The following is a 243,793-nucleotide window of genomic DNA, read 5'->3' as shown; positions in this document are numbered from 1 at the left end:
CATATTAATATAGAACATTTATTCCTTGAATACACACAGACACACACACACACGTATATAAACACACCTCCACCCACTCACCCACCACCTCCCACACACAGACACATATATAAATATATTTCATATTTCCCTAAAACTTTTACAAAACAAATCATGTGCTTATCTGAAAGGAAAACCAAATTCAAAGAAGTAGAAAGCTTACAGGTTATGTCCTCTCACCACAGTCCAATAAAATAGATTGGAAATAAAGAAGCACATAATAAGACAAATCTTGTATGATAGAGGAAATTAAAGAATATGTAAATGTAAAGAAACATTGACAAATCAAACACTCTAAAAACAGTGGGGTACAGCAAAAACTGAACTCAGAGGAAAATGTGTTGCCTTTAATTATGGAAGCAGAAAGGTGAGTACAAAGGCATTAAGTAAGTAATGAGTCCATGCAAGAACAACAACAATAGCAAAAACAAAACAAAAGAAACTCTGAGGAGGGTATCAATAATGAAATTATTAAGATAGATAAAATGGTAGAAAAGAATGGTAAATTCAAAGATTGCTTCTTTAAAAAGACCAATAAAATAAACATCATGTGAACCTGCTAAGGAAAAGATAAGATCAAAATTAGACATGATCAATTGTGTGAAAGTAGGAAAGAGAGTAAAAGAATTCTAAGTAAATACTAAAGATGATTCTAGCAACACATTAGAAAAATAAAACCTAGAAGAAGTGAATACATTCCTAGGAAAATATACATGATCACAACTGACACAGAAGTGAAAAACTTGAATAGACCAATTATTACAGAAGAGCCTGGAGAAGTGATTAATGATCTGCTATTGAAGAAGGCCGCAGGCAGATGAATTCACAGCTGAATTTTTAATCTAACTATTAAAGAACAGATAATTCCAATATTATTTAAACTATTGTAAGTCTTAGAAAAAAAAATGGAAAGTTCTCCAGTTAACTTCATGAAGCCAGAATAACTTGAGTACCAAAGCCTAAGAAGGAGTAAAACAACAATTAAAAGTACAGGCTAATTTCATTTCTGAATATAGCCACCAAATGTTTAAATAACAGAGAATACAACAGAGGAATGAATCACAAGAATAACATGGCATGAAAAAATAGGCTTTATTAGAGGAATGAAAAGGCGGTTCAATATCAGGAAATCTAGTTACATATTGATTACATTAAAAATTAAAGGGAAAAAAGCCCAACCATTATCAACAAGTTGTGAAAAGGCATCAGATAAAAGTCAAGTGACTCTAAGCAAAATAGAATCAGAAAAAAATTCTTATATAATAAAGGAAAGCCCAATAGCTAACATCATCCTAAATCACAAAAATTAAATCTTTCACTTAAAATCTGGAATCAGGCATCACCACAGTCACTTACATTAGTGATTCTAAGAAATATAAATAAAATAACTGGTATAAATTATAATATATATATATGTATTTTTATATATTTTATAACCAGTCTCACTCTGTTGCTCGGGGTGGAGCACAGTGGTGTGATCAAGGCTCACTGCATCCTTGAACTCCTGGACTAAGGGATCTTCCCACATTGGCCTGCTGAGTAGCTGGGACTGTAAGCAGGCGTCACCATGCCCAGCTAATTTTTTATTTTTTGTAGAGACAGATCTCCTTATGTCACCCAGGCTGGTCTCAAATTCCTTGGGGTCAAGTGTCCCTTTCACGTCGGCCTTCCTAAGTGTTGGGATTAAGGCATAAGCCATTGTGCCCAACCAGAAACAAAGTTCTTGATATTGCTGATATGCCTGTTTTCTTAGAAAATCCAAAGGACTCATGAAAAAACAAGTAATAAGATAATTTGGTGCACTGCATGAATACAAAATACATTACAGAAAGAGTCATCTCTCTGTTCTGGTAAAAGCCCCTAGAAAAGGAAATGGAAAGAACATTTCATTCAGAATACAAGTGCTGTACAAAATTTGGTATAAATTTGGTAGGAAAGTTACAGAACATATATAAGCAAAATTATAAAAATATGACTGGGAAATGAAAAAATATAAACTAGAAAAGCTTATCTTCTTGGATGAAATTACTTACTGTTATGTAAATTCTCCAAAAATTAATAAAAAAGTCTAACGCAATACTGCTTTTTGTCTTATATAAAATGCCATATAATAATTAAAAAGGGCCTAAAGTCTAATATCTATACATAAAAGTAATTTTGAATGAGTATCATTTTAAATTTGGGGCTCTTTGAAGATTTGTTGAGAATGATCAAAACAACACTGAGAAAAAATTCTAAGCCCTTTAATAAATGCATTTTATATGATAAATGTAAAATTACATAAAGTAGGTTTTAAATACCAGCCTCTCATTTCCTTCTCAATAAAAGATGGGAGTAAAGGGTTAAGTCTAGAAGGCTGAATTTTTTTTTTGTAGGCCCCATATTATTTTTGTCCAGTATGGTCTGGTCAAGCTCGGCTGTATGTTAGAACGACCTACAGAACTTCTTAAGGATCTAGTTTCCAGAGTCTCATGCAAGAGTTCCTGCAATCATAATTTTGTAGCAAGAATTTTAGGCACCACTGGTCAAGTTTATGCTACAGGGTTCACTTACTCTTAAATTCAGGGTCTCTTTTCTGAGCACAGAAACCTAGAAAAGGGTATCCAGTGTTTCCATTGGGAAGACTGTCATTTAAATCTTCTGTGGGAAATGACTCATTTCCTCTTAGAAATGAGAGTTGAAAACAGGTTTTTAAAAATAAGTGAAAAATAGATTTTCTACTGCAGAGACACATGCAATGTACATGTTGTTCTCCATAGCAGGAGACAATAAAAGTATGCTGATATTCATGTCATGTGTTGGTTAGAGTTTGAAATCCAGCTTTGTCTCTTTCCAGATGTGCTACCTTTCACAAATTAATACACCCTTGTAATTCTCAGTTTCTTCATTTATAAAATGGGAGTGATGATACGACTTACTTCACATAATACTAGTTACTCACTCAAACACTAATGGTTTAATAAGTGTTAGCTAAATGCAAACAGAAACAACACGATTAAACACTCTCTTCAGCAAGAGTAAGTTGAGAGGTTAATGTCACCACATGCTTTAGTAAGAGACCAACACATAGCAGGTAATTGAATATCTTGCATCAAGATTTAACATTATGTGGCTCCAGTGAAGTTTTATCAAAGGCATTAAGTATTATCTTTCTCTCTAGCTCTCTTCTTATTAGTATCATTTAAAAAGTAATATTGGAATGTTCCCAGATCACGCTAGTTTGTGAATACAAATGAGTTTATGTTAATATCGGTGCCTAAATAAGGTTTAACAATCATCTTAAGTTTAATAACCATTCCCTTGACCCTGCACTGCCTCCCTAGGCTCCATCATTTGGGGCAAGAAATCCTCAGCAGTGTCTTTCAGGTGCTCAGGAGTAATAACACTCCTGCTTTACTGCTTTGGGCTCCTACTTAAGTTACCTTGACCCTGTATTGGCCACCAGTGTGGCCTCACTGGGCAGATCAGTTCCTATTGCTGGCAAGGCTGTATGGAGGTCTATTGCAGGTTGGGTGAGAGAATGACTGTCTTGCCAGCTCTGCGCTATCCTTTGTCACCAGGCCTAAAGTAGTACTTCTTATAACTTAAATTTCACAAAGTCATTTGTGGGGAAGATGATTATTTAGCTTCTGACCCTAAGTTCTTTCCACAGCAGGCTCAAAACCATGTGAGGACTTTGAGGAAAGCAGGGAATGCAGGCGTCACCCCATTCCTTCCACTTCTTTTGACAATTTCCCAAGGCTGCCAGCACAAAAATTCCCCTCTCTTCATTCAGAAACGTATGTTCTAAGAATGTCAACTTAAACAAATAGATTGCTGCAGATGTCACAGGCCCATCAGGACCACAAATCATAAGGTTCTAAATCCCTTTCTATATCCCTATCATCTGACATCTGACATCTGACATAAAGCACTAATTCAGAAGACACCTCATCCACCTGTGTTCTGTTCCTGTTGTTGCCTTTGAAAGAGAAACAACTGCACATGGAGAGAAGAATCACACATTTCTGAGCCTGAGGCCAGTCTGGTCACTGGGGATCCAATGCTCCAGCTCCCTGGCAACATGGAGCTTTGGGGATTTCTGTTGTGCTGGTGCTGATGTGTGAACCTTTACAACAACCATTAACATAATAACAATGTCATATCATACGGAAACAATTTAATTTTATTCCTGATTTCTCAAAAAGCTTTCTTGAGGTGATGTTAAGTGTTACTAATACCTCTGTTACTTAAACATTTTTTTTTGATAAGGTATATGAGGATCCATGATAATAGGTTCATTGAAAAATTCTTGACCCTTCCGGGAATGGAAGAGTGATAACATGTAACACGGTAATAGTGTATGCGTAGTGTAAAGCAAAGTGTAATATAGTGAAAATGATGATGTAAAGATGATTAACAAGAAGGCAGTGGAGAATTCCTCTTCACCCTCATGTGACCCTGACAGTGTATTGTGATACTGATGTTCGGTTAGTTCTGTGTGAAGTCCAGCTTCTTCTTTCTGATCACTCTTTTTGCCTCAGGGTGGTGCCTACCCTAGACACCTAACTGCCCCCTCTCCACTCTAAAACCCCTTCTCACAAAGGAAGGATAAACAGACTCACATTCAAGTTGCAATCAGATGTGACATGGTTTAATGTATACCGTTCCCAGAGGCATTCTAGGAGAAAGGAACAAGTCAAAAACTCCAGGTGGCAATGTCTGCTCTGCAGCTTATGATCGTGAGACTTTAACCCAGCACGACAAACCCGGAGCCCAGTTTCTCACCAGTGTCCTTTATGAGAATATGCCCTCACTGGGCAGATCAGTTCCTATTGCTGGCAAGGTTTTATGGAGGTCTATTGCAGGTTACCAATCTCACAGGATTTTTTAGAAGAATAAATGAAGAAATGAAAATGAGACTATTCTCAGTACCACGGTCTATAGAAAGTGCTGAATTTATGTTGATTTACTCAATAAAGGACAAAACTTTAAATTATGAAATTTTATTTGGGATGCACTGGGAGGGTCCTTTTTTTTTTTTCTACGTTTAATCACATTTTATAGGTAGTTGCCAATTCTGTTCTATCTTTTCTTTTTTTCTACAGGGAAAACTGTACACTTGTCCTGATCTTCACCATGGTCTGAAATGAACCTGTGTGAGCCCGGTGTGACAGAAGCAGGGACCACAAAAGTCTAAGGAATTCATGTGTTGGGACTCCTTCCAGTTCTATACAATTCATTTTATGAGAAGACACGATTGCCTTCCCGTTTTCAAGACACTCAACTCTAAAATGGTGAACAGTGAACCTCAAATATTCTTTAATTTCTGCAATAATCTTTTGTAAATCTTTATCTCGAAATGGCTTTCTAAATCTACAATTTTTACAACTGCCGTGGTTCACCACTTGCTTAGCAGGAACTCTAGGTCCGAGCTGTCCCTCAGCACCTGCGGGATGGGGCCCCACCTGATTTCATTTCCTAACTTTCGAGCTGGCCTCAGATACCCGTTTATTATTTGCTTCACAAAGATGCTTAGATAAAAGAGCTGAAGACTCTCTTCAAAGGTTCAAGAAGCTCCACGTTTTGTGGGAAGATGTCTGCGGTCAGACAGGCAGGAGGATTGGGCGCCTCGGGGCCGGGAGGTAGCGAGAGGTGGGAGGAGGCGCTGAGGCCAACGCCTCTCGCATCTCTGAGGAGGGGCGCCGCCCAGGCGCTCGCGTTGCTAAGTCCTCTGTTTGCCGCGTTCTAAAGGAGCCCCGAGCGGGACCAAGGCAAACGGGGAGGGGGGGCGTGTGGCGCGGGAAAGCTCGAACAGTGTCTTCAGTAAACCCCCAGAAGAGGCAGTGGCCCCTTCGTTGATTACTCCTGTATACAAGACCTCCTGACTCCGAGGGGGCAGAGGATTCCCCGAGTCCTCGGTTCCTCCCAACCATAGCCGGCCCCAGGAACGCGCCTCTCGGAACGTCGTGCACCCCCGGCCGCAGCAGGCGAATGGTCTGGCCCGTCGGTAGCCGCCACCCGCTTGGGCAGCGACAGCTGTTCCAGGCGCTCCGTGTCGAGCACCGGAGTCCTGAGCCGTGGCTGCCACTGGCGGTGGGCGGGCGGAGGAGAGCACCGGACCACCAGCGCAGGCTGCCGAGTCCGGGCGGCCGCCTGCGTGGAAGCCGCGAGACGCGGGAACAGCTGGGGGACCCCCCGCAGCGGGGACGCGAGGACCCGGGCTGGGCTTTCCTCACCCTGGTGAGTACCTGCTGCCGCCATCCTCTCCCGACCACCTTCCATGTCCCCACGCCCCCAAAGGCTCCACCGCGCCCCTCTTTCTGTGCCCCCATCCCCGGACTGTCACTGCTCTGGGGACACCGTCCCCGCTGGGAGCCGCGGAGCCGGGAGCTGCTGCGTTCGTGCAAATGATTCAGCACCATTCGTGCGCTGAGAGGTTTGAGCAGAATGGGGGAGGGAGAGGGCGGAGGGGACGGGGTCAGTTGCCGTGATCTCAGCTCAGTTTTTAGGCTCCAGATGGGAGACTCGGGCGGGCGGGGTCGGGTTGGGTGAACGAGGAGGCTCCCTGCTGGTTTATTCTGTAATTCCGTCGTTTTCCCACATTTTGGTATAAGCCTCCGCGAGTACGCGGGGCATTCTTGAAAGTGTGTCAGATTAATGCCCTTTTCAAACATGCGAGTGAAGTCTAGGGCCCTTGTAGATGTCTCTCACTTTTTACATGTCTTGCTCTATTGGATGCCTGACTCATGCCATCATCCTCTTTTATCACATCGCAGAGTTCCCTCAACTGATGTGAAAGATACCCTATGAAAGTTGTCTTGTATTCTGGATGGGTTTGATTGAACCTGCCATAGAAAGAAAAGATTTATGAGAGGTAGGAAATAGTACCTTCATAACCTAGGCACTTACTTTTATATATCATATTTTATTAAGTCATCATAATCCAGAACCAAATGTGTAAACTGAGGAGCAGGGAAGTTAAATTGCATTCTCAAGGTCACAACAGGAATTCGAATACAGGTTTTCCTGACTCTATAGTCCATGGACTTTCCACTGTATTAATGAAATGTGTCCAAGTGTGTGTGTGTGTGTGTGTATGCTCTATTATATACATATATACATATATATGCGCTCTATTAGATATTAAACATAGAATTAATTGAGGAGTACTCTCAACAGCAACAGCAACCTGTAAACTTTCTGCATATGCAATTATTGCTCCTTCAATATGAAAGAAAGATGTTTGAATCATGTGAAAAAATCTAGTTTCTTAGAAAGCATATGGCAAAAAATATGTGAACAACACTACATAGGAGAGTGAGGTCATAACAGGAGATGTTCAGCAAATTTTTGGCAGTGATATGTGGTGGATGCTCAAGTGTTGGAGATGTCGATTAAAAAAGTAAGAACTATGGAAATCTTTTTCTTTCTTAAATGTTAGGGAGACATTTACAGTTATAATAGTCAATTAGTTCATGAGGTATGCCACTAAACTGCACCCCACAATAGGGTGACAGGTGAACCCATACTAAGATAATGTTATTTGATTCATTACAACTCTGTGATTTTGCATAACAGGTGATAACTTCATTTTACAGACTAAGGAACAAAATTCAGAGAAGGTTCAAGACCACTCAATAAGCCATGGAATTTGGACAAGCCTTGATTCTTAGTTCAGAAATATGAGTGTTGTAGTAAAATGTAGTTCTTATATAGTGGGAAACTGAATTAGTTTGTTGTCACCCTGCCCTTCAGAGTCAACAATTATATTGACCTTCTATGCTTCTTCTGTAAAAATAATGGATGCTAGGTCTTTCTTTGCCTGTTGATGGGTTCTTTGACTTGCTTTCATTAGTGACTTATGGGTTTCTCTTAAGAAATGCATCTGTTGTTTATGTCTCAGGAGGCAGGTTGCTATAGTACAGATGCTCATTATCTCTAAATACTCACATAGTATTGATGGTAGGCAGGAACAGAGTCATCTTTGTCATTTCTAAAGTATTGAACCATTTACATTGGAGAATTCTTTTTCAAGTTAATAGGGATATTGATAAAGTCCACTGCCTAAATAAGGACATAAAATGGAGGCATAAATTTATATTTGTTGTTCAAACAAGAGTATTAGAAGTGGGGTCTTGTGAAGAGTCTTGAGTTTGATTCCTAAAAGGTCATTTCATTTTGCTCTTTACATGGCTATAATCTGTATCCTGAAAATCTTGCAGTCCAGTCTGTTTAATCCTAAGGGGGACAGCAGAACTGGTACGAATGAATAAGCAAAAATACAATACAATACCACTGCTATTAAAAAAAAAAAAAAAAGGAAAGTGCATGTCCTGGTGATGGATGGTCAGCAGCAACATTTTAAAACAGAGGCAGCACATTTTACTTAGATGACATCACTGAGGGTATGAATATAATACCAACTTGGCTTTAGAACTGCTCTCTCTCCTCTCTCTGTTTGTCCAATGACCACAGTCTGCAAACCATCTAAATTCCACACTTCAAGGAACTTAAAGTCTGGCAGGGGAAATTTTTACTTACATATGAGTAATTAACAAATAACTTAGAATTGGCTTAATACCAGAAAAAGGTGTTGCAGACCTAACTGCTGTAACAATACCTTAAGAGAAAGGAGAAATAGTAGAGCTTTGGATGATCAGAGGATCAGGAAAGTCTTCATGCGTTGAAGTGAGTTAAATCAGTCTCAGAGATTGGGAGGATTCTGATAGGCAAAGAGAATGCCAAATAAAGGTTCAGCTAAGAAGTGCTCATCTACTGTTTGGATACATGGTGAAAGGTCATGAAGAAACTTGAATGTCAGACAGTGAGATCTGTTTCTGATCTGTTAATCATTTCTCTTTCTTACATTCTCATATCCTTTGCCCCGAGTCCCCTTCCAGGAAATGGTCTGTTTCCTGGGTACTAAAAGGATTGTCAACTAAACTCAGAAAAAGTTTTCTGTGCAAGTACAATTTTTCCTCTTCCAAAGGAACTTGCCTTTTAGCTCTGACCCCCATTAGAGAATTATGAACAATTTGAAAACTATAAGAATATAAAAAGGAAAAAAACACCCTCATAATCCCACCAACTAAAGACACTCACTATTCATTTTTGACATGTTTCTTTCCACTTTTTTCATGTGTAGTTTTAATTATGGTATCTATATTACTTTTATATTATTTTAAAATTTAAAATTCTGTAACTTTAGTTTTCATTTAATTACAGTTGGGCTTAATACTAGGTTTAAAGTGCCTAAAAGCAGGCTTAAAAATGCCTACATAATTTTCCATTTGGTAGATGTATTATTCCCTAATCGTTCCTTATTGTCACTATTGATGACATCATAATAAACAATTATTGATGATAATAATAGCACTATGATGAACATCTTTGTGCATATGCTCTTTGTTGTGTTTTGAATATTAGTTCCTTAGCACCGAGTCTCAGAAATAAAATTTCTGGGTTAAAGGCTATGAGGTCTTGAAGTTGCACTTTTTAAAGCAAGTTTTGAAACTACTGAGTTCTTATATTAGGCCATTCTTGCATTGCTATAAATAAATACCTGAAACTAGGTAATTTATAAGAAAAGAGGTTTATTTGGCTCACAGTTCTGCAGGCTGTACTGGAAGCATAGCAGCATCTGCTTCTGGGGAGGCCTTAGAAAGCTTCCACCCATGTTGAAGGGGAAGGGGGAGCAGGCACGTCACATAACAGAAAGCAGGAACAAGAGAGAGAGTGAGGGGGTGGTGCCACACACCTTAAATAACCAGATCTTGTGAGAACTCAGAGTGAGTGCTCACTTATCACCAAAGGGATGCGCTAAGCCATTCATGATGGATATGTCCCCAGGATTCAAATAGTTCCCACCAGGCCCCACCTCCAACACTGGGGAATAAAATTCAACATGAGAGTTGGATGGGGACCCATATCCAAACTATATCAATTCCCCATGTTCACTTTGGAACACTTATATGTCAATTTTAGAATATTTGCATATTAATAATTAATAACACCCAATCTTGTCTGTGGCTCCTCAGGTTATACTCTTTCAAGCAACTTCTTTTGATTAGACTAAAGACTGATTAAATCATGGGGACTGGGAGAAAGGCAGGCAGTTGGTGTTACTGAGGAGAGAAGATACTAAGTTGGAGAACAGGCTTGGTGGGAGTGAGTAAGAGTTTATAGTCAGAGAAGGAGAATATGTGATAATGTGATAGACTACTTTCTGGTCCCAGTGTTGTATTTGTGGACTTCAGCTATAAACCTCTGCATTCCCTCACCCACAACACACATATCTATCTCCTTCAAATTTCAGCTTCTTCCATCCTCCTGTATCAGATTCCCAGTCTCCAGCTTCGGGGTCCTGATATTGCAAGGCACAGCTGTGAGCTCACTTTTGCACTCCAATTTGGGGAATTCACAAAGGTGAGAGCAGGAATTTGGGAACTCTGCTTAGGTCTGAGCAGAAGTCCTGGGTACAAGGTATAAGGTATGAGGGAGGGACACTTGACAGACATTAAAGACCTCTCCTGCCTCCCCTGTACATTTGCCAGAGATGACCTTTGAGCACAGTGATTGTCAGATGCATAAAGTTCCCAACATCTCTTTTCAGCATTCAGATGCTTCTCCTCCCCTTGTTCCCAGTATCCTTCCACCAGAGGAGATTCCCCTCATGGAGGGAGAGGGACTGCGCTTCAGTTTCCTCTATCCATTTTAGGGATACAGGGCCCTACTTTCTTGCAATGAGAAGGGCTGGGGCCCAGTGTTGGACAGGTACTTTGGGCTCCTGACTTGCTCCTTTAGGTTCTCACGTGAGCTTCCTCACTGTCCTGCCTCTACTCTCTTTCAAGGCTGGGAATCCATTGAGGTCACAAGGCTGGGAATCCATTGAGGTAGGCAGGCCATTAAGTGTCTATGAGAGCCAGTGGAAGCAGAACCAAGGCAGATGCATGTGCCTGAGGGCACAACTAGGGAACCGAGAGGCAGGTTCTTATGCTATGCTGTCTGTCTTGAGAGACTTGAAACAATGAAAACAAAAGCATCACATTATAAACCAAAAAGAGGATTCCCACCCCACTTTTCAAGTCCTGAAAGAGGACTTCTGATAGAAGCTGGACATTAACATAGGCAGAGTATTTTAGGCAGAATTTGTCCTGTGTTTAGTTGAAACCTATTTTTAAAAAATTTGTAAGCTCTTAGAAGGTGGTAAATCCGTCTCCATTTCTCTCAGGCATTATCTGTGAAAGTTGAAGTGAGCTTAGCAAACATTTTTCCAGGAGTTAAGTTAGTGTAGAAAAGTTAAATAAGCTTGACTATTCTCCGCTAATCTTTATTTCTGTTATTTCCCATTTGACATTATCTGTTAACACACTTCTGCCCATAGTACACATGGTAGTTGACAGAGCCAAGGTATTGGAATTGTTTTGGCTCTGGGAAGGTGAGTGACAAGTAAAATATCCCCTTTTTACTTTCACTTTTTACTTGCAAGCAACTAGTTGGTTTATGTTTTCTTTGAAGGTTTAGAGTTAAGTAGTCCAGCATTCACTGGGTCTTCTCTGTGGCTGATCCAAAGGTCTCTGATCCTTTCTTTTGAAATTGGTGAGATTGTTGGTCTACTGGGCATATGGAACCATTCACATTGTTTGCTTTTTCTTTCTTTTTTTTTTAATTATACGTGCAGGTTTGTTACTCGTCATTTACATTAGGTATATCTCCTAATGCTATCCCTCTCCCCCCCGCACCTCACAACCTTTGCTTTTTCTAAATTGTGCTGTAGCACCTGAGCTTTCTAACTTCTGTGTTATTTTTGTCTTTCTGCTTAGTTATGTGTAATGGAACAGTATATTTGACAAAGGATTATTTAGAACATTTTCATCTCTCTTACCCCCTATTTTGCAGAGTGTGAGCTGGCACCATGTCTAATTCAATATAATGGCAGTAGCTGTTTTTATAAACATTTTCCTCCCTCTTCCATTAGTGTATATGTAGTGAATTTGGCTTTTTAAAGTAAATTGAGCATTTTTAGATTTGGAAGATGGCTCAGCAGTAATCTAGGCAGCAGCTTCAAGATCATTTCAATGCTATTTGTTGGATTGGAATTTTCAGGATGCTTAGATATACCTCCAGGGTAGGACTATTTTTGTTTTGTAAGTGAAATGACTCCTCTTAAACTTTATTGTGTAAAATCTGCTTTAATTGATGTGGTCCTAACACTGTGTCATAATGTAAAATGTTGGTAGAAAAAGTTAGCATCTTTGGGTTTAATTTGAATGATTGCATTCGATGGGAAAATTATGTGTATTTTGTCACTACTATTATTTAAAAATCTATTTTTTTCAAGGTACTTAACAAATAAAATCTATGACCATGTGTGATATTCATAGTGATTGCTGAAAATCAGGACAGTAATTTTAGCACACATCTTAGTCTATATTTAGAATCAGTCAGATCAGTCAGTCTGCAGTTAACAAATACATGCTAGTTGTTTTATGGAGAGAAAAACTAGAAACTAAATATTTCCAAAAAAAAAGAACCTGAATACTTTCTATAACCAGTTTTAATATTTATGAAACCAGATGGGGACATTTTCATTTATCTTTAGGTTTGATCACATCCAAGATGATAATTTTTTTTAGCATCTTTTAAATCTAGAATTTTAAAGATTAGCAGATAATATTTCCACCATTTTTACAATGTGAAAAATGGAGCTAGAGAGAAAAAGCAAGACAGAGTTAGCATGCAGAATCATAATGAGATTTGAAATTGGTCTATAGCTGCCTATTTTAGATACTAATTTTGACAGTAGATGCTAGTATTTGCTGTCATATGTAAATAAGAGGACAACATTTACTGGTTTATTAGTCCCTTTGTTTTTTTTTCTTTTAGAGTATTTGAGGAAAAAGTATCTTCTCACGTTAACCGAATTTTTAAAAAACTAATCTGTGATGCCTATTTCCAGTTTACATCAGCTTCCCCCTTAGTACATATACATTTCAACCCATTATTTTTCTGGAAAATAGAAACAAGTTGTTTCTGAAACTTGCCACAATAATGATAGGGAAATAGACAAATAGTAAGGAAAATTTGAAAGGGAGGGATCAGTGCTTCTCAAAATTAAGTGAACTATATATATATGTGCAAAAAACCTTTTCACTTGTCAAAAATCAGTGCCAAATGAGCATTTTTGGCAGAAAGAACATTTACTGCTACATATGTTACGGGGTTGACATTTCAGAATAAGAAGCATTTTCCTTTTTTAAACATTTATCTTGAGTATATAATATGCATCAAGACCTATTTTCATCCTTGACTTAGGATTAAAAGTGAATATGATTTTTCATTCTAGTGGGGCATATACTTCCGTATTGTGCTTAAGAGTGTATCTGTGAATTTTGTTTTTAGAACCTACAAGGACTTAGAATAATATAAACATAGGATGTGTGAAGGTCCTCAAGTGTAGCTTCTACTGGGAATAAAATTAAGCAAATACACTCAGCAATATCTGTAAATAGAGTGATTTGGATCTCCAAGTAAAATTACCTGATAATATAGTTCAAGAGTGTGAAAATCTTAGTATTTATGTAATTATTTGGATGATTGTAGGCATTCCACAAAGGCAAATTTTTCTTCCAGTAAATATTTTGCAGCATTATTTTTAATATATATATTTTTTCTTTTTTTGAGACAAGGTCTCCCTCTGTCACCTAGACTGGAGTGCAGTGGTGTGATAATGGTTCACTGCAGTCTTAAATTCCTGGGCTCAAGCGATCCTCCCACCTCAGCCCCGTGAGTAGCTGGGACTACAGGTATACCACCATGCCCAGCTAATTTTTGTATTTTTTCATAAACACAGCGTTTTGCCATATCGCCCAAGCTGGTCTCAAACTCCTGAGCTCAAGTGATCCACCAGCCTTAGCATTCCAAAATGCAGGGATTACAGGTGTGAACCACCATGCCTGGCTATATAATTTTTTTACTGTGATAAAAATATCTTAACCATTTTAAAATGTACAGTGCAGTAGTATACAGTTCACATTGTTGTGAAACAGACCTTCAGAACTTTTTCATTTTGTAAGCCTCAAACTCTATACTCATTAAACAACTCCGTATTTACCCACTTCTACCTAGCCTCACCCTCTGCCCCTGGTAACCCCATTCTACTTTATGTTTCTATGAATTTGACCACTTCGGATACCTCATACAGTGGAATCATACATACTTGTCTTTTGTAACTGGCTTATTTCACTTAATATAAAATTGTCCTCCAGATTCATCCATGTTGTAGGATATGTCAGAATTTCCTTACTTTTTAAAGCTGAATACTATTCCATTATAAGTATATACCACATTTATCCATTCATCATCCATGGACAGTTTTGTTGCTTCCACCTGTTGGCTGTTGTGAACACTGCTTCTACGAACATGGGTATGCAAATACCTTTTCAAGACTGTGCTGCTAATTTTTTTCAGATTATACCCTGAAATGAAATTGCTGGAGCATATGGTAGTTCTATTTTTAATTTTTGAGGAACCTCCATATTGTTTTCCATAGGAGTTGCACCATTTTACTATCACACCAGCAGTGCTCAGGTATTGCAATTTCTCTTCAACCTTGCCACTTATTTTGTGATATTTTGATTGTAGCTGTCTTAATGGGTGCAATGTGATATTCATTACAGATTTGATTTGTATTTCTCTTATGATTAGTAACATTGGGCATCTTTTCATTTGCTTGTTGGTCATTTGTATATCCTCTTTCTGTTCAGGGCATTAGCCCATTTTTAAATAGGGTTATTGGAAGTCCTAGCCAGAGCAGTCAGGCAAGAGAAAGAAAGAAAAGGCATCCAAATAAGAAATCAAATCATCTCTCCTCATTGATACGATCCAATACCTAGAAAACCCCAAAGACTCTGCCAAAAGGCCCCTGGAACTGATAAACAACTTTTATACAGTTTCAGGATAAAAGACCAATGCACAAAAACCAGTAACATTTCTGTACACCAATAACATTCAATCTAAGAGCCAAATCAAGAATGCAATCCCATTTACAGTAGCCACAAAAAAATCCCCAACAACAATAATAACAGCAACAACCAAAGCCTAAGAATACATCTAATCAAGGAGGTGAAAGATCTCTGCAAGGACAACTACAAGACACCGCTGAAAGAAATCAGAGACTGCATACCAAAAAAATGACAAAAAAATTCCATGCTCATGGATTAGAATAATCAATAACCAAAGTCATTTTTCACAGAACTGAAAACAAACAAAAAAACCACAAAACTATTTGAAAATTCATAGGGAACCAAAAAAGACCCTGCATAGTTAAAGCAATCCTAAGCAAAAAGAGCAAAGCTGGAGGCATCACAATAACCTGACTTCAAACTGTAAGACTGTAGTAAACAAAATAGCCATAGTACTGGTACAAAAACAGACACATAGACCAGTGAAACAGAATAGAGAATCCAGAAATAAAGCCACACGGTGACTGCCATCTCATCTTTGACAAAGTTGACAAAACTAATACGGAAAAGACTTCCTGTTTCCCTATTCAATAAAAGATACTGGGATAACTGGCTAGCCATATGCAGAAAAATGAAACTGGACACCTACCCCTCACTGGGTACAAAAACTAGCTCTTTTAAGGATTTAAATATAAGGCTTCACACTATAAAAATCCTATAAGAAAACCTAGGAAATACCCTTCCCAACACTGCCTTGATAAAGAATTTATGGCTAAGTCCCCAAAAGCAATTGCAGCAAAAAAATTTATAAATGGGACCTAATCAAAGTAAAGAGCTTCTGTACAGCAAAATAAACTATCAACAGAGTAGACAGACAACCTACAGAATGGGAAAAAATGTCTGCAAACTATGTATCTGACAAAGCTATAATATCCAGAATCTAAAGAACATAAACAGTTGAACAAACAAAAGCAAGTAACACCATTAAAAAGTGGGCAAAAGGCCAGGTGCAGTGACTCATGCCTGTAATCCCAGCACTTTGGAGGGCTGAACCAGGTGGATCACGAGGTCAGGAGATTGAGACATTCTGGCCAATATGGTGAAACCCTGTCTCTACTAAAAATACAAAAATTAGCTGGGCGTGGTGGGCGCACACCGCTAGTTCTAGCTACTCGGGAGGCTGAGGCAGGAGGATTGCTTGAATCAGTCTGGGAGACAGAAGTTGCAGTGAGCTGAGATCGTGCCACTGCACTCCAGCCTGGAGACAGAGTGAGACTCCATCTCAACAACAACAACAACAAAAAAAGTGGGCAAAAAACACAAACAGACACTTCTCAAAAGAAGATGGGCAACTGGCTAACAAATATGAAAAAGTGCTTAACATCACTAATCACCAGAGAAATGCAAATCAAAACCACAATGAGATACCATGTCGCATCAGTCAGAATGGCAACTAACAAAAAGTCAAAAACCAACAGATGCCAGCAAGGTTGCAGAGAAAAGAGAACCCTTATACACTGCTGGTGGGAAGGTAAATTAGTTCAGCCACTGTGGAAGGCAGTTTGGAGATTTCTCAAATAACTTAAAACAGAACTACCATTTGACCCAGCAATCCCATTACTGGATATATATCCAAAAGAAAATAAGCTGTTCTACCAAAAAGATACATGCACTTATATAGTATGTTCATTGCAGCGCTATTCACAGTAGCAAAGACATGAAATCAACTGAGGTGCCATCAGCGGTGGATTGTATAAAGAAAATGTGGTACATATACACCATGGAATGCTATGCAGCCATAAAAAGTATGAGATTATATCTTTTGCAGCAACATGGATGCAGCTGGAGGCCATTATCCTAAGCAAATTAACACAGGAACAGGAAACCAAATACTGCATGTTCTCACTTATAAGTGGCAGCTAAACACTGGGTACTCATGGACATAAAGATGGCAACAATAGACTCTGGGGATTACTATAGGGCGGTAGGAGGGGGAAGAATGTGGGCTGAAAAACTACTCATTGGGTACTATGCTCACTACCTGTGCGATGGAATCAATTATACCCAAACCTCAGCATCCTGCAATATACTCAGGTGAGAAACCTGCACATGCACCCCCTGAATCTAAAATAGAAATTGAAATTATAGAATAAATAAATAAATAGGGTTATTTGATTTTTTGTTGTTGAGTTGTAGTTCTTTATATATTATAGGTATCAACTCCTTGTCAGATAATGTTTTGCAAACATTTTCTCATTTTGTACATTGCCTTTTCACTCTGTTGATTGTGTCCCTTGGTGCAGAAAAAGTTTTAAGGTTGATGTAGTCCCATTTGTTTATTTTTGCTTTTGTTGCCTATGTAGCATTTGTTGTTATTAGCAGTTTAAAAAAAAAATTGTTAGAATTGTTTTAAATTGCTGTTTACTAATTCTCTTCCTCCTTATTTGAAGTCCACAGTATTATCCTTGAGACTGTGTAGTGATGATACATGCCATAATTATTTTACAAATTAAAATTGATTTCAATGGAATTTGTCCCTGTGGAAGAGCCACTTAAAAAAAAGTAATAGAAATTGTGTTAAACCTATACATTGATTTAAGGAGAATTGCCATCATCACTGTGTTGCTTGTTTCAATCCATGAACATGGCATGTCCCCAAGTATTTAGGTCATCGTTGATTTCTTTCATCAGCATTTTATAATTTTTAAATTTTTTTTGTTTTTTCTTTCTTTTTTTTCATGTAAACCTTCCTGCACAATTATAATTTTAATTATATAAATCTTGCACATGTTTTCTTAGATTTATGCCTACGTTTTAAATTTTCTTTGGAGCAACTGTAAATGATATTGAATTTAAAATTTTCATTTCTATTTCTTCATTGTCAAGATGTAGAAATGCAGTTGATTTTTGTGTGTTGATCTTGTGTTCTTCATTTTTTGGTTCTGAGAATTATAGACCTTTTGAGGATTTTTTTTAAAATGTAGACAATCATGTCATCAGAAAATAGAGACTGTTTGATTTCTTTGCAATCTGTATGTCTTCATTTTTCTTGCTTTATTGTAATGGCTGGAACTTCCTGTACTATGTTAAATAAAAGTGGTGAGAGTGGACATCCTTGGCTGCTGCTGCTTCGCTCTCTCTTTTTTTTTTTTTTGAGATGGAGTCTTGCTCTGTTGCGTAGGCTAGAGTGCAGTGGCACAATCTCGGCTCACTGAAACCTCCGCCTCTTGGATTCAAGCAATTCTGCTCTCTCAGCCTCTTGAGTAGCTGGGACACAGGTGCATGCCGCCACTCCTGGCTAATTTTGTATTTTTAATAGAGAGGGGATTTCACCATATTGGTCAGGCTGGTCTTGAACTCCTGACTTCAGGTGATCCACCCACCTCAGCCTCCCAAAGAGCTGGGATTACAGGCGTGAGCCACTGTGCACGGCTGCCTTCTTCTTAATCATAGAAGGAAATCAGTCTTTCACTATTAAATGTAATGCTAATTGTGTCAGTTTTTTGTACATGTTCTTTATGGGATCAAGAAAGTTTCTCTCTGTCCTTAGTATACTGAGACATTTTATCCTGAATGAATGTTGAATTACATCAAATTTTTTTTAGTATCAATTGATATGGATGTATGATTTTTCTTTCTTAGCTCATTGATATGGTAATTACATTGATTTACTTTTGAATGTTGAATCAGCCTTGCATACATGAAACAAATCTCACTTTGTCATGACAGCACATACTTATACATATATTATACATACACACATATTAGGTACACACACAGTATATCCACAAATATTGTTAGATTCAGTTTGCAAAATTTTAAGGATTTTTGCATCTAAGTGAATGAGATTTATTGGTCTGTAGTTTCTTTTCTTGGCGCTTCTTTGGCTTTGGTTGTCAGAGTATATTGGTCTCATAAAATGAGTTGGAAAGTGTTTCTTCTTCTATTTTCTGAAAGAGTTTGTTTAAAATTGGTGTTAATTCTTCATTGAGTGTTTGGCAAAATCCCACAATAAACCACCTTTGTCTGGACATTTCTTTTTCATGATATTTAATGACAAAATCAGAATTATTTCTTTAGTAGTTATAGAACTATTTAGGTGATCTGTTTTATCTTGCCTGAGATTGGGTAGTTTGTATTTTTTTAAGGAATTGATTAGTTTCCTCTAAGTTATTGAATTCATAACAGTAAAGTTATTCATAATTTTCCCTTATTATCCTTTTATTGTCTTTAGATTCTGTTGAGATAGTCTTTTTTTTTTTTTTTTTAAGAGACAGGTCTCGCTGTGTTGCCCAGGTTGGTCTCGAACTCCTGGGCTCAAGCAATCCTCCCTCGTCTTTGTTTCATTTTTGATATTGGTGACTTGAGTCTTATCTTCTAAAAAATCTGTGATTGTTAATATTAGGTATCAACTTGATTGGATTGAAGGATGCCTAGATAACTGGTAAAGTATTATTTCTAGGTGTGTCTGTGAGGGTGCTGCCAGAGGAGACTGACATTTGAGTCAGTGGACTGGTAGAGGAAGACCCACCCTCATTATGCCAGTGTAGCTAGAACAAAGCAGGCAGAAGAAGCTGGGATAAGCTTTGCTTGCTGAGCCTTCTGGCTGCCTTCTTTCTCCAGCCTTGGATGCTTCCTTCTGCTTCTCCTGCCCTTGGACCTCAAACTGCAGATTCTTTGGCCTTTGGATTCTGAGACTTGCACCAGAGAATTGCCAGGGGTTCTTAGGCCTTTGGCCACAGACTGAAGGCTACACTGTTGGCTTCCCTGGTTTGAGGCTTTCAGACTCAGACTGAGCCACTACCAGCTTCTGTCTTCCCCAGCTTGCAGGCGGCCTTTTGTGGGACTTTGCCTTGTAATCCTGTGAGCCAATTCTCCCCAATAAACTCCCTTATATATGTAGTCATATATCCTACTAGTTCTCTTCCTCTGGAGAACCCTGACTAGTACAAAATCCTTGTCCGTTTTGCTAGATGTTTATCAATTTTATATATTCTTTTAGAAGACTTTATTATTTTATTTTATTTTATTTTAAATACAAGGGGTACATATGCAGGTTTGTTACCTGGGTATATTACATGATGCTGAGGTTTGGGATATGGATAGTCCCATAACCCATGTAGTGAGGATAGTACCCAGTCGGTAGTTTTTCAGCCCACGTCTCCCTCCCTCTCTCCTCTCTCAAGTAGTCCCCAGTGTCTATTGTTGCCATCTTTATGTTCCTGAGTACCCAATGTTTAGCTGCCACTTATAAATGAGAACATGTAGTATTTGGTTTCCTGTTCCTGCATTAATTTGCTTAGGATAATGGCCTCCAGCTGCATCCATGTTGCTGCAAAAGATATAATCTCATACTTTTTATGGCTGCATAGCATTCCATGGTGTATATGTACCACATTTTCTTTATGCAATCCACCATTGATGGGCACCTATGTTGATTTCATGTCTTTGCTATTGTGAATAGCGCTGCAATGAACATGCTATATAAGTGCATGTATCTTTTTGGTAGAACAACTTATTTTCTTTTGGATATATATCCGGTAATGGGATTGCTGGGTCAAATGGTAGTTCTGTTTTAAGTTATTTGAGAAATCTCCAAACTGCCTTCCACAGTGGCTGAACTAATTTACCTTCCCACCAGCAGTGTATAAGGGTTCTCTTTTCTCTGCAACCTTGCTGGCATCTGTTGGTTTTTGACTTTTTGTTAGTTGCCATTCTGACTGATGCGAGATGGTATCTCATTGTGGTTTTGATTTGCATTTCTCTGATGATTAGTGATGTTGAGCATTTTTTCATGTTTGTTGGCCACTTGTCAATCTTCTTTTGAGAAGTGTCTGTTCATGTCTTTTGCCCATTTTTTTGGGGGGGACAGGGTCTCACTCTATCACCCAGGGTGGAGTGTAGTGGCACAATCTTGGCTCATTGCAGCCTTGACTCCTGGGCTGAAGCAGTCCTCCCATCTCAGCCTTCTGAGTAGCTAGGACTAAAGGTTCACACCACCACACTCAGCTAATTTTGTTTATATTTTGTAGAGATGAAGTCTCACTGTATTGCCCTGGCTGGTCTCAAACTCTGGACTCAAGCTATCCTCCTGCCTCGGCCTTACAAATTGCTGAGATTACAGGTGTGGGCCACTGCACGCAGCCTTTTGCCCATTTTTTAACAAAGTTATTTGTTTTTTGATTTTTCAGCTATTTAAGTTCCTTTCAGATTCTGGATAGTATAGCTTTATCAGATACATGGTTTGCAAATATTTTCTCCCATTCTGTAGGTTGTCTGTTTACTCTGTTGATAGTTTCTTTTGCTGTACAAAAGCTCTTTAGTTTGATGAGCTCCCACTTGGCAATTTTTGTTATTGTTGCAGTTGCATTTGGGTGCTTAGCCATAACTTCTTTGTCAAAGCCAGTGTTTGCTAGGAAGTGTATTTCCTAGGTTTTCTTCTAGGATTTTTGTAGTTTGAGGGGTTGCATTTGAATCTTTAATCCATCTTGAGTTAATTTTTGCTTGTGGTGAGCGGTAGTTGTCCAGTTTCTTGCTTCTGCACGTGGCTAGCCAGTTATCCCAGTGTCATTTATTGAATAGGGAGTTTTTTTCTTATTGCTTATTTATTTTATTTTTTTGAGACAGGGTCTCGCTCTGTCACCAGGCTGCAGTGCAGTGGCGCAGTCTTGGCTCACTGCAGTCTCCGCCTCCTGGGTTCAAGCGATTCTCATGCCTCAACCTCTCAAGTAGCTGGGATTACAGTGTGCGCCACCATGCCCAGTTACGTTTTGTATTTTTAGTAGAGATGGGGTTTCACCATGTTGCCCAGACTGGTCTTGAACTCCTGACCTCAGGTGATCCACCGGCCTTGGCCTCCCAAAGTGCTGGGATTACAGGTGTGAGTCACCATGCCTGGCCCCTTATTGCTTATTTTTGTCGACTTTGTCAAAGATCAGAGAGGTGTCGCTATGCGGCTTTATTTCTATGTTATCTATTCTGTTCCATTGGTCTAAGGATTTGTTTTTCTACCATTACCATGCTGTTTTGTTTACTGTAGCCTTGTATAGTTTGAAGTCTGGTAATGTGATGCCTCCAGCTTTGTCCTTTTTGCTTAGGATTGTTTGTTTGGGCTATCAGGGCTCTTTTTTGGTTCTATATGAATTTTCAAATAGTTTTTTCTACTTCTGTGAAAAATGACATTGGTATTTTGATAGGAATAGCATTGAATCTATAAGTTGCTTTGGGCAGTGTGGCCATTTAAATGATTCTGATTCTTTCAACCCATGGGCATGGAATATTTTTCCATTTTTGTGTTATCTCTGATTTCTTTCAGCAGTGTTTTACAGTTCTCCCTCTAGCGATCTTTCAGTTCGTTTGCTAGATATATTTGTACATATTTCATTTTATTTGTGTGTGTGGCTGTCGTAAATGGGATTGTGTTGCTGATTTGGCTATGAGCTAGAACAATATTGGTGTATAGAAATGCTACGGAAGACTCGTTTTTTTGGTTTCATTTATTTCCCCTATTGTTTTCCTGTTTTCAATTTCATTTATTTCTTATATTTATATATATTTTTTCTGTCTACTATGGATTTTTTTTCTTCCTCATGTGATTACTTGAAATAGGAACTTAGATTATTAACTTGAGAGTGTTTCTCTTTTCTAATATAAGCATTTAGGTGTCAAATTTCCCTCTCAGCTGGGCTTTAGCTGCATTTGACAGATTCTGTTATGTTTTCTTTTTACTTTTACTCAGTTCTATGTGGTTTCAAAAAAATATGATTCATGGACTATTTAGAAATGTATTGTTTAATTCCAGGCATTTGAAAGATTTTGCTGCTGTTTCTGTTATTGGTTTCTAGTTTAATTCAATTTAGCCAGATAACATACTTTGTATGGTTTAAATTCTTTTAAATATGCTAAGACATGTTTTATGAACCGTGAGATGGTGCATCTTGGTGAGTGCTCTATGGGCACTTGAGAAATTGTTGAGTAGAATGTCTAATGTCAATCATAGCCTACAGTTGATGGTATTGCTTAGTTTTCCTGTATCCTTGCTGATTTTTAATTTAGTAATTCTGTTAATTTCTGAGAATGGGGTATTGAAATCTCCAGCTACCTTTGTTGATTTTTAAACTTTTCAGATCTATTAGTTTTTGCCTTGTGTATTTTGAAGCCCTCTTGTATAATAAATATACATTTATTATTGTTATATCTTCTTGGTGGATTGAGCTTTTTATAATTTTGCAGTAGCCCTCCTTGGCTCTAGTGATTTTTTTTTGCTTTGAAATTTATTTTATCTGGTATTGATATAGCCACTTCTGCTTTTTAAAAATAAATACTTGCGTGATACATCTTTTTCCTTATTTTTACCTTCAGTCTACACATGTCATTATGTGTGAAAAGAAGTTTTTATAGATGTCATATAGTTGGGTTGCATTTTAAAATTTACAGTGCCAATCTCTCTTCTAGTTGATGTGTCTGTAACATTTATGTGTGAAGTAATTATTGATATATCAAGTCTGCTTTTTTCCTCTTGTTTTTTATTTCCTTTCTTTCTCATTTCTCTATTTCTTTTTCTTGCCTTTCTGTGGATTACTTGAATATTTTTTAGAGTGGCATTTTGATGTTTTTATAAGTTTTTAAAACATATAGCTTTGTATAGTTTTCTTAGTGGTTGGCCTAGGTATTATTACTATTTTTCTTAGTGGTTGCCCTTAGTATTGCTTTATGCATATGTTGTTTATCATAGCCTACTTCTTACATTTTTCAACTTTGAATTAAGTATAGAAGACTTTACTTCCATTTCAGTCCTTTTACCCTCTCTTCTTTTTAATTATAATTGTTTAAAGTATTTCCTATACATACTTTGAGTACCAGAACAGAAGGTTGCTTTTTTCCCTAAAATATTATGAACGAATTGCATGTTAGTGATAATCTGTTATGTGTACTTGTATTTTTCCCGTTTCTATTATTATCTTTCCTTTCTGAAGATCTCAGATTTCTTTTGTTATCATTTTCTTTGTGTTAAGAGAGTTTTCTGAAGCCATTCTTTCATGGGACATCTGTTAGTATCAAATTTTCTTAGTTTTCCTTTGTCCAGAATGTCTTTTTTCACTCCTCTTTCCTGAATGATAGTTTGGCCAGATACAGGAAATGGGATTAACAGTTATTTTCTTTCAGCACTTGAAAGGGACAAGCCTGGCCAAGATGGCAAGATCCTGTTCTACAGAAAAAAAATTAAAAATTAGCCAGGGGTGGTGGTGTGCGCCTGTAGTCCCAGCTATTTGGGAGGTTGAAGTGGGAGGATCCCTTGAGCCCAGGAGTTCAAGGTGGAAGTGAGCTATGATTGTGCCTCTGTGCTCTAGCCACATTCAATGTGGCTCCAAATGCCTATCTCAGCCAGCAGTCTTATGCACAAATATAATAGGCAAGACTACCACCTCCACTTTTACTGGAGGGAAGTGTAATTTTTTTTTTTCTTCAGACCAAAATTTTTCTTCTAGAATATTCTTTTAACCATCAGTGAAGTCTGTCAAGGGAACGAGAAGACAAAATTGTTGGGATTTGGTAAATTCTCACTCATTAAAAGATAAATTAAGCCCTCGCCTCTGCATATATGTTTTCGTTGAACAGAAGTGTTAATTTGTAGTAATTGCAGAAGCATTCCAGAAGATTGGCTTGATTCCTTAGTGGTCTTTTAAAGTCAGCTATCAGAAGAACATGATGTGTATTTGATTTTTAAAAGTCTTTTGAGTCTTTATTAGAGTTGATTTTGTTTTCATTGGTAATCCCTTGAAAATTTGCCATAAGCAAGTCCTGCAAGCCCCATACATTTTTCACACCATTAAAAGCCTTCTCAGGATTACCCCAAGAGTACTTAGATTCACTGTGGTGTTTGTGAAGCCCCTTTGCAAAATTATGACAGTAAGAGAACTCTGACACAGTTGACTCCGTTTTGCTTCTAACTTCCAAGCTGTCTTTGGTCATTCCTAGGTGTAGGCCAAGCTAATTTTGGATGGAATTTAGTTTATAGTTTAACCTTAAAGCAAGGATGATAATAGTTCTTTCCCAAATTAAACTGCCTTTTTAAAACTAATAAATACCACAAGGTTAGGATTATGAGAGGGGCCTGCATTGTGCTATAATGTAGGTGTAGTTAAACAACAACCAGCCATTGATCTGGATATAAGATTTGTGACTTACCCAATTATTTCTCTAAAATCCATATTGTAGAACCTAAGATTGGCCTTTTGAGATGTGTTTCAGACTTCTGCATTTCTGACTGTTGGGTGACCTGGACCCTCGACTCCTGATTCAACTGGTCCTGTGGCCTCCACCCGGAAGCAGACTCAGCACACAAGGAACATTTTCCGCACCCCTATGATTTCATCCCCAGCCTATCAACATTCCCCATTCTCTAGCCCCTTGCCCACTAAACTATTCTTGAAAAACCCTATCTCTGAGGCTTCGGAGAGACTGATTTGAGTGATAGCTCTGTCTTCTGTGTGGCTGGCCTCCTGTTAATTAAACTTCCGTTACTGCAATTCCATGGTCTTTGTGAACTGGTTATGTAATGTTGGGTGATTACATTTGTGGGCTGCTGAAGCTAAGCATGGTCTCCTCTCTGCTTGTGAGAGCTCACAAGAGAAGGGCCTAGATCCTTCCTGTCCAAACTAATTCAATGGGAGGAGTCATGGTCATAAGCCTTTTAGGCCGTTAGGTACTTTTAGTATGTGTTGAATTAATGAATTAAGAATCAGTTCAGTCAAGTTTATTTATCGTAGGCTCCATAAGCATTTTGAAATTGTAAGCGACTAATTTGATAATAACAGTCAAATGTCTTTTATGTTAGACATTTCCATTTTAGTCATTGCTAGACTAGAATTTCAGGGTTTTAACTATATGCTCTGCTGTCATTCTCATTTACTTCTCCTTTTCCATGTGCCAAAGTACCTCTTCCTTTATTGAAAAGCTTCTGATATAATTCTGATTTAAACTAATTTTTAATAAATGAGTTATAAAAATCAGTTATAAAGATACTAACATATTAATAATTTTTGCCACCTATTTTAAATCATCCTTTTGTGGTTCAGATTTGTAGTTTCTCAGAGGAAAACTAGATGACTATGATGTTTGACAAAGATCGTTCTTTTCAATATGTAAAATCTCTAGTATGCCATTCTAGAGGATGATTAAAATGAATAATGCTTTCTTTTTTAAAGAGGCTATAATTTATCTGTCTCATTGGAGCTTTGGATAGGGTTCTGCTTAAGGGTCCCTTGGTTAGGATGTTTCCTCTAATTAGTGATTTCTCGTCTGTTTGTGATGAGCTAGCTAAAAAGGATGGGAAGCTGAGAAAGAAAAGCTTCATCAGTTCATATATTCCCTGGGGCACATTTGTAACTCAATCTCCCTTTCTGACTGGTGTCTGCATCAGTTTTATCCTGATGGTCTACTTAAGCAGCTGCCTCAGGTTCCATAATGGATGAATTATTATTTTAACTCTATGATGTTTAGTTTTACATTTGGTAGGTGAGATAGATGATACATAAAACCTAATTTTTATCCCATAAATATGTATATCTACTTTGTACCCACCAAAATTAAAAATTAAAAGAAATTCTTATTAAAAAAACCTAATAGACTAAAATGAGGAAAATAGGAAATTCATTGTTTTGTTACAGGCTACCCAGAGAGAATTATACTAAAGTACAAACTAAATATTTAGATGAAATAGTCACATAACTCTTGTTAATAACATTAAACAAATAAGGAAAATGCTGTTTTATTCTAAAACCATACCTACATTGTCTGATCTTGCAGTCACAATATGACTTTTCAAATTATTGCTTTTATACTACCCCCACTACACCCCTTTTTCTGGCCAAAAAGAGCTAAATTTAAATTAAAATTTAAATAGTAGCATGCTACGAGTTTTTTCCACCTCTAGCCCTTCTGTTTGTGTTCCAAGGGGAAATACTTGGAATATGACCAATTCTTTACCTACTTTGGACATCATCAGAATTGTGGATGCTGCAGGCCGTCTCTTCCTGAGATGAATTAGAGATGTCTGCCAGTCAACTCATGGCTGGCTTTTGACTCTAATAACTGGACCCATAGTGTTAAGTCAGGCTGCATAAAGTAAAACATCATAAAGTCATTTGATTTAGGCCCAAAATTTGAAACAAAAAAAATGGTATGTGATTTTTTTTTCCCTCCACGTTTTAAGATTGCATAAACTTGTAACTAGAAATTTTGAAGGTTAGCTTTCCAGAAAGACTGGCAGAATTGTTTCACCTGGATTCCTAAAGTAGATTTTTATGGAGCAGTGTATATGCTTTCTGGAATTCTCCAAAGTTTAGTTCTCATTTCTATCCTACTCTAATTTGAAATTACTTTCTTCTAATGCTAAGTAAATTTTAGTTCTGTGTTATTTAAATTTATGTATTGTTTACATACTAACTAGTATTTACTAGATGCAGTCGATGATATCAAATGTCTTAATTATTCAGATCACTGATAATACAGAACTTTTGCCTCATCAGCAATATAAGGTATTAAAGCTATATACATATGTATATATACTGTTTATTTTTAAATAAATATTTTTTGAATAATCAAAAGTCCCAGTATTTCAATAAAGTTAAGAAATGGGAAAGACACAAAAAATGACTTTATATAGATGAACATAGGTAATAAAAAGAGTTTGATGGAGTTATGTCAGTGTTAAGAGAGAATCAGTGGTTGTTTCCTTTTGATTAACATTTTTGTAAAATTTTTTTTCCATTACCATTCATGAAATGGAAGCAAGCCACAACTGATTTACTGTATTTTATTTCAGTGTTCAATAATGTCTGTGGAATTAAAAGCAAGTAGGGAATCAGGAAATGGGATAGTCTGTTTAGTATTGAAATGGGTAAGAGAATAGGCTGGTATAAAACAACATCGGCTAATCCAGTAAAGCTACTTTCAAAGTTTGTCATCCTTCTTCTTTGATGTCATCTTTGCAGAGAAGAATATTGTTGGGACTAGGCATGGATCACCCAGCTCTTAAAGTAACTCTAGTGGGAATTTGCAATTATTTAAAAAGAGGAAAGATGCAGTTCATTATTAATAATTTATATTTCGTATCACAAACATTTCATGAATACTGAAGAGCTGCTGTACCTAGTGAAAAAAACTAAACTCCATTTTGTATCAAACTCTGTGTTTTGTTTGTATTGCTCAGAATGAGAGACACTACCCTTTCCAATAAAAAATTTGAAGCAAACACTTTAAAATATATGATCTAATGAGTTTATAAGATTGGTAATACACTGAAGGACAGTTAATTCTACCTTGTAGAGAAGGAGGGGAGGGGACATCTAGGCTGGGTTGATGATGGCTACAGAAGGAAGACATTCCAAGATAAGATAAAAACACAGGTAAGTATATGTAAGTTAGAAAATGAATGACATTTCTAGATTGTCTTTTTATCTTGTGATTTTTATCTCTAGTTCGAATATCTCTCAGACTTATTTTGGTTGCAATCCATGGTAAGAAATACAGTTTACTTCTTGGCATAGTACGCATACACACACACAGACACACACACACACACACACACACACACACAGACAAAATTTTAGGACACAGTACTTAGAGTTAATACATTTCTTACTACATGCTGTGCAGTCTGGCACTGTAATATATTCATGTATTATATTGTTATTTCAAATAAAATGCTTATTGAGACTCACCAAATTGATTTCATGATCTTCTATAGGTTATGGTCTGTATTTAAAAATGAAACGGAAACAAACAAAAATCTGTAGTAGAAAGTACATTGAATACTACATTTTTACTACATCTGTAGTAAAAAGAACATTATAATATATGGGAGTCCCCTTTGAAATATGCAGATTTGCAGAGTAACTATTTGGCTCTTCCTCAGCAGGGTTTCAAGATGGTTGGAAACAGACTGATGACTGGCATATTTGCTGTTCAAAAAGCGACATGCTATGGCACAAAGGTTTTGAAAATCAAACAGACCTGAGTCTTTGACAAGTTACTGAACCCCTTTGAGTCTCAGTTTTCTCATATGTAAAATGGAACTAATAAAGCAATCTGTGAGGACTAAATGAAATAACACATCTGTTTACAAAGGTTTTGAGAATCCAACAGACCTGCCTAAGTCTTTGACAAGTTACCGAACCCCTTTGAGTCTCAGTTTTCTCATCTGTAAAATGGAACTAATAAAGCAACCTGTGAGGACTAAATGAAATAACACATCTGTTTAAACAGTGGGTTTCAAACTTGACTGCAAATTTAAATCACTTGAGGAGCTTTAACAAATCCAGACCCATTAGCTTAGAAAGTCTGGGGCTGGGAGCCAGGTATCAGTATTTCTTAAAGCTCCTTTTGTGCAGTCTGTATTGAAATGCCTGGTTGTAAAGCCTATAGTGCAATGTATGTAACATGGTAGATATTTGATACATGTCTTGTCCCCTTGAATAAATATCAACTCATGTATAGCTAGCATTTTTATAATGCTCACTATGTAATAGGCACTGTGCAGAGTACTTTTCATATCATGTAGAAAATGTGTACCTTGTTATTCTGTCAAGTAATGAATTAGCATATGGCTGAGATAAAAAGAGAGAGCGCTGCTCATTAGAGAGGAAAATGGTTATTTTTTTATCATCAGGAGCTAAGTTACATATGTAATTATTTCAGTGAATTATGGAATTGGCTTCCAGAATAGAGACTGAAAAACTTAAAAAAATTTTTAGATTGAAAATTTAAACCTTAGATAATAAGTTATGGGTAGATATAATAGGTCAATTTGACAAAGATAAATACTTCAAAGATAAATAGGTCTATTTGACAAAGATAAAAACATGTAACAGTACTAATTTTAGCAGAGATATATTGATGTAGTAGATAATGTCTAAAATGTTTTCTATATAGTACCAAAAAGTGAACATTAACCAACAAATAGCATCTGCCATATTATAATTCACTTGACACCCAAATCTGTTAGGCTTAATGGCATGAAGACAATAACTTATATGTTTATTAACAAGATCCATATTTTTCATTGTATTAAGTAGATACTTTTAGTAGTCTGCTGGTATACTTTTTGTTAATTATTCTTTTGGATTTTGGTCTTAGAAAATTTATTTATTGTGATTATTTTCCAATGATTTTTTCATAATAATGACTTTAAAAAGAACAATTAAAAGAATGATTTATTTTAATATATAACCTATTCATTTTCTTTGTACTTAAATAAGAATTTACTAATTTTGTTGTAGTCTTTGGTTTGCTTCCTAGTTTTCAATGACAGCTTCTATAATGGCAATGAAAAAGCATTCATTTTTTTTCATAGATATATGTGTTCCTAATACTTAGTATACATTCAAATAACATTTTTCCCATGTCCATGATATGGATTTATAAATTGCTACATCAGCTACATCAGCTTTGTTTAGGTGAAATGCCTGTTGATTTACTTTTTCTTTTGTGTTTTTTCTTTTGTGACCTATTCAGTTATTAAAACATTTGTAGGATGCCTGCGCTCTTAAATGTAAATGAGTTAGTACAAAAATTTGAGGTAAAACATGTAGAGTGAACTGCAGAAATCTTCAGGATCCAGCCTAATGCATTTTTACGTAGGCACCCGCTTGTATAAGCATAACCCAGGTCAAGATAGAGAACATTTCCAGGAGGCTTCCTCATGACTCTTCCCAAATCATTACCCCTTATCCTGTCCAGAGGTAACCTTTATTCGAACTTCTGTAACTTTAGATTTAGTCTTGCCTGCTTTTTAACCTCGTATAAACGAAGTCATGCAGAATATGTACAAGATCTATATGAGGAAAACTACAAAAACTCTGATGAACAAAATCAAAGAAGAACTAAATAAATGGAGATATATTCCAAGTTCAATTATAGGAAGGCTCAACGTTGTCAAGATCTCCATTATTCTCAACTTGATCTATGGATTCATTGCATTTCCAAAATTTCAGCAATTTATTTTGTGGATATTGACAAACTGATTCTAAAATTTTTATGGAAAGGCAAGAGATCCAGAAGAGCCAACACAATATTGAAGGAGAAGAACAAAGTTGGAGGACTGACACTACCCAACTTTAAGACTTACTATAAACTACAACAATCAAAACAGTATGGTATTGGCAAAAGAATAGACAAATAGATCAACAGGACAAAACAGAGAGCTTGGAAATAGAACTACATAAATATAGTGAACTGATCTTTGACAGTGATGCAAAGGCAATACAATGGAGTAAACATATCTTTTCAACAAATCATGCTGGAACAACTAGACATCACATGCAAAAAGATGAATTTATACACAGACTTTACACACTTCACAAAAATTAACTCAAAACAGACTATAGAGCTAAATGTACAATGCAAAAGGATAAAACTCCTGGAAAATAATGTAGGAGAAAACTTAGATGATCGTGGGTATGGCAATAACTTTTTAACTATAACACCAAAGCATGATCCATGAAAGAAATAATTTATAAGCTGGACTTCATTAAAATTAAAAGCTTACATTCTGTGAAAAACAATGTCAAGAGAATGAGAAGACAAGCCATATACTGGGAGAAAATATTTGCAAAAGACACATCTGACAAAGGACTATTATCCAGAATGTACAAAGAACTCTTAAAACTCAACAGTAAGAAACAAACAACTCAAACAATGGGCCAAAGACCTTAACAGACATCTCACTAAAGAAGATATATAGAAATGGCAATAAGCATATAAAAAGAGCTCCACATCTATGTCATTAGGGAAATGAAAGTTAAAACAAGAATGAGATGCCACTATGTACCTCTTGGAATGGCCAAAATCCAAAACACTCACAGCACAAAGTACTGATGAGGATATGGAGAAAGAAGAGCTCTCATTCAGTGCTGGCAGGAATGCAAAATGGCACAGATACTTTGGAAGACAGTTTAGCAGTTTGTACCATGTGATCGAGCTATCACATTCCTTGGTATTTACCCAGAGGAGTCGAAAACTTATGTCTACCCCAAACCTGCATATGGATGTTTATAGCAGCTTTCTTCATAATTGCCAAAACGTGGAAGCAACCAAGATGTACGTCAGCAGATGAATGGATATATCCAGACAACGGAATATTATCCAGCACTGAAAAGAAATGAGCTATTAAGTCATAGAAAGACATGGAACCTTAAATGCATATTACTATGTGAAAGAAAGCAATCTGATAAGGCTACATATTGTATGATTCCAACCGTATGACATTCTAGAAAAGACAAAACTGTGGAGATAGGAAAAAGATCAGTGGTTGCCAGGGGTTGGGAGGGAATTGGGAGGGATGAACAGACAGAGCACAAAGAATTTTTAAGGCACTGAAAATAATCTTTTGTTATATTATAATGATGGATACATTGGTCCAAACCCACAGAATGTACAACACTGAGTGAACCCTAATGTAAACCCTGTGTAAACTATATCAGTAATTATGATATATCAGTGTAGGTTTGTCAGTTGTTAAAAATGTATCACTCTGGTGGTGGATGTTGATAATGGGGGAGGGTATATGTGTGTGTGACAGGGAAGGGTACAGAGGAAATCTCTGTACCTTCCTCTTAATTTTTCTGTGAATTTAAAACCGCTCTTAAAAATTAAGTATTTAAATAAATCAATATGAAAAATATTTGACCCTAGGCTCTGAAAATAGTTAGGAACTGGAGATAGATGATCTAAATCCCTTCTTCCCAATATTCTTCTTTATCTGACATTCTATTATTAAGATGGCTAGGACTGTTTTTACAGGACAGGCAGACTGAAGTGGGGAGTTTATTTCTAGGGATAACAGAGGCATCAAAACGTTAGAAGCAAGGAGAACCAAGAATTATGTGCCAAGAACTAGAAGGTAAGTCTGAATGGCCTGCAAAACTACTGGGTTCAAAAGTGATCAATGATAGAGTACAGAACCAAGAGCCTAGCAAACTCCAGCAAGTGCAGTAGAGTTAACAGTGAGTGAAAGATTCCAGCAATAGGAAACTGAGCAGCATCCTGGAGATCCGAACCATGTATGGAGCATTCACCAACAACTCTATCAAAATCACTCCAAAAAAACTAAGTAAATATGGAATACCTACTATGCAAGTACAACAAGTGAACAATATAATCAACTATAGTGTACTTGCTGTGCCATATCAAGGCATTTAATTACATCCACCAAACGGGTTGTAATTCCTAAATCCTCCACATAGAAACTAGATCCCAGGCCTTGCTGAGAATCAGTGCTAATACTTAATATGTGTTTATATAATAGTTGGAGTGTGGCAGGGTGTGTTGGTTGAATTTAAAGGCCACATCTCAATGGGTCCATCATCAGGTAAATGATAGTTGAAGTCTTGGGCACAAATAATATGATTTAGGGATAAGTGTTGAGTAGATGCCTTCAATGTCCTGCCCATATCCCTTGTATATTACTTCATTTTGCTGTATTTCCAATGGTATGTCAGTATCTGCATTTCTTTGCTTGAAGGCTTTTCTGGGAGCCTTGAGTCTGCAGGTCTTTGCTTTTCCAGGCTTCCTCCCTGCACTCCCTTCCCCCTTCCAGAAGAGCAGGAATTTGCCTTGAAGTTAATACTCACCCTGACGCCCACAGCAGCCTTCAACTGCTGGTTGACCCTGGTTGGGTTAACTCTGAAGCTGTGTGTTTTACACTGGTTTCCTGACTTTCCTAGGGGATTAAGCTCTTGCCACCCACCATGAAGCTGTCATTATCATACACCCTTTATTGGCTGCTTTTCCTACTCTGTTTTGCTTCCCTGCTTCCCTACCAGTATTTCCAGCACTTCCCAAAATAAACTACTTTTATTTGAATACTCATATCAAGGTTTATTTCTGGGGACCTCAAACTAAGACAGACCTCTTGGATAACACCCTCAATTAAAAGGTAGACAGAAGAAAAACTACATCTTATTTCCTCAATTAGCAATTATCTTTTGATTTTCAAGTACTTCTTGGACTTTCTGCTTGGACATGCTGGTGATATCTCAAACCTGACATGTCCAAATTGAAATCAGAACTTGAAAAACCAACTGCTTCCACACTGATTAGGAAAAAAATATTCTAGGATTTTGTCTGTGGGCTTTCTTTCCGTTCATTTCTAAAGGGAAAATATTTTAAATGAATTCAGTATGTACTGTATGTTCCTAATTTTCTCTCATTTGGGTGTGAATAGCACCTCATACAAATATAACCTGTACTGTAACTTCACTGCTAGCTATTTTCACATAATGATCTCAGTCTTGGCTTGAATTCCTGGAATCTGGAATCAGTTAGTTGATATACTCTAGAAGTATTAACCTCAGAGGTAGTTTAGCAAATATTCTAAGTACTAAAATATACACAAAATGTATAATAAAATTTATCATGGTGTATGATTCATAATTGATTCTTTTCATCATTGCTTTACAATATCCTGAATTTTCAAAAAACAAATTGTGACATGTGAAGCAGGTAGACAGTGAATATAATATCCCAATTTAGGCATATTTGTTTAGGCTTAGTAAATTAGAGCAAATCTTCAACTTTATCATTCATTCATTCATAGTAAAATACATATCATTTCATTTATTATGGATCATTCTTATCCTTGTTCAAATAATTACATCTTCCCATATCAGTGAAAGCTCTTCATTTTCAATTTTAATGACCATTTAATTATCCATTGTTTGGCTATGTCATAATTTATGTAATTATTGGATACATTTAGGTTGTTTTCAGTTACAGGTATTATTAATAATGGCTTGACATACATTCTTCTTCACAAATATGCTTCAACATTTTAGACAATTTTATCAGGATTGATTCCTAAGTGGAATGACCAAATCAAGAGCGTAAACACTTTGTATAATTTAAGATTTTGCTATACTTTCTAGTTGTTTTCCAGAGTGTTCCCCTTTAGCGATGGTCTAGAGAGACAAACATTATAGGCCACCTTCAAAGAAGTAGATTAATAAATTGCTTTGAGTTTGACTTGAGTGATTTATTTTCAGTTTTGTAATTTAATAATACTAAAGTCAGTGAGTTCTTCTTAAAGTGATGATTTATATATACAAAAGTGATATTTAATTTTGTGATATATGAGATATTAGTTGTAAATAACATTTTAAGTTTAATAATGTAACACTGATTTGAATCAATGTAATTGAGAGAGTAAACTGAGAAACTTACCGTTGTCCACACTATTCTAGTGTACCTGCATTCAAAAGTAAACTTGAGAAAAGTAATGTAACCACAAAATACTGACATTGAATATCATCAAATGGTGTTCTTGACACATTGCTAGTAATATCTATGTTTGAGAAAATAACTGTAAATAAAATTGAATAGTTTTTTGCAACTATTATTTAAAACTATTAATCTCATTTAGGAAATACTTATGAAGTACCTACTATGTTCAGAAGACATTTCTGTATTCAAGAGAAAATTACATTTTTGTGTATATTTTTCTTATTTCCCACTTTGATAAGTAAGAATGTTCTCATTCTGAGAACATGGAATTTATTTCAATTTTATATTGAAATTAAAGCAAATTCAATATATATATATTTATTTATTTAAATTATATTTATTGAAATTTCAATTTTTTTTTTTTTTTTTGAGACGGAGTCTTGCTCTCTAGCCCGGGCTGGAGTGCAGTGGCCAGATCTCAGCTCACTGCAAGCTCCGCCTCCCGGGTTTCCGCCAGTCTCCTGCCTCAGCCTCCGGAGTAGCTGGGACTACAGGCGCCCGCCACCTCGCCCGGCTAGTTTTTTGTATTTTTTAGTAGAGACGGGGTTTCACCATGTTAGCCAGGATGGTCTCGATCTGACCTCGTGATCCACCCGTCTCGGCCTCCCAAAGTGCTGGGATTACAGGCTTGAGCCACCGCGCCCGGCCTGAAATTTCAATTTTATATTGAAATAAATATATTTATCTTTAACTCCTTATTCTTGTCATTAAGATTAAATTGTCAAAACTTTTAAATAAAAGATAATAAAGTTAAATAAAGGACAGGGAGGCTTCTCTAAACAACTTTAATGCTTATTATTGATATCCTTACATCTTACCACCACCTTTGGTGAAGGAAAATTCTCTTTGACAATAATATAGATTTAGGTCATGAAGTCAGCTTCTCATTTTTCCTTGACAGTGTAAGATGAGGGCTCCATGTAGGAAAATAATGAGGAACTCATGAGTTGAGAAAGATACCTCAGTTTCCTAGTCTCAACGTTAAAAGAGACCAAGAGAAATGACAGTTTTCCAGGCCAGTATCCTAGGTGACTTTGAGTCTTCCAACACATTTTTTTCTACTATTCTTTGTAATTAAACCTCTTCAGCTTGGAATTTAGCTGTTTTAGTTTCATCTAACTAGAACCCAAGTGAGAATCAGAAGGTAAATATACTTCTAGTTAGTCAAAGTAATGTCTCTACTCAAAACATGAATTTAGATATAATCTGTTTGCCTTTGTTTCCCATGGTGCAGTTCTTATCTTCTTGGTGGGTCAGTAATTGAGGTTATGAATAAGAAGAGCAGAAAAGATGGCAGGCAACCTCATTTTGGGATTAGGTGAGATGGAGGGCTGGTACTCATGGCTCCATTTTTTTTGTCCAATAATAATATGGCCCAGTATCACAACAACAGGCAGATGTGGTATTGGCCATCCACTGTTATTTGCCACTGAGTTTGTTACTGTTTTGTATAAGCCCATGGGTATGGTCCTTTTCACACTTTGCTCCAAATTAAGTCAGTCTCCTCCCACAGCAAAGTTGCTGGTTTTCATACCTTGCCAGCTCTGGTAGAACTACTGCACCAATGGAGCTGGAGGGTGGTGATGTGTGGGAACGGCTCCAGGTTAAAATGCCATCCAGACTGTTCTTACCCTAGGTTCAATAGTTTTTCCTGAATAAAAGTGTCTTCCTTTCTTGTATGCCTTTGGTCATTTTCCAGGGTCATGAAATGATTATTCTTCACTTTTTTTTTTTTTTTTTTCTGTTTTGTCATTGTTTTTTGAGAAGAGTTGCTGAACTCCTCATTCCAGCGTTCTGGAAATTTTGCCATTTTGGATCCAGTTTTAACTGGAATGTTAAAAGTTATATTTTGAGTGAAGGCTTGAGTTAGAAAACCTATGTAGAATATGAACAACTAAATTATGCTATTTTTCTGTGGCCAAAGATTTTAGAATATTAGAGTGAAAAGGGGTCTTAGTTCCACTTTCTCTTTTTTCAGGTTAATAATTGGGAACCTTAGTGCGTTGTGCAGTTACCATGCAGATTGTTGATGTTAGAACTGGATTTGGAAATAGCTCATTCCTGAGTCAGTCACTGCATCCCCTACCATAGTGCAGCTGCAGACACTGTGTCCTCCTCCTGCAGGTTCAGCGCTTTCCCCCCTGAGCTAATCCTTCCCAGTCTAAGCACATGAAGATTCTCAGCCCTGACCAAAGATGAGGTCTGAATGAATTGTGCTGCCTTGAACCAGAAGTCGGGGATGGGATCTAGTGATACTCTCCAGGAGATTCTGGTGCACATTCAAGTTTGAGAACCGTTGGCATAGTTGGCAAAAGGTGGTTGTTGTTTTCTTTAGAAATTATCTTGTACTGTAGAAATTTTGATAGCCAATTAACTGCTTTAAAAAAGCATTTAAAAATCACATCTAAGATCCTATTTGTTATAGGACACACTATTATTTTATTTACTTAAAAAAAAAACCTCTGCAAATTCAACTATGCAACAGTGCTTTCTTAATAGTACAATTTTATTTTATACATGTTGAAAGAACCCTTTAAAGGTAGTATAAAAATATTGCATCACTTTTATCCATACAAAAGAGGGAAAATTTAAGTAAAATAAATTCATTGAGACATTCTGTAAACTTCTTCACATTAGAACACAGACTCCTCTGAACCTCTTCTTGATTCAGCCCTCATTATCTATGTTTTTCTACACAACATCATTCTCTGGCCATTGAGAGTTGATGCCACATTTCTTAAAAGAGTGGTTCACTGTTTTCTGGGTTTTTCTTTCAGCTTCTGACGTGGATTCTGCCAATTTTGATGTGTATGTACAGCAGTGATAATGGTGTCAGGACTAACCACTAGACAGTGATTATAAGATAATCACAATTTTAGAGGTTTTTAAATGTTAAAAAAAAAACCAGTGGGGATGGAACCAAAGAAGTATGATGGTGATTATAGACAATCTCTATTTTCTACCCATTTCCTTAATTCTAGAGATAAATACTGTAAATTATTCTTTATACAACTGTCTTTATCCATTTCCTTCTTTTCATAATGATCTGGCATCCTTAGTTTAGGCTGTGGTTATATTTAGGTTGGTTTATCATTTTCTCCAGAACCTTCTTGCCTCATAGAGTATTTTAATCAGGTTTGTAGTTTCATGAAATGTAGCTGATCCTATGGAATAATGAATGTATTAGTCGGGGTTATTCATAGAAACAGAATCAATTATATAGATGGAGAGGGGTTGGGGGAAGACAGACAGAGAGAGACAGAGGGAGGGAGGAGGGTGGCAGAGAGGAATTGGCTCATGCAATTGTAGAGGCTGGCAAGTTAAAAATCTGCAGAGTAGTCTAGCAGCCTAGAGGCCCAAGGAAGAGCTGATGTTGCAGCTTGAGCCAAAAGACAGTGTGAGGCAGAATTCTCTCTTTTTTGGGGGGACTTCAGTCTGCTTTCTCTTAACAGATTGGATGAGATAATAATCCTACCCACATTATTTATGGAGACTCATCTGCTTTTGTCAAAGTTTACTGATTTAAATGTTAATTTCATCTACAAAGTATCTTCAAAGCAACATCCAGACTGGTATTTGAACAAATATCTGAGTACTGTGGCCTAGCCAAGTTGACACATAACATTAATCATCACAATGAATTTACCTTTATTCATAATCTTAATCATGTGATAGCAAATCTTGATTTGCCATAGACATCATTTTGAGCTTCCTAAATGATCTTAGCATTCTCACCAATTAGTACCTACTTAATAGCAGGTGGAAAGTTTCAGTTGTCAGACTCTAAGATCTTTGGGGATGTGGTCAAAATGTAGAAGTCAGATCTACTGAGGAGAAAGAAGAGTTTGAAATATTTAATTATTTAAATAAATAATAATTGGGGACTTAAAAATGCAGAGCACAATGCCTGCGCTGTAGAGAATGCAGAATGTATACACTGTGTATTCCCTTCAAGAAGCTTATATTTTAGTTATTTAAAGAAGATATTCAAATGAAATATTTAAATAATCCCTTAAAGCAAAAAACAATACTGTATTTAGGGAGAGCATTTAAAATTGCATACCAAGTATTATAATACCAAGTTTTAGCCTATTTTCACACTGCTATAAGGATCCTACCCAAGACTGAGTAATTTATAAACAAAGGAGGTTTAACTGACTCACAGTTCTGCATGGCTCGGGAGGCCTCGGGAAACTTGCAATCATGGTGGAAAGGGAAGCAGGCACCTTCTTTGCAAGGCGGCAGAAGAGACAGAAGAACAAAGGAGGAACTTTAAACACTTATAAAACCATCAGATTTCATGAGAACTCACTCACTATCACAAGAACAGTGTGGAGAAACTGCCCCCGTGATACAGTCACCTCCCACCAGGTCCCTCCCTTGACACTTGGGGATTATGGGGATCAAAATTTGAGATGATTCCAAGTCTTTGCTATTGTGAATAGTGCTGCAATAAACATACGTGTGCATGTGTCTTTATAGCAGCGTGATTTATAATCCTTTGGGTATATACCAAAGGGTTGGATGGGATGGCTGGGTCAAATGGTATTTCTAGTTCTAGATCCTTGAGGAATCGCGACACTGTCTTCCACAATGGTTGAACTAGTTTACAGTCCCACCAACAGTGTAAAAGTGTTCCTATTTCTCCACATCCTCTCCAGCACCTGTTGTTTCCTGACTTCTTAATGATTGCCATTGTAACTGGTGTGAGATGGTATCTCATTGTGGTTTTGATTTGCATTTTTCTGATGGTGAGTGATGATGAGCATTTTTTTCATGTGTCTGTTGGCTGCATAAATGTCTCCTTTTGAGAAGTGTCTGTTCATTTCCTTTGCCCACTTTTTGATGGGGTTGTTTTTTTCTTGTAAATTTGTTTGAGTTCTTTGTAGGTTCTGGATATTAGCCCTTTGTCAGATGAGTAGATTGCAAAAATTTTCTCCCATTCTGTAGGTTGCCTGTTCACTCTGATGATAGTTTCTTTTGCTGTGCAGAAGCTCTTTAGTTTAATTAGATCCCATTTGTCAATTTTAGCTTTTGTTGCCATTGTATTTGGTTTGTTAGACATGCAGTCCTTGCCCATGCCTATGTCCTGAATGGTATTACCTATCCAAATGTCCATCAATGACAGACTGGATTAAGAAAATGTGGCACATACACACCATGGAATACTATGCAGCCATAAAAAAGAATGAGTTCATGTCCTTGGTAGGGACATGGATGCAGCTGGAAACCATCATTCTCAGCAAACTATTGCAAGAACAGAAAAGCAAACACTGCATGTTCTCACTGATAGCTGGGAACTGAACAATGAGAACACTTCGACACAGGAAGGGGAACATCACACACTAGGGCCTGTTGTGGGGTGGGGGTAGGTGGGAGGGATAGCATTAGGAGATATACCTAATATAAATGATGAGTTAATGGGTGCAGCACACCAACATGGCACATGTGTACATATGTAAGAAGCCTGCGTGTTGTGCACATGTACCCTAGAACATAAAGTATAATAATAAAAAAAATTGAGATGAGATTTGGGGTGGGAACACAGAACCAAACCATACCAATATTGTTGTAAGATTCATCTTTTTAATGTTCTTAATATAAGCAAGTCTATTTTAAAAAAATAGATTGACTGGGGAGAGATAGATGAACCTGTTTCAAAATAATCTATAAGTTCCAGCAGCGTGGCATGCTCACCAAAGCCAGTTCAAGGCAGAAATAGAATTTTGTGGTCTGTTGATTAAGATTGTTCTAAAGAATGCACTTTTTTTTTCTAGTAAGACTTGTATATATGGATACTTTTGAATACTAGGTAGGATTAAAAAACAGTAAATTCAAATCCCATGAGGCACAACTGAAAATCAGCTTTGTTGATTTAGTATAATATTCAGTTTATAAAACTGAGATGCACGCTGTGGGTATATGGCTACATGTATAATTTTATCAATACCTAGGGTCAACTGTCATTCTTGAATGTATCTATCATTGATATGATCACTGTCAGCATGTTTTAGTTGAATTATTAGATTTCAGGTAGTTTTGGAGCTGTGAATCTCTGAAAGCTGCAAAGCTCTGAACTTCTCTGAAAGAAAAGTTCTGAACTTCTCTGAAAGAAAAATGTGTGTGTTGAAGCCAGGCGACATACTTTTTTTTACTTGCTAGAACACCCAATAAGATGATGAGTATTAAAAACACGTTTACTGCCTTAACAAGATATAGAATAAAATAATGAAACAATAGTTAAAGTTTAAACAGATTGGTGATAACATTTCTACAGTGTTTACTGTGTGAGAAGGGAAGGTATAGGTCAAGAGAAGAAAGAATGAGTGAAAAAACAAATTCGCACATTTGAGAGTATCTACAGAGATTATATTATTGTGCACTGGTTAATTTCAGGCACCAATTCTATTCTGCATTCCATGATTGTTTGTTAGAATGAAGGACAAAAATAGTTCTTTTCCTCTGCATTTCTATAAAAGGAGTGGTTTCATGGCAAAGATTGTGGTGCCAGATAGATACACTGTTTTTAAAGATTTGGAGTGGGGTTTGGAAAAGATTCTTATTTTAAAATGAGCTAAACGTATTAAAATACAGTTGAATTTAATTAGTTTTCTTTGGAGAGGGCCTTCAGGTAAAGTCTGTTGGTATTTTGTTTCTTTCCAAAGGTGATTTCATGAATTAACTTTGCAGCTAGTTTAATAATCTAAAACCAAAATAGCCTTATTATTCCTTCCCTCCTTAAAATCTTTGGTTATACACACAACTGAGGGAAGGTATACAGAACATTTTATGTACTAGGCCCGTACATTTGCTTTTTTCCATATGGATTTTCTAAACTTGCATGATTCTTGTAACATAGCTTATTTTTTCTGGGATTTAATTTAATTTAGTGGGATTTGAAAACTGTGACAAATTCTGCCTGATTGTAGAAATTAGTACAATTGCAATTTTACTATTTTAAATTAAAAAACCTTCTAGAGAACTGTATTCCCCCGATATGATAGCTCAGCAGTTTAGTTCCTGTGCTCCAAGCTGTGTGTTTGAGGTTGGAGAATATGTATATTAAAAGACACTTTAAAAACTGCTACCTAGCAGTCAGTTGTCTCATGGAGGAAACATGCAAGGAAATCTCTTATTTCACGTGAGTTGTGGCATTTTATGCAAGGACATTTTGAAGTAATTTTCTTTATTTTAAAATAAAAAATGGAATCTAAGTTCCTTATTTGTTTTGGATAGGAACCTGGTTTAAGCAGAAAACATGATTTTTTTTTTTTTTTTTTTCAGTTTGTATTACTGAAAAGTTTAGGAATCTGTTATCCCTCTCTCTTTTTGCTCTGCCTCCTTCACGTTGACTTCATCCACAGGTTGTGTAGAGGCAGGATGGGGACCAGCAACTGCAGGTAGTGCATCCTCTCAGGTTCAAACACAGCTCACAAAAGAACCTGTCTTCTTCCAGATTCTGAAAATGAGTACTGGGCCTGATTCTCACTGGTATTAGTTGGATCCTGTATTCATCTCTGAACCAATTCAATGGTCAAGAGGATGGGATCCCATGATTGTTTAGTCCTAAGTCATGTATGCATCCTTGGGGCTGGGATTGGCATCAGCTCCACCCAAAGCATATGCTTTGAGAATGAGGAAGTAGTGATTCACTAGAGGAAATTCAGATCGTGGTTACAAGAAAATAGGTAAAAGCAGTCTATGACAAAAATGATAAATGTCCAAAGTCACTGTGCCATTGACTTGGTGTTTAGGCTATGTATGTTTTTTAGAAAACAAAATAATAATTTTTATTAGAGTAGCGTTGTCCATTAGGAGATGAATTTAGCTGTTGGTAACAGAAATTTCAAATAACATTGGCTTAAACAAGATGGAGGTTTACTTTCTCTGGAGATAGGTGGTCCAGGACTGATGGAGCATAACCAATGTCACATTGGATTGCTGCAACTCCTGCCATCACATTTGCATTCCAGGTTGGAAGGAAGAGAAGCAAATGAATGTCCACTGATTGTCTACTTCCCTTTAGAGGTGTTTTACTGGGAAGTCCTGCTCAACAACTTCCACTTCCACTTCATTGGCCAGGTCATGTATACTTGTAAGGAAGTCTGTGAAATGTAGTTTTTAGTTAGGCACAATGCTACCCCTAATAATAACAATGGAATAGGTGTTTTATTAGTAAGGAAGAACTAGTGAATGGCTGTTAGGTAAGGAGCTAGTTGTGTTCATTACTTGTTAAATTATTAACTAATGTGGATGCCATAGGAGGTTTATTTAAGAATTCAATGAATTTTATATGTTTAAGATTTAAGACACAAAAGTAGATGGAAATATAAATAGTAAACTAATACAAACCATAAAATAAGCAATAAGCTGTGCATTGAATAAGTATCAAAGTAAGAGGTCCAAGGAAAAGTTAAAGATGATTCTGATGTATCTATCTCTTTGATGTTTGGCTATGTAGTGATACCCTTTACCAAGATATGGAACATAAGAGGAATATCAGGTTTTCAGGGGAAGTTAAAGAGTTAAGTTTTGGACACTAAAAACTATAAATGCTGGCATCAAATGACATTCGGGTGATGTCAGTTGTTCACCAACTAAGCAGCTGCACATTTTGATATCTATTGTGCATTTTTTGGCAAAGAATGAACTGGCTGTTTTAGAAATTCTCTGCTTCCCCTAGTCCCTCTCTTTTAAACCTTGTGATCAAAGTTACTGAAATATCAGGAGACAAGTCTAACGGACCCTAAGTTTCAACTCCACAGCTCAGAACAAGAGAAGTCTTTGTGTAGTCAGGCACAGGTTGGGTGTTTTGAGGATATGAAGTTCAACTCTATTTGGTTTGGTATAGTTCTTTGCAGGGTCAGGAAATGGGAGAGGTAAATGGATTGACAAAAGTGAATGAGATATGCAAAAGTTAACTGATTACATCACATATTATTCATAGGGAACAAGTAAGACTTTTTTTTAAGGCTACTGGAGAACTATTTAAAACTGAAATATTATGTTGTAGGAGAAATATACCCAAAGGGGCTTTTGACCCTACTTAAGTGCTTGATGAATACATTATGAAATAACCTTGTCTTCTGTTACTTTAATAACCGAGTTATAGCTGTTATTTGCTTTGAACTTTATTCATTTCACCATTTATTGAGTGAGCTTTTCTGCTTTTTCATTATCCTAGGTACTGGAAATACAAATATTAATAAGAGAAAATGCCTTGAAGGTATGCTGTGTTATCATTACCCATTTATCAGTCCCTGCTTTTTCATGTCACAATAGGCTAAATTCCAAAGACGAGACAGGCCTCAGAGTTTAGTAGACATTTTGTGTGGTTGCTCTAATTACACATACTATACATTTACCTTTTTCCGTATGGCTTTTCCCAACTTTGCATAATTCTTGGACCATGGCTTAATTTTTATGGTATTAAATTTAATTTAGAGGGATTTGAAAACTGTGACAAATTTGTCTGATTTCTAACTGTGTTAGAAATTAGCACAGTTTAAATTTTATTATTTTAAATTCAAAAAATCTTCTAGAGAACTGTATTTCCCTGATATGGTAGCTCAGCAGTTTAACTCCTATGTTCCAGGCTCTGTGAATACAGCCAATTTGAAAAATAAATAAGTATTAAGTACATTAGTGGGAGCTACTGTCACTCAAGGTCAAGATTAATTGTTACTAGAATGAATAAATAATTCTTGTGTTTATTCTTATGTAATATCATATTTGGCTCCTATCAGGTTTTTAGAAGTAGTTGATCAAATGGTTCTTTCAGTTCTAGAACATGACAGATCCAGCTTTGGGTAATCGACCCAGCCAGAGAAAGGGAGACAAAAGTTACTATGTTCAAGGAGTAAGTAGCTTCTCTAAATACTCTTTCAACTTGTACACACAATGAGTGATGGCAATGTTTTATTGTTATGGGAGTTGTTTGGGTGATGTCATTTGTATACCAGTCATGCAGCTGTGCATTTTGAAACCTATTGTCCTTTCTTGGCAGAAAGGACAGAAATAGGAGCAGTTATGCTTTGGAAGGGACTTTTGTGTTTAATTTAAACCATTTTACCTATAAAAGTAGAGGATTCCCTTATGTCTTATCTCCACTAATTCTATTGTCTTATTTTCTGTTTATTTTCATCCACCCTTATTGCAAATACAAAGCTGAAATAATCTCACCCCTCGAATTGGCTCTTCTGTCTGCAAACCTTCTCTTGATGAATTGTGCCATCTTCTACCCAACTCTTTAAGCTACATCTGCAAAATCATCCAGGATTACATTTTCCTTATCAGTCACCAAGTCCTGCTGCTATTCTGCTAATACTGCAATAGCAGTGTTCTTTCTCCTTATGTCTGTTGCTTTTATCTGTGATCAAGCTCTTATCATCTCTCTCTTGGACTTTTGTAACATCCTCTTAAGACTCTCGGTCTCCACTAGTGCCCCCACAATAACTGCCAGTGTAATCTATCAAAAATAAATCTGGATTATATTACTCCTCTTAGAGTCCTTCAGTTACTTCACATTGCTTATGAGTCAGGATCAGACCTAAGTTTCAGCAGTATGATTTATATTACAATACTTAAAAAGAGACACACAATGATTCAAGCTAGAGTATTGTGGTTATTTCATTTCTACCTCTTATTTCAAATGCTTAAACCATGATAATTGTGTATTTATTCTTTATGTTAAGAATTACATTCTTTGCATAAGAACACAGGTGCTCACTCTCCGTAGAACTGCCTATTGCATCCTCCTTCCTCTCAAGAGGTATCAGACTTGGTGTTTATCCTTCCTATGTATTTCTTTACATGCTTATTTCATAATTATTTCATAATTTATAAGAAATATATATTATTTTGTATAATTTTAAACTATGTAAATGATATACTTATGTGTTCATCAGCTGTTTTAAATCTTCATTTGTGATTCAGCATGTATCTCTGATGTATAATATTTTTATTGTATGAGTATATTGCAATGTCTTCACTCCCTTGTTGATGTTGATTTGCATTCCTCCTTTCCCTTCCCTCTACAATTTTTTGACTCTCCATAGAGGGTGTATTATTAATCTTTGTGGTTGTTGTTAATCCTCATAAGTTTAATTATTTTGGTGGGTTGCGTTTCTACAAAATGAGTGTGTTGGTTAGTGAGCATTGGTAGCTGGTTTGGGGTCGAACAAGGTGTGTAAACTGTCTTTCTAGATTAGCAAACTTCATCTCACTTACCAGGGCTGCTGGCAGTAGCAAGTGAGATCATTTGTAGCAGATTTCTTCTTTTCTAGATGCTCTGCAAAGCAGATTATGAAAAAAAAGTGAGAGTCCTGCTGGACAAATGCTTTCTCCTCCAGTCATTACTTGGCCAGGTGATTTCTAAGTCACCCACACTGCTCTGCTTCAAAAGACCAATAGGAGGGAATAGACTCCAGCTGCGGTGTTCTCCCACTTTCTAGGATCTGCCCTGGTCACCAGCTGTTGGCCTTCTAGTGCAGTGATTTTCAGAGCTTTAGCCTGCATCAGATTCACTTGGAGGGCTTGTTAATTGATAGGCCTCACCTCTAGATTTCTGATTCAGAAGTTCTGGGGTTGGGCCTGAGAATATGCATTTCTAAGAAGTTTGCAGATGATATTGATGCTCAAGTTCAGCATTTCCCAACCTATTTTATTTTTAGACTCATGGAACCCTTTAGACATTAATATATAATTTCACAATCACCTACATGATTTTTTCAATCATGTTATAATTTTCTAATTTTTACATGTTTTAAGGAAGGGCTTTAAGTTAAAAAAATTGTGTCTGCATAATGATAAACATTGTGGTCATCCAGAGCCTTGCTACTCAAAGTGTGGTCTGTAGACCAGCATACCTAGGAGCTTGTCGGAAATGCAGACTTTCAGGCTCTACCTCAGACCTAACAAGTCAGAAGCTGAACTTTAATAGTAGTCCCAGGTGTGCACATTACAATTTAAGAGGCACTAATCTAGAACTGACATTAAATCCAGTCTGAATAATATTCAAAACAAATAAGCATTTTAATTTTTGATGTTTAAAAAGTGGCATGTTTCATTCACTTTTATTCTCTTTCATGTAAGAAAAAGCATGATTTTTGACAATAAAAATATATCAAATTTGGTTTGGGAGCCAAGTGCTGAAATTTAATGAAATTAATGATAATACAAAAATGGACAAAACTTTATTCATGACCTGATATTTGGAAATACTATTTTTCGCATCATGTAAAAATCAAATGCCTTATTTTTATAAATTTTAGGAAGTAATAGATTTCTGACTGTTAATTGTAATGACCTCTCTGCAAATAATGTTAATGTGTGTGGAGAGTGTTTACCTCAAAGTAAAAGCTTACTTGGATATATATTTTTTTTGTTACATTTGTTATTTTTCTATTTTTTTGAATAGTAGAAATATCTTTCATCAGATAATTACAATTTAGGGATCTAGAGAAGATTATCTTGAGACATATTTGCAAAATTGTTACTTTAACATTTTCTTATAATTTATTTTTCAATATCATTGTTCATTATACCTCTTTTCTTTAAACAATTACCCAGGAGGATAATAATCTATCTTTTAGGGTTTTGAAGGTCAGAGTTTTTTTTTTTTTTTTTTTTTTTTTTTATGTGTTGTACCTGCTTGATACTTTTCTTTTTTTTTCTTTCTTTTTTTTTTTTAAATTTATTTATTATTATTATACTTTAAGTTGTAGGGTACATGTGCATAACGTGCAGGTTTGTTACATATGTATACTTGTGCCATGGTGGTGTGCTGCACCCATCAACTCGTCATTTACATCAGGTATAACTCCCAATGCAATCCCTCCCCCCTCCCCCCTCCCCATGATAGGCCCCTGTGTGTGATGTTCCCCTTCCTGAGTCCAAGTGATCTCATTGTTCAGTTCCCACCTATGAGTGAGAACATGCGGTGTTTGGTTTTCTGTTCTTGTGATAGTTTGCTAAGAATGATGGTTTCCAGCTGCATCCATGTCCCTACAAAGGACACAAACTCATCCTTTTTGATGGCTGCATAGTATTCCATGGTGTATATGTGCCACATTTTCTTAATCCAATCTGTCACTGATGGACATTTGGGTTGATTCCAAGTCTTTGCTATTGTGAATAGTGCTGCAATAAACATACGTGTGCATGTGTCTTTATAGCAGCATAATTTATAATCCTTTGGGTATATACCCAGTAATGGGATGGCTGGGTCATATGGTACATCTAGTTCTAGATCCTTGAGGAATCGCCATACTGTTTTCCATAATGGTTGAACTAGTTTACAATCCCACCAACAGTGTAAAAGTGTTCCTATTTCTCCACATCCTCTCCAGCACCTGTTGTTTCCTGACTTTTTAATGATCGCCATTCTAACTGGTGTGAGATGGTATCTCATTGTGGTTTTGATTTGCATTTCTCTGATGGCCAGTGATGATGAGCATTTTTTCATGTGTCTGTTGGCTGTATGAATGTCTTCTTTTGAGAAATGTCTGTTCATATCCTTTGCCCACTTTTTGATGGGGTTGTTTTGATGGGGTTGTCTTGTAAATTTGTTTGAGTTCTTTGTAGGTTCTGGATATTAGCCCTTTGTCAGATGAGTAGATTGCAAAAATTTTCTCCCATTCTGTAGGTTGCCTGTTCACTCTGATGGTAGTTTCTTTGGCTGTGCAGAAGCTCTTTAGTTTAATGAGATCCCATTTGTCAATTTTGGCTTTTGCTGCCGTTGCTTTTGGTGTTTTAGACATGAAGTCTTTGCCCATGCCTATGTCCTGAATGGTACTACCTAGGTTTTCCTCTAGGATTTTTATGGTATTAGGTCTAACGTTTAAGTCTCTAATCCATCTTGAATTAATTTTCGTATAAGGAGTAAGGAAGGGATCCAGTTTCAGCTTTCTACTTATGGCTAGCCAATTTTCCCAGCACCATTTATTAAATAGGGAATCCTTTCCCCATTTCTTGTTTCTCTCAGGTTTGTCAAAGATCAGATGGCTGTAGATGTGTGGTATTATTTCTGAGGACTCTGTTCTGTTCCATTGGTCTATATCTCTGTTTTGGTACCAGTACCATGCTGTTTTGGTTACTGTAGCCTTGTAGTATAGTTTGAAGTCAGGTAGCGTGATGCCTCCAGCTTTGTTCTTTTGACTTAGGATTGTCTTGGAGATGCGGGCTCTTTTTTGGTTCCATATAAACTTTAAAGCAGTTTTTTCCAATTCTGTGAAGAAACTCATTGGTAGCTTGATGGGGATGGCATTGAATCTATAAATTACCTTGGGCAGTATGGCCATTTTCACGATATTGATTCTTCCTATCCATGAGCATGGTATGTTCTTCCATTTGTTTGTGTCTTCTTTTATTTCACTGAGCAGTGGTTTGTAGTTCTCCTTGAAGAGGTCCTTTACATCCCTTGTAAGTTGGATTCCTAGGTATTTGATTCTCTTTGAAGCAATTGTGAATGGAAGTTCATTCCTGATTTGGCTCTCTGTTTGTCTGTTACTGGTGTATAAGAATGCTTGTGATTTTTGCACATTAATTTTGTATCCTGAGACTTTGCTGAAGTTGCTTATCAGCTTAAGGAGATTTTGGGCTGAGACAATGGGGTTTTCTAAATATACAATCATGTCATCTGCAAACAGGGACAGTTTGACTTCTTCTTTTCCTAACTGAATACCCTTGATTTCTTTCTCTTGCCTAATTGCCCTAGCCAGAACTTCCAACACTATGTTGAATAGGAGTGGTGAGAGAGGGCATCCCTGTCTTGTGCCAGTTTTCAAAGGGAATTTTTCCAGTTTTTGCCCATTCAGTATGATACTGGCTGTGGGTTTGTCATAAATAGCTCTTATTATTTTGAGGTACGTTCCATCAATACTGAATTTATTGAGCGTTTTTAGCATGAAGGGCTGTTGAATTTTGTCAAAAGCCTTTTCTGCATCTATTGAGATAATCATGTGGTTCTTGTCTTTGGTTCCGTTTATATGCTGGATTATGTTTATTGATTTGTGAATGTTGAACCAGCCTTGCATCCCAGGGATGAAGCCCACTTGATCATGGTGGATAAGCTTTTTGATGTGTTGCTGAATCCGGTTTGCCAGTATTTTATTGAGGATTTTTGCATCGATGTTCATCAGGGATATTGGTCTAAAATTCTCTTTTTTTGTTGTGTCTCTGCCAGGCTTTGGTATCAGGATGATGTTGGCCTCATAAAATGAGTTAGGGAGGATTCCCTCTTTTTCTATTGATTGGAATAGTTTCAGAAGGAATGGTACCAACTCCTCCTTGTATCTCTGGTAGAATTCAGCTGTGAATCCATCTGGTCCTGGACTTTTTTTGGTTGGTAGGCTATTAATTATTGCCTCAATTTCAGAGCCTGCTATTGGTCTATTCAGGGATTCAACTTCTTCCTGGTTTAGTCTTGGAAGAGTGTAAGTGTCCAGGAAATTATCCATTTCTTCTAGATTTTCCAGTTTATTTGAGTAGAGGTGTTTATAGTATTCTCTGATGGTAGTTTGTATTTCTGTGGGGTCGGTGGTGATATCCCCTTTATCATTTTTAATTGCGTCGATTTGATTCTTCTCTCTTTTCTTCTTTATTAGTCTTGCTAGTGGTCTGTCAATTTTGTTGATCTTTTCAAAAAACCAACTCCTGGATTCATTGATTTTTTGGAGAGTTTTTTGTGTCTCTATCTCCTTCAGTTCTGCTCTGATCTTAGTTATTTCTAGCCTTCTGCTAGCTTTCGAATGTGTTTGCTCTTGCTTCTCTAGTTCTTTTAATTGCGATGTTAGAGTGTCAATTTTAGATCTTTCCTGCTTTCTCTTGTGGGCATTTAGTGCTATAAATTTCCCTCTACACACTGCTTTAAATGTGTCCCAGAGATTCTGGTATGTTGTATCTTTGTTCTCATTGGTTTCAAAGAACATCTTTATTTCTGCCTTCATTTCGTTATGTACCCAGTAGTCATTCAGGAGCAGGTTGTTCAGTTTCCATGTAGTTGAGCGGTTTTGATTGAGTTTCTTAGTCCTGAGTTCTAGTTTGATTGCACTGTGGTCTGAGAGACAGTTTGTTATAATTTCTGTTCTTGTACATTTGCTGAGGAGTGCTTTACTTCCAATTACGTGGTCGATTTTGGAGTAAGTACGATGTGGTGCTGAGAAGAATGTATATTCTGTTGATTTGGGGTGGAGAGTTCTATAGATGTCTATTAGGTCTGCTTGCTGCAGAGATGAGTTCAATTCCTGGATATCCTTGTTAACTTTCTGTCTCGTTGATCTGTCTAATGTTGACAGTGGAGTGTTGAAGTCTCCCATTATTATTGTATGGGAGTCTAAGTCTCTTTGTAAGTCTCTAAGGACTTGCTTTATGAATCTGAGTGCTCCTGTATTGGGTGCATATATATTTAGGATAGTTAGCTCTTCTTGTTGAATTGATCCCTTTACCATTATGTAATGGCCTTCTTTGTCTCTTTTGATCTTTGATGGTTTAAAGTCTGTTTTATCAGAGACTAGTATTGCAACCCCCGCTTTTTTTTGTTCTCCATTTGCTTGGTAGATCTTCCTCCATCCCTTTATTTTGAGCCTATGTATGTCTCTGCGTGTGAGATGGGTCTCCTGAATACAGCAGACTGATGGGTCTTGACTCTTTATCCAGTTTGCCAGTCTGTGTCTTTTAATTGGAGCATTTAGTCCATTTACATTTAAGGTTAAGATTGTTATGTGTGAACTTGATCCTGCCATTGTGATATTAGCTGGTTATTTTGCTCGTTAGTTGATGCAGTTTCTTCCTAGCCTCGATGGTCTTTACATTTTGGCATGTTTTTGCAATGGCTGGTACCCGGTTGTTCCTTTCCATGTTTAGTGCTTCCTTCAGGGTCTCTTGTAAGGCAGGCCTAGTGGTGACAAAATCTCTAAGCATTTGCTTATCTGTAAAGGATTTTATTTCTCCTTCACTTATGAAACTTAGTTTGGCTGGATATGAAATTCTGGGTTGAAAATTCTTTTCTTTAAGAATGTTGAATATTGGCCCCCACTCTCTTCTGGCTTGGAGAGTTTCTGCCGAGAGATCTGCTGTTAGTCTGATGGGCTTCCCTTTGTGGGTAACCCGACCTTTCTCTCTGGCTGCCCTTAAGATTTTTTCCTTCATTTCAACTTTGGTGAATCTGGCAATTATGTGTCTTGGAGTTGCTCTTCTCGAGGAGTATCTTTGTGGCGTTCTCTGTATTTCCTGGATTTGAATGTTGGCCTGCCCTACTAGGTTGGGGAAGTTCTCCTGGATGATATCCTGAAGAGTGTTTTCTAACTTGGTTCCATTTTCCCCCTCACTTTCAGGCACCCCAATCAGACGTAGATTTGGTCTTTTTACATAATCCCATACTTCTTGCAGGCTTTGTTCATTTCTTTTTCTTCTTTTTTCTTTTGGTTTCTCTTCTCGCTTCATTTCATTCATTTGATCCTCAATCGCAGATACTCTTTCTTCCAGTTGATCGAGTCGGTTACTGAAGCTTGTGCATTTGTCACGTATTTCTCGTGTCATGGTTTTCATCTCTTTCATTTCGTTTATGACCTTCTCTGCATTAATTACTCTAGCCATCAATTCTTCCACTTTTTTTTCAAGATTTTTAGTTTCTTTGCGCTGGGTACATAATTCCTCTTTTAGCTCTGAGAAATTTGATGGACTGAAGCCTTCTTCTCTCATCTCGTCAAAGTCATTCTCCGTCCAGCTTTGATCCGTTGCTGGCGATGAGCTGCGCTCCTTTGCCGGGGGAGATGCGCTCTTATTTTTTGAATTTCCAGCTTTTCTGCCCTGCTTTTTCCCCATCTTTGTGGTTTTATCTGCCTCTGGTCTTTGATGATGGTGATGTACTGATGGGGTTTTGGTGTAGGTGTCTTCCTGTTTGATAGTTTTCCTTCTAACAGTCAGGACCCTCAGCTGTAGGTCTGTTGGAGATTGCTTGAGGTCCACTCCAGATCCTGTTTGCCTGGGTATCAGCAGCAGAGGCTGCAGAAGACAGAATATTTCTGAACAGCGAGTGTACCTGTCTGATTCTTGCTTTGGAAGCTTCCTCTCAGGGGTGTACTCCACCCTGTGAGGTGTGGGGTGTCAGACTGCCCCTAGTGGGGGATGTCTCCCAGTTAGGCTACTCAGGGGTCAGGGACCCACTTGAGCAGGGAGTCTGTCCCTTCTCAGATCTCAACCTCCGTGTTGGGAGATCCACTGCTCTCTTCAAAGCTGTCAGACAGAGTCGTTTGCGTCTGCAGAGGTTTCGGCTGTGTTTGTTATTGCCCTGTCCCCAGAGGTGGAGTCTACAGAGACAGGCAGGTTTCCTTGAGCTGCTGTGAGCTCCACCCAGCTCGAGCTTCCCAGCAGCTTTGTTTACCTACTTAAAGCCTCAGCAATGGCGGGCGCCCCTCCCCCAGCCTCACTGCTGCCTTGCCGGTAGATCACAGACTGCTGTGCTAGCAATGAGGGAGGCTCCGTGGGTGTGGGACCCTCCCGGCCAGGTGTGGGATATGATCTCCTGGTGTGCCTGTTTGCTTAAAGCGCAGTATTGGGGTGGGAGTTACCCGATTTTCCAGGTGTTGTGTGTCTCAGTTCCCCTGGCTAGGAAAAGGGATTCCCTTCCCCCTTGCGCTTCCCAGGTGAGGCAATGCCTCGCCCTGCTTCAGCTCTCGCTGGTCGGGCTGCAGCAGCTGACCAGCACCGATCGTCCGGCACTCCCCAGTGAGATGAACCCAGTACCTCAGTTGAAAATGCAGAAATCACTGGTCTTCTGTGTCGCTCGCGCTGGGAGTTGGAGACTGGAGCTGTTCCTATTCGGCCATCTTGCTCCGCCCCCCGGTCAGAGTTTTATATGTAAAAATCTCAAAAAGTACCTGGCACATAGGATGTTTTACATAAATGATGATATCAACCCCATCCTTTTCTTCCTCTTTGTCGTCTTCTTCCTCTGCCTCATTATCATTGTTACAATCCATAGCAAGCTCAGGATAGAGTTTAATTATCTGCTGTGTGAAGCCAGGGGTAGACTGGACTCAATGTCTTGTCTGCTCAGGCTGCTGTAATAAAGTATAATAGACTAGGTGGCTTAAACAAGAGGTATTTACTTCTCGCAGTTCTGGAGCTAGGAAGTCTAAGATAAAAAAGGTTCAAGACAATTAGGTTCCTGGTGAGGGCTATCTTCCTGGATTTCAGAGGACTGCCTTCTCACTATGTCTTTGGGCTCCAGCTTTTAATGTAGATCCAATCAAACAAAATCAAGCATCTTTGCGAAATCTTCAATATCTTATATTTAAAGGCTGAATTTTGAAGGTAGCACAAAAAATGGGAAGGAATATGGGTTTTCTTCCCATACTTCTTCTGATAGGTAGAAGACACAAACCACTTCAGCCTATTAGATGTGTGACTTTGTGCAAGTTTCTTAACCTTGGAGCCTACATTTTCCCATATATAAAATGGGAATAAAAGGTACTGGGTATTAGTTGGGTGGACTGGTTCTTTTCTCCTTCCTCTTGTCACCACAAAACTTCTCTTATTATGTTTTTATTTAATATTATTTTATGTATTTTAAACTTAACCCTAATTTTGGATCCTCTTGACTTTTTGTTTGTTTTAGTCATCTTTGGGTGAGCTAAAAATTAATGTACAAAGAACTCATATATTATATTTACTGGGGTATGGATTGTGGGGTTGCTGGAGAAGGTCTGAGTTTCTTTTGTGTTTCCTTCTTTTACATAAAGGAAGTTTTGTCTTCATCTTTTGCCATAAAATGTATCAGCAATGTTATCTTCATTGGTTGCCATTTTAGACTTTAGGGGTGGAAAGAATAAATCTTCTACTTTTGCAGCCTAAGAATTTGTATCTGCTAAGTGGCAAATTAAAGGATAGGACTTTGATTTGACTCCTTGTTCGGTGCTCTTTCTACCATATTATACTTTCATTTAAATGAAATAGAAGTATTTTCACCTAAATGGAAAACACAGTTTGATGATTTTGGTTATCAACATGATAATGTTGATACAGAATTTTATCACATATATTTTACTTTTTTGAACAGGTAATACATACACAGAGTACTAAAGGTGTATATACAAGTAAGTCTCCCTTAGCCCCACCCCTAGCCATAGCAGGCCACAACTGCTTAGTGGATATGTTCCATATACTCTGTTGGTTTGCTCAAGTGGCAGTGTAATATGTCAACTTTTACATACTTTGCTTTTTCCGCTTATAAATGTGGGTTAGGGCCGGGCACAGTGGCTCATGCCTGTAATCCCAGCACTTTGGGAGGCCGAGGCGGGTGGATCACCTGAGGTCAGGAGTTCGAGACCAGCCTGATCAACATGGAGAAACCCCGTCTCTACTAAAAATACAAAACAATTAGCCAGATGTGGTGGTGTATGCCTGTAATCCCAGCTACTTGGGAGGCTGAGGCAGGAAAATCACTTGAACCTGGGAGGCAGAGGTTGCAGTGAGCCGAGACTGTGCCATTACACTCCAGCCTGGGCAATAAAAGTGAAACTTCGTGTCAAAAAAAAAAAAAAAAAAAAAAAAAGTGAACTAGACGCGGTGGCTCATGCCTGTAATCTCAGCACTTTGGGAGGCTGAGGTGAAAGAATAACGTGAGGCTAGGAGTTTGAGACCAGCCTGGTCAACATAGTGAGACCCCATCTCTAAAATAATAATAATAATAATAAATAATAATAATAATAATAAAAGCCAGTTGTGGTGGTGTACACCTGTAGTCCCAGCTACTTGGGAGGTTGAAGCAGGAGGATTGTGGAGCCCAAGAGTTCAAGATTACAATGAGCTATGATTGTCTCTAAAAAACTATAAATGAATAAAACAAAATACATAAATAACATTTTTTAAAAGTGAAAAGTAATATATTGTAAATTATATGTATTTGCTTCTCAGAGCTCCATGACTATTTCTTTTTTCTCTCAGCTCTCATGAATTGATTGATTGATTTTTTTTTAAGACAGAGTCTTGCTCTGCTGCCCAGGCTGTAGTGCAGTGGCAAGAACACAACTCCCTGCAGCCTTGATCTCCCTATAGCTCAAGCTATCGTTCCTTCTTAGCCACCCAGGTATCTGGGACTACAGGCAGGCACCACCACGCCTGACTAATTTTTAAATTTTTGTAGAGATGTTGCTTAGGCTGGTCTCAAACTCCTGGTCTCAAGTGATCCTCCTGCCTCGGCCTCCCAAAGTATTGGGATTATTTATTTATTTATTTATTTATTTATTTATTTATTTATTTTTGAGACGGAGTCTCGCTCTGTCGCCCAAGCTGGAGTGCAGTGGCCGGATCTCAGCTCACTGCAGCTCTGCCTTCCGGGTTCCCGCCATTCTCCTGCCTCAGCCTCCCGAGTAGCTGGGACTACAGGCGCCCGCCACCTCGCCCGGCTAGTTTTTTGTATTTTTTAGTAGAGATGGGGTTTCACCGTGTTAGCCAGGATGGTCTCGATCTCCTGACTTCGTGATCCACCCATCTCAGCCTCCCAAAGTGCTGGGATTACAGGCTTGAGCCACCGCGCCCGGCCTAGTATTGGGATTATTTATAGGCATGAGCCATGGTGCCTGGCTAATTAACTAATTTATTAACTCACTGTCTTAGCCCGTGTGTGCTGCTATGACAAAACGCCACAAATTGGATAACTTATAAACAATAGAAATTTATTTCTCAAATTTCTGAATGCTGGAAAGTCCAGATCAAGGTGGTGGCAGGTTCATTGACAGTGTGGGCTGCTGTTTCTGCTTCCAAGATGGTACTTTGTTGCTGCACCTTCTGAAGGAGATGGATGCTGTGTTCTCATGGTAGAAGGGATGGAAAGGTTTGATGCTGTGTGAAGCCTTGATTATAAAGTCCATCCCATTCATGAGGAAGTAGCCCTCAGGACCCAATCACCTTCTAAAGGTCCTACTTCATCACACTGTTTCATTGGGGACTATGTTTCAACATGAATTTTGGGGGACACAAATATTCAAACCATAGCATGCATTAACAAGTGCTTATTGAACACTATGAGTCACTATTCTAGGACATGGGAACGGAGGAGTGAACAAGATGGAAGAAAACCATCTTTTTGGCAGGTGATTGTGATAGGGGTAAAAATAAGGTCTCTGATAGCCCAGAGGAGGGAGAAATGAGTTTCTTCAGATATAATCAGAGAAAGCTTTCAGGAAAAAGTGGTATTTTATGTGGAGTTTAAGTGTGGTAGAAGCTTAACGGAAGAATAGGGAAGAAATGATACTCTAGCACAAATGTACTGGAGTTATTTTGGTTTTGTTTCACTTTTGTCTATCTGTTGGTGCTTGGCAGTTCTATGTTCAGTGTTAACATTTGCTTGAAATTTTGGAAAATTGATTCCTTTTGTAAATAAATTGTTTCTTTAAATTAAAAATCATTTTGTGCTCACCTTCGATTTTTTTTCTCAGTTTGTTTTTTTGAACTAGCTAGGAAAACAGGATTTTTCTAGGTAATTTTTACCTATTTGGTCTTTTAAAAAAAGTTATGAGTTTTCTTTTACTTTTGTTCTTATAATTTCTTGTGTTGTTATAATTAGCTATTATTTGTTTCCTTGTCATCGCGTGCTTGCAGTAGAGGTTCTCAGCCTTGGCTGCACTGGAATCACGTGTAGAGCTTTAAAAATGCTGATGGGTGGGCCCCACTGGGTTCTGGGGTGTGGCCTGCGCAGCAGGATTTTCAAAAGCTCCTCACTCAGGCATTTCTGCTTTGCAGCCAAGGTTGAGAAGCCATTGGCTTAAAGCATTTCAGAAGTAACTGAAACACGTTTTCTGCTTTTGGAAAGTAGGTAACTATGGTTTCAACTGAGTGGTTGGATAAATTTGTCATCTCACATGTCTTGCTTAGAATAAAGCTGATTAGAATTGCCATGGTTGAATGAAGTCCTTGAGTTTGTTAAAGCACTTTGACTAAAGCGTAAATGGAATTAAGTAAAGCACATCCATGGATAGTATAATTTTAAGAACTTTAGATTCCTGTATGCCTTGGGGAAGGGATAAAAGTTCTTGTTTTGAACTCTGTACAAGTCAGTCATTTGGCTTATTATTTAAGTCAAAAATTAACAAATTTGTTTTTAGAATCTAGTATAGTTAGGCAAACATTGTTTTCAAAGTCTTGTTGACTTTGTCACCTACTTTCAATGTAATAAGTATTCTGTTACTGTAAAGGGGATCTTTGTTTACTCCAGTAACAAGATGTTGGACAAAAAACTTGTAAACTCAAATAGTTACTTCCCTGAGGTTTCAAAAAGCCTCCAGAAAGAAACGGAACTAAGCTACACTACTCCTTTCTTTTATTCTGAGAAGTGATCTAGTCTGTTTCCAGCTTGATATTGGGAGCTGATATCAGTTTAGAGATGTTTTACTGTGAATTCACTGTTTGAAGTATTGCAGATTCCCAGAATATAGCCGTATCTTGTGGCATGTACTGCAGTAGGGTTGCAAACTTCTCATATGTCTATATATTATGTTAGCATGGGGTCTGAAAATAGGGGAGCTTACTGAATAGAATAATTAGAATTGGATTTATAGTCTAAGTTTTCTATTTCTAAGCTGTGTTACCTTGATTTATTTAACTTATCTAGCCTTAGTTTCTGTATCTGGAAAATAGGGAGAAATGATACCTAAAGTTTGTTAATGAGATAAAATATTTAAAAGGCTTAATAGAGTGTCTACCTACAGTTGGTCTGTAATATATAAAAGTTCCCCAGTTTTGATATTGAATTATACTAGAGAATCATTTTAGTAAAAATGATACCTGAGAACAAATAAAACCCTAAATTTTCTTTAATATGGAAACATTAATAATAATGAATATTTGGGGTGATATAGGAGTCACATTTTATGTAGCTGAATGTTGGATGTTTCTGAATTTCCGATAAACCTGAACATCTAATAAAGGTGTTGATATTATACCTTTGCTTATCATAATTAGTTTTGTCACTTTTCATTGTGTTTATTGATATTTTACAAGAACTGAAGGATTCTTACAATAGGAAGGAGAAATTGGAAAGTTGATAGTACAGACTAAGCAATATAGTGTTGTTAGGGCATAAATGCCTACATTCATATGTTTACAATGAAAATACAAGCAAAGTGTACTGTCGGCCATGTTGAGATGTAGCCAGATCAAATTAGTTCATTCATTATTGCATTCCTCTGTGTGCCTGAATAAAATCATCACAATAATGACCCCGCCCATTTTCTGTCCTTCAAAACTGTTCTCATTTTTTAAGGCACAATTCAAGATGTGGTTTACTCTTTTAAGTTATCCCCCATACTCCTTTGTAAAGGAATCACTTCTCTGCATTCTGTCAACATGTGACCTCTACCCTGCCTGTCACTTTTCACTGTCTCATATTAAAAGCAGTGCTTCAGGCATTGGGTTGAAGGTTGTTTGGGTTTCTAAATAAGAAACTCTGACCTTGACATTAGAAGGATCTTCATTTTAATCTCTGTGTTGAAATTTTCTTTGTAAAGATACACAAAATAATTTGTCCTTTCAAAGCTCAACTTAAAAGCTTCTACCTTACAGGTTTTTTGAAAGATTAAATGGTATAATATAAATGCCTAAGATAGTAAGTGTTCAATAAATAGTAGTGAATATTGTTATTGCTGTTATTGTTTGTGTGTAGTATATTATTTATTGAATATACATGTGATACGTGACTTAATAAAACTTCCCCTAGACTATGCATTCTTTGAGGATAGGAAACCATCACTTGGCATTTTGCATAAGGTTTAATAAACTGATTCACAATTATTTGTTGATTGAACACATTAACTTTCACCTTACTTGACTTTTAAAAATAATAGTCTTGGCATATATGAAAAAAATTTCAAAAAAGTTGTTTTCTAAATGACCTTGTTTTAAAATCACTCCAGGTACCTTGTTATCCCATAACTTTGGTATCCTGAAATCTGAGGATTCTACCAAGATAATATGATAAGAACTTTCAGTGATTTGGGGCCATATCCTACTTAGACTAATGTGGAATTTCCAGATTTCCTGAGAGCTTGGTACAGCAGCACACACTGCTTGCTAATCAGCACAGGCAATAATGCCATCTCTGCCTCAAGAAGGAGGTAGGGAAATTGACTTAACTATGTTATGAAGTATGGAGGTGTTTTACATCACTACTGTTATTTTTTTTTAAAGTATTAAAAATTAATTGGGAACTTTTTAAAGTACCAGAATTTATCATTTTCGCTTGATGTGGGGTGGGGGTGGTATTTGTGTTGTCTGGTATAGATTTTTGTTATTTCAGTGTTATGTGATTATTTTACATTTTTTTAAAGTTATTCAGGGACCCTGTCCCCTGGATTTGAATACAGAATTACCTTATCAAAGCACAATGAAAAGGAAAGTCAGAAAGAAGAAAAAGAAGGGAACCATTACAGCAAATGTTGCCGGGACAAAGTTTGAAATTGGTAGGTTTGCTTAAAATCAATCATGGGATTCTCATAATTGCTGGAAAAACTGATATGGTGTTAAAAACAATGTAGAAATCCAGAGAGATAACTATCTTTTATATAATGGATTTTTAAACGCCTTCTATAAAATTTCTAACATGTTAGAAGGATTCTTTTTCTGTGCGGTAGAGGATGATATCCTTAAAAAGATCCCAATTGATTTCTAAAATTTCAATTCAAACACTAGTATGATTAGACAGCTTAGCTGAAAAAAGGGACTTGGCATTGTATTTTTCTTTGAAGTTTAATTTTGTCAGCTCTCCAAGCTTTGAATTTCATAATAAAATAGGTTTATATATGACTGACCTGACAAATTTGAATTTATGAATGTAAAGAAAAAATGGATCTTTCCAATATTCGTATGTAACCTGAATGTTCCCAGCCTCATGGGTTTGTGTATATGTAAATACCCAAATTTAAGTAACACATTGCATTCTTTCTTCTTTTTTTTTTTGAGACGGAGTCTCTGTAGCCCAGGCTGGAGTGCAGTGGCGCGATCTCGCCTCTCTGCAAGCTCAGTCTCCCGGGTTTATGCCATTCTCCTGCCTCAGCCTCCCCAGTAGCTGGGACTACAGGCGCCCGCCACCACGCTTGGCTAATTTTTTTATATTTTTAGTGGAGACGGGGTTTCACCATGTTAGCCAGGATGGTCTCGATCTCCTGACCTTGTGATCTGCCCTCCTGGGCCTCCCAAAGTCCTGGGATTACAGGCATGAGCCACTGCGCCCAGCCTACGTTCCTTCTAAACCTAACTGCCAGAAGTTCTGTTTATCTCACCAAGGTCTTCCCAGGTATCTTTGAGACGGTGCAGGCAGTGTCTCTCATATACTCAGGAACAGGTGTGCTCCTGACATGCTCTTCTGAATTTGTTATTGTTTTTGCTTGTGAGCCAGGTAAGGAAGTCTCCTAGTCTGTGTTGCTATTGCCCTTGCTCTGTACATGAACTGTAGGTGGCACAGCAGCTGCTGAGTCCTCAGGATGCCAAAGCTGCATGGTGGTCTGTGACAGAGAGGAATGTTCCTTTCCCCAACTCTTGTGATTGTACACTGTCACCTGGGACTACACCATTCTGTTAAGACTCAGGATTCTGTTGGAAACCACAAATTACCTGAAGTCTTCTACTTATCTTTATTCCATACTTGAAATTCAATGGAAGAAAAATGCCAATATGTTAATTGTAAAATCTAGATTGGAGAGGAACACATGAATAGTTTGTACTAAAAAGGAAATGTTCCTCTGAGCATAAACGTTTTCAGTAGGATTAGAGGTTTGGGAGCAGTGGAGAACCAAATCCAAATCTCTCCTGTGAATATTGCTTTATTATTTCATGTCCTAAGTAAACACAGATGAGTTGATTTTAAGCTCTAAAAATAATTTGAACTAGGGAGGTGGAAAGTATGGCATAGGTTTGATAATCAGGGGATATTTTTACCTTTGCTCTTTTGTACTTAACCTAAGGTTGTAAAAAAAGCTATAAAAAGTACATTTTCCTGAGTAGAGGTATTGTCTCAGCTGTGTGTGTTTTCCTTGTGCCATAAATAATCACTAAACCCTTTGGCAGTTTTGTGTACCTGTTAAACCTGAGAAGATCGAAAGGAAGGATTTTGGGTGCAACCGAAAAACAGTTCTCAGTTGCTACTGAGTATAATTTGGCCCTAGATAAAACTGTTGTAACTAAAAATAAGGTTATGCTGTAACTAATATTTTTCAAATGAAATACTGTGAACTAAAATTTATATAGAAAAATGTTTCTGCAATGAATATATTTCAGAAGTATTTTAATTTTGGTTTAACTTAACTGTTTACTTGCAGTTCGTTTAGTAATAGATGAAATGGGATTTATGAAAACTCCAGATGAGGATGAAACAAGTAATCTTATATGGTGTGATTCTGCTGTTCAGCAGGAGAAAATATCAGAGCTGCAAAATTATCAGGTAGGAAATTAATCATGACCAGTTAGTCGTATGAGGAAAGTTATATGGATTCCACCATAATTTTTTTTAGATAGGTTCTTAATCTGTTACCTTATTAAATTTCAATTCTAACTCACCTGAATAGCCTGTTTTGTTTCTATCCAGTTGTATTGACACTTTGCATGAAGCCTGCACCTTTTGCAGACTTAAGTTTTAACCTCTTTCTATCTTTAGGGAAGAATCAATAGAGAAAACCTCTTCTGGCCGGGCGCGGTGGCTGACGCCTGTAATCCTAGCACTTTGGGAGGCCAAGGCGGGTGGATCACGAGGTCAGGAGATCGAGACCTTCCTGGCCAACATAGTGAAACCCCGTCTCTACTAAAAATAGAAAAATTAGCTGGGCGTGGTGGCGCCACCTGTAGTCCCAGCTACTCGGGAGGCTGAAGTGGGAGAATCGCTCAAACCCAGGAGGTGGAGGCTGCAGTGAGCTGAGATCGGGCCACTGCACTACAGCCTGGTGAACAGAGCAAGACTCCATCTCAAAAAACAAGCAATAACAACCAAAAAAATACCCTTTTCCTAAGATGGTACTTTACATTGCACTTAAAGTTGTAGAATAGATTGCATAGGGAGACCAGGATGCAGAAATACCTTGTGAGGTCAGCTATATGTAATCTGGTTTCATTCTTTTATTTTTAGAACATAATACAAACTTATATTCAGAAGAAAATAGACCTCAAACTAAAAAGCTGAATATAAGGAATTCTAGAGAATTGACAGTTTGTATAGACCTTCTTCATTTATTAGTTTAGAATGTAATATAAAATTGACTGTAGTGAGCAAATAAGTCATTTTTACCAGTGCTGATGTCTGTGAATATAGTGCATCTAGAATAACAAAAGTAATTTGGATATTATCACTATTCAACCTAGAAAATTATAACTTTACTATCTATGTAAATATTCTTTTGTGATTTCTTTAAAATTTTGTAGTTTTATTCTCTGATTACCATACTCTTTAATTCTACAAATTCACTATAGGTCATTAAATCTTTTAGATTAATAATTGGCAGTTTATTAAAACAAAACTCAAAGGATGGATATTGCATTGTCATATACGTGAATATAATTAATTTGCTGATAATATTAATATTTACCTTTTTATTTTCCAGAGGATCAACCATTTTCCAGGAATGGGGGAGATCTGTAGAAAGGATTTCTTAGCAAGAAATATGACCAAGTAATCTTTATTTTCTTGTAATGGAGAAGACCTGTTCAAAATTTATAATATGAATACTGTAGTGGTATCTTTCACAAGGTTACATTGATTTGAAATGATATTTAGATGAGAGTGATAGAATTTTAGAGCTAGAAAGGTCTTAGAATGTCTCTGGTTCTAGTCTTCCACTTTGCAGAGGAGGCAAATGAGGGTCAGATAAATGAATATCTTGCACAAACTCAAGCAAATTGTTAATAGCAGAGGTGGGTAAGAATCAGTCTCCAGAATCTCAGGCCTCTTTACTTCAACTTGCTGCCTCTTTAGTAACAGAGTTTTTCGTTTAAATGTAAGAGTTATCTGTATATGTCATCTAAGAGATACTTGTTTATTTTCAGTTAAATTTTGCAGGAACTAATTCGTTGCCTTATATGCCGTGTGTGTGTGTGTGTGTGTGTGTGTGTGTGTGTGTGTGTGTGTTTCTGTGTGTTTTCATATTGGTGATTGAGCATTTACTATGTGCCAGGGATTGTACTAGGTACATGTATGCACACACTTACTCAAAGACACATGTATATATGCTCACCCAGGGATATACATGCACAGATATTTATCTCTGCAACCAATATTTAGAGGAGCAATCTACTTTCATGGAAAAGCTGATAATAAGTACCCCAGTCTTTTACTTAATAAACTGAAAAATTTTTATGCAGTTTATATTCCTGTTGGCTAGGTTTTTTGCCTTTTTTTAAAGTTTAAGAAAGTTGAGTGATAAACTGAGAATTTTTTTTAAAAGAAGATTATTCACAGAGATTTAGTAAACTTTCTGACTCTAAAAAATGGTAGTATAAAAGGTAATCAAAAACTGTTCCCTATGGTGACCCAGAGACTCAAAATTATTTGTAAAGAAGCAATATAAATAGTATTTGTCTGAACAATTCCCTACTCCCTACTCTCATCCCTGAGGCACAGTTACTGACTCCTACATGTTACCTTGCCTTATATGCCTTTAGTGTACCTATCACACTGTTTAATATTAATAGCCTATCTATATATTCCTTGGGAGCAGAGATGATACTCATTTATCTTACTATCCCCAGTACCTAGCAAATAGTGTGTACTCTAAAAAAAAAGTTTGATATACTAATATGTAAATTAGTACATATTAGGGCAAGTTTTTTTTTTTTTTTTTTTTCCACTGATGTATCCATGGTCCAGAATAGTGTCTAACACTTAATAGGTGCTCAATAGACATTTGTTGAATGAATGAATCAATGAATAAGTAAGTGAAGGAATGGAAAAAATTTAAATCTTTGTGGCAAATATCAGTAGCCCAGAGAAAGAAAATATATACAAGTTTGAATAGAAATTATTTTTCCTATTATCTCTGATTTACAGAATGATCAAGTCTCGGCCTCTGGATTATACCTTCGTTCCTCGAACATGGATCTTCCCTGCTGAATATACTCAATTCCAAAATTATGTGAAAGAATTGAAGAAAAAACGGAAGCAGAAAACTTTTATAGTGAAACCAGCTAATGGTGCAATGGGTCATGGGTAGGTTTGCTTTTATTTGGAATATATAAAAATAAAAAAAATTTGGGAGTAGGGAGAATAAATGTGCATAATTACTCATGGTTGAGTACCAACATGAAAAAATAATGAAATAAGTTTCTAACTATTGCATTTTTGGAACCAAATATTTAATGATCTCTGTTCTTTTAAACTCTCCCACAGGCTTCTGTAATTCAGTTAAAAAATTTAATCAACAGGTTGTGAGGCTTTAATAGGAGATAACAAAATATAAGGGGAAAAAGTTATTTTGTGTTTTTTTCTAAAACATAAAACTCACATTTATAATAATTTCAATAGACTTGGAGAGTAAAATCAGTTGCTACAGTAGGGCTACAACTGACTTGGAGAAAGAAATGAAAAGGGAGTTATTCTTTTCATAGCTAGAAATCTTGAAGGAAAATATGTATCTTCTTTGCCTTTAAATAAATTTTTTCTTTATGTAGCCATGGTAATTGGATTAAAAATGAGTGGAACACATTTTAAAATGAAGTTCCAAGAACTAGACATGTTAACTGAGAATAGAATGTGCAAGTAATATTCTTGTTTCCTTTTGCTTATGTTACTTTTCTGCAATGTACTTTTTCGAAGAAAATGTGGCTGAGGCTGCTTTTAATAAAATACACTTGGCCGGGCACGGTGGTTTACGCCTGTAATCCCAGTACTTTGGGAGGCCGAGGCAGGCGGATCATGAGGTCAGGAGACAGATCATCCTGGCTAACATGGTGAAATCCCGTCTCTACTAAAAATACAAAAAATTAGCCAGGTGTGGTGGTGGGTGCCTGTAGTCCTAGCTACTCAGGAGTCCGAGGCAGGAGAATGGTGTGAACCTGGGAGGGAGAGCTTGCAGTGAGCCAAGATCGCGCTCCAGGTTACTGCACTCCAGCCTGGGCCACAGTGCGAGATTCTGTCAAAAAAAAAAAAAAAAAAAAAAAAAAAAAAAAAATACACTTGAGTCATTTTAATTTAAAATGCTGTAGGAAAAAAGATATTTGGAAATATAGCTACCAGGTAAATTATTGTTCAAAATTTTTCTTTTAACTTTTAATCATAACTTAATAATCCAATCATAAATTACTTGCAAATGTGCTTTGGTAATTTTTAACTAATAGTATTAATGGGAATTTTATACCAATTGCTTAATGCTGAGTTGGCTGTCTCTGTGTTAGCATTAAAGGAATGTTTCTGGTGGTAAGGAATTGATTTTTCACATTTTTCTCAATTTTAATGTTAAAAATTTAATATTAAAATATCTATATTTATATACTTATATTTGATATTAAAACATAAATAATCTTTTAATTTATTTTGATGGCAATATAAACAAATAACTGGAAAAGCAGATAACTGAAAGGGCATTATGTGTTCCCAGGGTTTATCTCATGTAATGCAGTAGTACCTAGGTAAAGAACACCCCTCTCATCTATTGAATTGTATCTGTTTCCTTGCTAATCTTCTGTCTAGTTATTTTGTCCATTATTGAAAGTAGAGTATTGAAGAATCCAGCTGATATTGGTGAAGTATTTCTCCCTTCAGTTCTACCAGTGTTTGCTTCATGTATTTTGGACCTCTGTTATTAGGCACATAAATGTTTCTAATTGTTACATATTCTTGAGGAATTGACTTTTAAAAAATCAGTATATAATGTGATTCTTTGTCTCTTATAACAATTTTGCCACTCCAGGTTACTGTTTTATTGCAATATCTTTTCCATCCTTTCACTTTCAATCTATTTGAGTCTTGGACTTTAAAGGGTGTCTCTTGTAGACAGCATATTGGTGGACCATGTTTTTTAAAAATTCATTCTGCCAAGCTCTGCCTTTTATTGGAGAGTTAATCTATTTACATTTAATGTAATTACTGAAAAAGAAATATTTACTTAGGCCATTTTGCCACTTGATTTATGTATCTTGCAGTTTTTGTTCCTCAATTTCTCTGTATTGTCCTGTTTTGTGTTAAATAGATATTTTCTTCTGTACCATTTTAATTCCCTTGTCATTTCTTTTACTATGTATTGTTGAGTTTTAAAAAATGATTACCCTGGAATTACCATTATCATCTTAATTTATAACAATCCAGTCTATATTAATACCAACTTAGTTTCAGTAGTGTATAAAAACTTTGTTCCTATATAGATTTACTCCCTTTATGTTGTTATTGTCACAAATTATATCTCTGCACCTTCTGTGTCCATTGGCATAGATTTATAACTATTGTTTTAAGCAGTTGTCTTTTAATTCATTAGGAAAAATGAGGAGTTAAAAACCAAAACTACAATAAGAGAGACTTTTTTGTTTTTTGATATGGAGTCTCACTCTGTCACTCAGTCACCCAGGCTGGAGTGCAGTGGTGTAATCTTGGCTCACTGCAACCTCTGCCTCCCAGGTTCAAGTGATTCTCCTTCCCCAGCCTCTTGAGCAGCTGGGATTACAAACGTATGCCACCATGGCTGGCAAATTTTTGTATTTTTAGTAGAGATGGGGTTTCTCCATGTTGACCAGGCTGGTCTCGAACTCCTGACCTCAGGTGATCTACGTGCGTCAGCCTCCCAAAGTGCTGGGATTACAGGTGTGAGCCACCGTGCCCAGCCAGAACTTTTATATTTACCTGAGTAGTCACCTTTCTGGTGTTCTTTGACAATTTGATTATAGTATATCTTGATATGGATCTCTTTGAGTTTATCCTACTTGGAGGTAATTGAGCTTTTTGGATGTGTAGATTAATGTTTTTATCAAATTGGGAAGTTTTTTTGCCAGTATTTCTTCAAATATTCTTTGAATTTTTTTCTTTGTCTTCTCTCCTTCTGAGACTCCTATTATGTGTGTGTTGCTGTGCTTGATGGTATTTCACAGATTTTGTAGGCTCTCTTCATTTTTCTTCTTTTTTCTTTCTGTTCCTCAGACTAGATAATGTCAGTTGGCTTATCCTCAAGTTTTCTGATTCTCTTTATGCCTTGTGAAGTATACTGTTTATCTCCTTTAGTGAATTTCTTTATCTCAGTTATTGTACTTCTCAACTCTAAAATTTCTGTTTGGTTCCTTTATTTTTCCTTAATTTTTTATCACTACTAATATTCCCTATTTAATGAGACACTGTTCTCATAGTTTATTTCAGTTCTTCGTACATGGTTTCTGTTAGCTCTTTGAATAAATTTTAAATAGTTGATTATCCAGTAAGCCCAATGTCTGGGCTTCCTCGTGACAGTTTCTATTAATTGATAGTTTCCCTGTATATGGGCCATACTTTCTTTTTCCTTTGCATGCCTCATAATATTTTGTTGAAAACTGAACATTTTGAGTATTATACTATAGCAATTCTAGAAATCAGACTCTCCCCCTCTATGTAATTTGTTGTTGCAGCTCATTGTAGTAGTTGTAGTCTGTGTTCTTTGCTGTGTATGGCCACTGAAGTTCCTGTTCTGTTAGCTCAGTGGTCAGCTAATAATTGGACAGAGATTTCCTTAAACAGAGCAAAACAAACAACAAAAAAGCTCTCAATAGATGACTGTGTGTGTGATTGCTGGGACATGCCTTCAGCATGCAAACAAATAATTTACAACTCTGCCTTAGCCTTAATTTCCTGCTTGTACAGAGTCTGATGGTTAGCCAGAAGGGACAACTTAGGGCCTTCTCGGGTCTTTCTTGAGCATGCTGCTAACCTTGGGCATGTAACTGGTCATCTAGATTCCCGGGAATATGTCAGAGCTTTTCAAAGTTTCAAAGATTCTCATTGCTCAGCCCTTCCTCCCAGTCTTTTTAATTGGTCTATTGTCTGCCCACCTGTTGCCCTCGACAACCTAGACAGTAAATGTTTCCAACAATTGTCTCTGAAAGTAGTTGCCTCAGTACTGGTAAAGTTCCAAGTTAGGCAAGATGAAAGCAAGCCCTTTGAGGTCCTCCAGGAAGCCACCAGACAGGTCAAAACAACCAACCATAAGAATAGCCCATTCTACCCAGTCCAGGACCAGTACTGGTATTGAAAATGAGGCTGTTCAAGGCTGCTGCTGAGCTGTGAGTGGATGATGGGACTAGATTAAGTTAAAGTGTTACAAAGCTCTTTGGCACAGATCCAGCTGTTTTTTTTCTTAGTTAAGTATTCCATTTGCTGCAAGCCTTTGCTTAGTTTGTGGGGTTACAAAGTTGATTCCTATGATTTCTTTTGCTCTTCATTGCTTTTGTGGAGGGACAGACTTTTGGAGTCCCTTACTCCACTATTTTCCACTTGAGTATATCTGTAACTTTTTAAACATCTTGCTCTATGTCAAATCATTCTTTTAATTTTTTTCTTTAAACATAGGATTTCTTTGATAAGAAATGGTGACAAACTTCCATCTCAGGATCATTTGATTGTTCAAGAATACATTGAAAAGCCTTTCCTAATGGAAGGTTACAAGTTTGACTTACGAATTTATATTCTGGTTACATCGTGTGATCCACTAAAAATATTTCTCTATCATGATGGACTTGTGCGAATGGGTACAGAGAAGTACATTCCACCTAATGAGTCCAATTTGGTAAGTGATACCAGACAGAACTTACGTTTTCATTCAACTTTTTTCCTATAAAATATATTACTTTACCCTTTCTCTGCACTTGTAAAGGGAAATGCTTAGAGCTTTCGTAATAGATTAATAAACTCCCTTTCTCAAATTGACCTAGAATAAATGGATGTTCAACATATACCTTTTAAAGCTTCCATTAGGCATATAGATTGTATGAATGAAAGTTCCTGCTCTCGGGTTTTGTGGTCTAGAAGAATTGTGTGCATATGTAAGATTGCTTTTAACTTACAAGCAGCTTTGTGGACATTAGAAAATAAAGGTATCTGCTAATTGAAGGCTGACTGGGAAAAAGTACCCTCTCTGTGCTGTGAGCACAAGGCTGGATTTCAAAGCAAACATCTGTGTGCAGTGGCCCTGTATAGAAATGACTATATTATAAATGATACTAATATGCAATGATTCTTGATTCAGTATAATAATGATACTAGCATGCAATGGAGAAGTACAGATTAAGTGTTTTGGAGCTGTGTTGGGGCAGTTTGTGTTCAGCTTCTCATGGAGGAGGTGACATTTGAGCAGGCTTTGTATAACACGTAGGGTGTGAACATGTTGAATGTGGGAGAAAGTATATGAAACCGAAAAGCAAAAGTTATCAGAAAGTAGTTATTAATTTCTGTTGCAATAAAAGAGAAGTAAGGCTGTCAACTTACATTGACCAATGTGAGGTTGAGACAAATGAGCAGTTTCAGTGTGCATTTTAAAGCCTGTTAAATGGAGCTTTGTGTAGATATTTTTCAATAAAGACTTTTTTGTGCAGCCATAACATATTTATAAAAGTTATAGCTAAATTTATCATGAAAATAATAACTGTAATTTGTAGCTTATAAAAGTTAAATTATAATTTATTATGCATACTTAAACTTTAGTTAACCTCTAAACCTATTTTTGGATGTAACTAACTATAGTTAAAATTACAATTAATTGTTTTCCAACTTGTCAAAGACCTGGTTACTGTTCTCCCCTAATATTATGCACACAATTAACTCCATTAAATGTGGTCATTTTTTCAACATTAAATAATGGCTGATCATAAATGGTACTATGTTCAGTAAAATGAAAAATGTTGTAAACCCGGCAAAGGAAGAATAAGGAAACTGTCAAACCTTTCATAGGAAAAGAAGTTAAAAGAAAGAAACATTATTAAAGGTTATAAGGTCTAGATATAGCCAATCACCAAGTGATGTTTGAACTCTACCACATTTTGGGCATTGTGTTAGTTTTTAAAAAAACAGTGACCAGACAGATACAGTGCTTGACCTCACAGAAGCAACAGTTTAGTGGGGAGGCAGAAAATAAAATAAGCAATTATAATATCTGATGGTAAGTGTGATGGTCTAAGAAACTGAAGGTGCTATGGCAGTGCATAGCAGGGGCACATAACCCAGTTGGAGATAAAGGTTAGAGAGGGAGTGTTTTATAAATTGAAATCTGAATAATGAGGAGTTAGCCAGATTCGGGTGCAGGGTAGGGTTGGATGGAGCTCCAGGCAAAAGAATGGCTCAGAGGTAAGACAGAGTGTGGCATGTCTGGAGAAAGCAGACAAGGTCAGTTTGGCTGAAGTATAGAATAAGAAGGAGTGACTGTTCAGAGATGAGGATGGTGAGTCCTAGAAGCTAGATCCTTTAAGGCTTTGTAGGCCTTGTCTAGGATTTTAGAATTTAACTTAAGATAAAAGGAAGGATTGAAGGGTTTTACACAAACAAAAGAAGGAATGTCCCCTGGTCTGGAATGTGAGATGGAGGTGGAGATGGATGGAAATGATTAGAGTCAGAGAGACAAGAAGTTACATATATTTTGAATAACATGTAAAGTATTCTAGTCTGACCACATATGGAAGGAAAAAGGACTTAAATTGAAATAGTAGCAGTGGGTCCGGACCAAGAATAAGAGCATGGATTTGAGATATATTTGAGATAACATGGATAACGTTGATATAATATGGTCACAGGTTGGATTTGTGGAATGAGAGAAAGGGAAAGTGAAATCAAGAATAAAACTCAGGTTTCTGACATCTGATGGATGGTGTATTAGGGAATGGTGATAAGGGAATACAGGAACTATTAAAGGTTTTGTGGAAAGTGGATGTATTCAGTTTAAAGGCCTGTGTGACCTCCAAGTGGATCTGTTCTGTAGGCATTTGATTATACAGTGTAAGTTTGAAGTTCAGAAGACATTTCTGAACTACAAACATAATTTGAGACTTGTCAATACGTAGATTATACTTTAAATAATTGGCATGGGTAAGAGTGGATTATATATGTGTAAGGTGGGAGTGATCTTTTGATAGTATTGGAAAGAATAAGACTTGGAAGCTCTTTTGGGTGATAAAGTGCTTTATTCTAATGTCCTATGTGTATATAATTAGCTTAAATTCAGTGGGATTAATCTCAATGAGAGATTGAGAGAAAGGAAGTGTGGCCTCTAGGTCTCATTTTGTATGTGCTTTTGAATCACATAAGCTCCTGGCTTTGGTTTTTACATATATAGAAAAAAGATGTTCTCTTACATAAATGTCTATATCACTCATAGATCTCTAGAATTTCATGATTGAATATCTAGGTTGAGATATGAAAATATTAAAAAGTGAAATACAAAAGTGTCTGTAAAGTGAGACCATGGTTATGTAAAAGGTAAGTTTAGAAAAAAACACTAGAAAAATTAAACCAAAGTGCTCTCATTGGTTGTTTCTGGATGGCAGCTTACTACGTATTTTTTCCTTCTTCCTATTTCAAATTTTTAAAATAGTGAGCATGTATTTTATATATGTATTATTTCTATAAGAATTAAATGTTCATCAACTACATATAAGCAGATTATAAGACAGAATTTCAAACATTGAAATATAATAAACATTCCGTTTTTGCTACCAATGTAGTGGTTGGCCAATCCTTGCAGATTGCTGTATGGTTCATAGCTACTTTTGGTTCTATTTCTTGCAAATGACTAACTGGCAGTGAACTGCTTAGATGCCTATTTTTGTCAAGGTAAATGTGAAGTTGTGGAATTTCCAGTCCATTTACAAAGATACTGTTTAAGAAAAATACAAAGTTTCCTTACTTAATTTTTCACTAGAATAGCTAGTGGTGGTGTTAGTATTATTAATTTTAAGAAATTCTTGCCAAATACAGACTTCCTTACAAGATTGTTTTCCAAATCTCTTTTTAGAAGTTAAGAAAATTTGTATTTTGGAAACTAGGAAGTGCCCCAGCTTGATTAATTTCCTTTTTCTTTAAATTAAGCACTTAAAATTAGGTAAGCATAAGATTTATGCTTTTTCTTTTAAGTATCACTTAATTTAAAGCTTTTCCTGTTTCTAAGGATAGAGACTGTTGTTTATTTTGTTGTCTTTGTATCCACAGTGCCCAGCAGAGACTGCTGCAGATAGTAGGTGTTCCTTAAATATTGTTTAATGAATGAAAAAAATAAATTCTTAATTAGTGGTAGGCACATGGATTAATAAACAATATGTACTCAAATTATCATTTCTGCCTTCTTGCTTCAAAGATTTCAATGCCATAGGCCTAAGGAACTGCAGCAAAAATAAAATATGACATGAATATAGTTGGCTATTAACAAATCAAAATAATAATCATGTGAATGAAGTATATTTTAATTGTGATGTAACTGCTATCTAAAGTAATCTTTAGGATCATGAGGAGGGTAGGAATTAAAGATAGATTTTTATGAATGCTTGTGTTAGCTTGATAAAAAGGCATTAGATATATATTGACAATTATGAGGAGTTTTACATTTTGAATTCTTTTTCAATTTAAGGAAAATAGTATCAACAAATGTAAGATTATAACGAGACAAAAACGTAGAGCTCCAGTATGGAGCACGATACTGTACTGGACATCCGCACAGTATTATGTGGTACCTTCTGTCTGCTGACTATAAGTGCACTCTGGTACCAAGCTAAAGGGGCCTCCTAGTCAGTATGGGTGTGCAGAGGTTGTGTTTGGTAGTCCTGCCTCTCTATGTGACTTACTTGAGTTTTCATTTTTTATTTTTCTTGAAAAAGACATAGAATACTCTCTCAGAAAATTCCTTTCCCAAAACAGATTTGAGTGAAAACTCTCAGAGCCAAAAACATTAAAAACAAATTAACAAGAACAAACTCAGATCATTTTTCTTGCTTAGCAATATGTAGTTTCACATTTTAATTACTCTATATTCTTATTAATTTGATACTTTTTAATGGTAGACATATTTTGAATAATATGTAAAGTAACTCTGTAGATGATTACATTCTCAACCCTTTTAAGGGAAATGTGCCATTCCATTTAATTGGGATATTATCTAAATAATCATGAAATTGTTCATCTATATAGTTTAAACTTTAAAACTTTTTTTAGTCTTTGAGTGTCTATTTTTCCTCTGAAACGTTGCAGTTCTAGGATGTCATAGGTGGTAACCACTTTGGTTCTTACTTGTTACAGACCCAGTTATACATGCATCTGACAAACTACTCGGTGAACAAGCATAATGAACGTTTCGAACGGGATGAAACTGAGAACAAAGGCAGCAAACGTTCCATCAAATGGTTTACAGAATTCCTTCAAGCAAATCAACATGATGTTGCTAAGTTTTGGAGTGATATTTCAGTAAGATTATGCCATTCCACAATTATAACGGTCTGTCCTCAGCAATAATTTGAAGCACCGTCAGGCCATGAAAGTTCATTAAGAGTTGATTGAACTTGGTTCCCTATAATTGAGAGGACCAGAGAGAAAAAAACAGGCCGTTACACAGCCTATTGCTTAACAACAGGGATGCATTCTGAGAAATGCATCCTTGGGTGATTTTATCATTGTGCAGATATCACAGTTTGTACTTACACAAACCTAGAATAGGAATAGCCCACTACATACCTAGGCTATCATATAGCCTGTATATGGTATAGTCTGTGGCTCCTAGTCTACAAACCTGTACAAAACATTACTGTACTAGGCTGGGCACAGTGGCTCACACCTGTAATCCCACCACTTTGGGAGGCTAGGCAGGCGGATCAGGTCAGGAGTTCGAGACCAGCCTGGCAAACATGGTGAAACCCTGTCTCTACCAAAAATATAAAAAATTAGCTGGATGTGGTGGCGCGCTCCTGTAATCCCAGCTACTCAGGAGGCTGAGGCAGGAGAATTGCTTGAATGCGGGAGGTGTAGATTGCAGTGAGCCAAGATTGTGCCACTGCACTCCAGCCTGGGCAACAGAGCAAGATTTGGTCGCCAAAAAAAAAAAAAAAAAATTTACTGTACTGAATAGTGTAAGCAATTGTAATACAATGGTAAAGATTGTATACCTAAACATGGAAAAGGTACCCTAAAATACAGTATTATAATCTTATGTGATCCCTGTTGAATATGCTATGCATTGTACACCAAAATGCTGTTATGTGGCATATGACTCTATTCACCCTTGTTTATTTTGTTTGTTGACATTTTTACCTTACTTTCTATATCACCGGCCATAAATCCAAAGGTCCTTAGGTGTCAGACAAGTAAGAAGGAGTGAAGTGGTCTCTAGATAGAAGAAACTAGGGTGTTCTGGGAACTGTGATAATTTGAAAGTCAGGAGAGGTCTGAAGGAGGTAGCCACCACTCAGCACCAGCTTATTGGTGCCAGTGATATTTTAGGCCCAGTGAGGCTTATTCTTCTAATTTGTTGATAAATTATGTGTAAATGGCAGAAATGGCATAAATGATTTTAAATGTTGGCAATGGACTCAAAAATTTTAAAGATGTTGAGACTTAACAAACAAAAATGTCATCTGGATTTGGTCAGATACCCACCAATTTGTTAACTTTCATTTATAACTTCCTGAGAGATGAAATGCATGTAAATGAGAAATTGAATCATAACAATGCTGCATTTATTTGTTTATGTAATTATGTTCTCAAGGCCAATTTCATGGAAATTCCAAAAACCATTCTAATGACAGTTTACTATCATAGTGAGTCAGAAGCATTACAATGGTGAAATTCAGTGATTTGGACCATAGTTCATTGATGGAAGATCATACCATCTTCCATCTGATGGTAATTCAATGAATTGGTGTATTGCTCAGTGGGACCAAGAAAGTTTTATATACCCTCTGGCATTTTTTTTTTTTTTTTTTTTTTTTTTTACAAATGTACACATTTGTAACCCTCATATGGATTTGGCTCTTTGGGGACATGTTTGTGAAAAGGTAGAACCTGTTGGGCTGCTTTGGTGAGGCATGTATGGAGAGAATCAGGGAGAATAATGAGGGTCGTTAGCTTTACATATATTGGTTTTAAGTGATGTTTTTTCCTCACAATTGAATTAAGAGAAGGTATACAAGCAAGACTAATACTAATGAGAGGATATGGAAATTAACTTTCTGTTAGGACCTGAAGTATAACTTTTAGATATGACCCAAACATAGCCAATGTGGGCCTATTAAGCTCTGACACATTTCATGGTCTTGTCTATAGGTGAATAAATTTTGCATCTTTCTTGGCTATGTTAGTAAGAATGCATATTAATCATCTATAAACAATCAGTTAACAAACCTACCTTTTTCAAGTACTTTTATTATAATTATCTTGTCAAACACCTGTCTGTATTTATGTAATTATATGAAAATTGGCTGTCTTTATTAAGAATTGGTATACTTTATATAGATAACTGTTTAAGATAAATCAATGGGATAATATAAAAAGAGAATGACAGGAGGAGGTGGAGAAAGCAATTATGCAGTAAATTTTCATCTTGATGTCTTAGTTCACAAATTCCCTGAATTTAATTTATAACTTATTTTTAATAACCTCTTTTTGGGGGGCAATTTCTCCAAAAAGTAACTATCAATATATAAAAAGTAGCATTCATCAATACCCTGTGTGAAGAACAGAGCCGTGTACTTTTGTTCTGGTCAGTAATAAAAATCAGTAGAAAATCAAGCCATGGAGATTAAAAATGAGCATAATCATTAAAAAAAAACTATCCTTACTGCTTTTTATATACCTAAGGTATAAATCTACAAATCACATTTCAAAGCAGTGATGTTATATTGTAAATTCTCAAAAACAGTAGTGGAATTTCGTTTGTGTTTGTTTATATGACTCCTGATTTTCACTTCTGCTGAAAACTTGCCTTTACAATCTAAAAGCAGGTTATTTTCTACATAGCAAAAACATATTTGTAATTCAGGGTCTGTTGATTAATAATCAGTCCCCACCCTCTCCCTCAGCCTATACTGTTCCATACAGACACTTATCAGTCAAAGTTTTAACTTTTTCCTGCTCTCAAGTGGTTTCAGTAATATTGGCGAAGATTTATATAAAGTGACTTTTTATCATTTACTTTATATACTATGGTGCTGTCATGAATTTGTTACCTTGAACAAAATGTTTTGAAAACAGCCTCTCATGGGACCTCTGATAGTTATTCTCAAATATGAACTGCATTGTGGTTCTGGGTAACAGTGAGGTTAACGTCTGTCTTCTCTTTTATCACTCATATAATAAATATTGTTCTACCAGGTAGTAGAGTATTTGAGTCTAACCTGACATATGAGGTGGAATTCTAGAGGAATGATAGAATAACAGTAACAATAATAGTACTCTGGGCACTATGCTAAGAGTTTTACATGGCATCTCATTTTGTTCTGACATTAACCTTTTGCAGATTGTATTTAGGAAAAATGAGACTCACAAAGTTTAAGCAACAGGACTGAGGTTGCACAGCTAGCAAGTTACAAACCCAGGAAGAAACACAAGAATCCTGATTTTAGAGCCAGGTTCTTAACTGTCTTTTCCTATTGCCTATACCTGTAGAGAGGGAGTTAAAATGACAATGTCTTCTGAGCAAAAATAAGTGAGACAGCTTTTCTCCTACAGCTTGTTCTGAAACTTCAGTAAAACAGCTTTTTAAAAATTAGGGTTAATAACTCATCCCAGTAGTATTATGTGATTTCTCTCAGAAAATATTGAGAGCCAATCTTTTAATTGGTAACACTCTTCTCAGATAAAACTTATACACTACAAAATCGTCACTAAATAAAGAAACTCAACTCTCATAGATTTTGTCTTCCAGCCCTTTCAGCCTTTATCTAAGTAGAGTTTCTATACTGGTGTTTGTGAAATAATTTACTCTCCTTGGAATTTTTCCTCCCTATCACCTTCATCTCTTCTGGATGGGGCTAGCCTATGCTCCTACCTTACTTGTTTTTAACTTGTTTTAACAACTGCCTTACTTGTTTTAACATATAAACAAGTATGAATAACTTGTTTACAAAGTAAACAAGTTAATTGGATTTACTTGGATATCTACTGAATGCCAGCTACTATTGTAGGCACTGGGAATGGTGTTATAAATAAGTCAGACAAGGTCCCTGCTCTAATGTAAAAAGAAAAATATCAACTGGTTATATGCTGTGTGTAGTGGTGCGGTAAGAAATGAAGGGTGGCTACTTTTAACTTGGGGGTTGGGAAAGCCTTTCTGAATGTCTTAAGAGCCAGAGTTGCAAATATAGGGGAAAGAGTATTCCACAAGAGGGGACAGCTAATGCAAAGGACTTAAGATAGGAAGAAGTGTCACTTACTTGAGGAACCCAAAGCAAGCATGAGGAGCGCAGTGGGCAGGGATAAGAGTGAAGAATGAAGTTAGATCTGTGGCAGGGGCTAGATGCCACAGAGCTTTGTAAACTTGGCTAGGCTGCCAGTTTGTGGGCCCTGCTTATATTTACATATATGAAATGAGACACAAAGGCATTTTCACCTCTTTTATCACAATCTTATAGGAATTGGTGGTAAAAACCCTGATTGTAGCAGAACCTCATGTCCTGCATGCGTATCGAATGTGTAGACCTGGTCAACCTCCAGGAAGCGAAAGTGTCTGCTTTGAAGTCCTGGGATTTGATATTTTATTGGATAGAAAACTAAAGCCATGGCTTCTGGAGGTAAGGCATTCTTTAAGAAAAAAAGAGGAGTTATCACTGTCCTTATGTATTAAAATAAATGCTTTAAAAATCTGTACTTAACACAGTTGTCCCATTAACTGTCTAGAATGAAGCCTGAATAGAGTAAATGGGAAGAAGAGGATAAAAATTCAGGGACTACAATAGTTCTAAGAATGAATCAAAGTGTTTGATATTACTTTTCCCAAATTAGTGTCAAGTGAATTTCTAGGCCAGGTATTTGGGATTGAAGTGTGAAGGTGCTTTTACTGATTTGTTGCTTACTTGCTCTACTATTTTCTCAGCCTCCTGGCTTCTACCACGTCATGAGGTCTGGATAGCGTCTCTCCTCTCTGTGGGTGCCTGGGCTTCAGAATCTTGCCTTCAGTGGGTCTCCCCTTCAAACTCTCCGAGAGGCTCCAATTGGTTCATTAATCAGTATTCAGTATCCGATACCCCAGGTGGTAAATGTCTCCTTTAAGGCCATGTTATATACCTGGGGCTTCCCTCAGGGAGACTGTCAACTGTATGCCTTCAGGTTTGCTGCCAGTCCCTGGTAGAGTGAGAGTTATCATTATTTTTCTTTGATGATAAAAGGTCATGTAACACATACGAAATAGTAAAAGGGAGAAAGTAAAAATTATCTCTGTTGACAATTTTTATATTTTTTCCTGCTAGTTACATTTATATTACCCAGAAGAAACCTTAGAAGTCATGTGGTCCAGAAGATCCCATCCAGCAGTTCCTTTTAAGCTCCTTGATCTGGGGTTACACACCTTCTTGTGGCCACTTAAATATCATGTTTGGGAAACTTAATCAGGAACATATTGCTATAGAAGATGTCATCAGCCACTACCTTTCATTTTAAATCAATTGTCTCTCTTTTTGTTAGTGATTTGTAAGTTAGAAGTTGGGTATGTAATATCACAGATTGCATAAGCAAATTGAATGAGTGGTAGGTGAGATGAGCATACTAAAAATACATTTCCAAGAAATTATACTTTTCTAATTTGAGAGCCAAAGATTGTGTGTGTGTGTGCGTGCGCACGCGTGAAACAAGAACATGTATTGTGTCTCCAAGGAAATACAGTTCTCTCTGTTGGATATTCAGACTTTGCTCCAGCCTGGGTCTTAGAGATAAGATAAATGTGAGGAGTTTTACTTATTCTCTGCTTCCTCCATTCCTTGGATATGAAAACACTTGACTATGCACTATGGACCCTTCATCTTGCTAAGGCCTGACATTTGCTTTAGATTTCTTGCTTTTTCTGCAGCAGTCCTTTACTGTTCTTAGCTATATTGTCTTCTGCCCCTGTACTTTTCTTTTGTCATTGATGGAGTGGGGAAAAAGTGAGGCATGTGCATAAGGAGGATATTAGGAAATAATGATTTTATAGATCTCTTAGTTTCCTTTTTAGAAAAAAAACCATTTGCTTCACTAGAGCTTTCCATTAGCTTGCTAAATCAGAATTGACTGAATGGTTGAATTCTGGATTTTACAAGAATCAAAATAACCATTGTTTGCATGAATGTTTCTTCATTCTTTACTCTTTCCTTCATTGTTTCTAGATCAATCAGAACCATTAAAACACTCCACAATAACCAAGAGCTGTGGATAATGAACATTTATTATATTAAAACGGTTAAAAGAATCTTCAGTCTTGCCTTGTGTTTTGCTCCCTGCTGATATTTTAGTGGGTCTAATATACATTGTTAAAAACCTTTTGGCGCCATCAAGTGGAATAAGGTAGAAGGTGCTTCTGGGTATGTGATAACTTTTAAACAGTAATTTCAGGAACTGATTGCTAGTGGCAGAATTGCACAAATTTTCATTAAGTAGAAAACATTTTTTAGGAAAAACATGGAAATTGGGTGGAGTATGAATATACCACCAATAGTTTAAGTACTCTTAAATTAAACAGAAACCTACTAAGTTATAGTCATTGTCTTAGGTGGTGGGGATACAAGAAGACAGAGTACTTGCCCTGGTGTAGCCATTATTCAGATGTGCATTTTATGGTAATAGTTATGAGTACTAGTAGGTAAAAGGGAAATAACAAAAACGATAGTGTGATTAATATCTCTGTGTAACTGTGTGTATTGGAGAGTTAAAAAAAAAAAAAAAGCTTTACAGAAGAAACACCTGAGCAAAGTTTGTAGGGCTGCAGAAGGGTGGGATAGGGGCTAGGGGCTGAGAGAGATAAAGTAGGGGTGGGGAAAGGCTGTGGTGCAGAGGGAACAGCACTAACTTAGGAGCACAGAAGCTATTATGGATACTTTAATTTGTGGAAAAAGTGATTGTTATTTGTTTTGATAAAACTATTTTTAGGACCGTTGAAAATAGTGTTTACTAATTTAATACATTTTATAATAATTTTCATTTTTAATGCATTTACAAGCTGTTGAATTTTGAGATTTTAACATCTACTATGTTTTGTCTGTTTTAGAATTGGGGTAGGAAATGAGAACCAAATAAATCATCTCACTATAGAGGAGAATTTTGGCTGGGTGGAACACTAATTTTTAGTTTCTTCTGTCAGCCATTTGTTGTTCTTCTATTTTTTTTTCTTTACCTTTCTCATAAAACTTAAAAAAAAAAGAACAACCCTGAATGAAAACTTAAATTGAAAAAGTTTTCCTGCCTTTCCACATATTATTAACAGTTTATCTTGTGTGGGTATACCTCTTCACAGACCAATTTATCTTATAGTAGAGGGAAAAATTTGAAATAGGTAAGGAGAGAGAGAGAGAGATTGAGATCTGAGATGGCTTTATACTGAGACCTCAGTACCATCCTGGAGGAGGGATATGCCTGACACAATTCCACACTGAAATTTGGAATGGAGTCTCTGAGGAATTCTACAAAGACAGATAACATTCCAATGTACCACTTACTCATCAGTTCTTTAATGTCTGGTTTATTTTGTAACCATGTAACATATAGTGGCAACACCATCATTAATTGTATTATAAACTCCAGATATTTGAATCAGTATGGTTGAAACTTTTTTCCTATAAGATATATTACTTTACCCTTTCTCTGCACTTGTAAAGGGAAATGCTTAGAGCTTTTGTAATAGATTAATAAACTCCCTTTCTCAAATTGACCTGGAATAAATGGATGTTATTGCCATTTTCAAGCTATTTCCTTCTCCTTGAGACTATATCACAAATACAGGAACGTGTCTGTCACCTTCTAAATCAGAAATCAACAAAGGAATCAAAATACAACATGGCATATCTGTATAAAAGGAGTACCATGCATCCATCAAAATGATGGCATGATGAAAGATTTTCATGATACATTATTAAGAGAAAAGCTTGGAATGTAAAATAAAGTATGGTTCGTATAGATATGCATTTGGAAGGTAAAATGAATATTTTAAATATGTATACATAGAAAATATCTGGAATACTATCTACCACGTGGTTAACAAGACACTAAGTGTTAAGTAGTGGGATTACAGGTAATCTTTTGTTACTTGTTTTCCTTCTTTTTACTTATTTTTCTGCAGTGAACCTGTGATACATTTCTAATTAAAGATGTTATATTCCTGGGTAGTTTCTTGATTATAATGTGATATTTCTTCAGATTCAAGTTGTAGAATGCATGCTTTCAATTGTTTTGTCTCTTGTGGTGACAGATGTGTATAACTGTGACTAGTAACTGATATTTCTTCAGGTGCAAGATGTAGAATGCATGCTTTCAATTGTTTTGTCTCTTGTGGTGACAGATATGTATAACTGTGACTAGTATATATATATACACACACACACACACACACACACACACACACACACACACACACACACACACACACACACATATATTTGAGATAGCCTAAGGGATTAGTTGGTGGTCAAGAAGCTAAACTGTTGTGTTGAACTCAGCAGCGTTCTAACCAACTGATTTAACTGATTAAGAAATTTTCTTAAACGTCGGCTATTCCAGTTATATTTTTATAACAATGACAACAGTAACAAGACTCAACAAACACAAAAACAAACACTCCAGCTCTTTTATTTTTCATCTTAATGAATTCCTGAAGATCTGAAGCAGTGAAAAGGGAGCACTGATAGTTTCTATATTTTAAATATATAGATGTATATAATTATTACTGTGTTGGTATAATTATTACTGTGTTGGTAACATGAATATCACTATTACCTTTTTGTTAGGCTAAATCACTTTTAACTTTTCTAAACTTAAGAAACCTAAATTGCATGGGGTAATGGAGAGAGTGGAATGGAGGGAGAGGTCAGCTTATACTGACAGTAAAGCTCCTGAACTAAGGCAGCAGTGAGAAGGAGATGGTGCCAGTAGTCAGTCCCTTGCAATTTGTTGCCCTAGGGTGATGCGGAATGGAGATGTGGCAATAATAGCTGGGCCATCTACCATGTAAAGCTTTGAGGTTTATTGTAGGGTTGTTCTACTGGCTAGAGATCCCACATTAAATTAACAAATATGTATTGAATATTTATTTACCTTCCAATATTGTTTTCTTTGTAAATTTCAGATTAACCGAGCCCCAAGCTTTGGAACTGATCAGAAAATAGACTATGATGTAAAAAGGGGAGTGCTGCTAAATGCATTGAAGCTACTAAACATAAGGTAAGGTAAAATATTTTCTCTATCTTTTGGGCATTTATCTCCACGTTTGACATAGATTAATCATTTGTACATAAAATTGGCTTTTCAGAATAGTATTTTTTATTTTTATATTTTGTAATTTTCATTTCTTGATTCCATCCATTCTGGATTTTTTATTTCTTGATTCCATCCATTTTGTAATTTTTATTTCTTGGTTCCATCCATTTTGTATTTTTCATTTCTTGATTCCATCTATTCTTTAAACTCATATAGTTAAAAAAAAACTTTCCTCCCTACTCCTGTATACTGCTTTTCCTGCTTCCCAGGCAACAGTTTGTGCCTGCAGTAAATGAGGTTAAATTTCAATGTAGGTATGATTATTTAATATAGTGTACAAGATTAAATTGTTAAATACTTTAAGAGACCATCTAGATTATATTCCTCATCTTATAAGAAGAAACTAAAGCACAAAGAGTTCATTCAGGAAATTAAAAAAGAAATCTCAAACATGGATTTTCCTAACTTTCTCCCCAGAGGTCTTCCCATTATATCATGCTCCCTATGTAAACAAAAAAGAGAGGCAGTTGTTCAGTGAGAGTTAACTTTTCCATTTAGAGAGGTAAGTAAAATTTGAGAGAAGACTTGGCTGGTGTGGATGTAGGGCTGGTTGCAGTGTACATGATCATGGGATTCAAATATTTGAAATACTATTATGTGGGAAAAGCTTTTGCCTCATTACAAAATGAATTTTTTAGATGTTTGACTGAAACACTTCATGAAATAGTGAGTTACCTGTCATTAGAAGTGTTCCAACAGAGCTTAGAGTATTGGATTAAAGGGCCTCTGAGGTGATTTAAGCTCAGTAATTTTATGATTTTAATTTATTCTAATTGTCATTCAAGAATTCTAGCAGAGTTATGGTATGCTTCCAAGCAATTTTCAAATTTAAGATGTTTCCAAGCAATATGCCTATACATGTTTTTTTGCATGAAAGTTTACTACTATTACTTAAATAAGCCTTGTGTTTAGTTTTTTTGTTGTGCGTGCATGTCTTTTGACTTTGCCATTTATGGTATCAATTCAGGACATTATCTGTGGGTGTTTTTGGTGTTTTTAAAAGTGAGGTATGTATAGTTTAAGCAATCAGAAATTTCTAGACCTAAAACTAAGGGAAAGTAGAAATTCATTTCTTGGTGTTGTTCCATAGATAATTTAGCACAGTTCTTAACATTTAGAGCATATGCTAATGAGGCTTATGTTTCAGAAGTGCCTTCTTCCTCCAGCTGGGTGGAGAGCTCCATGGGTGCATGTGTTAGACTTGACTGGGCATGTCACAGTAACTTAAGCAGGAACTAAGAACACTAGGAAAATTCTTGTCTATTTATTAAATAGAATTAATTTTCATATGGAGTGTTTTAATTTTGGATAGAACAAATTGTTCTGTGAATCCAGAAGTCCCCTATTTACATTAATTTTAATCAGACTATTGGGAATGATCTTCCTTTCATTATGTTATCTTTCTGCTCAAGAACCTAAATAGAGTTCCATTTACCACCGTGTAGCCTAAGCTTCTAATATAACTTAACCTTAGCTGTTCTATCTTATTTCCTGTTTCTCTCCAACCCACACTGTTTTAGTTAGGCTGATTGCCTCATTATTTTTCCCACATAGCTTGCCCATTCTCACTGATTATTTATTCTATTCTGTAGTCTGAATGCCTTTCCTTATTGCCTGTGACTCAAATCCCATCTTTTATTATGAAGTCTTCCTTTTGGCCAAAATGAATCTTTCCTTTCTTGGAGCTCTAGAAGGAATTTTTGTCTGCATAGTATATGGCTTATCACTTTGTTTACTCTCTTATCCTCTGTGGGGTTTTACCTGGGCGCAGCTGGTTTTTCTTTTCAATTAGATTTAAGCTCCTTGAAGATGAAGAGTACATACTTTTACTTGCTTCACAATGCTTAGTACAGCGCTTTGCTTACGGTATGACCTTCAGGTTCATTTTGTGAACATATGCTTTTAGTCTCAAGGAAATTCAGAAGAATATAAATTGTTCGGGATATTCCATCACAACTGCTGTGAAAACAGAACCTCACATGGAGGGGATCAGAACTGATCCTTTTTTTAACTTGGATGACAGAATGCAGTTTGAGTTCAGCTTCAAATAATTTTTTTAAACATTAGGCTTGGGGTCTTCAGAGACAAGAAAATACGAAAAGGGTTATATGTAGAACAAGTAAAAGTTCTTTTTTCTATAATAAAAGGAAAATCGAGTCATTCTGTGATGGTGTTACTGGGTTAATAAGAAGAATCTTTTTCCTCCATGAATATTCTATTACAATCATTAAAATAGAACCTAGAAAAGACATTCACAATCCCATGAGTCCTTGGGTCTGAAATACTTGTTAATTAGATTAAATTAAATTAAGTTAAATTTCTTGTCTGTCCCTTGTTTACAACTAATTCATGGGTTACAGGCTTGCAGCATTTAATGCTACCCTATCATTGAACATTTAGTCTCAGTGGCCTTCTCTGACACTAGTCTCTGAGTTTACCTAACTTTGAGCATTCCTTAGTCTTCTCTTACGATTTCTCTTACTTTCTGCTCCCTGCCTGTCATTTTCTCACAGTGTCTGTCCTTGCTTCAGCCCTCTTTTCTCCTGTGTCAGTCTTACTCCCTTTTGTGGCATCATTTTTGAGTCTGACATATATGTAACAATATGGATCGGGGTGCCTCTTACTAGCTTTGACCCACTCTGGAGCTCTAGTCCAGCATTTACAGCTCTCTGCTGACCATGTACCCTGGATGCCCTGGTCCAATAGATACTCAATAAACATGTAGTGAGTGAGTGAGTGAGCAAGTAAACAAATGAATGAATGGATAGTGTTCTGATAACACTTAAATTCAATATTGCCAAAGTTGAATTATTTTCTCCTTCGATCATGTTCCTCTTGCTGGGTTTATTTTTTATTTTTTTTTGTCTGCTAACAATATCAAATACCTCCAACAAACAAAAGTTAAAGCAAATCACTCATATGTATTTACTGGCCTTTTTTTTTTTTTTTTATTTGAGACAGAGTCTCTGTCACCTAGGCTGGAGTGCAGTGGCGTGCTCTCGGTTCACCGCAACCTCTGCCTCCCAGGTTCAAGCGATTCTCCTGTCTCAGCTTCCCGAGTAGCTGGGATTATAGGGGCCTGCCAGCACTCCCGGCTAATTTTTGTATTTTTAGTAGAGATGGAGTTTCGCTATGTTGACCAGGCTGGTTTTGAACTCCTGACCTCAGGTGATTCACTTGCCTCAGCCTCCCAAAGTGCTGGGATTACAGGTGTAAGCCACTGTGCCTGGCCTACTAGACATTTTTAAATAGCCTATAACTTGCTAGAAGCTAGAGATACAAAAATGAATAAAATTTCCCCACCTTAAGTAGCTTAATTGTTAAAAGGGAAATATATATGCTCATAGATAAGTACAGTACAATAGTAATTATCCAGTTTGCTTTGCTAAAGTTAATGGCAAAATGATTCACATGAAAGTGCAGTATAGAAAGCTGGGAGTTATACTTAACATTATTATGAATTGAATGAATCCTGTCAAATTTCTGACTATCACTTTATTTCTCCATCTCCTCTCCAAGGTTGAAAACTTCTTATCTTTCTCCTGGGCTATTTTATTGGCTTCCTTCCTGCTTCCAGCACTAACCTCCATCCCATTTTGCAGCTTCCTTTCTCTTGTTCTGCAAATCATTCAACAACCATTTATTCCAAGTCCACTACTACTGCAATAGGTACTGGGAATCCAGTGCCTCCTATGATTCCTAGGCTTCTGGCTTGGATGACTTGTCTGATGATGTGCCGTTCATTGAGATGAAGATTATAGGCGAGAAAGAGGCTTAGAAAAGTAACGAGGGAAGGTAGAAAGGAAAAGAAAGATGATTCAGTTTTAAACATGCTAATTTTGGGATGCTTTGAGACAATGTTAAATGGAAAATTTGATATACAGGGCCCCAGGAGATAGAGATATCTATTGGATTGATATTCATGTATAGATTGCCCTTGAATCTAATGGATGAGATCACACAGTTGGACTGTATGTTTTGAGAAGGGCAGGGACAGAACCCTGAGAGATGCCAGTATCAGAAGAGAGATTTATAAGCTCTGATATTCTGATCAGATTGTTTCCACATTGTCAGATAAAGTTTATACTCCTTTGAATTATGTACAAGGCACTTTTTGATCTTTATATTATATGCAAAGCACTTTTTGAGCTGGCCCTTAGCATCTCTTTCCAACCTGATCATTTCTTGTTCCTTTGCTTTGCCTTGGAAATGACTTTTCTAAGAACTCTTTTGTGGTACAGTTTCAAATTTCTGTACCTTTGCACTTGTTCTCATTTAGTATTTGTTCACCTTTGTATTTTTGGTGAATGCCAACTGATATTTTTAAATTGTAGTAAAATACACTTAACATAAAATTTACCATTTTAACCATTTTTAAGTGTATAAGTGACATTAAGTACTTCACATTGTTGTGCAACTATCACCACCATCCATCTCCAGAACTCTTTTAATCTTGCAAAAGTGAAACTCTGTACCCATTAAACACTAACTCCCCATTCTTCCCTCTCCCCAGTCCCTGGAAACCATCACTATGTTTTGTGTCTCTGTGAATTTGAGTGTCCTACTCTCGGTATCTCATAAGAGTGGAATCATATGTACTTGTCCCTTTGTTACTGGCTTAAAGTAACTGGCATAATGTTTTCAAGTTCTTCGATGTGTCAGAATTTCCTCTTTTTAAGGCTGAATAACATTCTATTGTATGTGTATGAATACTGCATTTTCTGTCAGCACATTCATAAAACCTAGCTCAAGCCTGACATTCTATTTGAAGCCTTTGCTGAGGCAAAATGGTTTACTTACTCCTTTGTGCTATCATCATGCTTCCCCCTACTTTTCAAAATAGTACTCATCATACTCTGTGTTTTTGTTTATATGCCATTGCTCCCACTTTCTTTATTTGGTCAGCTGCTTGAGGGTAATGGCCCTGTCTGGTTCTCTTTGTATCCCCAGGGCCATATCTGGAATTAACAAATAGTGAGTACTAAATAAAATTTGGGTTGGAAGACAATGGTATGGGGAGGGCATTTCATTCAACTACTTGTAGAAAGATGAGGAAGTGAGACAAAGCAAAACAAGTTGGTAGAACTTCTAGTGGTTCCACATTCCTAGAGTATACAGCATGTGAAGCAAGTGATCAGAGAAATGCCTTGGATGGAATTATAGGGTAATAAGTAGTGGAAAAGACTCAAGAAAGTGGTAAACTAAACTGCTTAGGTCAGTATATGGATACAGTTGAACGGAAAACGCTAATTAAAATGCTAAGTGAATGGTAATCTTTTTGGTCTTTGGTTAAATTTTTATTCTGGCCTGTGATGTAAGTACTGAGAGTCATTAGTGCTGATTTATGCCTGTGAATATTCATAGAAATGAAAATAGTTTTTAGAATGACAATATTCCTAAAGGCCAGAAAGTGCAAACATTCCTTTATGCAAAAAAATGTCTCAGGGTAGTTGGATTTTCTTTGTTTCTTAGTGTGTCTGAAGGAGCTTCTGTGTCCTTATTTTTGTTATTCTTTGTGTGTGTTCAAACTGTTTGTGTGATACTGATACTGAGAGATGCCAGTATCAGAAGAGAGATTTATAAGCTCTGATATTCTGATCAGATTGTTTCCACATTGTCAGATAAAGTTTATACTCCTTTGAATAGGCTACCTTGTCCTTGTCTATGAGTGTTTTGTTTACTGTCGATATGCATATAGATCTATGTTTCTTTCTTTCATAGAGTACTCATCATATCATCTCATCTTTCTTTATTTTCCCTTCCTCTTATTCATTCCCTTTTTTTGCTTCCTCTATTTTTTTCTATGGATTGTTTAGTCTTTGTTCCTCTCTATTCCTCTTTTCATTTCTATTTCCTTTTCCTCTCTTCTTTTTCTTTTAAACTGAATGCTATATAGGAATGATCATTCTAGATAAAGTGGACAAAGTTTATCCATTTTAAATGGATATATGATAATATATTCATTGATATATGATAGAATGATAAAATGATTGTTCTAGATATAATAAAATGAAAAAAGATAAAAAATTAAAGAGTTATCTAAACCATGGCATTTCCTTTACCCTTAATTAGGGAATCTCAGAGCCAAATTTGTGTTCGTCATTGAAAATGCCAGTGGACTCACCAAGAAGTCTTGGTGTCATCAAAAGTTCATCTCTCTTTCTTATTCTTGATACTGAATTAGTCACCAAAGCATATCCATTCTTCCTCCAAAATATTATTCTAAACTTACCCTTTTTCTCTAATCCCTTCGTTGCTCCCCTGTTCCAAGCCCTCATACTTTATATTTGTTAATGAAATAACATCTCATCTTAACTTCCTGCTTCTTTTCTCATCTACTTCTAAGCCACTGTATATACTGCCAAGGGCATAATCTTTAACACATACAAATATAATTATGCCATCTTTTAAAAAATGTATGTCCTCCATTGTGTGAAGTTAAATTTGAGGCTCAATAACCTAGTATTCAAGCCCATGTGAGAAGCTGAGTTTCTTGCATTCACCCAGAGCTCCAGTAATCCTGAATGACTTGCAGTTTTCTGGATGTGTTTGTTTATTTTCTCAAATTATTACTTTTACCTGACCACCTGTGGACCTCTTGCCACTCAAGCTGAATGTTGTCATTGTGGCAGGACGAGCTGCGGAAAAAACCCCTCAGACACTGAGATAGTGAAGGGAGTGGCTTTAATCAGCTGGGAGCATCAGCAGGCTAGCGTGTTAAAATCCGAGCTTGTCAGGTGCTCAACTTCTGTCCCTTTAAGGGCTCACAATTCTAAGGGAGTCCACATGAGAGGGTCGTGATTGATTGAGCAAGCCAGGGGGTACATGACAGGGGCTGCGAGCACCAGTGGTCAGAGTGAAACAGAACAGAATGGGAGGTTTCACAATGTGTTTCCATACAGTGTCTGGAATCTATAAATAACATCAGTTGCTAGGTCAGGGGTCAAATTTTAGCTACCAGGCTTAGGTCAGGCAGGCCCAGGCCTGGTTTCGGGTCTGATTCCTTGGTTTCGGATCTGGTTCTAGGCGCCAGGCTACCTGCCTTTAGTTTCACTTCTCTTTCCTTTTATGAGTATAAAACAATATAAAACAATATGAGAGGGTCTCTCTCTTCCCTCATTTCCCCCCCTTTGAGACTCTTACTTTTTATTAATGGGAGTTCTCTTATTTTCGCTACTTATGTCTTCTTGTGCAATAGATTGATAGTGATTCATATCGTACACTTGTGCTGAAGCATTCTGGTGAACTAAGGTAGTGATGAGACTTTTTATCATTTGAAGAAGTACAGGTAGCAAACAAGGGAGCAATAAGCAGGTTCCTATTACTATTATAACTCTTATTATAAGAGTTTTAAATTTTCCTAGTGCTGGGAACCAATTTCTAATCATGGCCTTATGATCAAATCCATGCCACACTTGCACGGGCACATGTGCTAGTTTTGTTGTATCTTTAACTATGTCTTCAACTACTTGCCCCTGATCATCTATGTGTAGAAAGCAATTAGTAAGGTTAAATTTTTCACAAACCTTTCTTTAGCTGCTAACAAGTAGTCGAGAGCTAGTCTATTTTGATAGATAGCATTCCTCATCTGAGTTTCTTGCCAGGCTAGAACAATCAAGGCTTGACCGGTTTTATTAGTGATGATTTCTAAAACAGCTTGCAACCATATGATTTGCTTGAGCATGTAAATGGGGGTCTGGTATCCCCATGCGTCATCTTGTGTCTAAGTGGCAGGCCTATAGTATTGTATAATGTTTTTAGGAGGCCATTTCATTATCTTTTTAATAATCTGTGGCTACATTTCACTTTTCATGGTAAGCGTAGACAGGGAAACCCAGGAGTTCGTCTGTTTTTATGGGCAGTAGGAAGAAAGATGGTTTAATAGTGCCAATAACACAACTGCCTGTCCACCGGTCAGGTAGCTTAGGATAGACTCTATGTCCACATATCTAGTATAACCTAGTGGGGGCTGTCCAGTCCTAGAGGGATTCTGGGTGGGCCTAAATGGTTTGCAACTTTGGGAATTTACTAAATGGATTTTTTTTAGTATGGTTTGAACTCCACTAGGTGGCTGGTTTTGTAGTTCTATTATACGGTTTTTGCCTGAGGCAGCTGAGTCTTTCTATAGGAAGGGTGAAGTCCTTCCCCACTCTTGCTATACAGTATTGTTTAATGATTGAGGCTTTTAGGTCTTAGAAGTTATCAGGGTGATATTTTCTGAGCCAGGAATTTATCAGGAACTGGGTCTGTAGGTACTAATTCTTGGTCTTCTTATGGCCATTCATCTCCTGTTACAGTTTCTCTACAAACATAACTTTTAGAGACTGGGCTACATACCTTGGATAGAATAGCATTATACAAACAAGTTTCTTTTAGAGTCCTGGTACACTTATAATAACCATAAAATAATAGGACTGTAGCAATCTTTTGTCCTACCTCGGTGACTTAATGTATATACTGGGAACAGGCCTCAGTCTGAAGAAGGTCAGTTGAAGTTCATACCGTAAAAGTCCAAATTTTAAGGAAAATGAGTCCCGTGATGAGTTTTCTCATGCTTTGGCCATGCGTGGACCAGTCAGCTTCCAGGTTTGACTGGAGCAGCATTTGTCATCTTTTTCATAGTCACTTTGCAGGGGTTGGTGAAGCTGCTCCCATCCACGTACAGCTTCCACTCTACTGATGTTTAAAGGATGGTCTCGGAGGTTGGGCCAGCTAGAATAAACTGAGTCTAATACCTCTACACAGTTATGTTTAACTGGGCTCTCTGATACCAGGAGTAAGGTGGCAGGTTTTAGGGTGTTGCAAACTTCAATGGTTATGTGGGGATTTTCACAGAGCAAGCTTTGGTATCTAGTTAGTCTAGCATTCATTAGCTAATGGTGTCCTTTGGTACTTATTAAAGTCACCACAGCATGGGGGTACTTTAGGTTTTGCCTAAGAGTTAGCTTATCTCCTTCTTGTGCTAACGGGGCTGTTGCTGCCAGTGCCCTTAGACATGGGGGCCAGCCTTTGGAAACCTCGTCTAGTTGTTTTGAGAGATAGGCCACTGGCCTTGGTCAAGGCCCTATAGTCTGGGGTAAAACTCCAACTACCTTTTTTTTTTTTTGGACACATAATGTGTAAATAGTTTTGTCAGGTCAGGTAGCCTCAGGACTGGGGCCAACCTGAGTTTTTCTTTGAACTCATGAAAACCTTGTTGCTGTTGGTTGAAATAGATGTAGTTTATCTAATTTATATTTTTATTGACTATTGTCTACCAAAATATTGACTTAAATCCTGTAACTATTTGATTTCAGACTTTAAATTGATCTGGTATTCCTTGTGGGGCTCCAATTGCATTTAAATAGATGTGAGAGTTGAAAGACCTTTAAGGGGTTTCTCTGGTTTTATGATGTCTTATTCTTTTTTTCTTCCTCTGGTTGATGAAATGCCAGGGTGAAAGGGATAGCCAAATGGACTAAAGCACAAGTGCCACTCTAGTTATTCGGCAGAGTGCCCAGTAAAGGTCCACCACAATACCACCACACATCCACTCGGGGATCAACAAGGGCTGACTAATTAAGAAGCTCTTGAAAATTCTTAAGCTCACTGCATCCCTTCAGGTCTCCAAGGAATGCTAAGTTTCCTCCCTGTCACGAGAGACATGAAATGAACTTAGTGTTCGGAGACGGAGGCTGCATGGCCCTCAGAGGCTGACCTGCAGGGTGCTGGACTTTGGGATATAGCAGAGAGAGCTTGGCACAACTTATTACTCCAGGCTGTAGAATCCTGGAAAAGAGCTACCATAGAGCCCATTCTTGGTGGACTGGAGGACCACCTTAGTGGAAAGGGGACAATCTGGGCCTCTGGCCTGCCATGTGCACAAGCATAATAATTGCTTTTGTTTAATGTGCAGATGGAATATTTGATCCATTCCAACCAGGCATTTGCATCTTGGTATGCTGTCTTAATTGCCAAAGTTTGTTTTAAGTCTTTAACTTCTGTGATCCTCTAGTAAAATGAATGTTTCCTTTAGCACCTATTTTTATTAGTTTTTAGACCAAAGAGAACTAAGCACCATTTTATATTTAATAATGCTTCTTGTATGACTTTTATATCAGATAAGCTAAATTTTACCTTTATATTAGTGTGTTATTAATGTTAAACTTAATTTTAATAAAACCTTGTAGACGTATTTATCAAATTTTTAATGTTTGAGCATAACGTAAGATTTTATAGACTCTTTTTAACCTTTCATAATTTTTGTTAAAGAGCAGGTTGGTGCTTTAAGAAAAACCTGTTGCATTTTTGCTTTAATGTCCAGTTCACAGAAAAACTGGATGATACCTTTTTAACTTTAGCTAATATGTTTACACACATAATTTTCTTTACAATCAACGTTTTAAAACTTGCTTAAACTTTCAAAACAATAGTTTTTTTAACCTTTTAAATGTAGGCAAAAATCCACATTCTTATGCCTCCTTATAATCCTTTTACCAAAGGTATATTTTTCTTTCCTTATACACCTTGCACATAAACTCAGGAGGCCTTATTACTTTTAAATTATACAACATTTTTTGCATAACATTTTTTTCTTTCATGACTTTCGTAGACAATTCTTCAACATGTCTCAACTTTCTGACTTATTACAAACATTTCTTTAAGCAACCAGTTAATTTATTTCAGGACAAGAATTTACCATATAACACCCTTTTTACCTAAATTCTGTCTCCCCCTCTTTTTTCCTTTTTTTTTTTTTTTTTTTTAGGATAACCATTCTTTTCCAAAGTGAACTTCCTTTATGTCTGGGGACTAGACTGTCTAAGGCCACAAGATTAGAAATTACTATAATACATGTTACACTGCTAACTTTTAGCAAACTTTACTTTTGTTGAAAACCTTGTAAATTTGGGATTTCAATTATCCTTTGCTATTAATAAGACCTTGTTTAGTCTAAATTAATTTAGAATTGGTATAGATGGCCTTTTTTTTTCTTCTGTTAGCAAAACAGCTGCGCTACAGATTGAATGCATCTGGGCCATCCGCAGGTTACTGGGTTAAGGATTTTTGATAGGAAGGACTCAGTGCTTTAGGGATACACCCTTGTTTACACTGACAACAAAGTGGTATTAGAGTGTTACAGGGTTACTGAGAATACCTTTAATTATTAATTATACATTTTAAATTTACCTTGACTTTTAAAGGAATAGGGTATACTTTTTTTTTTTCTTAACTACTTGTATATTTCTCTCTTTCTCTCTTTGACTTGCTGTCTCTCTCTCTTTGACTTTCCTTCTGCCTCTGTCTCTTCCTCTCTTTCTGCCTCTCTCTTTCTCTGTCTCTCTCGTTTCTTGACTCCTTTGTCTCTCTGTCTCTTCCTCTCTGTCTCTTCCTCTCTCTCTTTGCCTGTTTTTCTCTCTGTCTCTTTCCTCTCTTTCTCTCTGCTGGTCTTTCCTTCCCTCTGCCAGCCACTTATGCTGCTGTTCTCTTAACTACTGTAGGTGGGGAGGGGGTCTAAAACCAGCTGTAACTGTCTATGTACGGAAACTGGTCTGGGTGCCTTGGCTTACAGGTTACCTTGTGCCATACCTTTGAAACAACGGACCTGTCTAGGCTTCCTTCTGATGGCCAACCCACCTCTAATGCTGGCCAATCTATTTCACACACAGTTCTAAGTTTTCTTGGTGTCATAGTAACAATGTAATCTCCCTTAAATCCTTTCTTGAAATTTTCAACATAGTTCCTAGTGGGATGGGCTTACTTTGTGCCTGACCTATGCTTCTTCGAGACAAAACACCACACTCACACCACACGCACCCCACAAAACAAAGAACAGGTAAAGGGGGCACACACACACTTTTGCAGTTTACACCAAACCAAAATCAAAACCAATATCAGAGTATCCAGAAATCCAAGCCAGTTCAAAACCAAAACCAAAGTATCAAGCAATCCAAGTCAAGTCAAAAACAAAAAAAAAAGTGCCGGTACAGGCACACCATGGGAGATCAGGCCACACTTCCACTCAAATGGAGTAGGCAAGTTCCCAAACCAGTCCCGTCAAGCAATTCAAACCAAGTCAAAACCAAAACCAAAGCACCGATAAAGGCACACCGTGGGTGATCAGGCCACGCTTCCACTCAAGTGGAGTGGGCAAGTTCCAAAGACTAATCTTACCAAGTTCTAGATGACTAGACTCCAAGTGCCAGTTCCTGGTGTTCAGCCACTGCATTGATCCTTCACGGGGGCCTGCCACACACTGCTCTGGCGAGGCGTCCCACGGGGCAAATGCCTAATTGGGAGCGCTCTCAGGATCCTTGTCACTCCAGCTGGTTGGAGTCCCCCGCAGGGATGTTCCACATGGCATGCTAAAGCCACCTAAGGAGCTGCCTCGGCCATCCATTAATCACCTCGCTTTCCCGGTCAGGAACCAAGAACTGTAGCAGGAGGAGCCGTGGACAAAACCTCTTAAACACCGAGATAGTGAAGGGAGTGGCTTTAATCAGCTGGGAGCATCTGCAGGCTAACGTGTTAAAATCCAAGCTCATCAGATGCTCAACTTCTGTCCCTTTTAAGGGCTCACAACTCTAAGGGGGTCCGCGTGAGAGGGTCGTGAGCAAGCCAGGAGGTACGTGACGGGGCTGTGAGCACTGATGGTCAGAGTGAAACAGAACAGGAGGTTTCACAGTGTCTTTCCATACAATGTCTGGAATCTATAGATAACATCAGTTGCTAGGTCAGGGGTTGAATTTTAACTACCAGACTTAGGTCAGGCAGGCCCAGGTCTGGTTTCGGGTCTGATTCCTTGGTTTCAGGTCTGGTTCCTACGTGCCAGGCTACCCGCCTTTAGTTTCACTTCTCTTTCCTTTTCTGAGTATAAAACAATATGAGAGGATCTCTCTCTTCCCTCAGTCATGAAAGAGAATAGATCAGTTTCCTAACATTCCTGCAAGGTCAAGTTGTGATGGTACATACTTGAGGCAAAAGAACACTCTTTATTATTTGGGCCTTGGACCCATATTCTTTTTTTTTTTTTTTTTTTTGAGACAGAGTCTTACTTTGTCATCCAGGCCGGAGTGCAATGGCGCGATCTGGGCTCACTGCAGGCTCCGCTTCCTGGGTTCGTGCCATTCTCCTGCCTCGGCCTCCTGAGTAGCTGGGACTACAGGCGCCTGCCACCACGCCCGGCTAATTTTTTTGTATTTTTAGTAGAGGTGGGGTTTCACCGTGTTAGCCAGGATGGTCTTGATCTCCTGACCTCGTGATCTGCCTGCCTCGGCCTCCCAAAGTGCTGGGATTACAGGTGTGAGCCACCGCGCCTGACCTGGACCCGTATTCTTAATGCAATCTCCTGATGAATTAAATGAGGCAATATGTAAATGTAAGCACTTCTCTTACCTCTGCACTAGAAGCTAGCCAAATGGCCTTCTTGTTCCCTTTCCTTTGGTTTTCACTCTTATCTGGGCCCTACCAGCCTAATGACAATAGAAGCATGGAAATGTAACCTTAAGGATAGAACTCTGTTTTATTTTTGTTTTTTGTTTTTGTTTGTTTTTTTGTTTCCCCCAAAGGCGAGGGCCGAATTGGCCTTGCTTTTCCTTTTTTCTTGGAGTAACCCTGTTTCTGCTAGGTCTTTCAATGATGGTGTGGTAGAGTTTAAGTTGGAGGGGTTGGAGAAAAAAATCCTCAGGTTTGTGTTATTTTACCAGCTACATGGCAGGGAAGAGAGAGAAAGTGGTTTAGAGGAAAATAATCCCAAAACAGGACTTTTCCTTGAAAATCAGAGAGTTAGAAGTGAATTTTCATAATTGAGTAAAGAATGGGAAGGACTATGCAGATGTTTTCAAATAAATGATGATTGTTAGGCTGGGATTTTGGTCAGAAATGAAAATATATTAAAGAATGGTCAGTATAAATAGAATTGGGTTGAAGAAGGAGAAGAGAACCATTTCTTATTAAGTACCTATTAATGATACCACAAATTAATCTTATAAGAACTCAAGGAGGAAACAGTATTGCTGACATTTTAGACGGGGAAACTATCTCCAAAGTAGGCAGTTAATTGACCAGCCCAAGATTGTATAGTGGTAAATTGTTGGGACAAAATGTGAAACTAGGTCTCTCGGATCCTCTAAAACATAACTGTTTCCATTTTGTCTCTGTGTCTTCAGAATTTCTATTTACCATATCTATTGCCAGAGTGCCATATTTGAGGTATGGTTAGATGAATATAATGTAAGTGAATATATAAGTTTAATAAACGTTGATTCTGAGCTTCACTATGTCTCCTGTTCTGCACATTCTCCTCACCGGGATAAGATCAGAACTTGTTCGAATTCTAGAATTTGGTCTTATGTTTTATATTTTAGGACCAGTGACAAAAGAAGAAACTTGGCCAAACAAAAAGCTGAGGCTCAAAGGAGGCTCTATGGTCAAAATTCAATTAAAAGGCTCTTACCAGGCTCCTCAGACTGGGAACAGCAGAGACACCAGTTGGAGAGGCGGAAAGAAGAGTTGGTATGAAAGTTTTAAGAAAGTACCCACAATTTAAATTGCATAATTCACTCGTCAGGTTTTATTTGTAAAATTTTTCTCATTTCCAGAAAGAGAGACTCGCTCAAGTACGAAAGCAGATCTCACGAGAAGAACATGAAAATCGACATATGGGAAATTATAGGTAACTGTGCTGGTATTTTTGTATAGATTGAAAAAATGAAGTATCAAAGCAATGATCCTTCATGTTTTAATCTTGTGTGCTTATGTTAAGCATTTTTCTTTGATTCCAAGCAAGTACTTTTGCTTACTGTCTTTCAAGAAAGAAAGGTAGTCAGCAAGGAGACGGTTCAGCCTTGACAATGCTCCTGCTAGCCAGCCTCTGGGTGGTTGTAGGAGGTCCTTTTAACCCGCCGTTATCCTGTGACTGTATTTAGTTATAATGTGGTGTTTAAAAAATGTCAGAATTCAGGTCTCTTGGTATTCTTCCTGCCAATCTATAGTGGTTACTGTACTTTTTCAGGAACCAAGCAAATAATGAAAATGTTTGAAGGAGTTAGGTATGGGACAGTGGAGAGAGATGTGGGCTGTGTAAAACTGGAACCGTTCCACAATATCACCCTTGACAGAAGCAAACCTCCCCACCCCACCAAGCTCATTGTGTTCTTGGAAAGACTGCCCACTTTCCAACTTTTGACATTGCCTGAGCAGGATAAAGGAATGTGTAAGGGCATTCTTGCACTCATGGTAAGATGTTCTTTCATGGCCTTAACACCATCAACAGTAGTGATGAGAACACATTCCTCCCACTCCACCTCTACCCACTTTACTAGAGAGGCAAATTCCATCACTACAAAAGAGATCATCAAAACCACTGCCTACATTTTTGTATACTTCGGTAACCACACTAAGTAAAAAACTCGTGTAGTATCCCTTATTAACTGAACACTCTCCTACAAAGTTCAATATATTTCTGCAATTTGCCCAATCACCATTCTTCTCCAACCATTTTGCCCTAACTAAACCCTTATACTGTGCCTTCTGGAACTGCATTGTTTAATGCTAATTCTCTAGATAAACTTTATTTGTGGATTTGTGCCACTATCAATCACTATAGACTGAAAACCTTCATAAAGTTGTAAAAATACTCTTGTGCAATCATTAAAGTTTTGAAAGAATTTCGTTAATTAGTGCCCAGTGAGCAAATAGTTACATTAGAAAGTTACTGAGTGAATCTATTAGGCCAATTATCAGTTTTCTCTCTGGAGGTTTAATATTTAATATTATTTTGTACTAATCAGTATAGAAATGCTTATACCTGGCAATATGACTAGTATAGAATAGGTGGTCAAGGATTATCTGTGGAGTTGATGTTAACTATTGAGCTGTGACAGCTTCTTTTTAAAAATTTGGTTTATCTGATTTTGTTGTAGACGAATTTATCCTCCTGAAGATAAAGCACTACTTGAAAAGTATGAAAATTTGTTAGCTGTTGCCTTTCAGACCTTCCTTTCAGGAAGAGCAGCTTCATTCCAGCGAGAGTTGAATAATCCTTTGAAAAGGATGAAGGTAAGAGAATAAATGTTTATATAGAGAAAAAAGAATAAAGCTAAACAATATGTCTTTACAGACAAGCCACCTTGGTCCAACATATAAAAATATCTTACTTTTAAGATATGCTTTCCCCAAGCTTTTTATTTTAACAGTTGGTAACATTTCATGATGAACCAACTTACTTCATAAATAAGATATCTACCAAGACAAATTGTAGAGTAGAGAATTGTGATATTATGTAGTAATATCAATATATTATAAAAATATATCTTATTACATAGATGTGTATCTGTAACTGGATAAAGAAACCCATGGAATTAACCTAGTGGTTTGTAGCATTCTTATTTTTTGGATTATAACAAACATTATATAGTACTTTTTCTTGATACTACATAGATCTGGCATATGAGAGGAAGTAAATGAAACACACACACACACTAATCTGTACGCCTTAGTAAAAGGTCCATCAGTTTTCTATTGTAGCACGACAGACCACTTCATTTATTTGCTCATTACTCTGCAATCTTGGCTGGGCACAGTTGAGTGGTTCTTCTGCTTGTCTTTCCTTGGGTGAATCATATAGTAGCATATATCTGAATGCCCAACTGGGGCTAGAAATCCAGGGTAGCTTCACTCACATGCCTGGTGTGTCAGATAAGATAGCTGGAACATCTGGGAGCTGGCTGGTATCTCTTCCTCCCTACACAGTCTCTCAGCAGGGTAGTCAGACCTCTCAATATAGTAGCTCAGGATTCTAAAAGGGAGCATTTCAAGAAGATTCTTTTTATCCTAGTAGAAGCTCTCTAGTTTAGACCTGATCTCTGCCTACATATGTCCAGACATGACAGATGACCCCAAAGAAGAAAATGGCCACTCATCTCTGCTCACCTAGGAAGAGCTTGTCTCTCTTTGGAATTTAGTTTCTTTACATTACTTTTTACCTACAGCTTTCTGGTGTTTTAGAAAATATGATTGTTTAGTTTATCTGGCCTTTTCTGGCTGTTATGATGAATGTATCATCTGTTATATTTCTCCTAAACAGAAGCAGAACTCCTTGAGTTTCTTTTTGGCTATATTGTACTGCTATCCATGGAATTCATTGTAAGATTATTATTTAATAAAAAATGTATAAGAAGAGTATTTTGGGATTTCAATAGCTAAATTTCCTTAGATTGGGGCAAAGAGTAACTTATTTTACACATTTCTACTGTACAGTGAGATTTCTAGTTTCTTCAAAAACCTTTTCTAGCATCCTTTCTTAAATAACTCAATGATACAGTTGATTATACCTCTTTCAGTATACCTATTATAGTTGTATTGTTCTGACTTGCCTAATATCCACCGGGGTATATGCTTTTATAAAATTTCCTTTTGATTCAGAATATGACTCTAGAAGAACACAAGAAAGGTGTTAGGGCACTTGTGACTTTTTGCCACCTTTGATGACTATAGAATGAAAACCTTTATAAAGTTCTAAAAATACGTTTGTGCAATCATTGAAATTTTGAAAGGTTTTCATTAAATAGTGCCCAGTCAGCAGATACTCACGTTAGAATGTTTCTAAGTGAAACTGTTAGTCCAATTATCAGTTTTCTGTCTGGAGGTTTAATATTATTTTACACTAATCTGTATAGAAATGATTCATAAACTTGAAATCTGGAAATTAGCTTGAACTTTCCAGAAATTTTAGTGTCCAATGAACTAGTTTATTGAATTATTATACTCTTAAGATTTTAATACTGTACTGTACTATAAAGGTACATTTGTTTATGATAATTAATACAGAATAGATTTTGGCCATATATTAATTATAATGCCAGATTTTAGTGAAAGTTTCAAGAGAATTTGCCATGACCCTTTAATATTTCTCCTTTGTTCTGAGCAGTCTTCACTAAATAATTTTGGGAATCCTTGCTCTGCATTATTTTGTGGAGATTAATCAACTTGGAAAAATTCTAGAGTCCATTAGTGATTGTAATTTTAATTAGAATATTTTTTGAAGGAGGAAGATATTTTGGATCTTCTGGAACAATGTGAAATTGATGATGAAAAGTTGATGGGAAAAACTACCAAGACTCGAGGACCAAAGGTGCAGTATATCTCTACCTTCCTTAGTTATCAAAGTAGATGCTACTAGCCCTTGATGCTTCTCACTATAAGAATGACCCGTGCTGCTTTAAAGGAACCATAAGGACTGTGTGCCCAGTGCAGGTAGAGTTTGGAAGATGATGGTATCTTACACTCAGGAGTTTTGTTTTGTTTTATTAGTTTCATTTGTCATTTTGGTTATTTTCCTGATGTCAGTGAAAATACCATGAGTCAGGGCCAAAAGGGACCCAGAGCTCGTACTCTTATTCTAAACTAAATATTAAGTTTGCCTCATACCTCTAGACAGATAATTATCAGATAAATGGGTAGCATTATAAATAAGGCAAATCATGAAATCTAGAGACCCTAATTAGGAGCCCCATCTTTTGCTGACCTAGCAACACTGATTTTGTTTTAGTTAAAATAGGTGTAATTCCTAGAAATAAGTAGAAAACTGTCATGTAGATGACATCTACATGTTCTCCCTTTTTTTTTGATACAGAATCTCACCCTCACCCAGGTTAAAGTCCAGTGGTGTGTTCATACCTCACTATAGCCTCACACTCCTGGGCTCAAGTGATCCTCTTGCCTCAGCTTCCTGAGTAGCTGGGACAACAGGCACATGCTACCATGCCTGGCTAATTTAAAAAAATTTCTTCTTCTTCTTCTTCTTTTTTTTTTTTTTTTTTTTTTTTAAGGAGATGGTGTCTCGCTGTGTTGCCAAGGCGGGTCTTGAACCCCTGGTTTCAGGCAGTCCTCCTGCCTTGGCCTACCAAAGTGCTGGGGTTATAGGCATGAGCCACTGCGTCCAGTGCTGTTCTTCTGATATATGTCAAAGTTCTTGTTAGTAGAGTAGGAAAGAGTTGAATTAGAAAAATCTTGGATTTTTTTTCATTCCATTCCATTTATATTTCAGAATTACTGTGCTATCTCTTTGTCCTTAGACGCTTCGTCTTCTGTCATATTTTCATGATTTTCCATGCTTCTGAAATGTCTTCCTACTAAAAAAAAAAAGTCATTGACTTGTTGTTTGATTAGAGTCTCCTTCCTATTTCAGCTGAACCACTGTTGCTTGTGTGAAACCTTCCCTCATTTCCCCAGTTAAGCTTAGACCTTACCTTCTCTCTTTCTCCTGCTGTTCCATAAATAACACTTTTGTGGAGCAGTTGTGACAAGTAATTATTTGCATGTTTGCCTCAGTATGAGGCTGCATGTTCCTTGAGGGCAGCAAGTAGATTTTCATATCTTTGCAACTCTAGAACCTAGCCAGTGTCCGACACACAGTAGGTTCTCAAAATCCATTAGTTCAGTTTGTTAAATATATCCATAAGAACCTCATTGGCTAGTAGAAGAGCAGACAGGTAATTAAAAAATCAGGGAGTAATGTGGGAAGTACTATAATAAAGGGAGTGTAAAGTACTACAGCAGCATAGAGAAGAAAGGGATTGGTAGCATGTGGATGGCTTCAGAAAGGTAGTGCTGTTAGAACTGGATCTTGAAAAATTAGTAGTACTCTAAGCATTAAGAGAGGTGGAAGAGGCAGGTCACGGTGGCTCATGCCTGTAATCCCAGTACTTTGGGAGGCCAAGGTGGGCGGATCACGAGGTCAAGAGATTGAGACAATCCTGGCCAACATGGTGAAACCCCATCTCTGCTAAAAATACAAAAATCAGCTGGGCATGGTGGCGTGTGCGGGAGAATCGCTTGAACCCAGGAGGTGGAGGTTGCAGTGAGCCGAGATCGTGCCACTGCCCTGTGGCCTGGCGACAGAGCGAGACTCTGTCTCACACACACAAAAAGAGGTGGAAGAACATTTAGGGTATATAGGACATTAAAGGCAAAGCTATGGAGTTATGATACTGTATAGGATGTTGTAGAAACATGAAAAGTTTGGTATGACTCAAGTGGAAGGTTCTTGGATAGTGAAATGATATGAGTGAGCCTGTTTAAGAGATAAGAGATTAGCTGGTGGAGATCTTGGATGTCAGAGACTGTTCCGAATTATGTGCTCCATATTGAGGCATTGTAGAATATGTCATTGATACCCCTTTTGGAAGAAGTATATTTTAGAGTATCTGTAAAAGTAAATACTTGCATGAGTCATGGCATTACTTTGGGAAACACTGGGAAATTTCTAAGCTTTGTATATTAATTATTGCTATTCAGCAAACCAGACATGAGATATCCTGGAGGCACAATGTTTCTGGCAGAATGGCAAATGCAGAAGCCTTGAGACAGCTTTATATTGTCTTATATTTTCCTGTGTTTCATTTATATAAGGCTTGTCATCCAAACAAAAATATAACCTCTTGGGAGGAAGAATTCACTTTGTCTGATTTGTTCAGTCCCTTTCATTCTAGGCAAGTAGTGGGAACTAACAATGTATTTGTTGAAATGAACTAGATATTTCCTGTAGTTGTTAAAGCCAGCTATATTTCAAAGTTGTTGAAGTCTGGATAATCAGTCTGAAGTAGAAGCATTTTTATAACTTTTAATTTTATGTTGTTTACCAAGGGTCCAAAGTGAGCCAAACTTCAAAGCAACTGTTCCTTTTTAGAGGGATGATATAACACACAAAACATTGATTTCCGGTGTCTTTACTGGTAGAAGTATAATTGGAGATAATCAAAGTTAAATAAAACTGGTACTTGTAGTAGGAAAAATAATAGCTTTTCACTTACTTGAGAATCTAAGAAACATTAGCTACATGAATAATATCACATAAAGTGTTAGGTTGGTGCAAAAGTAATTGCAGTAGAATATTAGCAATGTTCTTTTTATTAAGCTGGGTGATAGGCATGTGGGTGTTTATTCTTTATACATTTTTATATTTTTTATAGATGGCCTACTTCATAATAAAATTGGACATAAAAAATAAGTACTATGGTTGTGCCGTAACTCAGTGCCAGTTTACAAATTCCATTTTGTAGTTAAGACACTATTTAGAGTTTATGTTGCTGTGACTGCTAGTTAATTATTGCTTGAACAGTGTATTGGTCAAAAAGTCCCAAGTGCATATAAGACACAAAGGCTCAGCTGTACGTTTCCCCTTGTGATTCTTTATAGGGTCGAATAACTCATTATGTAGTCAAGCTCTTTAAGAACACTTAAAGCTGTTTGCTACATGAAGGAAGGCACCACTAGCAAGCCTGATTGTGCCACTGTTTCTTCTGGGTATGCTAAACTTCTGAGGAAACAACCTTCCTCTAGAATTCATATTCCCCAAGATTGTCAAAATGTTTGATGATTGTGTTACTGTTAAATGTTTTTATGCATATCTCTTTGAACATTGTCAGTACTTAGTAAATATTAGACCATCAGAAAGAGCACATACTTTTAAACACAAGTTGGTACCTTAGTGAATTAAACTACTTTCCTGCTTTGGTTATTTTTCATCCTTTGCAAAGGCTGTAAATTTAAGAAGATCATGCATTTTGGCTCACTCTGTATTCCAGGCACTTCATGAAATGCTGTTTCTCTATTTTTATTCTACACTGTTACACTAGAGGGTATACCTTCTTTCAGTGAAATCCCATGCTATCCAAGGATTTCATTATAGTGTATGCTAACATCAAAACATTTTTGTTTGATTTAACAGAGAGCAAGCAACTAGTATACAGCTGAAGGACCCTCTCCCATCAGGAATAGGAGGCATATGGTGTGTGTAATAAATAGTCTCTTAGAATGACTGAGTTATGAAACTGTCTTGTTCTTGGTTATGCACATTCTTTCTGATGTGAAACTGTCCCATGTGCCTTTCCTTCCATTCCTGCAGCTGGCATCATTGGAAACACATTGATTGGGAGGACTAGAAACGAGTGATTCTAATAGGGATAGTGACACATAATAGCATGGCATTTTCAGTCTTTACAGATTTTCCCTTCTATATTAGAGGAATTTATCCTTCCCCTGTGGAAGTTTACCCCTACTGATCTTCATATTATATTATTAATTTTTAAAATGTAGCATGGGCAATGAAAAATTATGTCACTCTATTATGGCCAGAAGCTATGTGCCAGAGTTAGGAATACTCTGAGAAAAGACATCAGTTGTTCTTGAGCAGTTTGGAAGGTGGACAGTTAACTAAAAATTCTATTTTTATAAATATCCACAGCCAGTCAGTTATGTGAGGGATACCTAACTTCTTGCTGCACATTATCTGAGTGGATAGGCTCACAGAAAATGGTTTAGTATTCTTATTCTCTTTATCCTTCTTGCCCCTCTTTCTCCTCCCACCCCCTCACACACACATAGACACACACCACACACATACACAGATGCACTTGTGTGTGCACATGCATACACATTTATAGAGTAACTCTGAATGTTAATGATGTGACAAAGGTATATCTCTAAGTCTTGATGAGTAATCTCTTATGGAATGAAGAAAAGCTGATTTTATTTCTGATTTTTATATTTTTATCTCAAATATTTTCCCTTTATTTTGTTATTCTTTGTGTATAGATACTCTGGCCCTTTAATCCAGTCATGTGGGAATAACATATTCCTCATCATGATTATATCATTTAAGAAAGAATATTTTGCAGAAACAATAATCAATACATAGCACTGTAGGCTAAGCAGCATGGCAGCAATAGTATTTGGGGGGATTCTCAACCTTCAGTAAAAAGCAGCAAGCATAGGGGGAAATTTAAAATAGTAACTAATCATATCAGTAAACCTTTTTTAAGAATTCTAACAAAATAACACATTTCCGTCTTTTTAGCCTCTGTGTTCTATGCCTGAGAGTACTGAGATAATGAAAAGACCGAAGTACTACAGCAGTGACAGCAGTTATGATAGTAGCAGCAGCTCTTCAGAATCTGATGAAAATGAAAAAGAAGAGTACCAAAATAAGAAAAGAGAAAAGCAAGTTACATATAATCTTAAACCCTCCAACCACTACAAATTTATTCAACAACCCAGTAAGTTAATTTCTTCTAATTTAGATGTTGTATAAAGAATTATGGAACTGAAATTATTAAACTCAATAAAAGGTCCTTGGGCCAAATGAACCCTGTTGTGTGTGAGAAGACCTGGATTCCATCCCCCTTCCTTCCCTAACCAGACTTGGGCACATCCCTTAATCCCTTTCAAGATCTGCAAATAGAAAATGAAAGGGCTGGATTAAGGATCTGTTCTTCTGTATTTCATCATTTTTTTTAGGTGCCAGATTTTTGCTTGGGTTTTGTAAAATGTGCCTCATGGCTGATCTGATGATTACGTGTCTCTTAAGCCAATATATTCTCTTCTCATTCAATTTCTGCCCCTCTACTCCTTTCACCCACTTTGTTTTATGCTATCACTTATTATATATATTTTTAAAAGTATGTATCTCCTTAGGCATTTGACTTGAATGTATCTGTAAGTTACATAATTGTGAAATAGTTGAAGTTTTGTTCCCTCCCGTTTTCATCACCGGTGAGTACTTAAGTCAGGGCTTATGATGCATAGGAACTACTTAGGAGAGCAGCCAACCACTGCTCCATCTCCTTCCTTTTCTGCTTCCTTTTCTCTCTATCTGTATTTCTTTTTACATTCTCTTTCTCTTCCTTTGTCACTTCTTTCATTTATTCTTCAATTCCAAATGTGCAATATTGTGTCTGTGATTTTTCTTTCATCCCCAAATGTCCAGTGTGGGATTGCTGTTTGCCTAGATTCAGTTGGAAAACCCCTTCCTGATGCTGCCTCTAGTCCAGGACTTTTCTGAACCCTTGTCTGTCATATCTCTGTTTGCCTTGTGCTCCACTGTCCTGGGGTTCCGCTGAAGGAACCAGCTCAATAATGCAGTGAACACAATTGTGAGCCCTTTTTACCCTCAGCAATGTATTTAATATGTTAACTTCCCTGATAATGTGGATATTTTAAAACTGGCCTTAAACACTTATGGCAAAATGCATGAGGAATACAGAACCAATAGATGAAGCTTTTACAGGAATGGTCTTTGTTTATATGTTATTCTTTAAAGAAACATGCTACTACTTCATATCTTTCAGGGTTTATGTCTTTGGAGGGGAATTAATGTATTGTGTTCCATTTCATTTATTTATTTACTCATTCATTTAAGAAATGTTTATTGAGCACCTGTTATACAGTTTGTAAGCTATTAATATTTGCTTCCTTTTTTCTTAAGGATTCCTTAAATACTTTCAGTGTGTCTTTGTGTAACTATGGCTCTGTGTTGGTTTCAGAAGCTCACGTTTTTATGCCTAAATTTGGCCAGTTTTTAATTCCCTTTCCTGTTAGCTGATGTGTACCTCCCTAATGGCATGAACTGATGGGAAATGAGGACAGGTTGGAGAAAAACTTGCTAACATTCTTATAGCTCTGAGATTGTTCTTTGTTCTCAGACCAATAGGTTAACAAATTGAGATCAGACAATAGTGCACTAAAATATACAGATTTTAAAAAATGTTTTTAAGTGTGAACTTTCATTTGAAATCTAGCCTAATTTAGTTACATGTCTTTTTTATTAGTTATGTTTTATTTTTATATTCATGAGGAATTGTAACAAGCCTTTTACTTTGTGTTATCTTTTCTCTTTAATCTTACACCAAGGAACATTTCAGCCACAAATCCTACTTGAGTTTTGTCTTCAGAGTGATGCTGATGATCAAGGACACAATCCAGATTATATGTAACACTTTCTCTTATATATAGTTTGAAAAATTCTAACTTATTTCAGCTTCAAAGGGATATGCAAGTTACAATGATTTTTTTGTGAATCTACCCAAACATCATTGGCATGTCTAGCTACTTAGTTATTCTGTCTGAATTTCTAGCATGTGTAGGCAAAAGAAAAAAAGGAATCTGTGATGATTCAAGACAAAGGATATTTTCTTTCTGCCCAGTGATCAGGTTGTATACAACCAAACCATTACCATAACCCCTCAAAGGGAGCAGGACTACAGTACAGTTACTAGCACATGCCTTGGGTATTTTCTTAGTATAAGTTTACTCTTGGTGCACATTAAATATGTGCAGTTCTTTGTTTAAAAAAAAAAAAGGTTGACTGGTGGTATGTTCCTCACATAGCCCTTCTGCCCTTCTCTAGAAATATAGAGGCAGTGTCATTTTGAAAAGCGGTGACAGTTTTCAGGTTCAGAAGGAAGTTAATCTTTGGAACAAAGAGAATTTAAAAAAAAATCTTTTATAGCTTTAATAAGTATACTTCTCCAAAATTTAATTTAGAAGTATATCCCTAAATATAAGGCTTATGTCGATTCCTTTTATAAAGGTTTAGTTTTTTTTTCAACAGCTAATGAAGAGAAATATTTGGGTATTCAACCTGGTTTCATGTGAATTTTACTAAATTATTTAATTAATGAAGATATATTCCCCAAGCAGATAAAGAATACAGAACAGAGGATATATAGACCATAGGAACTGAAAAATAATGAAAATATTGATAGTATTGAGTGATGATCTATTGCCCTGTGTCAGGAGTCAAAATTTATCTGGAACAGTTGGTTTTCTTTATTAGATGTTCCTAATATGCATTGGGGAAGATATTTTATGGTTTCTCTTAGATATTTTTTCTGATAACAAACCTATAGATCCATATATTTTTTTCTTCACTTAAGTCTTTTTCTATTGGAATTTAACCTACTTTAAAAAATTATTTACTCTTGTAAATTAGAATGCTCTCTGTTCAGTACTACTCTTTATAATAACCAATTCTATATTTAAATTCCATTAGGATAATCTGAATTTTGTTTTATTACTGTTTTTTTCCGTCATGGGTTCTAAATTCTGTAACTTAACCTATTTAGCCTGTCCACTTTCTATACTCCTTTCCAGCCCTCCCTATGAATCTTGCTGTAAAATATTCTATCTCTAACATATACACAGATTCTTATAAGTGGCCAGTCAAATCCCAAGGGATAGTGGATAGCATCATGGAATTATAGAAACAGGGAAGACACTGGAATTAGATAGGGTCAGGATTGAAACCCGATCTTGACCACTTTATTGCTGTATAACCTTGAAAAAGTTCTTTCTCTAAGCCTCTGAGCAATGGAGAGCCCTACTTCAGAGGGTTTCCATGAGGACTAAGATAAAAGTGTAGCACTTAGCACAATGCCTGGCTTATAGAAGGTGCTCCATAAATGTTAATTTTCCTTTCTTCTGGTTCTTTTATCTCATGTTTTGAGGATATAATGTTGAAGGATTGTTGATAGTATTATTCCCAAAAGAGCCATTTTTTATACATCAGAGGGGTTCTTCTGCAACAAGTTCACTGTTGTTGAAAAATGTATTCCAAACTCATATTCCCATGATGATGCCTATGCTTTGACATTTATTGCCACTTCACTACTAGCTGCTATAATCTTTAGTTTATATAGACTTAATATAGTAAAAAACTTGTATTAATACTGCTACTGTAGTATCCCTCTTCTCCATCACTGATAGGCTCCATAAGGCGTTCAGTCAGCTGCCCTCGGTCCATCTCTGCTCAGTCGCCTTCCAGTGGGGACACCCGCCCATTTTCTGCTCAACAAGTGATATCTGTGTCACGGCCAACTTCTGCATCTCGGTCACATTCCTTAAACCGTGCCTCCTCCTACATGAGGCATCTGCCTCACAGTAATGATGCCTGCTCTACAAACTCTCAAGTGGTAGGTCATCTGTTTTGCTCTTTCAAGTTTATAGGGAGCTCTGTACTCAGGCAAAGGGGATCAGATGAGAGGAGGACAGACTGAACCTTAGATCCTTTCCATAATTCAACTCATGACCTCTTGAAATTTGGATTATTCACCTACCTTAGCCTACAATTTAGTATGACTCTTAAAAGGTGCAGACTTCACTCTATCACAGAACTCAAAGATGAACACTGAGAATAGCATTATTTTATTTTCTGTTTGCTAATGTAGTAGGATAATATTACTGAAAATTACCTGAGTAAATGCATGGTTTTGCAGTGTATTATGCAGTCTCTCTTTAAATTTGAGGAAGTTTGGAAAATTTTACTTAATGGGACAGTTGATTCATAGGTTAAAAAATGATAAATTATCCTTGAAGCACTTAAGTACAATGTTATTTATAATGTGTTCTGTATGTTAAATTAACATTGAGTATTCCCTTGTTAGCACGAATCCCAGAGATTTGGTATTGAGAAAATAGTGAATTTAGTTTGTAAGAAGGCTACTTTTAGATGCTCAGATAGCTCCAACTACCTTCATGTAGACTAAGGATTTATTTAATTTGTTTATTTAATATGGATCGTGTTTCCAAAGGGAAGTCAGGAAATACAAGTGAATGAATTTCACTTGGTAACAATGAATTTTTTTTTCTAATCAAGAAAAATTGCCTAAGGTATATGTAGCAAATGAAACTGACCAGGAAGTCCTTTTTAAGTATTTATATTTTTATTTTAGTACTTTTAGCTAAATAAGTATAACCTTGTGGAAGTATGAAAGACACTCTTGGGATTCGTATCCATTTAATCCAAAGAATTCACAAGTGTAAAAGAAAATTTTCTTCCTTTTTCATTGTTATTGTTTTCAGTTAAAAGTGCATCATTTTTACCTAGAAATATCTTTCAGATTATACTGGCACAATGAAATAAGACCCCCTCCAAATATCTGTATTCTTTCAAATTTAAGAGTGAGTCTTTGCGGCAACTGAAAACAAAAGAACAAGAAGATGATCTAACAAGTCAGACCTTATTTGTTCTCAAGGACATGAAGATCCGGTTTCCAGGAAAGTCAGATGCAGAATCAGAACTTCTGATAGAAGATGTGAGTATCTGATGTGTCTAAAATGCCAAGGAGCTGGTACCTTTTTATTTTTTAAAAAATATTAAAATTTATTTCCTGAAGGCATTATGCTCAATGACATAGTAAATTTAATTGATGTCTTTTCAACCTCTACTAGCTTTAGAAAATACAGGGGTTTATTTTAATTGTTACAATTCACGAACAGTGAGATCAGATTATAATCAGCAGTGCAAAATATCTTTTAGTATATAGTGCTATTTTAATAAGTCTTCATCAAGTGAGAATAATTAGTGTTAAATAATTATTGTTCTTAATGATTAAGCAAATATCATGTTAAACTTGCCTCTATAAAGATTTAGAAAGAACTAATATGGAATGGGGTATGATGAAAAATGTGGGGCTGTGGCATAAAATGTCAAGAATATTTGAATGTGACACCTCGAATGTCACATTTTTGGAGTCAGAATTTTGAAATGACTTATGCGGAGCTGTGTGTTTTTCTTGTTACACACACATGTGCACCACCCAGTGGAACATTCTAAAATGCCAGAGGGCCCTAAAATTCACATTAAAATCAGTGACTTACTCCTAATTTAGAAAGAGGGTCCACGTTATTTCAGATAATTTTGGTGAAAGAGCATTTCTTCACGCAAGGTTACATTTTTTCATTCAAACATCCTTTTCATTCTTGGATAATTATTTAGTAGTAGAACCTTGTTTTTTTGGTGGGGGCACATATATTTTATAAATATATTAAAAATATATTTTGGACCTTTTTTATAAATATAATTTTATAAATTATATACATAAAATGTATGTATTTTTTTCCCAGAGGAGAAGGCACCATCTAGTGGCCAGTTATAGGATAAAAACTACAGCCATGCACTTGGACTTTTCGTTTTTTAGCATTTACTTTAGACCCGTCTAAAACAAGTGTATAGAAACAAAAAGCAAACAAACAACAGTAAAAGAGACTTTCTTGCTGAAAAATACCCATAATTGCAATTTATATTATGTACTGATGACAGAGTCATAAGCAAAGCCCCTAATTAATATTTTGTTGATATATATTTTTAAAAAGTGAAAATGGTAACTTGTTTGCAAGCTAGGTGCTACTTAGTTACATCAAAGGAAATGAAGGAAAGCATTGGATGTTAAGGATTATGCTAGGTATGCTTTTATTTACCTATGTCATCTTATTTGATAAAGTTATTTTCTACATATAGCCAATGACTTTGTAGCACTTTATTTTATGTATTTCTTAGAGATATTAGTTATATCCCATCTTTTTTAATCAGGTAGAAGAAAATTAAACAGAGAGTAAAACTAATATTTGTGACTATCGTGATTGTTCTATAAAGAATGTATATAGGCTTATATAATTAATAAAATATAATTAATTATATCAGACATCAAATTGTTTACTATATGTTCACTATGTGTGAACATTTTAATCTGTTTATTACAGTATATATTACAAGACTATATATTCAGAAGTTTTGCAGACTTGCACAAAAAACAAAACAAAGTAGTAGAATTCTCATTTTATATAGGCTGCCTTCTAATGCATTATTCAATATTTTATTACTATGAATGATGTCATAAATCAGCCTCTAACATACAAATGAAAAATCTGTGTCTTGGATTTCTTGCCAAATCTTATGTTTCTGAAGGTATTTGACTTTCATTCATTGGAGATTGTTTTTTGTTTTTGAGACAGAGTCTCACTCTGTTGCCCAGGCTGGAGTGCAGTAGTATAATGTCAGTTCACTGCAACCTCCACCTCCTGGATTCAAGTGATTCTTGTGCCTCAGCCACTCAAATAGCTGGGATTACAGGCATGCACCACCATGCTCAGCTAATTTTTATACTTTAGTAGAGATGGGGTTTTGCCATATTGGCCAGGCTGGTCTTGACCTCCTGGCCTCAAGTGATCTGCCTGTCTCGGCCTCCCAAAGTGCTGGGATTACAGGTGTGAGCCACAGAGATTGTATTCTTAATGCAACTAGAATAGAAAGCTTTGGACGTAGATGGCTTAATTTGTGTTAGAAATCTTTGCACATGTCTTTTTACGAAAGTTGGCATTATTTGTTGCAAGTAATATTGTAGTGCTTTCATTACACAAATTAATTTAAAAAATGGGTTTCAACCTGTAAATTTCTTAATGTTCATCCTTCCAAACAGATCATCGATAACTGGAAGTATCATAAAACCAAAGTAGCTTCATATTGGCTCATAAAATTGGACTCTGTAAAACAACGAAAAGTGAGTAATGCTCAAAAACAGTTTTTTTCTCTTGGATTATGTATTAAGCTAGGATCATTAAGCCAAATTCATAGGCAGACTTTATATTTGCTCATTTGTTTACTCATTTCTTCAACAAATACTTATTAAGTATCTATTATGGGTCAGGCACTCTTCTAGGTTCTGAGGATACAAAAGTGAATTGTAAAAAATCCATGCTTTCATAGAACTTACATTCTAGTTAAGATGTCTAATAATAAATAAATATGTAATAGAATGTAAGGTAGTACAGTCAGCCTTCTATGTCTGTGGCTTTCACATCCGTGGATGCAACCAACCAGGGATTGAACATGTTTGGAAAAAAAAGGATGGCTGTGTCTGTACTGAACATGTACAGACCTTTTTTCTTTTGTCATTATTCCTAAACAATACAACAGTGTAACAACTATTTACATAACATTTACATTGTATTAGATATTATAAGTAATTATAAGTAATCTAGAGATGATTTAAAATATACAGGAGAATGTGCATAGGTTATATGCAAATATTCCACCATTTTATATCATGTACTTGAGCATCCATGTATTTTGCTGTCTGGGGGTGGGGGGTCCTGAAGCCAATCCTCACAGGTGCAGAGGGATGACTGTACTAAGTACTATGAAGAAAAATAAATTGACATAAAAAATAGAAGGTAGTATTTGAGCAGAGACTTAAGTGAGAATCATGCTATACAGATCTCTGCAGAGACAATGTTTCAGGCAGAGGGAAGAACAAATATAGAGATGCTGAGGTAGAAATTAGTTTGATGGGTATATGAAGCAGAGCAAGGCACCATTTTATTTATATATTCATAAGATAGTCTGTTTTAGCTGGAAAAGAGTGAGTGATGGGGTCTTGGTAAGAGATAAGGTTGGACAGATAGGGAGGGCCTAGGTCACAACTTTATAGGCTATAGAAAGATACTGGGTTTTATTCCAGTTGATGAGGAACCACTGGAAAATTTGAGTAGAGAAGTTACATAGCCTGTTTGAATTTAAGAGAATCACGAGAACTACTTGTGGAGAATAGAACTGGAGGAGCGGGAATTTGGCAGAATAGAAGTAGGGACCAGCTAGAAGGTTGTTAGGGTAACTGAGGCAAGAGCTAATGGGTGCTTAGCTAGGGTGGTAACTGAATGGATGGATGCTGGAGAAAGAGGGGGAGGGTTTTGCTGTTTCTGTTGTTTCATTTTATTTTGACTATGTTGATGTTGATATATTGATTGGACATCCAAGTAAAAATGTTGAGTGTATAGTTGTATAAGAGTTTTGAGTTTAGGGCTAAGATTGTGTATGGTGAACAAAAATTTAGGAGTCTCTAAGGTATTTAAGGTGTCAGCTAGATGAAACTACCTCGAGTTTCAAGGACTAAGGCCTGGGCCACTCCTACATGTAGAAATCAGAGAGATGGGGAGAATCTACCAAAGAGGACTGAGAAGGAACAGCCAGTAAGATGTGAAGAAACCATGAGAACTGGGTGTCCTTGAAGTCAAGTAAAGAAATTATTTTAAGGACAGAGTAATCAATTGTGTCACGTGTTGCTGACAGAGGTTGTAAGCTGAGCATTGAGAACTGACTGTAATTTTTGGTAATGTGGATGTTAGTGATGACCCTAATCATAAATTTAGCGGGGTGGTGGGGAGTAAAACTTGGAATATGTACAAGAAGAAGAAAAGTGGAGAGCAAAACACCACAGTTACTACAGGCACTTTTTCAAGGAATTTTGCTATAGAGGGGAATGGGAAATGTGGTGGTGGTAGATGGAGAGGAATGTGGGCCAACAAGGATTTTTTTTTTGTTTTTTTTTTTTAAGATGAAGGTATTTTTAGTTTGTATGATGATGAGAACGATTTAGAAGAGAGGAATGGCACAGGAAAGAGAGGTGATAAAAAGTTCTTGAGTAAGTAAGCTGTGAGAGGGGGAGGATTTTCCTAATCAAGAGCATTTATTCTAACACGAGGGAAGGCAGGTGCATGGGAATGTGGTGGGAAGACAGGACAGTTTTCTTCTGGTGGGGAGGGCTTCTGGAGATTTGGGGAGAGAGTATAAGGTACATAATAGCTGTCTTGGAGAGTGGAAGAGTGGAGTGGCCAGCACGGTGAAGGGCCCATCAACTGCACTGTAATACTGTTTTCTGGGAGATAGGCTATTTTAGTAGCAGAGTAAAGTTGTTGAATTCCTTCAATAATACAAACTATCATTTGCCCTTTCTCAGAATTATCATGAGTAAGCTGAAACTTGATGCTGATTACATGATGACTCTTAAATTATATACTTTTATCTGAGTAAGCTGAACTCACTGTTGCACATTATCTCATTCAACAAATACTTGCTTAGTGTCCTGCCATGTGCCACGTAGAGTACACTGTTGAGGAGGGTATAGTAAAGCTGGTGACAGAAGCAGATTGCAAAACACATGGGAAGCCCTGAATATGTTTTCAGGTCGCTGACTTTGGTTTCCATTAGTGGAGATACGGACTTTTTATTCGAATTGGAACCCTGAATTTCCTTAAGTCCGTAAAAGTTTTGTAATCTAGAAGAGAGAGAAGTGTGGGTAAGTTGCTAATTTAAAAAAATAGTACGATATTAATAATACAGGATAAATGTGGCATTTCAAACCAATAGAGAAAAGATGGTTTTTCCACTCAGTGGTACAGAAGCAACTATCTATTTGTAAGAAAATTAAGTTGGAGCCTTAATTCTCACCATATAAAAACAAACTTCATATAATTGCAGTTTTCTATGTAAAAAAGAAAATATTAAAGATTTGGAAGAAAATACAGAAGGATAAGTTTATAATCTTAGAGTGGGAAAACATCTTAAGAAAATACCTAAAACCTAGAAGGCTTAAATTAAAAGATCAACAGATTTGATTACATAAAATCTTATGAAAGGTAAAAAATATCTTAAAAGGCAGAAGTTGTGAGGGCAATTGGGTGGGGGATAGAGGAGGAGTTTGAGGAGGACAGATAAGTGTAGCACATAAAATGAAAAGTAACACTAGTGAACCAATACCTTCTGCAAATCAATCAGCAAAAGAAACTTGCCTATAAGTATTGACACATAAAATGGCAAAGCATATAAAAAGACCATTAAAAGACAACGTATGGATTTCACATAGCCATTTAACACGTAAATAGATCCTTGACCTTACTAATGAAGAAGAAAAAGCAAGTAAAAAACATCATATGGGCCAAAATTAATAAGACACATGATATCCGGTGATGGAAATAGTATGAGTAAAAGGGCCTTTGCTATACTATTAGAGAGAAAGAGAGTACATTGGTACAAGTCTTTAGAAAAATAATTTGTAATATCTATTAAAATGACATGTTCATAATCTTTATAAGTCAGCAAAACCACTTCCAGCATTCCATCCTACAGAATAATTGCCTGAATGTATAAAATATTTTTTTTGTACATGAGCATTCATCACAGTGATAAGGCATCTCCATGGAAAGGGCTTGTGAAGTAACAGTGTTGTGCGTTTGTTTTGTGTTGAGGTAGGAATAAGGGAAAGAGGCAGAGAGTGTCTCTCCCTGACCCCAGGACCTTGCTTCGGCTGTCCTTGCTAAGTAGAATCCCTTCTTTACAATCTCACACACCACATATTTTGAAGATCCAGCTCCATCTCCTTCACAAAGCATCTGGAGTCCCCTACAACCAGGTATCTTTCCCTACTTCAATCTTCATGGCACTTTGTATTCAGTTAACTTATGATCTCCCTTGAGAAATTTATGGATAATTTTTCCATAACTCTAAAAAGCCAGAGGATGGGTCTCATTTAATAGTTACCTTCAGGGGGCTTTCTGTCAATTTTTGTTAAGTTGATTCCATTCTAGACTTTTAATTCTAGACTCAATACCAAGGTAGCTGCTTCTTTCCGTGGCCATCTTTCCTTACTAGTTAGTGATATGTTTATTTGAACAGGAATTAAGAAGACAGTGCTATTCTGTTTGATACATGTGATGTGAGAAGGCCTGATAAACATTGATGGGATGATTAAATGATATATGTGAATAATAATATTTGTGAATTGGAAGAAACAATTTCAATAGGGTTGTTATGCTCAATTGACTTTCTACATTTAGAGGAAAAATAAATGCTTGTTTATAAATTTACTACTGAGTACATATACCAGTGTATCTACTTCTTTGATACTGATTTACTCTAAGAATGTAGGAGTGAACTATTTTTATGTAATCTTTTCTTCCAGTTCTCAGAGGTACAACCACCTTTAAGTATTAATCATACACTGTTATGTGGAGGGAGTGGAAGCACTAATGTGAGGGGAGGAGCTTTATTACCATTTTTGTACCCTGCTAGTCTTTTTTTTATAGCTTCTTTGTGGCTTCTTCCTTTGGTATAAATCAAAGGTATTGGGTTTCCCTTGTGCTTGCAGAAGGTAACGATGTATTCTGTCTTCAGTAAAAGCTTGTTAAAGTCCCACAGTTTGCACTACCCAAACGTTTACTGTCATTCTTCTACATAGATAATTTAATAGACAATTATATTTTTGGCAGAAAAATTCGTATCTTGAATTTTGGCCCTTAAAAGAACAGAAAGGGCTGATCTTAACTAGAGCAAGTTTATCTTGCAAAGATGCCCAATTTTACGGAGCCCTGAAAGTCGCTGAGGAATGCTACTCCCAGGCTGTGAAAACAAGTGGAAGCCTAGGATTTAAACAGGTGCAACTTGTTTGTAGCAATTTTTCTTGCTATTCTCATGATTATTGGGGCTCCTTTTCTTCCTTCAACAATTTTATTCTTTAAGAGGCTTTCCCAAAACAGGCTCAAATTTCTCAGATATGTAGTGAAAGGTGAGGCACGTCTGGGAAAATAAGCAGAGGACAACTTTCAGCAGCTTTCATTCTGTGATGATTCCCCTTATTCAGGTAATTTAAGACCCCTTACCCATGAGTAACTATTTTAATATAAGGAGCTTTATATTAAAACTTTACTATAATGTTTTGTAAAACTTTCCATTTTTATAAAGTTAACCCTGCCAAAATTTATAGGTTCTTTTATTTATATTCACAAAAAGAAGCCTAACAAATATACATATCATGAATACAAATCATCAAGCCAGCCAGCAGTGCAAACCAGCCAGCAACAGAGGTATTGAACTCTCGTGTAAACAGATTCTCATTGGGATTTTTTTTTAAAAAGGTTTGTCTACTTAATAAGTAGCATTAGAATTAATTACGTGAAATACTTAAAATTTACCCCAGACAGGAATAAGAGTAAAATATAGAGGTAATTTTGGAAATGATCATTGGAACAAATTTAAATGTGTTTAGCTGACTTATTTATATACATATATTTAATATATAATTTTTTTCTCTACCTCTTCCCTACCTGAAGTTTATTTCAGATAAAATCAGAGGTAAAGTGACCAGACAGCAACTGACTGAAATATTTTTTTTGCCTGACAATATAAGAGCTAATATAATAATGAGTCAAAGTGCATTGAAAAAATACTTTATATGGTGAAATTAGAGAGGCAAAAGCATGTAATAGAAAGAGTTACTAGATGTCTTTTCATTACATGAAATTGTAGTGGACATCTCATGAGGCAGTATGGACTTGAGTTCAGTATTGCCTATGGCCTTTAACTTGGACAGGTGACTTCTCAGAACTTCTCTGAGGTTTACAACGTTAAGTATTGAAGGGTCCTTGTGATAAAGCGAGACATCATAAGGGAATGTACTCTAGACTTAGAAGGGGTACAATGCAGGCTGAAATGTTTTCTTTTCTACTAAGATTCCCCATGTCAGACTGTTTCTCTGATGTATTTTATTTTACTAAGAATTCTTCATATGGGGTATTCTTTTGTATAGAATATATAGAAATGGTGTATAAAAATTGTCTGTTGGCCTATAACATGTTGATCATTTATTTGGCTATCAGAAACTTGTGCTATTGTCTTATAAAGCTAGAAACTGCATCTAAGAAACTAAAAGAAACCTGGAAATGTAGGTCAGCTGTGGAATGCAGAATTAGACATTATAAAAATGTATCTGTTTAGAAAGCTAATGACTTAACTAATTTACATTGGATGCATGTTAATCAGGTCCATCCTTCTTTTGGCTGTAATGTCAGTCAATAATCATTGAAAAGCTTTACCAGCTTAATCTTCTGGGAGGTAGACACTAAGATGGAATTAACAGTGAAAGGTTTTATTTTTTTTTTAATGGAAAACACCCAAGGAGGATAATGGGGAGAGAGAGCTCAAGTAGTAGGCAGGAAGAGCCTTAGGACTACAATGCAGGTCTGACTCCAGTAAATGCAAGGGAGGAGGACTGGGTAGGAAGAACCTCAGACTTTAATGGATCTCTGAGAAAGTCATGGTCAGGCTGGTGGAGAGCCCAGAACAAAGACTGGCGTTGGAGGGATCAGAGTGAGCAGAAATAGCTCTTCACTCGTATCCCAGCCATGCTTAATCCTTGCCTGGGAACTATCTTGGGAGAGTGTAAGCATGGTTTGAATATTGCAGTGGATACCCAGTGGGGAAGCCTTCAGCTAACTGAGTTCTTTGAAACATGTTAATTTAAGTGGCACATCTCCATGGCTGCCATAAAGGCTGTGCGTGATACATTTTAATTTAACAAACATTTATTGGTTGCCAATTTTATACAAATAATATGCTAGACACTGTTAGGGATTTTGAGAGTTGTTTACTCATTCATTTATTTGCTCACTTAATCATGCATTCAACAGATATTTATTGAGCGACTGCCATGCCCCAGGCACTATTCAAGGTATGGTGGCACAAGACTCTTATTTAAGTATCTTAATTCTTGAAATATGTATCTCACTTTTCCTGTTCCAGGATTGAGGCATTCGTGGTTGTTTATTAGCCTGTTGTAAAGCTCCAAGATTAAAATGACATACACACAGAGTCTTCCACATGCTTTCCTTTTTTCTGTTCTTGGAAATAAAAAAAAATTATTTGCCTTCATATTTTCCTTAATGGATGTAAAATGTAAAGATCAAGGGTATGGGAATTAAATCCTGAAAAGAACCCTCACCAGGTGAAAATAGAAGTAGTTAATCTTATTTAATGTCATGTTGTGGTAACTCCATACTTGCATAATTTAGCTTTCTGCCAAGAATGCAGTTGCTTTATATAGTTTGTGAGGAATATATCTGAAGTATGAAAATATAGCCGTGTTGGTGGGCTGCGAAGAATGCCAGATTTGCTGAAAAGCTTACTATCTGATGTGATACCTAGACATAAACTAAGACTGGAGGATGAAGAGAAATCACTAATGATAGTAAGGTTTGCATTTATTTTAGGGTGCTAAGAGATCCTTGTTCATCAAGTATTACTTCTCTAAATAGCAATTTATTTTTAATACCTACTGTGGCTGCTTCTGCATGCATTTTGATGATACTATTTTCCATCTCTGTTTTATTCAGGCTGACATAGATGCTATTCAGAGCTGTTCGTTTTGTATCAGCAAAGATGCCTTTACCCTATAGCCATCGCTGCTGCATGCATCATTAGTACAGCATGTAGTGATTTTAATCTTATTTCTAAACCGCCTTCACCTTGTGCCATTATTTTAATTTAGGACCAACTGTTCAGCCATATGGAGCAGTTTGTCATTCAACATCTGTATGCTCTTGCAAAATATGAATTTATCTGTGTGCTTTATGCCTTCAAATGTGCTATATTTCATATGGAAAAGACAAATCTTTTCATTTTATTAATGTTGTCATTGACTGAATCTCCTATTTATTTTTTCCCTTGGAGAGCTTAATGTTGGATTGGGATGCTTTTAAAAGTCATAATGTAAGGAAATGGATACCTATATTCTATAAGTTAGCCTCACTTAAGCCCACAGATAAACACAAGGGCATCTTGCTGATCATTTATTTTTGTGTTTCACAAATTATTCATCTTCCACCCAATTTCTTCAATCCCCAAAGCACCAGAAATCCAAAAAAGCATCACAAGTAGAACTGGCACTAATTTATCTCATTCCAGTCTGATTTCTTGCCTATCTGATCTGTGCTTTCTTAAAATTATTAAGTGAGAGTTTTGCTAAAAGTACAGTCATTGCTTCCCCATCTGTATAGCCTTCTAAACAAACTATTCCATACTCCATAGCCATAAAGGAGGGGGTGCCTAGGCAACCTTGTTTGTACACAGTGATCTCACCCTCCTTCAAAATACCATTGGACTAGAGATGAATCTGAATCTAAGAAGAGATAATGGGGTTCTCTTCTAGGCTTTTGCTACTGGCATCTGGAAAAACTAAATTGTGAGGCAGTGCTGGATGTGGTTAAGAGGGTAGGTCTGGATACAATGAGTTGGGTAATGTTGGGCAAGTTGCTTATCTGCTTTGTGCCTAAGTTTTCTCATCCATAAAATGGGGATCCAAAATGTTTTCACAACCAAAAAAATTTTCATAACCGCTAAGCAGCAAAATCTAACCCACCTGAATTCATTTGGTGACAATGACCTGACAAGAAGTTATGTATTTATTTTGTCTATCTCTTGGTTTGAATATTTACATTTTTTTCCTGCAGAAATAATAATATGTATGATTATGGAATCTAGGCTTGAGATTTTTGGAAAGGGACTGTGGACCAATAGTATCTACCTCATGTTTTTGTTTTGAGGATTAAATGAGTTAATATATGTTAAAGTGCTTGGGACAGTGCTTGGCACATGGTAAGTTCTCTCAATGATTTTTACCTTGTCTACATAGGTGTTACTTTCTTGCAAGGAATGACTCACTAAGACAGGAACCTACTAAATGATAGACGTTGTCTTAAGCCTTGGGGATCTGGTAACTTTATTACCAAGATGGGCACAATTTCCTCCCTTTATATGTATAACACTCTCCATTAATTAAACAGGAAATTAAAATAAAATAGGATGATTGCTAATAAAGGAAGAACTGGGCATTAAGATATCAAACAATAGTTCAGTGACAGGTAAAGTTTCCCTTAGAAGTGGCATTTGAAGTGAAACATGGAAGTTTATCAGATGAAGAGATAGGAGAAGACTGTTTCAGGCAGAGGAAAGAGCTTATGTGAAGACTCAGAGGAGAGTTGAAGGATTTGGGTTCCTGTTCCCTCAGTTTGTGTTGTTCAATGTCCTCCAATTAGGGGTGGGTCTCCCAGGACCAAAGCTTGCCTTCTTGGAGAGGCTCCTTGAAAACTGAAAGCAAAGAGAAGCAAAGAGGAATGTGTATTCCCAGTAGTTTGCTCTGGACAGGAAGGAGAATGTGCCTAATTTGCCCAGACCATGCCAGTCTCACCAATCTGGAAAATTGCTTCTTAGATAGGGGTGCCTGATGGAGTACCATGAAGCCTGCAGATTTTTCCACCTCCATATTGAAGAAAACATTAGGAATGGAGCAGAAGCATTCCCCATCCCTAACTCCCTGGTTCCATTCTGAAGTTGCTGCTTTTAGTCATGTATGGGCTAGAATATGGTACTGTCATGCTATTAAAATTCCCTCTAAATTAAGAAGAAAATATATGCAGAGTAGTGGTCAAAATAATCTAAGTAATGTACCTAGCACAGTGTTTGGCATAGAGCAGACAGATGATACATGTTAGTTGCCCTTGAAGTGTATTTAAAAAGAAATGAATGAATACTCCATGATCTCAAATCCTTTATCATTTTAAAGTTGAATAATAATTTTATAATATAATGTGAATACTGATGAACTTAAGGTAATGTTAAAATTGTCAGTATCAATAACACTTTTCAATTTCGGTTATTTTATATAACTCATATTTATCCTTGAGACTAATATATGGGTTATCTTGGCTACTTTCTTATTCTTTCCTTTCTGCATTATGACTTTTGGCCTATTATTACTTACTAATATATTGACAGAAAGTAGAAAGGAAAATTGAGAAGAAAGATGATTTAAATTTCTCATTTACAGCTAGTGTTGATTCTTATATCACATAGTCATGAGCGCACTGCTTTCTACACTAAAAAATATAAAGAGTTAAACTAATAGCTTAAATTAAAATTGTAAAAACTAAAAGGCAGGAATTAATGCCTTGATACTCACATTTCAGTATTATTGTGAAAGGTTTTAAGATATTCCTCTTTATAATGAAGCATTTGTTACCTGTAATAATGAGCCTTTCCATGAGTTTTTCACACACAACTTTATTACAGATTGCATTTTCCCTCCTCATCCTCTGCCCCTTCCCTAGGACACACCCTAACCTACAGTAGGATTTGTATTACTGCCCCCATCACAGTGCAGGAAGCTGGAACAGGAAGGGAAGGAATGCTGCTGCTCACGCATTTCCCTGTGAGAAGCTGTAGTTCCTAGTCTTCTATAAATATCACCTTGAAAACTTTTTACTAAATTTATTTTTAAACAAATGTTTATTCTAAATTTGCCTTGATCAGAGATAACTAACATCATTTCTTTAAATATTGCTGTTTTAAAGAGAAACAAATCATTCTTTCATCTGCTTCCAATTCTTCATGTTTGTGTCTGTTGAGAGAAATGTCTTTATTTAGTCTTTATGTTTGAAAGTCTTTTTCCCTTTTCATCTTTCACTTTCATTTTTATAGGCAGTTGCCATAATTATAGCTAGATAAAAAGTGAAAAATCCACTTTGATGAATGGAGATCAGAATATTAGTATTTGATATTTTATTTTTCTTTGTTTTGTTTTGTTTTTTTACAAAAGAATTTTATTGGAAATACCTACATTGTGTAAGTATCAAGTATATGTGAATTAGACAAAAGAGTTTTTTGGGGTTTACAAATTTTTTAGGACCTCTAGGATTTCAGTGGTCCAGATTAATCATAGTCCTTATTTCACGATACTCTTTCATGATTGGTTTGTGCATGGCCTGCTTTTATTTAGTGTTATTTAGTGTTTTGAAGTTTACTATACCACCTGTGAACCCAACACCCAAATCAAAAGCTAGATTCTTGGAAATAACGTATATAACCAAATGATTCCCTTCCATCCCCGTGGCTCCCCATTTCCCCGGTAGCTATATTCTTGAACTCAGTGTTCACTCTCTTCCCTTCCCTTCCCTTCCCTTCCCTTCCCTTCCCTTCCCTTCCCTTCCCTTCCCTTCCCTCCCTCCCCTCCCCTCCCCTCCCCTCCCCTCCCCTCCCCTCCCCTCCCCTCCCCTCCCCTCCCCTTCCCCTCCCCTCCCTTCCCCTCCCCTCCGCTCCTCTTCTTTCTCTCTTGCTCTCTCTGGCTTTCTTTCTTTCTTTCATATATATATACCTTATACCATATATATATGGTATATATACCATATATATAAAAAATGTTTATGTGTATTCCCCATGTGTTTTTAAAACTTAATTGTTTTTACTTCTATTACAAGGGTATCATGGCCAGGGGTGATGGCGCATACCTTTAATCCCAGCACTTTGGGCAACCTTGGTGGGCAGATCACTTGAGCTCAGAAGTTCAAGACCAACCTGGGCAATGTGGTGAAACCCTTTCTCTACAAAATTACAAAAATTAGCCGGGCATGGTGGTGTGTGCCTGTTGTCCCACCTTCTCAGGAGGCTGAGATGGGAGGATAGCTTGATCCTAAGAGGTTGAGGCTACAGTGAGCTGAGATTGTGCCCCTGAAATCCAACCTGGGTGACAGAGCAAGACCTTGCCTCAAAAAAAGGGGGTGGTATCATGCTATATATTTAGTCTCTAGTACATTTTTTTTTTTTTTTGAGACGGAGTCTCGCTCTGTCGCCCAGGCTGGAGTGCAGTGGCCGGATCTCGGCTCACTGCAAGCTCCGCCTCCTGGGTTCTCGCCATTCTCCTGCCTCAGCCTCCCGAGTAGCTGGGACTACAGGCACCCGCCACCTCGCCCGGCTAGTTTTTTGTATTTTTTTTAGTAGAGACGGGGTTTCACCCTGTTAGCCAGGATGGTCTCGATCTCCAGACCTCGTGATCCACCCGTCTCGGCCTCCCAAAGTGCTGGAATTACAGGCTTGAGCCACTGCACCCGGCCTCTAGTACATTTTTTACCTTACCATTTATTATGAAGATGTTCTGTCTTGTGTGTCATATTTGATTCATTTCGACTACTGTATTAATACTGTGTAATAGTCCAGAGGGGGTGAGTATCCACTGTTCATTTATTCACTCTCTTATTGTTGAAGAGTTTGATTGTTTCTAGGTGTTTACAATTGTTAACAGCTGCTATGAACGTTCTTGTACATGCCACCTCCTATTTTCACCTGTGAGAGATTATTTCAGAAGTAAAACTGCTGAGCCATAGGGATATTAATTTTCAACTTTAGAAGATAATGCCAGACTGTTTTCCAATATGTGCACCGATCTGTACTCACACTAGCAATGTCTAAGAGACCCGGCAGATTCCATATCCTCTCTAGCACTTGATATCATCAGACTTTTAATTTTTGTCAACTACGTGGATATCTTATTATAACTTTAATTTTTGTTCTTTATGTTTATTGGGCATATTTATTTCCTCTTTTCTGAAATACCTGTTTGTAATGTTTTGTCCTTTTTTTTCTATTAAAAATTTTGGTAAACATTCTTTATATATTCCTGATACTAATCTTTTTTTGGACATATATTATTTGAATATATTTTTGCAGTTTGTAAGTTTGTCTTTTATTTTCTTTAAGGTGTATTTAATGACCAGAAGTTCTTAATTTTTATATAATCAAAATCTATTAATCTTTTATGGTCCATATCTTTTTGTGACTTAAGTAGTATTTTTCTAGCCCATGGTTCAATAAATACTCTCCTATACTTTCCACTGAGATATAGAATAGTTTATTTTTATAAACATGTAAGACCTTAGCCCCTCTAGAGTTGATTCTTTTTAATGAGGGATTCAGCTTTATCTTTTCTTCATCTAATCCATAAAGATTATAATTTCAAAATCTCTATCCACTGATCTGAGTTATTGCCTCTGTCATATACTGAAGTTTCATAAATGCATGGGCCTATTTCTAGACTTTTTGTTCTATACTATTGTTCAGTGTGTGTGTGTGTGTTCCTCTTTGAATTTTATTTTTATTTATTTTACTTTTCATCATGGTTTACTGCATCCTTGACCACTTGAGCTCAAGCAGTCTTCCCATCTTAGCCCCCCCAGGTAGCTGGGACTGCAGATGTGGGTCATAATGCCAGACTAATTTTTAAAAAAGTTTTGTAGAGACAGGTTCTCACTATATTGCCCAGGCTGGTCTGGAACTCCTGGGCTCAAGCTACATCTTTGAATTTTAGACACAGATATACATTCCTAGATCATAAGTACTTTGGTTTTTCCACTAGGTTTTGGACATAGTGAAAACAAGCATTCGTACGGTTCTTCCACGCATCTGGAAGGTGCCTGATGTCGAAGAAGTAAATTTATATCGGATTTTCAACCGGGTTTTTAATCGCTTACTCTGGAGTCATGGCCAAGGGTTGTGGAACTGTTTCTGTGATTCAGGGTAAGTTCTCAGTCATCTTTTATTATCATCATTTTTAATATTTTACTATTTAGTTATAGAGGTAGCCTAATAAAATGCTTGAATGATCTTTTAAAATATGGATTTCTTTTTACTGCATGTAATGTTTAGTACTCAACTATAATTTATATCAATTAAGGTGATTTAGATAAGATGATGAATATGAACACAACACCACCTAATTAATTTGAATTCAGTGGAGAGAAGGTAGTCCTAATTAAAGAAAATACAAAGCAATATCCTTGAAGTTCTTCTGCAGTCACCTTCTAAAATTATGGCCAGACTTCTCCTCCTCCCCAGAATCCCAGTGCTGCTAAAGCTGCTGTGACTCATTGTCATTTTAGCCTCAAGATATCTAAAACCAAACATTCCACGTCCTTTCATTCCGAAATGGCTTCCTTTCTTGGCTTCCCTTAATCCTGTTGTTATTCTCTCAGTCATACAAGTTGGATATCACAGGGGCACCTGCATCTTCCTTTTCCCTCACTGTCTTTATTTAATCATTTGCTAAATCCTATTGTTTTTCTGTCACATTCCCACATGGCTAAACTAGCTTGTTTCCATTCATTCTTTCAACAATCATCAAGTACTTACTTTTGTGCTAATATTTTTGGAGATACAGTGTTGAATCTGACCCAGATAATAACTAACCATACTACTTATTGTGTGAGATGCATTGTTCTGATCACTTTACATGTGTTAAGTGATTTAATCCTCATAACATCAATTTGAGTCAGGTTTTATATTATCTCTGTTTTATAGATAAGGAAACTGAGGCACAGATAGGTGCTAAGGACCTAGTGGAACTGGGATTTGAACTCATTTAGCCTTGACCCCAGAGTTCATGCTCTTAACCTATAAACTCTGATATCTCTAGCAGATAAAGTATGATACATACAAAGCAAATCATTTGATATTGTTTGTCTGCGTCCCCACCCAAATCTCAGCTTGAAGTGTAGTTCCCATAATCCCCACGTGTCATGGGAGGGACCTGGTAGGAGGTAACTGAATCATGGGGTGGTTACCCCCATGCTGTTGTTCTCTTGATAGTGAGTGAATTCTCATGGATCTGATGATTTTATAAAGGGCTTTTCCCCCTTTTACTTGGCACTTCTCCTTGTTGCCACCATGTGAAGAAGGACATGTTTGCTTCCCCTTCTGCCATGATTGTAAGTTTCTTGAGGCTTCCCCAGCCATGCTGAACTATGAGTCAATTAAACTTCTTTCCTTTGTAAATTACTGAGTCTTGGGTATGTCTTTTTTAGCAGTGTGAGAATGGACTAAATCATCAAAAGAGATACAGATAAAGTATGACAGGATTTTAGACAAAATGAGCCTGTTTTTGGTAAGACAGCTAAGTGAAATGAATAGATTTCTAGGCATTTTTGTTTCCAGTTTTTTGTTTCTCATATCCATCTTACTGTCAGAATCATATCCTAAAATCTGTAGTGATTTTCCTCCTTTATAATTTAAGTTTAAACTTCTTATCTACAGATACAAGGCTATCTAATATGCTGTTTTCTCTTATTTCCCCAGTCTTCCTTCTCATTACTCTCCTACTTGAATTCTGCTCCAGAAAAAACAAATTCATTTTTTTCAGATTTCTTAAAAATTTGTCTTTTTCTTCCTCTGAACTGTTGATGTCATTTAATATCTGATTGGATGGCTTTCTATAACCCCAACCTTCTGGTACCTTCTGTATTATTTGAATCGAATGTAAAGCCCCATTCTATACCTGCCTCTTCTGTAAAACCTTAACAGACTGTTCTATTCTGAAATGATCTCAGAATATTCTCCATTTAAATATTCTAGTCATGTGATACAGAATCATTCATATCATTTGGAGACTCAGTCTTTCTACCATTTTTTTTCTTAGCTACCATTCACCAACAGGGAGAATTAATAAGGCACTCTGGGTGTGATGAAATCTGAGAATAATCCGGGCTATTATTTCTACAGAGACTTAAGTGAAACATTTGAACTCCACAGCCCCTTAGTTGATGGCTCTCTGTAAAAGTTCTCCCAATCTGAACTTAAAATGGAAATGTTTTTTTTTCTGTTGGTTGATCCATTGGCTTGATGCCATGTATGAATCCCAGCTACTCTCTACCATGGAGAGCAATGAGAAAATCTGTTAGTGAAATCAGTGCTGTGGCTCTGAGTCCATAGATAATCTCCAACACCAGACTCTAAAGATACCCATGAAATGGTGCTTCTTTGCTTCTAGGGCTCCTCTTTCCTGAACTATTTTGCTAACATACTTTAACTTGATTCAGAATCCTTTTCTCCTATCCTTGGCACAGTACTGCCTTCCAGTTTCTCTGGTGGTGTCTATTAGTAGTAGTAATCATAGGGATAGTAAGTAGTATTTATTGACGGCTTATTAAATATCTGACATTGTTTTACATATTAAATATTTGTATAATCTCCACAAAAAGTATTTTGAGTAAACTATTACCGTCATTTACAGATGAGGAATTGAAGTATAAACATAGTAACTGTATGAACCTGTATTTAAATCCAGGTAGTCTTGAGTCAAAAGCCCAAGCTCTTAACTCTATGCTTCATTGACATTCCCCAAAGCAGATTTGCCAATGGTTGCCAAGCTTGTTTTACTGCAAGTCCATAGCATTAGCCAAATCCCTAGCCTACTATGCCTGTGCAGGTGAGGCAGGAGTAGTTTTGAGACCAATTTGACTCCACTCTCATCTACTTCTTTCAATTTAGTAGTTTAAAGAGGTGAGTTTAATATCGGATTTTATTTTGCATTAATGAGTTTTTTAGGCTTCCTCAATTTAGTGAAGTCACATAGTACTGTGTGTGTTTGATTCTCAGTTTGGACCCAGAGTAGTTCTTCTTTATCCTTTGAATCATGCCTTCTCAGTGTATACTCCTTTAACCTTTGGTCTGAAGGCCTAACAGTCATGGTGAAAATCTACTCTTCTCAGTTTTTAAGGAATGATTTTAATATAAAGTTCAACTTTCTTTCGCAGTTAGGTGTAAAATCTTAGAAAAATATAATCCAAGTCTTTGATTATGTCCAAGAATCCAAGGCCTTGATTGTTGCCTTTGCCTATCAACATCCCCAACAATAAAACAAAGTAAGTAAACCATCCCTGTCTACCTCCAGAAACACCAGAGTAATGTAGATCTTTGTGGTAGGTTTCCCTAGAGTTGGCCAAGGGGTTTTACTGATGTATCAAACAGAAAACACCCTTCTTCCTCTCTTCCTTTACCAGGCTGCTGATGCCCATGCCCAGTAACCCTTTGATCACATGCAGCCTCCTGGGAGTGTTATGATGCCCACTTTGGAATATGTTTACTTTAGGGAAATAGCTCTTGGAATTTCCATAAATAAAATTATCTACCATGTTTTACTGGGATAGAGGAAGTCTGAGGTTCCATGGGACTCAAACTTAGGCCTGAGAGCTGGGGAATGGTGGCTATGGGAAGTGGCATTTCAGGTGAGAGTTACAGGAAGAGTAGGAGTCTGTGGGGGTAAAGCCAAGAGAGGAGCCAGGGTAATATGGGAGAAGGAATGCATGGTTTGGGAAAGCCCCATCTCCACTCAAAATCCTAATATGTAAACCCCAAAGAAGAGAATCTGGCTTGGATTCCCTAGTCAAAAGTATTTTCCTGTGGGGGTTTGCCATGTAAAAGCCTTTCTTTTAGAATCTTAGGGCAAGAAGAAACTTCAGGGAATATTCTAAGGCAGTAGTCTATTTCTAGGCTGGATTATGCCTACTCGAAAAGTTATGCATAATATATAGACTACTTAAAAAGATGTGAATCTCCCTGTTCTTGTATCATGTTCAACTGGATGTGTTGTTGTTATACTTTTTAGGTTATTAATCTTTCTGTTGGTGATTACTGTATTGGTATGTATAAACTTCAGCAGCCTGGAAGAGGAAAAGAGAGGGACAAGGGTGTTTTCTGTTTGATGCATCAGTAAAACCCCTGGGCCAATTCTAGGGACACCCACCACAACTTTTCCTTTCTCCTTTCTGCCACTTAACTTTGGGCTACTCAGTCAGGGCTTGTACCAGTGGAGAAAGGAATGAATCAGTTTCACTCTTTAGATAACTGCTTTATGAAATGTTTTGATGAGAAAGTGGGTGAAAATTATTGGATTACTGAATAATGTGAGGATTTCTAAGTCTCTGGATTGCATGAATAACTTTCCTTTGTTGCCAGAAATATTCAGTATTCTATATCTTACTGTTATATTACTAAAAAAGTCATTCAAAGTGATTTCCTTTTATATTGCTGTGAGGATTAGGGAGAGCCAGAAAGAACTTTTTAATCATTTAATTTTTCTTTTTGAATTCATGGATTTTGATGACCCTGTTTCCTTGGAATTTAGATTCAAAAAGCAGGTAGAAGAGACCTGGGGTTCTTTGATTAAAGTACTGGTATTTTAACTATTTTTACCTCCTTTCACCTTTTTAAAAAACTGTGTTGCTAGTGTTGAAAGCTGAAATACTGTAGTAGTATAGAGACATTTCACATCTACTCAGCTATGCCAGGTGGCAGGTAAGAATAGGGGATACAGTTCTATACTCAGGTTTCCTTTGTGTAGAGGGGGCACCACTGCCCTAGGGCCAAATGAAGCAGGTTGCTTTCATTTTCTTGAGTATTTTGGTATGCTGACACCTAAATATGGATTAATACATAGAGTAGAATGTAGTCTTGGCTAGTAGTGGTAAATATATACACTGGAAATCAATATGTATAGGACCTTGATTCATATATTTATTTTAAATATTTAAGGGAGAATGAGAGAATGAGAAGCCAAAGCTGGTCATATTATAATTTATGTATTATTCAAGAAGTTAACATCAGATTAGAGTGTTACAGAAGAAGCCCTTTCAGCTTTCTTCCATTTAATTTGTTCTTTCCCTACCTCTAAAGAAAAATTACCATGAGTGACCTGATAGTTGATCTGATCAAATAGCTCCACAGTATCAATAAATAAATATATCCAAGTTGAGAGTAGAGGGTGGTGATGGAGGTAGACTTTTATAGACATACCCAAAATCCCAGCAGAAAGAAAAGTGCTAGGCAGACATTAAAAACATAGGATTTTTTTGTATGTATTCACATTTATATGAAATTTTATAGGGTCTGCTAAATCAAAGTATACGGATTATAAACATATTCCCTAATTAATTTATTTTTCCAGCATTTTTTAATCAAATTAGGTAAGTAGATTTTATGTCTCTATCTACATATATAAATCTTGATAAACACATATGTGTCATATCTAGTTTTTCTTCCATCTAGCAATAATTTAAATTTTGTTTTTACAGTTAATTTAACCATCAAATTACTATTTCTTAAATAAAAATAACTTTCATTCCTTTGCCAATTAAAAAACCCCAGTATTTTAAAAGCCTATTATATTTAGCCCTGAACATTTCAGAACACTGGAGAAAATTTGTTTCTTTCAATTAATTCATTTCAGTATTACTCCCTTTAAGAAAACCTTTCATTCATTGATGACATGCTATTTGGGGCCACATTTCTCTGAAAAAATAAACAGTAGCTTTTCTAGTAAAAAATACATTTCTGTTTCTAAGGCATTTTAAAAAAATTCCAGATATATCAAATATCCACAGAAGGTTGAAAGTGGAGTCTTTGTGTTCCCCATTGGGAAGTTTACTTCAGGAAAATATTGTCCTGAATACTTTTTCCTTTCTGAAAGTCTGTGCTTTTCTCTCTGAGGGTTATGTGAATTGGTTTATGTAAAATGAGATATGAATCATTACCAAGTCTCAAACCAAAATTTCCCCTGGAGGCTTGAAGAGTTTCAAGGAATAAGTCTGTGGAATAAATTTCTCTCTCTCTCTCTCTCTCTCTCTCTCTCTCTGTCTCTCTCTCTCGTCTGTCCCTCTCTCCGTAGTGGTGGAGTAGTGAGGTATTTCCTGATATAAACCATGATACCATGATGGTAAACTTCGGAATTGTTAACACACACACACACACACACACACCCCCACCCACCCATCCCACACAAAACTGAAGTTTACCAAGAAAGTACGCACCATTACCTGCTTTGGAATAAGCTGAGTTCAGTGAAGGAGAAGGCATGCTGCTTCTGGGATGGCAGTAGGGCAGTACTTGTTAAGATAGCATTACTTCTAGCACACAGAACCTGTGCTCTAGGAATATGGATATAGTTATGTCTAAAAGTGTTTTGAAAGGGATGGTCACAATCAAATATTAACCTAAATTCTCTTAGTGAAGAGAGGTTAACAATTGTTTTAGCAACTTTTTAATCATTTCAAGGGATCATTCTTAATGTTAAGGTAAATACAGATTCCAAGAAAGCCTAAATTCCAAGAATACTTAATTTTTGAGAAATTAGCTCAGTATTTTACAAATACCTTAATATAGAGTAACTCCATTTTTTAAGAGGTGTTGGAAAACTATCCTATTAGCCGTCCAGAGTTGGCAGCTTTAAAAGCTTTAAGGACAAATAGTGCTGGGCATGGTGGCACATGCCTGTAGTCCCAGCTACTTCAAGGCTAAAATGAGGAGGATCACTGGAGGCCAGGAGTTCAAGGCTATAGTGCATCATGATTGTGCCTATGAATAACTACTGTACTCCAGTCTGGGCAACATAGTGAGACACACTGTCACACACACACCCCCACACGTACAAACACACACATACAAATAGTATATGTATTTGATGTTGTGTTTCTTTAATACAAAGATAAATTTCCTAATTTGTTTTTATTATATATCTTTAAACCATTCATAGTTATTGCAAATGTATGAGGCCATTTCTATTGCCCTTATTGGCTTATTGCTAGGGAAGTGATATAGCTGGTTGTCATTTTTAACAGCCAACATGAGATCATGTCTGTTTCCATGCCAACAGATCCTCTTGGGAGAGTATTTTCAATAAAAGCCCAGAGGTGGTGACTCCTTTGCAGCTCCAGTGTTGCCAGCGCCTGGTGGAGCTTTGTAAACAGTGCCTGCTAGTGGTTTACAAATATGCAGCTGACAAAAGAGGATCGCTTTCAGGCATTGGTCCTGACTGGGGTAATTCCAGGTACTTGTTCACATTCTCTAACCCTTGAGAGTTTTATATAAAGTAATGCCAAATCAGAGTTTGAAATTAACAGTGTTTTTTTCTTTACGTGACTAGAGAAAAAGCTAAAGACTGAAGTTCATACATGCTATTATCTGCAAAATATTTTTAATTTAGTACAGTATTTACCTTTAAGGGACTGAACAAGGACAGCAATCACGAACCTAAAGGTGATAAAACATACTTGGAAATGAAGTTATTTGACTTATATACCTTCACTTTCAAAAGTCCAGAGCAAGAGCATCCAAAAATGTGGTAATATATTTAACTTTTGTTCTCTAATAGAGAGATTTCAACATTTATCCTTGAGCCTACTACAGTTGGGAAGATACCTTTGGTTTCATTTTTATTGTTCAATTTGCCTCTGCTGTTCCCTTCATTATCAAATATGTAGCAGGTAAAGTTTTGTCAAGTTCTATTTGAAAAATGAGTTTCATAAACATTCAGTTAAAATAGTTGTCCAAAAAGCATGAAAAGCAGTATTGTTTTTAAGCTGTAAAAACACACAGAGTAAAGAAAGTACCTTTTAGCATTTCTCAAGACAACTGTAGTTCTCATTAGAAATAAAGATGAATATATAACTTTAGTTTTAGTATTTGTAAGTTGTAGTACTATGCAGGATAGAAGAAATTAAGCCATGACTTTGAAAAACTAAGTGATAGTCAAAAAGTCAGTGAATAGTTGAATAAACAATGAGGAAAATGGAACCCCTATAGCTTGGATTTTCTTTTCTTGAAAACACCTAGAAATTGATCTATTTAAAAAATCTCAGGGAATATAATAAAAATAACTTTATTACAAATGTTTCCTGTATCAGCAGAGTGGCTCAGAATATTTTTAATAGAAAGTATTAAGAGAAATATTTTACATTTTTGTTTGTCTTGGATTCTGTCATTGTAGTGTTGCAGGACATTTAACCTCTTTTAACTCTTCTATAAATAGAAGCTGGTTGATCACAATAATAGCAGTGGTAAAGGTAACCATTAATATTTAAAAAATTTAAATATCAAAGTTATATTCTACAGTTTTAATGGTTTGACTGAAGCAAGCTATTGAAATAAAATTTTTCATACTTTCATTAATACTTTTATATGATTTAAAAGAATGATAACCATTTTTTGGACATCATATCATATAATTGAAGAGCCTTCTTGTTAAGGGGTGATACTCTGGGAGCATGGTCAGGAAAATCTTAAATTTCAGTCTAAGAAGGAATTCACTGAGACTCTTTAATGTAATTCCCACAATCCTAGATTTCATAAACTAATTTCTGTTGATGGACCTTGTAGCTTTTGTGGGTACACAAAGTAGGATGAGTCTTCTTGGTTACATTGGAGGAAAAAGGTATGCTTTACAGGTGCTTCAGACTTTTCTATTTTCTTCTCCTGCTGGTGGTCAAAAGAGATTATTTCTGACCATGGAATCTTAACTTCTGGACTTCTGATAAATGGTCAGAATGACCCACTATTGTGATTATATTCATTTTGAGATGTCAGTAAATACATTTTCATTCCTATCCAAGCTCAGAACCATATGATAGAAAAATACCAGAGTCAGACATACGGTCATCATCTGTTGCTTTGTTACTCTATAGCACTATTGCTAATAAAAGTTACGTTAGGGCACATGGTGTAGATGTGAGCCAAGTGAGTTTTCTAATACTGAATTTTGGAATTCAACTTATCCACCCAGTCAAAGGCAGAGCAGAATCAACACAAACCTTCCACTGTCACTAGCCCATAAAGTCTAGTTCTTTTAGCATTGGCAGGAGAGCAAGAAAAGATGCATCCTTTCTGCAGAAAGGCAGAGCCAGAAAGACAAAGAGGCTGAGCCAAGCATTCCTGTTTCCTTCTTTTAAATCCACAAATCAGATAATTTGGTTCTGGTAAGAGACCAGGAAGTTCACAGTAGTGGAAATTCTTCTACATTGGAACACAAGGAGTGAAGAGAAGTAAACATTTCTGCCTAATGTCTAGCTATTAAAACCAAAGTCAGTGTCACATTAATTTAACAACATGTAAAAAGTGGCCATATTTATTTTCCTCATAGGTAAGAAACGGACTCTTTAGCATTTTACTTAAATGTAGAAGTCATTTAATATCTATTAATAGATTGACACATTTTATTTATGAAGTGTACTTGGTAATATAAACATGAATTTATGTTTATAATGTTTATAAATAAATGTAAATGTACCTAATATAAATAACTTATGAAGTATACCTAAATAATTTATGAGGAGATTCATCTTTGGTTAATTTATTTATAAAATTAAAACAGATAGGAAATAGAGCTAACAGCAGACAGGTTTAGGGACCACGTTTATCTTTACCAAAGATCTACAGGATATTTCCTAAGAGGATTTAAAGAGTATGTGGCATCTATTACATGGAAGAGAGTGGCCTTCAACTTTGCAATCTCAGAAAAAAATAATAGTGTGCATACCAAAGGAAGAGACATTTCTGGGTTTCTACCTTTCATGTACTGAGCTTTCTTATAAGCTTATTTCACAAAGGGTTCCATAGCTAAAAAAAAATTTTTAAAAACCACCAAGTTAGCACTTCTGCTTTTGGTAATACAACATTAAATATTTGGACAAATCCTGCCTCTGATGGTAACTAGAAATGCTGTACAAAATATCACATTTGCTTGAAAGTACTTGCTAACCCAGTGCCTGTTAGTGAGTATTTGTTAGTGCTGAGCAGTGCTTTTGACAGTTGTGTGGGCCTAAGGGATAAAATAGGAGTTCAGGGCCTGCCAAAGTTGGTGGCTGTTGTCAACACTCTAGATTCCTAGGAGTAACAATGCATGAGAAGGTTTGCAAAGCAAACGTTGACAGAAACAAAAAGGAAATAAATTTACAACCATAGAGGAAGATTTAATAATCATTTCTCAGAAAAAAACTCAGTAAAGATATAAAAATTTTAACAATAAAATTAACAGACTTAACTGTCATATATAGAAGTAAATGTATTAACTTCAGAATTCAGTACACCAGGCACAATGGGAAATTTTGCCAAATAAACCATATAGTGGAATTAAAAAAAAAAAAATTCACAGAATTTCAGATGATTGAAATTATACAGAGGACTTTTTCCGACCAAATGCCTTTAAGCTGGAAAACAACAGAAAAATATAAACAGCAAATCTATGCTTTGGAAAGTCAAAAAATATACTTTTTTTTTTTTTTTTTTTTTGAGACAGAGTCTTACTCTGTCGCCCAGGCTGCAGTGCAGTGGTGCGATCTTGGCTCACTACAAGCTCCGCCTCCCAGGTTCACGCCATTCTGCCTCGGCCTCCCGAGTAGCTGGGACTGCAGGTGCCCATCACAATGCCCGGCTAATTTTTTTGTATTTTTAGTAGAGACGGGGTTTCACCGTGTTAGCCAGGATGGTCTCGATCTCCTGACCTCATGATCCACCCATCTCCGCCTCCCAAAGTGCTGGGATTACAGGCATGAGCCACCGCACCCAGCCGAAAAAATAGACTTTTAAATAACCCACGAATCAAATAAGAGATTATAATGGACATAAAAAAATATTTTGAACTGAGCGATAACAAAAATATTAGAAATAAAACTTGTAGAATATGGCTAAATCAGTAATATAGGGATATTTATAGATTTAAATGGATATATTAGGAAAAAGAAAAGGCATTGGGTTTGAAAGAAAGAACTAAACTCAGTAAATGGATATGATTGTATTCATACAAATGTAAATAAATCTATGATAAATTATAAAGTGAATTTAACAATTTTGATGAAATCATATAAATCAAAGTCAATATAAGAAAATCAATTGCACTTTTCTTTATCAACAACAAATATCTGAGATATAAAATTTTAAATATTTTTTCAAAAGTATGAAAGAATATCTAATACTTAGGAATAAATCTAGCAAGAAATGTGTGTGACCTTTATGCAGGAAAATGTGAAAAATGGAAAAGTATGTCTTAGTCATCATTGTATTCAATATTATCGATATGTCAGTTTTTCTCGAATAATTTCATACATCTGTAAATTCAATGTAATTCTACTATAAATCTCAACCAATTTTTATTTTTTATTTTTGGTGGGGAGAAGAATTTGACCAAAGTTTGTTCTGTCACTATACAGAAAAGCAAAGGACCAAGAATAAATAAGACAATCTTGAAATAGAGCAGTATAACATCATAGGATTTAGTAACTACAGTGTTTCAAGACTTACAATAAAGCTAAAGTAATTTAAGATAGTATAATATTGGCAAAAGGATGGACAAATAGACCATTGGAACCATTCAGAAAAACCATTTACCAACCCAGGCCTACCTGGAGACTTGATTTATGACAAAAGTGGTGCACACCTGATTTATGACAGAGGAAGGGGAAGTTTGTTTAAACAACGGTTCTAGGACAATTGTATTTCCAAATAATAAAAAAGAAACTTAACTTTACCTACACCATAAACGAAAACCATTTCCAGATGAAATTAGTTTGTAGATGTGAAAGGTAAAACTGCATAAAGATTTCAGAAGATAATACAGGGGAATATTTTCATGACCTTGAGGTATGCAAAGATTAATAGAACCAAAAAATTTCATAATAAGTGAAAAGATTATATTAAAATTAAAAACATATGTTCATCAGAAGGCCCCATTAAGAGGTGGAAAAGCAAGCCACAGGATGGAAGTGTTTGCAACCAATATAATCTATAAAAAATTATTACACGATTATATAGAAACTCCTACAAATTTATAAGAAAAAAGCAGACCACACAATAGAAAAATGGGGAAGATAACTGAAAAACAAGGACCAATAAACATTTGAAAAAGTGTTTAAGCTAATTAATAATCAGGGAAATGCCAAATCTCAAAATCACTGCGTATCCATCACAAGTGTTGATGAGAACATATAGTAATAGGAACTCTCTTACCCTGCTTGTAAAGTGAAAGTTGGTACCTTTTACATGCAGTTTCTCATTACATCTAAAGCCTACCCTTTTTACAGCTACTCTCCCTGTAAATTCTTATCAGAGATGTGTGCACATGTGCACAAGACCCTTACGAGAATGATTATAGTAGCATTTACTCATAATAGCTAAAAATTGGAAACAACCCAAATGTCCATGAAAGAATGGGCACATTTTTTTCTAATACTCATACGATGGAATAGTATACAACATTGAAAATGAACAAACTGCACCTACACATATAGGGTTAGTTTCAAACATAAAATTAAGCAAAATAAACCAGATACAAAGGAATATATATTGTGTCCATTTATTGAAAAATCAAAAACAGGCAAAATTATATGATAGTGTTTAAGGAATGTATAATTGGGTAGTAAACAAGGAAGTAATTACCATAAAAGTCAGAATGGTGGTTAAGTTTATGAGGAGTGAGGGTACTATAATACAGGGCTCTGGGATGCTAGGAATGTTCAGTTACTTAACATGGGTGGTAATGACAAGTAATCACTTTATAATACTCATTAAACTGAACATTTATGTTTTATGTACTTTTTAAAATACCTTATATTTTATAATTTAAAAGTTTAAAAAAAGACAAGTTAAATATATGGTATTATTTATGCCCTTAGGTTAAGATAGTTGGATATCTCTATCTAAGAACAGAGATATTCTTGTTTTTGAGGCCAGTGTTCATAATATATAAATTATAAATAATATTTCATTCATGTACACTATTTCATTGGCTCCATACTCTGTGAGCCATATATGGCAGAAACTATTGGAATTTTGTACAGCTGAGAAAAGTGAGGTTTATCTAAATCCATATTGGATTTAAATGTGGCAAAAGTAGAATTTGAAACTGGGGCTTTTCCCCAAAAATCTTGAAGTTAAAACCACAGGACAATGCACATCCACTAGAATTGCTATTATCAAAAAAGTACCAAGTAATAAGTGTTGGCAAGGATGTGGATGTGGAGAACTTGGATTTCTCATGCATTGCTGGTAAAAATGTAAAACTGTGTGGCAGTTGTAGAAAGCAGTTTGAGAGTTTCTAAAAAAAAATATATAGAATTACCATATGACCCAGCAATTCTACTCTGAGGTATTTACTCAAAAGAATGAAAAACAAAGAAATAGATACCTGTATACTAATGTTCACAGAAGCATTATTTATAAGACAATAGCCAAGAGATGAAAACAACCCGTGCCCATGAACAGTTGAAGAGATAAATATGGTATACACATGTAATAGAATATTATTCAGCCACAGTATGGACTGAAATTCTGATACAGATTACAATGTAGATGACCTTTGAAAACATGCTAAGTTACACAGCCAGACACAAATGGACAAATCTTGTGATTCCATTTATATGAGGCATGTATAATACGCAATCTCATAGAGACAGAATATAGAATACATGTTACTAGGGGTAGGAAGGAAGGGAAAATGGGGCGTTAGTACTTCAAGGGTAAGGAGTTTCTGTTTGAGGTGATGAAAAGTTCTGAAATTAATGGTGATGGTTACACACATTGTGAATGTACTTAATACACACATTGTGAATGTACAAATCATACAATTAAAAATGGTAAGAAAAACACTGTTTAATAGTACATTTCATGTTTTATATTTCACTATAATATAAATATTTTTAAAAGACAGGACAAATATTCTGATGGACTTTATTTACCCCTGGTTTTCCAAACCAGGTCCTAAAATTATTCTGGGGAAATCAGGGGTCCTGGTCTTAACTCCAGGAAGAGGAAAAGGAGGTGGGTGTAGCTTATGTTTTCAAGGTTAATTTCTACCAGTCTTGATATGCTTCATGTTCCAGAGATCCTCCCGGTCAGCAATAAATTGGTATATAAAAGACAAACTAATTCTACATCAATCAGGAATTACATAAATGCGGGCTCTATGTTTGCATTTAATATAATGGTTATGTAAAGATGTGCACACCTGCCTTAGGGATGAGGAGGATGAGGAGTGAGGCTATGAAACAAATAGGGTAGTTTGAGGTATTTCTCCTTGGCATGAATTAGCAATGAGTTAGCCATTTTCATATGTAAATAATAAGCTAGAAAAATAGGTAAGCTCTAAACTTTTCCCATTTTTTAGTGCCTTACACAAATTCTTTAATCCGTAAACCCACTTCCTTGAGATAGTCTTCTGCTTTAAAAAAATCAAATTATTTATCTTCATTGCAAGGAACATTTCAAAAACAATCTTCGATGTTCAGCTAGTGTTGGATTTCCCAAGACATATTAATGGAGATATTAAGGCAAATAATCCATTGTATTTCCCTGCAACACTTTAAAATATCCCACAGCACTTGCATTAGGGAAGAAAAGTGTTTCTTCCAATGTAATTTTATATGCTTTTTTTAGTTCATGCCGAACTTCTTTTCAAGTCTGAATAAAAAGTTTCATCTTTTTCTTCTTCTATGAAAAAGTTTAGGTTTGCGGCATATATAATTATCTTTCTATTTTCTAGATTATTTTATACTTCACATTTCTGGAAAAATGAGTATAATAATTGTACCCATTAGTTTTAAAACTGAAATTAGTATACAATGATAATTATGTAGAATTGTCATGACAATATAGTATGGTTGCTAGGAGCTCTGCTGCTGGAGCTAGCCTGTATGGATTTGAATCCTGGCCCTGCCACTTTCTAGGTAGGAGACCCTGAGCAAGGCATTTGACCCCTGTATGCGTCATGAAGTTTATTTATCTGAGCTAACAGTAAAATGGAGCTAACAGTAATATCTACCATATAGAATTGTTATGAGAACTAAATGAGTTGATATCTGTAAAGCAATTAGAAGAGTGCTGGGCACAGAGAAAACACTATTTAAATATTTGTTCAGTAAAAGAGTGTAAGTTAGTTGTGATCCTGGACTTTGTGCTTTTATTTTTTCATGTGCAAAATAGTGATCTTTATCTCGAAAGAATATGTAAATGTTACTGAAATGTCAATAGTAACTGTTACTTGGAAATTCTTTGAAAGAAAGTTGGTAGACATTACTGTTTACCGTGTAATTATCAGTATAATCAGAATGTATCTTCAGTAGAAGGTAGAGTAACTCTCAACTACTATGAAATAGTGGATTTTGATCAAACACCTTGTTTTCTTTTGCAACTTTGCCCTAGATAGGAAGGATAGCCTTTTCATGGCAGAAGATACTGAATCAGTCATCATGACCTCACCAATTGTTGACATAGTAATTAATCCATATAAATTACCCAAGTGATCGTAAGAAAGTAATTTATATAATCTGTGATGTGAGAAATCATTTGTTTTATTATTCATCACCTGTTATCCAATTTTGATTTAATTTGGTTTGTTTTATGTTATTTTACTGCTCTATTAACTTAATGATTTGAGTAATTATTTATAGTTTGTGATATTAGGTAATAGGTTTAGAAGATATTATTAGATAATTCATGATAAAATGATATTTATGGATATTATAGAAAGTTCTGCTATTTTAATCTGAATGCTGCATATAGTTTGATTATAATACATTTCTTTCTACATAATTCATTTAACACAACTATAAATACAATTTTCCATTGACATAGAATTATCATAGTTATCAATATTATTTAACATAGAATAGACAGCTAATTGTGCCCTCAGTCCTCTGTTTATCATGTATCTGTGGGAGTATGATACTATCCCTGGAGAATTCTAATGTCAAGTGAAGAAAATAAATGATTTGAATCCGTCCCACTGTTTATTTCCCACGACTAATTACAAATCTCTGTATATTGCTGCTTCTGCTCTTAGACATTCCTCATAAGTATCTTTATCCTGATTTTATAGCATTTCCTTATCATCATTACTAGGACTTATATTTTGAATAGCGTTGTTTGCATTTGTTTATATAGATTTCCTTGGCCATTTCTCTCTGGACATATAGATTGGACTGGCCTAATGCTAGTCAACATTTTTCACAGGAAAACAGATTCTACAGGTGCACAATCTCTTACTTGCAATATTTAATTTCCAAAACTTTGAAAACTCGAAAACAAAACATAACTCATTTGAGACCATCCTGGCTAACATGGTGAAACCCATCTCTATTAAAAATACAAAGAAAAAAATTAGGTATGGTGGCACACGCCTGTAATCCCAGCTACTTGGGAGGCTGAGGCAGGAGAATCGCGTGAACTCGGAGGCAGAAGTTGCAGTGAGCCGAGATCACGCCATTGCACTCCAGCCTGGGTGACAGAACCAGACTGCATCTCAAAAAAAAAAAAAAAATGTAACCCCTCTGCTGCCAAATCTGACCTGAATTGACATGAAGTTATTTGTAGTCTTTATCTGATTTATTGTGAATATTAATACATTTTACTACAGAAATGTAATGGTTTGTTTACAAGATGCTGCTCCAAGGCTCTGATGGAGGTGTTATATAGTAATATAAATAGTATATATAAATCACCATATTATCTTTCTAAAATCTTAAAAAAATCACATATTTTGAAATACATTCGGCTGCAAGGGTTACATGCAACCTGTAATCATGATTTTTTTTTTTTTTGGAGACGAAGTCTCACTCTTGTCCGCCAGGCTGGAGTGCAATGGCACGATCTCAGCTCACCGCAACCTCGGGCCCCAGGTTCAAGCGATTCCCTGGCCTCAGCCTCCCAAGTAGCTGGGATTACAGGCATCTGCCACCATGCCTGGCTAATTTTGTATTTTTAGTAGAGATGGGGTTTCTCTATGTTGGTCAGGCTGGTCTTGAACTCCCAACCCCAGATGATCCGCCTGTCTCAGCCTCCCAAAGTGCTGGGATTACAGGTGTGAGCCACTGCGTCCAGCTGATTGTTTTTGATATTCTGTCATCATGAGCACTCTATGGTCAAAGAATATAAAATTTATATTCTAATTAGGAATGTTAATCTTTAACGTTTTCTATTAGGTTACCTATAGTAATAATACATCAATGATCTATTATTAAATTACAATCAGTGGTTCTGCCTCCCTCAAAACAAACAATTATTGTTAATGTGGCTAGTCAAATTCTCAAATCACATGTTTTAGAAAAATATTTGGCTCCACATATTACAAGGACTGATGATGAATTCTAAATTAACATTAGCCACATAAACAGTTTCACAGTATTTGAGTACAATGGCTCTTTATGGGATGTCTTGGGATGCTAACGTCATATATTGCATCTATATTTAGCTCTTCTCTCCTTCTTTCCTACAGTCTGGGGGAGGAAATCTTTTTATATGAATTGCATTTTTGTTACAGTAACATTTCTCATATAGAATACGTAAATTGCTAACCACATAACCCTTTAGTGAGTTAGTTATAATTTGCTTGTAAAAATCTAATTTGTTAACTATCGTTTTTAGGTATTTACTACCAGGGAGTACCCAATTCTTCTTGAGAACACCAACCTACAACTTGAAGTACAATTCACCTGGAATGACTCGCTCCAATGTTTTGTTTACATCCAGATATGGCCATTTGTGAAACAGAAAGGAAGATCGCCATTGGTTATACATAACAGCAATTCATTTTTTCCTCTGAAGTTGAACATGCAAAGAACATGACCATTAAGTGCTGTTTTATGTATATAAGACATATATATGTGTGAAAATATATGCACATATGCACCCAAATAACATATATTTATTATATTAAATAATATATGAAATAAGAATTAGCAGAAAATGGAATATAAGACTTAACCTTTCTGGAAATGTAATAAACCATGTTAAAATTGTTTACACAAATACGTGAATGTCTAGAACTTGCTAGGTTTATAATTAATTCCTTCCTACTAGAAATGTTATTTTTGCTGCAGAGTATATAAAACAAATTGATCTCGAGGATCCAATTACAGTGTTAAATTATTTTCTAGATAACATGCCTTTTGACCTGAAAAAGGGTTTAGTATAATACCTTAAAAATTCTCATATATAGTAGCCATTTTAAATGAAACAAAAAGATTTAGAAGCCTGGTGTTGCTTGATGATAAGATTAAGAAATTTAAAACGGGTTTATCATTAACATAGCACACTAAAGTACTAGAAAAGTCATAACCTGATTCTCTAACCTTTTTATTCCTCTATGTGGAAATTTAGCTACTTGTAATAATGTACATTTTCAGTAAGGATCTGGTGAGATCATATTATGGTCTAAAATGGAAGATAGGCCGGGCAGGGTGGCTTATGCCTGTAATCCCAGCACTTTGGGAGGCTGAGGTGGGTGGATCACCTGAGGTCAGGAGTTTGAGACTAGCCTGGCCAACATGGCGAAACCCCATCTCTACTAAAAATACAAAAATTAGCTGGGCGTGGTGGTAAGCGCCTGTGATCCTACCTACATGGGAGGCTGAGACAGGAGAATCACCTGAACCCAGGAGGCAGAGGTTGCAGTGAGCTGAGATCGTGCCATTGCACTCCAGCCTGGGCGACAAGAGTGAAACTCCGTCTCAAAAACGTAAATAAATAAATAAATAAAAAGATACAAATAAATAAAATGGAAGACAATCCAATGGGTTAAAAATAAAATGTAAACTAGCTTTCATTTTTACTTTTCATAGAGAATCACATAAAGGAACAGAAAATGATGGTAACAAAATCTTTCTATATGGCTTTTATGTCTTACACCACTCATTTTTATTTGGAAAGTATAACTTTGATGGGTTTAACATGGTTAAATACAATTTCTCCTGTTTCGCAGAAGTAGAAGAGCTGACACGTTTCACTCATTTTAGTGTTATAGGATAATGAGACAAACTTATTTTTATAAATCTCTCAAGGTTGAAACCAATTTATATTGCAAAGTCTAATACAGTAGTTTCTCATTGCACCACAGAAAACAGTTAAAGGACTGTGAATAGAGGATTTCAATGACCACATATTACAAGTCATCAGTGTACCCTTTAGGGTTTTAAAAAAATCAAAGCAGAGAATGAAGTGTTCTTGTCCAAAGTTGTTATGCATAAATTTCATAGCAGTTTACTTCCTTTTCTTGAATACAGTTTTTAAAACCAAGAATGAGCTTTCAGATTTCCATAAAAATATAAGCCGTACTACTTAGACAATGAAATAATCAGTGCAGCCGTCACTTCTTAGAATGTATTTAAACTTCTTCCCCCAACAGTTTTATTTTCTCCCAGCTGCTAATTATTTTCGAAATTCATGAATGTTTTACCTCCTTTTACTATTCTAAAAGTTATTTCAGGAAGTGGCCCCAAAGCAGGAGAACTGAGAGGGGCAAATTCGCCTGGTTTAATTCATAGCCTGAATAATTGGCAACCTAAAGTTATAAGTTAGATGTATTTTTCTTTCCAAGCCATCTTCTGAGTCTTTTTTAGGCTGAAATAATTTGTTTGTTTCCTAAATTACTGCTAGCTACTTGATTCTTTATGACTACCTAACATCCACATTTGGTAGATACTTTTCCTCTCTGCATGCGTCCCAAAGAAGAATTTGCTATTGTGGAAGAAGAGGATAAGGGTATCAGAATGAAGGAAATTACAGTGACTACACTGTTTATGACTCCATGTTGTGAATTCTTAAATATGTTATGGATTTTTTTAGAAAAAATAATGCAAAAATTGGGATATTACCGAATGATCCATAAGAATGATCAACAAGTAATAAGTCTTTTCATGGAGTTCATTTTTCTTTTAAATTCATATGGCCACAAAAAATATATATATAACTTTAAGTGTCTGATATATGATAACAGCCCAGTTTGTTGGCCACTCATTTGCATTATCTTAAATCACAAATAATTACTTAATTTGCTGGAGTGTGTGCTTTGCAACTTTTGTACCAGAGCAAAATTTTTATTTAAAACAAAAAATAAGAGTGCCCATCACTAGGAGAAATACTCTTCCCAGAAAACACACACACACACATACACACACAATTTTAAAACTGAGTAAATTTAAATGTGTGGAAGTACCCCACAAATTGATTTCAACAAATAAATTTCATTTCTCTAGCTACTTATGTCTGGACTTATTTTGAGCATTACAATTTTATTGCCTTCATTTGCCTATTTAGACTGATGTATTTTGATATGATGAAGTTGTGAATAAAAGCCTTGTGTTCATTATTTATATATACTACCTGGTATGCTATGTACTGTGTCTGCTCTAGTGCTATTCCCTAATGAGCAACTAAGAAGAGAAGACACAACAATAAACCATGGAAGTCTCGAGAGGCCATGGAAATGATTTAGAGGTGTAAAATATTCCCCAGTTTTTATTATAAATTTTTATTCATAGGTTAAAACATATCAGCATAAGTGATAGTACAGGTGTGACTCCCTTTTCTAGGAGAGAAAATAGCTTTATCTGAAAACTCCAAAAACTTTAATCTTATCAGAGGTTTTTAATAGGGGAACTGGGTTTACTTACAATGAAAGCATATTTTCATTCTGCTATAGAAAAACATATCCCTGCTCATTCAGTAAATCTAAGATTGGAATGCTTTCTAGAACTGTGCAATATTTGAATAATTTCTAGAATTGTCTAAGAAACAACCTTTTTTATTTTAAATAATCACCTACAAACGTAGTCTGAGACTGCAAATTAGTTTTCACTTGAATAATTCAGCATTGTAGATTAGTTACCATTTGCTCTATATAGTCTATTGAAGGAACTACTGTTATTCATATTTTGATTAATTTTACTAGCAACAAATTTTTATTTTAGTAGCATTGCATTTACCTTAAATATATAAAAATGAAGTTGTAACAGGATCAAATATGGAAATGGCAATGGTAACTCTGCCTAGAACATGGTTGAATGTCCTTGGTTATCTGTAAGTTGCAAAGATCTATACAAATTTTATCATATGTCAAAATGATGTCTAAATACACAGTTTCAACTATTTCTTCCTCCCTAAAACTAAAACTAAAGCAAACCCAAATGAAGAAACCTTAACTTCTTTTCATCTAATAGTTACACCCAACTAGATAATAGTAGCTTCTAGGCATCAATAAAAAGATTTCATTTTAACTGTCTTTTTAATTTGTAAAATATATGAGTATGGAATTTTGTATCTAACTTGAAATTTCAGATGTTTTAATAATCAAATACTTTCTTCTTTAGCATGCCAAAGTACTAATAGTTTAAAAAATTTATTTAGATCTAAACATATACATTACTTGACTTTTTCAAAAGTATCAAAAAATTGATAGCTGCAGAAATGCCATTATTTGATTTTCTATAAAACATTGATTCATTCTTAAATGTATATTCTTTAAAAAATAGTAAATACCTCAAGAGTGACAGAAGACTTTCCTTTTCTGTAATGCTAATTTAAACTTTGAGTCTTAGTTTACATGGTCATAGGGGTTAAATAATAAAATGTATACCTGTACAATTAATTGTGTTCTTATGACCTGATGATTTTTTGAAAATTTGCTTTTCTCTCAAGAAATTTAAGTTTTCAAGGGCCATATTAGTTATCTAAATATTTTGGTCTAATGTTGACTTACAAATAAATAAAAATTTAGAAATATATTCATGATGACAATTTTGTTACTTACACTGCCTATTCTTTCTTTATTTCTTTTTTAGTTCAAAGGTGAAATTTTGATCTTTGTATTAACAAAGCCTCAAGAAAAGAGAAATCCTGCCTTTTAAACATTGGTTTTCATTGCATTTTATGGTGGTGTGGTTTTGCCTCAGCAATAATAAAACATAAAATATGTTGTTGCATCAAGTTCAGTTTGTCTGCTGAGATTATTTTTAAGAACCAGGTTGAAGTCTCTATGCCTAAAAAAACATTTATTGTCTGGATCCATATAAAGCAAGTTACATGGCTACAAATAAGTCTTGCAACCAAAATTGGTATATTAAAATTTACTGCACACTTGGAGATTGCTGCCATTTTTTGGTGCTTTTGGGGCCTCATCATAAAGGGATGTATTGTATATTCAGGGAAAATTACTCAAGTTACACATTCTACATTAACTGTGCTGTATTATCTACAGCTATAATCAATGGACCAATAGTTCCTAAATTAGTAATAAGGCTTACCTTACAAAAGTAATGAGATAACACTGATATTTCTGTTTCAAAGGCTAACAGCAATTCTTGGGTCCTGAGCTAATCATTTCATACAATAACTAATGTACATGCTACAACATCTGAATATTAATGGTTTTGCCGCAGATTCTGGGTATGAGGATTAGCTTTAAAGCCATACATTTGCTAACATGAATCATGACTCAAATTATCCCCATGTGCTTTACTACCTGTATATGAATGCAAATGTTACAGAAAATATGCTTGAAATGTCAATACAGTGTGCAATTAGCGTTGCATTGTCATGCTCCAGCATGTGATATCTGTATGGTGAAGTTATTTCAATTACTCTGATATGTTACTACAATAAAAAAAGTTTAACCTAAGAAAGCTACAATATGTCATCAAATGCTTATTTCTGTTTTACACACACACACACACACACACACACACACACACACACACACACAAATGGCTTTGTGTAATAGAAGAGATTGGCTCCCAATTAAGGTTTCAGACTGATGAGATATATTTTTACAGTAATTTTTACTGTTTACAGACAGCAATCGCACTATGGGGATAACTGCCTGCTATTAAAGTCAGGTCAAGTCAGCATAATTTGTGTCAACTCCTCTCATAGTTAACTAGAAGGCCAACTGTTCTAAAACTTAGAAATGACATTTTTGTATCTAGCATCATGGATTATAGCAAAAGTATTACTAATCTGATTAGAATTATGTCAGCATCTCAGCTATGAAGTTCATTTTTTTCAGTAATTTATAATCTTGTTACTGTCAAAACTTAGAATACTAAGCCTCAAAAATAAGCATATCATATTGCCATTTATGCCATTGTTCTTTAGGATAATTATGTATAACGTATCTAGAATAGTTTTCCTTTAAAAAAAGACGCACTTTGGATAAAAATTTAGGAAATCAGAATGTTAATGCATGTATGCCTTGCTTTTTGGAACTGACAACCAAATGGTATAATGGTTGACTCTTAAACATGTATTTTAAAAAATTCGTTATTTTTATAAAGTTAAAATATTCTATAAAGGCTTTGAAAGTTGAATTTATTTCTTTCAATGACTGCTAAAGATGAGGCCAATGTGGGTAGTTTGCTATCTCCCTATTTTATCAAATAATTTTAATTATATATATAATTTCATCTTTAATTGAATGAAAAACTTTTTTAAATTACAAAATAATCTTGGAATAATTTCAAGTGTTAGAAAACTATAGAGTACCTTAAAAACAAAATAAGCATTTGGTTCTTTTGTAGAGAATAACATAATCCTTAACTTGGAGAGAGTTATCTTTTAATGGTTATTCATCAGGTATGTATACAGTATAGTGACAACGATGCCCATCACCATGGTCAGGCAAATTTGGAAACAGTATAAAAATTGGAAGGTGTTTCTCTACTTTCAGTACTTTCAAGAGTCTTTAATATCCTCAGATGCGTTGAGATTTTCCAGAAAGGGACAGGAACCTGCATCAGTTCCCAAACTAATTTCACCATGGTATCTTTTATTGCAGTGCATCTCCCAGGACTAGACTTCTATTGAGCACACTTTGGAGAACACCAAAATACACAAATTCATTCACTAATAAAGTAATCAAAGCATTTAATCATGTATTTATCAAATATAGACTGGTGGTATAAATATGAACCCTGACAAATCTGGTGCAAGAAATTTATTTGCACTTGTCACTTGAGAATTTGGTCATTTCCAGGGGAATATTTGAACCAGGGTTCAAGAGGGATGCCTTGAGGCTAGGAAGGATGGCCAGAGGTAAATAACCCTAATGATAAACATGCGTTATATTAGATATTTGCGACATAATCACGATATGCGAAGTAATGCAAAATGCTTGAGAATGTGGTCAGAATGTCATCCAAACCTTTATGAATAGATATTAATCATTTATTGGGTCATATATGATGAAAGTTCATCTTTAATAAGAGTCTAAAGTCATCCATCAGCAGATGAAAACTTTGCATAATAACAGGATATATCTAGAAACACTTGCTGGCCATCTGAAAGTATCTTCTTACACAAAACAAAAAGGCCTGTTTATGGCAGACTTACTTCCTTCAAAGCTGGAATTTATTCAGAGTTTGTCATATTTGTGAGAGACAGCATTTATCAAGTCAGATATTTTTTCTAAGTTTTCTTTAAGTAACATGTTAGGCCTTAAGAAATTTTATACTCTATTCTGTGTGGTTCCATGTGAAATACTGCTAAATTAATCTCCTTCTTTAAAAATACAATAAATATACCACTATTTGGTGTATTTAGGGAGTATATGCTGATGGCACTTAGTGACCTAAATTGCGCTATTTTATACAGTTATCAAAAATACTAAGATTTTTTAGACTTAGTAGTGTTTTGACTATTTGCACAGCAATGGATTCTCATTGTTTTTGAAATGTTTTATTAAGGCAGTCTTCAATCTTTGATATTGTAAAGAAACATACAATGAGAATATGCAAATTCAAACTCTTGTCCTCTCTAAGAATGGGTGCAAACATACAAAAACCCTTTAAGTATTAACTAGACACTGCAGTGACAAAAATGATCAAGGATAATAAAAGTCTGTATTAATAAATCTAGTCAAGTTCCATCCTGTTACAACTATGCTGCTGTTAGTGTTAGAATAACTTGTAAAAGGTCAAGAAACATTTTTTTAAACCTACAGCATGCTTTTAGCAGTAAAAACTACCCGTGTGTTCATAATATATTGGATTTAGAGGAAAAGTATATGACATAGTGTATGTGAAAAATCTAGGTATATAAACCTTAATACAATCTAAGAAAATACCATTTCAGAATATTGCTTCATTTTCATTAAAACGATGAAAATGTGAATTCAGAAAACCACTTAGTCCTTAGGCTAAAAATAGGTAGATCATCAAAACCTAATATCATTTTAGTCCAAATTGGTGTTTGCTCAGTAAATGTTCTACATCATAATGTGAGAAGTACAAAGGGAAACTCAAATTTGGGGAAGAAATTGAGGGGACTTTGAAAAATAAGCAAATTTAGCTAATTCCATTGTGTTTGACTCTTCCCAAACTGAAGTCAGACTTGTCTTGAAACAAAGAATAAGTAGATACCTCGGAAATTAGCTTGATTTCATATTTTAGCCTCGGGTTTTTCAGTCAAATAATACTTCTATTTGCTTTTTGAATTCTTGTTTTTTCCTGACCATTTCTCAGTTTCTAAATTTCATCTCATTCAGCTTCACCTTTTCCCAGTGAAGCACTGCCACGTTACTCTCATTCTAAAGGTACTGGGTAAATCTTGTCTATTTTTTGGTTGTTTTAATGAAAACATTTTCTTATATTTGTAAGAAAGAGCAAAGGCAGATTGCACTTCTACATTATTATTTACATTCTTGGAATAATTTTTTTTCTTAGAAAATTGGCCCACAGTCATTGTCCTGTTTTTCTGAGCAGTAGGTAAATAATGACAACTTCTGTAAGTTCTGTGGCTACTGAGAATCTCTTGAGAATTATATGTTCTGGTAAACTGCAAGAGGGCCACTTCAGGACCTGAAATGTTCTAAGAAACATTGATCTTGCTTCTTCCTACCCGTGCTAGAAATTTCCACGCAGTTTGCAGATCCAACCTAGGTACTTGTTAGATGGGTGATTACAAATTTCTTAAGGGCTGTGTAGCACCATCACACTTTGCCAAGTAATCTCCAAGCTTTGGGAAAATAAAACGAAGCTCCTTACAAACCCTGGATTCTCCTTTCCTCGCTTCTTTAGCTTCCTACCTATCCTCTACTTTATTGTCTCTTTTTCATCTGTAATAGAACATACACTGCAACAGGAAGCTGAAGATGTGGGTTCCCATCTTAGTTCCATCCTGGTTCTTCTATCGACTAGCTGAGAGAAATAGGGTTGCCAACTTTGTCTATCTGAGAGTTTTGTTGTGAGGAAAATAACAAGCACTAGGCTTTGGAGTAAAGTGTAATTTTCTCATTGCATATTAAAAAACAAAACCAACTCACCCGATTGTCAGAAAGATTCTATCTACTTTGTGATTCTAAGTCTGGGGGGGTTAGCGTTGAGTTTCAGGTTCTGTAAGAATGGGACTAAGGAAACTCATTACCAGGTGGTAATCATCTTCATCTATTCAATAACACCGTTTGGTATACACACTGAATTGTGGCACTGGAGAGTCACATACAACTGAAGTAACTCACCAACAGGTGGGCACGTGGGGAGAGAGAGGCAGCGGCGCCTCCCAGGCGCTCTCCCTGATACAGAGGCGGCGGGGGCCAGGGCTGTCAGGTCATCCAGGCCCACGTGCCAGGCTTCGGCTCATCAGCCCGAGGGCAGAGCGGGAAGCTCCGCCCCTCGGGGAACCCCGGCCAGTGCGCAGTTCCCATGCCAGGGGAGTTGGCGGCGGGGCCCAGCCGAGGTGTAAGTTCCACAGCTTCACCCCTGTCGGTGTGAAATCGGCGTGAAAGATGACATAAAACAGGCTTCCCGAGTAGAACCTGCCACCCTGGGCTGGTGGGGACGCGGCACCAGGGGGGGCCGGGGGAAGTCGCTCGGACAGTGGTCCTTGGGTCAGCGCCTTCCTCGGTGCCCTTGGGCCAGGCCGGCGCGGCCCGGGACGCCCCGGAGGACCTGGGGAAGAACTGCCCGGGCCAGCCTCTGGCTGTCCCAGGCAGCGGCTGGAACCCAAGTGGGCCCTGGCGGGATCTAGGACAGGGAGGGTCTGCGGCGGAGCCAGGAGGCCTGAGAGGTCCCGAGGTGGGTAGAGAAGGGCCGCGAGGGGGCGATGAGACAGCGAGTGGCCGGGCCTAGGAGTGGCAGGTGTCAGGAGAGCAGTCAGGACACCGTTGCTCAGAGTCCAGGCCTGTTAGGACCAGAGCCTACCCCGGGTGGCATGGTGATGATCCAGATTCAGGAGACGTGTCTGAGAAAGGATCGTTCAGACTTTGTGACCTATTTTACATGAGGAATAAAGGATAGAGGTCAGGAAACTTGTCTAAAAATTTTTTTCATTGTTGTTAAAAAGTTCATTTAGTGTAAAACAGGCAATTATCTGTGCGTTTAATATGCAGGCTAAGGTTGTTTCTTTCAGGCTTTCTTTCGCTGTGGCAAGTAATTTCTATTTAACAAATATATGTTGAGTGCCAGCTGTGTGTCAATTGCTATGCTAGATAACAGAGAAACAAATTATTAATAACATCCTCACTTTCCATGAGTTCAAATTCTAGTACAGGAAAAAGTCATCTAAATAATTCTAATGAAATGTCATAAGGCTAAATAACAAAGGTATATGTAAGGAATTCTATCAAATGTTCTATTAACTGTCAGCATGGAACAATTAAGAGACTACCTCTGGTTTCCAGATGGAATGGCCCTTATGGACATCAGGTATAATGGGTCACTTGCTTAACAGAAGGCAGAATTGCATATCTAATATTTTAGGTTATAAATAAGGGCATATAGTAGAAAGAGGCAAAAAGAAAAAATAAAGACAATCTACCTCGAAAACCCAACTAAAACCTCTCTCTTTAGAAAGGGCTCCTGGATTTTCTACAGTTTTATGTTTTATCCAGATGAGAGGTGTGTAATGTAGTTGCTAAGAGGCTGGACTCAGGAGCTAAACTGCCAGAGTTTACATCCCAGCTGCACCACTTACTAATGGGTTGACTTTGTGTAAGTTGCTTAATACTTTGTTTCTCATTTTGCTTATATGTGAAATGGGGATGATAACTATAGTCCCCATAAGATTGTTATGAAGATTTTTGCATTTCTAAAGTTAAGAGATGAAGTCTCATTTTCATTCCCTATGATAGAGCCTTCAGGATGACTGTATCCAGAGGTCGAATTTTTATTTTATTAAATAAATACCTCATTGATTTAGTACAGTTTTTTTCAAAGTTATTTTTTATCTGGTTTTACAGCAGATTCTGATTGCATGTTATATTTAAAACTGATTCTCATATATCTTCAGCTTAATGATTTGTAACATTGAAAATTGCATTTCCATTGATTGTTCTTTGCAGCATGATTGTTCTTTCTATGTTACTGATATGATGATCTTTCTGTCCTTCTGCCAATAATTGGAAACAATCTTATATCATGAGCTATCTTTTTATTCTGAGGCTTTAGTGTTTGTGTAAACAAATAACTCTTGCTGTTCAATGATTATATTTTCTTTAACATCTTTTCGCCTAAAACATGCTTTTGTTATTGGCTTTCATTATAAGGAAATACATGAAAAGATGAATTTAAAAGGCTCTGTTTCTGCCCTCCATGGCTGGTACTGTTTATCAGTTGCTCAGCGGTACTGTCACTGCTGGTGACATTGTTGGGGCTATTTAGCTGAACTATCGCTCAATTAGTCTCTTTCCATTATTTATATGTAACCATTAATTAATTAATATTATATTCTCTTCAACAGAATAGTCACCTTGAAGTATAATGTCTTCAAGTGGGTCCTGGGGGCATAGGCAGAACTGGAGTAATAATCAATCAAACCTTCCCTTGATAATCCTCCCCACACAGTGCGCTGTACCTAATGCAAACGCAAGCTACCAGACCGTGCATTATGAGTTCATTTCCATGCTATTGACATATGTGAGCTGCAGAAGTCTGTGATGCTTCAGAAGTTAAACTCTCATGTTTTCTAGATAGGAGGTCCTTATCTAAGATTTTAAATGCCATAACAGTTGTTTTCTGAAGTTGTCTCTCTGAACTTATGGGTAAATCTCCCAAGTGAAAGGAAGACCCTAAAACGTTCCCATGTCTTGCCTTCTTCTAAAGGTAAGGGTAACCCAGTGAGCACACGAGGGGCTTGGCTTATGAAGCATCATTTTCAAGTCTTTGCCAAATTTTTGCTTCCATCTTTGACATCGTCATTCATGCTATTGAACATGTATGTTACCAGTCTCATATTTAAAATACATCAGCATACAAAACATTTTTTCACTTGGTTGAGTGTAGTATTTTGATAAGTGAACAATTTCCCAAAGGTTACTCAGCTGTTTTTGGCTACTGTAGAGAACTGGTTAGAAATACAACTGCTGTGCCACTCTCTGAAAAGACTCTTGATTTGGAAGAGGGGAAGTAGTCATTGTGAACAATTTCTATTCTGATCATAAAATGCTATATATTGTTTGACTTATAAGTATATTAAAAGGAGGGACTTCCTCTGAGAAGTCCTTTATTTGGCATTTATATCCATTGCAATTAAGAAACATTTTAAATTGTCATTAGGCAAAGGGAGAAAGATTTTCTTTTTGGCATGTTCTTTGGCATTTCTAGTGGTATGCTGGTAAATAACAAGCAGTCCTCCAAAAAATAAAAAAATGAAACAAGTACAAAAAGAAAGACAAAACCTTTACTTACAATGACTGAAAATTTCTCTAGTGTAAAAACTCCCACCATGATAGATTTCAACTGTCAAAATTATGCCACTGAACATGGAGTTGGGAAGATATGTGCACAGTCAGCTCTCACAAACTGGTACCAGCCGGCTCCAGCATGCCACTGGTTCTCATCTTAAAATCCGTTATCACAAAAAAATTTTTTTCTGTTACATGTGTGGACTTCTACCACCACTTATGTTTATCCAGTAACTTTAAAAAAACTGAATCATAGTTTATTTCTGCAAATATATAAATGGATGGAGCACTCAGGAGACTCTACCAATATTTTCATCTTCTTTCAGTGAATCAGGTTTTCAAAGCTGAATTCTTACAGAGTTAGTACCCTCTTGCTCTCATTTTGTTTGGCACTTTGTTTATTACAAGATGAAATCTCCTGGGAGTCCATAAATGAAAACATTTCAGTGTGTGCTCCAACCGGCTTTTAATTCATGTCAATTTAGAAACTCAGAATTATTTAAAGTAGTTCTAGCTGTTCTAAGGTTAGCAATTAGCACTTTAATTTGTGCAAATGGCATTGAAAATACTGTATCAAAACAAACTGGTTCTCTTAACCTGAAAGCCTTTTAAAAAGTTTTTAAAAATCAGTGGTAAACAATTTGAACAGTACTGCTTTTCCACCAAGAGAGAGCAACATAAGCACACATAACAAAATATGTTGAAGTGGCCATTTTACATTGTAAGCAGTAGGGTCATGTACATGTGTTACTTAGGAATCTGTTACTTCACCTGCTTCTGAACTTGATGGATGAAGCACAGTGATTAGTTAGGGTTACGGCAGTTGATGATGCATTCTATAGAGATCATCTTTTTGTCTTTAGATATTTTCTATGCACAATATGTTACTTCATTATGATTTCACTTATGATTCACATTTATGAATGTCTAAAAATTGACATTGCTTTTCCTGTCAGAAGTGGCTTTCAACAGGATACCTTTTCTGCATCTGCACTAATAAGGTTAGGAAAAATTGCAATAGTTTTAAATGTGTAAATGGTGGATTTTAAATTTTGTTTTAAGACAGTATATATCCAACTTTAAGAGAACTGGTATGTCTAGAAGTTTTCTTTAATATTTTACTACTGTTACATGTAATGGCAGTTGTTTGAATATAAACAACTGACATTTGCCCATAAAATGGAAGCCTGAAGATTTCATCACTAAATTGTGAACTTTCAAAGATTAACCTTAATTAGAAACTTTGCTGTATTTTGTGGTTTTAAAGTCCTGGCTTAATTATTTTAGGGACACCGTTTCCACTCACAGTTTTCATACTTCAGTAAAACAAAGTGTCCTTAGGTTGCGGTAACTAAATATTAAACTTATATTGCTTCCATATAACAGCAGGAGTACCTGCAAAACATATCAGTTAAAACTCGATAAGGTCAAGTCTTAAAAATAACTGTAACAAATGACTTATTATACTTATTAAACTCATGATTTACAGATCTTCAGATACTTTTCAGCCTCGGGAGTGGGAAGCATTTACCAGGGTAGGTGAAGAAAAAGAAAAAAAAAGGTAATGGCTACAAATAAATGCAACAGTTCTGTGCTTTCAGGAAAGTTATTTTTATGTGATTGCAAATTAAGAAAAATTCAGAAAAAAACAAAATGCACATAAATCATTTAGTGTTAAAATATTTATTTTTAGAAGTCTTTATAGGCAAGAGCATGTGGATTTAACAAATTCTGTATAAATATCTGTATGATTTCTATAGCTTGCTGTTCAGAATGTTGACAGGCATGTGTTAGGAATGTCAATGCCAAAAGAAGGCATTTGCCTTGTGAACCCTTGTGGTGTGGTACTACTCTTATCTTTTTGTACCTAGGCTTGAAAATGTAGTAATTATTTCTAGATCCTTGGTCCAATTTTATATTTAACATTGTTATCTCAGACTATAACAGGTTTTATGTATTCAGTGAGCCACCTTTTTTTTCATAAAAAAGCATGTTCTTAGATCATTTGTATATATGTATAAGTAGATACCTTTCTGTCTCTATCTTATCTATCTATCATCTATCTATCTCTCCTATATAAGAAGTCAATTGTAATTGCCTATATAAAAATGACAAAAATCCTATTTTTAAAATTGTAACCTAAGAATGATTCTACACATTTAAAAATATTTCACTTCAGGTTTCCCTTACACAGAGAGCACTCCTAGTAATTTAAAATAGAAATTAAATGAATGAAATCTTAACTTTAAAGAACTATAAATCCATAAATTTGTTAAACAGGTACATACTGAGCACATACTACGTGCCAGGCACTTCTGTAAGTACTAGCAGTTTAGTGGCAAATAGATCTTTGCCAGTGGAAGAACATTCCATGGAACCTCAAGGGTCCTGGAGTGACACAAGATGGCATATTTAAGGAACAGAAATTGGCCATTATGACAGCTGCGTGAGGAGTCAGGGAGGGTGGTACAGAGAGGCTGGAAAAGAAGGAGCTATTTACATGGGGCGTTTTAGGCCATGGTGTAGAGTCTGGATGTTAAGTTCAGTGGGAAGCCACTGGAAGGTTTTCAGCAGAGGAAAGATGTGATCTGCTACACCCTTTGAAGAAAATAATTCTTACTTCTGTATGGAAAATAGATTGTAGGGTGGCAAGTGTGAATATAAGGTCAGTTTGCTGGCCACTAAAGTTGTCTAAGTAAGAGATGATGGTATTAGGGTTAGAGTGGGAAAGAGGAGATGAAGAAAACTGGAGAAGTTTAAAACATATTTTGGAGGGTACATACATATCAGCAGTTGAGACTTGCTGCTGTCGGGAGTCAATAAAGGGAAAGACTAGAGGATGTGCTTAAATGTTTTGACTTGAGTATCTGAGTTTATGATGATATTTATTTCCATGGGGAGGAACAGGCTTATGAGGGGAGGAGAATACAGAATTCAGTTGGGACACATTAAATTTGATATCTAAGTGAAGTTGTAGGGAAGGTAGCTGTGTATAAAGATAGCTACCATTGTCTTCTCCATTTTTAGGTAAGAGAACTGAGGCACAGAGAGGTTAAGCGCCTAACTTAAGCGTTTATAGTCAGTGGATCGCAGATTAGAATCCAGGAAGCCTGGATCCAGAGTTTACATTTTTAGCCACTCCTCTGCCATTTGGGTGTTCAAGGTTAGGGACATTTAAGACCATGATGTCGAAATGAGCTAATTTTTGGGGAAAAAAGGGTAGAGAGAAGAAAGACGCCCAGCCATGACTAGGTATTTCTGCGCTAGAGGTGGTGAAGGAGGTGAGAAGGTAGTAGGGAGACTGAAAAAGAACAGCCACTGAGGTCAGAGGAAAACCAGGGGTTTGTGGAGTCATAGGGATGAAGGGAGAAATTGTTTCAAGGAGTTGAAAGCTGTGTAGAAGTTGGGTAAGATAAGAGAGGTGGATGAGTCAACATGAGGCTGTATGTCACCTTCCTAAAGGCAGTTTCAATGGGGAGAAGGAAGCCAGTTTAAATTAGATTGAACATACTATGGGAAGCACAGGTACCAAACAAGGAATTAAGCAAGCATCGCACGCTGCTCTATGTGTATAACACAGACAGTAAATGACATCTGTTCTGAGGCAGTAATGTAGAGAACATGAATTCGGAGTCAGATAGACCTGTGTATTAATTCTGCTTTGAACACTAGTGCTGCCATCTTCAGCCTTTTACGTAACCTCTTTGAGCCGCTCTTTACTTATCCATAACGTGTACTCCATATACCCCATGCAAACTCTCAGAAGAAGCTCTACTGTTTATCTCCTTGCTTTTCCTTTTGTGAAATACTACTCCTCTGACCTGAAATCTGTCAAAAGTCCCCACCTGCCACTACCGTCCCCATTAAAAAGTGTCTCAGTCTTTTATGTTGAGGCTATATAATCCTGATTTCTAATGTTGCATTAAAACTTTCTTGTGATTATTCACGTTTTTCCCTCTTATGAAATTGTGCACTAATTAATCATAACAAGGTTCCTGTCTTTCCATTTTGTGTCTCCAGACATCTATCAGATTGTCTAGCAAAGAGTATATATTGCCTAAGTTTCAACTGAACTAAATTACTCATGGCCCACTGTGAGAGTTGAGCCTGAAGTCAGTAAGGACTATTGTGGGGATTAGCAGAGGGCAGGGGATGTTTGAGCTACACAGATGCTCTGGGTAGCAGTGAAAGTGGTGCAGTTGACTTTCAGTTTAAGCTCCAAATGCAGAAACGCGACCAAAAGATCTTCAAAACTTTCTCCGATCACATAACATAGAGAGAAGGCAGCTGTCAGAACAAAGGATCATAGGTCCCCACAGAGAGAACTCAGACATGTTGTGCAGGTTAGAGACAGGGAGCTGCAGCAATCTATAGCCGTGGATTCATAAACTTCATGAAGTAGATTGGAAGGAGGCAAAGGTTTCAGGAAAAATCAGTTGATAATGTTCATCACTCAGTACTCTGAGCTAAGTTTGAGAAAGGCTAAGGCTTAATAATAAGCCCCAAATGGACCTCAAGCAATCTCCAACAGACCTACAGCTGAGGGTCCTGACTGTTAGAAGGAAAACTATCAAACAGGAAGGACACCTACACCAAAACCCCATCAGTACATCACCATCATCAAAGACCAGAGGCAGATAAAACCACAAAGATGGGGAAAAAGCAGGGCAGAAAAGCTGGAAATTCAAAAAATAAGAGCGCATCTCCCCCGGCAAAGGAGCGCAGCTCATCGCCAGCAACGGATCAAAACTGGACGGAGAATGACTTTGACGAGATGAGAGAAGAAGGCTTCAGTCCATCAAATTTCTCAGAGCTAAAGGAGGAATTACGTACCCAGTGCAAAGAAACTAAAAATCTTGAAAAAAAGTGGAAGAATTGATGGCTAGAGTAATTAATGCAGAGAAGGTCATAAACGAAATGAAAGAGATGAAAACCATGACACGAGAAATACGTGACAAATGCACAAGCTTCAGTAACCGACTCGATCAACTGGAAGAAAGGGTATCTGCGATTGAGGATCAAATGAATGAAATGAAGCGAGAAGAGAAACCAAAAGAAAAAAGAAGAAAAAGAAATGAACAAAGCCTGCAAGAAGTATGGGATTATGTAAAAAGACCAAATCTATGTCTGATTGGGGTGCCTGAAAGTGAGGGGGAAAATGGAACCAAGTTGGAAAACACTCTTCAGGATATCATCCAGGAGAACTTCCCCAACCTAGTAGGGCAGGCCAACATTCAAATCCAGGAAATACAGAGAACGCCACAAAGATACTCCTCAAGAAGAGCAACTCCAAGACACATAATTGCCAGATTCACCAAAGTTGAAATGAAGGAAAAAATCTTAAGGGCAGCCAGAGAGAAAGGTCGGGTTACCCACAAAGGGAAGCCCATCAGACTAACAGCAGATCTCTCGGCAGAAACTCTCCAAGCCAGAAGAGAGTGGGGGCCAATATTCAACATTCTTAAAGAAAAGAATTTTAAACCCAGAATTTCATATCCAGCCAAACTAAGTTTCATAAGTGAAGGAGAAATAAAATCCTTTACAGATAAGCAAATGCTTAGAGATTTTGTCACCACTAGGCCTGCCTTACAAGAGACCCTGAAGGAAGCACTAAACATGGAAAGGAACAACCGGGTACCAGCCATTGCAAAAACATGCCAAAATGTAAAGACCATTGAGGCTAGGAAGAAACTGCATCAACTAACGAGCAAAATAACCAGCTAATATCACAATGGCAGGATCAAGTTCACACATAACAATCTTAACCTTAAATGTAAATGGACTAAATGCTCCAATTAAAAGGCACAGACTGGCAAACTGGATAAAGAGTCAAGACCCATCAGTCTGCTGTATTCAGGAGACCCATCTCACACGCAGAGACATACATAGGCTCAAAATAAAGGGATGGAGGAAGATTTACCAAGCAAATGGAGAACAAAAAAAAGCAGGGGTTGCAATACTAGTCTCTGATAAAACAGACTTTAAAACATCAAAGATCAAAAGAGACAAAGAAGGCCATTACATAATGGTAAAGGGATCAATTCAACAGGAAGAGCTAACTATCCTAAATATATATGCACCCAATACAGGAGCACCCAGATTCATAAAGCAAGTGCTTAGAGACTTACAAAGAGACTTAGACTCCCATACAATAATAATGGGAGACTTCAACACTCCACTGTCAACATTAGACAGATCAACGAGACAGAAAGTTAACAAGGATATCCAGGAATTGAACTCATCTCTGCAGCACGCAGACCTAATAGACATCTATAGAACTCTCCACCCCAAATCAACAGAATATACATTCTTCTCAGCACCACATCGTACTTACTCCAAGATCGACCACGTAATTGGAAGTAAAGCACTCCTCAGCAAATGTACAAGAACAGAAATTATAACAAACTGTCTCTCAGACCACAGTGCAATCAAACTAGAACTCAGGACTAAGAAACTCAATCAAAACCGCTCAACTACATGGAAACTGAACAACCTGCTCCTAAATGACTACTGGGTACATAACGAAATGAAGGCAGAAATAAAGATGTTCTTTGAAACCAATGAGAACAAAGATACAACATACCAGAATCTCTGGGACACATTTAAAGCAGTGTGTAGAGGGAAATTTATAGCACTAAATGCCCACAAGAGAAAGCAGGAAAGATCTAAAATTGACACTCTAACATCGCAATTAAAAGAACTAGAGAAGCAAGAGCAAACACATTCGAAAGCTAGCAGAAGGCAAGAAATAACTAAGATCAGAGCAGAACTGAAGGAGATAGAGACACAAAAAACTCTCCAAAAAATCAATGAATCCAGGAGTTGGTTTTTTGAAAAGATCAACAAAATTGACAGACCACTAGCAAGACTAATAAAGAAGAAAAGAGAGAGGAATCAAATCGATGCAATTAAAAATGATAAAGGGGATATCACCACCGACCCCACAGAAATACAAACTACCATCAGAGAATACTATAAACACCTCTACGCAAATAAACTGGAAAATCTAGAAGAAATGGATAATTTCCTGGACACTTACACTCTTCCAAGACGAAACCAGGAAGAAGTTGAATCCCTGAATAGACCAATAGCAGGCTCTGAAATTCAGGCAATCATTAATAGCCTACCAACGAAAAAAAGTCCAGGACCAGATGGATTCACAGCTGAATTCTACCAGAGGTACAAGGAGGAGTTGGTACCATTCCTTCTGAAACTATTCCAATCAATAGAAAAAGAGGGAATCCTCCCTAACTCATTTTATGAGGCCAACATCATCCTGATACCAAAGCCTGGCAGAGACACAACAAAAAAAGAGAATTTTAGACCAATATCCCTGATGAACATCGATGCAAAAATCCTCAATAAAATACTGGCAAACCGGATTCAGCAACACATCAAAAAGCTTATCCACTATGATCAAGTGGGCTTCATCCCTGGGATGCAAGGCTGGTTCAACATTCGCAAATCAATAAACATAATCCAGCATATAAACAGAACCAAAGACAAGAACCACATGATTATCTCAATAGATGCAGAAAAGGCTTTTGACAAAATTCAACAGCCCTTCATGCTAAAAACGCTCAATAAATTCGGTATTGATGGATCGTACCTCAAAATAATAAGAGCTATTTATGACAAACCCACAGCCAATATCATACTGAATGGGCAAAAACTGGAAAAATTCCCTTTGAAAACTGGCACAAGACAGGGATGCCCTCTCTCACCACTCCTATTCAACATAGTGTTGGAAGTTCTGGCTAGGGCAATTAGGCAAGAGAAAGAAATCAAGGGTATTCAGTTAGGAAAAGAAGAAGTCAAAATGTCCCTGTTTGCAGATGACATGATTGTATATTTAGAAAACCCCATAGTCTCAGCCCAAAATCTCCTTAAGCTGATAAGCAACTTCAGCAAAGTCTCAGGATACAAAATTAATGTGCAAAAATCACAAGCATTCTTATACACCAGTAACAGAAAAACAGAGAGCCAAATCAGGAATGAACTTCCATTCACAATTGCTTCAAAGAGAATCAAATACCTAGGAATCCAACTTACAAGGGATGTAAAGGACCTCTTCAAGGAGAACTACAAACCACTGCTCAGTGAAATAAAAGAAGACACAAACAAATGGAAGAACATACCATGCTCATGGATAGGAAGAATCAATATCGTGAAAATGGCCATACTGCCCAAGGTAATTTATAGATTCAATGCCATCCCCATCAAGCTACCAATGAGTTTCTTCACAGAATTGGAAAAAACTGCTTTAAAGTTCATATGGAACCAAAAAAGAGCCCGCATCTCCAAGACAATCCTAAGTCAAAAGAACAAAGCTGGAGGCATCACGCTACCTGACTTCAAACTATACTACAAGGCTACAGTAACCAAAACAGCATGGTACTGGTACCAAAACAGAGATATAGACCAATGGAACAGAACAGAGTCCTCAGAAATAATACCACACATCTACAGCCATCTGATCTTTGACAAACCTGAGAGAAACAAGAAATGGGGAAAGGATTCCCTATGTAATAAATGGTGCTGGGAAAATTGGCTAGCCATAAGTAGAAAGCTGAAACTGGATCCTTTCCTTACTCCTTATACGAAAATTAATTCAAGATGGATTAGAGACTTAAATGTTAGACCTAATACCATAAAAATCCTAGAGGAAAACCTAGGTAGTACCATTCAGGACATAGGCATGGGCAAAGACTTCATGTCTAAAACACCAAAAGCAACGGCAGCAAAAGCCAAAATTGACAAATGGGATCTCATTAAACTAAAGAGCTTCTGCACAGCAAAAGAAACTACCATCAGAGTGAACAGGCAACCTACAGAATGGGAGAAAATTTTTGCAATCTACTCATCTGACAAAGGGCTAATATCCAGAACCTACAAAGAACTCAAACAAATTTACAAGAAAAAAACAAACAACCCCATCAAAAAGTGGGCAAAGGATATGAACAGACATTTCTCAAAAGAAGACATTCATACAGCCAACAGACACATGAAAAAATGCTCATCATCACTGGCCATCAGAGAAATGCAAATCAAAACCACAATGAGATACCATCTCACACCAGTTAGAATGGCGATCATTAAAAAGTCAGGAAACAACAGGTGCTGGAGAGGATGTGGAGAAATAGGAACACTTTTACACTGTTGGTGGGATTGTAAACTAGTTCAACCATTATGGAAAACAGTATGGCGATTCCTCAAGGATCTAGAACTAGATGTACCATATGACCCAGCCATCCCATTACTGGGTATATACCCAAAGGATTATAAATTATGCTGCTATAAAGACACATGCACACGTATGTTTATTGCAGCACTATTCACAATAGCAAAGACTTGGAATCAACCCAAATGTCCATCAGTGACAGATTGGATTAAGAAAATGTGGCACATATACACCATGGAATACTATGCAGCCATCAAAAAGGATGAGTTTGTGTCCTTTGTAGGGACATGGATGCAGCTGGAAACCATCATTCTTAGCAAACTATCACAAGAACAGAAAACCAAACACCGCATGTTCTCACTCATAGGTGGGAACTGAACAATGAGATCACTTGGACCCAGGAAGGGGAACATCACATACCGGGGCCTATCATGGGGAGGGGGGGGGGGGGGGGGGAGGGATTGCATTGGGAGTTATACCTGATGTAAATGACGAGTTGATGGGTGCAGCACACCACCATGGGCACAAGTATACATATGTAACAAACCTGCACGTTATGCACATGTACCCTACAACTTAAAGTATAATAATAATAAATAAATTAAAAAATAATAATAATAATAAGCCCCAAAATAAGAATGAATAAAGTAAATAATCCAACTGATTTTAGAATAGTAGTGCTTTAGAAAATAGGGTGTGATTAATATATTTGTAAAACTTGATTTTTATTTTATACTGGGGAGTTAATTATATGGGAGTATGAAATAAAGTTAAATGGTGATTGAGCCACATTTGTTGACATGATATTCTAGGTATCACAGAATTTTTCTTCTTGCTTATAATCTGTCCATTTCATGATTTCTTTTAGGGGTATTTCCTATTTCTGTCTTCCTTCCTTCCTTCCTTCTTTTGTTTTTTTTTTTTGTTTGTTTGTTTGTTTTGTTTTTGAGACAGAGTCTCGCTATGTTGCCCAGGTTGGAGTGCAGTGGCACGATTTCAGCTCACTGCAACCTCTGCCTCCTGGGTTTAAGCAATTCTCCTACTTCAGCCTCCAGAGTAGCTAGGATTATAGGTGCGTGCCACCACACCTGGCTAATTTTTTTTGTATTTTTAGTAGAGATGGGGTTTCACCGTGTTAGCCAGGATGGTCTCAATCTCCTGACCTCATGATTTGCCCTCCTTGGCCTCTCGAAGTGCTGGGATTACAGACGTGAGCCACTGTGCCCAGCATTCGTATTTATCTGTTTCTTATTGCTCTTAAATTGTATTTTCCTGGCCCACATACTATGAGCATAAAAGAAATCAAGCCAAATCCTAATGAAAATCATAATGAGACTTTTGATATCAATGAGTAAAAATGAGTGATGAATATAATTATCCTTCCATTATGTATGAGTTTATGTATATGTATCTTATATATCTTACCTGGGACCAGTTAGTTCAGGAGATTGAGAACTTGGTTTTTCTGTCAAGTTCTACTGACATGTACATGGAAAAAAATTACATAAGGGCTAGTTAAGTAAATAATATGGAAAAATTTAAAGTGCAAAAATTTAAGATCGGAACACAAAAATCTAACAACTCTAACAAATAAAATATATTCCCACTTAACTCTTTAAAGAAGAGAGAATGAAGGGAGGAAGCTTGAAGTAAAGGGAGGGAGATAATCAGAAAAAGAAAGACTTCGGGCATTCATATGGAAAGCTACAAAGAGAGGAAGAGAGAATGGGATTTGCCCTCAAACACAGCAAGACAGCGACATAGAGTATGAATACAAAGTTCAACATACACGCCCCATTTATCTAGATAAATTGAATAGAAGAAAAAGAATAAGCCACCATATAAACACACTAAATAAAAGAGATTATGAACTCCCTAAAGGCAAGGATTGTTTCTCATCTTTGTATCTTCAACTCCTAGCACACCAAAGTAGATTTTGAGTAAATATTTATTAAAATGTTGAAAATCAGAGAAAACAGTGCTTTATTGAGTAATACCTTGTAGCCGACAAAGGTACTTTGTGACTACAGGTGTGAATAGAGTATATAAACTATTTGTAGTCACTCCTCCAAGGACTGTAATAAATTAACTGAACATTGAAGGTTTTCTAGCCATGCTGCCTCTTGATATGGAAAGCAATAGGAGGGAGGAGTTGCGACTTGGAATTGTTGAGGTCAGCACTGAAAGGTTCTGAAATGGTCAACACAAACACATTTTAGGACTTTCTGGAAAATTTCTCTAAGGCTGACTGAAATGCTTGCCTGTGAATATCTAGAGAAATGGAAAATGCACTATGGATGTTTTCTGTGACCTGGTAAATTTTAGGTATTTAATTTTGAAAATTCAGTGCTACCAGATTCGATATATAAGATCTCTAAATACTTGTGTTTATTTGACTTTGGTATTCCTCATAGCCATATCTCTTCCACATATTCTCCTAGGTTTTCTTTTGATAAGGCAAGGAACCTATTTTACATAATTTAGTTTCTGGAAGAGAACAAAGTATTATTGTTATACTGCTTTTAATATATGACACTAAGGAAGAAATTGGTTTGATGCCCAGCTACCCTGGAAAGTCCATTTTCCCACATATTCAAGTTGAAGAAAGGGTTAGGTGACTGGTATGATTAACTTGTATCTACTTGTAAGTAGAATGGAAACTTGCCTTGCCTTATTCTGCATTTTTCAAATTGCCAGGTTTTATTTCTATTGTTGTTGTCATGCTTGTCTTCTAGGTAAGTCTTGGGTTGTTTTATGGTGTGTTTAGACCTTATCCTAAAAAAACCAGTATATAACGGCAGTGTTCCGGCATGGGGGCCGCTAAAGGTATTGGGTGAGAGCAATCTATGTAGTGAAACACATGTGTAGGAGCTCGGGGCTGGGGACTTCTCTTCCCACAGTAATACCACCATGCTAAGATCCCAGGGCACTGTGTTGGGAACTTTCACATGTTCTGAGCCACTAAAGGGTCAGGGAGAAAGGGTGGATTGTTCACAAATGGTGATTCAATTGGAGCTTATGCCACGTGGTAAGTAGACTGCAGTAGATAGTAAGTTCTCCCTGGATGGTGATGAAAAGTACAGCTGATGTAATTTCTCAGCACAAGTCATTTGCAGTGGTTCATTGGCTGCTCTCAGAATGGACTTTGGACAATGAGATAATTCCCTGAGCCTCTCTGGTGCTTGATGGTGACATATGGCTTTTGCTCTGGCAAAGGCTGGGCAGTTTCTGGGTATACCATGTTTCTCTCCCAGGCGTGGGTCCCCAGCAAGGGCCTCACTGACTTCTACCCTCATCACATTCTCCTTCATTACTGTCTTTTCCCTCTTCCAGTCCTCTTAATCTTTATCTCTGCTGGAGTGCAGTAGCCTGGCTCTCTTTTGGGCTTTCTCATTAGTGTTTATGGCATAAACCTTATGCCCTGAGCTCCTTCAGTGCTCTGCCTTTTTATTCCTTGCTTAATTCTCCAAACCACACTTTTTAAATTAAAACAACAACAACAACAAAACAATTCTTTATTGCAAAATAACCTAGTTCTTGCAAGTAAAAGCTTTTGCTTTCACACTTTTGTCTCTGCTATCAGTTTTCATAAATCTACTTTAAAACTCAGAACTGAGCACTGACTGTTTCTTTTTTCTTTCTTTTCATTCTATTTTAACAAGGCTGATCTTCCGAGACACAGAAAAGGCCGTTCATTATTGAGCGTTGGGAAACTCATGAAGATTTTTTTTGTGGGGCTTATGGAGCCACCTGTGCTGGGAGAAGGGGCAGCAGTTAGACAAGCCCATCCTCCCATCATGTAGTGTCACACAGATGTACAGTTTCCACGGAGCAAGTGTTGGAAGTAACCAGGCTCCAGCTGCCTTGATGGGACTCTGTGTGTGTGTGTGTGTGTGTGTGTGTGTGTGTGTGTGTGTGTGCGCACGCGTGCGTGCATGTAAAAGTGAGAGAGAGAGAGAATATGCGGATCACAGGAGGTTAGCCAGAGAGTGCCCACATCAGGGAGTTAGGGGGCTGTGAAGTACCCACAAATCCCTGCAAAAAGTTAACATTTGGATTTACAGATGCCGTGTAAGAGGCCAAAAATAGTCAATAGAGAAATATAAGGAGCACCGTCTAAGTGAAAATATTTTGTCTCTTTCTCTAGAATCTTCTTCCCTTCTGGTCTGACTAGGAAAGCCAGAGGGAGATGGTAAAGGAGACAGAGAGAGAGTGAAAGAACAGACCATGCCCAGCTTCTCCACTGCAGGAGCTTGGAATCAGGTGGGGACTGAGTTTGTCTTAGGGAGAGGGGAGAAGCTTTGAATGAGATAAGCAATTAGAATCTTAAAATTTACCAGAGCCTTTTACTACCTAGAAGTGACTCATAATTACTGAAATGAGACTGCTTTTTGTTGTTGTTGTTGTTGTTTAAAATGATTGGAAAGCTATGGGAGCTGCCTGAAATGTCATTAAGTTATAGGCAAGGGGAATCTGACATATTGAAAGGCAGTGGTAGGAGGGAAATACAGCTGCTTCCTGTTTGTACTCATTACGTTCAGCCCTTTCAATAAACTGGCTACACTTCTATTGATTCTTACGTAGTCATACAAGTGACTAACAGCTACCCACACTGCATCTCAATAGCATAAGAGCTAAAGGAAGAAGAATCATAGGTAGAGCTGGAAATATCCAGACTTCCTAGCCTATAGGAGGGATGAATGAGCCGATACATACATCTCTTGGGAGCTGAGGGGGCAGTGAAATACCCACAAATAGATCCTGCACAAAAGTTAACATTTGGACCTACAGATGGCGTGTAAGAGGCCAGGAATAGTCAATAGCTATAAGGAGCACTGTCTGTGTGAAAATATTTCATCTCTTTCTCTAGACACTCCTTTCCCACTCCTCTGACTCTAGGAAAGCCAGAGGGAGACGATAAAGGAGATATAGAGAGAGTGAATGAACAGACCATGGTTCTTCCATACCTAGAACTCAGAGGTCTTTTCTGCCTTGTTTTTTTCAAGGCTGAATTTGTCAATGTTCTTTTTTAAACCACTTTCTCATCCTGCGTTGTCTGATTTCTTTTGTCAAGATCATCCTCACCATCACCTGGGCTTGACCTTGCCTTTGACACCTCTGTTAGTTATTCCACACACATTTAACAATCCCTATAAATTCTACCTCTGCTATAGACTTCCAAACACTCCTGGGTGAAGCTTTCATAATTTTCATTTGAACTGTTCACAAATGTTGTGATAAAGCATGCAGATCGACAAGAAATGCTTCTTGCTCTCTTGGCTCTTGTGGTTTATAGAGGGATGGACCTCTAAGCCATTATATTTCAATGTGATTAGCGTGATAGTGGAGATGTGTTCAAGGTGCTGTGGAAAACTGGTGAAGGGAATAGCTAAATGCTTAGCAGAATGGAGAAGATGCAACAGAGTATGGACGTTTTAACTGATCCTTTAAGGCTGAAATACAGAAAAATAAAAAGCAAGAAGGAAAAAATCTACCAGCAGGAAACCATCAGACAGAGGGAACACCCTTTGCAAAGGGACCCAGAGGCAATGAGAACTCCCAGTACTTTCTTACAGCTGCAGCTAGAGTGAGGTGGGAAATCACAAGAGATGAGGCTAAAGAGAGATATTTTAACATTTTAGATTATTTCTTTAGGATGGATTCCCAGGAATGAAATGCTAAATGTTATTAATATTTCTGCTGGAAGACAGGAGGAGCACAAAGCATTCTGACAGAGGCTGAATGGGTTTTAGGGAATGTTTAGAGAGTGTGTTTGTAAGTGTGCTTTTGTCCTGGGGAAATGGTAGGTTTTGCCTAGATTTTGACTAAACTAGTATACCATGTCCTTTGTTACGCAGTATGGAGCCATTAATGGCTTTGAAGTAGGGCAGTGAGGAAGTACATACATTTTATTATAGAAACATGATTCTAGCAGTAATGAGAAAGCAAGGCAGGAAGCTACTACAATAATCCAGGTGAGAGATAAGAAGGACCAGAGGTAGGGCACTGGGTATGAAATGAAGGGATAAATGAATGAGAGAGGATTGCAAGTAGCTGGATAATTATAGCTACATAGATTCAAAGGCTAGGGTAGAAGGGCTTTGAATCTATGAAGCCAAAACCAGAAACTCCAGGATTCAGGATCTCTTGGATTAGCCAGATTTGGGAACCATGGCACGAATTGGTCTGCTTTCGCCTTCTCCCCTCCTTCCTTTTACATCTACTTATGTATGACTTAGCTTAAGCATGTAGTAACTGTGAACTACTACCAGCTACTGTTAGAGCTCCCCTACCAGCTCCTTCTTTGCCCCTGTGCCTTTACCTGGAATATCTCATTTTCTCCCTTTTCTGTTTGCCCAATCCCTATACAACCTTGGAGAAGCACCTTGGTTGAAATCTGTCCTGTAAAGCCTTCCCATATTCCCCCTCCTTTCTAATCTGACCCCTGCTTCCATGAATGAGATGATAATCCTCTCAAGCACTGGCCCTTCCCTCAAGCTCCAGGGTAATTTACCTATAATTTGCTGTGGAACCATCACCCCATACATTGTAATGTAGTTATATGTGAATATACCTTATCTCTTTTATCAGGCTGTGAACTCCTTGGGAAAGAGATCGTGTCTAGCATATAGATGATGCTCAGTATAGAATAAATAAGTGAATATCAGTAATCATTTTTACCAACTCATGATTAAAAAATAGTATGAAAAATGGTTTTTCTCCATTTTCTTCAAGACACAACAACTTTAAAAGACACAAAACATAGCCATTAATTAAGTAATCCAGTTTGATCAGTATATTTAAACAATTGAGGCAATTTCTCCCTTTAATGTCTAAATATATCAGTGCTATTTGCTCCTTATTTTAATGGAGATTAATTCCCTTTCAAAGGAAAATGATAATCCCCTCATTGTAAGACTCACAAAAATAAGTCCCATAATTCTGTTCTAAATAGAAGGGTGAATCTCAGCAAAAGAAATGATATCAGGTAACTGCACCCATGTTATTGTGAGTGTCAGAGCTCCTCTCCTGGGAGCATGTATTAGATAGCTTTGCTGTTTTCCAGTAGATGTCTTTATCTTTTGCCCTGTATACTAAGTCACTTGCTTAGAATTTACTGGAATGCTAAATTATTTCTAGCAAATTACAAGCAACACGGATGAATGCGCATGTAGTGTTTCATTTTTGCCTCATTATGCTTTAGATTTGGGATCTCCAGTTTTGTAAATGATAGCTGCGATATATCAGTCCATCTTTACACATGTTCATGCTTGAATGCATCCTGCTTCTCCTCCCATATGGAACAGTGTCAATCATGACGTACAACTGCTGTTAAGATACATCCTGTGTCTACAGAAAATAACTCATAAGTACTCGTTATGGAATAATGTATAAGATTGCAGGAAAACCCAAGAGAATTGGTTTGGGCCTTACACACACACACACACACACACACACACACACACACACACACACACACACCTTTGGCATGTTTTTAGGTAGGAGGAGATAGAAGGTATTCCCTCTTCTGAAGGCTCCAAGTCTCCTCATAGCTCCTGCCACTCCCTGGGTGACTGAAACATTTGTCACCATCTTCCTGAACCTCAGTTTCTTCATTTGTAGATAATTCTTAGAGTTGACAGCATTTTATGAGGAACAACAAATAAAAATTCTTTCAAAGTGCTTTGCAAGCCTACAGTACTCTGTAAATGCTTAATGATAATAATATACAGTAGGGCATCTTCCCTTGAAAACAGCAGGAGTGTTTCCTTCCATAATGACCTGACAGATGGGTTATGGTATCTAATCCCCTTAAACCCCCAAAGCTCTTTGATAGTGGATGTTGTAAAAGGCCAGATTAGAGCACATGCTGCTCTTTTATTGAGCCCTTTCTTTCAGTATCTATGCCATGTTCAATTGCTTCCTTCTCTAAGTACATTACATGTTAACCTACTACCTGCAGGAACAATTAGGAGCAAAAATAGAGACTAAAGGACAGTGCACTCCAGTAGGAAAAATTAGTTAATGCTTGTTGTCCCCAATATTAAAAATCCACTTTGGCCTTCACATGTGGTTTTTGTAGAAGGTTCCTGCCCTCCTAAATCCTGACTATTAATCTCAAGCTGTGGGTATTTGTCGATGGTGAGCACAGGATTTTTTTTTGTGAGATAGTCCTGTATGTGGTAAGAATGGAGCTTTAGTGATATTAATTCTAAACCAGTGAGGCTTAGGAAAATCACAGGCAGTTTAGGATATTTGTAGCACTTATGTAAGAGTTGGAGCTTTCAATCAGTTCAAAATGAGGAAAGGATGATGAACAGTTATTCTACTGTAACTTTTACTCAGCCCTTAAACCTGGATTGGACCAAGAAGTTTTTTTACGTTTCCACTTTTTGCTGTGCTTTTCTTTTGAGAATAACTATTAAAGTTATCAGTTTCTAAAACCTTTTGTGACAATCCCTTAATGCACATTCATCATCCTTCCCTAGTACAAAGTTTGCTTTCTGTGCATGCATGAAGGAGTGTAAGTTGTTGTGCAATCACCCATGGCATGTAATTTGTGTAATCAAGGGAAAGAGAAAGGAAGAGCAGCTGCCAATAATAATTAGTTTCTTAACTGAATATATACCGCAATAAACATTTTAAGCACACCATCTCTTTGAATTTGGGGTGTTTTAAAGAAACAGAGTGGTTTAAACACTTCTTTAAACAGAGTTTTAAAGAAACAAGGGCTCAGAAGAGCCCTTTTTTGTACACTGGATTCTCCCCTTCTCACCTTCTCAAAGCCATCACTTCCACATGTGTGCCCTCTTTTTCCTGCATCTTCATACGTTCCTTCTTTTCTGAATAATCCTCATGGTACAAAAATGCTTAAATATCTCATGACTTTATAAAAACTTGAGCCAATTTTGCGTCTGCATTTCCTTCATGCTCCATTTTTTGGAATCTCTTTATAGCAGAACTTCCCCAAAGAGTTATCCCTACTTTCCAGTTTCATGTTTTAGCTTGTTCGTGCTGCTAAAACAAAATACCATATACTGGGTAAATTGTAAAGAACTATTTTTGACAGATCTGGAAGCGGAAGCCTAAAATCAACACACCAGCAAGTTTGGTGTCTCATGAGGGCTGCTCTCTGCTTCCAAGATGGCACCTTGTTGCTGCATCCTTGGGAGGAGATGCAGAGGAAAAAAACAAAAAGAGGCCTAGGCTGGTCGCCCCTAGCCCTTTTATAAGGCACTAATCCATTCATGACGAACGGAAAGCCCTCATGACTTAACCATCTCGCAAAAGTAACACATTTTAATACCATCACAATGGGGATTAGGTTTCTACCTGAATTCTGGAGGGGACATATTCAAGCCACAGCACTCCACTTTCTGCTTCCCCTTTTCCTATTCTCTGTCTCCCTCTCTCCTCTGCCCCATCTTGGTCACTGGGGTTTGTATGCATGTATAAATATATGCAAAATATCTAAATATTTTGACAGGTGCTAAACACTGACCATGGATTCTCCTGGAATCTTTATTCAACTCAGTTTATTGTTTTGTAATTCGCAGCCACCATTCATTCATAAATTGCCAGTGTACAATTCAATGAATGTGGACAATGGGAACACCCATGTAACACAACTCACTCAAGGTTTAGAGAGTTCCCTTGTGCCCCTTTGTAGGCAATCTCCAACCCCATGGCAATTACTGTTCTGATTTTTAACACCTAGATTTGTTCTGCCTTTTTCTGGACTTTATATGAATGGAATAATAAACTATATGGGGATTTTTGCTCAACATGTTTTTAAGATTTATCCAGTTGTTGCTTATATCAATAATTCATTCTTTATGTTATTGCTAAATAACAATCTATTGTATGATTATTCCACAGTTGTTTTACTGTTTTTAATCTATTCTCCTGCTGATAGACATTCCGTTTTTTCCCTGTTTTGGCTATTATGAGTAAGGCTACTATGAACGTTCTTGTTGGCATATGATTTTATTTATTTTGGGTAACTATTTAGAAGACGAATTTCTAGGTAACAGGATAGACACATGTTTGTAAGAAACCGCCAGTTTTCAAAAGTGGTTGTACCATTATTATACTCCTGCCAGCAGTGTATGAGTTCTAGCTGCCGCACATTTTCACCAACATATGGTGGCAGTATTTTAGTTTGAGTCATTCCAGTGTGTGTGTGACATGGTACCACAGTCTAGCTTGAATATGCATTTCCATGATGAGCACTTTTCATGCATTTGTTATCCATTTGTTTATCTTTTTGTATAAATTGTCTGTTCAAGTCTTTTACCCGTTTAAATAAATGGGGTTGTCTTTTTATTATTGATTTTAGTAGTTCTTTTTGGATTCTGAACACAAATCCTTTGTTAGATGTATGTATTGCAATAGTTCTTGCAGTGTGTTGCTGCTTTTTCATTTGTTTCAATGTGCATTTTGTTAAGAAGTCATTAATATTGGTAGTGTCTATATTATCAGTATGTACTTTCATAGTTAGTGCTTTGTATCCTCTTTAAGAAAACTGGCCGGGCGCGGTGGCTCAAGCCTGTAATCCCAGCACTTTGGGAGGCCGAGACGGGCGGATCACGAGGTCAGGAGATCGAGACCATCCTGGCTAACACAATGAAACCCCGTTTCCACTAAAAATACAAAAAAATTAGCCGGGCGTGGTGGCGGCGCCTGTAGTCCCAGCTACTCGGGAGGCTGAGGCAGGAGAATGGCGGGAACCCGGGAGGCGGAGCTTGCAGTGAGCCGAGATCGCGCCACTGCACTCCAGCCTGGGCGACAGAGCGAGACTCCGCCTCAAAAAAAAAAAAAAAGAAAACTTTGCATACCACAAGGTGATGAAGATACTCGTATTTTCTTCTCCAAGTTTTATAAGTTTAGCTCTTACATTTAGGTCTGTTATCCTTCTCAAATTAGCTTTCGTGTGAGTGAAATGAGAGCTGAAGTTCATTTATTTTTCCATAAGAATGTCTTGTTTCAGAACCATTTCTTGAAAAAATTTTCCTTTCCTCATTAAATTGTCTTACCACTTTGGCAAAAAAAAAAAAAAAAATCCTAATATATACACCCTCATGTGTTTTGTTTCATAGATTTTTTTTGGCTTATCTTTAGACTAATAACACATGCATACAACTTAATTACTGTGGCTTTATGTTAAAGACTTGAAACAAAGTACCTGTAGTATTATCTATGCAGCTCTGTTTTGCTTCTTCACGTGTATGTGTATGGCTGTTTTGGACTGTTTTAGGATATTATTATATAAATTTTAGAATACACATGTCAATCTTTACAAAATTATGGGTTTTGATTGGGGTTGCATTGAATTTTCACAACCATTTGGATAAAATTAACACGTTAACATTGTGAACTCTTCTAATCTGTGAATATTTTTATCTCTATTTATTTAGGACTACTTTAATATTTCTCAGAAATGGTTTGACAGGTCTTGCACTTCTTTTGTTAAATGTATTCCTAAGTATTGTATATTCTTTTGTGCTTTTTAAATAGAAAACTTGTTTTATTTTCCAGTTGTTCACTGCTCGGAGATAAAAGTATAATTGCTTTTATTACCTTGTATACGAATTCCACTTGTGGTAGATTCATCATCCTCCACATTTCTGCCTGAGATGAGAGCACCGGGAAGGCTTCCCTTACTTACATATTATGGCTTCTCAATTTCTGATGTTTAGTTCATTTGAGATCTTTAGTATTTTGATTCCTTTTAAAATATTATGATTTTTTAGTTTATCTGATCTGCCTTGTTTTAGTTGTTAGGATAAGAGTGATGGTCTCAGCCAGGCGCGGTGGCTCATGCCTGTAATCCCAGCACTTTGGGAGGCCAAGGCAGGCGGATCATGAGGTCAGGAGATCGAGACCACCCTGGCTAACACGATGAAACCCCGTCTCTACTAAAAATACAAAAAATTAGCTGGGTGTGGTGGCGGGCGCCTGTAGTCCCAACTACTTGGGAGGCTGAGGCAGGAGAATGGTGTGAACCTGGGAAGCAGAGCTTGCGGTGAGCTGAGATCATGCCACTGCACTCCAGTCTGGGCAACAGAGCTAGACTCTGTCTCAAAATAAATAAATAAATAAATAAAGAGTGATGGTCTCTTGCATCTTTCTGTAAGGACCATTCCAGAAGTGGAATAGCCCTTAACATAGTTTTAATGTCTGTAGGATCTGGAGTGATATCTCCTTTTACTAATTTGTGTTTTCTGTGTTGATTTCTTGATCAGTCTTTTATAAGTTTATCAGTTTTTAAATTCTTTTCAAACAATCATCTTTTGTGTTTGTTCATTTCCTCTGCTGTTTGTCTGTCATTTCATTAATTTATGTTCTGGTATCTATTATTTCCTTCCATTTACTTACCTTGGCTTTCATTTGTGTTTCTATTTCTAGTTTAAGGTAGAAAAATCACTACTTTTATAATTTTTCCCTTGTATATGCATTTAAAGCTATAAATTTCCCTCTAGCACTGCTTTAGTTGAATAACACAAATTTTGATATGTTGTATTTATATTGCCAATTAAATATTTAGTTAAAATCTGTTTCATTTTCCTTTATGATTTATTCTTGGGTTACTTAAAACTGTGTTACATTTAAAAATATTTTGACATTTTTAGATCTCTTTCTGTTATTATTTTCTAATTACTTTTGTAGTTATTAACTATATGATTTTATAAATGTCAATTACTTCAAGTTGCTTACTCAAGTCTTCATTATTCTTACAGGTGTCTTTTTTAATTGTTCCATCAACTAGAACCAATTGTGAGAGAGGATGTTAAAAGAACTAGTTGTGATTGTGAATTTTTCCATTTATCTTTTTGGTTTTGTCAGGTTTTGCATCATATTTTTCGGAGTTCATTAAGAGTGTTATATATACATATAAGGACATGATCAACAGAATGAAAAGACAACCAACTGGATGGGAGAAAATATTTGCAAATCATATATTAGGTAAGAAATTAATATCAGGAATGTATAAAGAACTCTTACAACTGAACAACAAAAAACAACCAATATAAAAATAGGCAAAGGAATAAAAGCTTCAGCAAAGAAGATCTGCAGATGGCCAATAAGCACATGAAAAGATGTTTAACAGCACTAGTTATTGGCCACAAGGAGATTCTACTTTATATCCATTAGACTATCAGCAGAAAAGCAGGAACTAAGAAGTATTAGTGAAGATGCAGAGAAATTGGAACCCTTGTGCATTGCTGGCAGGACTGTAAAATTATGAAGCCCCTGTGGGAATAGTACAGCTGTTCTGCAAAACAATTAAACAGAGGATTACCATATAATCCAACAATTTCACTCCAAAGAATTGAAAGCAGGGAATCGAACAGATATTTGTACACCCATATTCATAGCAGCTGTATTAGTCTGTTTTCATACTGCTATAAAGAACTGCCCAAGACTGGGTAATTTATAAAGGAAAGAAGTTTAATTGGCTCACAGTTCAGCATGACTGGGGAAGCCTCAGGAAACTTACAATCATAGCAGAAGGTGAAAGGGAATCAAGGCATATTCTTCACAAGGAGGCAGGAAGAAGTGCCGAGCAAAGGGGGAAGAGCCCCTTATAAAACCGTCAGATCTTGTGAGAACTCAGTCACTATCATGAGAACAGCATGGGGGAAACCGGCCCCATAATCCAGTTACCTCCACCTGTTCTCTCCCTTGACATGTGGGGATTATGGGGATTACAATTCAAGATGAGATTTGGGTGGAGACACAAAGCCTAACCGTATAAGCAGCATTATTCACAAGAGCCAAAAGGTGGAAACAACCAAATGTCCACTGACAGATGAATGTATAAACAAAATGTGGCATGTACATACAGTGACATAGTATTCACTCTTTGAAAAGAATGAAATTCTGAAGTGTGCTACAACATGGATAAACCTTGAAAATATATGCTGAATGTAATAAGCCAGACCAAAGGACAGATATTTTGTGATTACACTTATATGAGTTATATAGAGTAGTCATCTTCATAGGGAAAAAAACAGAATGGTGGTCGTCAGTGGATGGGGGGACACAGGGGAATAGGAAGTTATTGTTTAGTGGGTGTAGAGTTTTAGTTTGGGAAGATGAAAAAGTTCTAGAGATGGATAGTTGTGACCGTTACACAGTGCTGTAAATGTACTTGATGCCACAGAACTGTATACCAAGAAGTGGTTAAAACAGTAATTTTTACATTATGTATATTTTTCCACAGTAAAAATAAAAGAGTATCATATCTTTCTGAAGAATTTACCATTTTACTATTATAAAATATCCCTCTTTATGCCTGGTAATACTTCTTGTCGTGAACTCACTTTTGTTAGCATTATATAGCCATACCATTATATAGTTTCTTATGATTAGTGATTATGTGATACATCTTTTACCATTCTATTACTTTAAGCCTCTCTGAATCCTTATATTTAAAGTATGTTTCTCATAGAAATCTTGCTTCCTTAACCCAGTTGACAATCTGTGACTTTTAATTGGTTTATATCATATGTATTTATTGTATTTATTGATATGGTTGGTTTACAGCTACCATCTTGCTATTTGTTTTCAGTTTGTCCCATCTGTTTACTTTTCTTCTATTTCTTCCTTACTCTTTTTCTATTTTTTAGTATTCCATTTTATTTCACTCGCCACCCCTGCTTGCTCGTTCTACTTCATCCACTGTCATGAACGAGCCAAACACATTCCCACCTCAAGTCTTTGCCTTTGTCTCCTTTCTGCCTCCTGTATTCTTCCCCCAGATATTCTTTTAACCACTCCCTTACCTGCTGTCTGATCAAATATGACCTTCACACACCTTCCTTTTTCACTTTTATGTACTATCCCTTTTATACTGCCTTACTTTTCATTATAGCACTTTTTACCACCTGACATTGTATTTACACTTGTTTGCTGATTTTCCTTCTCCTCAGACTAGGATGTAGGCTCCTAAGAACAGACCTTTGTTTTGTTCATGGTTGTATCACCAGCACTTAGAATAGGATCTGGTGAAGAGCAGACACCTAGAAATATTTTTGGAATAAGTGAATGAAAATAATGTGTACAAAACATCAAAAGAAGGACATTTAATCATGGGTGATTAAAAGAGTGACATAATAATAATGCCTATAAAAATAATGCCAACAACCAGATTAAAACACAAAATATGGAAGTGTATTTTACATGTTAAGAACTGGTGTTGTATATCAATAGAAAAGAAAAAGAACCAGAATTCCTCAATTGTTTTTGCTTCTGTTAACTGTCAAGGAAACTAATCTTCAAACCACATAGACTAGAACTGAAATTATACAAGGAAAATAGAGCCCAGGATGACAGAGATTCTGAGAAGACCTAGACGGTTGAAATGATGTTGAGTCTCCTAGCACAGATGGCTTACACTCTGGAGGCCACTCTTCCCATGAACAGGAGACATGCTAGGAATCCAGAGAGAGACTGGCAAAATGGGAGCTAAGGAAACTAAGCACAATACATTAGAGCTTACCAGAGATCTACTCCCACATGTGGAGAAATCAGATGGACATTGAAGGCCCCCCAGTACAAAGGAGATAGCAAATTCTAATTCCATTCAGACTCTGGTGGTACCAAGGGGCCCTGTGAATTGGTAGAGCAGGGCATGGCAACAGCGTGTAACTGATAGGTCATATTGCTGCATAAAGTTAGTAACAGGAATATTAGAAGCAAGATTTCATCTCTGGCTGGCAATTAAAAAAAGAGTTCACTACCATTAGCAGCAGGGATTCGTGCCAGGGCTTAGTTCCAGTGAAAAATTATATGCCTAGATTATTCATCACTCAGGTTAAAAGAAATTAGATGCAAGGGTAGTCAGGTGTATACTAGTGCATATTCTGACTTATATGGTCAGTGTTAGAATAAGGGTCTAAAGGTAAGAACTCCTTTAGATATTCAGGACACAAAATTTGTTCCAGATCACATGATGTGGGAGCTATGAACTCACTGGTTGGGAGGGATAGGACTCGACTATTATTGCCCCAGGGTCTATTCAAGGCTGATCCTTCCCATAACTGGATACCATTTTGCCACATCTTAGGCAGAGAACTTCTTGAGAAATAGTAGAGGAATCAAAACACTGAGATAAATGCCACTTTGATTTTTCAAAAATGGAAACAAGTAGGTTTATTGAACCAAAGATTCACTCATTGTAACATTTATTGAGTGCCCTCAGGGTGCCAGGCACTGTTGCAGGACTCTCAGAACACAAGACAATTATGGTTCCCTGCTGTCATGGAGTTTTCAATATACTAAACTCAAAGGTAAACTCTGGAAATTGATGTCAATTCCAGGCAAAATTGTAGGATAGCCATTGAATGACTGGATGGATTTACTGAAAACAAGACATATTAATCTTTTTTTTTCTTTGCCAAAGCTATTTTACAGGAAGATCTTAGAACTGTATTATTTTTATTTTTACTTTAACCAGCTGTGTCGTGATAACCTTGAATTGAAGAAATACAAAGGCTGTATGGAGGTAAAATTTGGTAGTGTAATAATAAGTTGAACAACAATAACCAAGCATTTCTGATGAATTAATCAGTATTAATCTGGTTGCATATCAGAATATAAACATATTTCTATCTTCAAAATGTTCTGTGTAACATTCTGTCAATAGTTTGCTTGAAAATATGAAAGGTGTGATTTTCAAATTTGCTGATGAGACTGGGATGAATATCAAATATTTGATGCATGGTGACATCAAGAGATGAACTGGCAGAACTATGCCCCGCATTTCAATAGCCTCCATGAGAAATTTTCTCAGTCTTGTTAATATGTTTGGCAAATGCTTCTTTAAGAACCTGTCTCCAGCTAGATTCCTGCCCACTGTCATAGACCTTCATGGGTAGAAATTCTGCAGTCACTTTGATTTAGAGGACAAAATTAGTAGTATAGATAAAGACTGACAAACAGGAAGGATAAGCAGAACCTAAGTAAATGAGTTTTTTGAGTTGACTGTAAGGTCATGTGTGTGAGTCCAAATTAAAATTGAACAAGCTGTAACAATACAGAATTAGAGAAAGGGGACTGGGGCAGGGGACTAGCTTGGTCATAATGCTTGTTTACCAAAAATAATAGAGATCATTGTCAATGGGCCATGTGAGATATAGCCACCCACAAGCTAGTGTGATCTTAGTTTACAAAAGAGAAATTATAGTATGTGAACTGATCACAGATCACTTGAAATATCTAAGAGTAATAGAGTGAAATTGAGCATTAGAGAAGGGTAACCTGGTAGGTAAAAAGACTTAAAATCTTGTCATGATGGGAGAGATAGGAAAAGCTTGGAATGACTGGCCTGGAGGTGTCTTGAAAATGAGGAAGTGTGTAATGGGACAGAATAGTCGCTTTCAAATTTCTGAAAGCTGCTGGGAGAATAAGGAAGAGTCATTATTCATTTTAGTCCCAATAATTAAAATATGTGCTAATCTGTATTAATCTATGGTTTCGTATCTTTTGGGGTCAATAGAAGGAAGAAATTTCTAGTATTCAGAATAGTCATAAGGTAGAGTGGGCTGTATCAGAGTGACTTGGTGGGGGGGGGGGTTGTATAAATGTATAGATCCCTAAACCCACCCCAGAACTCCTTGCAGCACTGGAAATCTGGGAGTTGTATTGTTTGACCTTCTTAGGTGATTCTGATATGAAATAAATTTGGAAACTGTCGGGTCAAGCAATCTTTTTCAGACACAATGTGTAATAGAATACCAGTAATTGATGGGGAGGTTGAGATGGAGTAAGACTGTATATTCTATAAAAGCTCTTCACCCCAAAACTCATAAAGTGACATTTGTTTTTGTGAATTTGCCTTGGTTCAGACTCTGGCCCTCACCCTTGGAGCCTTAAGAATTTAAATTTGTCTTTGCCCCAAATGTAACCAGACTTGGGACTCTTGAGTCCCATTAAAAAACTCATGGGAATGTGTGGTAGCCATTTGGGTTCTGGCCATCAAACATCTTTTCTTCCTTCCCACCAGCACTGATTTTTTTGAGAGGAGGTTATTTCTTCTTTTGTTTTGTCTTGGCGGCACAGTGAATTCTGGTACCTGTTCTTCTACTGCAGATGAAGAGGCTCCTCCTTCCATATACTTTCATTACTCTGCTATGGCCAGGAGCAGTTATGTGAGTAAGCTTGGCCGAGCAGATATTCTCTTCTGGGATTTAGATTTTGTACATATGGCATAATGACAGGTGAGAGGTATGGAAGTCAAGCAGCCTAGAAGCTGTTCCCTGTCCAGGTTGCTCCAGCTCTAAGACAACTTTAGTATTTCCAGCTTCTGGTCTCTGGAGCTGCTTTGGTTCCTGCCTGTTTCTAGGACTGGACTCTCTAGTCTTCCAACTATTTGTCTTTCTAATAAGTTCTCCTTTGATTACATTAGTCAAAGGTAATTTTAATCACTTTCTTCCAGAAAGCCCTAAGTGATATAAAACTTATTCATAAAACCTGAAAATTTAATTTATTAATTTACAAAAATACTGAACAAGTACTGGACAAGTGAAGTTTCTTCCTATAGAAAAATTCCATAAGAAGCTAAATATTAGAATATTTATTGATAAGAATAAAATCAGAACAAGGAAATTTATATATGATTCAGATGTTTAATTGTAGGACCTTACAGTTGCTGTGTTCTCCTTACTATATAACCTGTCAAAATTATTATATGCATGTTGGCCTGGCAGGGTATCCTGTCTTCCAACAATGTTTGATGAGCACCACCTGTGCATTCCTTCTGTGACTCTTCTCTTTCTTTGCTTTGAAATGATTGATCCAATTTAGATGTGCTAATTAATTCTTTCAGTCAAGTTACTGACAATCCATACAAGCCTCAAATCCTATTCATTTAAGTAAACTATGTATTCATTCCTCTGCTTTGAGAAGGGTAAATTTATTCCATCCTGAGTACTCCCAAAGTGTCCTTTATTCTTCTTTGTATTTCCCCACCTGTACCCGAACTTCCTAGGTCACCTAAGCGCAGGGATTTTGTCTTCATTTTGGCATGAAATAGCAACTAACTCAGCACCTTTGAAAACCATATAATCTTCACTGCCTTAGCTCACAGCTGAAGCTTTTGTTGTTGAACCCAGGATTTTCTCTGGGTGCATCCAGTTGGCATTTGACTTTTAATTGGAATATACTTAGGACAAAATTAAAAGTTGGCTGCCCTATAAAGGTTTATCAAATCTATGTGTCATTATTCAGGGATATTCCTAGACAGAACGTTAAAATTCACTAGTATTTAGAATGATGTGTTGTACTGGACATGATGCAATGCATAACTGGAATTGTAATATCTTTAGAGTGAAGCTGGATCAGATTGATTTTTTTGTTTCCCTTGCATGGTGCTTGCTTGAAAATCCAGATATGCTAGATTTAGTTTCACTAATGACTTTTCCACATTACCTAATTGGCCTGTAATTGGCCTGCTGTTTATTAGAGGATGTACAATATGAGACAGTCTCAAGTAGTAGATATTGATATAAGACTATCATACTTACAGACTCTGCTGTCCTCACACAACAGAGAATGGATTCTCAATTTTACAAAATCTATTAGAGAATTAGAATATGAAGAGTCAACTTACAAATAATTGATCTTGTAGATATAGAGGGTTTAGCCATATGTTTAGGTCAATGTCCATTTAATATCTATTTGAGATGCTACAACTCTAAAGTTTAGTTTTTAGGGACATAAAATATTCAGGCGGGTCAACACATGGATATTGATTTAATTAGATAAAATATTCACTTTAAGGGAAAACAATAGGAGATACTTGTGACAGTCTGTCAAATCACAACTATCGCAACACCTTTGACCACCATGTAATGTTATTACAGTATGTTCAAGAGAAACTGGGTTAGAATTTTGTTGTCATCCCTTATTAGTTGTGTGATCTTGGGCAGGCTTCTTAACCTTTTGTAGCCTCATTTTTGTTGCCTATAGAATGAGAATAAAAATAATATTGCTATTATATTTTATACCAATAGAATGGCAGTGATAATGTCTTAAGAAAGATTCTGACACTGCTTCTTTGATTAGCAAGCATTTTTGCTGCCCCATTTAACATCCCCTCTAGTAAGGTGCTTACTGGATGTAACAGGATATTGAATTGAACTGTTTCTTTGTCTCAGATTTGCAAATAAATCTTTCAAAATGAAGAAAGTAATCCTTCTCTTCTGAACAGAACCTCCAAAAATCCTTGCAGGACCTACTTAAGAGGTGGGAGAACTATCCCTGCTATTATCCTCTCCATTTACATGAGGAAGTCAAGGGGAATTTAGGGAAGTTGTTGGCTTAGTGGACAGTACATTCTTGCGACGCCTACCTCCCCCCACACACCAGATCAAGTGAGAGAGAGCTAAGACAGCCTTTTAAATGTGTAAGGGTGGCTAATAAAAAGAAAGACTGGCTTCTTCTGTACAGGTAGACATCTGCATATGAAGCTGACTTGCTAATTTGAGTAAGGGAAACAGGAATTGGCATGAAATGGAAGGAAGAGCAGGGATGGAAATATTGCCAGTGGTCATAGCACTGTTTGGTCTAGCAGGGTTCTGAGTTTCTTTTGGATCTCTAGACCGCTGTGGGAGCCAACTAGGCTTGAACCATCTGGCCAGGATGGTGCCCCAGTGCTGTATGAAGGGACATCAACAGCAGGGAGGCTGTGGGATTCTTGTCAGGGGCAGATAAAGAGAAGGGTGGGAGAAATCAGGTCAGAGGGCACCTCCCTTGACAAGAAGGTATGCAGCCGGGACGAAACCTTGTAGTGCTTAGATTATTTAGTATTTCATTACACTTGCTTTCTTTTGGGATTCTTATCTGCAGCCACGACAGGATCATGACATTGGTGAAAAGCAATAATCTTTGGCTTAGCGAAATCAATGGATTCCTAATACCCCAAAACGCTTGCTATCAAGTAAAGACTTATCCTGCGATCTCTCATCAAGGCCTTCGGTTTAGCAGCTTTCCACATATCTCACCTTGCATTTCTGCTCTGTCACTTTCAGCAAAACCATGCTGCTCCCAGGTATCTGTGGTATTATCTGTTGCTACTTCCAAGTGGCTTCGTTCTAGTTGTTCTTCAGTCTTGTTCCAGTGGTCTCCACATGAAAGTGGGAAAATACTCTCTTTTGTCTCTTGCTTTCTTCCTTTCTCATCTCTAGTAGCTTGACTCTTCCCTATGACTTAATATTTTTTATAGGCATTTTCCTTTGAAGGTAATCTGAGTATCACCCAACTGAGAGGTACTCAAAGTCATTGTCTCCTGTAATTGCCCCCCTCCCCCACCAACTGTGTCCCTGGGTTAAGTGTTTGACCTCATCTTCTTAGGATGGCCTATTTCCCTCATCAGACCATCAGCATCATCTCCATCTTGTACAGTGTCCACCCAAGCACTGTGCTTGGAACCTGTGGGAGGCCTCCTTCCTGGACATTTTAGGGATCTTAGCCCTGGCAGTCAGATGTCAGTTTCGGCAGTTCGAAAGCTTTTTTGAATCCTTGAGTCTTCTTGCAAGTAAGACCTGGCTGACCTTTCCTGTCTCTGGGACAAGTGAAGCCCATCAGCTTTTGCGGTGTATGTTCGGTTTAAAACTTGGTATTTGCACCCACTCATAGAGCAAATAATTCTTGCAGGTGATGCTAATGGGGAAAAAGATCTGAAGAAGAAGGGGTGTGTTCATAGCATTTCAAAAAAAATTCTCAGTTTCTTTTCTCTGATGAATCATATCTTCATAATCCAGCTTTACCATGTTGGCAAATCTCAAGGCTTTGCTTTCTAACTGCTTTCAGAAATGCCGATGGCTACAGGTGATTGCTAACAACCATACATGTTATTTTGCAACATAATGGATAGCTACAGAATTTAATAAAAGGGAAAGGGCCAAGCAAAAATTTTTGACAAGAATAGTGAAATGGAGCATTTAACAGGATTTGTTTTCAAGCTGTTATTTGAGAGATTTAAATAAATCCTCTTAAGTACTACAATTTTTGAGCCCTAAATGTGCTTTAGTTAGTTTTAAGTTTTTTTGTTTTTTTGTTTTTGTTTTTTTTTAACTGGATAAATAGGAATGTAAGGAAAACCCCTCCCAGTTGCTGGCTGTGATGAAATCTTCCCTCTCAGGTTCACGGAAGGTTATGCCATGAAATCTGTGAAAGATGCTTCCACACGAATTATACTACTTAAAAAGCTGTCTCCAGCTCTTGGGGGTTTTTCTAAAGACAATGACAGTATTTTTGGAATTCAACCATTTTGAGATCAAAGTCCACATCCTGGGTCAGGTTAATTTGGGCAGATATTTTAGTACTTAACAATCAAAGGTGCACTCCTCAACTGTAAATGTCAGTTTCCTGTCAGAGAAACCCCAAGAGTATATCTGTCAAAAATAGAATATTTAGATTAATTGGGGCTTCGAGATAGCTTCTGGTGCAGGAGGACCTGGTCACCCCAGGTAGGTATGGATTGTCCTTTGAAAGACTTCCAGGTATAGAGGTTTCATAACCTTCTTCAGTCATTCTCAGTATCTAAATGTCCTTCTGCACATTTGAGGGCTTTCTTTCCTAATTTATTTAATTTTTTTCTCCCAGTGGAGATAAGGAACAGCTGGTCCATATCTGTATAGAATTTCTTTATTCATGATAGTCCTACCTCTCCCTTACTCTGATTAAAAACTGAAATACTAATTTCTTTAAAATATTCCTTAGTTAACTAAAAACGGAAACCCCAAGTCTTTATGAGTATAGTAAAAATTGTACTTACTGAAACCATACAGAATATGTTGTTTTGAAAAATGTTATTTGTCTCTACACAAAGTTTCAAATCTCTTTGTAATAAACATTTATTTAGCAGAGTAATTTTCTTATAAGAGGACTGTCTTCATGGAAACTTAGGTAGGTGGAGGTGAATCATGTGATGTTTTTCCAGAAGCCTTAGCTTTTCAAGGTGGCCTCAGAGGTCTTGGAGGACATGATCCATATAGTCATCTCCAGTTTCCCAAATTTATCTAACAATAAACAGAGTGTGACCATGTCCATTTTATTAATGCTTTGAACTGACTGATGTGACCAATGCATGAGAATTAATTTAAGTAACAGTGAAGTACTAAAAGATGAATTAAAAAATAATAAATCATGCCTAAGCTTCTCAAACTATCACGTCTCAATAATTTCATAGTTGCTTCATGTATGAATGAAGTTTTCAAAAGCAAAAATTTGGTTTACAATAACTAGATATTCACAGCTGTGCAAGCTGGTTTTCTTCATATTTCTCAATTTATGACCATTCAATGAGAAGAATGTTATTTCATATCTAGCAACATTTTAATAAAAGCCTCCAGCAGTCATGTTCTTTCTTCAAAATTTTAACAGATAACAGTATCATTCTTGATTCTTAAAGGGACAACTTGCTCTAAGTGTATGAAAATCATGAACTTAATGTAAAACAGTAAAGTGTATTTCTTAGCCAACGGCTGAAGACCGAAAAAATTTGCAGCCATGTGAATGGTGGACTCATGTCCTTTTGCAGAAATTTCCTACTCCTAACAATACAGTGACTGCAATAGTAACTTACTGAATGGTTCTTATGTGTTGATCATGGTGCTAAACTCTTTACGATATTTTACAACCATAAGGGATAGTTATTACCTTCTACTTACAGTTCTATTAAATAATTGAACTTTCTTTGAGGTCAGTGACTTGTACAAAGTCATTCTTTTAATAGGTGGCTGAGCTCAGATTTGAACCCAAGCTATCTGATTCCAAAGACAGGCCTTTATGCCATCCAATGCCTTCATTTTCCACTAGAGAAACATATCAGTTATTCACTCCTTAAAGTTTTTAAAATCTTGCAGGTTTTTCATTTGAAAACCACGAAGTCATATGGAAGCAGTTTAAAAGGATGTTGAGCTCAGCATCCTGAATGTCAAGACCTTGTCTTTCTCGGAGATTTAGTCTGGTCCCCTATGTTTCAGAGAGACATATTGGTTGCAGCAATTACATTTCTCCAGTAGGAGAACCCAGGGAACAATACCTTACTCTAAAGCTGTTTTTCCTTTTCGTAACTGCGTGGAAGGAGGCTACCTTCCCCATTTATTTAAATAAATAAATAAACAAATAAACCTTTACCTAAATTGTGCGGAATTGCCCACACTCACTTTATCTTGTGTTGGCCATTGCTCACTAATTCATTTCTCTTATCCTAGGACTATTACTTATCCTTGATTGTATAATTTGAATGGGCATTATGACACATGGGCACCTCACATAACTTCAGGGCATTGTATAATCAGAGTTACCTGTAATTTAAATTATCCTGGTATTGGATTTTAAAAATTAAAACCCTATAGTTTTCTCTAAATAGTAAAGTTTGATTTATAAGTATTGTTGAAAATTTACATTTTTTAAGAATTAAACATCATAACTTTGAGGGGCAATTGATTAAGTGTTTGATCAACTTAACAAACTAATTTCTCTTTAAGCAATCAGTCTCATTTATGAATGTGGGAATTTGAAGCTGCAACCATAAATGTAATATATTCAGTTTTCTTTTTAAGCTTTTCAGGTAATTGACCAGTATGACAAGTTCATGTCTCTAATGAGCAAAACTGTCTTGAGAATTTAAATAAGTCATTTAAGTCTAATAAATTATTAAATTTATAAACATAGTAAATCTAGTTCTCTGAAATGGTCTAATTCTGTTTACAAACTTAGTCAAAATCTTACACTTTCAACTTTAAATCACAACTCAATTACATATTTTAAATTGGAATCACCAGGCTAATCTGTCAGAGTCTCCAACATGCCAATCCTAAATCCTTGCAAACACTTTAAATACTGAATATACACAAATTGTACCAATGATTAAAAACCCATTCCTGAACTTGACACAAAAATATTAATACTTTATCGCCTTTGTAATTAATTCTAAACCATCCTGGATTTGGAAAGATACTCACTAAGGGAACAATTTTATCATCTCAGATGTGGAACCTGGGCTGTGCATATTCAGAGTGATTCTATCTCAAACATGGACACTTGAAGCACTTTTAAATCGTTGCTATAAAAACAAGGACTCCAACCTACATCCTTCAGATGGGGTTTATTTTGCAACTCCTACCTCATAAGTTCAAGATACATTTTTATCTAATTGCTTCAGCTGATTTGAGTAGGGATAGTCTGTAACACCCCCAACTAGGATATAACTGCCAACAGTTTACTCTTTATTTTCTATATTTCCTAATTAAATTCTGGATCCTTTCTATAGTATTGTTGCCATTCTAGGCCATGATACTTATGTATACTTTAATGATATATTATTTGACTCTGCTTATTTCTCATACTTGTTAAGATATTTTAACAACAGATATATTTTTTGGAAATACATTACAAATTAGAAACTAATTTTAGTAAATTCTTAATCAAAGATGAGCAAAGAGAATGTAAGACTTCTATATTCTTTCAGTGTCTTGGTTAATAAATTAGATTTTCTTTTCAATAAGTCTGTGAATGAAACAGTCAAACTTTACGAAACTGATTTTTCAGAAGGCTTCAGATATAATACCAATAGTTCTAGCAACAAAACAAAAAGTAGATGAATTAGACTTCCTCACAGTAAAAACCTTTGTGCATCACAGAACACTATCAAGAAAATGAAAACCTGTAGAAAGGAGGAAAATACTTGCAAATTACATGCCTGATAAGGGCCTAGTATTCAGAGTATATAAATAACTCTTATAACTCCACAACAAAAGACAGAACTCATTTGAAAATATGGGCAAATGACTTGAATAGACATTTCTCCAAAGAAGTTATGCAAAGGTTCAATGAGTGCTTGAAAAGACACCCATCATCATTAATCATTAGGCAAATGCAAATCCAAACCATCGTGAGTTAGTACTTCACACCCGCTAATATGGTTACAATGAAAACATATGGAAAATAACTGGTATTAGCAAGGATGTGAAGAAATTAGAACACCTGGATATTGCTAGTGGGAATGCAAAATGGTGTAGCTTCTGTGGAAAACAGTTTGGCAGTTCCCCCAAAAGTTAAATATAAAATTACCATATGACCCAGTAATTCTGCTCCTACCTAAAATAATTGAAAACATGTATTCAAGCAAACACTTGAGTAGAATAATTGACATTGGAGACTTGGAAGGGTGGGGGCTGAAGTGGAGGGGAGTGAGGGATGAGAAATTATTTAATGTGTATAATGTATGTATACTATTTGGGTGATGGCTACTCTAAAAACCGAGACTTTGCCACTATACAATATATCCATGTAACAAAACTGCACTTGTATCTTCTAAATCTATTTAAAAAGACCAAAACCAAAAATGCATACATGAAAGTTCATAGCATCAGCATTGACAATAGCCAGTAGGTGGAAACAACTTTGTCCCTCTCCTGATGAATGGATAAACAAAATGTGGTAAGACTTTACAATGGAATATCATTCAGCTATAAAAAGGAACAAGTGCTACAACATGGAAGAAGCTCCAAACATGCCAAGTGAAAGAAGCTAGACACAATAGAGCACATATGGTATGATTCCCTTTATATGAAATATCCAGATTCAGTAAATCCATAGGGACGGTAAGCAGATTGTTGGTTACCAGCATCGGGGGGAGGAGGAAATGGGGACTGACTGCTTGATGGGGTTACCTTTGGGGATGTGAAAATATTTTAAAAGTAAATAGAAGTGGTGATTGCACAACATTTCAAATGTATTAAAAGCCACCAAAATGTACACTTTAAAATGGTTAATTCTATACTGTGTGGATTTTACCTCAAATTAAAAATTTTTTACCAAAAAAAAAAAAGCTTTTTCAACAAAGTCTCTCTCTTTTTTTTTCTCCACTCAGGATGATATTTAGGATCAGATGTTAGTTACCTGCATCCTTTTCCTCACTTTTATGGTGAGATTTTGCCACAAATATGGAGGATCTCTAACTTGATAAGGGGTGAACAAAGCTCCGTAGAAACAGCATAGCCCCAGCTTTGAGGTGCAGGGTGACCTGACTCCCTCTTATAAATGAGATGACTGACAATGATGGCATAAATTGTGACTTTTTATTCTCATTTCAGCCACTACAAAGCCAGCTTTCTCCATTCGTTAATATACATTTTATTAAGTACCAAGACACATAATTACTGAGGACTGAGATCAGTAACATTTTCAGAATATTTCATATGTTTGAAACCAGCCCAATTTTCCCACAGAACTGAAGTTTGAGTAATAGACATTTGTTTTATCTAAGTTCCTTTCTCAGGAACCTGATGATCGGGCCTCCCAGAAAGTATCTATGTGTTACTTCTAAGCCACGGGAGTTAAGAGCAGCGGCCTGTTCCCAAGGCTCTTTCTCTGTCATCTGCAAGCCGGAAAGAAAGAACTTCGGGATGGTTAGAATGCAAGATGAAAGCCATCTGGATCCTAAGTCATTGTTAGAGGAAAGTTACCCCCACTGGAAAAAAATAGGCATTGAATCCATATCAGACTTCGATGTGAGTGAGAAATGAGCCTTTATTATGTTAAGCTGTGAGTTAATTTGTTACCAAAGGCTATCCTAATGTCTTCTGACTAACTCAGGATTATCATATAACAAATGACATAAAATCTTGACCATGAGTCAGGCTATTTCCAAGTGCCTCCTGATGTCCCGTTAGCAATTGTTATGGGCTTAATTGTGTACTGCTCCCATCTGATAGGGTTGTTGCCAATGTAAGTACTTCATAGGAGGTCATTAGGGTGGGCTCTAATCCAATATGACTGATGTCCTCATAAAAAGAGGAAATTGGGCACACAGACATGCACACAGGAAGAATGCCAGGTGAAGATGAAGGTAGATATCTACCAGCCAAGGAACACCAAAAACCAAGAGCAAACTACTGGAAGCTAGGGAAGAGAAGTGGAACAGATTCTCTCTTATTACCCTCAGAAGGAGCCAATCCTGCTGACAATTTGATGTGTAAGAATACATTTCTATGTTTGAAGCACCAACTGTCTAGCACTTTGTCATGGCAGCTTTAGCAGACCATCACAGTGATCCACGTGTGCTGCATCTAAGTGGAAAGTCAGTTGTGCTGCACTTGGTCCTGGGCAGACTGACCAGAACATGGGCATTACACAATTGAACTGGAATTCTCCACTAACTCCATTAAGAATTACTATAGCCTGTTAGGGATCCTTTGGGAGAGAGGGTAAAATGGCCCTAATGAAGCAATAATTCCTTTGTTTTAAAAGAAAATCCCTTTACAAATAAGCATGGAAAGGATCATGGGTAAAAAAATGTTCAAACAGTGATAGGAAGTATATTATAATATGCGCTGTGGACAGAGCTTGAGGCCAACCAAGACAATCTGAAGGTCTGAAATTGAAATTTCTCACTAATAAATTCTTTACCTTGTGCCAAAGGGGAGCCTCGAATGGGAGAGCTCACCAACCGCTGGGAGCTTGTTCAGACTCTGAGAGCAAACTCAATCTTCCTGGGTGAGGCAGAGGTCGAGCCAAAATGGAATCCTTTTTTCTTTCTGCCTGTGGATTCTGGTTACTCCCTGCTTGCCTGAACTACTGTCTCTGCATCTCTAAGTGTGATACTGAAGCAGGAGAGGAAAGAAATAAGCTTTGCTCATGTTGACCATCTCAGCTCAAAAAAGGAAGAAGTATTTTCAAATACTCATCAACCTCAGAAAGTAAATACTCCGATGCAGATAGCATCACTGTAACAGGACTATATAGTGTAGGAAAAGCCCTGCCATATAGATCTGTGCCTCAACATTGCCCGAAGAACTTTTTTTCCTCTTCAAACAAAAACTATAAAAGGGGTTAACAAATCACCCCAGGTCACCCCAAGTGATACACCTTGAATCTGAACTGAGCAATCCAGGCCCATGTGCAATTTGCAGTCTTTATTATTTCACCCTCGCATGCCTTGAGTCAAAGTAGATTAACAACTATGAATTGTGGTTAGACCTGCTATTTATTTACTTCGTGGTTTTATTCCCTAAATAGAGGATTTGGTGCGGGGGGGGAAAAGTGATTTTGCTTTACCTGTCTACACCTTAGGTTCCCTGGCTATACCTTTCTCCACATACCCTGCAGCAAGGTTTATTTAGTGAAAGTTGTAAGAAAGATTTTGATTGCCAGTGGGACATTACAGACCAGCAGCCAGATCCAGCAGGGACTCACAGAAACAGCATCATGAGCTGTCATTGTTGGCTGGAATAGTCAGGGGAAGAGAAATTATTTGAACAGGACTTCAGGATCCACTACAGGAAGTACACGGCAGCTGTGCCTGTTTCCCCAGTGTGTGTTTCCTTGTGCTAAAGGGGAGAAATCTGAGAAATGGGAACAATTACCTCTATGGCAGTAAACTGGGTCTCTGAGCTCAGGAAGTATCTGCCAAAATAGAAATTGTCAGCCCTCAGTCAATCAACCATCAGTTAATGAGCAGGCCTGTTCAGTTCAGTTATTTGTTGAGCTCTTATTATGTTCAAAGCCACGAGAGGGGCCATAGACATGTAAACTTGAGGCAAAGAGAGTCCTGACCTCTGTGAGTTCATCAAGAAGAAGGAAAAATCAACATGCAGGTAAATAATGCAAGGTATAATGCAATGAGTATCCTAATCCAACCCAATTTTATTCCACAAATATCTATTCAGGTCCTATACGGAGCACAGAAAGACAGTGTAGTCAGAAAATTCTGGTGAATTTAGGTGGGTGGACCTCATGGAGGAGGTGAGGTTTCAGCAGAGCCTAAAGGATCTGTCTTTGGTTGATCCAGATGGGCCAAAGGGTACTCCAAGGCAGAACAGGTGAGCAGAGGCTGCTAAGCTGGAAAGCACAGGACATGGAAGGTGTGATGGGTAGGTGAGGAGGATGGAAGCGAGGATGCACATGGAAAGGAGAGTCATGAAGAATGTGGCTGAAAATGACTCATCTCTTGGGGGCGTCTGAGAAGAGTAGGGCACATATATCTCTGCACTGGAACAATAGTCTGCAGTTTGCTGACTTTGGGGGGACTTCTTTAAGAAAATGAATACAAAATTATGAGTTTAAAATTATGTATACACAAAAATTATCTGAAATGAAAAAAACAATCCTCATCAAATTATTGGAGCCTTGGAGATTTAGGTCTCTATCATCTGAGACCTCTTTAAGCAACTTACCAGAAATGCCTGCATAGACATCCTCTATAACTAAAACCTGGCTTCTGCCTCCCCACCAGGACCCTGCCTGTCCCAGGATGCCCTCCACTCCCAGGAGCCTGTTCTAGTGAGAGGCCCTGAAGTTTAAACATCTCTAGTGTCAGTGTCACAATAAATTCAGCTCTTCAGAAGTCGCCAAACTTAGCTGATTCCTTGTCAGTAAAAAGTGTGTGGCCAAGGGAATGGGGTGCTGTGATCGGTGCCTTCAAGGTGAGGTGCTTACCCCTGTGTCTGGGTGGGGATATTTGTGCTAAGCGGCATCTTCCCTTCACTCCAAAATGCATGGTTAGAAAAGGGAAGCAACAGTTTCCTAAAAGAATGGAGGTGGGTGAAGTTTGAGCCACCAAAGTAGTATTTAAAAAGATAAGTATGGTGGAGATGTAAAGAAGAGACTGGAAAATGGAAAGTCATTAGGTAGGAGACCCAGTTAGGAGACTGGCTCCAGTCTGAAATGACAGTGTCTTGAACTAAACTGATGGAAGCAGGTAAAGAAATAAAGGATCAGCCCATAGAACCATTATGAAGAAGAGATTAAGCAATCTAAGCAAACTTGGGTCTTGTATCTTTTGCTGTGATTAGTGAATCCGTAACAGCCCAACAGATCACCAAATACCAGGCACTGCTTAGGTATAGATTCAGATATTTTGAGTTTTATTTCATATCCATTTAGTGTCCTCAAAGTGAGCCACGGATGCTGGCTGTGACTTACTTCAAATCTTATAAATATATGCCCACTCAATACTTCTCAGGGTCTAGATTCTGTCTTTTTCTTTCAAAGAGGTCACCACACATATTGTCCCTGCACATTGAGGTAGCAGAAAGCTAGTGCCTTGATTACTCAAAATGATCTCCTAGGACAATTTTGTTCTCTGTCTTTGCAATGGTAACATCATTATTTCTTGAATCCCAGTCTCTGACCTCCTTATAAGTAATGGTCAGGTCAGTTTCCATATGTAATGGCTCCCACTCAGGCCATAAAGCTTTGATATACTTAAACTAGTCTTTCACCAAAAGTTAGCAATAAACAACCGGCCTATAAAGCTTTCCAAGAGGCAAGAGAACACTCGCTCCGTTGTTGTAATTATTACTTCTCTCTTTGTGACAACCCTTGAGGAATATAGTTAAAAAGCAGAGATACCACCTTTCTATTTTTCTCCATCTGTTTATTTTGCACAGTAAATTGCCAGCTCTATGTTTGACATCGAAGTAAAACACTGTTGTGCCTCTTACCTGTAATTCTTGAAAGTGCAGCAAAGTATATACCCTTTAATGCCAACATAATCAAGAATTTACTTTCCACAAACTGCATTTCATCTCTTTCTCACATGGCTGTTGGTGTTTGGGAGTAGTTTCAAGTTGTTTGAGAATGTGCCTACATCAACAAAATTGGCAATTTGTTTCTGCTCACAATGTAAAGACAAAGAATTGGAAATTCCAGTGAGGTTAAGGGGAGATCTACCTGGCAGACTGGTTCTCCTGGCTTGTGTAACTGTTACCCAAAGAATACTTAATTAGGCAACACATTCATCCCGACAGGTGCCATGATCGTAAATGCATAGGCCAAGTGGCTAGGCTTTTAGTGTCATTTTGTGTACCTCAGAACCTTCACAGCTGAGGGAAATGGAACTTTTCTCATTATTCGTGATCCAGTTTGGCAATATCAGTTAAGCAATCATGCCTCTGAATGGCATGGAGTAGGGTAAGCTTCTCCCCCAGGGGGATTTAGGAAATGGAATAATTGATTGTGCTCTGAATAGCTGTGTGCTCAGAGATTGTTGAGATGCTAATTAATGCACACATCTGCAACCATCAGTTCAGTTTTATTCAACAAATACTTGTTTTGCTTACCCTGTGTGCCAGACTCCATGTTATGGGCTGAAAACCCAAAGCTGAATAAAATATAGGCTTATTCCTCTTCCCCGCAGAATTTGTTGTAGGAGGAAGAATTGTTAATAGATTATTCTAATACAGTGTGGTAAATTCAGCAATAGAAATGTAGTAAGGTGGCCCATGACAAGCGATACCTGACCAGTCGCCAGATAATAGGGGAAGAGATCAGGAGGGGATTCCTAGAGGAGAGGCCACTGGAACCAAGCATTTAAAAAGGCAGTAGGGCTTAGGGGAACAGTGACAGCAACGTCTGGGAAGCCTGAAAGAGCAGGAAGTGTGTGGAACATCAAGCAGTTTGAATTTCCAGTGGCTAAAGTGGAAGATAAAGAGTGGGAGTGGGTGTAGAGAAATAGGCAGAGACAGATCATGGAGATGCTTGCATGCCACCCTAAAGAGGTAGAACTTGTTCCCATAGGCAGAGGTGGGGTGACAGAACTTTAAAAGTCATGAAGTGAGTGACTAGTCTGGTTTAGTTTGGGTTTAAAAGCCTGAGTAGGATGGATTTGAGAAGGGCGAGGCTGGAGGTAGAGGACAAGAGACTTTGCAGCAGTCCCAGAGAGAACTGATGAGATCCTGGGGAAGGGCAGCAGGCAAGACAATAAAGGGGATAATGGGTGGACACAGGAAATTTTATGGAGTTGAAGCTCAGGGCAGGGATCTGGTTGGGGATGGAGACGTGTGCATCATTACCATGTGGGCTGTAGTTAAGGCCAATTAGACAGGATCAGCGTGCTCACGTGAAACGTATGGAGTGAGAAGAACAAGAAGCTATGCTGAGTCAGCTGGGGATACCACCTATTTGAGAGAATAGAGGAAGAGAATGCCAGTGAAGGAGACTGCGGGGAGAGGAAAGAGGAGACTCAGCAAAGCGTGGTGTGACACAGCCAGGTGAGCAGAGAGCTGAGGACGTTTTGACAATGATGTTGAATCTTCCCATCTGGTACCACACTGTGAAAGCTAAGATTAATTAATTCAACAAATATTTATGGAGTACCAAAGATGTATCACATATGTGCTAGTTGACAGTACCTTTAACTTATGATTTTACCAAGACTGACTTCCGCATAACTAGCAAAATGTAAGCTACCAAATACATTTGTTGGATTCCATTCTGTCAAGTATTTCTCTGCTCAACATTGTTTTTAGTTTATTTCTACTTCTAATTGTAAGATATTTTAAAACCGTACAGTGAGGTAAAAACTTCCATCTGAGCGTGGCATTCAGAAGGGTAGTGGCAGAGATGTTGTTGCCTGCTGGTGAAATAAACGCAGTAGAACGAGAAAAACATTTGTTCATTCCATTCCTCAAAAGAGGCAGGCTGAATCGTATAGGAGACTGAGTGCTTCTCACTGTTTAACAGAAAAGGTTACTCTCTATTCTTCAGCTGGAGGAAGTTTCTCTCTCTCTGTCTTCTATTTCCCATAATGTGAAAATGTCTCACATTCTTTCAACATTGCCATGCTCAAACACCCATTCGCACCAGCTGAGTATATGATATGGGACTCTGGAACCCAGGCCACTGAGGTCAGTCTCCTGGTCAGGTGAGTGAAATTTGCTTCTGTTAATCATCTCCTAATATGGTAGGGAAGGTCCCCCAGGCTACATGTAAGTAGTTACAAATGTTTTATTATTTAAATAGATATTCTATTTTGTCTTTATCTCTTGTTGTGCACAAGCCACACCCTAAAGTGAAAGAATCACCACAGATCTGTTGATGAGACGAGTCATTCTTTGGTCAGCAGACATTTGCTGAGCAACTTGTTAGGCCCCACACTGGGAGCTGGGGTAACAAAGGTGGATTAGTTCTACTCACAGTTTTTGTATTATTCATAGACTAGTAAGATATATCTTGTATGTTGAAGTTCTTGGTGAACGCCAAAGTTATTTTTCTTTACCACCTGTCCCTTTGGAGTCCTTACCTTCTAACATGCAGACAAAAGTAAGAAGACAAGATAGCTTTTGCGAAAAGCACAGCATCTGTTGTAGGCAGCTGTTGATCTCTGCCATGGCACCCTCATTTCAGTAACTTATCTTCAGCTCCCCTCTGACTTCCATTTCTCGCACAATTCCTGGCTCTATTTTCTGGGTTGGAGGGGTGCCCTGGACCATCACGGATGAGACGTTCTCTGCCCGTGCCTTGTCCTCACAGAAGCCTTCACTGTGGGAAGTGATTGGGAAGATTTGTATTTCTGGGTAAATATAAACATCAGTAATTATACATCAAATCCCAATATAATCACTGCATTTGAGTACTTGTAATCTCAGTATGACCAATATCTTATTAATTAGTAAAAGACATGTTTAATGTAATATTCCCAGCTATGCCCTATTCTCCTTCTAGCTAAGTGTTTATGTATATGGATTTGTTTTTATAGTTAAAAATCTTATAATTACATTATCTTCACGCTCTCAAAATACCATTTGGCTTAAAGAACTGATGTTTTCTCTGGTAACTTCCACATGGCATCTGCTCAAACTACCCTTTAAACTACTGCATTAATTTGCTGAATGGTTCTCTTTGCACTTGTCTTGTGAAAACCTATCTTTCACTAATTCCCCTTCCCCCAAATCAGCAAAACCTCAGCCTGTTCCATCTGGCAATATCATTGTTTCCCACTTGGCAATATGGTGTGGTGGTTATGAGCCTGGGCTTTAGAGTTCATTAGGCACAGGTCTGAGTCCTAGTTTTAGAACTTGCTAGACATGTGATCTTGAGCAGTTTATAGCAACTCTCTGTGCTAGGTTTCTTTATCTGTAAAATGGGTAAACTGATATTAACCATCTTATAGGGTTGTTGTAAAGTGAGTAGCACAGTGTCTTGTCCAGTTCTTTATCTGTAAAATGGGTAAACTGATATTAACCATCTTATAGGGTTGTTGTAAAGTGAGTAGCACAGTGTCTTGTCCAGAGTAAATGCTTAATAAAGTCTTCTTTCTTTCCTTGTTACTGTTAGAATTTCCTTGGCTGCCGTGAGAAACATAAGGCACTGAAATCAGGTGGACTTGTTCAAACTATGTCCCTGGAGAAGCCAGTTGCCTTTCTTGGTCTTAGTTTCCTGATTTGCTGAATGAAAATAACAACATATTACAGTGCTGACAAACTATTACAAAGACTAATTAAGATAAAATGCATTTTTAAAAATCTGTCATGGTGGTTCGGGCACAGTGGCTCATGCCTGTAATCCCAGCACTTTGGGAGGTAGAGGCAGGTGGATCATTTGAGGTAAGGAGTTCGAGAGCAGCCTGGCCAACATGGTAAAACCCTGTATCTACTGAAAATACAAAAATTAGCTGGGTATAGTGGCAGGTGCCTGGAATCCTAGCTATTTGGGAGGCTGAGGCAGGAGAATCACTTGAACCCAGGAGGTGGAGGTTACAGTGAACCAAGATTGCACCACTGCACTGCAGGCTGGGCAGCAGGGCGAGACTCCGTCTTAAAACAAACAAACAGATAAACAAACAAAAATCCGTTGTGGTGCATCAAATCATGACATAGGCTTTACTGTGACTCAATTATCACACCTAAAGCATCCCTCTCATTACCAGTCTTTTGCCCAATCTACAAGTGTACTGAGTTTAATAGAAGATTTTAGTACATATAAAAAAATATAGTCTCCTGGACAGAATTCTATACTATTTACTAATCCTGTAAACCCTTTCATGATTATTTATCCTTAGGAACATATACAAACGTTTTTAAAGAAAATAGATTTTAAGTACCCTTGAGATTGTCTCTAGTTTATGCCATATCTTTTGCCTAGCTTGAAGCACTGCTAGGATTATGCCAGTGTATGCCTGTGTTCATTAACTCACACAACAATATTTCTTGTGCATCTACTATGTGTTAGGCAGTACTCAAGGTGTTTGGGATACTCAGTGAACATACCAAAGATGTCTTTCCTTATGAAGCTTATATTCCAGTGGGGGTAGACAGACAATACAAAATGATAAAGTAAATTATACACAATGTTACTAGTTATGTTGATAGATTTTGTGAATTAAAAAGAAAAGAAAAAGGAAGGCTAAGGGGATCAGGAGTCTGGAGTGAAATGCAATTTTAAATAGCACGGTTAGGAGTGACCTTATGGAGAAGGTGACATTTAGACAAACATTTTAGATAAAAGCTACTTTACTCTGAAGCAATTAGAAGAATATACTACATTTCTTCTTAACTCAATAAACCCTTAATACTTCCAGCTAGTTACTTCATAGAACATAAAGATCCTTCCACAAACCCTGCCCTGTTTCTGCTTTATTTGGTTCACTGTATTACTATTGCCTACCTAGGATCTCTTTGTCTCCAGCCCTGGTTCTCTGTAATCGGCATTCCCACAATGACACAAAATGATATTCCAAAAATACAGACTGAATTGGGTAACATTCTTCCTCAAAAGATCCAGTGGCTCTCCATTGCTTTCTGAGTCAAGTCCACATACCTTGGCACGACCTCCATGGTCCTGGGATGCTCCTCTGTCCTCTTTTCTGCCACATCCCTCTTTGGGAGCCATACTTCACCCATTCTGGTCTCCCTGCTCTCTACAACTCTTTACTTTTGCCATTGTTCCTACCCATCCTTTCCTACATTTAACGTTGATTGGAAATTGTACTCATCTTTCAAGGCCTAGCTCTAATGCTGCTTCCTTTTTGGATCCTTCCAAGTAAAGTTAATTTTTTCATGCACCTCTCCATTCCCTGTGTCCTGAATGATGTGACGTAGATGACCACATTCTCTTGAAGCTGTCAATTCTTTCTCTATAGAAGATGATTCTTATTTATCATAGAGTCTTCTGAGAGAAGATTCTGAGCAAGCAGTATACTAAACTCTGAGAAGATTCCATGATAAATAAGAACAATCTTCTACAGAGACAACTCTGCTTACTTGAATTAATCAAACTGGGCAAGCCACCTATCATCTTTGAACCTCAGCTTCTTCATCTTCAAATGGGTTAATTATACATTTTTATGAATAATAGATAAGGATTACATGTGATTAAGTGAGATAATGTCTCATTATTTAAATGCTTCTTGTGGTGGCTAGTATGTAGTATCCCTTCAGTAATTGTTCTATGAATATGACTCCTTTCTCTAGATTGTCTTTTAATAATAACAGGGTTCCATCATCCTTCATTATTCCTTTTTATTGCATAATGGCTTCATGATTGTCACCAATCTTTCTTGATTTCCAGAGGAAAGCTCTCCTTTAGCTTTGTTTCTAAATGACTAACATTGTGTTATTTTATTTTTAAATTAATAGATTTTATTTTTTAGAGCAGTTTTAGGTTCACAGCAAAATTGAGAAGAAAGTGCAGAATTCCTACATACCTGATTCCCACCCCACACACAGCCTCCCCCTCAATCAACGTCCTATATCAATTATAACTTTTGTTATAATTGATGAACCAACATTGACACATCATAATAAACAAAAATCCATAGTTTACATTGGATTTGCACATTCTATGGATTGTGCATCCTTTGTACATTCTAAGGGTGTCATACATTTTATGACTTTTGACAAATGTATGATCACATGTATCCACCATTATAGTATCACGTAGAATGGGTTCACTGCCCTGAAGATCCCCTGTGCTTCGTGTATTTATACTTCCTTCCCCCTGGTCCTCTGGTAACCACTGAACATTTTCCTGTCTCCATCACTTTGCCTTTCCTAGAATGTCACGTAGTTGAAATCATATGGTATGCAGCCTTTTCAGATTGGCTTCTTTCACTAAACAATATGCATTTAAGATTCCTACTTGTCTTTATGTAGCTTGATAGCTCATTTCTTTTTCACACTGAATAAAATTTTGTTGTGTAATATAGTTTAAAAAAAATTGAATTGACCCAGTTTTGAGCTCTAGCTAGAGGCAGTCAGTTTCCATTCTTGAGTGGCCCATTAAGTACACACTCCCAACTGTCTCCCTTTTTAGGCTCTCATGCATTGAGCCACTCAGACCCCTCCCAGGCCAGACTATAGACAACCAGGCGCAGCCTCTATGCCCAAGAACTTATGGAAATTATTTGAACTGCTCAATCCTAAACTTGCTTACCATGACTTGCCCATTCTTTCCTGCTGAAACCATGGTCAAGGCGCTTGCTCATAGTTCCCTCTCTCCTTCTGGCTTGTGAGTGGCCCTAGTGCTTCCCCGAATGGCCCTGGATAGCATGCTGTATTCTCCCCAGGGAACTGTGAGTGTAACACACTATAAAATTCTTTCCAGTTCCTCCCTCTTGGTCTGTGTCTGGACTCACCATACCTCACTCAAGGTAGTATGGGTAAAACATATTTTATGACGATACCACAGTTTATTTATATATTTACTTATTGAAAGACATCTTACTTCCAAGTTTCAGCTATTATGAATAAAGCTGCTATAAACACTCATGGTCCAGGTTTTGGTGTAGACATAAATTTTCAGATCTTTTGGGTAAATACCAAGGAGTGAGATTGCTGGATCTTATGCTGAGAGTATGTTTGGTTTTGTAAGAAACTGCCAAACTATTTTCTAAAATGTCTGTACCATCTTTTATTTCCACTATCAATGAAAGAGAGTTCTTGTTTTTCCACATCTTTACCAGCATTTGGTATTGTCAGTGTTTTGGATGTTAGCCATTCTAGTAAGTGTGTGGTGATACTTCCTTGTTTTAATTTGAAATTCCCTAATAACAGGCAATGTTGAGTATCTTTTCAATGCCAGCCATCTGTATATCATCTTTGGTGGGATGTCCATCCAGATATTTTAATTAGATTGTTCATTTCCTTATTGTTGAGTTTTAAGAGTTATTTGTCTATTTGGATAACAGTCAGACAGTCAGATATGTCTTTTACACGTACATTCTTTTTAGAGTGTTATCTGGTTCCCTGAGAATTCACAGGTTTACTCTTGTAATAGATGATTCTCTATAGCCATTTTTGTTTCTATAAGGGAATATTTTTTCTGAGTATTTATTAAAACAGTAGATTCAGGGATACTGACTACTAAAACTTCTATTGCTACTTACCAGATATTAACCAGTCATTGAATCAATCAAATACTTATTAGACACTTAATATTTTTCTAGACACTATTGGAGATAACAGTGGTAAAAGGAGGTAAAAGGCCTGCTACTGTTTTCAGTAGATTTATAGTTTATTTTGAGATCATTTAAATACAATTTAGGGCTGACTTTGTGGTACTAACTATAAGTGCAATTGATATTCAGAGAGCTCCAGAAGAGTTCAGAGAACTCCAGAGGAGTTTGTGTGGACTAGAATTGTTGAGCAAAGATTCATGTATGACATGAGGGCTGATCTAGGCTTGGAAGGTCAGATAACCGATGTACAAGTGGAAAGGAAAGGAATACATGTAATGTGCCAGAACACCTTGTAGGTGTTTACAATGCATGTGCCTCAAGCATTATAAACACTTAATATTTTTATTACATGGGTAGCCCCTCAAGAAGGAAAAGCAGACAGATCCCTTCTGACTGATTGATTTGATCACAATCCCTGTATAAAGATATCACTCCTACCATCTATCTGCTTCTACAATACCACAGTAGATATTTGTCTTAGTCCATTTGTGTTGCTATAAATGAATACCTGAGGCTGAGTAATTGATAAAGAGAAGGAGTTCATTTGGCTTAAGGTGTTGCAGGCTGTACAAGAAGCACAGCATCAACATTTTCTTCTGGTGAAGGTCTCAGGTTGCTTCCACTCATGGAGGAAGGTGAAAGGCAGTCAGCATGTGCAAAGGTCACATAGTGAGAGAGGAAAACAAGAGCATAGGGAAAGGGGTGCCAGACTCGCTTTAACAACCAGCTCTTGTGGGAACTAATAGAGTGAGAACGCATTCCCACTAGGACAGCACCAAGACATTATTGAGGGATCCACCCTCATGGCCTAAACACCTCCCATTAGGTCCCATATCCAATGTTGAGGATCAACTTTCAGATTGAGGTTTGGGGGGATAAATATCCAAACCATAGCATTCCACCATTTACCCCTCAAACTTCATGTTCTTCTTATATTGCAAAATACAATCGTTTCATCCCAATAGTCTCCAAAAGTCTTAACTTGTTCCAGCACCAACTCAAAAGTCCAATGTCCCAAATCTTATCTGAGAGTCAAGATAAATTCCTTACAGCTGGGAGACTGTAAAATCAAAAACAAATTATTTACTTCCAAGATACAGTTGTTGTATAAGCATTGGGTAAACATTCTCATTCCAAAAGGGAAAAATTGGCCAAGAGAAAGGGGTAAGAGGTTCCATGTAAGTTTGAAATCCAGCAGGGTGGATATTAAATCTTAAAGCCCTGAAATAATCTTTGACTCCATGTCTGTATCCTGAGTGCACTGGTGTGAAGAGCGTGCCCCCAAGGGCTCTAGCAGCCCTACCTCCATGACTTTGCTGAGTGTAACCTACATGGCTGCTCTTATGTGTTGGAGTCCAGTGTCTGTGGCTTTTCCAGATTGAAGTTGCACACTGCTAAATGGCTCTATAATTCTGGTGTCTGGAGGGTTGTGGCCCTATTTTCACAGCTCCGCTAGGCAGTGCTCTGGTGGGGACTCTGTGCAGGGGGATCCAACTCTACATCTCCCCTCAATACTACCCTAGTCGAGGCTCTCTGCAGTGGCTCCACCCCTGTGGCAGGCTTCTGCCTGAGTGCCCAGGCTTTCTGATGCATTCTCTGAAATCTAGATGCAAGCTGCCAAGCCTCCACCATTCTTGCACTCTGTGCACCTACACACTTAACACTATGTGGAAGCCACCAAGGCTTATGGCTAGTGCCCTCACAGCAGTGGCCAGATCATACGTGTGGCCCTTTGACCCACAGCTGCAGACTGAGGGAGGGATGCAGGGAGCAGCCCCCTGAGATGGAGCAGAACAGCTGCACCCTAGGAAATCATTCTGTTTTCCTAGGCCTCTGGGCCTGTGATGGGAGGAGTAGGTTTGAAAATTTCTGAAATACCTTTGGGGCCTCTTTCTCATTGTCTTGACTATTAACACCTGGCTCCCTTTTAGTGCTACAGTTGCCTCTAGCGAGTGGTTGCTCTGTAGTGCCCTTGAATTCTTCTGGAAATGCTCCTTCCTTCTCTACTACATGGCCAGGCTACATATTTTCCAAATATTTATGCTCTGCTTGCTTTTAATTATAAGTTCCACTTTAGGTCCTTTGTTTGCTGTTGAATATGACCATAAGTTGTTAAAAGCAGCCATGCTCCTTCTTGAAGGTTTGATGCTTAGAGATTTCTCCCCTTAGATACCCCAGGTCATCACTCTTAAGTTTGGCCCAAGGACATGAACACAATGCAGCTAAGTCCTTTGCTATGGCAACAAGGGTGACCTTTGCTCCAGTTCCGAGTAAGTTCCGCATTTCCATTTGAGATTTCATCAGTTTGGACTTTGCTGTCTATATTTCTATCAGCATTTTGGTCACAACCACACAACCAATCTCTAAGAAGTCCCAGACTTTTCCTTGTTTATTTTTCTTCTTTTGTGCCCTCCAAACTCTTCCAACCTCTGCCTATTATCCAGTTCTGAAGCTGATTCCACATTTTCAGCTATCTTTATAGCAGTGCCCCACTCCTTGGTACTAATTTTCTGTCAGTCTATTTGTGTTGCTATATAGGAATACCTGAGGCTGGTTCAATTATAAAGAAAGGGGGCTTATTTGGTGATACGGTTTGGCTCTGTGTACTTACCCAAATCTCATCTCAATTTGTAATCCCCATGAGTGAAGGGAGGGACCTGTAATCCCCATATGTCGAGGGAAGGGGGTGATTGGATCGGTGATTGGATGCTGTTCTCTTAATAGTGAGTGAGTTTCCATGAGATATGATGGCTTTATAAGTGTTCGGATGTTCCTCCTTGGCTCTTCTCTCTACTGTCGCCTTGTGAAGAAGGTGTCTGCTTCCCCTTTGCCTTCTGCCATGATTGTAAGTTTCCTGAGGCCTCTCCAGCCATGCAAAACTGTGAGTCAATTAAACCTCATTTGTTTATAAATTACCTAGTCTCAGGGATGTTCTTTATAGCAGTGAGAGAGGACTAATACATTTGGCTCATGGTTTGGCAGACTGTACAAGAAGCATGGCACTGGCATTTGCTTCTGGTGAGGGACTCAGGATGCTTCCATTCATGGTGGAAGGGGAAGGGGAGCTGGCATGTGCAGAGATCACATGGTGAGAGAGGGAACAAGAGAGAGATGGGAGGTACCAGGCTCTTTTTAACAACCAGCTCTCTCGGGAACTAATAGAGCAAGAACTCACTCATTACCAGGAGGACAGCACCAAGCCATTCATGAGGGATCCAGCTCTAGGACTCAAACAGCCCCCTTTAGGCCCCACCTCCAATGCTGGGGATCATATCTCAACATAAAATTTGGGGGCACAAACATCCAAATTACAGCATTATTTATCCATTTAGCTCTAGAAAACATTTAATCATTAAGAGACGCTAGTCAAAAGGAAATGCATCTGTGGGATGAAGAGGTGGTTATAACTTAAATGATCATCCATTCATTTATGTAATCTCTATTCAGCAAATATATATTGAGTCCCTACTCCATGGTAAGCACTATGCTGGATCCTGGCTATGAAAGATTAAGAGGCTGTAACAGCTGCCTAAAGCAGCTTAGGGCTAGTGACACTGCATGTGCCGATGACCATTATGCCGTGTGATTCAAGCCATTTCACAGGTGAGAAGAAAGTGATGGCAGACCATGGAGGCCCTGAGAGTAATGGTGAAGCTTAAGGGGTCTAGGAGTTGGCCACATAAACAAAAGAGAGAAGAGAGTTTATCCTTTTTTCTTCATCTTTCTCCTTTTCTCTACTTCCTGAACAATTCTTCACAAAGATTTTAGCAGGGACCAAGCAGAGTGGTGTCTTCCAGGTACAGTGAGGGGAGCCTCCATGGTCCCTCCAACAGGGGGAGGAAAGTGTCTACGCAGGTGAGTCAGGGCCCAGCATAGAGTGTTGGAGCCTAAGTGAGGCAAGAAGGGCTGCCCCCCAGGAAAGTGTCTGGGCGAGGAGACAGTGGGACAGCCATAGAGATGGTCCAAGTAAGGAAATATATTAGGAATAATGTGGGTCAGATTTTTCACTGTTGGAGAAGGTATTTCCATGTATGGAAATGAGAAAAAAGGAACAACTCTTTAGTGTTGTATTAGAAGTGGAGTTAGCAGTTTGAATTCATGATTTTCAATACATAGATATGAATTTGGGGTGTGTGTGTGTGTGTGTCTGTGTGTGTGTATGTATGTGTATTTTCTAACTTTGTAGGCTTAGAGTGTCTGAGATCAGTGACAAACTCCTAGCATGAGTACAACCAACATCCACATCTTTGGTTGGTTCCGCAGATGGGCCAGGGCAGTTACAGGGTGAGCCTGCACAATCTTCTGGAAAGCAATGAAGTGCTCAAAGAATGACGAGAACATTCCAAAAGGACACAGAATCCTGCAGGAAGGTGTTTCCCCATGAACATAAAAAAGACAACAATGGTAACAGATTAGAACCTTTTGAATAAAATAAGAATCAATGTACTCATATTCATATACATAATTGAATAAATACATTGAAAATTTGATGAAGAATGGGATGACTGCATAGGCTGAAAGTATTACCCACAAAATATATGTTAATTGCAAAAGGAAAAAAAAAGTAACTATGCAGTGAAGAAACCTGGCAGAAACCACCTTAGTTAAGTGATCAATGTTAGTATTAGAAGTGGAAAAAATCCAAAGCATGTGCTGCCAGTAGGATGCAATGAGGCACACATAGCATCACTTCTGTAATATTGTTGCCAAAAGTACCAAAAGCTAACTCTAATCATGGGGAAACATCAAACAAAGATAAACTCAGGTACATTCTCCAAAAGCTGTCCTGTAATCTTCAAAAATGTCAAGGTCATGAAAGTCAAGAGAACATGGAGAAACCATTCTGAGACTATGACAACTAAAAGCATAGTTATTGATTCTGGACTGGAACATTTTTGGGAAAATGAGGAAACCTGAATGCGATCTGTGGATTAGATGGTAGTAATGTACAAGTGTTAATTTCCTAATTTTGATAGTAGATAACATAAGAGAAATATATTTTTTATAATATGGGAGAATTATAACATAAGAGAAATATATTTTTTATAATATGGGAGAATTATCATTGTTTATGATACATATACACCAAAGCATTTAGGGGTTTAGGATGTCATGCTAGCAACTTACTCATAAATGGTTTAGGGAAAACAGGTCTTGCTACTATAGGCGCAACTTTTCTATAAGTTTGAGATTACTTATTTTAAAAAAGGTGGGGAGAGAGAATCTCCTATGGGGAAGCCTGGATATGTTATGAGTTAACACTTTAGAGGGAGCTTCTTTTTAGCCCATTGAGAATACAGCTCTAGAAAAACACAGCAACAGGGGGGTGCCTACTGTGGCTCTCCGTGTGCAGCTGGGGCTGGGATTCTAAGTTAGCAGTGAAATATCTTTAGCTACAGCACCTACTTTTTCTAGATGGCTATTTTCTCCTCTGGAAAATGAACGGTGGACATAGCGTCCTTCCAGTTCTAAAATTCAACACTGTGATTTCATCTTTTATATATTATAGCTTACCACCAGCTCTGTGGTGCTTTTTGTTGCAAAGTTTTCCATATCCATCTGCCCCAGGGAGATCCCTAGCTCATATAGTGTCGCCTAGGTTGTCAGTTTGGCCACCTCTGCCTGGATTAATCTTCATCTGGGAGGCAGGATTAGTGTCTGATGTGCAGAACTCCAGGTAGGAAGCATGTCCTGGCCTAACAGCACAGGGACGGCCTTTGAGATAACGCTCTCTTCTGTCCTGCATAACTCCAGAAGTGTAGCTTGAAGCTCAGTTGGGAACTTGACACAGAGAATGTTCCCTTGGAGGGCCTCCAAATGTTAATTCCGGAGATGATGGTGCAATAAGAAGGTGACCAATCAGATGGGAAGCCCTGGCTCATGATGGGGTTCTCATCTGTCCACACCCAGGCCCATCTGAGTTTCTGAGCACATCAGGGAACTTTAACAACCTCCACACATGCACATGCCAACCACACATAAGAAATAGGCATTCTAGTTGACATTGGGGCAATTGAAATTAATATGCTATAGTGTGCTGAGAATTCTCTTTCCTTAATAATAACCAGACTTAATAGAATGAGAACAAGATGCAAGACTACTGAAAAATGAAGGGCGATCATCTGCATATCATATTTTTTCCTGTAATATAAATATCCAAATTCCAAAGGCAATTGGTTTTGTATATAATTTAATTGGGAAACGTTCCATCAGGTATTTGTTATTAAGAATCAGAGCTGTATCAGCAGGACTTGATTGTTTCAGAAAGAACACCAACAGGATTTAGAAGTTTCTTTGTCCAGTTACTGAAGTGCCTGGCACATAATTGATACTCAATAAATATTTGGATGAAGGCATAAAAATATATTCACCTGTGACGATGATGCACATTGTCACAGGCAGTGGAATCAGGCAACTAACTATATTTTTTAAATATTGTGCAATTTAGGTTCTCTTAAAATTTCAAACCAGATGGAGATTAAATGAGAATTGGTTAAAATTAATGCATAATGTTTCCTGAATAAAATAGCTCACTCAGTCTGAAAGGCCTTTTCCTGTTTGTTAGAATTCTGTTTCCCTTATTATTTTTCCAGTTCCAGGTAAGACTGTTTGCGGGGAGACTTTCTCCTCCAGACCCCACCTCTTTAATCTGGCAGGTAAGAGCACCATAAACTGGAATGATGCTTCCTATGTGTGCGCTGAGATTTCTCTAGTGCTGCTCAACCCTGCCACAGGGATGATGGCTTGCTTATAAAGCTTGGGTAATGAATAGCCCCAGATTTATTTTCACATTTATTTAGGACAATTTTCTCTCTGTCACTGTGCCAACACTATCAGCACAACTCAGTGTTACATAAAAAAGCACAAGCTTTGGAGAAAAAGAAAAAGGTCTGGGCTTAAATGTCTGCTCTGCCACTCATCAATTGCCTGACCTTGGGCTGGTTATTGGTTATATTTGAGCTTCATTTTCCTCACAGGGTTGTTGTTCCAGTTAAACAAGACCACATTTATACAGTGCCTGGCACCTAGTAGGCCTGCAATTTAGTTCTCTGTTAGTTAATTTCCTGTGGACCCATTTTGCTTTCTATCACCTCAGCTTTCTTATTTTCTATGAGCCCTTCCTAGTTCCCTCTTCTCTCTTGACTCTAATCTAAGGCAAATCAATAAACAGTAGCTCACCCTGCAGTTGGGACACTCACCCTGCAGTTGGGACACTCACCCTGCAGTTGGGACACTCACCCTGCAGTTGGGACACTCACCCTGCAGTTGGGACACTCACCCTGCAGCTGGGACACTCCTGTAATGCTGTTACTTGGTCAGCATCTCCTTGTCCATTGTGTAGGGAAGGTGAGTGTTTGGGATTCCTAGAGGTGCCCTAGTTGCCTTCTTCCAGAACAGAATTGTCTTACTTTATTCCATCATGGCATCAATAGATGCATGTATAATTTTTAAGCTCATGTTCCTGATTTAAGTTCATATTTCTCCTCAATGTATGCAGCCCCATCTTAAGATATTTCCCTTAGGGATAGGTTCAAATTACCTTGCCTCAGTTTCTGTGGGTATTGAAGGTGGAGACACCAGCAATTACTGCAGTTAGCATTTAGTACTGCAGTTACCTCCAAACCCCTGAGTGGCTGTCACCTATCATTAGGATCATTAGGTATTATGGTGTGTTTTTGGCACAGTAGACAGAGTGATTCTTTAAAACATGCCAGATAATAAATGACACTCTCCTGTTCAGTGCCCTCCAGTGGCTTCCCATCTCAGGCCCTGAGATCCCAGGGCCTGCGTGACCCTATGCGATGTGACCCTGCCTGCTCTCCAATCTCCTCTCATTCTCTATCTTATTGACTGTGTTCCAGTGCCACAGGCCTCTTTGCTGTTTCCCATGTCAAAGAACTCAAGACCCCACCTCAGGACTTTTGTACCTGTTGTTCCTCATGCCAGAATATTGATCTCCCCATATAGCTATACTATAAGGTTCTGCTCAAACGTCACCTCCTCAGGGAGGTCTTCGTGGACTATCCTATCTAAATTAGCACCAGCAATCATCACTCTCTAGCCCCTAATCAGTGTTATTTTTCTACACACAAAAACACACACTTGTTATTTATTTAAAGCCTATTTCTTCTTCTAGAATGTAGGACTTTGTTTCCTTCACTGGTGGTATTTCCAGTGAATAGAATACAGTAGTGCCCCCTTATTCCAGGTTTTGCTTTCTGTGGTTTCAGTTACCCATGGTTAACTGGTGTCCAAAAGTATTAAGTAGAAATTTCCAGAAATAAGGAATTTGTTAGTTTTAAATTGTGTGTCTTTCTGAGTAGTGTGCGGAAATCTCGTACCATTCCATTTTGTGCCCCCTGGAGTGTATCCCTTAGCCCAGCATATCCATGCTGTATATACTGCCTGCCTACCAGTCACTTAGCAGCCATCTAGACTGTCAGATCAACTGTAGCGGCAACATAGTGCTTATGGTCAAGGAACCATTATTTCACTTACTAATGGCCCCAAAGTGTAAGAGTACTGTGCCTAATTTACACATTAAACTTTCTCTTAGGTGTGTACGCATAGGAAAAAACATACTGTATAGGTAGGATCTGGCACTGTCTGCAGTTTTAGCAGCCACTGGGGGTCTTGGAATGTATCCCCTGTTGATAGGGGGGAACCACTGTAGTGTTTGGTCCAGCAAAGGCACTCAGTGACTGAATGAAGTAATATATTAATTTAGGAATAGCCCTGAGGTTATTATGTAGTTTGGTAAGAAAAGGGCTGTGAAGCCACTTTTGCTCGAAGACATTGTGATGCTATGTCTCCATAATATGAACAGGAACAGCAATGTAATAGCTTCCATTTATTGAACATTATGATGCTTTGCTCAGTAGGAATCTACAAGTTGTTTGTGATCATTCATAAGCTTCTAATTTTATCACTTTGGTCTGTGGGAAAAATGTGCTGTAGTTTATTATAAGGTTATTACAAAGGAAATGTGCAGTTTTTAAACTACTAAATGCACCATGAAAATTATGCTCTCCACTGTTGATGTACACAGAACATGGTGTCACAAGAGGCCCTCTTACAATTTTAGTCCTTTCTCTGACACATTTCCCCACACTCTACATTCCCCTTACCATCTCCTGGCAAACAAATACAGACAAAGCCTCCTGGAGCATATAGTTGGGATTTCAAAACATGAGCACTAGTTCCAGAGAGGTCTGTTTTAAATCTATGTGGCCTTGAATGAGTTACTTAAAGTTTCTATGTCTGAGTTACTTCATCCCTTAAATGGGAATAATGATAGCACCTACATTATAGATATGCACTGAGTAAATGAAATAACACATAATGTGATTAGCATTGGCTGGGTGTGGTGGTTCACGCCTGTAATCCCAGCACTTTGGGAGGCTGAGGTGGGTGGATCATTTGAAGTCAGGAGTTCGAGACCAAACTGGACAACATGGTGAAACCCTGTCTCTACTAAAAATACAAAAATTAGCATGGCGTGGTGGTACGTGCCTGTCATCCCAATTACTTGGGAGGCTGAGGCCTGAGAATTGACTGAACCCAGGAGGCGGAGGCTGCAGTGAGCCAAGATGGCACCACTGCACTCCAGCCTGGGTGACAGAGTGAGACTGTCTCAGGGAAAAAAAAAAAAAAAAAAAAAAGACATAATGTGATTAGTATTAGCATAAAGCTATCACTGAACAATTATTAACGTAAGCATTTGGGACTTAGGAGAGGCTGTCCTTGCCTCCCCAAAGTGTCTTCTTCTAACATGGGACAAATAATTTTCTTTAGAATATATATTTAAAATTAGTCTGTGGACATGTGTACAAATTTGCCAATATGCAATTTGAAATGGTGTCATATTTCTGCTGTATAAACACCTTTTGAATATAAGGTGTAATTGTCCTCTCAGTTTTCACTGTGGTCAGCTACTCTACTCAGCAGCTGCAAGTCTCGACCCGTGGGTGGAGTAGGTAAGTCTTCAGGATTTGTTTTGTTAGACTATTTTCATTTTTTAAAAATTGCCTATCTGTTTTTAGCTTTAGGACAAGTCACAGCAATTGCTTTACAGAGAATGTTTTACTCTCTCCTAAATGTTGTGAGAGAAGTGGTTTCAGGAATAGGCCTAGGATATGTCTGGTTTGCTGTGTGGGGTCAGATGGGCATAGAGCTCTATCAGGGGTGGATGGATTCAGGAGTCACGCAGGGGGAGATGTTAAGAGCTCCTGTCCCTCCCTTACACCACAGCCACTCTATAACTTGGCTCTTTCTCTTTCTCTTTTTTTTTCCATTTTTCTTCTTAGCAAAAGCAGGCATTATTGACCTCACCAGGGTACTAGGGCAATTTTATTAGTATTCCTTTTATTAAGCATCAGCTTTTATGTGGAGGTAGAAATATATATATATAAAATATGGTTGCACACATGCACATGCACATCTGAGGCTGGGGAGGATCCACAGAGACCTCCAAAAAGAAGAGAATCCAAGGGCATATCCCTGACATGATCTTGAGTCAACTTTTAGAGGCAAAAAATTGCTCAAAAACAACTTTGTCTCTCTAGGGTAAATCTTACATAGGAAATGTCAGTGCAGAGCTCTGCTACCAGAGCGAAGGCGTGTATGTGCGGAGATGGGGGTGTGGGCACTGGGGTAAGGGGGAGAACAAGAAACAGATATTACTCTAACAGAAATAATTTCCTATTTCTTGCATATCCTCCCACTCACAATAAAATATACTTTTCCAAATTATACATCAGCTGTTTGCAGTGTCTGAGGCAGAGTGCCTGGGCTGTAGTTTTTTTTTTTTTTTTTTTTTTTTTTTCCCAGCGGGAAACTAAGAAATAAGTCATAAAACATTAATACTGCCTTAAAATAACTTGGGGTAGGGTGATCCCAAGATGAACTTGAGTTGAGCACCAGAGGGAAGCTGTACCTCCAGAGGAGAAATTTCATTAAAGAGGACTTGCCCTTTCCACAGAGAGGTCTAGGTCTGACTTCTTGAAGCTGGGAGGGCTTGTGTCACGCTGAGTGAGAATCATGGCCACTTCACACATCTGTGGAGCATGCCTCTCCTCTGAAACAGAAATAACTGAGGAAGTAAGGCAAATTCCCTCTTCTAAAGGGATTCCGACACATCATCTGGACCCATTATGGGGTGTTTTCAAATTTCCATAAGCTCAGCCAAATTTAGGACTTCACTAATTTGGACATGTGATCACTTATAGGAGGCGCTAGACCGAAATACAGAATAGTGGTTCAGTGCACAACTTTAGGAGTCAGACCTGGTGAGAATCCTGGCTTTGCCACTTACTCACTGTGAACTTGAACAATTTATGTATTTGCTCTCAGACTGCTTTCTCTTCTGTAGAACTGAAACAATAATACCTAATTATAATGTAGTTTTGAGGATTAAATAAGGAATGAATGCACAACAGTTTATGATTAAAAAATAGTCACTTTTTTCATATCAATATTACATTATTCTAAGCCCTTATCCTACTCATTATAGGAAGTCCAATTTTCTATTGGATCCCCTTTCTCTCAGAGCTTGTAATAAATAAAAAACTACTGAATATTATTTCAGTAGTATTGGGGGAACAGGTGAGTTTTGGTTACATGGGTAAGTTCTTTAGTGGTGATTTCTAAGATTTTGATGTACTTGTCACCTGAACAGTGTACACTGTACCCAGTATGTAGTCTTTTATCCCTCACCTCCCTCTCCTCCTTCCCCCAAATCTCCCAAATCTATTATATCATTCATATGCCTTTGCATCCTCATAGCTTAGCTCCCACTTGTAAGTGAGGACATACAATATTTGGTTTTTCCATTCCTGAGTCTCTTAGAATAATGGTCTCCAGCTCCATCCAGGATGCTGCAAATGCCATTATTTCATTCTTTATATGGCTAAGCAGTAGTCCATGGTGTATATATACCACGTTTGCTTTATCCACTTGTTGCTTGATGGGCATTTAGGTTGGTTTCACATATTTGCAATTGCGAATTGTGCTGCTATAAACACGCATGTGCAAATGTCTTTTTCATACAATGACTTCTTTTCCTTTGAGTAGATAGCCACTAGTCTCCAAGCTATTTTGGGGAACATCAGAGAAAGAGAAAGCAGTTTTTTTTTAAATTTTTCATTTTTTAGTTTTTTAAGATGGAGTCTCGTTCTGTCACCAGGCTGGAGTGCAGTGGTGCCATCTCAGCTCACTGCAACCTCTGCCTCCTGGGTTCAAGCAATTCTCCTGCCTCAGCCTCCCAAGTAGCTGGGATTCCAGGCATATGCCACCACACCTGGCTAATTTTTGTATTTTTAGTAGGGATGGGGTTTCACCATGTTGGGCAGGGGTCTCGAACACCTGACCTCAAGTGATCTACCTGCCTCAGCCTCCCAAAGTGCTGGGATAACAGGCGTGAGCCACCATGCCTGGCCCAGAGAAAGTAGTTCTACATGTTAACCTGGTGGTCATTATTCCACTGAACAATTTCTGCTGCTCCAAATGTTTTGTGTAACCTCTTGCTATTGTATAGCTCACTTCTCTGGACTTGAATTAAAATGAAGCTCCAGCTAGCCCATATAGTGCCTTTGTGTCAATCAGCAAAGGTGATCCTTCCACATAGGGCCATGACTTCATGAACAGACTGGGACTTTAAATGCATTAGAAAATGATGTCCTCTCTTTCCGGGTAAACTCAGCCCCATGTCAGGGTCCACGGTTTGTTGAAGAGAACGCAGGCTGCATTTCAGTCCTCATTCCTCTCCTTAGCCAGATGCTTTTGCACAATTAAAAAACCAATACAACCTTGAGCAACAGCCCTGGGTAGTCCTTGGCTGCATGTAACACAAAACTCCAAAACAACACTGGCTTAAACAAAATAGAAGTGTATTTCCCGCTCGTGTGAAAGGAGGTAGGACTTCCAGAGTTGATACGACCGTTTCATGCTATCATCAGAGTCCTGGTTTCTGTTTTTCTGCTCCACCATCCTACGTATGTGGCTTCCAGTGTTAAGGTCGTTTAATGGTCCATGATAACCTTAGAGCTCATGCCATCTTATCCATGCTCTAAATGGTAGGAAGGAGGAAGGATTGAAGACGAGTGTGCCCTCGTGCACATAAGGATTCTTTTGCATAAATCTTGTTGACCAAAACTTCATCATATGATCACACCTGTCTGCAAAGGAAACTGAGATATGTATTAGCTGGGCACATGGTTATAGGTGCTTCTATCATTGAGGAGGTGGGGAAAATGGATATTAGGGGTGGGCTGTTGGCAATTTCTCATAAGGCTTTTCTCATTTGCAGCTGTACTTTACGCAGGGAGCTAGAGCACTCCCTTACCGTAACCACTCCCTCCTCTGACTCAAAACAGCTAAGAGTCTAATTTAATAAAATTTAATTGAATGCAGAGGATGATAAGAAAATAACACTGCAGAGAGCTGAAGGCAATATTGCATAATGGTTAAGCACATTCGTTCTAGAGTCAGATTGTCTGGGTCAAACACTGGCTCTGTGATAATTTCTTAGCTGTGAGACTATGGACAGCATTTTCCGCTAACCTTTCTGGGCTTCTGGTTTCCCAATCTGCAACATAATAGCATTGTTATGAGTATTAAATGAAATAATACACATGTAGTCCATTTAGTGCAGAGTGGCTGTATTCCTACAAATTAGCACTCTAAAGGATTCAAGCGCAGACAGGCAACGATATACCTCTGGCCATGGTTTCTTATAGATCCCACTTACAAGAATATTGGTTTATCCTTCCACTCTGCAGTGATATTTATGAAGTGATATTTATGAAAGACCAATCATTACCTAAGTGACTGCTGATCTTCACCCTTGGCTTGCTTTATTGTATCCTTGAACAGTCAGAAAACTTGCATTTGAAGAGTTAGCATAATTCTCATTCTTTGTGGCAAGTTGAAAACTTCATTTGCTTACCCTTGTCAGCCATTATGCATTAAAACTATTTGCCAGAAATAAATGTCAGAAAGAGAATACACAGAGGGGTAAAGACTACAGAATGCACTCAACTCTTTGAGAGTGTTTCCAGCATCTAACTCTGATGCTCATTAGCCACAAATCAGCGGTCTGGTCTGCCCTGCCAGCTCTCCTGTATTTATCCAAGCGGGAGTGTATAGACTATATGGGATGGTCATATAGAAATACTTATCTTCTTAATTTTTTTTTTATTTTGAGAAAAATATTTTACAGAAAAATAGAAATATTACGTGTCAGTGCTGTGGCAGATATTAAACAGGCGAGAGGTGTATATAAAGATCATACTACTTGAGAGAAAGTCCTCTGTAAGTGTTCAGTGAACAAGTAAAAATGATTATATATACGACTGTCAACAGTGATTCTTTTTAGGGTTTATAGGCTCTGATCCCCATTTGAAAGTCCTTGCTTTGCTCTCTGTGGGCTCCCAAGCAGCAGAGGTCCCACTTCTTGTGGGAATCTCTGGCTCCCACGGTGCTTCCCACATCAGACACCCCGAGTGTCTCAGTCCACAGTGTGTGAGATTGGAGTGGGAATTCTCCCTTGCCACTGTCCAAGACCATGGTGTTTCCTGTCTGGGCATGAGTGACAGTGGAAACTTATTTTCTTCAGAGGATGCTCCTAACCCACCCAGAGGTATAGTCTGAACTCTATTGTCCTGACAAGACAATCATGAAAGTTGAGAGTATATTGCTTAAAAGGTAGGTTTTCTCCAACTTAAGTAATTCCGTATGTGGGCTCCAAATTTCAGGCTAAATCTGTATTTTCAAAAAAAAATTTCTTTACATAAGCAAGGATATAGCATAGTTAAAGCTAGCTCTAGTTTAATATTGTAATAAATAAAACAATATCTTGATCTATAGCATCATCATTAGGACATGGAGTGACTTCACATGTTTTTTTCTTTCCCTAGAAAACTATGGATAAGAACTAGCTTTTAGCTTTACAGTAGTAATAGTAAACTTTCTTGATGATAATATCAACTCCCTGCTTCCAAAAGAATGTCCCAAAGGTCTCCATCTAGAGAAACTGAAAACTCTCAACCACTCCCAAATGGCACTCCAAATGCTTAAAAAGAAGATAAAAATTCTTTTTCACTGGGGAACCAACTTGCTAGTGTTTAGCACATAATAAGCACTAAAACAGTATCTATTGTTCCTACCTGTTTCTTTCCAAAAAGGACTTTTTGTGGCTTTGAGTAAGGGATTTATGTAAAATAAGGTTACAATATTATAAAAACAGTATCATGTGAAAAAACAAGGCCTATGTTCACTGCAAAAGGCAGTATATTACTGTGAGCTTCCTTGCAGCAAGGACAAAGAAAGGAAATTCAGCAAGCTTTTTAACTCGGGGATGAACAGGCACATCAATTCTTTAAGGGAGCAAATTTTTAATGGCAGTGCATCCTATAGAAGACATTGAGAGACATAATAGGCAGTGTCCTTGAAAAAGCTAGAGGCACGGGGTGTTAGTGCAACTTCATACAATTCTAAGGGCATCTAGGCTTATGAGGAGGTCTGCCTGCACTGATAGGCAGACATCAGAATACCTTGGGGAGCAGAAGAGAGGCATGTACTTTTTAGGCTTGCTTTTTAAAATATTCCTTCCTCTCAGACATTTGAGGATGAACTGTCATTTTCAGAAGATGTGATAAAGACTGGAGGAATATTTGCTAGGTTGAATTTGAGCTTTGGAGAAATTGTATGTATGTATATATGTATGTATTGCTGAGTGCATTGAATGTAATTGCAGAATGTAATTGTATTTAAATACAAGTTTGTTTTTTCAAGTTTTTAGTCATAAAAATACAGAAATTTGACTAATAAAGAAAAAATCACCTTCACTCTCATAATCTTAATATAATTACTCTGGTAGTTTAAAAACGTTTTTTAAATTTTTGTTTTTATTTTTTTATCGGGGTAGTTGAGACAATTTTCAAAATTTTTTAAAATTTTGCAGACACAGGGTCTCACTCTGTCACGCAGGCTGGAGGGCAGTGGTGTGGTCATGGCTCACAGCAACCTCAACCTCCTGTGCTCAACAAATCCTCCCACCTCAGCCTCCCAAGTAACTGGGACTACAGGCATGCAACACCATGCTTGGCTCATCTTTCAGAGATGGGATCTTGCTATGTTGCCCAGACTGGTTTTGAACTCCTGACCTCAAGCAATCCTCCCACCTCGGCCTTCCAAATTGCTGGGATTACAGGCATGAGCCACATCCCCCAGCTACTATGGTGATTTAAAAACATCCATAAATTACTTGATAATCTTTCTTTCAAAAGAAGAAAGCTAATTCTCCTCCCTTTGAGTAAGAGCTATACTGAGTGACTTGATCGCAACATATAGAATGTGGCAGAAGTGAGAATGGATATGACTTTCTAGCCTGGGTCACAGCAAACCTTGTGGCTTCCTCCTTGTTCTTGGTTCACTCACTCTGGAGGAAGTCAGCTGCCACTTTGTGGGGACACCTAAGAAGCCTATGTAGGGGCCCATTTGGCAAGGAATTGTGCTTCCTGGCAATAGACAACAAGAAACTGAGCCCTCACTGCCACCAGCCATATGCATGAGCCTTCTTAGAAGCAGATCCAAGAGCCCCAGTCCAGCTCTCACATGCCTGCAGCCCTACCCAATAGCTTGAATGCAATCTTCATGGAAGACCTTAAGCCAGAACTACCCAGCTAAGCTACTCCCAAATTCTTAGCATGGAGAAACAGTGAGATAATAAATGCTTGTTGTTTCAAACTGCCAAGTGTTGGGGGTAACTTAGTCACCCAGCAACAAGCAGCAAGTATAATCAGCATTAATACCCTTCTGTTTATTTACTTCCATTTTCGCCCTCTGCTGTAGAGATGCTTGTGCTTCATAGAGATGCTTGTCCAATCAAAGTGTACATAAACTTGTCTCCTATGTTTTTCACTGAATGGTGGAGATGCAGTATAGTGGATATAGTGGAATGATGGAAAATGCAAGCATTGCAGTTAGCTTATTTGGATTTGAATTCTGCCTCTTCTCTTTCTGTGTGATTTTTGGTATGTCACTTTCTTTGTGCTTAATTTTTCTGTTTAAACTGGAAATGATAATAGTACATTGGGTTATTGTGAGGATGAATGAGTTTATATATGTAACCTGTTTAGAAGAGTATCTGGTGCATAGTAAGCAGTCTAGAGGAGTGAGGGATTTCTATACTGCATAATTTAAAAAAAAATTTTTTTTCTTGAAGACAGGGTCTCACTCTGTCATTCAGGCTGGAGTGCAGTGGCGCCATCATAGCTCACTGCAGCATTCAAATCCTGGGCTCAAGCAATACCTCCACCTCAGCTTCCCACATAGTCAGGACTACAGGTGCATGCCACCACGCCAGGTTAATTTTTTTTATATATATATATTTTAGAGACAGAGTCTTGCTATATTGTCCAGGCTGGTCTTCAACTGACCTGAAGTGATCCTCCTGCCTTGGCCTCCCACCAAAGTGTTGGGATTATAGGCATGAGCCATGGAACCTGGCCATATAACTATTGATAATTACTTTTAATGACTACATAATACTATCTCTAGGGAGGCACCATGTTTTCCTCATCATTTCTCTAATATTAATACATGAGGTTATCTTGAAATTTTTTGCCACTATAAATAATGACATGATAAACATGTTGGACAAAATACAATTTCATCAGATAGAATCTCAATATGTAAACATCGAAACTAGCTCAAAGTTGCTCTTGAAAGTGGCAAGACTATGCTTTAAAAAGTTTGTAGTTCAGATTGTCAACTACACAATCTACACTTCTGTTAATGAATGACTTTGCAGCTTTCAGTGTATTTAATATTACATGTCTCTTCATGAACCTTTGTGGTAGAGGTCTGCATGTAGTCTGTGTGGGAACAGCTCTTAAACAGAGGCTCAGAGATCTCAGGCACTGACTTCCGTTGAGTTTTGCGACATCAAAACTCAGAAGTGTGCTAAAACCCAGATATTAGGGACCACAGTTTTACATAGCTGGGGATCAAGATACTTGAGTTTTGGTGCTGCTGCTTACTAGCTGTATGACTTTCAGCAAGGTCAAGGCTTATTTTCCTCATCTGTAAATGTATAGGAGAGTAAGTCTTATCCTATAAGGGGTGGAATGGGGATACAACAAAGTAGCTTTTGTCCAAGTACAAAGTAAGAATATAAAGACTGTTATTATTTCTAGGACTGTGAGCTTTATGGAGACAAGAAACTGTGCTTTTTTTCTCCTTCTTGTGAATGAATCCCATTGCAGCTTTGATTGTGGTTGAATTACCGATGGGAGCCATGCATTTTCAGCATCTAGCACACAATGGACACTCAGCAAATGACAACTGAATGAACAAACTAATTACTCTTACCTTTAGCAGTGACTTGTGTGACTTCTGGCGAACAGTTCGCCGTCTGAATCCCTCAGCTTGATACCTCCCCTAATGCTGCTCCTCCATCAACAGGCATTCTGCAGCCGTCAGTTGTTTCCCAGCCAGAGCCAGCACCAGCACTGATGTCTGCTATTATCACTGGAGAGGCCCCGGGACTTCAGTGGATGCTATCCCACTGGGATGACTGAGAAGAAGTAGGAGAAAATCAAGAAAAGCGTGGGCTTGTCTAAGTGTTTCCTCGTCTGTTTCTTGGCATCTTCCTTGCTTCCCTGCTTCTGCAGGTCCCAGACCTCCTTGTCTTCTCTTCCATCCAGAAAGACACACATGCCCCTTCTAAGTATCACTTTAGGGCTAAAGTCCAAAGTCTTCTCTTAGCTGAAATTCACTGTGCACTTGCCACTTGGCAGAGACTGCAAACAGTTCAGTGGGTGTTTTCATAGTCAGCATTAAAAAAATAATTGCTACACCACTATTAAAGTTTTCCTCATTGTTGTAACTGTTGGCAAAGGCAAATGTCTGGGGAGATTGACTGCCTGAAAAGCTTCATTATGCTGCAAGAATATTTTTGATAAAATTTCAGCAGCTTCTGACTGTCAACTTCACCATGTGGTTTTTTTTTAAAGTCATCCCTCACCCTTCTCTAACAGGTCCTCCAAATTCACAAAAACATTCAGATCAGTGGTTGAGTAACTGAATCTTTCCAAGTAATTAGCAGGTAGAATTACCAGGTAGCAGGCAGTGTTTGCTTGTAATCCGTCAATAGTAGTTGCAGTGGGGCTAATTGTCATCTTGAGTGGCCCTGCAACCACATCTAATTAAAAGTGTCAACAGAGAGTTATTTCTGTCTTTTGTTCCCACTGCTAGGTTGTACGTGTTCACTTCAGAAATCAAGGCTCAAAGTAAGACAGATATTTGGAACATGTGAATATACAGGAAAAATATTCCCCAGCAACCCAAAGTACATAAAAGCATTTAGGCCTCATTCCTCTGTCCACCTGACTTTATCAGTTTATATTAATTTATATATTCAAGGCAGATACACAGTATCTGATAAATGCAAGAGGGACATGATGCCTTTTCCTAAGCCGCAAAGTTATACTTTGCCAACTGGACTGGGAGCTGGGCTGAAGGGACAAAGACAGGAGTCTTTTAAGGCTCACTGACACTTACCTAGTAATGGCAGCGGCTGCCACTACGGCTAGGTTTCTTGCCTTTGATTCATATTCTTTCTTTCTTTCTTCATGCTTCACTGAACTGTTTTCCAGTTCAAGATAGGTAGATCTGCCAAAACTACAAAGCCTATATTGCATATAGAACGTGCCTAGATTTACAGAGCAAGGGTGCAGGAACGGATTTCTCCATCAGCAGAGTCTGCGTCTTGGCTAACTTAAAGTTTTGTGACTGTTCTTGGGATCGGCCCCGGGTGAAGCCTCTGTGAGGTCCAGCTGACTACTTCATTCTCATAAATACTTCGAAATCTCCTTGATTGAATAAAATCATTTCTTGTTTTATATTTAGAGACAGGATCCTATTTTCTTCCTTTCATTCTTTCTTTTTTTGTTTTTTGTTTTTTTCCCCCTGACTCACATATAGAATCAAGATGTTGGGTTCCAGAAGCCCATATGCTAATTCACAGATGGCTTTTAGGGATAAATTTTTTTCTTGCCATTTGAGTCATTTAGGTAATGTGCTTTATTTTCCAATACAGAATAAAAAACACTCTAAATAGACATCAGTGTCATATGGTGCCTAATGATTTCTTCAGGTACTGCAATCAATATCATTTGGTGATGGTAGTGAATGAGACACAAATATTACGATGAGGTTTTTCTTGGACTTGCTTTTTTGAAGATTTCATGTAAAGTTGCATTCTAAAACGTTGAGAATACAACAGCTGGTATTCAACATTTGTTTTTAATTTATATCTAATCAAGATAATAGATTCTCTTCACACCTAAGCAAAAACTAAAAAAAAAAAAAAAAAAAAAAAAAAAAAAGCAAAACTAGGATGCAAAAAAAGTAATGTACTTACAACCAATACATTCTATTGATATATTTTAACTTTAACATTAATTGATTTTTTATTGGAGAGGAAACAAGAGAGCATGTAGAGAACCAGTGCTTTCACGAGGCATTGCCATAGGCATTGATAATCTATTTGGTTTTAGTAGGTCATCATGCCAAGGGAAAACCAAACATGAGAAAGAAAACTCACTGGAAACTTACCTCTATAACATTCAGATGATTAAAAATCTATTTCCTCCACACCCACATCTTTTATTAGACAGCCACCAGCAAATACACAGGTGATCCCTGTAACTTTAGGTATAAAGAACAGAAAATGTGTTACAAGCCTATCCACAATATAACTAAGCTTCATTGCATAAGTCCCAATCTTATGGGGATTTTCAACAAATTCTGTGGCAACCTGACAGATGTGTCATAATGTCTAATCCCTTTTAAACCCCAAAGCTCTTAGAAAGTGGATGTTTTAAAAGAGCAGATTGGAAAACATGCTGTTCTTGTCTTGAGCTTTTTCCTTCAGTATCTGTACTGCCCCACAATCCCTTCCTTCTGCAGAGTACTGCAGGAGAGGCAAGATGTAAATCTAGCATTGAAATAGTACTAGGGAAACAGGAGCTAAATGGGATTTCCCTGCAGCTGAAACAATAAAAATAGAAAGAGGTGAACCTAAATGAGCTGGCCTTTCCCCAACTAAAACCCCAAAGCTCTACCATTTAACAAGAAGACTGCTTCAACTGAACCACTCCATGGCAGCATGCCTGCATACCTGAGTTAAAGAAATACGTTCCAGATTGGAGTCTGGGAGGGCAAGAGAATAAAAGTAGGGATATTCTCATAATGAAAGAAATAAGAACTGCCCCTCCCTCATCAAAGATCCTCCCTAACCTGCTCGGGGTTTTTGAGCTCAGGTCCGTATTTCTAAATTGTATAAATCCATGTTTAGAGGGCAGCATGGTGCCAGATTCACTGGAGGCCAGGAGATGCTTTCATGGAGTGAAGTGACACCCTCGGAATTGCACACATTTGTGAGGTCTGCTTCTCAGACATTTGGACAACTGCCACGAGGAAGGGAGGGAGGAAATTGGGCCAGTTTGCATTCTGTTACAGATCAGCCTTTTGGATGACAGAATTCTTTTCAATCAAAATGCCATGGATTACTCCCTGCTGTGAGCTAATAGGGTGCTAATTAGCATATTTCATTTATTTACTTAACTGGGATAGAAACCACTGGGCACGTGGCCCACTTAGAATGGTTTCCTGGGGAAGCTATGAACTGTTCTAAGTGTTACCTTCATGCATTAAGGAAACCAGTTCACAGAAGCACAATACCAGGCATTCCCCCTTCCTTCTCCCATCACACCTCCCTGTCCCGAAATACACACAGGCAGTACAGACAGGTCTAATCTGGTCAGTCTAATCTGGTCTCACTTCAACAAGAATCTGAAATGAGAAATGAAATTGCATGGCCATTTCCCATAGTTCATCTCCATAAATGGTTTTTGGCAACTGCGTGGACCTTTCTTGACTTGCTGCTTCACCTGTAATGATGACTCTTGGACATCAGCAGAAGCAGAGGCCTGTCCTGATCTCTTTATCACTCTCTCTGTCTGACTGGGAGCCAAATTCACACAGCAAGTGAAGACTGTTGCTGGGTCCCAGGGCCCTCTCTGGACTGTTACTTGGGGAATCTTAAAACACCTGTTTGACATAGTTTTCTTTTCACTTTGGGAACAACTCACTTTATAATTCTCAAGCTGCACTGAAGTACTTTTAGGTTCTTTGGAGTTCCATATCTGTTAATCTCTCTAATGGCATATTTTCAGTTTGTTCAGGGACAAATCATTAACAATGTGCAATGAAAACAAAGCAGCCAAAACCTACTATGTAAGGAGGAATGGATCCTAATCTCAAATTGCTTCCTGTGCTGCAGGAGCCCGTGTGCTAAGCAGTAATACCAAAGGGCTGAAAAATAGGCAGTCAGTGTTCTACCAAGAACTCTGCTTGAGTGGGCAAAGAGAGGGAAAAGAAAAAGGCAACCTTACACAGTAGGGGTGTTTTTCTACAACCTGGTAGAAATAAATATGTGTAAGGGCTTTTGTGGTATTTCTGCATAATCTTTATTTCTGAGGACTCGGTTAATAGCACCTTGATACTCTTAGTTGTCCAAGCCTAAAAATCTTGGAGTCATCGTGAATATTTTCTCTTATTCCAAGCAGTCACTAAGTCTTGTCATTTTTACTTCCTGATGCTTTTCAGCCGTGTCTTCCCTGCTTTTCCATTGTTACTGCCAAGTTTAGGCTAAGTCACCTGCCACCTAGACCCTTGCTCTATGGACTAGAGCATAAGCCTCACTTAGGTGTTGGCTAGAATTTCAATGACTCTGTCACCCTCAGGACAAATCAGACTTCGCCTTTTAACAAGACCCGCACATGATTCATCTGTCCATTGAAATTTGAGGAGAACCAGCATAGGCTGCCATCTTGCTTGCTTCTGCCGTCAATTTCCTCTCTGCCTCTCATACGCCTCCTCATGGTCCACAGATCTGATTATGATATTCTTCTCCTTAAAAACTTCCTGGACAGGTGCAGTAGCTCACACTTGCAATCTCAGCACTTTGGGAGGCTGAGGCGGGCAGATGACCTGAGGTAGGGAGTTTGAGATCAGCCTGACCAACATGGAGAAATGCTGCCTCTACTAAAAATACAAAAAATTAGCCAGGTGTGGTGGCACATGCCTGTAATCCCAGCTACTTGGGAGGCTGAGGCAGGAGAATTGCTTGAACCCTGGAGGCGGAGGTTGCGGTGAGCCGAGATCATGCTATTGCACTCCAGCCTGGTCGACAGACTGAAACTCCGTCTCAAAAAACAACAATAACAACAACAACAATAACAACAAACTTCCCATAGCATTCCATAATCTATAGCAGCTATGATATTTTCAATATCAGGTAGCCATAAGCATAGCTTTGTTTTTCTATATGGAACATAACTTCTGTGTCAGGTTTTCTATACTGTATGATGTTGGAGAATTTCCTATAAATTCTAGATGACCACAGTTATTTCATGTTAGCTCAGCCATTTCACATTTAAACTTAGTTGATCATGATTTGCTGTTCTTTACTTTTCACCCCATAGTGACATCAAAAATCCTAGGGATCTCTACAGTTTCCTGGCATCATCTGGAAGTTCATTGGCCATTTGCTGGTGTCTGTCCATGTTGGAGCAGGTCTTCAGGCACTGTCATCACTCCACGCTGATGTTCACCAAGTGGCCAGACCCCCATGTTTCCATATGGTCTCTGAGTTTACCATGTTTGCTGCTTTCTCTTCTGGCATATCTTTGTGACAACCTTTGGGCTAACTTTCTTTCCTTTTTAGTTGATTTATGAGCCCATCTTGGGGGATACAGAAAGACTTGACTGTTCTTTGTGGCCAAGAGAGCTGCAGCAGGGCTGCCCAGATCCTCCGTAACCCACACACAGCCACAGCTATTATTCTCCAGCATTTGTGTCTGGGCACCTGAAGTTTCTAATATACTTTTCAGCTTTTCTTCTTCTTCTACCACCCCAAATTTTGCACTGTACTCAAATGAAACACAGATTTCTCTGTATCTTCAGTCTCTTTATACAACATCTCCTTCACTTTAATCTAAACTTTGTATCTGCTAATAATAAATAAATAAGTTAGTAATAATATTTTACCAAGTACTTATAATCTTGAGACCTTCAAACTCTGGGCCTACTGATATTGCCAGCAATATACCATAGAGAAAACTCAACTCACATAGTTTTATGTGGATCACTTAGTGTCTTTGCATCCACATGTAAAAGGCTTAATTCTCGGGACCCCCAAATCACTAAGCCAAAGGGAAAAGTCAAGCTGGGAACTGCTTAGGGCAAGTCTGCCTTCCATTCTAGTCCTAGAGATAGCTACCAGACTGGGCATGGTGGTTCGTGCCTGTAATCCCAACACTTTGGGAGGCTGAGGTGGGCAGATCACGAGGTCAAGAGATCGAGACCATCCTGGCTAACATGGTGAAACCCTGTCTCTACTAAAAATGCAAAAATTAGCTGGGTGTGGTGGCACGCACTTGTAGTTCCACCCACTTGGGAGGCTGAAGCAGGAGAATCGCTTGAACCCAGGAGGCAGAGGTTATACTGAGCCAAGATTGCACCACTGGATTCCAGTCTGGCAACAGAGTGAGACTCTGTCTCAAAAAAAAAAAAAGAAAAGAAAATGTTACAAAATAATAATTTAAAAAAAGCTATATACCTTTTTTGCAGTTTGACCAAAATGAAATTCCTGTGGACAAAGAACAGATGGAACTCAAAGTCATCCCTCTGCTCACATAACAAATGCCTATCTGATTGCTTCTTTTGCCCTATTGTTTCACTAAACCAGACAAAGGCATAAGTGGCTATTCCTGTAAACCGTGTATTCAGTGAAAGGCTAATCAGAAACTCAGAAGAATGCAACCGTTTATCTTTTATCTGTCTGTGACCTGGAAGCCCCCTCCCCTCTTCAAGTTGTCCCACCTTTCTGGACCAAGTCAGTGTACATCTTATATATATTGATTAATGTCTCATGTCTCCCTAAAATGCATAAAACCAAGTCATGCCCTGACCACCTTGGGCACATGTCATCAGGGCCTCCTGAGGCTGTGTCACAGATGTGTTCTTAACCTTGGTAAAATAAACATTCTAAATTAATTGAGACTCATCTCAAGTACTCTTGGTTTATAGAATAATACTCTGCCAGATAGTTACGATACACTTCGAGACCCCTGGGAGAGAAAAACCATAGGTAGCCTTTGCATTTCTCAGTTTGTCCTATTTTGTCCAGAAATGTTCTCCTATTTTATTTTCATGTACCTTATTTCACCTATTAAATATTGGGCAACCCATCAGGAAGGAACTGTTTCCTTACTTTATTTTATATGTTCATATTAATTAATATAGCATTAAGTAAACAGTTGATATCTATTGAATGCATATCAAATTAATAAATATATAGAATTCTACTCCTGTATTTGCTGAACTATGTGAAATGCCTCTGTTTCTGGGAAGTCTATGATATGGCTTGTTGCTTTATTCAAAAGTGTGTTAATTTTAATATCACAGCATTTCTTAATTTAAACCACTACTACATGCCTTCAGAGTTACAGTGGTATTTTGTCAGAGGTTAACATCAAGTATTCTTATTGAGGGCAACAGCCGTAGAAACTAAACAGCACGTATTGAACAACAGTGAATTATCCTCTCATTCAGGAATGTGTTAGTTCAGTTGTTAATAAATTAGTCAATGAATGTACTTATTCCTCGCTGATTTGTTTAAACCCTTCCCAGAGCACTTCTTTTGGAATTCTTACCTAATTTCTCAAGTTCTGATTTGAAATCTCTATCTCCATAAAGCCTAACACCTTTTATGTTGATTCCCAAATGGATGTGACTCCCTCTTTTTAAACATTTACCATATTCTATCTCATAGACATTTACTGTTTTCCTGATCGGATTTGAAATTCTCTTCAAAGTAGAAATAGTATGGTCCTTCTTTCTGCGGCCTACAAAATGCCATACAGTAAATGTCCCGTAACTATTTGAGTCTGGTCAACTGAAATAACAGGACATTCCAGTTTTATTTTTGAACATGTGATATTATTTCTTGATGGAAATATTATGGGAACTATCAATAAATATTTTGGTATTATAGCCCACATCTCCTCCTAAGAATTCTTCCTAATAACTGAGCTCTCCAAAGCATCAGCAAGTATGTTATTTGCTAGAAACTTATAGGAAGAAGGGAAAGAAGAGTCTCTGATTTATGTATTTATTTATGTATTTATTTATTTATTTATTGCTTACTGCCAGCCTGCTCTGGGCTCAAAGTGATGGTGAGAATTTATGATTCATTCAAAATAAATGTATAATAATACAGTTATTTATATATCTTTCATTGCCAATGCCTTAAATCATAAACGTATCCACATTTGATATCTGTTCTGCTCCTCTAAGCATCCATGTAGTTTCTATTGGAAAAATAGCCATGGATCTTATGAACTGGTAAGCAGAAAGTTGATTCAAACCCCAAATCGAGGAAGTTTTCCCTAAAGAGAAATCTACCATTCTAACTGGACACCATCAGTTACAAAATCCGTAACCCTGGTGAAAACACTTAAAAATTACACTGCAACTAGGTTTTCAATTTTAGGAAACGCACTGAATAACAGTTGTGACTATCTTTCATATGTTATAGAAATAAGATATAATATGTTTAAGGCAAATAAGAGGCAAAATAGTGTCATTATTAAAGGTACTGAACTAGCTTTCAAGTATCAGTGGGCTGGGGTTTCCCTGGTTTACTCGAAATAAGACCTGATAAAGTATGTGAAAATACAAGTCAAATTTCTAGGTCTAGCTCTCTGGGCTATGCTCTTTCTAACAGACCAAGTATTAAAGCTGGTCATAAAATCTGCATGAATCTAGCATTTCCTTTCCTTAGTAATCCAGCTTTCTTGGTAAGCAGATTATGAGGGAGGTGTTTTGGGGGAAAAAGAACACTGTACTTGGAAGACCAAAAGCATTGATGGAAAACTATGCATATCCTTCTCCAGCTTCTTTCAAGGCTCAGGGGCTATGTATGGGCTTAGAGGAAAGCCAGACTATCTTTCATGAAACCTCCTACTCAGAAATTTCTGTTAAAGGATAATTTTATTCCTCAGCTTACCCCTGAGTTTCCTAGAGGTCATTCTGAGGGCATGTTTTTTCCTATCGTATGTAATACAAGAGAGAGAAGGTCATATGGCTGTAAGCCATAGTTGCTGTTACAGGGAATGTTGTGATATGAGAAGTGCAGTAAGTTATATAAACCAAGGATGCGGCCCAGATTTGCTGTCTGCAGGAGTTTGGAAATGGAGTTATTCTTCAGCTCTCTGGTTAATTAGTTGACTGTTGGAGGATGGTGAGCAATATACAGGTATATCAAAACTTGGAGAATTTTAACCAGTTTTTGTTTAATGCCATTACTTTTAATGGGAAAAACCACAATTACTTTTGCACCAACCTAATATAAGGTTGGAAACATTCTAGGAGCTGCAGTTGAATATTCTGTAGCATGACAGTCCATGAAAGCAGAAAATCTTTGTTAAACAAGGGTGGCTGGGCAGGTGTGTGAAGATGAAGTAGATGAAGTTCCTCTCATATTTTGGTTTCCAAAATAGGGCCTTTATTCTTTTTTTTTTTTTTATACTTCAATTTCTAGGGTACATGTGCACAACGTGCAGGTTTGTTACATATATTTACATGTGCCATGTTGGTGTGCTGCATCCATTAACTCATCATTTATGGCCTTTATTTATTCTTTTGGAGTACTTGATACTTGTGAAATGGAAAAGTGATTTAAAAAAAAAAAAGAAAAAGACCTCCCCCAATCTCCTCGAATTCCAGGACAATCTCACCTTCTGTGTCTAATAGCCTACAATGGGACAAACTAAGAAGCAACATGGGATTTGGAGGGATAAAGACAAATATGATCTTTCTCCCCTAGGAAGAAGCAATGGTTTATGGTCCCAACCAGCAAACATAAAATTATTGGAGAAAAATGTACAAAACACTGGAGAATAAGTGGATGGAAGACAGTGACCTGTGAACTCTGCAGTGATGGGATGTTTTCTTTATTGCCCTGAGGTCACTTTCACTAAAGCTGATGATACCTTAGGCAAAACCCCCTCCCCAGACTTTTTGGTGGACAGTTGATGTTACAGTTCTCCACCTCAGGGTTTTCAAATCCAGTCACGTGTCACTAAAAGATGGAGATATATTCTGAGAAATGCATGGTTACGGGATTTCATTATTGCGTGCCCATCAGAGATGTAGTGTACTTGTGATGTACCCTATATGTAGTGTACACAAACGTAGATGGTATAGCCTGCTACACAATGAGGCTAACGGTATAGCCTGTTGCCCCCAGGCCAGTTGCTCTTAGGCTACAAACCTGTACAGCATACTGTAGACAATAGTGACACAATGATACTTGTTTATCTATACATATTCAAACATAGAAGAGGAAATACATTGTGCTGTGACGTTCCATCACCAGGCAATAGAAAATTTTCAGCTCCGTTATGTTATGGGATCACTATCCTATATGCGGTCTACCATTGACTGAATGTCATTATGTGGTATATGACTGTGCCCATATCTTAGAATTAACATAGAGGTGGTGGCCTCAGGTAGTTGATAAAGGCCCTGGCTCATGGGATACCAGCTAGACATAGCATGTTGGCATTGCATCAAATTAAGCCATGTCTCCTTTGGTTGAGTGACTAGATGAGATGTTCAGTGAGAGCTGTATGTTGGTAAACTAGAAAGGTCACCATGTATCCATCACTAGATACAGATGAATTTGTAGTTGCCCTTGGTATCTCATTTTGTAGACATTATATATCCCCTTAGAGCGGGTGGGTCATCAGAAGCTGGTGACATGCTCAGACAGATAATGGTCACATTGATAACTGGGGTTTTCATGGCAGAAGCAGAACAATCCACTCTTTAGGACGCGCACTGTGGTCCCTTTGGGGTGAATGCAAAGCTTGATGACCTCCTGCGTTCAGCTGGTGTCCATATACTGGTGGAGCACCTGACCTTGGGTTTGGAGAGAGATGAGAACATAAAACGGAGATTCTGTATTATTCGTATAATCATATTTGCAGTATGGGGCCAACTCTTCAGATTTATTGCTGAACAGAACTTCCATAAGTTGGCATTGGGACAGGAAGAGTCCAGGACTCATGAGGCAAGGTAAATAATACTGGCAACAGCTGGCTAGGATCAAGGCAAAGCCTAGGTTTTCCTGAACGTGGGTCATAGGAGTCTGACTAATAAAGACCTGGAAATAAAAGTAAATGTGGGCAACAGATAATGAAAAGCACGTCTCTTGCCATGTCCAACTTGATGACAGAGGTTTCTTGGATTACTGATAGCTAAGGAAAGAAGAAAGGGGCTTAGAATAGGGTAAGAAGCTAGCTAAATGGCCCAGATTTGTTTTTTATCGCTGTCTGTAGCCCCTGAGACTATGATCCTAAAGCTCTGACCCAGGACCAGTCAGCTGGTCACGCTGGGCATCATGATTTCCCTTCTTGTGGTTAAGGACTGGAGCGTGGCTGGAGCCAGAGTCAGCAGATATTTGGGTGAGTGGCATTGCCAGGGAGGGCTCACCTCTGCATGATAGCGGCTTACCCATTGCTGTAAAGGAATATTCAACCTGCGGGTACATCTCATCCATAGACAGCAATGGCTGATGAGTGTGTGCAGCAGAGGTTTTTCTGGCTTTAGGTAAGGTTTTGGTAGCCTAGTCTACCAGCTCCTAAAGGCCTTGGGATCAAAGCTGGGGTTTTCTATGTGTTTTATGTTACAGGACTATGGGGCAAGTGAAGGGAGACTACACCTTAGAGAGGCGGGTAACAGTCCCATTTCCCCCAGGTCCCGCCAACGTATCATTGGTTATCTCTTTCTAGGCAGGTCACAGGATATATTGCTTAGCATTGCCACATGTCCATGGTCTCTGTGGCCAGAGAAAAGGCCTCATTCTCTTCTCTGCTTCATGAAAGGGCCAGAACTCACTGCTCGCTGAATACACCCACACATACACACACACAAATGGCATGCACTGCATACCTGGAACTTAGTATCAAAATGGGTACAAACTTAAAGGCATTTATTGGCTCATGTAAGTTAAAAGGGAATAAGTAGAATGTACTAAACAAAGTGTATACAGTGGATCAACCATTTCACCAAACACCTATTTCATTTTGTTTATCCCCTTAACTTCCATTATTGACTTTAGCCCAAAGCTGGCAAACTTGAAATGGCTTTGAACATCTCCTGAGGCAATACGCTTTTTCATTCCTATCTATCAGGAAGTGAAAATGTCTCTCCTTTTCCAGAATCCCTAGACACCATCTCCTGTTGACTCATTAGCCCAAACTGGATTATGTGCCTGTTGTTAAACAATCATGGTAGTCTGGGAGATCAGTTTCACAAATGGGATTATGTTAATCAGCGCCTTCTATAGGTATTTAAGCCACTAAATTATTTTTGATATTTTAGATAAAGTATATAGTGATACTCAAACATAATCATCACTTTTAGAATACTAGAATTATTGTGAATTAATAAAAGAAATCTTAGTTTCCTATTAATTTCATGAAGGACTAGGTAAAATACAAAAGACTTGCCTATCTGGTTAATGTTAAAAGTACATTGTGGATGAGGTTGGCTAAAACCCACATTTCTTGGAATTTTGAAAAATATCTTATCTTCAAATAGATGCCTGGTCTGTCCTAGATGATTTATGTGAAATCCCGCTTTGATGCAGGAGGATGGAATAGATAAAGGCTCTCACAGATCCTTATGTCTCTACAATACTAGAAAAATGCACAGGAAATAGTCTACATTCTTCTTACCACAAACAAGTAATAAAGTCACACACTTGAAAAATAACTTTTATACTGTTAGATGACTCGATAATATAATTGCAGAAGAAAAGTAGGGCATGAGAATCTGGAGGGAAGTGGTTTCTGATTTCTACTCTGCTACATACACACTGTGTTACCGTGGTCAAATCATTTCACCTATCTAAGCCTATTTCCTTACCGGTAAAATGTAGATGATGCTTACTCTCTTTCTACCTTATTAAGTTGCCATGAGAATCAAATAAGATAATATGTCTGAAAGTGCTCTCTAAACTCTAAAAGGCTTTTGCATGTAAGGTACTCTTATTACTTCTATTATTTGACTGCTAAATTTGCCCAAACAAATTTATGGCCTTGGCAAAGTTATTTAGCATTTCTTATCCTTATTTTCTGTTCTTATAAGGAATTAATCCAGATGACCTCTAATATCTCTTCTAGCTCAGTTTTGGCATCTTTTAATTATATTTTTTTTTCTCTGGCTATTGAACAACACTTACACACTGGGCAGAGGGTTAAGGGGGCATGGGTTTGCAATAACCAGCTTTGGCCAGTAATGCTGAGGATCACCTACAGCTACATCTTTGATGCAGTTTCCTGGAATTTGAGTGGTGGCAATTACAACCAACGTAGAATATTTGTTCAGTACCCTGAGTTGGTTTCTGTATATCAGCTGTGTATAAGTTTGCAAGTTAGCTTGTGGACATATTTATTGAGGAAGAATGTGTACAACTCAGAGAAATGATGATTTCACCAAGGAACCCAATTTATTGACAATTTCAGGAACAGAACTCACGTATTTTGATCTTCATGGGACAGGATTTGCAATTATTATATTTTAGTTTTAAAGGAATAACTAAATTGGTGAGAAAATGGCCTCCAAAGCTAATGAGGAAGGGTTGCCTTTGATGGTGGGAGATTTTGAACTATCTAGATGGATAGGAAAATGAAAGAGAAGTTCAGAAAATTAGGACCTTGAAACAGTGAAGCATTAAGTTTTTGAACTAAAGGAATGCAATTTGAGAATCTTCCCTATGTGTTCATTATAAACAGCACTTTTATCTGTCAATATTTTCAGGCTATAAATATGAATTCCTTTGGCAGAGATGATGATAACCACACCATGGCAACAATAATAGTTAACATTCATTACACACCTACTGTGTCCTGGGTGCTAATCTAAGTGCTATACATGTATTCTTTCATTGGATCCTAACTATAACTTTATGTTATGAGTGCTATTATTTCCTCTTTGGAGATGAGGAAACTGAGGCACAGAATGGTTAATTAACTTATACAAGATCACATACTAAGTAAGGGGCAGAGCTGAGATTCAAACCCATGTAACACTAAAATCACATTTACCCAGTTGGATATCTTTTAACATTACCACCACCAACATGAACAATTAAGCCTCATGCTGTATTTGTTATTCTAGGCACATCACCTGTTAACTTATCTGATTCTCATAACAACCCTATGCAACAGATACTATCATCATTGTCATCTTTATGTGAAAACTGAAGAGCAGAGGTCTAGCTCCAGAGTTTGTGTTCTTAGCTATTATACGATAATAATACAATTTTAAAATTATGAAAAAAACTTAATAGCAACAAGTACTTGAGAGATTTTTACAGGTCAGCTGCAAAATGCTTTGCGCACATTATTTTTACTATAATTATACCAGGTGCAAATAGTTTTATCCCTGTTTTATAAATGACAAGACTGAGGCTTAGAAAAATTAAGAAATTTGCCCCAAAACTCAAAAATAATAATGATAGAATCCAACACTTAGACTTTAGAGACTGACCTCAATGTCTATGATCCTATATAATTGTAACAATGTTTTGAGCCGTGCTGTCATAATGCTATTTTGAACCATTTGGAGCAGGACATTATGAAATGTTGGCTCTTTATGGCCATAACATTTGTTCATTCATTCATTCAACAAGTGTTTTTTGAGCACCTACTTACTGTGCACAAAGTGATATATCTCCATGGTTTCTCAGGTGGGTTATAAAATGGTGTACAATATTTTCTTCAACAAAGGAAGCCTCTAGAAGGATGAATCGCTGGTGGCAAAGACGCTTTAACAAATGCAAAGATAGTCTGATAATGATCATTCTAGGTTTGATCTCAAAAAATAGTTAAATTAACTAATTCCATTTTAAAACAAAATATTTAAATCTATAAATAGCAAAAAAAAAATCTACAAAAATACACATCAAAACTGATGAGGATAACTTAATAAATGCCAAATTAGTCCAAAAAGAGTTTTTTCTCCCACATTGCAATAGCGGAATCAGTGAAAATCAAATGAGATGACCTAGCACAGTATTTTGAAAGTATGTTGAATACGTTCTCCCACTATTTTACTTGCAAAGTGAGTGCTAATTGGATAAGGTCATGGTCTTTGGGATGGAACACTTGCTGGGAGCAATGAGTGACAACAATTATAAAGTCAGTCACTTTATGGCTAGGAGGGGTCACCCGGTATCCTAGACAAAGGGCCTTTTTGTGATTAACCTTATCCTCCTCCTGTTGAATCACCTTGTATTTCCTTCTGATACTTTCTACCTGCTTGAATGCACTGGCTTTGCATTTCAAAGACCTAACGTTTTGGCAGATGTTTACACTTATTCTGTAGGAATAAGTCTCGTTGCTGTTGTGTTTCCACTGAATTTTAAGAGCAAAAATGTGTACTAATTGTGTACTAGTTGTTAATATATCTTTAATAGTTTTATTAAAACCTCTATAACTAACCAACGCTAGCAGATGTGGGGCTACCTGGCTAAACATGTGGATCTATCTGGCCTTCTCCCAAGTTAAACAATGTGGCATTTCACAGTATAACACAGTACTTTCTAAATAGTAGATTTTTAATACATGTGTTTGTTGGATTGCAATTTTTTAATTAAATTAAAATTAAATTTTTAATTGGCATATAATTAAGATACAGTGAAATACATGCATCTTATATATTCATTTGATGCATTCTAACAATATTTTTCAACCTTATAAACATAACACTCACTTAAAAAACAAAAAATTTCCACCACCCTGAAAATTCTCCCATGCATCTTAATTGATTCCTACTCCCATGCTGGAATTCGGTCACCACTTCTTGTCTCCGTAGATTAACTTTACCAGTCATTTGAATCCATGTGAATGAAAACATGCAGTACATTTTTGGGCCAGGCTTCTTTTGCTCATCTTAATATTTTTGAAATTCATTTATGTTGTTACTTGAACGTGTGCTTCACTGTTGTTTATTACTAAGAAGTATTCCATTTTATAAATATAATACAATGTACCCATTATTTTGTTGATGAACATTTTAGTTGTTGCCAGGTTTTGGCCTATTAACAGCCCAATACAGTGTTTTGTGGACCATTTTCATTTTTTCTGGATAAATACCCAGGATGGAATTCCAGGTGTGCAGGGCAAATGTGTATTTAACTTTACAAGAAACTGCCATGAAGTTCTTCCAAATAGTTGTGAGATTTTACATTACCACCAGTGTGAGAATAGTTCTAGTTGCTCTACCTCCTCATTAACATTTTGAGTTTTTACTCTCCTAAATTTTATCCATCGTAGTGAGTGTTAACTGGTACTAGATTATGGTTTTAACTTGGTGCCATATTGTGGGTTTGACCATGAGCACTGACATGTCCTTATTGGTCATCTGTTTATCTTTTTTTTGAAGTGGTTACGTCTTTGCTTTTTATTTGGTTGTTTGTATGTTTAGTCTCAAATTGTAGGAATTTAAAAAATATATTCCAATTATATACCTTTTTAAAATATATATATGTTCCAAAATTTTTCCCAGTCTGGGGTTTGCCTATTCGTTTCTATGAAATGGTGTCTTTGAATAAATAGAATTTTTTTTTTTTTTTTTTTTTTTTTTGAGACAGAGTCTCTCTGTCGCCCAGGCTGGCGTACAGTGGCGGGATCTCAGCTCACTGTAGACTCCACCTCCCGGGTTCAAGCGATTCTCCTGCCTTAGCCTCCTGGGTAGCTGGGACCACAGGCGTGTGCCACCACGCCCTGCTAATTTTTGTATTTTTAGTAGAGATGGGGTTTCACCATGTTGGCCAGGATGGTCTGGATCTCCTTACCTCGTGATCTGCTCGCCTCGGCCTCCCAAGTGCTGGGATTACAGGCGTGAGCCACAGCGCCTGGCTGAAAGTGTTATTTTTGATGAAGCCCAATTCATCACTTTTTTTCTTTTTATCATTGTTAAGCTTTTTCTGTCCTGTCCAAAGAATTTTTGCCTACCCCAAAATTGCAAAGACAGTCTCTTGTGTGCTATGTTTCCTTTTAGAAACTTCACAGTTCTGAGTTTTTTATTTAGGTCTATGGTACATTTAGAATTATTTGTATATGGAGTGAAATAACATTTAGGTTTATTATTATTTTTCCATGCAGATATTTAGTTGTTCCAGCGCTGTTTGTTAAAACAAAAAGTCTTTTTTCCATTAACTCAGTGCTGCGGTTAAAAAAAATATATATATATCAATTTTCCTTATATATCAGGGTCTACTTATTGACTCATTTTTTTCATTGATTTGACATCCTATGCCAGTACCATATTGTTCTGATTATTTTAGTTTACAGTAAGTCTTAATATCAAGTAGTAGAAGTCCTTTGACTTAGTCTTTTTCAAATTGTTTAGGCTATTCTATGTCTGTTGCATTTTATATAAGATTTATACTTAACTTTCAATTGTTTAAAAAATCCTTGCTGAAATTTTGATAGAGATTGCATTGAAGATATAGACAAATTTGGAAAGAAGGAGCATTATAACACTACTGAGTTTTATGATTCATATATATGGTATGTCTTTTCACTTATTTATGTCTTTAATTTTTCTCAGCTGTGTTTTATAATACTTTCGTAGAGCTCTTGCATATTTTCATCAAATTTTTTAAAGTATGTGACGGTTTTTGAAACTTCTGGAAATTTTATTTTAAAATTTCATGCTCTGATTGTTCATTGCTAATGGACAGAAATAAAATTGATTTTGTATTTTGTAAACTAAGTTCACATATCGGTTATTATTTTTTTGTAAATTCCATGGGGTTCTCTATGTACACAATCATACCATCTGGGAATCATCTCAGTTTTACTATTTTTTCAATACTTATGTCTTTTATGTATTTATCTGTTTTTATTTTACTTGTTAAGATGTTCAATAGAATGTTGAAAAGTAGCAAGAACAGTAATGTGTAACTTGCTTCCAATTTTAGCTTTCAAGCATTAAATATGATATCAGCTATATATTTTATACAGATGCCTTTATCAGGATGAGGGAACTACATTTTATTTCTAACTTGATGAGAGTTTTCATCGTGGACAGATACTGTCAAGTTTTTTTTTTTTTTTCTGTTTCTATGGAGACTTTTTTGCCATTTGCTCTGTTAATGTGTCGAATTACATGGATAGATTTTCTAATGTTGACTGAATTTTCCATTCCTGGGATAAACTCACTTGGTAATGATATATTTTTCTTTTTTATATTTCTGGATTCTATTTGCTAAAATATTTTAAATATATTATTTGTATCCCTCTTCAGGAATGATATTGATCTGTATTTTTTTCTCTTGTAATATCTTTGTCAGATCTTGAGTTCAACATTATGCTGCCTGATGAAATTAGTTGGAAAGTAGTTCTTTCTCCTCTGCATTCTGAGATACATTTTTCATGGGATTAGTATTATTTTTTCCTTGATTGTTTGATGGAATTAAGCATTGGAGTCTTCTGGGCCTGAAATTTTATTTGTGAGAACATTTTGTATTGCAAATTAAATAAAAAATAGGTCTTATTATTTACCTTCTGCAGTGTAACTAATTACCACAAATTTAGCAACTTAACACATATTTATTATCTTACTCTTTCTGTGAGTCAGGAATCCAGGTATGGCTTAGCTGAGTCCTCTGCTTCAAGGTCTCTCACAAGGGTGCAAGTGAGGTGTTAGTCAGGACTGGAGTCATATCTGTGGCTCACCTGGGGAAACGTTAGTTTCCAAGCTCACCCTGTTATTGATGGGATCCAGTACCCTTTGGGAATATGGGACTCTTTTCCCTGCTGACTGTTGGCTGGAGGTGCCTTCAGTCCCCACTTACGTGAACATGAACACGTGAACATCTCTACAGGGCAACTTCATCAGAGCCAGCAAAGGAGAGGGTCTATAGAGAGGGTCTGCTAGCAAGAAGGAAGTTACAAACGTGTGTAACATAATCATGGGAGTGACATCCCATCACCTTTGCCTTATATTATTATTAAAGAAAATCACAGGTCCCAACTACTCTCAAGGGGAGGGAATTTCATAAAGGCATGAATAGAGGGAGGTGGGGATAGAATTGTTATCTATCATGTAGATATAGCGCTCCATATACTTTCTATTTATTCCTATGTCAGTTTTGGTAAGTTGTGTCTTTCAAGGACTTTTTCCATAGTGGCATAAGGTTACTCAGAGTATTCCCTCATTATCTTCTAAAATATTTGTTGAGTGATATTCCATTTTTCACGTTCAATATTAGTGATTTGCATTTTCTCTCATTTTTAAAATCAGTCTTTTTGTAAATCTTTTCAAAGAACCAATGACTGACTTTGTTGTTTTCTCCCTATGGTTTATCTACTTTCTAATTCACTGATTTTTTTTCTTATTGTATTATTACTTCTCACTTTTAGTTTAATTTGCTCTTATTTTCCTAGTTTCTTAAAATAGAAATTTTCACAACTGCATGACTATGTGAGTATATTACTACTCACAGGGCTTTGGAAAGGGCCTATGCAATTGAGAGGCCATGAGGCTCTCTCTTCATTAGGTTCACATTAAATCTACTTCTTATTCTGTTCTATTTCATTTATTTGAAAATGTGCATTTGTTTTTATATTTTAACATCTCTGAAAATGGAATATGTCATATAAAATATGACATCTTATAATTGTTGTCAGCCAGGCAGAAGTCATGGCATAGTCATCATTACCTGTGGATGCATAAAGCTGGTTATGGCTGTTTATATTGTCATCATTTAAGTAATAAGATATTGTAAAATAACTACATTATGATTCAGCACTGAAACTGTAAAAGAATGTATATTAAGAACAGCAAGAAAAGACAGCAACATTTAACATTAGTAAAGCAAATGTTATAGGAAGAATGATCATAATTTAATATTTTATTTCAAAGCAATAACCAATTAATTTCATTTATATTTTGCTTTTTATGTGTGTATCATAGTAATACAGAAGAAAAGCCATGTCTAAATCATAGCCAAAATGAAAACATTAAGTTATGAGAAAGCACTGAGTCATAATTTTATTGGTAGTCTTTTTCTTTTTTCTGATACATCTTATAGCTGATAGTGCTTTGATTCAATAAAATATGTGTAGCACATTTAATTCTTATATAAAATCCCAGGAAGCTGCTATTATTACTCATGTTTAGAAATTAGAAAATTGAAGCACAGGAGATGAACTTTTCCAAAGTCACATAGCTAGTAGGTGACAGGGCTAGGAGGAGAATGTAGGAGTTTTGGTCTATGCTCTTTATCACAACATTATATTGCCATGGTACATGATGGGAGTGGAGAAGCAGTTTCCTTTTTGAGATCCTCATCAATGGAAAAATATTAGATTTTCCAGATGACTTTTGACCTTGTCCCTTTCCTACTTAAAACTGTTCATGAGCTCTTCACCACCCATGTATAAAGCCCAAATTTCTTAAATGCAAAGCCTTCCATCATCTAGCCTCAACCAGATCCTGAGCCTTAGCCAACTCATGCAACACCAAACACCAGCAGCACCAAACTACTGTCTCATATTTTACCACAACCATATGTTCATACCCTGGACATTTCTGGTTTACACCCCTCAT

The 243,793-nt window shown here is 37.2% G+C and overlaps 1 protein-coding gene across 6 annotated transcripts; it reads left to right on the top strand.

The window, feature by feature from the left end:
* Nucleotides 1-6,004: 6,004 nt before the first annotated feature.
* TTLL7 (tubulin tyrosine ligase like 7) lies at nt 6,005-149,660 on the top strand. Of its 6 annotated transcripts, XM_050805773.1 has the most exons (22): nt 6,044-6,261; nt 6,798-6,895; nt 60,176-60,376; nt 60,590-60,721; nt 62,576-62,697; nt 63,848-63,915; nt 65,290-65,448; nt 69,760-69,976; nt 74,464-74,628; nt 78,786-78,944; nt 83,459-83,553; nt 97,995-98,142; nt 98,229-98,302; nt 99,552-99,687; nt 101,675-101,761; nt 106,487-106,685; nt 110,173-110,378; nt 111,366-111,500; nt 113,664-113,744; nt 127,035-127,195; nt 134,100-134,273; nt 144,632-149,660. In XM_050805773.1, exons 3-22 carry the CDS (start codon nt 60,352-60,354, stop codon nt 144,750-144,752), a joined length of 2,664 nt encoding a protein of 887 aa, XP_050661730.1. In that variant the 5' UTR covers nt 6,044-6,261; nt 6,798-6,895; nt 60,176-60,351; the 3' UTR covers nt 144,753-149,660. The 6 variants fall into 6 exon arrangements, with proteins under 6 accessions (XP_050661727.1, XP_050661732.1, XP_050661730.1 ...); XM_050805770.1 differs by lacking the exon at nt 6,798-6,895 and having other exon boundaries at nt 6,005-6,261; XM_050805771.1 differs by lacking the exon at nt 6,044-6,261 and having other exon boundaries at nt 6,579-6,895.
* The last annotated feature ends 94,133 nt before the right edge of the window (nt 149,661-243,793 follow it).

The sequence above is a fragment of the Macaca thibetana genome, chromosome 1 (genome assembly GCF_024542745.1).
Source record: "Macaca thibetana thibetana isolate TM-01 chromosome 1, ASM2454274v1, whole genome shotgun sequence".
Lineage (NCBI taxonomy): Eukaryota > Metazoa > Chordata > Mammalia > Primates > Cercopithecidae > Macaca > Macaca thibetana.
Note: the sequence above shows the minus strand (reverse complement) of the source record. Positions and strands in the feature narration are given on the sequence as shown.

Bases quoted from the DNA above. Each gene is read 5' to 3' on its own strand.
- TTLL7 (XM_050805770.1), top strand. From the start codon at position 60,352: ATGCCATCTCTGCCTCAAGAAGGAG. The intron at 60,377-60,589 runs GTAGGGAAATTG...ATTTTTTTAAAG, and splicing joins ATCTCTGCCTCAAGAAGGAG to TTATTCAGGGACCCTGTCCC. The intron at 65,449-69,759 runs GTAGGTTTGCTT...CTTTAAACATAG, and splicing joins AATGGTGCAATGGGTCATGG to GATTTCTTTGATAAGAAATG.